The sequence below is a fragment of the Perca flavescens genome, chromosome 12, assembly GCF_004354835.1.
Source record: "Perca flavescens isolate YP-PL-M2 chromosome 12, PFLA_1.0, whole genome shotgun sequence".
NCBI classification, from domain to species: domain Eukaryota; kingdom Metazoa; phylum Chordata; class Actinopteri; order Perciformes; family Percidae; genus Perca; species Perca flavescens.
In genome coordinates this window covers 6,737,576-7,025,933 of record NC_041342.1, presented here as the reverse complement: position 1 = coordinate 7,025,933, position 288,358 = coordinate 6,737,576, and the positions used below count along the sequence as shown (strand labels likewise).

General features: G+C 41.3%; 12 protein-coding genes across 24 annotated transcripts in view; 9 read left to right on the top strand and 3 right to left on the bottom strand.

The window, feature by feature from the left end:
* The window catches only part of clstn2a (calsyntenin 2a), a 195,331-nt gene extending 74,419 nt beyond the window's left edge, over positions 1-120,912 (bottom strand). Inside the window, exons 1-3 of one of the 2 annotated variants that reach the window (XM_028592721.1) lie at positions 120,710-120,779; positions 47,286-47,370; positions 28,222-28,344 (exon numbers count right to left, since the gene is read on the bottom strand). In XM_028592721.1, the coding sequence (XP_028448522.1) occupies positions 28,222-28,288 (67 nt within the window). In that variant the 5' untranslated portion in view covers positions 28,289-28,344; positions 47,286-47,370; positions 120,710-120,779. Of the gene's footprint in view, positions 1-28,221; positions 28,345-47,285; positions 47,371-120,709 lie in introns of both variants that reach the window. The other variant, XM_028592720.1, reaches the window with a different exon arrangement.
* Positions 120,913-124,230: 3,318 nt separating this feature from the next.
* LOC114565191 (uncharacterized) lies at positions 124,231-144,315 on the top strand. The gene is made up of 12 exons (XM_028593091.1): positions 124,231-124,314; positions 126,439-126,584; positions 128,876-129,059; positions 131,182-131,279; positions 133,832-134,239; positions 136,177-136,284; positions 136,791-136,969; positions 137,563-137,664; positions 141,703-141,808; positions 142,340-142,518; positions 143,955-144,056; positions 144,262-144,315. The coding sequence occupies exons 2-12, from the start codon at positions 126,473-126,475 to the stop codon at positions 144,313-144,315; spliced, it is 1,632 nt and encodes a 543-aa protein (XP_028448892.1). The 5' UTR covers positions 124,231-124,314; positions 126,439-126,472.
* Positions 136,168-139,344, top strand: rbp1.1 (retinol binding protein 1, cellular, tandem duplicate 1). Its single transcript, XM_028593927.1, has 4 exons — positions 136,168-136,284; positions 136,791-136,969; positions 137,563-137,664; positions 139,262-139,344. The coding sequence occupies exons 1-4, from the start codon at positions 136,212-136,214 to the stop codon at positions 139,310-139,312; spliced, it is 405 nt and encodes a 134-aa protein (XP_028449728.1). The 5' UTR covers positions 136,168-136,211; the 3' UTR covers positions 139,313-139,344.
* Positions 144,316-145,851: 1,536 nt separating the features above from the next.
* On the top strand, positions 145,852-156,795 carry copb2 (COPI coat complex subunit beta 2). The gene is made up of 22 exons (XM_028593674.1): positions 145,852-146,041; positions 146,506-146,643; positions 146,811-146,897; positions 147,259-147,385; positions 147,538-147,686; positions 149,007-149,153; positions 149,435-149,534; positions 149,650-149,792; positions 150,279-150,478; positions 150,635-150,745; positions 150,840-150,928; positions 151,026-151,132; positions 152,886-153,029; positions 153,206-153,336; positions 153,553-153,760; positions 154,032-154,142; positions 154,350-154,564; positions 154,663-154,801; positions 154,993-155,130; positions 155,265-155,342; positions 155,887-156,048; positions 156,338-156,795. Exons 1-22 carry the CDS (start codon positions 146,039-146,041, stop codon positions 156,431-156,433), a joined length of 2,823 nt encoding a protein of 940 aa, XP_028449475.1. The 5' UTR covers positions 145,852-146,038; the 3' UTR covers positions 156,434-156,795.
* A 592-nt stretch (positions 156,796-157,387) lies between these two features.
* Positions 157,388-173,016, top strand: LOC114565601 (segment polarity protein dishevelled homolog DVL-3). Its single transcript, XM_028593771.1, has 15 exons — positions 157,388-158,237; positions 159,774-159,843; positions 161,965-162,080; positions 162,619-162,731; positions 163,569-163,704; positions 164,586-164,676; positions 164,820-164,889; positions 165,247-165,386; positions 165,767-165,843; positions 165,996-166,063; positions 166,183-166,332; positions 168,267-168,398; positions 169,829-169,996; positions 170,733-170,936; positions 172,183-173,016. The coding sequence occupies exons 1-15, from the start codon at positions 158,077-158,079 to the stop codon at positions 172,539-172,541; spliced, it is 2,055 nt and encodes a 684-aa protein (XP_028449572.1). The 5' UTR covers positions 157,388-158,076; the 3' UTR covers positions 172,542-173,016.
* Positions 173,017-173,959: 943 nt separating this feature from the next.
* On the top strand, positions 173,960-189,446 carry LOC114565130 (AP-2 complex subunit mu-A). 5 transcript variants are annotated; one of them, XM_028593007.1, is made up of 13 exons: positions 173,960-174,273; positions 175,794-175,932; positions 181,777-182,042; positions 182,711-182,793; positions 183,408-183,413; positions 183,626-183,761; positions 184,434-184,578; positions 184,913-184,930; positions 185,999-186,121; positions 186,926-187,061; positions 187,284-187,381; positions 187,783-187,894; positions 188,289-189,446. In XM_028593007.1, the coding sequence occupies exons 2-13, from the start codon at positions 175,859-175,861 to the stop codon at positions 188,421-188,423; spliced, it is 1,332 nt and encodes a 443-aa protein (XP_028448808.1). In that variant the 5' UTR covers positions 173,960-174,273; positions 175,794-175,858; the 3' UTR covers positions 188,424-189,446. The 5 variants fall into 5 exon arrangements, with proteins under 5 accessions (XP_028448808.1, XP_028448809.1, XP_028448806.1 ...); XM_028593008.1 differs by having other exon boundaries at positions 173,961-174,365; positions 186,002-186,121; XM_028593005.1 differs by having other exon boundaries at positions 173,961-174,365.
* Positions 189,447-190,122: 676 nt separating this feature from the next.
* Positions 190,123-203,090, bottom strand: pcyt1aa (phosphate cytidylyltransferase 1A, choline a). Its single transcript, XM_028593701.1, has 9 exons — positions 202,685-203,090; positions 199,733-199,846; positions 199,221-199,320; positions 198,837-198,953; positions 197,358-197,509; positions 197,018-197,096; positions 194,797-194,939; positions 194,478-194,666; positions 190,123-192,498 (listed from the first exon to the last, which is right to left on the bottom strand). The coding sequence occupies exons 2-9, from the start codon at positions 199,844-199,846 to the stop codon at positions 192,274-192,276; spliced, it is 1,119 nt and encodes a 372-aa protein (XP_028449502.1). The 5' UTR covers positions 202,685-203,090; the 3' UTR covers positions 190,123-192,273.
* On the top strand, positions 202,867-209,392 carry LOC114565568 (lysine-rich arabinogalactan protein 19). Of its 2 annotated transcripts, XM_028593702.1 has the most exons (6): positions 202,867-203,170; positions 206,904-207,037; positions 207,472-207,541; positions 207,748-207,792; positions 208,249-208,397; positions 208,497-209,392. In XM_028593702.1, the coding sequence occupies exons 2-6, from the start codon at positions 206,981-206,983 to the stop codon at positions 209,172-209,174; spliced, it is 999 nt and encodes a 332-aa protein (XP_028449503.1). In that variant the 5' UTR covers positions 202,867-203,170; positions 206,904-206,980; the 3' UTR covers positions 209,175-209,392. The 2 variants fall into 2 exon arrangements, with proteins under 2 accessions (XP_028449503.1, XP_028449504.1); XM_028593703.1 differs by lacking the exon at positions 206,904-207,037.
* Positions 209,393-210,067: 675 nt separating this feature from the next.
* On the top strand, positions 210,068-225,168 carry LOC114565566 (cytoplasmic dynein 1 intermediate chain 2). 4 transcript variants are annotated; one of them, XM_028593698.1, is made up of 17 exons: positions 210,068-210,250; positions 212,924-213,032; positions 213,134-213,260; positions 213,697-213,781; positions 214,274-214,336; positions 214,610-214,740; positions 214,941-215,027; positions 215,269-215,431; positions 215,540-215,639; positions 218,121-218,246; positions 218,627-218,773; positions 219,634-219,747; positions 219,840-219,973; positions 221,659-221,803; positions 221,908-222,048; positions 222,636-222,761; positions 223,690-225,168. In XM_028593698.1, the coding sequence occupies exons 2-17, from the start codon at positions 212,925-212,927 to the stop codon at positions 223,789-223,791; spliced, it is 1,899 nt and encodes a 632-aa protein (XP_028449499.1). In that variant the 5' UTR covers positions 210,068-210,250; position 212,924; the 3' UTR covers positions 223,792-225,168. The 4 variants fall into 4 exon arrangements, with proteins under 4 accessions (XP_028449499.1, XP_028449498.1, XP_028449501.1 ...); XM_028593697.1 differs by having other exon boundaries at positions 213,646-213,781; XM_028593700.1 differs by lacking the exon at positions 214,274-214,336.
* A 645-nt stretch (positions 225,169-225,813) lies between these two features.
* On the bottom strand, positions 225,814-239,094 carry LOC114565565 (calcium-binding mitochondrial carrier protein Aralar1). Of its 3 annotated transcripts, none has more exons than XM_028593694.1 (18): positions 238,877-239,094; positions 237,048-237,101; positions 235,565-235,710; positions 233,086-233,201; positions 232,573-232,712; positions 232,296-232,442; positions 231,315-231,453; positions 231,074-231,167; positions 230,830-230,914; positions 230,194-230,275; positions 229,946-230,104; positions 228,563-228,615; positions 228,214-228,294; positions 227,588-227,728; positions 227,237-227,375; positions 226,848-227,006; positions 226,636-226,726; positions 225,814-226,133 (listed from the first exon to the last, which is right to left on the bottom strand). In XM_028593694.1, the coding sequence occupies exons 1-18, from the start codon at positions 238,892-238,894 to the stop codon at positions 225,920-225,922; spliced, it is 2,058 nt and encodes a 685-aa protein (XP_028449495.1). In that variant the 5' UTR covers positions 238,895-239,094; the 3' UTR covers positions 225,814-225,919. The 3 variants fall into 3 exon arrangements, with proteins under 3 accessions (XP_028449495.1, XP_028449496.1, XP_028449494.1); XM_028593695.1 differs by lacking the exon at positions 238,877-239,094 and adding an exon at positions 237,837-238,088; XM_028593693.1 differs by lacking the exon at positions 238,877-239,094 and adding an exon at positions 237,719-237,830.
* Positions 239,095-244,243: 5,149 nt separating this feature from the next.
* On the top strand, positions 244,244-251,247 carry metap1d (methionyl aminopeptidase type 1D (mitochondrial)). Its single transcript, XM_028594211.1, has 10 exons — positions 244,244-244,320; positions 245,524-245,684; positions 245,860-246,009; positions 246,412-246,560; positions 247,616-247,658; positions 247,770-247,933; positions 248,048-248,145; positions 248,894-248,941; positions 249,027-249,105; positions 250,516-251,247. Exons 1-10 carry the CDS (start codon positions 244,281-244,283, stop codon positions 250,640-250,642), a joined length of 1,059 nt encoding a protein of 352 aa, XP_028450012.1. The 5' UTR covers positions 244,244-244,280; the 3' UTR covers positions 250,643-251,247.
* Positions 251,248-264,349: 13,102 nt separating this feature from the next.
* Positions 264,350-288,358, top strand: part of LOC114564899 (integrin alpha-6) — a 29,411-nt gene continuing 5,402 nt past the window's right edge. For both annotated transcript variants that reach the window (XM_028592559.1, XM_028592560.1), the window contains exons 1-20: positions 264,350-264,610; positions 274,961-275,088; positions 275,205-275,284; positions 276,442-276,703; positions 277,215-277,346; positions 277,566-277,779; positions 278,600-278,793; positions 278,917-279,014; positions 279,569-279,696; positions 279,781-279,870; positions 279,982-280,043; positions 280,650-280,813; positions 281,811-281,954; positions 282,566-282,681; positions 282,790-282,946; positions 283,995-284,078; positions 284,173-284,252; positions 285,336-285,413; positions 286,024-286,126; positions 287,287-287,457. In XM_028592559.1, the coding sequence (XP_028448360.1) occupies positions 264,420-264,610; positions 274,961-275,088; positions 275,205-275,284; positions 276,442-276,703; positions 277,215-277,346; positions 277,566-277,779; positions 278,600-278,793; positions 278,917-279,014; positions 279,569-279,696; positions 279,781-279,870; positions 279,982-280,043; positions 280,650-280,813; positions 281,811-281,954; positions 282,566-282,681; positions 282,790-282,946; positions 283,995-284,078; positions 284,173-284,252; positions 285,336-285,413; positions 286,024-286,126; positions 287,287-287,457 (2,676 nt within the window). In that variant the 5' untranslated portion in view covers positions 264,350-264,419. The remainder of the gene's footprint in view (positions 264,611-274,960; positions 275,089-275,204; positions 275,285-276,441; positions 276,704-277,214; positions 277,347-277,565; positions 277,780-278,599; positions 278,794-278,916; positions 279,015-279,568; positions 279,697-279,780; positions 279,871-279,981; positions 280,044-280,649; positions 280,814-281,810; positions 281,955-282,565; positions 282,682-282,789; positions 282,947-283,994; positions 284,079-284,172; positions 284,253-285,335; positions 285,414-286,023; positions 286,127-287,286; positions 287,458-288,358) is intronic.

Here is a 288,358-nt window from a genome sequence, read left to right as displayed (position 1 = left end):
AAAAGTTAAAAAGAAAAAAAAAAGATCCCCAACAAGTCTTTTTTTTTTTTTTTTTAATACATTCAAAAATATATTTAGAAATGTGCAGTCTAAAATGGCACCTGGTGAGTTTCTTTTGTTTTTCAGGTTCAATCTGTTTGTCATTTGATTGTAGACCTAAGATATTTCCATCATGAAGAAGCACCTCGCTCTAAATACCCTAGTGGCTAATGTTGCACATGGCTGTGTATGACTGAGCAAGCAAGGGTTATGCGTTAAGTCTTTTCCTGCTCTGGAGCTTCCATCACTCCAGCTGTCCTGGCTAACTTCTCGGAAGAAAAAGTTTAAACTGGAGAACCAACTTCCTAAAAGCTTCAAAACTTCTTCCAGCCTGACTGAATTTGTCTACGTATATACTGTAGTTAAATCAATTATTTGTGTATTAGTCTTCGGACTGTATGCAAAGTCAATTCACTGAAGTAATGAATTGTAATGTGTGTTCATAAAACTGTAATCCGGGTACTTTATAGAAAAAACTGCATAATGGGGTTTAAACTGCATAATGCTAATCTTTAAGATGTTTTTTTGGGCATTTTAGGCTTTTATTTCCGACAGGACAGCTTAGACTTGAAAGGGGAGAGAGAGGGGGAATGACATGCAGCAAAGGACCGCAGGTCAGAGTTTAACCCACGGCTCCTGCGTCAAGGACGAAGCCTCTTTATATGGGCGTATGCTCTACCAGGTGAGCTACCCAGGCACCCCATAATGCTAATCTTTGAGAGAAAAACAAATGTTACTTTGTTCTTTCGGCAATAGGGCGTGATTTGTTTGTATAGTTGATTATGTGTTAGTGTATGCAGGCATAATATTATGCAAGTGTAATTTGCGATTTTGGTTTTGAATGGTAATAATTAAAAATATTTAGTATATATTAGGGCTGGGCGATAAAACGATAACGATATGTATCGCGATAGACACATAATCAATATCAATAGAAAATGCGGTCGATAAAACGTTCGAATCAGAAGAAACCAGAGTTTGTGAATCAAGTTTGGTTGCATGAACAAAGGCCCTCACTCTCTGGCAACCTAGCAACGTGGGGAGTGACACTCTAACAGCCAATCATGTAACAGTATCAAGTTTAGTTGCGCCACATCGCTGTCTCGTGTTCTTCAATAACAGAACCGGCGTGGAGTGGAAAGTGAGTGCCGCAGCGAGCGAGGAAATCGTTGATAAAACCATAGACAGTATAAAACAGGAAAAGTCAGTATGGCAGTTTTGGGGATTTTATAAGTCTGACCGTAGTCAGACCAATAAAAAATCAGACCGTCGTCCCCACCAACACTGGTGCGACCACAAACTTGTTTTACCACTTTAGCCGCGCTCACACTTTGGAGCACAGCCGTATTCGCCAGCAACGTCCAACAACATCTGCAGCTGCAACACGGCACAAGCAGCAGACCGCCATGGAGAGTCAGCGCCTTACTAAACGCTACAAAGAAATAACGGAGGCAGACATGCTGGGCACTGTCCAGAAGCCAGGTTACCAACCTAGCACTAAACCTGCAGAAAATAGTTCCTTCTCAGGTTTCTTATATTTAGCTAACACTTTGCACTATTTTATGACACTTTATTAAGCATTTCTTACTTATTCTTTAATTTTGCACCTTAATGTTAAGAGATAATTGTTAAGTGTTCATTGTAATTTTAGACTTGTTTACATTTGAATTATTTGAGTGTTTTCCATGGTTGTGTTGACATTTCTGCTTTTATAACTGAGGGGATTATAATCAGAGCAGGGTTAAGTTTAAAATAAAAATGTTTAAATTTAATATATTTTTCTCCTGGTCCTTATTTTAAATAGGTCATAAAAAATATCAATAATTATCGATATCGACCGATATGAAAAACTTATATCGTGATACAGTTTTCAACCATATCGCCCAGCCCTAGTATATATAACATCAAAACTAATATGAGTAGCACAATGTCCATTTTTGTATCCAAGTTAGACACTGTAAGTAGGTGTATCTGCATATAATGGGCATAATGGAAAGTACATCTACTTTATGATACACTTGTTCTTAACCTTGCAGTGATTCTAAATGTAAAAATGAATCACAGTGGCGGAATATCAGAAAAATGTCCTTCTACTTCTGCAGTTCTAGTTTTGTATGAGTGAGGGTGGAAGAGGAGGATGAAAACAAAGGGTTCCTGGCCTTCCACTAAGCCTTTCTCCTTTTGGCTTAATGGGATTTTCTCTGTACTGTCTCAAGGTTTTTGGTGAGGACACGATGAGGACACTAAGCACCAGGCAGAGTGCGATTGTCATGTCTGTGGCGCCTTTGTAGATTTGTCACTTCCTGACATATGGCTTTTTCAATCTAAACTCAAAGCTTGACTCCACTACTTTACAAAAGTAAAAAAGAGACACACATTGCAAGAAGTAAAGGTAACTGAATAAAAAGTCATGACGTAACAAGTAAAGGTCAGTATTGAATGGGAAAAAACAATTCCCTACATGACTACAGTACATGAAATGATCCGTTTAAAGTGTAGCATGTGCACCCACATTCAGTAGCCTGAATGCCTCTTTAAATAACAAATACAGTATTGAATGAAAGAACTTCTTTACACAGACACCCAAGTGTGCACATAAAAATAAATCAAAGATGGCCTATAGGCAGCATTCTAAACATTTATAGATCTCATAATCGAGGTAGAACAGGTAATACCTCGTGAAATGTTGTCCAATGACTGAATTTTGTCAAACACCAGCATCTATTTCCCCTTCCAGAAAAATTAAGCCTGAGTGTATAGAAAAAAAACCATCTCTACCAATTTCTTGAGGGTCTGTTTGGCATTCTAAAATGCAATGAACAGGCTAGCATTCACACAATGCGGTGTGTTTGTGTGTGCACGGTTATATGCATTTGTTGACCAGCGCAGTCACAGCAGACTCACAGTCAGTTAAAGAGAGACACGCAGGGGCAATTCATCACAGTCTCGCTGGGCTCCTTCAAATAGCCGGCCACTTCCTAATTGCATTTGGGAGATTGTCGCACTTTCCACTTGACCTCAGGGTGACAAATCAACAGCTCACACAGACAGAAAGCACACACACTTAACACACACTTAAAACACACACACACACACACACACACACACACACACACACACACACACACACACACAAACACACACTTCAGGTTATCTATTCAACCAGGACCGCTGATACCTTGGACAACACAATATAGGAATGGAGAGAATTCAATATCGCAGACAATACACTTTCATTCTGCTGGGGGATTTGGTGGTCTGCTATGCAATTAGTGTTAATTGCAGCATCTGAAGTTATGGGATTAGAATTCATCTGATGAACTGTGGCTGTCAGTGTTGCCTGTTAATTGAAGTGAGTGAAGATGTAGTTGTGTGATTTAAATGCTAAAGCGGAGAGCTCCGAGAAGCCTTTTGGCTGAAGAGTTCAAAACCGAGACGAAGGAGTGAAGTCAGACACAGCAATGAATAGTTTAGGAGAGGCTATTTGTGAGTAAAAGATCATGGATTTGAGTGTCATGACAGACTGCAAAAGAACACGCTTTCAGCTAGGTGCTGAACCACACATTTCTCCTGTGAAAATATGTAAACAGAAAAAGGTAAATGCAGGCAGGACGTTGTTTATCAAGTTAAGCGGGAAATTGTGCGAATGATGTGTGGGGCGTCTGGCAGAGTACATCAAACGTTGGACCACAAAGCAAGCCTAGTTTTTCTCTAGGGCTGCACGATATGAGGAAAATATGCGATAATATTGTTGAATATATATAACGATATCACTTGCGACAAATAAACAGATATTAAAGTGTGCTCAGTTCTGCATTTCTGCTACTCTTAGCATCCTGCTTAAATACAACAAACTGCTTGTTGAATTTAAACACGTTTTATTGAACATGGAATTGAATATAAAAAGGCACCACTAAAAGACAGAATGACAGTTACATTTTAAAGGGCAGTTTTCTACCGATAAGATAAATCTCTGAGTGTCTTGTGCGATATGTCCCAGCCTTTCGCGGTGTGTTTATTGCGCCAGTTGATATTGTGATGATGATTTAAAAAAAATAAAATCAGAGTGAAATCAGAATCAGAGCCAGGGCTGTATGACGATAAGCTAGTATGTAAGCCAGTATGTAAGCCAGTATGACGATAGGGAAGCCCTTACCCAAATACGGAAAAAAGAAAATTAGCACTGTGGGGTATACCACTGACATTGTAGTACAGAAGAGGTCAAAGAGATACAAAGAAGTGGGTTAAAAAGTGATTGAGAGGAGAAACTGCAGGGGAGATAAAGGAGGAAGGGTGTAGAGAGATACAGTAACTACTGTGTCTGAGATAAATAATGCAGGTTTAAATATCACCATCAACCTCTTGGGTCTCTCCGTTTGCCTTCCCTCCTCTTTCTCACCTTCTCCGCCCCATGTTCTTTCTCACTTCCTCTGTTGCAGATTTTACAGCGGTAAGCAATTATTCCACTCTTAACATCAACATTCAGATGCACTGCTCAACCTTGCCCTCCCTTACCCCTGACACGCCTCACCCACTGTTGTTTCTACCCTCTTTCTCACCTTCCTCCGCTCCTACTCTGTTCCTAGGAACCCACTGTTTGCCATAGCTGACAGTTCACTTCTCACAAACACACATGCATATGTGCGTGTGTATATACAGCATATAAAAATCCACACACAAAAGAGAAAGGGTGGCATATTGGCCAGGGTCACACTGTTCTAAAGTCATATGTAAAGGAGGAAAAAGCACACTGTAAGGTTGGTAGTCGTATGTCTGAGAAAGGATGTGTACTACTATATCAAATTTGATATAAAACCTCTCTTCCTATGCTAGCTCAAAGTCAGTCAGTAAGAGAAATTACCCATTATTGGAGTATGCAAATATTATATAATCAGTGAATGGACACCATTCATCTATTTTGTTTACTTTGTTTTCCTAATTTGAACATCTCATTCTACTAATCTAAGCCAAAATACGATTTTACAGCCATGCTGCCCGCTCTGTGAAGCTGTGCTTAGGCACAGTGGTGCTTTGAGCTGAATGCTAACACATCTTAGTTCACTGTGTTAGCAATCCCACCAATCGGTCCTAAAATGTCCCAGTTAGAGAGGAAATGCTGTAAATATATTCTTTGTAAATCTTTACAATCATTCACAGGAAGAACCAAGCAGGTTCTTGTTGCATAATCCAAGTTTTCTTTAAAACTTGTCATTTTCAGCATGTAGCTTGAAGTTTGTTGTGGTTTCCGGAAGCAAAGGGATTTTGAGAACGGCAACACACAGAGCAGGCTTTATCCTGGAAATGCACTTCCGTTGATTCAGACTAACCTAATGGTGACACTGGAGGATGGTCCAGTGTCACTGGACCACTGGACCACTAGACCACGATGGTCAATATTGTTGATTGCAGCACTAAGATCTAGTAAGACAAGTACGGAGACAAGTCCTTTGTCTGAAGCAGTTAGATATAGATATAGGTCTATAGTTGGCTAAGACCTCAGTATCGAGGGTGGGTTTTTTCAGAAGAGGTTTTATCACAGCTACTTTAAATGACTGTGGTACATAACCTGTTAATAAAGACATATTGATAATATCTAGTAATGAAGTGTTAACCATGGGTAACACTATTTTCTTCTATTAATGACGAGTAATAGACTGATCTGGCATTTCTGAGGGTCTTCCTATAGGTTTTCAGACTGTCGTGCCTTCCTAAACGAGATTCTTCCAGTTTGGTGGAACGCCATTTACTTTCAAGTTTTCGCGAGATTTGTTTTAATTTGCGAGTTTGGGAGTTATACCAAGGGGCTAGTTTCCTTTGCTTCGTCATCTTCTTTTTGAGGGGAGCAACAGAGTCTAAAGTCATCCGTAGGCAGGCCGTAGCACCGTCTACAAAATTATCAATTTGGGAGGGACTAAAGTTAACATAAAGGTCCTCTGTTATATTAAAGCACAACATTGAGTTATATAGTATGGTCGGGTAGTAAGAATTCAAAAGTTATTAAAACTATGTTGGCTTAAAAACAGGCATTTCTGTGTGTGTGTGTGTGTGAGGGGGGGGGGGGGGGTAAAAGAACCCCCCCCTTGGTAATGCCCAGCAGTCAACTCCCCCTAAAGAACATTTAGACAATATTGCATGAGAAATAAAAAAAATATTTGTCCGTATCAGGTCTAGCTTCTTGCCTGCAGCAACATTTGTAATTTTCAGTGAGAGCTTATGAAATTCCCTACTACTACTTTGAACATTCTCTGAAGTCAATCTGCTCTCCTAGTCAACCTTTTCATAGCTAGCATTATCTGTCATTATCATTCCAACTGAATCACACATCTCCTCTCCTAAGTGACATTGTGATCATTGGGATTCTATTCTTTCTACATTTTGGACACCCGAGTGTTGGACTGCGGGGCTGGCATGGTTGGTTCAGAGCTAATCACAGCCTGCCAGGTACAGCAGGGAGTCTCCATAAGCCTCTGAGCTGTAAATGTCACAGTGTCTCTGACTACCACCTATGTCAGCTCAGCAGCTCACTGAGAAGAGAAGGACACGGCTCACTGGTTTACAGAAGACACACACTCATATGCATACATACACACACACTTTTTCTGTCTCAGGCACATGCTTTACTGCACACACACAGACACACACAGACACACCCTTACACACACACAAAAACAGTGATGGTATAAGAGGAAATATGATTCTGATTTACTTATACTATATAGCTGCATGCAAATTTACAAAAAGGAGGAGTAGCGTGAGTTCACGCAGAGCACTGCAGTTGCGATTGAATTGGCTGATCAGCATCAGCTGTGGCAAGCAACGTCCGATCATGATTAAGCAGGAGTATAGTGCAGACATTATAACCAATCACTATCAGTGTTTACTCTTCTGTTACACTCATTTTATATTGTTAATTGAACGAAGATTTAATGTTAATTTATGCTTTATTAAGAGGGATGAGCTTCCTCAGCAGAATCCTCATCGCTGCTTGGATTCATGAGACCATAAGGCTATGGTAAAAAAGTTGACAATGTTGAGTGCTTTGGCAGGCAGGGACCTTTCTTTTTGTCTCTCGCCGTTTCCAGTCTGCCTCTTCTTCACAGTCAACTAATGAAATATTATAATACAATGTATATACTGTATATGTTTTTTTGTTTTTTTTTAAAGTTAACAGTGTCCCTTGGGTGAGACCATAATCGTGAGCTTAGAATTATAAGGTTCTAGCTCCACTTTTGGTCGAAATTGAGTTTTTGACATAATCTGATCCATTAGGTGTTTATTAATGCCTGTGTGGTGTCATTTTTGTAAAAAAAATATTTTGTTAGTTATTAATAGTAGATTATAATACATAACAGTTTTGCCAGCTGGGATGTAAAAACTTTGATGCTCAATATCACAGAACTACCCTAAACGGAGATAGAACCTTATAAATCGAAGCTCATGCATTATAGTGTGAGTTATGTCTGTTTCCCAAAACCACTGTGACTGCATTGCATGTCGACACTGTTAAGATATAGACTACCTTTTAAAAGTCAGCGGGTCTGCGCTTAGTTCAACAATATCACAGCGTCATGTTCCGTTCAACATTTTCATCTTATCTTCCATAGCACAATCCAAATCATATCCTTAACATTCACTACTCTTATGGAGCGAGAGCAGGCATATGGAGATGCAGGGTGTCAGATCAATGGAAAAGAGACGGCAAACTGGTTTGTAATTAAGGATTTAAAATTCACTTGTCACTTGTGCTGATTAACGGGGCTCAGCGGGCGGACCTGCCGCTTCACCAGAAACATATTTAAATGCACAGCAGGGCGCAGATTCCAGAGTCATTTTTTTTTTTTTTAAGAAAATATTCTGATCGTTCTAATAGTAAGTTAGTTAAAATAGCCATAATATCGCCGTAGGAAAAAACAATCGTCGATCATCCCTTCAATCGTCAATATATAAATCAGATCACCAATCGGCACAAACCCAAGCCTATTGGGCACACAAACATGTTCACATTATCTCCTTTATATGTTTAACTATAGCATGATTAACTCAAGCAAACACAACATCAATGAAATCTGACAAGTGGCATTTGAGAACCCCAGGAGACCTTTTGCATGCTAATGCACACTTATTAAAATGACAGAACTGAACCATCAGTCAGGTGGGCTAGCAGGGGTGTGGGGGCGTTGGGGTGTGGGGGCATGCAGCATCAGGTACATTCAGAGAAAACATCTTGAGAAGAGCTAATGAGCAGTGTAGTTGGGATATGCTGTGGAGGTTAAGATAACCTAATCTGTCATCTTTCATTGATCTCTGCATGCTAGTTATGTTTGTCATAACAAACGGCAGGCAATAGCTCATGCATGCGTCGCTGTCATGTTTGATCATTTGTCAGCACTTCAGCTGGGGAAAATGTGAAGGTGTCTTTTGTTTGTTTTTAGAGAGAACTTCATTCGTACAGATTTCCTATAACGAATCTCTGTGTGAAACTGGAAAAGAAGAGCCAGTTTGTGTGCATACCAATGAACGTTAGTCCTAGTACTGGTATTAAGCTGTCACATTTACTTTGTCTCTTACATATACTGTGACAACATCATTTAAAAAGGGAGGGTGGGAACATATGTCATTAAACATACATGTGAAAGCAAACATGATCTTGGAATAAGAATCTATCTGGGACAGGTGCAGACACTGAGCTGTAAATCTTTTCTTAAAACCCACCTCTTCTCCTCAGGCCTTGGGCACCCCCTGACGTTAACATTTTGAGTTTATTCATTCTATTGTATGGCTGTTTTCTCATGTTTAATGTATCTTAAATTTGTTTTATTTGTATTGTATGCCTGTGTGAGTTACATGTATTTAATTTATTCTTTTGGGGTTTTTTATTCACAATTTAACACATATCGCACACAAACTCCTAAACACAGCCACACAAAAAAATAGGGACAATACAGCTAAATGTATCCACAGGACAGAAAAGAAAGGCAAAAAAAAACACACAAACACACACACACACACACGTTTTGTTATTTATTATGTACAGCACTTTGATCAAATTTGGTTGTTTTAAAGTGCTCTATTAATTAAAGTTAGATTGATTGACTGATATTAACTTCCTAACTTTTTAAGTATTTACCCTCAGACTGCTCTGTGTGTTACAATAAACTGAACACTTGTGGATAATGTGCCAGACTTTAACCATCAAAGAGTGGTACTGACTATGTCTTTACAAGTTGTTTTTTTTTCTCGTTTATGAACCACATAATGTCACCGCATAATACCCCACCCACATGGCCTGTGAGCTGATGAAATCCTTACCTCGTAGCGACAGCCCCGCTTGTGATAGAGTTAAATGACACCAAAAGGTCAACAAAAGGTCTTGGAAGGGCAGCACGGGGTTGGTATTAGACTGTCTTCATCTGTTTGTGCCATTGGGGCTAGGGGGACATAGATAAGGGAGTTTTCCTTTTTTCCCTTCTCACAGTTTTCATTTTGCATATATTTTATTCTCTCTTACCCTCTCACAATTAGCAGAGACAAAGACATCCTCAGGGGTTTAACACTAGATTAAAAACCTGTGAAAGAATGCCAATAGCTCTACTGGAAATGAGTTCAGCCCATATAGATCTTGAGCACAAGACTGGAGTCAACTAAATCTTTTTTTATTTTTTTTATTTCTCAAGATATTTCTAACTGGACATACTGGAAACCAAGCACTCAAAGGGCATTTGACCTATACTTACTTTATATTTATTGTTTCCAGCATCCACTCAGCATGTAAGCAAAGGAAACATTGCACTTAATTGCTTCACTAGGACTAGATGACACATTTTTCCACATCTCTCTAAAAATGTCATAGACCGCTGATGTCATAGACAACAATCGGCTTTAAGCGACCTTTCTCAAACGCTGTAACACCATTTTCAAAATACTTGATGGACATCTTCATACAATATATCTGTATTGTGAAAAGTAATTTCCTGCTACAGTGGTCTTCCTGGAGTCATTTGCAGCTAGTGCAGAGCCAGGAGAGTGGCTGTAAGTATATGTTAGCTTGAACTCAGACTTAGTTCTGTTCAGCAATTGACTGATGGCCCTCGCTGCCCTCATCCATTACTCTGTCACTCGTTTGGAATTGCCTTTCATACATTCTGGCACTTCTGGAAAAGTGAGCACTCCTCCTTTTTGTCCAGATAGCTAAAAAGAAGGCAGAGTGGCAGGTGAATACGCACGAAAATCTTATTTCACTTGCTGTCAGATCCTTAGGGACCACTTCAGAGGTGATCTTACGGTGCACTGTGATTGGTATGCAAAAATGTGGGCAAAATACACTGAGCAAAGGAATAGGGACAGTGGAAAAAAGAAATACAGCAACATGCTGCAGAAATATAACTAGAGAACACAACGGAAATTTTGACACAAGGCAGGGTCTTTTTGGTTGGGTGTAAGAAAGGACATCAACATGAGGTGGAAGTTGGCACTGAGAAATGTATAGTTATGAAATTCTGGACTTTGTGTAGACTTCCAAATCCATTCATGTGGACATTTAGCCTCTAAATACAGTATACCTAAATATATGCTTTTACATGTATACTGACGGTAATCTCTATAGCCTTCACATTGCATTAAGGCCAGTCCCTCATTTCTCTCGCCCTCCACTCTGTCCCTGTGTGTGGCCCTGGTGACATGACAGAGCTCCCCTTTTCTAGCGCTGACTATCATCTATCACCCAGAGCCAGACCGGCCATCGCTCTTTCACTAAATTACAACCCGCTGCATGAGACATAAAATAGGGTAATGGGCTGAAAATTAGCCTATTAGAATCATTACACTGCGATAATTGACCCTGGAGACCCATGTCCAGCAGTACAGACCGCCTTAAGGTTATGTGTGTTTGTGGCACTTAATTATGTAGGAGCAGATTGGACCATCAGGATGAAATCTAATTTATTGACAGCATATAACAGCAGCAATATAACAGTTGACTAGCAGTGAACTGGGAGCATTTTGGAGAGGTGAATAGCTGAATAAGCTTAAGACTGAAACAGTGGAAAATGGAGTATTAAAAAAAAGAAAGAAAAAAAACATTTTTTTCTGACATGTGATTACAAAGGTTGTATTCCTATCATGGCATCAATGCCAGCAAGGCAGAATAACAATTAGTTAGTTATTGTTACCAGCTCTACAATCCACCACAGTTAGAGTAGTAGCCTATACTGACGGCCTTTTCGTCACTCACTACAGCCATCTGAAAGCAGCAGGTATCGGCATCGTCTCGGTCTCTAATTAGAATGATGTTGCGCACTGGCAGTGCCATGCCACAATTACACACAGCAGATCAGCTGGTTAAATTGTGTGCAATCAGCACCAGACTGTTGCAAAATAACCTGAGAAACCTTCTTGCTGATGTGCACATTAAACGTGTCGTCATTATTTATTAGTCTACCGTTTTTACTGCAGTGTAAATCAACAGACGCATTGAAAACCGCTAACGGTTCCATAAAAATGTTAGACTGATTAAAACTTATTTGTCCGCTAATAACTCCCTCAGGACCATCCATTCCTGGCAGTCCTCCTCTAGCGTTTCCAGGGGGGGGCGGGGTGACGGCGGTGTGCATCATTAATTACAATAAAGGTAGACGTGCCGCAGTGATTGGCAACATGATATGATAAGAGATTGTTAGGATTACATTTTATTGTGGTGTTCCCTAGCCTGGTTGACACCAGACCCTTCTCAGTTGTAACTGAGAGTGGGTCTGGGAAAGGTTCATTGACAGCTCATTTACAAAGGGGCGTCACCAACGGACGCCGCTCAAATGCCTCTGGGCGCAATTGGATATTCCTTCAACCAATCAGACCAGCGATCCGGGTGACGCTGCGCTTCGGTAGCCGTCATGTTGAATGTAAACAAAAAGCTGCACGCCGTCGCTGCGCTATCGTTGTCGCGTAAAGCCCGTCTCAGCGGTTGTGATTGGTGCCTCGATTTTGGGGGCATTGGAAATGGGTTTGAATGGGCTCTTCGCCAGACTGACTTGAAGAGCAAATCTCAAATTTGCCGGAAGTTCGTCAGGGTTTTCCCGGGCTAGGTGTTCCCAGAAATAAAAGTGTGTTATTTTTAAAATCGCAATGCTAACACTTTGTATGAAGGGTATGTCTATAATGCACTACAAGAACATTCATAAGACGTTATTTGTGGATCATTATGAGGATGTTCATGTAGCAACATGAAGATTAAGCAGGCAACTATTTTGCTCCAAAATGTTAGGTTAAATTTGTATTGTGAGAATGAATATTAAAACAGACCAAATCACACTCTCTTTTGTACTAATAACTCTTTAATTAACTTTGTTATTTATCTCTCTTTCTGCATCTCTCTCCAACAGATATATATAGTCTCAAGGTCTCTCAGGCTGAAGCATCATTGAATAAAAAGGCTGTTTGTCTCTTTCACCTTGACAGAAAACAGCAAAACATCCATCAGATTTAAACCATATTTTTTCAAATCCAATCTGTGACCCCGTGTCTAAACCATAGTTCATCATTTGGTAAGTGCCTGTTTTTGCAGTGAGAAAAAAACAGAAACAAAATCACATCTTGAACGAGTCCTATTGCATTTGTGTCAGTCACTTTGGCTTTAATACTAGGAGTTTGTAGACTATAAAACAAAAACCACCTCTCCCAATATTTTCTGATTTTAAATATAATGAAAAATGTGCCTAATGGATGGTTGTGATGTTGTTTTAAGACTGTTAACTCCGTATTTAGATGCGTTTATAATTACTTATTAAATTAGGATCCAGCTCAAATGGATCTTTAAAATTTTTGAATGATTGAATCATTGGGCTTATGTTTATTACTTGCATTAGTATGACCGTTGTACTGTAACAGTTGAGTATAAATGTGCTACACTTAAATCTAGGGTAGCTGATTCTGTCAAGTAAGAAATGTCTATCAGAATGGACTACTTCCTCTACAAATGTAGTTAAATGTAGGGTAGCTCATTCTGTCAGGTAGGACATATCTATCAGAATGCCCTACTTGGCTTTACAGAAGAAAAGGGTCATGTACTGTAACACAACATCAAACTATATCGATATATAAACAGAATTGTCTCATCCCATATATTATTTGGAAACTATATGATATTGATATAACTTAAAAAGTCGATACACCGCCCAGCCCTAACTTTACTAAGCATATTCAACATCTAATAATTTGATATCAGCGTGTTAAAAGTGCATTAAACTTAGGGTGCAAGTCTGAGCTGGATCGGTAACCTAAGAGTTAAAGCAACATAAATATAAAACATGATACACAATTAGGAGTGCGTCATTTACAGACAAAACGAAGCACTCCGTGTTGCCAAAACATTACTTAAATTTGCCTATTGCCTATTTGCCTTTAATTTCATATTTCTTAAGTAGGGGCTGGCTGTTTTCAAGCCACAACTATGGCCCATCAATTCCTAGCGAATGTTTGGATACATGATCTTGGTTAGTTTGCCACATATCGTACAGCGGGTATAAAATATCAACTGTAACTGGTTTCTGGAAAGAAAAACAATCAACATCTTCAATTAACTTCAGTCAGGGTGCGCTGTCCTCCTGTTGACTCTTTTGTAATTTAGATGGCTCGTGCACTAACTGTTTGAAGCGTTTGCCTGTTTGGAACAGGCCGATGGCTTGGTTCCCAGTATGTTTTTGTTTTATTGCACTGCTGAACATCATCTGACAAAATCATCCAACACCAAAACACAACACAAAAGTTAAAGACAACAGCTGTGCTGTGGATTCAGCTGTATTTACTTATAAAATGATCACACAGAGAGAAATTTAGAAGCGAGAGAATGTCTCTTACTTTTCCTCCTGCACAGACCCTATCTGCAGTACTACACAACACGGCCATTACATGACATATCACCTCAGCCAGTGACAGGGAGAGGTGATCGTGGAGACCTCGCTCTCTCTGGACAATGCTACGGTCTCTCTTCTACAGAAAGTCACTAGTCGCTTTTTTTGAACTCGCCCCCGCTGCTGTACAGAGGCTAGTTGGAGAGCTGTCTAGGGATGTAGCAACTCCCCGCCCCAGCTGCTGTACTGCACATGCGGGACACACACGTACGCAGTCACACGTACGTACGTACGTACGCACGCACGCACGCAGGCACGCACGGATAGGTAAAGGTGGATAAAGGTGATAGAACAACAGAGGTCTGAGTAACAATGGAAGAGAGATGGAGTGGAGAAAAGTGGAGGGGTCATGGATTATGGAGCAGAGAGTTAGAATGTGACTCTGATGTCGTACACAGGTCCAAAAGCCAGATCATCCTATTTTATGCTCACATGAACAAGGCAAATGGAGCGAGGAAGATATGCGAATTGCTGTCTAATTGGCCTGTCAGGATACTGAAGCCCTGTCAAGCCACTGTCAGAGAGAGAGAGCAAGCCAGAGCGAAAGAACACAGAATTACTGGATTAGTTTCAGCTGCCATTCACTGCACATTTCATTAAGTAATTTGAGCTCACATCACGACCATGGGTCAGTGCTCTATCCTTGAAAAGCAGGTTCTTTCAGCCGTCATTTCAACAACAAAAAAAGAGAGGCAGCACGTCTCATCACCTTCCACCTCCTGTCTGTCTCCGACAACCAAAAGCACAGACTTTGCCAGTAAACAAGTTTTCGTTGGCTCCCCTAATCTGTAGATGGCATAAGGAGGACAGATTTGAATGCAGAGGAGGTGAAGAGAAACAAATATGAAATAAATATATTGAAACTGGAATGAATCGGTGTACAAAAGGTGCTATTTTTAAATTAAGAATCAAACTAGGTCAAGATTTACTTTTTAAAACTAGTGTTAATAAAAGAAGTATCTTATCAACACATGTATTAACTCCGCTAGATAGGGCTAGGACCTATTTTCAGACATTTATATAGAACATTATACAGTGGTTTATTTCATGTAGTAGTGAGTTGCAGCATGCTAATCATGAACTATTAGCTAATGCTCACCCCCCCTTAGTTACAGTTTTGCTTAGCCTGTCTTCTCGTATAACACTTATAAAGATTACAGTGGAAACAGTAGCAGATCAGTAGGGTATTTTCTCACACACACACACACACACACACACACACACACACACACACACACTCAATCAGAGGCTAAGAGGTTGTTTGACGCTGTGAGCAACTTGACAATGCATTGATGACAGAACTCCAGTGGAGCATTACTGAACAAGTAATTACTCTGACCATCTTATATGGATCCAATTAGCTCGCCTCAACAGTGGAGAGGCATGGTGATTTCCCCCATCATATAAATGGGTTTCCCCATTTTTCAGGGTGTTCCAGAAGACGATACCAAATTGTTAGTGTATCTTTTTCTCAGAAACTAGAAATGGCATAGTTTCTTATTTGACATTTTCCGTCAGATGCAGGATATTTTGGATAAGTTCCTCAGATTCTGAGACAGCCACTTGGAGGATTACATGCATCTATTGTAGAGTAGTGCAAAAAAAGTAGATAGGTGCAATTTCTTCCAGATAGTGGGAAAATCCTTCCTCTTGGAGTTTAAATTGCCTTGTCACTTATACTGTAGCTTCACTGAAACGAGACAAGGACACAATCAGCCTCATTTCATAGCAGTTCAAGTCAGTGACGCAGAGTACAAGAGGTAAGGTCATATAGTCCATCTGTCCTTTGCACTACATTGAATTCAAAAGGAATAAAAACCTTAAATAACCCTGTTTGAGACTAATAGTACAGTGGAGTAAGTGTAATCTTTTTCAGGTGGCGGCCCGCGGGCTACATCTGGCACTTCACTATACACTGTCAGGTTTTATAGGCTGCTGAAAATTTACAAATGTAATAAAAAGTAGTACATTAACACATTTTATTTAATTTACAGCCTGGTGACAACTAAAGGCTACAAGCTGAATATAACAAAATTTCAATATTTATAGAAGCAGTCCCATGCACAAAAAAAATAAATAAATAATGTGTTGGTCAGAAATAAAAAAGGGTCAACATTTAGCTGTTTAATAAGGATTTTTTTTATACCATGATGTAACCACACTCTAAAACTTGAAAACACATGAGGGATAATGTAGAGCGAGCCAACTAACTCAAGACCTGATCTGCATCCGCCTGTCGGGAGTTCGAATTTCGCAACAATGACCCACTCACTCTACATTATCCCGCTTATTACACGGCTTATTACATGGCTACTCATACAGAGGTTACTCGCTGAGGACACCTGCGTCCCGGTCAGGACGGTTAACTTTACCGCTGATGAGCACGGCTCTCCGGCGGAAGCCAGGTCACGCCGGTGAGTAGTCTAACAATGGAGCTAGCTAATGCTCTGTTTGCACTGTTCACATTAGCTCCGTTAGCAATTCCTGTTTCGTATGAGCTCCGTATGAGCACAAATATTGATTTGAGCTCGGACTTAATAGGATTTAACATTTTTACTTGTTCATGATTTAAAAAGATCACATGGACAGATGCTGTATCTTTTTTCCAACATGTATTAGTTCATCATTCCCTACCATTAAATGGCACCCGAGCCGTTTTGGGCATCACCTAAGCCGAATGAATGTAATATCAATGTGAGCATCAAAACTAACTTAATGACTTTTCTCAGATCTAATGGTTGTAGTTGGTCCCCAGTGGACTTCTTTAGCAAGTTTTGTCGTTAAGCTTTTTGAGTTATTTATGCATTATCTGCTCTAGTTTTTCCAACGTTTTAGACCCAGATATGGTAATAATAACGTCCAAAATGATGTGAAATTGCATAAGTTTTTAGATTTTTAGATACAGGGTTATAAAATCATTTGTTTCAATTCCATTTATAATTATGATAAGCTCTTCATAGTAAAAAGCATAACTTTTAAATTGAAATATTTGAACTACCTGCAACAGGAATGTGGAAGTGCAGTTGTTGAACAGAACAGTGGCTGTCCTCTCTTTGACACATTTGTCTTGAGCCTCGGCTACATTTAAACATAGTCAACCACATGCTAGTGAGACTTATGAGAATTCCATTAACCTGAAGTCATCAATTAATTAACAACTGCAGCAATGGAAATCATTATGTAGGTATTATTCATCATATGTTCCCCTGGGTCTTTTTTTCATCTGCTGCACTGTACCATAATATTTAAACCTCCTCTCTTAAAACCCTAAAATGCTCAATGAATACCAAGACAAAATGCTTTGTTCAAAAAAGCCTTTTTTTAAAGCTCTTAAAGCACCAGGCCCTGCAGGGAGAAAGACTGGCCCCATGATGGTTGGCTTGCCAAACGTGCACATCAGATACAAAACAGAATCAATATTGTGATGAGAGGATGTCATTGGGACAGTGTGGAGAATTCAATTCAAATGAACGAGCATCTCCTGCAATGACGGAGGAAGAGAGAAAGTTAGGGAGAGGGGGAACCAGAAGAAAGATGGAGATGACTGAGGGAGAATAAAGGGGAATGTATCTGTCCTGCTGGGAGCAAACACAGAGAGATGGGTGTGGAAGCATCGTGCTGAACCTCATGTCCTAAGGCAAGGAGGAGATAGCAATACAAAAACTGACCGTTCACTGAGAGCCAGTCTCCTGCTCGGAACAGAAACAAACGGAGACACAGTGCGAGGAGAAAAGGCTTGCACAGACAAAACTGTACAACAACTCTTAAACCACAGTGTACTTGTCTCTAGGCCTTACATACATTTTAAAAAGTGTTGTATCCCTTTTTCTGAACATCTCCACTTTTTGTGTCCGTTCCCTTTTCTTTTAGCCGTTTTGGTCATCTGGCTTTTCAGATGATAAGTGCTCCACTGTCTTCACCAGCTAGTCACTTACATTGTATGCCGTTTGGTGCTGGGCAGGTAGAGTACAATAGGGATGTCCCAATCTGCTTTTTTGGCCCCCGATCCAATTTTTTAAATATTGAATATCTGCCGATTGAGAGTGGCTCTATTGCTACGGCCTCGTGAAACAATCGTATTGCTAGGGCTGGGTACCGAACGTCGATACTTTTATGGTATCAAAAAATTCATCTTTCGGTGCCAAATTTTGGTTCCAAAAGTGTCTGAGCGCATAAGCGCAAGCTTATCTGTCCTCTCTGCATAGTCACACAGACCGGAGCTCCGACCAACAAACACACACAGAGAGGTGCGGACGGAGTAAACTGTCTGCAGTTTTGTTGAAGTCACAGAGAGTCACAGTTGGTTTCAAGTGTGGTTACAGTTTTTTAAAACTTCACGCAGACAGCGTTTGCTGCGATATGATATTAATGGCGAGCCGAAAGCAGTCGCGGTGCTGTTGTTACATTTCCTCTTACAAGCAGCCACAACGGTGGTTTCTCTGCCCTGATGACTGACTGACAGGCTGAGCTTGCAAGGCAAGGCACTTTTATTAATGTTACTCTGAGTGAGCAGTTTTACCAGAATTTTTTAATTTTGATAACGGTTTTGATTCACAATTAAGGTGGAAAATAAAAGCTTTGTGTTTAATGTATTTTTGTTGATGTTGAAATGGATTTTAAAACATATGGTATCAAAAAAAGTATCGTTAGGAATCTGTATCGAAACTGAGGTATCGAAATTGGCATCGGATCGAAAGATTCTGAACAATACCCAGCCCTACGTATTGCAGATATTTCAAGTGGATGTTGGACTGTTTTTACTATTTTAAAATATGTCCACACTGCTGACATTTTAGCCATGTTAATGAGCAATGGCAAGTCACTGGCCAGTTTACGCTCAGCTGACGTAAATGAGCGGAGTAAGGTGATCACTTGAAAAATGCCCATATCGGCTTCGAGCCAATACTTGCAAACAGGATCGCGACATCCCTAACAATGAGTGTACCACAGCTTGTCATTGACAACAGCTGGCTGCAGCACCTGGACACATGGTTGATGAGAGCCGTGAGACTAGAAGTTACAGATCACAAAACCAAAACTGTGAGCTGAAAGACACAAAACAGCTGTAGAGCTGAGGGGAACTGCAGAGTAGGATCATTGACCCATAGTCATTTGAGCCATTGCTGATGTCAAACTATACATTGATTTGCTTTAAAGGAACACGCCGACTTATTGGGAATTTAGCTTATTCACCGTAACCCCCAGAGTTAGACAAGTCGATACATACCCTTCTCATCTCCGTGTGTGCTGTAACGCTGTCTGACGGCTCCAGCAGCATCAGGCCAGCACAGAACATACAGGTGAATGGTTCCAGCAATCCTACTGCTCCGAATAAGTGACAAAATAACGCCAACATGTTCCTATTTACATGTTGTGATTTGTAGAGTCACAGCGTGTACAAAAAAACAACGTAACATGAGACACAGCCGTCTAACTGTAAACAAACCGGGAACTATATTCTCAGGCGGAAGACTATAGTACTTGGGCGGAGTGATATGCTCACAGCAAGCCTATTTGAGAATATAGTTCCCGGTTTGTTTACTGTTAGAAGATGGCTGTGTCTCATGTTACGTTGTTTTTTGTACACGCTGTGACTATACAAATCACAACATGTAAATAGGAACATGTTGGCGTTATTTTGTCACTTTTGTCACAATTGGGAGCAGTAGGCTAGTTGGAACCAGTTACCTGCAGGATCTGTGCTGGGCTAAGCTAATGCTGGAGCCGTCAGACAGCCTTACAGCACGCACGGAGATGAGAAGGGTATGTATCGACTTGTCTTACTCTGGGGGTTACGGTGAATAAGCTAAATTCCCAATAAGTCGGCGTGTTCCTTTAATGTAATAATGTGATATTACATTATTTAGGGATACAAAATGCAATAGAATTATCATGCAGGTCTGATGATGTCGGTCGCAGCAGAGAGAAATCCGGTTTGCAGGTAGGTGTCAAGCCTCTAAAGGGCATACAGAATCTTTGATGTTCTGCAACCGTTTCATGTTGCAGACTTGCCTCACTATTACCTAAAGACTAAGCACCCACTGCATAAATTTAACAGCTACACAAAGGCACAGAGAAAGAAAGAGAGGGAAGGCAAAGTGATATGTTCCTCTTCACCTGGGGGCAGACACAGAGACACCTGTGTGGTTTGATCAGACTGTCCCTTCAATACTTATGCTTATCCTTTGATGATCCATCACATCATGCCTTTCTATTCCCCTCTATGTCACTCTTGTTCTCTTTGTGTCTCACACACACACACACACACACTCTTTCATCCCTCTAACATTTTTTCCTTCCTCTTTTGCCTCAACACCTTTGAAATGTGTCACAGCTGCTGCTTTGTTGGGTTCAATCATAGACTGTATAAAATATGAACAAATTCTCTGTGATGTCACCCATAGGTTTCTAAAGAGTAAAAATGAAGCCCAAAGTGGGCAGCTCCCAGTGGCTCGCGAAAGACTCTGTTATCAGTAGAAAACTGCACTTCAAAATGTAACTCTTTTTTTTAGTGGTGGCTTTGATATTTCATTCAATGTTCAATTCGTTCAATAAAAGAATGTTGGAAATTTTCTTTGAAATTACTTTCTTGTATTTTAGCAGAATACTGAAAGCAGCAGAAATGCAGAACTGAGTACACTTTAATATCTTAATCGCATGTAATATCGTTATTGCGATATTTAACGTTATCGCATGTCTTCATCTCTCTTTTTAGATTATAATTAAATGCCTCTATTCCTGTGCAAAAAAATATTTTGGGCTAAAGTTTTAGAGAGCTATGTACCACTTCCTGTTTGTGTCTTCATTCCAGCAACTGCCAAAAATGATGTAATTGTTCCTGACAGAATGGCAGGAATATTAAAGCTTTTTTACTCACAATTATTCAACAATCCATCATTGTGACTCATTAACAAGTCAGGTATTGTAAATAATGCATGCTCACATAATTCAAATAGCATGCCAAACATCTTGCTAAACCACTGGCTTTGAACTTGTGATAATAAGTCCTACGTTTTCCATATGTTATTACAAGCAATAAATAGATTTTGACTGTGTGCTTGGTTAAAAATAGAATGAGTGGCACTGACAAACATGTAAACTGTGTCTGTTTTCTTAGGTTTTTCTCAGCAAAGAAACTGTGAAGATGGAAGAAACTTTTCACAGTGGAAAAATATGGAACTTGAAATAAATGTTAGGATCTTTGGCACAGCAGCCAAAGTTTGACTAAAGCAATAATATCTAATCTCAATAGTATCCAACTAAAGTCAGATTCTTCAAGTCGTGAGCAAGAGGTTTGGAGTTTGAACGAACATCCTGTTGAACAGGAACAACAAAGGCATCTCAAACATGCTTTCTTGCACATAGACTGATGAATGGAGTGGTGGTTGATTTTACTTAACCAGATTATATTTGTAACACTTGTCAGATATGTGAGTCTATAAAAATCCAAAATCTCACCATTGGCCTGATGCCTGCTGAATTTTGTATACAGGAAACTATGGGGGAATATGCATCTACTGAGAAATGTTCATCATAATCAAAGCCAGCAATGTGGAGAAATAGACTAGAGGTTACAACGCTTGTGTTCTCACCACCAGATATGTATTTCCAGATAGTGTTGTATTAAAATTATGTTAATAAGCGGGCATCCAGACAAAGAACAGCCCTGTGAACACACAACACAGGGGGCTGTCCGTCCATCCATCCATCCATCCATCCATCCATCCATCCATCTACCATTGTCTAATAGTAGGAGACATTATTTTACATCTATCTTTATGTTGTGACAATTGCGAGGTAAATGGTAGAAATACACCTTTCACGTCACAAGGTAATCCACCAGGAATGTGTGCTTGCATGCATTTGATTGGCTAACACAGCTCCTTAACAGATGACGTTGTGCTGTGGCATTAGTTGAGCCTAGTTCATCTTTTGTACCAGAGGACCCTGCGACTGGCCCCCTACTCAAATGTTTTTTTTTTATTGAGGTTTAAATCATAATAAATGCATCCCAAACATGCTTCCCTTTATACATGGTATAGACTGATGATTGAAATGTGTTTCTGATCAAACGCAGAAAGATGTTGTTAAAAACATTGCCTGAAATTTTCCACATATCTCACAAAAGTGAGTACACCCCTCACATTTTAGTAAATATTTCATTATATCTTTTAATGGGACAACACTGAAGAAATTGCACGTTGCTACAATGTAAAGAATCGAGTGTACAGCTTGTATAACAGTGTAAATGTGCTGTCCCCTCAAAATAACTCAACATACAGCCATTAATGTCTAAACCGCTGGCAAAAAAAGTGAGTACACTCCTATGTTAAATTCCCATAGAGGCAGGCAGATGTTTATTTTTAAAGGCCAGTTATTTCATGGATCCAGGATATTATGCATCCTGATAAAGTTCCCTTGGCCTTTGCCAGCGGTTTAGACATTAATGGCTGTATGTTGAGTTATTTAGAGGGGGCAGCCTATTTACACTGTTATACAAGCTGTACACTTAATACTTTACATTGTAGCAAAGTGTAATTTCTTCAGTGTTGTCCCATTAAAAGATATAATGAAATATTTACTAAAATGTGAGGGGTGTACTCACTTTTGTGAGATACTGTAGCTGACCCAGGAAAGTTTATTAATAAGCAGTACCAAAAAAGTTGACGAGTTACAGCCCAAAATGTAAGGCTGTTAAGCCATCTCACAAGTGTCTGATAGAATAGATAGGTTACATTCTAATCAATACAGCAGTCTACACTTGTCACATAATGGCTCTCAATTCAGGTAGTGTCTTACAGTTATAGCTGCAGTGATTGAGTGTTGGGCAGGGCTGAGCCTACAGCAGTACTGTGGCTGAACACATCCAACTAAGACACTGACTGAGGAGTGACGCTGCTGCTTTGGTAGTCTCTATCCACAACTTCCACTTCCGGGATTGCTCCGTTAACTTCCGTTTTCTTTGTGTTGGAATTTTAAACTCTGGTGGATTTCTGAGGACTATGGTAAACTGCTCCTCAGATCTCTGCAGGGTAAAGCCAGACAGCTAGCTAGACTATCTGTCCAATCAGAGTTTTCTGTTACACAACTAAAACAAGTTCCTTCCCGAGGCTATTTTGCAGTGGCACCGTGGCTCCATCTGGCGCTTAGCACCGCCCACGACGATTGTGATTGGTGTAAAGAAATGCCAATAAACCAGAGCACATTTTTCTCCCATCCCTGAATGCTGTGTGGACTAGCCAGACCCTCCTTTGCAGCGCTGTGGAGGAAGGTCTGACAAAGAGAGACTAATGCTTTGGCTTTGCAGCCTGTGTACACAAGGTTTAACTGGACTGATGGTGGACTATGTACACAATACAGCTAATGTAGATACATAATTCATTAGTTCTTATCAGGAGATAAAAATGACTGATGGTTACGATAACTAGGATGAGCTAGAAAGACTCACACTCAAAAGACACGTTCAAGAACATTAAAAGACTAACTTCAGGCTTACGGTAAAAAATGCTGAGAATTATAGTTTACACAAACACACGCACACACATGTGTGCACACAAACCAACCAATGGGGATAATCATGTTTTTTCGTGGTGGCTGCCCGTGTCCATCTGACTCCACCATTTTTTCTCTCAGCTATCCATTATCACATTTCCTCCATTCCCTCAACTACTTTTGTTCCTTTACACTGTGTGAGTTCTGCAGGGGAAACAATGTACCACTGCACATTATTCCGGTACCATGATGAATGGAGAGAATCTGTGCCTGTTGACTGCGGCCTCGAGATAAAGAATAAGCAAATGAAAGTGCCCGCCTCGCAGCACCCTAGAGTCCACTGCCACCATTCCTCATGCTAATTTGATTGAGAACGCTTGATCAGCACATACTCCTCGACCCGCACACCTTTGCCCCAAGGAAAGTGTTGGGGGGGGTGTGCAGAGGATAGAGGGTGCCATCATGGCATGCAGTAATAAAAATTTATCTCCAGGATGCCTGTCTCAGCGTATAATGTTCAAGTTAGGCCCACTGTGGGTGCTTTACATCAAAAGTGAAATGTGATACTGCAGGAGAGGGCAAGACTGAGCGAGAGAGGGGAAGGAAAAGAGAAAAAGAATATGTAGATCAAGCGGTGACGTGGGGATTTATGAGGCATTCAGAGAAGCACTAGTGATGGAAGGCCAGTGGGAGAGGGAATAAAGCATGACAAGAGAAAAGTACAAGAGAGGAGAAAATAGCCAAGTACTTAACAATCCCGGTCCATGTTCCCACACTGCAATTAATGTGGAGCCAGAAGGACGGCCTATTCCTTTCTGCAGTAAAACAAAACCAGGATTGATGAGAGCTTCTGTAACGCATAAGTGACTGTCTGCATATGGGCTCGCTAGAAGCAAAGCGTTAGAGATAGAGGAGGAAGGATAGTTGGGCTGAGAAAGAAGGGATGGAGAGAAAGACACAAACGGAGGCTTAGATTGAAATAAAGATTTGAGAGAATAAGACTCCAAGAAGAAGAGGAAGAGGGAGGGGGAGGGGGGGAGGTGAGTTTGTGCAAAACACAGGGAGAGCTGTAGCAGTAGACAATTGCAAAGGGATATAAATTGGGAGAGAGGTGCTCTTTTGATGGCCGTTTTTTCAGTCTCCTTGGTAGCGATTGCATGGGTTTCATTCATTAGACCGCATGTGATGAAAACCAAGGAGAGAAATATCACCAGTCAGCAGCCAGTGCACAGCGCAGCTTTTTTCCTTCTGGGCCATATTTCACCCGGTTTGACCTTCTCAAGTCAACAAACCAAGTGTTAATCATGGGGGGAAAACAATCAAAATGAATTCCCTCTTTTGTCCAGCTGCTCGTTGCAGTGTCATTAAACCTTCGCTGCGTCGCAGATTTGGTTGCTCGGGAAAGCTTTGTGCAATAAATTGCTGTTAAGTCGGTACTGCTTCATTAGAGAGGAACAATGTCGGTGGGGTACATCTTCAGCATCTCCACTTTTGTGAGATGAGTAAAAGATATAAGAGAATAAAAGAAGTTTTTTTTCTAGTATATTTTTGCATAATATCCTTTTTTTTTAATGTTTTGGATAACTACTTCCTAGGCCCCTCCAAAGGCTCGTTAAATCTTCATAAAGAGTACATGTACATAGGCTACAGTATTTGGGTTACACCGTACAGTATATGTACAATACAGGGCTGTTAAATGCCCTGTGAGGAAAAGCAGAACAAACGAGCATTTAACATGCATCCAGGCCGTTTCACACTCATCAAGGTCAGCTGTATTTTGATACCCACTATTTACACAACAGCTCAAACGTAACATTGAGAAACACAAAGTTAGGACTGTGGCTGTAGAACAACAAAACACACAGAAAAAAGGAAAACAGAGGGAGAAAATTAGCTGAGTATCAGTTTCCCATGGTTGTCAGCGCTGGGATTAATAGGAGCCATTTCGCCATAATGAGCTGTTAAGCGTTAGCTGCCAACAAGCCCTTCGTTTGCCTTTGAGTCTCCGAATACTTTGTCCAATTATAATGGCCGTCTCTGTCTCGCTCCTTCCTGTCACTGTCAGCTCTGCTGTACCTGCGTGTGCCTGTATCTGATTCCAGCTCTTGTTAGACAACATAATCAGCATCCGAAACAATCATCTGGCGATGAGGTTTTATAATGTCGTACCTTTATTAGAAAACGTGTACCCGTTCCAGTATGTGACTTCACCAGACAACTTTCACTGTCAGTACTACGCTCCCAGCACCCACTTTTATGGAAACCCTTATGAGCTGTGTGGCATATTTGCCTCAAACGTGAGCAGTAAAAAGGAATTAAAAACACACAAAGTGTTGTCCTGAAGTTGTTTTTCGTAGATTTTTTTTTACTGGCCCACTAGGCTGTGGAAACCTGTTCTCAAAAAGCTACAATGAGTTCTCAGTAACCAAACTTTCAGTGAATGGAGAGAGTCTATAAATCTCATACTACCATTGCACACTGCTAAAGGGGACGTCCCATGGTCGTGGCCCCCTCCTTTTGCTACAGTATGACATTATATAATACTATATTTCTAATGAAGTCCTCATGAAGTCAGAGCAATAATAAATGAATGGTACTGTGGCATTCAGGGAAATGTAGGATACCTCTGACCGGGTTCTACGTGGACAAATATTGCCTCGCTCTTTGTGTGGTATACATTTATGTAAATTAAAGCTGTGCTTTGTTTTTTTTTTCAGGCTGGAAAATGAACACTGTCATCATGCTGACAGGGCTCAGGAATATATTCTTTCACTCTTGAGAACAATCCGTTGGTCACGTTAAATGGAGCAATTCAGCAGCAAGAAAAATTATGACACATGCTTCAATTAGCAGCAGCAGATCGTAAATAGAGGCCCGTCACGGGGAGGGAAGAAGATTCATCTAAATGAAATGAATGATGAAACTCAAGCTTTACAGAAAAGAACATCACTTCATATATTCATGTTTCAGACATTACAGTGTTTCCCACAGATTAGAAAGCAATTTGTGGTTTTGTAACAATCAAGGATCAAAAATGGACAAGGGCGAGTGTGTCTTTCTGCGTGAGCAGCACTGGTTGAAGCCTGAAAATACTGTAAACAAATTAATAATATAACTAATTCTACTGGTCGGACTGTTGAGCTCTGTTTCAGACTGACACCTCCGGTTCAGGCTGGTCCTCATCCTCAACACAGGCCTTTTTCAGTCGTGGAAAATACTTTTCAATACTCATCTGGATTGAAGCAGCAAACATTCAGTATAAGAGTAAAAAATGACATAGCATTATTTATGATAAGTTTATTTGATTCACAGCTGCTACATATAGTGTTTTGACCTCGACAATCCAACTGCATTTTACCGCAAACTTGCAACTAGTTATCTTTCTAAAGCATGAGTCGGGTCGGGACTCCAACATTAAAGCACTGACAACGTTGTATTCAGAATATAAAATATTTTTAATAGGACTTTTTAATGTGTGATTGAGTAATTGTGTGATTGTGAGATCCTTTTGTGAACTTGTGAAATTCGCCAGCTGTCTTCTCTCATTTTGATGGAGACAGACGCTGTGTGCATGGGGGGAGGGGCTGTGTGTGTGTGTGTGTGAGTGTGTGTGTGTGAGTGAGAGAGAGAGAGTCAGAGAGAGAGAGAGAGAGAGAGAGAGACGTGTGAGCGACAGAGAGACGGGGGAAGAGCAGGGAAAGGAAATGCAGCTGAACGAATACGTTGCGTGTTTTAAATAGCGTTAAAAAAAAACGAAACGCAATATGTGGCGGCCGGTGTTGATTGTATGGCGCACCGCCATTAATTAGCTTATATGTGGGAAACACTGCATTATTCATTATATATTATTTAAATTCATACTTTCGTGTTTATGTAGTGTGTTATTTTTAAGAAGGTTTAAATGTAATACAGTGGTGGTGCAGCGACTCTGCAGATTCACAACGTGTCATCTTATCTATTTACAGTAAACACAAACCTACTGCCATTTGTTGTTATTTACAAGCCCTCTGTCATCATACCATGATGAGAAGAAAGTGCGCTTAAAAACAGAAAGAAAAACATGTTTAACACTACTAAGGGTGATAAATGGAACTCAGTCTCCACGACAAACCGTGAGTACGGAGAACTGTTGGATCATCTGTTTTTGTCTTGTGGTGGGAAGTTGCCACAGTTTCCTGCACACAGAACTGAAGCATCCTTGTCTCTGTGCCAGTGTGTGAGACAACGCTCATGTGGGAGGATGTATACTGTATGTGTTTCCCCCTTGTTCAAATGTGTGTAGATACCAGTGTTGTAGTCGATACACCAACTGTCGAGTCCAAGTCAAGTCTTGGGTCCCCGCTCTTTGAGTCCAAGTCACCAAAGAAGCGGCTGAGTCCAGTCAGAGTTGAGTCACCTTTACCTGAGTTTGAGTCAGAGTCGAGCCACGTCCAGAGAATAGCGACTCAACTCCGAGTCCAGGACTCGAGTACTCCCTCACTGGCCCATGCATGAAACCGTTACGGACTAAATATACAGTATTTCAATGTCTTATGTCAATTTTTGATGACTTATTACACATGAAAGTAGTCAGAAACTTCATCCAACTTCCAAATCCTATTTCATGAATGTTGCGAGTCCGATTTCATTTTCTCAAGTCCAAGTCATCAGTGCGCGAGTCCAAGTCGAGTCACGAGTCCAGAGAATCGTGACTCGAGTTGGACTCCAATATTCCATCACTGGTGGATACTGTGCAGCTGTGTGTGTGTGTGTGTGTGTGTGTGTGTGTGTGTGTGTTAGTTTTTCCTACCAGCATAGGGGACCGGGGCATCCTTGTCCAGAGCTACCAGCGGAGGGTCCAGCAGCACCGTGTCCATGTTCTCTGTGATCACACCATGGTAAGATGTTTCTATCCACGGCTTGTGCTTGTTGACTGTGGAAGAGAAGGAAATGCACATTTCAGTTCGCTTTGTTGTTTCTAACTGTATCTAAAAGTGCAGAATCACTTCAAGAGGACTGAGAATGACAAAACAGATCCAAGGAAACCTCAGACTTCTGAAAACATTATGTTGTGATCAAGCCCATGGTTTTGATTCATTTCTAAAGTTTTTACAGATGGCAGGAGGACCAATGGAAGTCCAAGGGTGAACATTGTGTTCTAGAGCTTTATATCTATGTCTACCATTAAAATAACTCTGCAGTGCTTTGTTAGAAAACACAAACAAGTCCTTAGTTTAACAAGAGAATCCTATAACTCCTAAGTACTCCCACTTGCCCCCCATTTTCCTGCGTGAGCCCCGTCTTTATGTGTAACGTAGAGTTTTCCCTCCGTGTCTCTACAACTTGTAATTGTTGTTAGACAGTCAATCACAAGCATTATTAAATCTTGTCAGAAGCATGCTGCATGCTTATTGGCTCTCTTTGAAATTTGGTATTGAATGACTAGGCATTTTTCAATAGTCGATACTGAGGAGGCAATTTGGTCGGTGCCTAAAAAAAATATTGAATTCAGTACCCAGCCCTACTCCTCACCAATGGCTACTAGAGCTGGGCGATATGGAGGAAATCAAATATCCCAATATTTTTGACCAAATACCTCGATATTGTGGTGATATTGTAGGGTTGACAATTGGTGCTTTCACAAAATATGCACACAATGAGATTTTTGATAAATAATCATCAGTTATGTTGATATAACTATGTGGGTATAGGCAAAAAATGGAACAGCTAGAACAGTCTGGTGTGTTCCGAAAATTACATTACTCTATTGTAATGCAGCCTTTAAAACCAGGAAAAGACAACACTTGTGTCATATCAGGATATTATGATATCCAAAATTTAAGACGATATCTAGCCTTATATATCAATATAATATCGATATATTGCCCAGCCCTAATGGCTACACTGCCAGGTTTGCTCAAAGGGACACTTTAGTCCAAGTACCAAAGCCAAGGACTGAACCTGCTTTAAACTTCTAATTCCTTGACTTAGTTTGAAAACAACAAGCGAAAACCTTGTTATACCTACAATCACCTTATTGAGAGTTGTGAGCTGTTATCTTAAAGGAACACGCCGACTTTTTGGGAATTTAGCTTATTCACCCTAACCCCCAGCCACAGCGTGTACAAAAAACAACGTAACATGAGACACAGCCATCTTCTAACTGTAAACAAACCAGGAACTATATTCTCAGGCGGAAGAATATAGTACTTGGGCGGAGTGATATGCTCGCAGCAAGCCTGTCTGAGAATATAGTTCCCGGTTTGTTTACTGTTAGAAGATGGCTGTGTCTCATGTTACGTTGTTTTTTGTACACGCTGTGGCTATACAAATCACAACATGTAAATAGGAACATGGCGTTATTTTGTCACTTTTGTCACAATTGGGAGCAGTAGGCTAGTTGGAACCAGTTACCTGCAGGATCTGTGCTGGGCTAAGCTAATGCTGGAACCGTCAGGCAGTGTTACAGCACGCACTGAGATGAGAAGGGTATGTATGACAGGAACCTCAGCCAAATATGTGGCACATTGTGTGCTTCTTTCCCCTTCCTCCAGCCCCCATCCTCCTTTTCTTTTTCTCTCCTTCCCTTTCTGCCTCTGTGCTAGGGTTCTACAACATGGAGCATGCAACCACCCTGCCAGAAATGTGATTGAAAGGTCAGGAGGATGAGCTGGAGATTACCACAGATCACCATTACACATAGTTACTCACACTGTAAATTAAACATCCTCACTTTCTTGCAGCATGTAGATAGAGACGGGTGTACAAGCCACAAGAACAGCCATATGTGCATGTGCACGCACACATCTCTAGTGTACAAATGTGACTCTCTGCAGGGATCTGGGATGTCAACTTGACCTTTCAATCCACTGAAGAGGAAAGCTTTGTCTCATGCCAATGAGCAGATGACACGTCCAGCTGGCAGTGATTTAAAATGCATCAAACTGTTCCTAAAACCTTCTCACAGCTTTTAATCTGTTTGGACAAATTTCAGTAGTTTTGTCCTACTATCCTATTTTCTCCCCGCTTGTCACCATACCAAGTTGAGATTACAGAGTCACAGTAAAAAATAAAAAAAAGAGAAAAAAGGAAACACATGTTAGGCCTGTACAAAGGAAACCGGTTTGTTTAAAGCAAAAAATAAAACATGATAACTTAGTATTGATTGTGGGAAAAAAAAAAAAAAAAAAAAAAAAATACATACTGATGTGATGAAATCATTAAGAAAATGCAATGTACCTGTGCATTTCTTCTCATTCACACTTGATTTCTACTCTTTCAATTCACTAAGAGAGACTTACTGATTTATTTTAGATGGGACTCTCGGCCTACTGAGACAGAGTAGAGAGTGGATAATAGGCAGTGAGAGAGAGAGAGCCACAAGGGAAGACATTATTCATACTAGGAGTCTCATCTCATGCTCATGCAGCAGATAGAAAGCACTGCAGCAAACAGCAGGACTCTGCCCTGCTGGAAAGTGGAGAGAGGAGAGTGGAGGTCTGTCCTCTTCGAGTGGTGTTCAGGCATCTTTTACACCACAGAGAATTGTACTTGCAATCGAGGAAAGTCGGTGCATTAAAGTACACTAGTACACACACTTTTTATGGTGTATTTTAGGTACAGCTTAATCCTTAAAAGAATCTCCACCCAAAAGCAGACGTGAAATGAACTGAAACCATCTCATAAAGAGATGCATCAAAACCAAGACCATATTAGACTGCGGTGCTGAGGTGACGATAAAACAGACTATAAAAATGGGCATTATTCAACTGAGTCTTCATTTCTACATGTTTACAGTGTGTTTACAGTGTAAACACGTAGAAATGAAGACTCAGTTGAATAATGCAGAGTAAATATATTAATCCATCATGCCCACATAGAATTTCATTTACATTTGAAAAGGTCTTCAGTAAGTCTAATAGCAGCCCACAGCTAGTGCAGTTTACTCATGGGTGGCAACTTCGTTTTCTGGCTCAAGGTCTTACATTTATCCCACACAAATAGGGTGGCGGTTGAGGAAGCCAGAGCTGTGACTCTTTAAAGGGAGTCTAATATAAGAGCTCTTTTTTTAGAGTACACACATCAGACCATGGGCTATTTCCAAAATGGCTTTCATGACATGTAGTATGGTAAAGCCATTAGTGATACGTTTAAGGCATTCATCCTTGACATCTTTGTACTGAGCCTCAGCAATGAAACAAAAATTGAGGTACGCTTGCATTCAAAGAGAAGAAGAAAAGAAAAACTGGAGCGGCTGCCTTGCCAAAGTAGGGCCTAATATATAAATAATAAATATATGTCACTGCCAACCATAGAGCCACGCCACATGGCTGATAAAAGCCATTCCTGTAGCATGTGGTTCCGCCTTTAATTAGGTTATAAGTGTCGTTGACTGCAATATGCAAGGCGTCTTTGGCCATTTTCTAAGGAACGTCTGCAGCCATTACAGCATTACAGCCTCAGAATGCACATTATGGAGGACTAATTCACTTAGCAGAAGAAACAGTCTAAAAGGGGCTCTAGTACAGCACTGGATCAAATCTGATGGGACAGTAATATGAACAAATCCAGAAACAAGATAGTGCTTTCCTGTAAATAACACTACTGCAGGGAATTGTCAACTTGTCCATCCTGGTATTGAAATGAAAATATCTGTTTGTATCTTCCCCTGGGACAGAGGCTCATGAAAACATATTAGTGTAAGGACGCAGGCAGCTGATAATCTGCATTTAATTTGGGTCCCAGCTCATATTAAAAAAGACACCACGTTACAGTGGTGTGTAGTGATACATTAAAGTCATGTCAAATCCATTTCTTTTTAGCATTTATTTTATTACAATGATGTTGCAGTGGAATAGATGCAATCCTTCCACAGACCTGTATATGGCAAAATACCAATAATGACTACACAGAAGAAGAAGAAAAACAAAAGACCGTGAAACTTTTTTTAACAAGGGATGAAAAGAAGAGGAAGGATAAAAATGAAAAGACTAGATAGAATAAGAGGAAATCACATCACATTAAATTGATGTGACATTCAAGTTTTGAGAAGTGATTTGAGATAAATTTACTATATATTTACTGTTACTGATTTGGACACACACACACACACACACACACACACACACACACACACACACACACACACACACACACACACACACACACACACACACACACACACACACACACACACAGGGTGACTTGTTGACAAAATGGTTGTGACTGTGGACCTGTAAGCCACCATTACTCAACACCAGCGTCTTAAGTAGATCATAAAGATGGATTTACTGTTTTAGCAGAATGTGGAAACGGAGGACACAAAAAGGAAATGTGAAAGAACATAATGAAAGTGAAGTAAAAGGAGGCCAGTCATCAATAACAGAACAAATGCAATAAAATCAGTTTTAAAAAACCGAAACGGCACAACAGGTCCCAATGGATCAGCCAGAGAGTGATTTGAAAGTAAAACAAATAGTTTTTTGTTCAACATTTGCGCTAGGAATAGCAAAACATTACGTTAAGTCGATAATCACGTTTTGGTGTTGGTTTCATACAATCAATTTTCCATCAGGGTTTTGGTGTCTAAGCATGCAGCTCAGAGATAATGCCATTCTCTTCTTTGTTTCTAGCTTCATTAACCGAACAAGAATAAAGTACTGCTGCCTTGCACTCCATTACTGTTAACTGACTGCATGTTCATTTTACAGGAATTCAGAGCATGAGAGAAAATTAAACAGGAGTCTCCTATCTCAATATTAATCAGTAGCTTTTATTTTTGGTTTCTCTAATGAGGCAGTTCAAACAAATAACCTCATTCAAGACTTGTCTCTTATATGAACGCGTTGATGTGGCAAGTGTTTATGATGCTCTTAGTTAAACAGTAAAAGCAGTGAGAGAATTAAAGACGGCAGATTCAGAGCCATTCAGCTCAGTTATGACATTTGGTGGACATAACGTAATGTAGGCGGCTTCAGTGGTGAACAGTGAATGTCATTGTACCACACCTCTACCATTAATTGACAGCAACTTCATCTAAGCTATGTAGGAGTTAATCACGTGTAGCGGTTGTAATACAGCATTATGGAGTGGAGCAAGTGTGGAAAAGTCATTAGTGTATCTTATGTTAATATGTGTGTGGAAAATAATAACTTAACCAGCCCTTAGATATCAAGGTTAGCTACCAATCATAGCTTACACAACTGTAGTTTCTTACTGATTTAGAAGACAATTTGCAATATCACTAAGGTTTTTAATTTAACCGTATTTATGAAGAAGAACACAAAAAAACACACACTGGAATAACTATATTCTGCCAATCAAGGATGCAGTTAGAATTTCCAGCTGTCTTTCTCAGGACACTGCCATTGATTTTTCATTTTTTTCAGAGACCAGAAAACATTCCTACCTGGAGGGATGACCTGCTTACAAAATACAGGATTTAGTCTGTAGGTATTTTGAACCATTCAGAGACCATTTATCAGCGAGTTTCAGGACCAGCATGAAGACACAGCGACATATACAGTAACACAACAGTTAAATGCATTTACAGCACTGGCTAAGAAGGGGGCCAACAACAACTGCTTAAGCATTAGAAACTCCCAGGAGAGGAGGAGGACAAAATCATTACATTATGTCCATAATTACTATGAGCATCAACTCTGACTTTTACAGTCCCAGTGCTGGAGCATAAGAACAGAGTAATTAGGCATATTGACTGCTGCAAATAAGTCCTGCACTTTAAACAGAACTAGGTTAGAGCTGGCCGGTAGGTCATTTTCAGGACATAAACTCTTCCCACTCAATCTCTCCCAGGACCCTTCCTCCTTGTACAGTTAGATTTGCAGGCAGTGCAGTTGTTTTTAAGTGTTTTTTCTTCTTCTTAACAACTCATTAAAGGGGGCCATAAACTCTGATCTCCACATACCGCAAGCCATAAAGTCCCCCCCAAGTTGTGAATGCAATCAGTTTACAGAGATTTGGATTTCATTTGGCTTTGCCCACATTCCCATCAAGACAACACAGAGGTTGCTTTCCGATCCGAACAACAACGTGTGGGATACAGATGTGCCATAATTGCTCTGCGACACACAACTCCCTCCTTTTCCTTCCCTCAGTCTGGTGCCGACCGCATCAAAACAAACTGAGGAGGCAAACAACGCCACTTTGTTTAATTGGCATCAGATATTTTGCACACAGCAGTGCAATATCTATAGTGATGTAAGAAAAACAACTGCACAGTTATTTGGGTATGTCTGAAGACAGAGTGTGCCTGAGTGTATTTGTAGAGTTTGTATGGACAAAACCTATACTGCTGAAAAAAAAAAAAAAAAAAAAAAAGAGGAATTCATTTAATCACAGAGGGAGGAACGAAGGAAGAAGGGATGTATACGGTTGAAAGTTAATGTTCTGGGGTGGTATGGCATCTCCACACGAGCGTGAGATGAAACACAGCGGGTTTCTAATTCTGGATTAATTATCTGATGAGTCAACAGGATCCTATGAAGACTATTAAAGGTGAGTGGGTGGAGTTGTTACAGAAAATGACAATAGTTATGAACTGAAAAAAAAGCCATTATCCACATCCAAAACAGAGACAAGGTGCAATCCTAGCTCTGCTGTCTGTAAATATATGACTAGTTTCGCTTTGCCAGACGCTCCTCCAAAGCGCGCTGAAGGAGGTTCTGGCTACTCCACACAGCATTTCGGGGATGGGAGGAAAATGTGCTCTGGTTAAATGGCTTTTCTTTAAACAAATCAGAATAGTCATGGGCGATGCTTAACTCTGCACAGAGCCACTGCAAAATAGTTGTGCGAGAGAAAACTTGGACAGATAGTCTAGCTAGCAGTCTCAATTTACCATGCAGAGATCGGAGGAGCAGTTAACCATAGTCCTCAGAAATCCAAATTTAAAATCCCTACACAAAGAAAGAAGAAGGAAACGGAAAATACCTGCATCCGGCAGAAATTTCCTGTAGAACCAGAGCAATCCCGGAAGTGGAACGCAAAGGGTATAGACTAATATATGACATACAAGATTTACCAGTCTAAGAAACCAAAAGGCTACAGTGCATCACAGACTGAAGGCTTACCTTGGGGACCAAGACATGAGGCATAAAATAAACTATATAGGCATAACATATAACCGACTAGATATTACCATCATCACAGTGGGTAACCTTCAGCTTATGAAAGCATGGCATTCATCTGAAAGACTTATGGGAGCTTTGATGACACATGAAAAATCTGCTCCTTCATTTAATTCATCAGAAATAATATTTGCATTAGCACCTATGCTATGAAAAGAAAAAAACTGTCATTAGACTTTTAAGCAAACATTCCAATTTGTTAAACTCCCTGATTACGTTTATTTTTGTCAGAGGTGGCATTTCCTGACAGCAGAGCTAAAGTGATACACAGGGAGACTCAAAATGTCAATTGTTTGCAATTAGAGGATTTGGTATTCACTATAAGGAAATATTGAGCCCTGCTGTAAGAAACTGGGTGTGCCTAGCCTCCAGAATTGCCCCTTAATAATATACCTTATTTGTTTTTCTTCCTGGTCTGCCTCTTCTACTTGTTATGAATCATCTGTTGATTTTCAGTACAATGAGGGAGGGAGGGACCGTGACTTGGATAACCAACAATGGCTCTGATTAACTTCTGCAGTAAAAAAGAGATGCAGAGTGCTTCGAGTGTTGGCTTACTGTCAATTAGTTGCACTGTGTTGGCCAATGAAGGGGCACAACAGAAGGATTTGAAGTGAAGTGAAAGTAGAGTGGAGGAAAAAGGACAACAAAGAGAGAACAAAGCAGGGGATGGGAGGGAGGATGAAGGAGGAGGGGATATCTCCATTAGCAGAAAGCAGCAGGCGGCGAGAGAAGCCACGGTGAGGAGTAATGGAGGGCAGTGTGACCGACTGGATTGAATGAGAAACTGTTCCACTCTGCAGACTTGGGCCTCATGTGGTTATCCACCAACGTTAACAGCCTACCATTTGCACTTTCAACTCACTTCAAATATGACAATGTGCTGAATGTAAAAAAATAAAAACTTTAAATGGAAATTCCACGCCTCGGCTGGCTGGTGTGAGTTTTGCATCACATATTTAGTGCCACTATTTTACACATTCAATGCAAAGCAGACTTAAGAGTGTAGAAGCTGAGAACTCATTGTGACAATTTGAACATATTTATATAAGTTATAAAAGTACAAATTGGATATGCCAGTTCATCACATGATATCATAAATGAACAGAACATGCCACTTAAACCTATTCACTGCTGTCCACATCTTGTTTACATTAATACAAATAATTTCATAATGCGTGCATGCATCTCTAAATCTTTTGATATTATTTGTTTGTTTTTTTGCCATTTCAAAACAGGCAGTTTCAGTCATTTTATGACCAAAACAGATTTGCAGCAGATTCTTTCCTCTGAGGTGGGGGGGGTGTGGGGGGGGGGGGGGGGGGGGGGGTGTGAATGTGATTGATTAAACAATTATTAGAACATTAGTAACTTGGACACATTCGTTAGCTTTTAATTGCTTCAACTTGTGTATTCTACGCATACACTCGTTTTAATCCATTGTCCAGTTGCCAAATAAAGTGACCCGTTGATGCTCACCTAAAATGTATGAAACAGGCAATAGGTCTGTGTACTGTGTGCCATTTTATCAGCTGCATTACTCTACCTCGACTACCGGGATTGGTTCCAAAAGCCATTTCCCTTTTGGATCAGAGTCATGGTTGGCAAAATACCCAGATCTCTTATCGAACCTTTTATCTCTCTTCAGTCTTTTTTATTAGCAAAGAGAAGTGTACATGACATTAAAAGGCAACAGGCTCATTTTAGCCAGCAATAACCATTAGCTTTTGTTAAAATGATAAATTATTATATCAGATAAATCATGTAAATTCCAGATCGGCTAAAATGAAACTTTTGGCTGTTCGAGAGCAGGAGATTACGGCTCGACAGGTTTTCATTGGGCCCTCCACTATTTAAAACAAGGGACTTGTGAAAGGTGTAAAAGTAAGTAGGTCAAACCTGTTATTTTAATGTTTTAGATAATCAACATTTCATATATTCTAAACTCATTATCAGGTTGCAGTTAACAATTAGCTTCCAATCAATGTTCAACCAAAGATGTACTAGATCTGTTTTTTTTGCCATTTATAACTTCACCTACTTGCAAATGTTGAAAGCTAAACCTATTTAGATTTGATTCATTATTTGAAACAATTCAATAAGCGGATATGATGCTGGATTTGAGTTTGATTAAATGCAATCAAACCCCAATCCTTCGCCAACTACCTAGGTACCTCACTATTTGTCATCCCTCTTTCTAGTTTGTCACGTTAGCGCACAAGTCTCCCTGCTCTGCCAGGTCGGTTAGTTTGACATTTAAGACTCCACGCTGGGTGAGACACATCGATCCACTCCAGTAAAGCAAAGTTGTACTCTGTCAGGCATCCGTTTGGTTGCTGCACTTGTTATCCTTTTTGTCGCCGATCCACATCTCAGCTGTATCAGCTGTGAGTCTGTCCGTCTTTTCTTACCGTCTGTCTCAGATATTCTGTCACAGATATTCTGTCTGTCTTTTCTTACCGTCCGTCTCAGACATTCTGTCTATCGTTTCTTACGTCTGTCACTGTCTGCCATGGTACATCTCTTTCTCTCTTTCTCTCCAGGTTAACAGGTGTTAACTGTCAGTCCGACAATTTGTCGTGACTTTTCTCTGGGTTCCTGGTGAAGACTTAGATTAAATGTCCCTTGAACAAGCAAGCTGGAAAGAATTTAGAGTGACAGTTTAGTGTCAGTGAAGGTGCCACAGCCAAAAAAAGGGAGAGAAACATTTAACACATATTGGATGGATACTGATAGATATAAAGACAAAGATGGAAGTGGCAATGTGGGTTAGATGAGGATTAGCAGATCTCAAAATGTGGGTTGCCGTTTACTTTTCTAGCACTGTAAATAAAATGTATACTATAATCCTCTACTAAACTAGTAGTAAAATCACTAAAATAGTGTGTATTCAAACAGACAAAAATCTTTATAAGGACCCAAATCAGACACAGTGGTGGTTTTAAGATTAACACGGATAAAATACGTTTTCTTAGACTTTTATAAGTCTAAAAACATTTAACTAGCCACCCTGCTTTCTCCTGGCCCATGGTTCAGTTTTTTTTTGGATGATATCTAACATCTACAAATCCAGCAGAGAAATGGCGGATTAAAAAGAGCAGGCAGTCTGTTATACCTGTCCAAGCTGCAAGATGTCTGATTCAATTACAGCACAATAGCACTCTAACAAGAAGGGGGCAGGAAATGACTTCCACTGTGGTGTCCTCAACATAGCTCGCCTAGCACAGTGAACTACATCAGACGATCTAAAAATGGTTAGTCTGTTCTTTTTGTGAAGAAGCTGTCACAAAAACACACCCTGAAGCTGCCACTTTCCCTCTTTGTGAAAACAGGATACACATATCATTTTTTAAAGGATAAGCAATACAATGAACACAGACAAAGATATTATCAATTAGCTTACAAAAAACTGCTGTTCTCATAATACATTAAACCTCCTGTGTAAATTCAGATATTTCTTCAGGGCTACTGACTGCATGCGTCCTAACAAATTCAACTTCATAATCACAGTCAAATTTGCTGTCACAGGTCATGTGGGTGCGGTTATTGCTACTGTAGATTAGAACTACTTGTGTTCACGAAGTGCCTCTACCAACAGATGTAATTATTTTCAAAGTTAACAAGTTCTTCAGCTGAACTTGAGAAGCAGCGACTATGAAATTGCGGTTCTTCTGCAAATCCAGTCATTTTGTGGCACATATACTAAGCTAATAGTGACGGTGAGCGTGCGATATATATATATATATATATATATATATATATATATATATCCTGAGAACTCATTAGATGTGTAAGAATGTGCAATGGAATTAATTCAGAAAGTGAATACAGTCTTAAAGAACTTGAAATATAAAGATGTAATACATGGGTGGAAAATAGTAAATCCATGTATGGTACTGTGGTTTAAGAGTAAGAAACCACTCCAGGGAGGTTAAAGTTGCTGGCCGAGGCATTTTGAAAGCGAGAGAAAAGCTTTAGTCATTGCTGAATGGGCCTATAAGTCCCTCTAGAAAAGTATGAGCATGAAAAACAGCTTCTTTCCACAGTGGACTCATTTAGTGCACACAAATGTGTATGCAAATACCCCATCACACAGGAACACAACAACACTGACAGAATAATTAAGTACTGCACCACTGGGAATGAGGCTTTAGAGCTTTTAAGTACCATTTTAGTACTCTCTCTCGACAGTCTTCTGGTCACAATGATGTACAGTGTGCACAGTGGTGAGTGTCTTATTTGAGCACCGGGACTCAAAAGGTAAAAGAAACTGTATGAGTTTAAAATGTAAACTCCCACCGTCTGACTCCGGAGTGATGGATAGGGGTGTTGAAATAAATCATCGCATCGATGCATGGCGATGCAGACATGGACAATTCTGCATCGATGCAGCGACAGACCATAATCGATAATTGCCTACTGATGTTGCTTGCCGATTTTCCGGTCTGCTTATTTTGTTATTGCCTTTTGTCTGTATGGGGTTATATCTGCTGTGTTCAGACTCCGCTTTGTTCAGGAAGTGTCTTTTTTTTTTTTTTTTCTTTTAGGAGCAGAGACAATAAAAAGGGAAGTTCAAATATATCTGACTGCTTGAATGTGTTGTTGAAAACCATGCGTTTCGATTCGAATCGTTGACAGGATCATCCTAATCGAATCGTGAGACCGGTGAAGATTCACACCCCTAGTGACGGAATTGGTGCTGAAAGAGATACAGTCAAAAGTAACTGGACAGTGATTCAAATTAGCTGAAGAGTGGTAGCAATTTCCCCCTGTACAGAGTTTAAATGTTTCAACTTGAGAAAGAAAAGAAAAAAAATCCCGAGGCTATATAACACGGTCAGTAGGTACGTTGCTAGCTAGCTCACAGCTAACTTCCTCATATTAGGAATTATACACATGCAAAGAGAAACACTAAAGCACACATACCCTTACAGAGAAATGTTTATATGTGCAAAATAAAGATGCCCACACACACACACACACGGGTTATGTCTATTCAGTGATAGAGTTCAAGCAGTCCATGTTACTTTTGGTGGTTAGCCAGTCATTTCAGCAACAACCTTGGCAACCTGCTACTACTCCTGTGTGTGTGTGTGTGTGTGTGTGTGTGTGTGTGTGTGTGTGTGTATCAGGATTTGTGCATTTGTGTTTTTGCTGATGGAATTCCCAGAATCCTGTGAGAGTCGCTGGGAGGATGTCTGACAGGTGAAGATAAACTGGACCAACAGCCAACAGCAGACAGCGTGGAGGCAGTGGGCCTTATAAAAACATGCCAAACAGAACTCATTGTCTAGTCTGCATAAAAGTTGACTATGTCTGGGATTTAGGGGGATGGGGTGCTGCATTCATGTATGTGATGGGGTTGGCAAAGCATAAGAGATGTAGTGTGTGTGTGTGTGTGTGTGTGTGTGTGTGTGTGTGTGTGTTTCAGTGTAAATGTGTAGATGGGAGCTCAGGGAGTAAATGCAGGGCAGACAAAGAAAGAAAGAAGTAGGCAAAAACATGAAAGTGAATTTAACTGCAATGAGACAAAAAAAAAAAATGGGGAAATATACCAGGAATTAGTTACGGCCCAAGAGGTAGAGCAGTAGATAAATCACCATCTCAGGGCGGCAAAAGAGGGGGGCTGTTCAAGAAAACCCTTATGTTTTTACACCCAGAAGAAATGGTTAAAATGTCCAATATAAAGATGGACATGGGAAATATTACAGTGGCATAACGACAGACATCTAAAGTACACTGACACCACTGCCATCATACACAACCTGAAACTGATCTGGCTATCATTCCTTGTCAAGTGGCTGCACAGAAGAAGACAAAAGAGTAGGATCATGAAGAAGCTAGGCAACCGAGCCTTAAGCTGCAAGTGTCATGGTGGTAAGAGACTTTCATCTTTTCCACTATCTTAAGTAGACACACTGATACATGTAATCCATACTACCACATGCTGCGCCTCTGCCACATCTTCCTTTACCCTTAAGTACCAACACAGATAAGAGCAGACACCATAAGGGCCTTTCCTGGAACAGAGGATCACACACAAACAGAAGAGAATCCTGATGAATGCACCCTGCCATGTCAGTAATAAAAGATGTTTGTACAGTGGGGGTTTGTGTGAGACGTACATGTGTAATTTTTCATTCCCTCTGTCAGGTTCGGCCCTTGATGTCTGGCTAATCTTGTGTACTAAAAACAGCTCACAATGCTGAATCAGTCTTCATTTTAAATCAACAACGGTCAGTTTAAAGAATTTTCGTGAGTTTGAGAGGCAGCAAGTCGACCTGGACGCCCCTGATTTGCATGAAGTAGTCTTATGCAAATGAGAAACTGGCAACTCAACTCTTTTGAAACCGTGATTTTTTTCAAACCGTGGTATACCTTGAAAACCGGCCCATGCCTACAGTAGACACGTCCCATCAGTTGCTAGATGGTTTTGTATCCCAGTGACTGCGTTCTTGCCGTTGTTTTTCACATAGAGACTAACGTTAACGATATCTGACACTAAATGGCGTTAGCTGACATTAGCGCGTGTTCAAGTGGACCTCTGCATGATGTCAGTCAAGTTAACTTTAACCAGCCCGGTTATATGTGAAAGAAAAACAGCAGAGAGAAAGAGACTTAACATTTGCTGTTTGGGAACCCTTGGAAGACATTATTGTATGCTAGCTGTATGGTGATGCCAGGCTTCGGAGCAGTGGGTTGTGGGTCCTGAAGACAATGAGACAATTCTCTCCAATTACATCTCTCCCCTCAAATCCCTCGACTCTCTACACCAAAAACAGTGACAGAAAGTTGGAACTGAAAAAAAACTGTCACCGAAAAGTCGACTTCGAGATCGAGAATCGTGGAAGGACTCCTACATTTCTGTTATCGTGACATCCCTACAACAGTTTTGAAATGTTTGAAACAACGCCACATGATGGAGCATGGAACTTCATTTTGACCTCGGAAACTGACCAAAAAATATAATAAATATATATATATATATATATATCCATCCACAGAGGAAGACCATGACATGTGGTGAAAACCTTCAGAAGAAGCTAGACCTTGAGTTAAGTATTTTTTTTTTTTGCCAAAGACCTCATGGACATTTATTTAAAACAATTGAATAACCCCTAATAGCTAATATTGATCAATTTGAATTGGAATTCTTTACGCTGGCCTGGTGTGTGCATGTGTGTGTGAGAGACAGATAGTTAGAGAGACAAAGGAGAGGCAGGGAGGCTTGGCCGGGGATGAGCCAGCTAAGATCTATGGGCTGTCAGTGACACTAATCAGGCTTTCCCCGGCAGCATTTATCTCTGGAGCAGCACCAAGAACTGGGCACTGACCAGCAGCCGACCAGCCAACTAACCGCAGGCTGCCATGACTACAGCCTTGCTTCAACTGCCCAGTGATAACAGTGGAGAAGGCAGATTCTTTTAAAAGAATGGCATGTCATATTGAGTAGCAACAGCTTCAAAATGTTGTTTATCTTAGCTATGCTCTCATTCTGATAACGACGTGTCTGCTCGAAAAGGCTTTTTGCTTTATAGTGGTCGCCAAGCTGCCTGGTGGAGTAATTGTTAAAAAGACAAAAAGGAAATATGAGCAGACAGGGAAAACTAAAAGTGTGTGTTTGATGTACCATACATTCTCAACAACATGCTGAATGGTGAATGAGACAACATAGTGAAATATGTACTGTAATTGAAAAACAAAGTAGTCAACGGTCGCTCAGCATTGCCAAGCTAATAGCATCGGAATCCTTTTCATTCTTGGTGCTCTACTGTTTTGCCCTTTCCAAAACCTTTGCCTCTCCGTCCCAGCCTTATGTTCGCTCTCAATCCTCTGCAGTTTGCATCTGACTTTGTCAAAGTTGTCCGCATTACATATGAAAGAATATGTCATTGGAATAAAAAAGGCATGTGGGAGGAGGAGTGGGGGCCAAAGTAATCAAGGGAGCTGAAAAGCGTGAAAGTACCATTATTCATAATGCCATATACACATAGGAAAGATAAATGACTGCAATCCAATGGCAGCCCTCTAATACTGGATCCAGTTAGGCAGAAAGGAAGAGAAAAACCTTCCCCTTGCTTAACATCTTACCATTGTTCCAAATAATTGTTACACATTGAAAGCTCAGGTGAAAACACATGAGCAAAAAAACTCTTGTCAAAAAGCAGTACAAAACACAAGGATTGTCAAGACGACAGCAGCAGCCTGGCTTTAATAACCAAGGTCAGATTTCTTTCAAATACACAGACTCATCTGGAGCCTGTGCAGTGGGCAGTCTTCAGTCAGTTCTTCTGCTCCACCATACAAAGCGTCCTGCAGTACGTGGGCTCAGTCTAGTTCAGTGGTCTCTCAGTCCAACTGAAAGCCAGGACACTACGGCTCCTAGGGATCTGTTCCCAGGTGGTGGCTCAATCTTAGCTGCACAAGTGTAGACTGGCCGACACAATCGTCCTAGCCCCTTCTCATGTCCTACATGAGGAGTACCAACTTTTGCCCTCTGGGAGGCACCAGGCCTCCCAGGCTGCAAGAAGAACCAGTACAAGCACACTTTTGTTCCTCACTCTATTACACTGTTAAATTAGTCTCGCATTGACAGACCTTCCTCTACAGCGCTGCGGAGGAGGGTCTGGCTGGTCCACAAAACATTTCAGAATGGAAAAAAAAAAAAAACTCTGCTCTGGTTTATTGGCATTTCTTTGAACTAATTACTATTGTCTTAGGCGGTGCTAAGCGCCGGACGGAGCCACAGCGCCTCTGCAAAATATGTTCAAAAGTTGTTTTAGTCGTGCAACAGAAAACTCAGATTGGGCAGATAGTCTAGCTAGCTGTCTGGATTTACCCTACAGAGATCTGAGGAGCAGTTAACCATAGTCCTCAGAAATCCACCGGAGGTTAAATGCCAACGCAAAGAAAGCAAAAAGAGGGACATCCGGCAGAATTTCCAGCGGCACCGGAGCAATACCGGAAGTGGAACATCGCGGATATAGACTACAATTAAATCAACCCAAGAGGAGTGTAGATATAGTACATGAGTGGTGAAAGTGACTGTGTACATAGTCCTTGCACAAGGCTAAACTCTTTTTGCTCTCTGCTCAAAATAATATGACATGTTTGGATGTATCATGTCTTTTTGATAATAGCTGGAGGGTGACCTTACAGCTGTTCTTTATGTTGTTCTAGGTTATTCTGTTGATTGTTTGGAGCATGTGATGCAAGACACATTTTCTTGTAAACGGCCAATAAGGTTTTATCTTATCTGCAGTAGGCGAGACACTGCCTCCTTCTTCAACAACTGTGGTGGCTTTACCTGTGCCAGTTATCTCTGCCTCAGGCTACATGCTACAGTATCAGGATAGGCACCATGTGCTGGGGAAGGTTGACCAACTGAGGGAGAAGAATAGAAAAACATCTCACTTCACTGCGTCAAGGCTTCTTTTACCCATGATATTGTAGGTATATGATATCAGAGAGTGAAAAACATCATATTCTGACAGCTCCGTCAAAACATATCTGTTCAAATACACTGCTAAAACAACACCAAGGTTTTTCCTGCATAGAAAACGTTTTGGTGCCCCCCAGAGAAGTTTAAGCCAGCGCCAAAGGAACGTCTGATTTTCAGAGGCCAGCCTCCCTCTTATCCGCAGCCACTACTGTATACACATACGGCTGGCGCTGATTTGACTGGATCTCAACGCTATGCTGTATAGCGCCAATGGTATCTCCGTTTGCAGGGCAGGCTGCACCGGACTCTCCCGGTGACCATGCTGCTCTGGGGACCGGTTGCGCAGCGAGAAACCTCTGCTGACGGACACAGAGCTCTCCTTCCTGCCGTCTGTCTGCGCGGCGGGCTGCGCTGCCGTCTATCAGTAGCCTATTAAATTGAGACAGTTTCATAACCTGTACAAACAATACTTTTTTACCGTGTTTCGGTACAGTTTGTTTTAACACCTGATGCGTGCCGTACTTTAGTAGGCCTACGCATGAAAACCAAAGTTTCGAGTGCTTTAGCGACACTGACCTGACTCCCTGACAATGGACACACGCACCATAAGCAGCAGGCCTCTCTGCTGAGCCCCATTCAAATAACAGCAGCAGTTAAACTGTATTTCAAACTATGATGGTTACATTTGCAATGAATCCACGGTTCACATGCATGCCGTACCGTAGGGGCGGTCTGTTACACTTAGAGCTGGGCATCGTTCAAAATCTTTCGATCCGGTGCCAATTTTGATACTTCAGTTTTGATGCAGATTCCTAATGATACTTTTTTCGATACCATATGTTATAAAATCCATTTTAACATCAACAAAAATACATTAAAACACAAAGCTTTTATTTTCCAACTTAATTGGGAATCAAAACAGTTATCAAAATGTAAAAATTCTGGTAAAACTGCTCACTCAGAGTAACTGTCAGTCAATCATCAGGGCGGAGAAACCACCGTTGCGCCTGCTTAACGTCAACAGCACAGCAACCGCTTTCGGCTCGCCATTAATATCACATCGCAGCAAACGCTGTCTGCGTGAACTTGCCGTGACTCACTGTGACTTCAAAAAGTTTACTCCATCCGCGCTTGTGTGTGCGTGCGTGCGTGCGTGCGTGCGTGCGTGCGTGCGTGCGTGCGTGCGTGCGTGCGTGCGTGCGCGTGTGTGTGTGTGAGAGAGAGCTCTGCTGTCTGTCAGTATGCAGAGAGGACAGATAAGCTTGCGCTTACGCGTTCAGATGCTTTTGGATGCATATTAGTATATGATTTCTTTGACACTCAAAATTTCATGGGGGAGCACCCCCAGACCCCCACTTCATGTCCAAACAGCAGCTCCCCCTTGACATGGGCACACGACACATCCGCACAACTCCCAGCGTGATTTCAATCTCCTTTCAGAAGTTGCTCAGCTGCTCAGAGAGGTGTAGGAAATGGGGCGAGAGGTAACAATTACCAGCAGCAAGAAACTTTGAGAAACAAGACAAAGAAAAAACAGAAATAGAGAACGTTAATTAGGGAGCCTCAACTTGGAGGAACCATGAGGTTCACATAATAAGTTTTGAGAGGCTGAATAACACTCAACTGAACTAATGTCATATACTGAAAACTCTGCCTGCAGTGCAGTAACCGTGAGAAACTTTCATGCAATGTTAAATCATGTTTCCCTCTGGGCTTGAACACAAAGGTTCCCATTGTGCCACAGCAACGCCTGGGTCAGGGTTGCAAATTAAACTATGAAATTATTTTAGTGGCTTCAAAGCATTAGGTTTTCTTCATTAACATTTTCATGTTATATGAAACGCTTCACATGTTATGCTCTGTACAGCTACTGCTTGAAAAGGAGGAATCTTTGGATTTGTTTTCAAGCTGGACCCTAATTTCCCATGTATTTGTATCTTAGTGATTAATGGGAATAAGACTTTTAGAAATTTGTCCAGTATTGAGCAAGAGCGCTCTAACTGGCAGCTGCGAAATGCAATGTAATCCAACTGGGCAATTACGGCACCGCCATACGTCCACTAAAAGTGCTCGTTTTTGCCTCGGACAGGCTTAGATTGTTACTATATTTGTGTCTGAATACATTATTGTGGTTTTATGGTGACTTGTTGCCGGAAGACAGCGATGTGGACAAGGAGTGTCAGTGAGAGTTTGTTGTGTTAGTGTACAGAAAGCATAGCTTTGTGTCATATAAAAGATTTTCAAGAAAAGAAAAAAAATGACTTCTGTCACTGCTGAAATTACCAATTTATGCTGTTCTAAAATTCTTTGCTGTGTAGGCTTGCGAGCTCGTCGGCCCAGGTGAGGACTTGCACTGCCAGCACACTACCTGCAAAGGGAGAAAACACTAGCAGGCCAGGCAGAGTAGACACAGGAGGGGTCCTCACACTTGTTGAAACTGCAAATAGAATTCTGCATTTAGATAATGGTTGAGTTTGGTTTAACAACCTCTGGAAATGGTCCAGTAGAATTTTTTTTACCCCCCCACCAACACCTCCTTTCACATGTCTCGCCTCCGCAGTCTCCTTTCCGCTTGCTTTCTGTTTTATTAAACAAACAAAAAAAGTTTCCGTCTGGCTGTGTGTACTCTCACAAAAAGGTGTATATTAGGCTTTGACTTAAAAACCAATGAGTTGTCCTGGGGCCACCTGTAGCTCACCCGGTAGAGCGTTTGCCCCATGTAGGCTGAGTCCTTGAAGGGTGTAACCAAGACATTAAAAATGCAGAGGTGTTAAGCTTGGAAACTGGGAAAAGTATATTTCTTTATACGAGATCAGACTTAAAACTTACCTTTAGGGACTGTTCGTTATTTATATAAAAAGGGCCACCGGAGGATCTTTAGTAAAAATAGACTTCAAAATGATTGCGAAAAGAGGCATGACCCTCCCCATCAATTTGAGGATGCCTTCTGTAGTTGGTAAAAATGCACAGATGCCATTTATTTTTTTACAGCTATGACATACATGATTAAATCTGCATTCTCATCTTATACATCACGCTCCTCTGTTATGGTGTGGGGGCCATTTCAGTAGCTTTACTCACCAACGTTGTTGTGGAAACACAATAAGCATGGAAACTAAATGCACACTTCCTGCATTACTGCATTACTTCAAATACTAAGTTACTCCTCTAGTAAACTAGTATTCACATGAAATAAAACAATAAAACATTGAGACCATTGACCAAAGCACTCTGGGTAACAAATTCAACACACAAACTGGTTGCTATGGACTCGTCACTAGGCTTCCTCAGTCATTGTATATTTCAGCACATAGCTAAACCTGCCGAAGCTGAACCATAGACTGTATATTATTATATTCCAAAACATATATGTTTATTTTTAAAGCAGATTTTAAATTACATTGAAACAATTTAACAATTCGCCCTTATGAAATCCAATCGCGGCACGGGTGTCTTGGAACACAATAGACAGACGGTGGTGTTGGGGACCAAGAAGCTGGTTAAACCTGATTTAACCAAAAAGGCCTCAGATTGAGCTGACCAGAGAGACAAAGGAATCTTCCATTTTCTGGGAAAGTGGATTTAATTTCGGTGGATCCTTCAAAACGCACCAGTGTTTTCATACCTGCAAGGAGAAGGAAACAACGTTTTTCTTCTCAAAGTCGACTAAACTGCCTTTTTGGAGGGAAGTTTCTCCGTGGCCGCTGACGTGCTCCAGGGACCCGCTCCGTTTCATTTCTGTGGAAATCTATGGACAGGAACAAACGGACTGAACACACCGTAAGAAGTGGTGTGTTTTATTAATGAGCAAAGGGCTCGCTATCACTTGTTGCCATTAATGTGATCTGATTGTAATCATGTAATGGTCCATATATAAATTATTAATCTGTTTCTGTGAATGTATCAGTGATCACGATACTGTTGATGTGTGTAAGGTAGCTGTGTATAACTAATCGCTACCTGCTAAATCACTCCTTTCACAGAGTTTAGTTACTCTCTGCGAGATAATCGCGGAAATCAGCTGTTAGCCACTGGAGTGGTTATCGATAACTAAGATCAGAGTGCCTCTTTTCTTTACACTTCTTCTCTTTCTTCTTTTACTAACACACACGCCGCGTAGCTCCCGAGCTAACGCTGCTAGCTTAGCCACGTGGAATTGGCTTACGTTTGTACAGAGCTAACACAGGAACTACCATACCAGGTAAGCGTGCGCGTTGCCTAGCAACCCCCCGGCTTCTTCAGCCCCTCCTCGTGCACCCAGCATCACTACCGCCCTCTTGAGGCTAAATAGTTATGTGCAGCTCACCGGAGTAGCCATTTTGTAGTTTTGTGTTAGAACTACATCTCGACACCGCCCCTCCTCTTACACACACACACACACACACACACACACACACACACACACACACACACACACACACACACACACACACACACACACACACACACACACACACACACACACACACACACACACACACACACACACACACGTTTTCGGTTGGATATTTTTCGGTTGGATATTGTAAAAAGGTATATAAGTTTATTATTGAAGGATTATTGATTAGCTACTGGGCCCACCACCTGTGGGAGGAACCGTTGGGGTCGGGTGCGATGCCACATGGGTGGCAGTGAAGGTCAGGGGCCTCGACGGACCAGACCCGGGCGGCAGACGCTGGCTCTGGGGACGTGGAACGTCACCTCTCTGTGGGGGAAGGAGCCGGAACTGGTGCGGGAGGTGGAGCGCTACCGGTTAGATCTGGTGGGGCTTACCTCTACGCACAGTCTCGGTTCTGGAACCATACTCCTGGATAGGGGTTGGACTCTTTTCTTCTCCGGAGTTGCCCAGGGTGTGAGGCGCCGGGCGGGTGTGGGGATACTCACAAGCCCCGGCTGGCGCCGCTGTGTTGGAGTTTACCCGGTGGACGAGAGGGTCGCCTCCCCACGCCTGCGGGTTGTGGGGGAAAACTCTGACTGTTGTTTGTGCATATGCACCAAACAGGAGTTCGGAGTATTCGGCCTTCTTGGAGACCTTGACTGGAGTCCTGCATGGGGCTCCAGTGGGGGACTCCATTGTTCTGCTGGGGACTTCAACGCACACGTGGGCAATGATGGAGACACCTGAGAGGCGTGATTGGGAGGAACGGCCTCCCTGATCTAAACCAGAGTGGTTGTTTGTTGTTGGACTTCTGTGCTAGTCATGGATTGTCTATAACGAACACCATGTTCGAACATAGGGATGCTCATAAGTGTACCTGGTACCAGAGCACCCTAGGCCGAAGGTCAATGATCGATTTCATAATCGTTTCATCTGATCTGAGGCCGTATGTTTTGGACACTTGGGTGAAGAGAGGGGCAGAGCTGTCAACCGATCACCATCTGGTGGTGAGTTGGGTCAGGGGTGGGGAAGACTCTGGACAGACCTGGTAAGCCCAAACGTGTAGTGCGGGTAAATTGGGAACGTCTGGAGGAGGCCCCTGTCCGACAGACTTTCAACTCACACCTCCGGGCGGAGCTTTTCGTGCATCCCTGTGGAGGCTGGGGGCATTGAACCCGAGTGGACAATGTTCAAAGTTTCCATTGCTGAAGCTGCGGCGAGGAGCTGTGGTCTTAGGATCTTAGGTGCCTCAAGGGGCGGTAACCCACGAACACCGTGGTGGACACCAGTGGTCAGGGAAGCCGTCCGACTGAAGAAGGAGTCCTTCCGGGATATGTTATCTCGGAGGACTCCGGAGGCAGTTGCAGGGTACCGAAGGGCCCGAAGGGCTGCAGCCTCTGCCGTGAAAGAGGCAAAGCAGCGGGTGTGGGAGAAGTTTGGAGAAGACATGGAGAAGGACTTTCGGTCGGCACCAAAGTGTTTCTGGAAAACTGTTCGCCACCTCAGGAGGGGGAAGGGGAACCATCCAAGCTGTGTACAGTAAGGATGGGACACTGTTGACCTCCACTGAGGAGGTAATAGGGCGGTGGAGGGAGCACTTTGAGGAACTCCTGAATCCGACTAATACGCCCTCTATGTTAGAGGCAGAGCTGGAGGATAACGGGGATTGTCGCCGATTTCCCAGGCGGAAGTCACTGATGTAGTCAAACAACTACACAGTGGCAAAGCCCGGGATTGATGAGATCAGACCAGAAATGCTCAAGGCTCTGGGTGTGGAGGGGTTGTCCTGGTTGACACGCCTCTTCAACATTGCGTGGAAGTCTGGGACGGTGCCAAAGGAGTGGCAGACTGGGGTGGTGGTTCCTCTTTTAAAAAGGGGGACCAGAGGGTGTGTGCCAATTATAGGGGTATCACACTTCTCAGCCTCCCTGGTAAAGTCTACTCCAAGGTGCTGGAAAGGAGGGTTCGGCCGATAGTCGAACCTCGGGTTGAGGAGGAACAATGCGGATTCCGCCCTGGTCGTGGAACAACGGACCAGCTCTTCACTCGCAAGGATCCTGGAGGGAGCCTGGGAGTATGCCCAACCGGTCTACATGTGTTTTGTGGATTTGGAGAAGGCGTATGACCGGGTCCCCGGGAGATACTGTGGGAGGTGCTGCGGGAGTATGGGGTGAGGGGTCTCTACTCAGGGCCATCCAATCTCTGTATGACCAAAGTGAGAGCTGTGTCCGGGTTCTCGGTAGTAAGTCGGACTCGTTTCAGGTGAGGGTTGGCCTCCGCCAGGGCTGCGCTTTGTCACCAATCCTGTTTGTAATATTTATGGACAGGATATCGAGGCGTAGTCGGGGTGGGGAGGGGTTGCAGTTTGGTGGGCTGGGGATCTCATCGCTGCTCTTTGCAGATGATGTGGTCCTGATGGCATCATCGGCCTGCGACCTTCAGCACTCACTGGATCGGTTCGCAACCGAGTGTCAAGCGGTTGGGATGAGGATCAGCACCTCTAAATCGGAGGCCATGGTTCTCAGCAGGAAACCGATGGAATGCCTTCTCCAGGTAGGGAATGAGTCCTTACCCCAAGTGAAGGAGTTCAAGTACCTTGGGGTTTTGTTCGCGAGTGAGGGGACAATGGAGCGGGAGATTGGTCGGAGAATCGGCGCAGCGGGTGCGGTATTGCATTCAATCTATCGCACCGTTGTGACGAAAAGAGAGCTGAGCCAGAAGGCAAAGCTCTCGATCTACCGGTCAGTTTTCGTTCCTACCCTCACCTATGGTCATGAAGGCTGGGTCATGACCGAAAGAACGAGATCCAGGGTACAAGCGGCGAAATGGGTTTCCTCAGGAGGGTGGCTGGCGTCTCCCTTAGAGATAGGGTGAGAAGCTCAGTCATCCGTGAGGAGCTCGGAGAGAGCCGCTGCTCCTTTGCGTCGAAAGGAGCCAGTTGAGGTGGTTCGGGCATCTGGTAAGGATGCCCCCTGGGCGCCTCCCTAGGGAGGTGTTCCAGGCACGTCCAGCTGGGAGGAGGCCTCGGGGAAGACCCAGGACTAGGTGGAGGGATTATATCTCCAACCTGGCCTGGGAACGCCTCGGGATCCCCCAGTCGGAGCTGGTTAATGTTGCTCGGGAAAGGGAAGTTTGGGGTCCCCTGCTGGAGCTGCTCCCCCCGCGACCCGACACCGGATAAGCGGACGAAGATGGATGGATGGATGGATGGATACTGATAATTGTGAAGTTAATAAATCTTATTATACTTAATTAGCAGTTGCTTGTGATTATTTGTGTACTAATTGCTGGCTGAACCGGTCCATGCTCGAAATCACCCCTTCCTTTGTTTCCTTTTAAAGGATTTTCACAGAAATGAGACTGTTCCACAGTTTGATTATTGGTCCCTGACTTGCAGGGTGGTGCCCCGTTTTGATTGTTTGTCGATTTGATGAAGTTATTAATAACCATATTTATAACTTTATTAATATTGATAAAACATCTTTAATAATTTGCCAATGATCAAATCTGTACCCTACGGGTATCAAACAGTGGCGGAATGCCCCGACGCTTAAATTCAACTAAAATGTAACACCATAAAACGTCAAGAAAAAAGATCCGTATTTTGCCGTAATATGACACGAAGAAAAATAAAAGTAATCCACAAAATCCACAAAAAGGTAAATCATACGGTGTATCCAGCAAGTCCTACGCGCGTCACATTCACCAGCCAGCTCCAAACAGGTGAACGAGGCCTCTCCACTTCGCCGTTTAAACAAAGTGGAATAAAAGTCCAAATCTACACAAAACGCGCAATCAATTAGTAAGCTGACATCAAATGTATATACATGGCATTTAGGAAACCTTTATTGCAACCTTGGCATGGCAAGATGTGCAGACATAGTGCAAGAGTAATTTTCATTTTTTATGTCTTGCTGCTCCCACCGTCAGGCAGGAAATATTTTTTTTACTCAAGCAGTATATGAAATCAGATGTATTACTTCCCACCATTTAGTTGTTTTGTGTTATTTAAGATATTTATAAAATATCTGGTCATGCCAGACATAATTATTCCACTCATTTTTTAAACAATGCAATTACCCTTTTCAGCCACCAGGGGAGCAGTGCTCCCCATGCCCCACAGCCAAACTCATGGGTCAGACCCATCTGGTAGTGGGGGCCGAGACTGAGAGCTACATGGAAAAATATGCACCAAACAAGCCACTTTGAAATTTTGCTTTCATGAATACAAACAAGCCCCCGGCCGCCCGCCCCCCCCCCCCTCCTAGACTATACAAGTTTTGAGTGACCCTCCCCTCAACAAAGAATAAAAAGACATGACCCTCCCCTATTTTCCTCCGGTGGTCCATTCCATAAATACCGAACGGTCCCTTATAAAGAACGTTGTCGTTATCGATTGAAAAATGAAAATGGACATGCAATAAAAATCCACGGACAGGACCTCGGTGTCCTCAGCAGTGGTAGTTTCACCCTCAATACATCATGTGAGAGCAAAAAGGGGCCACAGCACAGTGTGAAGACCAGTCAATAATCCGATCAGCAGAAGGACAGACGAGTGAGCCGAGTTACACAGAGGCGGCATCACCGGGGAGTGCTTTATCCAGAGGAGTTACAGCACTGAGGGGGGAACACAAGTGTTTTGAAGTCATCGCATTTCTTTTCCGCACAGCAGAATCCGAGCTCACACTGTGAGCATCAGCCAGCTATCAGCTTGTAGCTGCTAGTCACCGACTCTCTGATCCTCCCTTATCGAATTCTATTCACTTCCCCTGTGCCTGGACCAGAATCTGGCTTAAAGTAGAAGATAACAACGGAGAAAGACATTGGTGACAGCATACACCATTGTGTCGTTTGTATGTGGCCACTGAACCCAGATCCACATTCCACTACTCTCAGTAGTAATCAATGCACTCACAAATGACTCCGAAGACTCGCATTACACTTACAGGGGTCTAGCTTGGGTCATATATAGACCCAAATATTTACCAAATTTTAGAGCTCGTGAAAGTCTCTGCACACCTGAATGTGTGACAGGTGCATCGGAGTTAGGGCTGCAGCTATCAATTATTTTAATAATCGAGTATTCTACAGATTATTCCATCTATTAATCGGCTAAGTAATACTTTTGCTTTATAGTAAACAGCAATAGTTAATATAGAAAAGAGAGGTTTCCTTTTCAACATTTTGACTGCCAAAATCGCATACAATAACAGGGATAGATGCTAATATTTTTAAGCACTGGCCGGATGTGCCACACTAATGGTGCTTTTCCATTACATGGTACCTACTCGCCTCGACTCTACTCTACTCGACTCTACTCGCCTCGCGTCCGTTTTCCATTGCAGATTTTAGTATCGCCTCAGCGTGGCTGGTCGTCATAGCGACTGCCGTGGGCGTGGCTTAGTAGCTTGCTTTTCCCATTGACATATCCCCGCATATCCCCGACGCATTTCCTGGTTCTCCATCTCCGTAAACAACATGATATCAAAGAGATAGTTAACGTTTACTGCTCCAGATTTCCCACCGTGGTCACATATATATGACTCTAGAGTCGCTACTCGCTTTGTTTCTCTCACATATATATGACTCTAGAGTCGCTACTCGCTGCTGAGATAATCGCCGTCACTCTCTCACTTCTCCCTCGCTCACTAGCTCCCCACACACACACATACGGCGACTCGACACACACACACATCACACATGCACACACCAGCGCACCAGTATAACCATCAGGCCACTTGTATGCTACGGAGAAAGTTCTGCGTGGAGCCTCCGGCAGCAAAAAAACACCGCTGGCTAAACTATTTAAAAATGCCGTCTCTCGCTAGCAATGCAGTGATCAGTGACGCTTCTTTCCGACCAATCAGCAGCCTGCAGGGTTTCACGTCACCTTCTCGGCTCGCCTCAGCTCGCTTGGAACCTCGACTGAGCAGGTACTAAAAAAAGTACCTGTTAGCAGGTACCAGGTACTTTTTTTCGTAAAGGAAAACCAAAAAAGGCGAGTAGAGTCGAGGCGAGTAGGTACCATGTAATGGAAAAGCGCCATAAGCCCCTTATTCTGTTGGCAGAAGTACTTTTTTGGTGTCCCAAATGTAAATGTTTTTCAGCCACTTCCCCTTCATGCTTCTGGCTATCCCACTGGATATGCAAAAGTAGGGTTAGTAATCAAATGCTACGGTAAGTTTACAAGAATTTGTCCATATTTCAAGATTTGTAGCAAACTAACTAACAGCTGGACTACAAAGTGACAGCTTTCGTTTGAGATTGTTTGTAAAATATCGCTATTTGCAGAGCAGCATGCTGTAGTTGCAAGGTTGAACTTTGGGTTCAGCATTAGGAGGATTGAGATCTCTACTTTTGAACCAATTTGACATTTTGAACGTCAAACAATTTTCTGCATTCTGGTGAATTTTTCTGCAACAATTTGTGCCTTTTCTGCATCAAGTTATGATGCAAATGTCTTTATGTAAAGGAAGTTATAATTATTATATTATAAAGAGGCCAGTTTTGACTTCATTTTTATGTTACCGTTTTCATCACAGTCACACGCCGGAGATCCGGCATGGTGCCGGAACACTTTAAGCCCTGGATTTGTGATAAATAATCATCAATAATGTGTATATGAGGACTAAGCGGTCAAATGCAAATAATACAACAGCTAGAACAGTGTGTTAAGTTCAGATAACGACATAACTTATTACTACTGTAATGCAGCCTTTAAAACCAGGAAAAGAAAACACATGTATTAGGATATTATGATATCCAAAATCGAGATCCATCCCTACTTGGCACAATCGTATCTTAATATTGTCAATTTAAAATCGCAATAACATTGCTCAGAAAAATCTCAATTAGATATTTTCCACCCAACATTTAGCCCTAAGATTCAATCTAAAAAAAAATAAACACTTGTAATCCCAGGGTTTCCCCCAGTGCATTGCAAGCCCGGTGGCCCACTGGGCCTCAGTTGCCCCGCACCAGGCCCAAGTCTCTGGGAATTATTTATTAATTTATTTTTAAGACATTTTTTGAACTACAGTTACAGTGTGCGGCTTGGTTGGAAACTTAGTCATATTTTTTAATCTCCAGTTAGCTTTTAGCACTGACAAAACACAAATGTAGGGACCTATAGAATCTGCATTTAGCTTTTTTACATTCTCAATTTCACGATCCCTTCCATTATTCTGTTAAGTTATTACTGGCTGGCAGCGGTCCCTCATCAAAAAAAAAAAAAAAAAAAAAAAAGACACTTGCCGCCAGGCTTAATTTTTTGGGGGGGGGAAACACTGAATCCTAACTCAAAGCTTTCAGCAATTTTAAAATCACTTCACTTACAACTAAACAAAAAATAAATGCTGTTTGACAAACTGTCAAATGATAAGCTTTACACTGATTCCTTATACAAAAAAACATTTGTTGAAGTCACTCAAGCTACTAAGCCAAACACAATATAAAATGGATGGTGCCACTATCGTTTATAGCCAATTAAACACATTGTGCAGAATTATCTACCTTGCCTCATTGCATGACTCAGAGCAGAAGTAAAGCATAACTGATGCAGATTGCAGTCTCTCTGCACTACACATTGTTGGCACTGTAATTGGCTACAACTGTACGAGAACTGAAGAGAGAACAATGATGTGGCTCACAACAAAGTTATTACGCTGGTTTTCATGCTGCTGCTACCTTTGCAACCTTCTAGCATTGGAGTATGCTTGACCCGCTGCTACTGACACAGCAACACAATGCTGGTAAAGACTACACAGCATCACTGCATGGCAACTTCACAGCCACTTGATAAAGTAATCAGGGCCAGAATGCAAAATAGCTGGGAACAACGCTGGAGTTTTCTTGAACCAAATCTTATGTAGTGCCGCAGACACTGAATCTGTATGTGCTAGTATTCCACTGAAGGTGAAAAACTGAACATATGACTCACAAAGTAATAATAATATATATATATATATATATATATATATATATATATATATATATATATATATATATATATATATATATATATAATTTTACGTCCCCTTTTATTATTTTAATATACATATTAGGGCTGTCAAAATTAACGCGTTAATTTTTGCGTTAATTTTTTAATATTTAACTCGACTAACTAAAAATTAACGAAATTAACGCAGCTGTGTTTGTTTACTTCATGTGGCGGCTGAGAAACGTAATACGTCTACATAACAGCAGGCGGCGCTACTCTGTATTGTTGCCCAAGTAATGAAAACCGGCAGCTGATTGGACGAACGCGTCACATGGGTTTGTTTTCTCCGGAAATCCAAAGCCAGACTGTCATGGCGGCCGTTCAGAATACGATCTCATATTGTACTAAGATAGTTCACTGAAACATGTTTCTGAAAACATTTTAAGCGAGAAATAGGCCGTGCTGTTGCTGAATCTGTCTTCATTTCACCTCAACAAAGGTCAGTTTAGAAGATTTGTCAGATTTTGAGAGACTCTAGTCACCTCATCCTGCTCGCCATTTCCGGGTGAGTCCCGACTGCCCTGCCGACGACTGAACTCTCAGCTCGTTGGAGATGAACTGCGCCCCACCTGTAAAGTAGACGAGAGCAGGCGACAGCAGCCGGGGACGGTGACAAAAATCTGCTCTCAAGTCAGACAGTTTCTAGCAGTTTCCAGCAGCCTTCAGCAGGACTAAATAAGCCAAATTGTTGCTGCTTTTGTTCTGAAAGATATTAAACATTCTGAACTTAGCAGAACCTTTCCTTGTTTGTTTTTTTCTTCATATTTGCAAAGTTAAGTGATTTAGCATTTAAATATCCATTATTATAAGCTTCAGTCTCAATTTAAAAAAAAAGCGATTAATCACAGCGAATTTATGTTTGACTTCACTTTGAAAGAGAAGTTCATGAGAATAAAAGAGACTCTGAGGGTAGCCAAGGTAACACTACTTACATTACATCACTACTTCCTTTACAGGTAAAGACATGCATGTTTTTACTAACAAGTACTACAAATTAAATAATAAAATACAATGGTTTGCTTTCATGTAGGTCCCTTTTTGATCAAGAAAAGCAGTTTTAAATATATAATATATATTATATATATATATATATATATATATATATATATATATATATATATATATATATATATATATATATATATATATATATATTTGAAAGCTGAAAGAGAGAAAGTGTGACTCCAGGTCAAATAACTCAATAAATTCCTCTGAAATGAAGCCCTCAACCATGGTGGATGAAAATGAACTCAACAGTGTGACGAAACCATCTGACACATTTAAGAAGGGGCAGAGAAACAAGAGGTAGAGAGGGGAGGGAGCAAACCACCAGCCAAGGTCGGAGAACAGGGGGTGGGGGAGAGGGGAGAGAGAGAGAGAGAGAGAGAGAGAGAGAGAGAGAGAGAGAGAGAGAGAGAGAGAGAGAGAGAGAGAAATAAAACAGAAAATAGGAAGACATAAGGAATAGGAGAAAAAAGCCACAGTGTGAAAAGATTGTCCCTGGCTTTTGGCTCTTGATTTGAATTTAAACATGGAAAAGTGAGCAGAGTGCATGGATGAGGTTTACAGCAGGTGATATGTCCTCGCTACCATCCATTACAATCCATTAAAAAATCCAAAAATCCAATAAATATATTTTGGATAAAAGAAATTTCCTAAAAAATATATTAATCTTGCACAGATGACACTGGATATAAATTGTGCTGTGCACAATGTTCAGTGGTAATGCCAAAAAGTAGTGTGCCCTTAATGTAGTAAAGTTTAAAGTAAGAAAAAGGTGTTATATCGTCTATGTTGTTTGAGATATGAAAGAACCTTTATCGGGACAGAAGATTTTGGCTATATGCACGTATGATAAGTGATTGGATCTTCTGATCAGCCTTTTTGAGAACACCAATCCGATTATTTAGAAGGAAGAAATATTGTCCGATTTTGACCGTAGATTGATTAATCAGAGCACCCTTATTTTAGTAGCCTAACAAAAAGGTGTAAAAGAGAGGGGCAAAAGAACAATAACCATTTGGGGATAACATCACACAATCTTGGACAGTCTCTCCTCAAAGGAATTCATTGTGTTGCACTCATACAAAAAGTGACATAAGTTGAGGTTGAGAGAGAAGTTCAAACCACAGTGCTTACTTTCTCACCTCCACATGCCTGGCCAATCGCTGCGTGAAGTGGACGCCACTGTAGGATTGTCAATTTCGTAAAGTTACAGAACTTTTCGGACACAGTCCAACTTCTTCCGACGTCAACCATCCGAAAAGCATTTTGTTTGAAGCACAGTTGCGCTTCAACTTTAGGATATACTAACAGGCTTATTTGCCATAACTTGGTTGCCATTTGCAGAGCAAAATCCAATGGCAAATCTCAACATGAAATGGCACAACGTGTCAACATAAAACAGCGCGTTTAAGCCGGAGAGCAGAGTTCACTTTGCGGCAAAAATAAAATAACCTACTTTCACCCAGGAAATGCTTGTTTGTTCCTCTGGAATGTTTTAATCCAAATCCAATCTTTTTCCTAAACTTAACGGTTCGTTTTGGTGCCTAAACTTAACTGTCATTGCCACATGATGCTCACTTTTTCTGGCTAAACTCCACTACCACGGCTCCTGAAGGACCGTCATCTGGCGGTGCCTGTACCCGGCTCACAGTCACCTACTGGCGGCTAAAAAACTGCCGCTGGTAGCCGGCGTCCCGGAGCTCTGTAGCTGCTAAATATAACCAGCAACTGCTGCTCGGAATTTATTGTTCTATGGCACTATAGACTGTTCATGTTACAGCGCTTTACTTAGTTTAAAATACTTCTATTTTAGAATATAATTAATATATTGTCTAGAATATTGGTAGGGCTTTGACTTTTGCCCAAAATCATATTCTAAGTTTGTTTGTTTATTAATATTCGAATATTTATTAATACTATTTTGACCATTAAATGCCTTCAGTAAGACCTATATTGGTATCAAACTTAAGTTGTTTCTTTTTTATTACAAGTCAGACACCGGATTAAACACAAACACTATGCTTTCGACAGGAAGTTCGGAGCTTTCACCGTAGCCTACGTAAGTGGTCTGATGTTTATACTTGTGTGCTGGTGTGTGCATCGAGCCGGCGAATGTGTGTGTGTGACTTCTCAGACCCCTTAGCGACTTTATTTTCTTTCACAAAAGCGACTAGCGACTTTCTGTAGAAAAGACAAAAAAAAAATTTAAAAAAAGTTTCCAGTATTGTCCAGCATACACGCAAGGGGTTTCTCTCCTATGGCCGCCAAAACAGTCACCTCTCTCTTCTGTTCTGAGACTGAGGAGCAGCCCCGCCCTCCCCTCTGTGCTCTCTCCTCATGTGCAGCAGCACTGCGCGCAGGCAGGTAGACAGACAAGAGGAGAAGGAACAGGGTGCGGGGGCCGGTGTAGGTAGGAGAGTCAGCGGCACGCGACGGGAGAAAGACGCCGCTGAGCTGACCTGGAGAAACATTTTCTCTGCAAAATAATTGCACAGAGGCAGGGATATGTAGACCAGAAATGGGGAAATCCCACGCGCCACCCCCAGCAATTCGCACCCTGCTAATAGATACAGTGCACAAAGTAAGGAATACACTTCAGCATCTAATTGGGACATATTGAATAATTTCGGGGAAATTACCACAGAAATACTGCATACTGTGCCAAGTGAAAGTGTTACTGGGGCAATACATGTTTGGAGTAATGTTTTGGTAATGACAGGAGAGAAAAGAATAGAATAGAGAAAGAGTTGGGCAGGCAGCAGTAGTGTAACCAACAATGGGAAATAGTACTAAGGAAAACATTCTCTAAACTAAAACAGTTGCATAGGTGTCAGTCTATCCATGGACCAAAGGATTTATATAATAATAATAATAATAATAATAATAATAATAATAATAATAATAATAATAATATATAAAATTGAGGGTAGAGCTGGGCAATATATTGATATTATATCGATATCGTGATATGAGACTAAATATGGTCTTAGATTTTGGATATTGTAATATGGCATAAGTGTTGTCTTTTCCTGGTTTTAAAGGCTGCATTACAGTAAAGTGATGTCATTTTCTGAACTTACCAGACTGTTGTAACTGTTCTATTATTTGCCTTTACCCACTTATGGCGTTTTTCCATTACATGGTACCTGCTCGACTCACCGTTTTTGGTTTTCCATTACGAAAAAAAGTCCCCGGTACCTGATAACAGGTACTTTTTTTTTTAGGATCACCTCCGTCGAGGTTCCAAGCAAGCTGAGGCAATACCAAAATGTGAACAAACCCGCCATTTTTAAAAGGTCTCATGACATTAGGGCTGCTCCCTCTTAGTTGATTAGTCGACTAATCGGTCGTTTTGGTATTAGTCAACTTAGATTTCTTTAGTCGATCAGTCGTATTTTATGCTTTTTTCAAGCTGAATGACTCATTTCCAAGAAACGTACGAGCACATCTCTGGTAAACACAAGAATTAAAGTGGTGCTTTTGCATTACTCTTTGCGGAGAAACTCAGATTTACAGATCTGTCAATTAAATCAACAACAACTGAATGAGTGTTAGTCGACTAAGAATTTCTTCAATCGAGCACAGCCCTATATGACATGGTGCTCTTTGGATGCTTTTATATAGGCCTTAGTGGTCCCCCAATACTGTATATGAAGTCTCTTTCCCGAAATTCAGCGTTGGTGCAGAATTACAGCCACTAGAGCCAGTCCCACAATGAGCTTTCCTTAGTATGTGCAATTTCTGTGTCTGTAGCTATTGAAGAGGAGTGAGGGGGGGGACAGGTGGAGGGTGGGGGTGTGGCCTTGACCAACTGCCACTTTGCTCGTTTGAAAGCAATGGTCTCTCTCTCTCTCATGGGTGGGCCAAATTCTCTGGGCGGGCAAAGCAGAGAAAGGGGAGGTAACCTTGCTCCTTATGACCTCATAAGGAGAAGATTCCAGATCGGCCCATCTGAGCTTTCATTTTCTCAAAGGCAGAGCAGGATACCCAGGGCTCGGTTTACACCTATCCCCACTTCTAGCCACTGGGGGACAATAGGCAGGCTGGGGGAACTCATATTAATGTTAAAAAACCTCATCAAGTGAAATTTTCATGCCATGGGACCTTTATATAGTTTAGCCAGCGGTGTTTTTTTTGAAATAACATTTGTCTTCTGGCTGTGGCAACAGCCACATGCCGAGAGTCAAAAAACAACACACCTTCGACGTTCTGTGTGTGTGTGTCGCGTTAGGTCACGGCAGTTTCCTGCTATGACGACCAGCCACGCTCGCCTCAGGCATGAGGCGGTACTAAATCTGCAATGGAAAATAGAGGACGTGGCACCGCGACCAAGTGGAGTTGAGCCGAGCTGGTACTAGCAGTGGGTAAGCGCCATTAGTCATTATATCCACAAATAAAAATCTCATTGTGTAAATATTTTGCGAAAGCACCAATAGTCAACACTACAATATCGTTGCGGTATCGATATCGAGGTATTTGGTCGGAAATATTGTGATATTTGATTTTCTCCATACCGCCTAGCCCTAATTGAGGGTAAAATAAGATGTTTGTTCTTCAGTGCCTTGGCAAAGAAATAAGACATTTTGTTGTCTGTTTGATGGATTACCATCTGCCAACTATTCCCACAGCATGATTCTTCAATCAGACACAACCATAGATCTTTCCAGATAAATCCCTCTCTAATACTGTAAGGGGTAGATGGGAGGGACAGAGAAAACAAATCTAAAATCTAATTTAACTCACAAACAGTAGAATGTGTACATCAGATTACAATCAAATTGAATTTCCTACTCCCCGTCTCCCATGTTGCCTTTTTTTTCCCCCCCTACATCCACGTGTACACGAACCTCCCTCAGTTTCCGTGTTTGCTTTGATATTACAAGATATCAGCTGGGGTTGCTTCCATCAGCCCGTACAGAGCACCCTGATGCTTTTCTGTGTGTCTTCTGGCATTTTTCATTTTCACATGGGTGGGTTCAAATTATTCTGCAGCTACAGCAATCATGAATACAATAGACACTAATCATCAACAGGTAATTTCCCGAGGTAGAAAACTAAACTCATAGATTTCCCTCGAGGTGGCGGTTTTAAAAATGCTCCTGCTGGACTTGTCATGGTTGCTCTTTGTACATGGTTCTTATCTTTCTCATGTTTTCATTATCCTCTCCTTGTTGCCCCCTGACGGACTTCAAAAACTGTAGCAGTATTTTTGGAGTAGGCTTTATAGTGAGGATTCAGAATATGGGGTTGTTGGGTGTGTTTTCATCATTCAAATAAGGTCGTTTTAAAACACATACTGTGTATTCTATATACATAAAGTGCTGTGATACACCAAAGCAAAAAAAAACAACAAAAAAAACAAACCTTCCAATCTTCTCCCTCAGTATATTGTTGGTTTTACCATCAATAGGTCCCGACATGAATTAAATCTCATCCCAGATTGTTTGTGCAGTTTCTGCGGCAGAGTTACAGAGATCATATGCTTCAAAGTACAGCTTCAAGAACGCGTCCTAATCGTACAAGCATTGTTTTTAATGTGTCTGCGCACGTAAAAACCTTGATTCATACTAGGCACTAAAAATAAGCTACGGGAGATAAACTGCAGAGGTCGTTACGGCAATTACAGTATTTGTGTTGTTAAATTAGCCAGAGAATTGGAGACAGCTGCATGCTTTTAGTTCTTTTTTCTGAGAGTGTACTTAAAAATAGCATTAACTTTTAAGATGCAGTAAAAAGTGTCTCTCAGTCAGAGCCCAGCACAGCTCATTTGGCTTATTTTCTCACTCCCTCCCTTCACTTGCTCTCTTACACTGCATTACCACTCTTGTTTTGTTTCTCTCGCTCTCTCTCTCTCCATCCCACTTAAGAAGGACATTAGGGGATCCATTAGGTGATAACTAAAAGGAGAGAAAAACCAGCTAGCGGACAAACTGTTAACAGAGCAAGGTCAGCAGATAGCCATCAGACTTTTATCAGGAAAGGTCAAAGCATAATGCTAGTGTGTGTGTGTGTGTGTGTGTGTGTGTGTGTGTGTGTGTGTGTGTGTGTGTATGTGTGTATACACAAAGATTTCTTCGCCAAAATGCATCCTAGGGTATTTTTGTGAATGTACGTGAGTCAAACTTTAGTTTAAAAGGCATATTTAGGACAGAATCGCCACTTTTATGATTCACCGTATTCCTGTTTTTGGGTCAAAGGGCCTTTTGAATGGGAGATCTAGGGGCACTTTTATGCTAGTCTCAAAATAGCTATTTTCGAAATACTAAGAAGGCTCGACACAACATGAAACTATGCTCGAAGTATCACCAGGGGCTCTACACATGAACGTAAGCATTGACAACATTCTTTGTGTACACAGATTTACTAAAAAGAAAGTTTTTGAGCAACTCACCACAGCTGTTATTTCCGGCCACTACCACCTTGGCAGTCAAAACGAGTCGATATCCAAATGCGAATATGAGGCTCCTTTTTAAACTACAAGGTCAATATTGTTTTTCAAAAACGACAAAACAACAACTGATCCGTGCATTTATATGGAACTAAGCTTTAGGAGCTTTCCGTCTTTACTCTCCTCCCTGTTACGTTGCATTCGGAAAACGATTGTTTTTGACTGACAAAATGGAGTTGCTCAAAAACTTTTTTAGTAAATCTGTGTACACAAACAAACAATGTTGTCAATGCTTTCGTTCATGTGTAGAGCCCCTGGTAGAGCCTTCTTAGTATTTCGAAAATAGCTATTTTGAGACTAGCATAAAAGTGCCCCTAGCTCTCCCATTCAAAAGGCCATTTGACCCAAAAAAGAGAATACGGTGAATCTTAAAAGTGGCGATTCGGTCCTAAATATGCTTTTAAACTAAAGTTTGACTCACGTACATTCACAAAAATACCCTAGGATGCATTTTGGCGAGAGTTAAGCTTTAAATGTTTTAAGAGCATGCAAGATGTAGCCTTCCAATGTAAAGGATACTTTGTACACCTACAAATCTTTCAATAGTTTACAGTACCTAAGATAATTCCTCAAATAAAGCTTTACTCTGTTTGGTTTTCAGGGTTTCTTCAGCGGTGTCCAGGAAAAAAAAAAAAACGGGTGAACTCCAAGCTGTTAAGAATCATGGGGGAAGGATGTTGCTGCAGAACAGGACTATTAGCGGTCTGTTTTTAGCCCGCTGTGTTCCTCAAGGGCTGAAACAGACCGGACATGGCACACATCTCCTGGAACGCTTCACTTTGGCATTCATTAGTGAAAATGCCATCTGACTACAGTATGTGGACACTGTAGATCAAATCATACAGCATAACTTAATCAATGTCTTTACAGTTGCTGTTGATTAAAACTAGGGCTGCAACTAAGTTATTTTTATTGTTGAGTGAAGAAACTAGAAAATATTTACATTTAAGAAGCTGGATTCAGAGAATTTGTATAAAGTTACTCCAACTGATCATCAAAAGTTAGCGATTAATAGTTGACATCTGATCGATTAATCTTTGCAGCTCTAATTAATACATTTACTGATTTGATGTATTATCTCTCGTTAAGTGCTTTTTTTTGAGGATTAATCTGGTTTTTTTCATTAAAAAAAGACTAATCCTCTGTGAACCTAGCAAGTTACCAATTTTTGTAAAGTCTTTTGAAGTGGGGCCAAATGGAGCTCATGGGGGGGCACTTCAAGGGTTTGCTACTGTTGTATTTCAGTGGTGTTGCAAAAATGTACCCTGCGTGCAATTAAAAAATAATGTGGCTATACTGTGCATAGTACTTGTGTATTCTTTGCAGCACACCACCAGTGTGCCTGCACCAGTCTACAATGTCCCATACAGTCTTTTCTAGTACGTGGTAACTCACACTGCACATCTGCTGTGTCCATGGCCTTTGTGTCTCTCCTAATGTGTTTTTGTCCTCTACCTCCTTCAGTCGGTTTATTGATCCGTCTATTTTCAGTCTCTTGCTCACTCACTCTCATACAGCATCAGCATGGGTGGCAACCCAGCCATCTGTCCTGTTCACCCTCCTTCCCCGTTTGCTACTTGCTAATTTGCTGGTTAATTATAGAAATGCAGGGGATCATCAGTTCACTCTCTTCATAACATAGACAGCGTTTATTGTCTTTGGGAAAAGCTGGCTCTAATTAACTCATCAAACATTTAGCCTATAAGCCAACCACATAGTCAGGGAATAGATCAAAAGGACATACAGATTCAGAAGTACCTACAGTGCATATTCTTTACTTTCAGCCATGCAGGCCATTCCAGTGGAAGATGAGTAGCTTGTGTAAAATTGCTTGGGCAGCTGAATTCCAAATTGGTGTTGTGAAGCTAGTTAGCTCATCTGTAACGTCCTACAGAGGGCCCTAAAACACACACTGTAACACTCTCCACTGCACTGTTCCCATTTGCAAAGTACGCTCTCTGAATGTGTCATAGAAGTCAAACCGCTATACAACGACAATGAGATTCATAGTTAGAAAGTGAATCACAGAATCCTCTTAAATGTTTCTGTCCAAAAGACAAATCTGACTTAGTTTTGGTTTTTGTTCAAGTCTATATTACTTATAGCCTAGAAATCTAGACTCCCCCTAGTGGCAGCAAATTTATTTGTCAGCCAGAGGGGGTCTAGGCACTCTCCGTTGACTTTCGAGCTGCAAAAACCAAATTTTTGTCAGGCCAATCACATCGTGTATAGAGTCGGTGGGCGGGGCTTATGGCTGCTGCTGCTAGGAACAGCGGTCTTCTGGAAGACTTGGAGTTCAGCTTTTCTATGAGAAAAGAACAAAGAACAGCACAGAAATCATTGATGTGAAGATGTGTTCGGAGTTTTGCCGACCGGATACGGCAAAAGTTTAATCTATCAACTAGCTCTGCTACCTTCTTCGTTGCTCTGCCTGGTTGTAGCGCTATCCTATTACGTGCAGAGGAAATTTGAAAGACAACAGTTTATCCCGCCCCTCGGATCGGGCTCTGTCAATGATGAGTTCCCAGACCCTACATCTTGATGTGGGTCTGGCTTGTCAGGCTATATTACTTATACTGTATGGAATCGTTTTAAAGACACAATTTAAAAAAAAAATAATTTAAAACTGGAGAAAAGAAACGTAGAAATCTTGTAACATATTGTCTGAAACAACGTTTCGATGTATAGTTACATCTTCATCAGAGTTGAAGGACTCTGATGAAGATGTAACTATTTGATGAAGATCATTTATTCTGATGAAGATGTAACAATTTTTTGCTATTTGTGCTGTTGTGTCCTGCCTTGGTTGCACCAGAATGTTGTGGTCTGCAGAAGCGCAGAGAACTTCCCCTTTTTTTCTTGAAGACAAAAACAGGAATTGGCGACGCAGATCTGAAAATACAGCCATTAAGCTCTCGCGCAATCGTTACCCTTAATGTCCTCGTTATCAGTCCGAACTTTAACACCGTTTGTGACAAAACCTGCATGAAGAAAAGTGTGTTTGCCTGTTACACTTTGTCTGCAAATTGTATCTCGGAGTGGGGGATACCACTGGTTGATGCTGTGATTTTGGCAAGGTGTTAACAATCACAAATTGTTGCAAACACATAAATACTACGGTGAACCTGTGCGTAATGCTGCATGATGGCACTGGTGGCCCTGCAGGAGGACTACGCTAATGGAAGAATCAGGAGAAAAAGAGACTTCAGGGACCATGACGATGACTGGCTAATATGCCGATTTAAATTCCCTAAAGCTGTGCTCTTGGATCTATGTACTGACTTGGGTCCAGTAGAGAGGGCAACGTGCCAGAACTGTGCCATCCTGGTCCAAATACAGGTCCTCGCCACTCTGGGGGAAACAGGCTGTTTCCAGAGGGAAATGTCAGACAACTAAGTGTTTTTTTTTTGTTTTTTTTTATAAATATTATATATAATCTTCAACTTCATCACTAAGGCTTGTTTGGATATAATATATAGTTCTGTTAAATCTGATTATATACGTCTGGTATATCGAAGCTGTCCCTGAGTGCCGTAACGTACGCACGTTTGTAGGTAATCTGTGATTTATAAAGGGAACATTGCTTACAGGTGTGTGTAGACATGGTTTTATAAATCTGACTTTTTTTTGGCGTACGCCATTTTGGGCTTTTGGCCGTACGTACACTTATAGTAAGGATCCTACGCACAGTTTTATAAATGAGACCCCATGTCATTTTCAACAGACAAAACAATAGCACCTGCCTGAAAACATGAAAATACAATAACCCATTCAAACTAGTCTGGGGGGTGGGGGTGGGGGTGGGGGGGGGGTGTGTGTGTGTGCCTGTGTGTGTGTGCGTGTGTGTGTGTGTGTCCGGTAGATCTTGGGTTGCAGGTGGGATGGCAGATGCCTGATGGTGGAGCTAGACTTCCTGCCTGGTCTAATGGCTGAATAATTGTCCCAGCCTTAGCTGTGGTCTGATAACGCCCTATCAGCCCTGAGTCGTCTTACAGAGCGGACAGGGATGGAAAGTAATGCGATACGGAGAGCGGGCAAATTTTATTAGAGATGATAAAGGCCGGATTCATAAGTCTGGATGGAAATGACAAGAAGCAGAGAGCTGCAAAGCTCATTGCTCCGAAAAAAAAATGTCTCTCACCCTCTGACCTTTTAGATCCCGAGCGAGATAGAAAGAGGATCTCATTGTGTATGAGGAAATGTTTCCTTGTTTGATGAATCATTGTCCCGCCCTCAGTCACATATAGAGTTCTGTATTTCTCTCCTATAAAAGGCCAAACAAAGGGGTCCTCAATGCACACGTGAAAATGTTGAGATTGTGTCCCGACATACATGTAAAGAGAGGGTTAATGTACTTTCATTACCTACATGACATTCTCAAAATGACTTTATAACAAATTCATCAAGTAAATAAAATTCATATTAATTACTGACACGAATTTGGTCCCTTTCTTCTACTTTTAACTGTGGATACAATTAAAATGAAAACATATAGTTGTGTATAACACATACAAATATGTAGGCCTATATGAGTCAAAGTAACAATATAACAACGTTCATTTCCATTTACTATACGGTTATTATTGCTGGTCTCTTTAAAAGCATCAGGGTTATTTAGATTGATGAAACATACACGCACGCACACAATTTTGTGTGTGGTATTTCACTATGCTAAGTGAAACAGAAACGTTCCTCCACTTTTCACCAATAAAAGCAAATTAAAACCCCCTTAGATCTTGGCAGCATGCTACTGGCTCCTTGATTCAATAAGACATTTCAAATCAGCTTAAAAGCATCGGTTCGTAAAAAGCTTACAGTGGCACTGAATATTAGATCACAATGTCGTGTTGTGAGCCTTTAGATTTTCTACAAAAAAAAATCTAACTAATAAAAGAATTTGGCGGTGTCCTTGGTGCTTTCACTAAAAAGCTGAAATCAATCCAATTGTTCTTTACAGTATTCACTGGTAAACACCACCGCTGTGATGGCTGCATTCTTCACAGCCATGAGCAATGATTTGTGCAACAGTATTATGCGCATCATCTCTCTGCACAAAGTGAAATGTCAGTTTCTTCAAGCAGTTTCCCCAGCCTGTGTTTTTGGAAAATTTCACAGTGCATTTCATCTTTTTTTTTTTAAAGGCAGTGTTTTGGTGTGTGACTGTGAGCAGCTCTACCCCATGGCTAAAAAGAAGATTCATGCACAGCCTTATCACCAGCTCACATTGTCCACACTAGGTAAAAAGGACAGATGTTGGATATGCAGTTTTCCTTCGTTACGGCGCCTAAATCTGTTTTAGCTAGTCTGAGTCATAGCTGCAAGAAAGAAAAAAACAACGTTCTTTTAGGTCTCCCAATCTTTACTTTGTCAAACCCTGTCTTTTCATCTTAGTGACATTTAAATCAGCAGATATGACAGTAGACGTGCGCATGTTTATTTTTGATGTACTACATCTAAGCTGCAGACAGACACTGAAGCTCTGTTTCATCGAGGCTTAATTAGGAAAGTAGGGTTAAATCATCTTAACAAAAAAAAAAAAAAAAAGCAATATTTTTCATTTCACCTTGAAAATCAGTCTATATAAACTTCATCGGTTCATTTCAATTAGAGTAATCCTGAGTCGAGCAGGACCACCCTAAAAGTAACTCATGCTTTCTTGCATCTCATCAACAGTCTAAAGTAGCTTTAAAGTTGGTGTGTCACGCTTCAGCACAGTTGAGGCAGCAGCTTTATGGATGCGTTAGGGCCGTCAGTGTCACTCACTGACTTCAACGGCCGCAGGGAGAAAGCAGCGATGCAAGATCAACAGAGGACAAAGCACCCTGAACTCTCCATTGCAAACATAATTGGGGGGCTCATGGGTCTTGTAGAGCTGGACAAACAAATGGATAAATTATTTATTTGTTTGTTGTAATTCATGTCAGGCATTTTATTTCATTGTGCTACTAATCTTCAGAACCAATTCATCTTCACATAGTTGTATGACATCATGGCCCCTCGTCGATTCTCAAAATGGTGCGACGCGCGGCCGGGTTGGCTCAGTGGGTAGAGCAGGCGCACATATACTTGAGGTTTATGACTGGACGCAGAGGTCCAGGGTTCGACTCTGACCTGTGACGATTTCCTGCATGTCTTCCCCCTCTCCTTCCCCTTTCTCACCTGTCCTGTCCATTAAAGGCGGAAAAGCCCCCAAAAAAAAAAAAAAAAAAAAAAAAAAACGTCGGCTGCGAGCTACTTTAGGCAGTCAACTCGAGCTACAACGCTGTATACACACGTGACATGCTCTCCGTATCATTAACCAAACACACCCCATCAATTTGGCGGTCTATTTAAGCTGCAAAATTTCCCCGTCAATGCTGCTGCCCTGCACCCGTATTGCTGCCTGCTCTTTAAAAAGAGGAACTATGAAGTTTTTTTTAGCTTAATTTACCTTAACTGAACAGCTTCGGAATCATCGGAATGGTTATGACTTTTTTTCGGGTTGAATGGTGGTCATCTCGCTCCCCCCTAGCGCCTGTGAGCGGAAAAACCACCCTTGCAACTTTCTCAGCGTCAGGAAGAATCGCGTGACATCAGGTCTCGCGATGTAACAAATTGCTTCGCTGCACACATCCACCTGTTCAGGAACCGGCTAACAACGTAGAGATGGAGTTTTTCACACTATCGCCATGGCTGAGCCGGCAAAAAAGAAGCAGAAAGCTAGGAAAGCATTGTTGGAGGAACAGAGAAAGAGGAAACGGCAGACTGACCAAGTGAGGAGTCAGACACAAGTAAGCATAGGAGCTGCCAAATATCTATTCCGAAGCTGTAGGGGGAGCTCCATAGAGAAACCTGTGAGGAAAAAGTGAGAAAACAGCAAAGAAATGGCCAAAACTGCATAGCGCCCCTTTAAGCCCCACCACCAACCCCCAGCATCTACCTGCAGGCTCTGGCCAGTGTTATCATCACTGCCCAATATCTCATGTAAACCCAATCTGCGGGGATTGATGAATGTTCTGCTGTTATAATGAACACTCAAACGCGAGTCGTCTGACTGAACTATATTAATGCTATTCATCAGTGTTGGAAGTTGCCAGTAGTGAGTGAGTATCTGCATCTCAAACAGCAATTTTCAGCATGATATGTCGGTTTGTGGTGATATGGGTCAGCATGCAAAGACCCCTGCCTTTGTCTCCTGCCTGATTGTTAACACATCAGATGCCCATATGGCAGCAGCTCCACACCACTCTTTGGGCTGCAGTACAATCCCAAACACTCACCACCAGTAATACAAACTCCACTGCCGCGTAAGGCTCGAGCAGAGGGCTCCAATCTACCTAGTCCAGGTAAGGTTGCTCATTCCAAAGGTTGCAACTATATAAGCCTCGTTTCAATCACACACTTTCGGTATAGTACCTTTAGAACCATAGGTAACCAATACGGACATGTACCTAAACACTAGTACTATTTTGCGTTTCTACCACAGAGGGTACTATTAAATATAGGCCGGGTTGTTACCCGCGCTGAAAAACAAGCTGTAAAACCTTTTTATTCCTCATTGTTACATCCAGCTCTCACTGCATTTCCTCTTTACAGTGATGCAGGACAACGTCTGCACCAATCGCACACTGCAGTGTTTCTAGCACCACCTTTAGTATTTGATCAGTGTGCTAGGCACCTCAACAGAGGGGTAACGAAAAAATAGGAGGGAATGGAGCGGTTCTATTATTCACAACTTTTGACAATGGAAACGCGCAAAGTAACTTTTGTCTAAGGATCTAATGTCAAAGGAACTAAACTGAACTGAACCAGACTGCTTGGTGGAAACGAGGCTTTAGAGGTCTTGGAATCGCTCCTAGTCTGGCCCCCTCCTGGGACTAATTTGCCCCAAGAGACCAAGTGCTACTCCAGCTGAGGCTATAGATGGATAGGTAGGATACACCAAAACCCATTTTAAAAGGGGTGATAGAATGCTTGAATATAGTTGAATAACGACAGTTCGGTGGGTAAATAGGACATACATATGAGCTCAAAATCCCATTGCCACCCCTTTACTATGAAAATCTCATAATTTTGAAACTGCCGCTGAAAACAGGCGAATCTCAACAAAGCTAGCTGCTTACGTAAGCATCTCAAAATCCGGAACCTTTGTCACAGCCGTGGGTGTATTAAGAGAACAGTCACGCCCCAACATTTACATAGGCTACACAACTGACCTAAGATCAGGTAGTCTTCTGAATCTAGGTCACGCAGATCTCTGCTATTCCATTACAAAATTACAATTTTATAATTGCAAAATTTGTCCGACTGTGTGTCGGACTTCAGTGGCCAGTGCTGCCTGGGTTACTGCCTCGCCGCCCGGGCCTGCCTTCCTTCACAGACCCCGGCCTGCTGTGAGCTCGATTGAGCTCCGTTACGGCTGGTAACCCACGGCACTTCATACCCGCGCAAAGTCACCATTTTGTGGGCTAATTGACTACTAAACGCCGGTGCTCTGACAGAGCTCCAGGGCCTGCAGTTCCCCTCTTCCTAATGCCAGGTGTGTGTGAGTGAGAGCGCGGTCAGCGAGCTTGTTAGGCCAGCAATCTCTTACCACAGGTTCCAGTTAATCTTATGTGTGTAATTATAATGTGTTGAGTTATTTAAACAAACGATCGGTGAAATACACGCCTCTTGTCCACGAGTCTCATTGATAGAGCCTGCGGCTGGATGGAGCTAGTTAGCATCCTCTTAGAATTCCTCTGGAATTCACAAAAATTCATTAACTTGAAATCGGACACCGTTGTTAGCTTTATAAGACATTTAGTTAGAGGTTGTATAAGCAGTAGCGTACCGTGGGCTTTCAGTCAGGGCCTTCCGTAACGACCCCCAACCCTTCCCCCCAAAAAAATAAACCACACACGCACACCACTGTGCATAAAACAGTTTTAGGCACATCAACACAGCATAACCATCTATACTTAAACAACAGTAATACAAATTTATATAAATAAATACTGCAATAACTATCTCTCCCAAACAGCAACACTCACCCATTAGGCGGGAAATGTCTGCTTGAACTTTGTAAACAGCTGTTCGTCCAGCAATGCAACAAACAGTAGTCGCTTGTGATCCTCAAATCGATTCCTGATTTGCGTGATGATGCTGTCGATTAGCGTTGTGTGTAGCTGTCTGTAGTGCGCGTGTGGGTCTGTTCTGCTCTAGCTGCGCTCGGCTGTCCCGCGGCCTCCCTGGTCCTCTCATAGATGGCATCAAATTTTCCACGCTCACCTTCAAGACTGGCAAAAATCCCCAATTCTGGCGAGACTGAACTGCACGTCTAAGCTCTTATTTTGCAGTATTCCGAAGAGCACATCAGCAAAGTAAAAAATTCCGATGAAAGCAAAAAAAAAAAAAGAACTCAAAGCTTTTCAACTGTGACAAGTGTCCTGATGCACAATGTACCGTTTCACGGTCAAAATCCTCCGCGTCATCGAGGATGTGGTGGAAAAGCTCGACCAGCTCAGCTCTCTTGTCGTGGACCGTGCCCACCAACCTGGAGTTGAAGTTCCATCTCACCTGAGAGACCCGCGGCAGCCACCTCTCGCAAAAGTCATCCAGCAGTTTTGTTCGCTTGGGAGAACGTGTAAAAAATGCAGACAATCCTCCCAGATTCGCAAAAAAAAATCTTGCAGTCCTTTGTTTTTGATGCTCCCTGAGACATCACCAGATTTAATGTGTGCGTAACAGCGCACAAACAGAGCCTGAGGGATTTCTTCTTTTACGCGCGCCTGTACGCCATTAAGTCCCGATGCCATTACACTGTGCCACTAACTTTGTTTTGCAATCGTAGCTGCCCAACACTTCAAGTACTGAAGCTGCTAGATCATGAGCTCGTTTTCTTTCTGTGACATCCTCAAACTTTAAAAATCTCTCTTTTACTCCGGTGTCAGTAACGTACCGAAGTACAAATGACAGCTGTGCAGTGTTGCTGAAACCTGTGGTCTCATCCACCATAACTGCGACAAACTTGGTGTTGTTGATCTCTTTTTTGATGGCATCATCTAGCACCTCAGCAACAGCATTTATGATGTCATTTTGAATTTTCCCAGATGTTCCCGTAAAAACGGTGGCCGTGGCAAGGTGGTGTCGCAAGTCAGCATCATATTCTGATAGCAGAGATAATAGCTCCAAATAATTACCTCGATTCAGGGACTCTTTACCCTCGTCATGTCCCCTGAAAGACAATTCTTGCTGTCCCAAAAAGATGACACAATCAACGAGGCTCTTCAGTATGTCCCGGTTTTTTCTCACTCTCTCATTGTGCAGGCTTGTCTCTCGTCTCCGCTGCTCATCCAGTTGCAAATCCACTCTGGACTCACCAAAGGTCTTCAAATGTACCACCGCTGTGAGGTGTCGCTCGGATGCCTGATGTTTGATAGCTGCCTTGGTGAAGCTATTAAGGCTGTTAAAACCTATAGTGTTCCATGTTCCCTCACTGGTATTAAAAAGTAAACACGGCCAGCAAAATTGCTTGTTCCGCTCGGTGCTAGCTGTTAGCCAGTCATAGCGGTCGTAGTTACCCTCAGTGAAGTGCCGCACAAAACCTTTGCCAGCCTTGCTCAGCCTATCCAGCTTAGGTGTAGGTCTTCCTCTTAAAATTATTGCTTTCTTCTCTCCAAACGATCGCCTTGAAAAAGGCACACGAAGGAGATCAGAAACAGGATCGTTAGGAGATATGAAGGCAGCGGCCATAGTTAACTCCTGGTTCACTCACAACCTGCTAAAAAGGTTCAAACTTCGTTGATGACATCAGCGGGGGCTAGCGTCGACACAACGCTGGGCCCCTGGGGCGTTCTGTCACTACACATCCAAATTTGATTGGCTGATGACACACGTCAGTCAAAGTTATAATCAAATGGGAAATGGCAGTTTCAACGAAAGGCTAGCAAGGCTACTAGTGCTGGTCCACAGAGCTGTGATGCATTTAGAGGACATGGAAAATCCAGCTACTCAGAAAAAATAACCTATCGTTTCTGGAAATATAGTAATGTAATGAAAAAGTAATTGATTTTTAGACACACATTTATTTAATTATGAAAAAATATATATTTTTGATTTTGACAGGGCCAGCAGAGAAGGCCCTGATGGCCCTGACAGCCCACCACTGTGTATAAGTGGCGTGACATGTGTGTAACATGTGGTAAGAGATTGCTGGTGTAACAAGCGCGCTGACCGCGCTCTCACTCTCACACAACGGGCCATTTAGCTAGCAGGAAGAGGGGAGTTGCAGGCCCTGGAGCTCTGTCAGGGCTGCCAGCCGTAACATCGCTCACAGCAGGCCGGGCTCTGTGAAGGAAGGCAGGCTGGGCGGCAAGGCAGCAGCACCGCCGCTGAAGTCCGACACACAGTCTTACCATATTTGCAATTAGCCATACATTTTCGTAAAACGGCCCATATTTGATTTCTCACAAAAAAAAAAAAAAAAAGTCTCAGAAGTGAATTTGGTAAGGAAACATTGCAGTGTCTGGAATATGAGATTCTGTCGCTTTTCTAATGTGTGTGTATTGGGGTTTGCGTATGGCAATTTGCTCAACCAATCAGCGCGCAGCTCATCTAAATATTCACGAGCATACCATATTTGGAAGAAAAGCTCTTGCTACAAATAGGGCCAAAACACAGGGATGCATAAGGGCCAATAAAATATCAACCAGGCCATTTTCAGCCCAACCAATGTTACATACCCCATTAGGAGACCATAAGGAACAGTGTGAAATACTCTATATAATCATTTTATCACCCCTTTAAGACAGAAAGCCAATGTTACCGTCAAATACTACACTAGTAAGTCTACATTTTAAAACCTAAGGAAACGGGTTGACATATTTCAAGCAATCTACTCAGGCTGTGAGTACACTTGTATGCTTTTCCATGATTTAAATGCAGTATAACAGAGTTTATAAATATGCCTTAATGTTCTTTTTTTCTCATCATCATTGGTGTTAAAATATGTAGTAGTAAAGTAGCAGTAGTAGTAGTATAAGTATTAGCAAGGATTTAGGGCACTATTTGGATATTATGCTGAATTTAGATTTTATGCTGCAGAGCAGCCAATCAGATTCCCTGTTGGGATGAAAACAGGAGAAAAGAAAATGTTATTAAACTCCAGCAGCACAGTTTTCATGGCTCATGATGATTTTAGTGCCCTTTCTCTCTTCCTGTCTTTGTAGCTCTTCTTTTATGCAGTGATGTTACTTATAAAGGCTAATGTTCCAAGACATTCTCTTAAAAGCTGCTATATATTTGCTATATGCAAATCCTAGTCTATGACTGCCTGAGGGGCTTACTGTGGTTAATGCTGGGTGTGTGAGAGTGTAAGAGGAAATACTGTGTTTCAATATGGCCATGCCAATAAAGCCTCTTTGAACTGAACAGAATGAAGAGAGAGAGAGAGAGAGAGAGAGAGAGAGAGAGAGAGAGAGAGAGAGAGAGAGAGAGAGAGAGAGAGAAATGACAAATACTATCTAGAATCTTCAAGCCCATCAGGCAACAACAGATGGCCATTTTGACCTGAATGTAACATTACTTGGTAACGCTAACACAATTTATTACACGGCTTGGTTGAATACTTGACTCAGTAAAACAGACCGTTGCTAAGTATAACAGATTGTTGCCATGGACAAAGTTCTGATCGTAGACTCTGGCGGACCATTTTCAAATCAATAAAATTGTTTTAAAAATCAATATTTGTGCTCATACGGAGCTCATACCACTGATCAACAGATCACAAAGAGGGGGGGGGGGGATGGATAACAGCGCTTATGGGAACAGTGTAAACAGAGCATTAGTTGGCCCACTGCAGGAGAGCTGAGCTCATTGGTGGTAAAGTAAAGCATTAGTTGGCCCACTGCAGGAGAGCTGAGCTCATTGGCGGTAAAGTAAACCGTCCCGACCGGGACGCAGGTGTCATCAGCATATAACCTCTGTATGAGTAGCTGTGTAATAAGTGGGAGGAAGTAGAGTGAGCAAGTCATTATTGCGAATTAGATCCCCGACAGGGTGATGCAGTATCCCGCCACAAACTGCTGCATCGCTTTCTCATTTCCCAAACTATGAAGCGGCCCGAAGCCCAAATCACAGAATGCACTTGCTTTAATCTTGTGTCCAAAAAAAAAATCTGTGGCGGTAAAAGAAATTTGCGTTAACTCATTATTATCATGTTAATATTGACAGCCCTAGTTTTTATTGTTTAAGTTTTCAAATAAATTGAAGGATTAAAAACTTTGTATTAACTTTGAGGAACTTTTTAACTTTTTACTTGAGACTTGACTTGGACTCTAGTTCAGAGACTAGAGACTTGACTTGGACTCTAGCTCAGAGACTAGAGACTTGACCTCTAGCTCAAAGACTTGAGACTTGGACTATAGTTCAAAGACTTGGACTATAGCTCAGAGACTAGAGACTTGACTTGGACTCTAGCTCAGAGACTAGAGACTTGACCTCTAGCTCAAAGATTTGAGACTTGGACTATAGCTCAAAGTCTTGAGACTTGGACTCTAGCTCAGAGAATAGAGACTTGACTTGGACTCTAGCTCAGAGACTTGACCTCTAGGTCAAAGACTTGAGACTTTGACTATAGTTCAGGGACTTGAGACTTGACTTGGACTCTAGCTCAGAGACTTGACATGGACTCTAGCTCAAAGACTAGAGACTTGACTTTTGGACTCTAGCTCAGAGACTTGAGACTTGAGACCTCTAGCTGGGGATGAGCGGTTCCCCAGAAAGCTGCAAGCAGCAATACCAAAGGCTGCCTGTTCCGAACAGGCATGTTTTTTAACGGGCACTGCAAGGACATTATAAAGGATTGATGGCACTGTTTTTTACATTAGTAAATATCCTGTGTGTATACATGCTGATAGTCTTTATCAGCCCTGCACTGCCGCCAGTCTCAGGCTGTCTTGTCAAACAGCTTACCTGCTATTGTCAGGGCAACATTTTACAGGATGTGACAGTGTTTGTAGATAAAATACATTGGAGAGAAGGGGTAAGGACATAATGTGCATGTTTCTACAATAGTATTAATGTTGTGATTGTGATTATACCTATATTCCTCAGGGCAAAATGGAATAATCTGCCATCTAGAGTTAACAAAATGTAGGATTTTATGTCACTATTAGTAGAGCATTTGACACTTTCATAATGAAATGGCAGTTCAGAAACTGCAACTTAACAGCTGGGGCTGTGTAAAAACAAACATCTGTGCATCTCAATGCATAAATCTTACTCTGGAAAGCCAGCTCCAGTGATTTGTAAAAAAAAAAGAAAAAAACTGTTGAATGAAGTTGAGTTTGAATAAAGTTCTTTAATATTACATTAGGTTGTTTTGTTATTAAAATACGTCTCCTGTTCAGCTGGTTTAACATGTTTCGGTTACCTGTTCAGTTTCCGTCTTTCGAATACACTACCAGTACAGCATATTGAACTGATGTCATTTGACATTTTGCATATTGAATCTTTGAACAAGAGAAATCGTGTGAAATCAAACCAAATTGTTGGCAGTATGAGAGATTTGGAAATGCATTACATTTTTTAATTAAAAGTATTTTCTGGGATGGACACAGCTGTACGACGTAAATTCGCAAAAAAACCTAAGTGATTACAATAACTATGTGCGCAACCAGTCAGTCATAAATTATTTTTATTTATTTAACCTTTATTTATACTCGAAGGGCATTGAGATTTCCCTCATTTTCAATGACGACGAGTTTACATCAAGAGTCATACACAAAAAACAGTTGCAATGACAAATAAACATAAGCAAAACTAAAAACAGTTGCAATTTAAAGAGCGGAGATTAAACACCAGGGGTCTCATTTATAAAAAACTGTGCGTAGGATCCTTACTATAAGCGCGCCCAAAAGCCCAAAAAGTGTTTACACACACACACACACACACACACACACACACACACACACACACACACACACACACACACACACACACACACACACACACACACACACACACACACACACACACACACACACACACACACACACACACACACAGTTCCCTTTATAAATAACAGATTGACTACAAGTGTGCGTACGTGGATCAGCCTCCTGTACACGCCCATTTTTAACCATAAATAGTCAACGTACAAAGCACCTCGTGAATGCTGATAAGTATGTTAATGACCCTTGCAGTTGTTCTTTCGTTACATCGAATCATGACGACTGGCGGAGAAACCAGACGTATATAATGAGATTAACAGAACTATATATTCTATCCAAACAAGCCTTAGTGATGAAGTTGAAGATTATATTTAATATTTATTTAAAAAAACACTTAGCTGTCTGACATTTCCCTCTGGAAACAGCCGGTTTCACCCAGAGTGGCGAGGACCTGTATTTGGACCGGGATGGCACGGTTCCGGCGCATTGCCCGCTCTACTGGACCCAATTCAGTACATATCCAAGAGCGCAACTAGATTACTATTACAACTATATTAGGGAATTTAAATCTGCATATGAGCAAGTCATCGTCATGGTCCCTGAAGTCTCTTTTTCTCCTGATTCTTCCATTGCTGTCCTCCTGCAGGGCCACCAGTGCCATCATGCAGCATTAGCCTACGCACGGGTTCGCCGCAGTATTTGTTTAGCCTACAACAATTTGTGATTGTTAACACCTTGCTAAAATCACATCAACAACTAGTGGTATCCCCCACCACGAGATACAATTTTAAGTTAAAATGTAACATGCAAACACACTTTTCTTCATGCAGGTTTTGTTATGAACAGTATTAAAGTTCGGACTGATAACGAGGACATAGAGCGTAACGATTGCGCGATAGCTTAACAGCTGTATTTCCAGACTTTGCCATTTGATGATATATGCACAGTTTTAAAGACAGATATTTAGTTATTTACACTGTGTTCTGCAATTATCTAATGCTAGGGTATTCCATGCAGTCGGGCCATCTCCTCCTCCTGCGCTCCGAAGCGGACAATGTGACGGCGAAAACAGTGCTGATTACATATTAAGAACGACTTTTGATTTAAGATTTGAGTTGGAGGGGTTTATGGAACAATTATCACTCAGTTATCACTCAGTACAATCTTCATGATATGGTGTGAGGCATTAATACTTAAACATATTAAGAGTAGACTAATCATTATTCCCACATGTACTTTCTGCAGTCTGACTTCAGTTCACCACCTCACCATCTGCGTCGCCAATTCCTATTTTGTCTCCAAAATGCCCGTACGCATGGGTCAGAGTTTGCGTGGAGGACCGCACATTCTCCCGTCAAGTTTTTTTTTTTATAAATCACAACCTTTGGGTGGGAAGTGGCGTACGCACATTTTCAGCCTCGTTTTGGGCACACGCCACATTTATAAATGAGACCCCAAATGTTTAAAAACAGTAGCAGATGGGAGAACCTCTAACCTCAGTTTGTTCCAGAGCGTTCCATGTGTCGAAGAAAAGGCAAGTGCAAGGAACCCGAAGAGTGAGCAAACTGTTGGATCTGGTTTGATAGAAACCAAGATTCCAATGTAATAGAGAGAGATATAGAGAGGCAGTTTACCACTAATGGCTTTAAAAACAAACAAGTGCCAGTGGTAACTGCCCCTCAAGGAAAGAGAGGACCAGCCAACCTTACTATAGAGAATGCAGTGGTGTGTATTAGAACTATCACCGGTGATAAATCGAAGGGCGGAATGATAAACTGAGTCTAATTGTTTCAATGTAGATGTAGCTACATTAGCCTGAGCCTAAGTCAGTGGTGAAGTGAAACCACATAACCTTGCAACCATAACAACAAAAAATGACATTCAAGCTTATTTTATCAAAAATGTACTTCAAATCCTGAGTGGACATGTCCAGGAGCAACTGTAACTTTTCCGTTTTTTTCACTAACATCCATCCGTTTGATATTTCGGTGGTCATCAGTGTAGGAGGAGAAGCACCGTATAGGGGAAGTGTCACTTAAAATCTAGTTGTACACTGCTCTTCTAATGGCAATATTGACCCCGTTTTGCACTGTCCCTAAAACACAATCGTCTTTCTAATTCCAACCTGTCTCTATAAGCCTCCATGCACCACCTACCTGCAGCAACAAAGTTACAAAAAATGCACCCCCACTTTCTCTGAACACTTAACATACTGCGCTTCATGCCCCACTTCAGTTCTGAGCCACATTAAAAACATGTGTCCGCTACACAGCAAGCAATGTCTATTTTAAGTTTAACGTACTATTTTTTTTCATTAGGAGTCTGGCAAGTATGTATTTTTTTTCCCCACAATATGTGCTTATCCGTATATACATTACCTCCGTAAATGTATAATTGGTTGCAACATTAAAGTACCCTTTATGTGCATTTTTAGAGCCTGTGAGTGCATCGTCCTGTCAGGTCATGGCACAATGTTATTAGTTCGCCAACAGTTATCAGTCTAAAAACGATACTGGAACAACAGGATTCCTCCTGATATTCACACTCTAGCAAAGACAGAACCAATAGTGGGTCCTGGTTTCAAAAATTTTGATAACACAAACATGACATTGTATGAATATGGTTGAACTTTGCAAAATAGTACAGTAGGAGTGGAACAATTTCATAAGAAGAAATAATACTATCTAGATACAGTACAGTATACGCAGGAATATATCACACAGCCTAAGCCTGGGTATTAAAATATTGGTGTGTCATACTATACATGCTGCACTGCGTTAATTTTCTTGGACTACTCTGCGTGTTGTTATAGTCCAGTGTGATGTATTGGGGGTTCTGGTAGACTAATGGAGTGTATGGGCAACTCTGAGTAAACATCCTGCAGATGATAAAGCTCCTGCATCCAGCAGTGATCTATTTCCTGGATAGGAACACATTTTGTTTCGACTGGAACAACACACACACAGCTATTCCTGCACACAGCCAGACAGAGGGGTTGGCTGTTTTGGGCTGGAAGGCACTAACAGCAGCAGAGCTGACACTGCAGGTGGTGTGTGTGTGTGTGTGTGTGTGTGTGTGTGTGTCTGTGTGTGTGTGTGTGTGTGTGTGTGTGTGTGTGTCTATATTTGTGAGGGCGAGTGAGTTTCATGCCTTGAGGACACAGGTATCTTTTGATTTAATTATTGTGAGCAGCGCAAGATTTTCCAGAGGGTTTCCTATAATATTACTAGAATGTTGAATAGTGCCCATTTAGTAATTTGTCTGTAGGCCTATCAATCTGTTGTGGCAAGAAGGTTATTTGGACCGGATTCAGACAGCCTCTCTAGCATTAACAACATAGTTCAAATGCAGCTTTCGAACAGCAGCACTTCAAAAATGTGGTTTTGTCATGACGACTCTGTGCTGTCAGTGTTGTTGTACCATTGACTAAAGTAGCCTACATTTCTTGGCTATGCTGTCCTGTCATATTGTTCACTGACGTGAATCACTGAAAAAAATCGTATGGCGCGAGATCAAGAGTTAAGATGTGATTTACAACGTTAAAGGCAATATGAAAGTCTATACAAAAGTATATTTAAGTATTCTATTACTGTAATGCTGTGGTTTTATTGGCTACATTACAGACACCTTGCATGCATAACATGGGAAAATCACATCACATAAAAAAAACAATGAGTCTTACATGAGGATCATGATGCAACAGCCCACCCTGGCTGAAATCAGACTTCTTCAAAAAGGTTCTTTGAGGCTTAAAATGGTTTTAGGATTAGGTTAGAATTAAGTTTAGGCTTAAGTAAAGGGTAGGAGCTAGGAAACACAATAAATCAATGAGGGGCCTCACAAATGTAGCACAAAAAGGTGTGTGCCACTGTGTGGATATGTGGGCATGCATTTGCGCTAGTGCGTTCTTGTTATGTAGCACTTCCAGTAACTCCATGGCCAGGGGTGCATTGTCCTAGATAGTAAAGGTGTGTGCTGTCTGAGATGCAGAGCTCAGTGAAAAGTAAAAATGGAGCACTGGTTTCTGGGGGAAAGTAATTTAAATTTTAATGAAGACAGTAACTTAACCCTCTAATGAGCAATGACTTCATGCAGTCGCAAAACATGTTCAACCCACCTCTTCAGTACTCGGCCCTGTCACAGATTTATGATACTGTTTTCCAGCATGAGAAAGGAACTATGGAAATAGTAATGCAAATGTAAAGATTCTATGCCTTTTCCTGTCCAAGTTTAGTATATAATCGTGCAGGTTGCCTATAGTTTGAAAAAAGCAAAGAACTTCCCTTTCCCTCTTGACAGTTAAGTTGCTGCATGGACTCTGAAAATATTTAAAAATCATTGGCAAATATATCCTGGAGTTGGATAAATGATTTTTTTTTTATTAAATTCAGATAGACATTACTAGTTTTGGGGGATGCAGGCTTATTTTTTGGTGTCAGTGGAGCAGCATCAAGGATTATTTCATTATTTTTGGAAGAGACAGAATAAAAAGAAAGTATGTAGGCTAGTAAATGAAAAAGTTGTTATCGCAGGATAAACGGGGGTCCCTGTGGCTTAGGGGTTAAAATGCCAACCATCGACCACAACCTCTGCTGTTCGAGTCCGGCCGGAGACCTTTATTGCAACTTTTCCATCTAATAAAAGGCATAAAGATTAAATAAAAGGCAAGGATTATGCATAATAAGGGCAACAATTCCTACACTAATTGTTCGATGTTGATATAAAAACACCCTCAAATCAAAAACTCACTTAAACTGCACTTTGACCTCAAAGTCATTGCTTTATTTCATATACAAAGTCCTGAAGAATAGAGAAAAATCAACACAAAATGTGTCCCATTGGAGAAACATTCGCCATTTTGAGGCAAACACTGGCCACATCACTCAAAACTAGCCTCAACCATGAATGAGATCAATCCAACAGTACATGTTGCAGTAGGGCGACTTACAGAAATAACAACTCCTAAACAGTTAACTGCTCTTTGCACCCACTACCGCAGCTTCTGTGTTGACTGAACATGATTTTGACAGGAGGGATATGTTACTTGCTTGACCCAAATTAATTATGCAAAGCGAAATGGTAAATTAGTCAGATTTTCAGGCTATCCGAGCCATGCTACATTTGAATTTCAGCCTATGGGCTACAATGTGTATTACTGAACCTTGAAATGTGTTTTACTTGTCCCTTTGGTATTTGCTCCAACATAAATGCTTTTTCATTTGCTCAGTGTGCATTGTGCAAAGATGGGAGGAGAAACACAACAAGACAGATGTTTCAAGTACATGTGGCACTGCTAGTTGTTTCTATATGTAGTTGCTACGTATGAGGTTGGTTCACGCTTATGCAAACTAATGTGCCGTGGCTTGACTTTTACTTTATCTCCACAAACATTACTTCTATGGCAGAGTCTTTGTGCCCACGCTGAACCTTGTTGACAACATTTTAATACTAGTCTGCGCCACGCTTTTCTATTTCATGAACCATTCCGTTCCGGTCATGTGTCACTGTGACTGGAACAAAGGTATGACACCAGTAATGTGATGGCTGACAGTATTATCACTACTCAACTCAACTTTATTTATAAAGCACTTTCAAAACCACAAGTGGAACCAAAGTGCTGTACATAAGGTATAAAAACATAAAACTACAGATAAAGTTAAAGAGGTAAAAGCAGAGGAAAGGAGAGGTTAGGAGATGCTGTAACGTAATGTTGACAGATTGTCAGATAGTCCTCCAAGGCATCCAGGGACACTCCTGTCTTAAGTCTATAATACCACATAAGTTGAGCAAAGGTTCTCCGTTATTTATGGGTATCAAGGCACGCGCGACTGTGGATTAAAATCTCAAGAGCAAGACGCCGTTCTCACATTTAGTTGAAGCGCCTTCTCTGCTCACTTGCAAAGGTGAGAAGAGTACCAGAACGTCATCATCAGGAAACACTGCTGAAGTAATTGCAAGATTTTCTTTAATGAACAGCACAGATAAAAAGGTGAAATTGGATTTTTGAAGTTACAGCTAACGAGTTGCTACAGTGAAAGGTGGCAAATGTGGCATCCTGATTAACTATTCTGAGAGACTATACTAGGGCTGTACTCAAATCAGATTTTTCTATTTCTAAATCAGATTTGGCTGTTCAATGCGAAGATTGGACTATTCGTTCCTTTTTTCAGAGAGAGCTCACAAGGGTTGCGATAAATAAAGCGAAAGAAAATGAGTCAACATGAAAAAGTCTTCAATCATTAAAACAGGAGGTGCTCGGTTTCAAGAAAAGGAATTACATTATGTCTGTAAATGTATTTTCAAATTGTCCATCATTTATTCACACAAAGGTCCACTGTTTTTCCTGTAAACTGTCTGAAATGATCAATGGCCCTGCTTTACACTCCTGCAGTTTGTGTTATTCATTTTCCCACTCTCTCTTCCTCTAATTTTGGAAGGGTCTCAATCAGACAATCCTGGCATTTTAGACATTAACTCTTGGCGATGTGTGTATTGCGTCAAAAAAAAAGATGAGGGGCTAATTTTCGGATTACTCATACACTTGGGAAAGATCAAAATGTTAAATAGATTAAATCAAAAGTATCAAATTAACTTTTCCGGAACAAATTGTCTGACAACTTGGATCAAGTGAAATTGTCCAATGTGTAACAACCTGCCCATTTGGAGCCAAAATAAATAAATGGATTTAATTTAGAGCAGGAAAGACTAATTCATTAATCGATTACTTGTCAACTATTAAATTAATCGCCAACTATTTTGATTAATCTGTTTGAATCATTTTTTAAATGGAAAAAAGTCAAAAGTTCTTTGATTCCAGCTTCTTAAATGTGAATATTTTCTGGATTCTTCACTCCTCTATGACAAGTAAACTGAATCTCAAATAGTTATGCTACGCCCCCACAAACAACGCAGATTATGAAATCCAGGACCACTTCTACAACTAACTACCAATCACACACTCCAGACCAAGAAAGGAAACCATGTTTTTAATGTGAGACATTGAACGCGAAGATAGGGGGAAACAACAATGGTTCTGAGATGATAATGGTAAAGCAAGAGCTAGGTACCATGGATGAAACATATGAACAGAGAATGTCTAATAAGGGGAGAACTTCCACTCTCGGGAAAATTCCGGGTTGGTACAATGGGGCTAATAGGGAGTGAACAGGCTCTCCATAGACAGGCTCTGATATGAATCACAGAGAAGGAAACCCCAATTCAACGTACAGAAATTAAGATATAGGCACATCGGAACTATACCAGGCCATATTACACAACCGGTTTCAAGCACTACAAGACCAAGAACCAGAAACCTAAAGTTCACTTAAAAAAAAAAAAAAAAAAAAAAAAAAAAAAAGAGCTGGACAGATCTGTAGACCGTAAGGCAGAAGACGTGAATTAGGGAGAAAAGAAAAACCAGACAGCTGGATATCCACAGAAACAAACAAGAAAGTGAGTGAGAGAAGGGAAAAAACTACAACAAACTAGTAGGCTATTACCGCCTTGCAGTTTTATGCCTACGCCAACCAGTGAAGTTTACAGTTTACATCCATGTGTGTCCAGACTCATGTAATATACAGTATGTAGTGAAGAATTTGAGGCAATTCCATAAAAGTTATTAAATATATTTTTTGGGAGAAACACGGATGGTTTACACACAACTTTAACCCCGGCAGCACAGAAGATATACTGTAGCTATACAAATCACCACAATCATGAGTTCGTCCTTAAGTCCAAGTTGTCGCGTAGTGTTAATTTTGTCAGACGAGACGAGACTAAATATTAGGGGTGGGGGAAAAAATCGATACAGCAAAGTATCGCGATATTTCTCGTGGCAATACTGTATCGATACACAGGCGCCAAGTATCGATCTTTTATTATTTAAATTGCACATCAGAATTTAACTTTTTGGTAGTATAATAATAAAATCAATTGCTTATTCAGTCCACCAGATGGCGCTGTTTGTTTTCTGGTGAGGTCAGCAGGGTGACTGTCAGCGTGCAGGAGGATGTAGATAAAATAAACATGGCAGCGTCAGAGAAAGAAATCAGAAATGCACCATCTGCGTTTAAATCAAGTGTTTGGACTTTTTTCGGATTTTTTAACAAGGAGGGGACAACTGAGATGGACATGAGACATGGGATTTGCAAGGAGTGTCGTATGCAAATAAAATACTCCGGGAATACCACAAACATGAGGGCTCATCTCACACGCCACCATCCAGAGTTAGCGTTAGCCGAGGACGGTAAAGCTAATGCTAAACCAGCTCCGCTGAAAAACCAACCAACACTGGACACACTTAGCTTGACAAAGCTACCTCCCAATTCAGAGCGAGCTAAGAAAATAACTCAAGCCATCGCCTACTTCATGTGCAAAGACCTGCGTCCATACAACGTTGTGGAAAATGAAGGATTTTGTCACTTGCTAAAAACACCGGAACCAAGGTACGTGACTCCGTCGCGCCGTTTTTGTACTCATTTTAATTGTAAAAAATACCTGTAGTAGCACAGCAGTGCATACCTGTTGGTATTACAGTCTAGTCCACCTTAATTAAAAATGCAAACAGTTCAGTTTGCCAGGTGTATACAACATTTATAACATATTCATTAAAGTGCTGGTTAGTTAGTCAGCTTGACAGTCACATTTTACAGCAATAAAATTCATGTGAGATGAACAAACAGATGTTGACAAAGTTTTCCTTTGGGGACATAATAATGAAGTTGGAAAAAAGGTAATAAATTGCAATATATTGCAGAATATCGCAATATGTTTAAAATCGCAATAATATCGTATCGTGACTAGGGCTGGGCGATATGGACCAAAAGTCATATCCCGATATATTTTGGCTGAATATCGATATACGATATATATCCCGATATTTTTTTCCGCAAAGTGAGAGCAAATGTTCAGTCAAAGCCAAAATCAAATATGACATGTCACAAGTAGTTTCATAGAAACAGTTGCAAAATCAAATAAATAATAAACCGGTTTCTTCACCTGGTTCATGATTAAATGCTCAGCTGTTCAAATAATAAAATGTAAACCTAAATACTGTATAACAGGAGTACCTTTTTTGAAATCAAAGCTCCATATTTGTGAGTCGTTCCAAAGGTCAATTAAGCTTTTGATATTAATATAATCTACTTTGTTCAAAATGTAATGCCTCATGCCTGTAAGCCTAGGTTTATAGTCCCATTCTTCCACTTGATACTGCTTCCAATTAAGTAAACTAAAAGATGAACTATCGACTACAAAACAAAGAAACTAATTAATGTGTTAATACAAAGAATATTTATTATGATCGGTTCACAGATCTGAGTCCAAACGGAAACTTCACCCTTCTGAACTAAGAGTTTCTGCTTCAAGGTGAAGTTTAAAACAGACTGAAATGTCCAGGCTCATTCCTCCACTATTTATTTCTGTATGTATTTATGCGTTACATGTAATTTTAACGGGCACTGAGCTCCAGATCCTGCAGCTGCAGACGGTCTCTGCTGCCCCGCTGTAGCTTCTCTCCGTCCGCCTGCCGCCGCAAACTTAGTGGAACTTTCCGCCGATATCGACATACAGGTCGTCCTGGACTACGTGTAAGATCCTACCGATCACCACTCTGTCTTTGGCTGGTCCGATCTGGATCAGCGGGGACCCGGCGCAGCAGCGAGGCAAAGCTGTGTTTTTACCGGGAAGAGACGCTGCGGCCGGCCACGGAGCTCTCCGCCTCCCGCTGCCGCCCGGAGCTCAGATTGCTGGTCGAAGGCGGCATACATAATCATAAAACACATTGTCACCTGTTAAATGTTATTCATTGCTGTTTGTTCTTTTCATTTCCTCTATCGAACATAATTAAGCAGTACAAAAGTCCGGCATCTTTAGCGTTGATCTGAATGCTTCGGACCTCTGTTCCAAGATGGCGGCGGTTTTGACGTATGTTTAGAACCTCAAGGCGACATCTGTGTATATATCTATGGGAGCAAGGATCACATTTGAACTATATCGATATATGCGATATGGTCTAATTCCATATCTCATTTAAAAATATATCGATATATTTTTAATATCGATATATCGCCCAGCCCTAATCGTGACCTAAGTATCGTGATAATATCGTATCGTGGTACCTCTGGTGATTCCCACCCCTACTAAATATGTTCGTCAACGACCTTTTTTTCCATGACTAAAGACGAGACGATGACGAGACTGAGCCAATGTCCAAAAACGCTGACTAAGACTAAATGAACATGCATTATTGTTGACGAAAAAAGACAAGACTAAAATGCATAAATTTTGCATAAAATAAAAACTAAAATCTCTCTTCATTTTCGTCTACAATCGTCTACTTTTTCATCATGAGATAGAATATTCAGCTGTTACTGCGACCCGGTGCTAGTGCACCAACAGGTGCCCTAACGACCGTTATCTACCGGACCGAATAGCCTGCGCTTCCCTCTGATGCTCCTAAACGGACGTTTAGTCAACCAAAACATTGCTGCACGGGGCGCTAGTTAACATTACACTTGGCAGCAGGTAATGTTAGCCTACCGTTAGCTAACAGTTGGATTTAACACAGTTAAAATGATGACAGCTAAACGGTGTAAACGTTTGTCTCTATTTCCAACACGAGACGTACGACAGTCTGCAGCTGCCGTTGTCTGAAAAACAACATATGTTACGTTCACTTGAAATACGCCTCGTCAGTTTCGTGCTGCATTTATTTTATTGTAAAATATCCTTTCCCCATGCAGTGGTTGTTTTTGTCGTTTACTGGTGAAATAAGGAAGAGGCTCAATATTTATATAACTTTATAGCATTTATTTATTTTTATAACTATTTGACTGAAATGGTTATCAGAAATAATTTATTTAAAAAAAAGACTAAAATGTTTTGACTAAAAAACTTGACCAAAATGGCGAGACTTTTAGTCGACTAAAACTTGACTAAGATACCTTGAGTTCTCTTTTGACTAAAACTAGACTAAAATGACGAGACTTTTGGTCGACTAAAACTTGACTAACAAAAAATTTGGCACAAGAAGACTAAGACTAAATTAAAAATAGGTGACAAAATTAACACTATTGTCGCCTGTGTCAAATTTGAAGAAATTCCCTCCAGGGGTCCCGAGATAACGCATTCACAACAATAATTCGGACGTATGGACGTGGACAAGCATAATGTCTCCGGCGCAGAGGTATAAAAAGGTAGCAACTCAGAAAGATTATGAGGCAGCAAACAGGGCAGTTAAGAAAAGTGTCAGAAGGGATAGAAATCAGTTCATTAAGGATTTAGCACAGCAGACAGAGGATGCAGCAGGTAAAAATCTGAAAGAATTGTCTAGCCACGAAGAAGCTCACCGGCAAATTCAAACAAGGACATGTACGCGGTTAGTTTTGTAATTCTTTTTTTACAGTTGTAGTTCAAAGCTTTGTGGAGCTTTGTTTGTTCGGCCCCTACATAAATTCATCTCAAAGCTGCATTGACACAGATAACTGGGCTAGTTTACTCTGACTGGCAACCATTTCAAATGATTGACGGGGGAGTCCCCCCTCCCCCTTCTTGAAATGGTACTGGCACAGAGACCGTATTAAGTCAATTAACTTAAAAAGGTGTAGATAGGCTATAGCATTCAGACTGGATACCTAAACATTGAATGCATGCTAAATTATTTATTTTAATGGTTTGTCTAGCCTATAGACCTTATAATGTGACCGGCTACTTGACAGGATGTGGTGTGCTAAGCTGTCTTTTCTCCATTTTAACTTCATTTTACAGACAGAGGTGAGACTGACAATGATGCAGAGAGCACAGGGAGAGGAGCTATAGAGAGGAGGGAGATAGAGAGAGGAGATGAGGAAAGAGGAGGAAAAGAGGTAAGACAAACAGAGAATGTAGAAACAGCAACAGGACAGTTCAAGAGAGAATTAACGTATGAATTGAATAGTGATTGTGGGACTTATGAGAGAACAACCAGGGATACCCTTGGTACCATCAAATGATAGCTTATAGCGATGTCATCAGGATACACATACACCGATAGGCCGTGGCCCACCTTACCGATAGGCTGTGGCGTGGTCCACCTGATCACAGAATTTATAGTTTACCCACCTCTTTTTTTACCACTACACCCCTGCCGATTATTAACAAGCAGGCAACTGAGTCCCAGTTCAACGTCCGTGTGGTTCGGACATAAGTTTCACGTCTTATACCGGTCGCACAACCGCAGTGTTGCATGTACTGTCGTGGACACATACAGCCACATTCCCAGTATGGAACCGTTTTGTGCGTCGTTGCAGCCGGTACTGGTCTGCAGCGGTTAATGAACTCGGAGAGTCTCTCCACCGCGTCCACCTGCGAGGTTGTCAGCGGTGCGTCTTCCTGGCATACTGTAGGACGGTCTTTTTAACCCGCCAGATCATATCCATAAAAGTGCCACGGGTCACATAGCCGGCCGTTGTAAGCGCCGTGCTCGTGAGAGCAGAGAAACTTAGCAGAAAAAGAGAGCTTAAAACGCAACTTACTAGGAACTAATATAATATATTGTAGAGCTTTTCTTTTACCATGCAACAAACTTTTTGAGACAAGGATATTACTTTTTTTTTTTTTTTATAACTGAATTATTTTTGTCAGTTAAAAAGGTAAAATGGTGGGCTTCCGGTTATGACGTGCAGCTGATAAGTCGCACGAGTTGGGCTCGCAGCTAAAAGACTTACAAAAATCCTCAGAAAGACCACCAGAACTCGTATAAAAGTATTAAAAATCACTTAAAAGTTTTGCGAGACGCCACCAAAAAACATCAAATCTGGACACCATTCAAAGCCGAAAGCGTGGCGCTAGCAAGCAAAAAGCTAACCGAGGCACAGGTCGGATTTAATGCGGCTACAAACGATGACATCCTCAGCGCAATCCAGTCTCTGAAAGCTGACTTTACAAAACAATCTGCTGACACGCTCGATGCAATAAATGGCATTAAAACAGACTTACTGTCAGTCGCAAAGAATAGGAGAGGCAGAAGAGAGAATCGCACAAACGGAAGAAGATGTCTCAGCCCTTCAACACAAAGTTAAAAAACAACTGATTTTCTACGGAACAAAGTGCAAGATCTGGAGGACCGCGGAAGGCGTTCTAACCTGAGATTAGTAGGCCTGCCCGAGAAGTCAGAAGGATCTAACGTACGCTTTCATGGAAGGCCTGCTCTCCAAGGTTCTGAACGACATGTTCAGTTCCAAACCAGTCATCGAACGAGCGCATCGGGTTGGACAAGTTAACCCAAATCGCCCGACGACTTCAAGAGCAATCGTGATGAAGTTCTTGAACTACCAGGATAAGGAGAAAGCTTTGAGAGCAGCTAGGAAAATGAAGGAATTACGATATGAAGCACAACGGATCAGCTTGTTCCCGGATCTATCAGCTGAAACACGTCAGCGGCAGTTTGATGGAGTGAAGGCTCAACTTAGAGGCATGGAAATCCGCTACGGTATGCTCTACCCAGCGCACCTGATAGTTACACACTCCGACCAACGCCACATTTTTAAAATCGGTCTCGGAGGCAGAGGACTTCATTCGGTCATTGCGTAGTCCTACCACAGCTTAAACGCTGTAGAAAAGAGGGGACTTGTTAACAGGACTTAATTCCTGTGTTTATTAAGCAAAGGTAAAGTTTTGAGTTTTCTTAATTTATTTGACAACATGACCCATAGTAGCTCATTGTCCACTTCACTAGGCCTATATGTTTGTCAGTAGCCTACTTAAGTTTAAAAATAACTGGACATGTGTCAAACTTAAGTTTTGCCTATGTTCTATTAGGGTTGAAATTATATTTGAATAATGTTAGTGGTCAAGTTTTGTTCAGTATCTGGTTGCGAGCCCTGAGTGGTGAATAATGATTGAGAGCTTGCAAAATGTTGCTCCATGTTATATGGATCAAACATGTTTCATAACCAAAGTTGGTGATTGGGGGGTATTCTCATGGTTTCCGTTTGGGGGAATGCATGGTGGGTGGGGGTGGAAATGGGAGGTTGTTAAGGAATCACTCCTTTTTTTCCTCTTTTCTTTATTTATTTTTTTTTTTTTACGGTTTGCTTGGACACAGCAATGTCTACATGGTAACACAAGATAGTAAATGATCAATAAGTCAGAGATAAAATGTCTGTAGCTGGAATATAAGGGGACTAAATAGTTTGGTAAAACTTAAACAATTATTGGGTCGACTGAAACAAATGGGATCAAGTATAATTTTTCTGCAGGAAACCCATTTAATAAAAGAAGATAGTAGCAGGGTCACGAAGAGATGGCCAGGTCAGGTTTTTGATGCCTCCTTCACCTCTCGAGCTAGAGGAGTCATGATCCTCATACACAAATCTGTTCCATTTCAGTTAAAAAAGCAACATATAGATCCGTTAGGAAGGTACATAGTTCTTAATGGTACGATCTTGACAACACAAATTAATCTAATAAGTATATACGCTCCTAATATAGACGACCCTTCCTTTTATCAGAACTTCTTTCTTACAATATCATCATATTCCGGACATTATGTAATTGGAGGTGATTTTAATTGTGTATTAAACCCAGTGCACGATCGCTCTTCAGGAATAGATAATACCCATCAACAGTCTAAAAAAATTATCATTAAGTATATAACTGATCTGAATTTAATAGAGATTTGGAGGTATCTTAACCCAAGCAAAAAAAGAATATTCGTGCTTTTCAAGCACACACAAAACATATTCTAGAATAGATTATTTTTAAATCTCTAAAAGCCTAGTTTCAAAAGTAGGTAAATGCTGGTATGACAGTATACTACTATCTGATCATGCCCCTATTACGTTTACACTCCAAATGGACAATCTTGTATTTTCCCCTCCCGGATTTCGATTTCAAGCAAGATGACTTATGGACCCTGACTTTGTTAAATTTCTGGATAACAAAATAGACCTGAAATGTTTAATACAAATCAGACAAGCGCTTCAGTTAAATGGGAGGCCTTCAAAGCCTATATTAGGGGGGAGATATTAAGTTATACAAGATATAGATCCAAAACATATCAGACACAATTAAAAAATCTGGAAAAACAAATCAAGATATTAGAGCAACACCTCTTTAGCAACAATGACCCTGTAAAGCAAAAAGAAGCCCAATATAATGAATTAAACTTAAACTTTTACCACACTTGCTTGAAATGTTCAATGAAGCATTTGAAAAGGGAATATTTCCTCCATCATTGAGATCGGCACTAATTACCCTCATATTAAAACCAGGCAAACCCGCCAATGAAAATCATCTTATAGGCCCATATCTTTAATGTCACGCAATACAAAAATTCTCTGTAAGGTCCTAGCTAAGACAATTGAAGGATTTATACCGAACCTTATTATGAATGATCAAAATGGGTTTGTGCTTGGAAGACAAGCCCTCCATAACATACGTAGAGTCCTAAATATATTATATAAAAAAAAAAATGCCAAAGACCATTTAGTCCTGTCATTGGACGCAGAAAAAGCCTTTGACAGGATTGAATGGGGATACCTTTTTGATGTGCTTAAGAGATTTGGCCTGGGTGATGGGTATATTAAATGGATTAGGCTACTTTATAATGATCCACTGGCAGAAATAATAACAAATAACCAAATATCAAAACCCTTTCATTTAAGTAGAGGTACACGACAAGGATGTCCATTGTCCCCTCTGTTATTTTTATTTGCAGTAGAACCTCTTGCAATGGCAATCCGGAGTAGTCCTGAAATCAAGGGCATAACAATAAGTGAAAGGGAACATCACTTATCCTTGTTTGCAGATGATATTGTGGCGTTTATTACAAATCTAGACCCTTCTATTCAAGCACTCAATAATATATACAGTAAACTGTATTTGGAGAGTTTTCAGGTTACAAAGTTAATAATAATAAAAGTGCCCTGCTATTATTGAATGGGGATGAAAGGAGAAACTGTCTGACCTTCAGGCAATTCGCCAGCTCCCCTGAAGGTTTTACATATTTAGGAATTAAGATAACCCCAAATATAAAAGAAATTATTCCAATTAATTACGACCCATTAATAAAGAAAGTTATAGACTCACTTGAGAGATGGAATGCATTGCCAATTTCCACTATAGGACGTATAAATATTTTAAAAATGTCAATTCTACCAAAATTTGTATACCTTTTCCAATCAATTCCACTTCCTCTTTCAGCTACCTTCTTTACTATACTCAAGAAAACATTCACAAGATTTATATGGAACAACAAACGTCCTCAATTACGTCTGTCCTTACTCTACCATACGAACGGGGAGGGCTTAAAGTACCAAATATAAAACTTTACTATTGGGCAGCTCAACTTTGTTCTGCTATGTACTACTTCATAGATACAGACACTCCAGCGTGGATAGATATAGAAAAAACGGAATAACAATTCCATTACAGATGTATCTTTACTCATCTTCAATTAAAATGCTCAAAAAAGCTACGCATAATCTTTTCCTTAGGAATACAATTTCTGTATGTATGAAGGCCATACGTTTTTAGATGAAGAAATTACATTGTCAGGTTTGTCACCTATTTGGGGTAATACAAATTTTGTGCCGGCGAGAAGTGATGAGGGATTTAAAAACTAGATGTATAAGGGAATAAGTCAAGTAAAAGATTCATACGAGGAAGGTATAATGTTGTCTTTCCAGCAACTGATGAGAAAATATGATATCCCTCAAAAACATTTTTTTTAAATATTTACAAATAAGAAGTTTTATACACTCTGTTGGGGACCAAGAAGCTGGTTAAACAGTGATTTGGCTCAGATTGAGTTGACTGGTGAGACACAGGGGAGGCAAAACAAAGGATCTTGGCCTACATGTGAATCCCAAAGCCAGTTTCACCAAGCCGCCACTTCACAAGATGGAGAAAGTGCATTCAAACACGAGGACGGCAAGGCAGACTGGTGGTAAGACAAAGAACTGCTTCACACCTGTGGCCAGGTTGCAGTTTTCCCATTGGTCGTCGGGTCCTTGAATGCACCACCCCGCCACTAGGAGGCGGAGGAAGGATAAAAGCTGTCCGCGTTTGTGTTTCTTTGCTTTTTCACGGTAACCCCCGGTTGCTGAAAGGAGGCACTGGTCCGGATTAGTTAGCCAGCATCACCTCTCTGGTCGAGATTTGAGCTGGGACAACTTTATAGCGGTCTGATATAAAGGGGATCCGAGGAAATACTGGCCGAAGTATTCCCTCATCTGCAACGGGTTTAATCAGCCTGGATTCAAGAAAAGGACGGCGTTCTGCTTCTTGTTGGTCGACCTGGATTACGTCTTGTCCCCTCTGCTTGGGGATTTAAACGGATCGTTAAACTCTGGCAAGAGTTTTAACTGACAAACAACGCACACAGTAAGAGGCTTACACAGTTCTGGGCAGATATTAGAACTAGTGCGTTTTGTTTTGTTATTAATGAGCAAAGGGTTCGCTACCATTGTTGCCATTAATGTGATCTGATTTAATCATGTACTGGTCCATATGTGATTATTAATCTGTGCTGTGAATGTATAAATTGATCAATATACTCGTTGATTTATGTTGTGTTAAGTAGCTGGGTATAACTGTAATCGCTACCTGCTTAAATCACTCCTTTCAGGAGTTTAGTTACCGTCTGCGATAGAATCGCGAAAATCAGCTGTTAGTCACTGAATTAGTTATAATGACAAAAGTTTCCCTCAGTAAGTCAAAAGTCTCAGTCTGTCCTAAACTACACGTTAGCCCAGACCTGAGTGGCTGAGGGGAACTGGGTCATTATCGATAACTAAAGATCAGAGTGCCCCTTTTTTTTTCCTTTTATTCTTCTTCTCTTTTTTCTCTCTCTAAGCGTTAGCTCCCGAGCTAACGCTGCAGGCTAGCTTCACACGTGGAGTCTGCTTACGTTCGGACAGAGCTAACACAGGAACTAGCTACCATACCGACTAAGCGTGCGCGTTGCCTAGCAACCCCCGGCTTCTTCAGCCCCTCCTCGTGCACGCAGCACCACTACCGCCCTCTTGAGGCCAAATAGTTTTGTGCAGCTCACAGGAGTAGCCATTTTGGGTAGTTTTGTGTTAGAAATACATGTCGACATGCCCCTCCTCTCACACACACACACACACACACACACACACACACACACACCCACAGACGTGTCCATGACACATGCTGCTTTGTTTTGCTTTGTTTTTGGTTGTGATATTGTAAAAAGGTATATGAGTTTATTAGTGAAGGATTATTGATTAGCCACCGATAATTGTGACGTTAATAAATCTTATTATGCTTAATTAGCAGTTGCTTGTGATTATTTGTGTACTAGTTGTAATAATTGCTGGTCAATCAGGTCCGTGTTTGGATTCACCCCTTCCTTTAATTCCTTTTTAAAGGATTACCACAGAATGAGACTGTTCCACAGTTTGATTATTGGTCCCTGACTTACAGGGTGGTGCCCCGTTTTTGATGGTTTGTCGATTTGATAAAGTTATTAATAACCATATTCATAACTTTATGAATATTGATAAAACCTCTTTGATAATTTGCCAATGATCAAATCTGTACCCTACGAGAATCCTACAACTCTAAAATAAAAAATTATTTAGAACCCCCTTTGTCAATTATAGAAAATCACACTTTAAAACATTTAAAGGATAAAGGCAATCTCAAAAGAGAGTTTGTTGTCCTATTTAACAGCATGGAAGAATGATCTTCAGGAAGACATTTCTAAAGAAGAATGGATGGAATCTTGTTTATTTGCCCAAACTCACAGCATCAATACTAAGTGTGAATTGCTGCAATATAAATGGCTTATGCGGACCTACATTACCCCAGTCAAACTACATAAATTTAATCCAAATATTCCAGATAACGGTTTAAAATGCAAACAAGAAATTGGTACCCTTTACCATTGTATTTGGGAGTGTAATGAGATTCAAGGATTTTGGAAGGAGATTATTTTTATGATTGGTAAATTGGTTGAAGAAAATGTCCCTCTTGTACCTAAATTGTGTTCGTTTCATTTATACCCAGTAAATCTTGAGGTGAATGCAAGAAAGCGCAAACTAATTGATTTTAGTTTGCTTCAGGCCAAGCGTGCTATTGCTTTAAAATGGAAAGAGACCCAAGGACCCACTCCTAGTCAGTGGTTTAAAGAAATGACCAGCAACCTTGCCTTGGAAAAACTGACTTATGTTGTTAAAGGGAAACTAAAAGACTTTTACAAAATTTGGACTCCCTTTTTGCACTACTCAGACAATATTATTATATATTATATAATTGATCAGACAACATCGGATGACTGAAATAGCAAATTAAACTACACAATGTATGGCTGTGAACTGTGATATCCAAATGTATAATTTATTTATTTATTTATTTTTTTTATTTATATATATATATATAATTATTTTTTTTGATGTTCAAACAAAAGTCAATAAACATTTTATTGAAAAAAAAAAAAAAAAAAGATCAAATGGTTAGTTATTAACATCCCAAGTAAAATAATTGATAATTGTTTATTTTAAGTACGAAAACATTTAGAGGCTTATAAAAATATTACAGTTTTTAATATCATATTCAAACCAAATACTGCAAATATTACATTTGTGGTTGATTTTACTGAATTAACTAGAATTATAAAACAGTCAGACTTCAAATGTGTCCACAGAAGGACTTGAAATTCTCTCCTTGTACCTTCATGTTTCGTAGCATTTTAATGTGTCTTTGTGAAGTGGACTGAAGCAATGTATCACCGAAATACAATGCTTGCTGAGAGTGACCTCCACCTTCACACACAAACGCACAGATGGTTCTATTTCATCCTTTTGCGATACCAACTACTCATTTTCACAAGGGAACAGTGTGTCACTCAGATGTTGACACACATGCTACATCTAAACTACAAATCATTCTTACAAGTAGTGGCATAGAAGGCGAGAAGGCTGATCCTCAAACAAACAGGATTACTTCTGAATATTAATATAAACTATTTAACAGATTAATAACATGTATACTGGAGACACAAAGAAGCTAAGCAAATGCCAAAGAGTAGCCATAAAGTAAAACATGTACATATGACAGCAAGTTGAAAACACAAGGGACTTTTTACCATCACCTATTGAACAAGAGCAGAAACCTTTTCTCATGCAACGCAGATGAGCATATACTGTGTCAGTAATGAGGAATTTATTTAACCATTGATTCAAGTCAAAAGAAAACCAGCTAATCTCTAATGGCATGTGCCTTATTTCAAGAAAATCGCTCAAAGTACCATAATAATTAATTCACTACTATCTCAGTCATGCCAATTCTAAATATTCTCTTTTGAAAGTTCCACAAAATATTATTTTAAAGACTGTTCATTATAAAATAGATTAGGACTAATAATATTATTAGAAGGCTAAGTTTACATAGCAGATAGGCAGTGGTTGCCTGCTGGGACAAAACAAGGAAGATTTTTGGTTTACTTTTCAGAATATTCGACGTGAATGATGAAAGGAGTAAAACTTGGCATCTGCGAATTCTACAACAAAAAGACATTCATCACAGAAATGCTTAATGTGACAACCCACCCCTACTTCTCAGGCCTAACGTTGCTCAGGGTGAAGGAACAAAGGGAGACCGAGGAGAAGGAAGAGTTTAGGGAGAAGTAAGTGAAATAAGGAGAAAAAGTTAAGGATTATTTCTTTTTCTCTTCCAGGCTGTGCATGGACAAATCAAACAAATGTTTTTTGTATATATTGTAGTGACACCAGAGATGCACATATACAAAGCAGTGTTTTCCCTAACACAGATAATCCCCTTTATCAGGTTATGAAAATGAACTATTCTACCAAAGACAACTGCCCTTGTATTAACCTTAGCCTATTATAAATCCACCCAGGTGGTGTTTTCCCCAGAATATTGCATCCAATTCACTACCTGCATTTTTATTTCATTAAGCCTTTAATGCAAAGTCGCTGATTGCCAGACTAACAGTTAAAGCTTGTTAGCTAGTAGTACAGTCAATATTATGCAGCACACAAAGTGAACCTGGAAATGGAAACACAAGTAGCCCTGGGCTACTTTTTTTTTTTTTTAAAAACAACACCACAAGCCCCATCCATCGTGATGCTACCTCAGCTGACAAGGGCAACCTGGAACCAGACGGGAGGCTAATACACCACACTTCAGGGTGAGATCCAGTTTGGCTAGACCAAAAATATATTAAATGATGCTTTGCAATATAAAATATAAGTCAATTCAGGTTGTATTCAGTAATATCTATGCCCGTGTATTAGTGGTGTAACGGTAGTCATTCTGTGTGAAATTTCGGTACGAAGCGTGAGCTTCTCTGTCCTCTGCATGTCTGACAGAGAGCAACTCCGACACACAAGTGCAGAGCTGTGGTGGAAATGGAGCAGGACTACATAGCCTCTGCCGCTTGTTCAATTCACAGTCAGTCAGGGCAATGCCAGTAAAAAAGGTATATTTGTCTCCCTTTTTTTTTTTGCTGAACCGAAAAATGATCCCATCTGTGACTCAAAACTGTGATACGATCCAAACCTTGAGTTTTGTGATCCGTTGCACCCGTACTGGCAGGGATCAACATTAGCACTATCCACCAGTCAAATATGCAATTGGCTGCTAGATTTGCTTCACTCAACAATTGTAATCTATTGAGTGGCTGGTAAAATCTGAACATTTGCTAGCCATTTGGCTGATGGACGAAAAAGTTTATAACCCTGGCTACTGGGTATTAAAACCTATTGATAAGCTGGTTACGTTTGTGTTGGATATGCAAAACCCATAAACAGACCACAAAGAGTTTGATTCTGGTAGTATATTTACTAAAAAGGTTTTTCAGAAAACAAAAATATATATTTCCACCTTTTCACTTGGTTTTACTTGGTATTGAATCAAATAAGGAAAGCAATGAATGCCCCCAAAACTCTCTAATGGGAATATTTATCCATAAAGTGTGCCGATGTGTTTGTGTGTTTGAGGTTGGGGCAACTTTTCATCTGCTTGTTTCTCTGTCCTAACAGAAAGTCAAACATTGTCCTTCCCTCCTTTAGTTTGGGCTGTCCATCTTCCCACCACCTGCTGGCCCGGTGTCTCACTCAGTCTGTCAGTGTGCCGTTACATAATGGTAATTGTTGGCCTGTATTGGGTTTACATGGGCACAGTTCGCATGGTTTAGGTAATAGGAGCCTAATGGGAGTGTGAAACCTTCAAACTCATCCAATACGGTTACCAAACGGAATCGCTCTAGGGAGGATTTCTGAAAGCTCAATGTCAATTTCCTCCCTTCCTCTGCTGCTACCTATCGACATTTAATTTAATACTGCAGGACTGGGCGGAAATCTCACAAGGAGGAAGAAAAATTAAAGACTACAGCAAAGATATTGCTGGAAATTGTTCATGTATTAAATCCGACATTAAGAACAAGCACTGGACAACACAAACATTAAAGCCGCTAATAATGTCACCGTTTTCAGCGAAGAATCTACACATAATTGATTTACACAAAAACATGAAGAAGACTCTTTTCACAGTTTTTTTTAAGAATGTGCTGACTTTTTGACTTTTGTGGTTACATTTTTAACAACATTGAATGTAAAATTGGAAGCTGGCTTTCATTTCAAAGTTTAGTCTCCCAATCTTAATAAAGAGGGCGTAGTGTCTGTAGTAGTGTTCACTGATGCTTCACATTATTCTACAGTTTAACTCCCTTCAATTCCTCTTGATTATTCAAAATAAATGGCACCTCAAAAGGGCCATTGAGGGACCGGGCATTAAAAGCTTGAAAAGTAAAAGAAAAGTCACATTAGTAAAGATTTACCTTCCAGACTAATAAGATGTGCAGCCAACTGTTTAGTATCAGATGGCCTTGCAGGAGTGAACGAGAGTTTGAAAGAGATAGAGTGCATGGGGGAACATAAGGAGAGAATGAAGGTGATTTATTTTTATTTTTTTACATTACAAGGTGCATATTACTACCAGTTTGGAAGTATAGAAAGTACATTTACTTGATGTAGTCTGATGCTCAGTTTGAGTATCTTGTCTTTCTTGTATTTTCTAATAATTGGACAAAGTAGAATAGCATGGCCTCTCATGGCCAGAAGGGGATGTCAGTGGTGGACAAACTGAATCATTTGTGACTCCATTTATTTTTGTTGCTAAGCAGTTAAGGTTAAAATACACAGACACGTTGTGCATTACCCAGTTCATAACATGTGAAGAGAGAGAGAGGGGTATAAAAGAACAATATTTAAGATATTATGAGCTATTTATCTAAAAGCTGTCATCCCCTTCACATTAGAGCCAACAGGCTCCATTAATGTCTCTTGTTGACCAGATACTCTGTTGTTCAGTAAAATGACTGTGATCAAGGTAATCACAGCAGTTTCCTTTTAATGCTCAACAACAACTCCCATGTCCAAATGGCTTATTAACAATTTGAAATAAAATTATGCCATTATTCCCCCCCCAACTGCATTTATGGAAATAATAGCACAGGTTTGATACTGTTTTTAATCAAGCATCTGCTCAAATTAGGACTTGTAAGATATTTTAGATTTTGCCACAGCAGCACTGTGAGATGATGAGAAATGCAGCTTGGTGTTTGAAGTCTAAACAGGGGTGAAGGGCAATGAATAGCGAAACAGTTTTTAGACACTTTTACATGCACTTCATCTATTAAAAACTCTGATAAGCTTAGACATTTTCATGGTCATAGCTCAAAGAGAAAGCTCTGGCTGACTTCCAAATACTCTAAAACTGGTAAACTGGAACTGTGGAGGGGTCCCAAAAATATATAATTTAGTCATATATTTAAACACTATCCGTTAGCCCTGGCCTAAATGCAGGGTCCAACACATCAAAGTCATGAATGCTATTTTATAACATTTTATAAAAATATTTATTTTATTATTTTCGGACACGCTGTTTGATGCTCTCTCTCTCTCTCTCTCTCTCTCTCTCTCTCTCTCTCTCTCTCTCTCTCTCTCTCTCTCTCTCTCTCTCTCTCTCTCTCTCTCTCTCTCTCTCTCTCTCTCTCTCTCTCTCTCTCTCTCTCTCTCTCTCTCTCTCTCTCTCTCTCTCTCTCTCTCTCTCTCTCTCTCTCTCTCTCTCTCTCTCTCTCTCTCTCTCTCTCTCTGAAGCCTGAAAATATTGTAAACAAATTAATAACATAACTAATTCCACTGGTCCGACTGTTGAGCTCTGTTTCAGACGGATAGCTCCAGTTCAGGCTGGTCCTCATCCTCAACACAGGCCTTTTTCAGTCACGGAAAATACTTTTCAACACTTATCTGGATTGTAGCAGCAAACATTCAGTATAAGAGTAAAAAACGACAGAACATTATTTATAATAAGTTTATTTGATTCACAGCTGCTACATATAGTGTTTTGACCTCGACAACCCAACTGCATTTTACCGCAAACTTGCGACTAGTTAACTTTCTAAAGCGGGCGCAATTGCCTTTACCCACTTAGTCATTATATCCACATTAATGATGATTATTTATCAAAAATCTCATTGTGTAAATATTTTGTGAAAGCACCAATAGTCAACACTACAATATCGTTGCGTTATCGAGGTATTTGGTCAAAAATATTGTGATATTTGATTTTTCTCCATATCGCCCAGTCCTGACTTCACGGGTTAGCTTGCCTTTGTTTGACTCTGTGCGCTAGGGATGGGCATTCGATTAAATTCTTAGTCGATCGTCGGGAGAATTAATGATTGACTATCGATTAATCATTAATATTTTTATATTAAAATTCATTATTTATTTAACTTTTTACAAATTAAAAATGCAATTAAAATACAAAAACACAGCTCGTTTTTCCTCGATGCAATCTTAATTACAAGAAGAACAACTTGTGGCAGTTAAACTGGAGGTTATAGATATAGATAATAGATATATGCACTGCGGTGCTCTGAAGCAGCAGAACCTGCAGCTGCGAGTCGGCGTTCTTAAACAGACCATTTTGTTCCAAAATAAATAAAAAGAATCAAATTAAATAATAACTTAACCAAAACCATAATAATACTTAGATCTGATAGGTTTTGTCAAAATGTAACTCAAAACTATCCAAGGCACGGACAAAGCCTAATAAAAAATAACCAGTAGGCTAACTCACATACAACTTCTGCACCAGTCTACTGATTTTTGTTGAGAAAGAGAAGCATGTTGAGATGATGTGGGGTCAGACCCTTGGGTAATTTTCTCTGCTCGCTGTGCATCGCAGCTCCTCCGTGCTAATGCCGAGTTTATGCTAGGTTGAGACAGAGCAGGATGCACCGCGGCCGCCGCCAACATTAACCAGGGTCGGGTGTACTTTGTTTAGTGGTAGGCTACATCATGGGAGTCGTGGCCGTGTTGTACTTATATTCTTAATAATCAATTATCGATCGTCGATTAATCATGCCCATCCCTACTGTGCGCCAACCCAACACGGTGGGGATTTGCATCTCCATTACAACAGGCCTACCCGCTTGAAGAGGTGTCTTTAACTGGAACACGCTCGTCTTGACTCACTGGCGTTTAAAAGCAGCAGACTGATCCATGGCTGCGACTAGTGGTCGAAGGTGCGGTTGTAAAACGGTGGATAAACACATTTCATTTCCTATAAATTCTTTACACTAAACCCCCCCCCCAATCATTTAAATGGCCCAGCGCGTTTAAAGTGGTAGTGGAAATGCATTCAGCATGCATCAGAGCAACATGTTTTGAATCGGCGCGGCCAAAAGTGCCAATGGAAAAACACCACATGAAATGTCCCATTTACAAGAACTGGGAGACACAAAAACACTGTAGGAAACTCTCTCTGTGGGAACTAAGATGCTATAAATAACATCACAGACAACCTAGTTACAGAAATAAAATGAAACTTCATCACTTACATATAACGTAGGCTATTATAGCCTACATTATATGTAACTAGGCCTCAATCATTTTCAAACAGAAAAGGAAAATGCCAAACCCGACTGCGATATTACTGTGAGAACAATTTGTCATACATTCTCCCCTTGAGTCGAGTCATTTGATGCATGTTAAGGATGGGTGTTATTTAAGCAAAATGTAACGTCATATTATTGGCATTCAGGTCCGTACCTCCACATCTTTACTTACGTACCCATGGCGTTGATTTAATGCAGAAGCATAAATTACCCTTTAGTCTCGATCACAGTATAGGGGTGAGAGGGTATTAATTGTGGTTATGTGTAAAACAATTAAGAAGTTAGTAAAAAAGGAAATGAAAGATTTATTTAAGCACAGAAAGCATAGGCAGACAACACAGACATACACACTTACATATCAGTACTTCTGCATAATATAGAGAAACATGCAGTACATATTACACACATAGCTAAATAGCTGTCCAAGAACTCTATGTCAGGATAAAACCAATTGACGTTCTGCTCCGTTTGCCCCCGAGATTGTGCCGACAGCGTGCAACACTGCAGACAGGTAATCATATTCCAGAGGACCTAAGGGCACACAGCAGCACACTAACACGCCAACACTTTTCAGTAATATAGACTGTCAACTAAGTGATTATAGTAGATGATGGCTTTGACAGTACCTGCCCAGTTTAGGCACATGGTTTAATAGATATTGTCAACATCCATAATGTGGTATTTGCATCTCCGTTATCTTTGGTGCTCAATGCTTATTACTGTGATATTTATGCACTGCATCCTCAGAAAATATTCATCAGTCAAAGAGTCCAGTACTGCAACATCTTTAGGTACAGTAACTGGTCTTTAAGGGGCACTCCATTAAGTTCAGTTTACTCGTCACAGGGAGTACAACTCAGCTGTATAATGTCTTCTGTGGCTCTGAAGGGAGCTTTCCAATGTTTGGATGTCAGGGCTTTTTGTCAACAGATCCCATAAAAGCAGCTAAACCAATGATGCATTTCTTAATGCTTTGGCTGTGTGGCTCTCAACTAAAAGCCCATTTGTCATTTCAGAAGACATAAATCTTTAAAGATTGCTCACAAATATAGTTTATGTGTTTAAAAACAGTGAAGCAATTCCCTAAAACAACACAGCACTTCAGTGTTCAAACCTGCAACTTAAATAATCTAACTGAGGGTGCCTGGGTAGCTCAGTTGGTAGCGCGGACGGCCATATATAGAGGGTTTACTCCTCAAAGCAGCGGGCCAGGGTTCAATTCCGACCTGCGGCCCTTTGCTGCATGTCATTCCGTTTGCTTTATATTAAACCACTACTCAATGTAAAACAATTTTAACAAACAAACCCGGAATAGTAAGTGCTTAAAATGTTACACAAAAGCAATAGTAAAATTAGACATACAATGTAGACAAACATAAGGGACAAGTGGTGAGTGCAGGGAATCCCACCCACTTCATCACAGCTAGACAATTGGATGAATTAAAGCATAAACAAGTGGTGGAAGATGGACAGAGCTGGACTTGTTTTTGAGGCAAGCAAGTCCGTAACCTATACAATATTCATGGAGTGACAGCAGTAAGAGAGAGTGACACTGGTTTTAGCTGCAGCGCCAGCAGACACACAGAGGCAATCATTAATCATTTAGACTTCCTAGCACCACACTGTGCATTGGAGACTTAGTGTACAGAAAGTACACATTACATTAAGTGTGTGTGTGTGTGTGTGTCTGTGTAATACAAAAAGCTGGAAGCATACACACAAAACGTTACAAACACTAGGGACTTGTTTACACACACACACACACACACACACACACACACACACACACACACACACACACACACACACACACACACACACACACACACACACACACACACACACACACACACACACACACACACAATTTATGTATACAACTGCTGACATTTGGACAAATAAGCTCAGTGACAGCTGTTTTAGAGGAAGTGAAAGGTGGCTGACTGGGATCAGTAAAGAGAGAAACATAAAAGAGATGTAAATGATCAAGGTTAGAAATGACAGCAAATGCCAAAGATGCCAAGAAGTCAGAGACACGACAAGGGTTAAGACAGAGAATCACAGAAAAAGGCTGAGATGGTGAGGGAAGGGGGTGACAGATGGAGACAGACACTGACATTTGACATTTAAAAAGTCTTTTAATGAGTCACTGAAGCTTCGTGTGACACGACAGACAGGAGTGGGGAGTAAAAATAAGCCTCAACACTGACAAAGGAAGCTAAAACACACCATCAATATGTAAATGTAAAAGCCAGAACATCATGTGGACCTGCAGAACAAATGTCATCCCCCCCCACACACAAACCAGACATTTTAAAGAGTCAAACAGAAAAAGAGAAAGAAAAACATATCCAGAGGGCACAGAAGAGACAATGCAGGCTGATATGACCAACTCAATCCAGGCTGGCAAAGACCGATGCCCAGAAATAGCAGCAGCGCCTGCCTCTGGTGCGCCCAGCCCCGCCTGCTGTGACATTACCTGCCTACCACCACGTAATCATGATGAATCGCTCTGGGGCTTTCCGCCGACCACCGAGCGCCCACACCGCCAATGGCAAACATCACCATACCACGCAGCCTCTCTCCCTTTATCTTCCCTCTTTTTCTGTCATGACGCTCATTTTTTTCCATTATCTCCGCCTTTCTCTAACATCTCGCTTCTCCTCTGTCCTCTGGCTTTCTGTTCCCTCTCCACAATGTGTTCCTTCCGCCTGGCCCCAATTCTCTCTCTCTCTTTTGGATTTTCTGACGCAGCTCTGTCCATCTTTTCTTTCAACTTCAACGGGGGCAGGCGGCAAAGAAGGAAAGCTGGAGGTTCAATTCATCAAAAGGACACTGAAGGTGACTTATGTCTGCAATTATGTCAGTCTTTTGCAATGTGAACTGTATTCTTTCTGCTCTAGCAGCATCTAGCAATAAGATACAACTCAACACTACTTCAGACATCAGTGGTTTGCCAGATAAACTACAGTTCTAAGGCTGGAAAGACATCTATATGAATGTTGCCAAAATTTCATTATGACATTTGTTTTCTACGTCATCTCTCAGCATAAGAAATTTGGATGGTGAGGTCTATACAGGGGTAAATATGATCTATTTGGAGTATTATACTCCCATAGTGTCATAAGTAAGAAGATTGGATGGCATTTTCTGAATTAAATACTAAGCCAAGCCACATTACTCTCAGAAGTTTGTTTCGATATACCACGGGGATCAGGGTGAAAACTTATAACTTTTTACTAAAATCAATATATGACAACAGGGATAAATTACATATTCTTCAATGCTTCAAACTTTTCCAAATCACACTATGGCTGCAAAATTGTCATAATTTCTCGAAGACAGTTGAAATAACGTGGAACTAAAAGAGGAGAAAGTCTTCGGAATATAATGATACTAGTCAGCAGAATGCCTCTAAGAGCTGGTAAAATTCGAGATGGTGAATTTATGTCACGAATTCCCGAGCAATTACCAGCGATTCCCCTTCACTTTGCTCCTCTAGGCTTCTGTCTAAATAAAGAAATGATGCTTGAAAGGCAAACGGCATCTTAAGATGTAAACAGTGTAGCGCTTTAATATTGTATGACATCTCAGCCGGCTTTGTGAGTACCAATGTGAGCAATCTTACAACATCAGTCGTCCAAGTGGGCAGAAAGAGGAAAGTCAGGGGGTTAACAGAAGGAGTTAGCTGGCCACCTTCTCCCTGATTTGTCTCATCCCCAAGCATCTGTCAGATGCTTTGTGGAGTTGCCATCTTGGACCACTCCACTCACAGCTGATCCCTATTACTGGGGAGAGAGGCTGAGAAGCTGCTGAGTGAGTGAGTGAGTGAGTGAGTGAGTGAGTGAGTGAGTGCGTGCCTGTGTGCTTTTGTGCGTGCGTGCGTGTATGAGGGAAGAGGTATGTCAGTGCAAAGGTAGTCTACATCCACGACGTTCCACTTCCGGGATTGCTCCGGTGCCGCTGGAAATTCCGCCGGATGTCCCTTCTTTTTGGCCAAATGTCCGTTACCTTCTGCTTTCTTTGTGTTGGAATTTTAACCTCCGGTGGATTTCTGAGGACAATGGTTAACTACTCCTCAGATCTCTGCAGGGTAAATACAGACAGCTAGCTAGACTATCTGTCCAATCGGAGTTTTCTCTTCTCCAACTAAAACAACTTTTGGACGTACACGTGTTCCACCAAGACAAGTTCCTTCCCGAGGCTATTTTTGCAGAGGCACCGTGGCTTCGTCCGGGGCTTAGCACCGCCCGTGACGATTGTGATTGGTTTAAGGAAATGCCAATAAACCAGAGCACGTTTTTCTCCCATCCCGGATTGCTGTGTGGACTAGCCAGACCCTCTTCCGCAGTGGGTCTGGCAATGCGAGACTAGTGCAAAGGCTATGGGGGAAAGGGCAGCTGCTGGAGGGAAGGTATGAAGGAGGTAGGCAGAGAAATAACACACACTAATGTCCAATAAAAGGCAAACAGCCATTACATCCCTAAGTTGCAAGCCTAAAGCTGCCAGAGCTGCTAAAAAGAGCACTTTCCTTTCTGATGACAACTCAGAACCATTTTCTGGTCAATTACTTTAGATAAAGTATAATGGCTGAGTGGTCACACAGGGAGAGAGGAGAGAGGATTGATGATGTGTTTAAATGCTAATACATCCCAAACCAATACATCAGCAGTGTGATCAGCGCTCTTATTCACTTCCGTAAACTTTCATTCTGGTTATTTATGTCATTTATGAGTATGTACTCCTCCTCCCTGCCAAAACGACTGCCTCTGGGGCTCTGGCTTTCCTTTACAAAAACACTTGGGTTTTCTCGCACTAAAAATCTTTCTCCTGTGACATGTAATGAAGTGTACTCATAGGTTGAAAACCCCACTAACCCAAGCTTTAATGGTGACTGTTGACTGATATTCTACACAATGTAACAGGCTCATAAATGACCAGTTATCGATGTAATGTGCTCCAGCTCGACCCATCGCTTTATAAATGTACAACATATTTCAGTAACAGTCGATGTTGCCAGTGGATCAAATAAATGGAAAAATGAAAGCTGTAAAGTTTTTATTGCCTGTAGAGTTGGATTTACTCATCCAATAATCTGCAAGAACCAAAAAAAATAAAAAAGCACATTTTCAACTATAGTGTTCTGGTGAAAAGTAAATTATTTATTCTCGAGGATATTAGGAGTACGCTGCCAGAGCAAGGAGGCGGACTGTTTCACGTATTTCCTTGTTTTCAACAATCAAAAGTAATTTTTGCACACCAATCCGTTGTGCCAGTATGGTGGCACTGTCTTTTCAACTCCCTACAATACAGTTATTGTCTGCTTGTGAAGAAAATTGACAATAATTACAGAGGAAAAGGGCTGCAGAGATATGGGGGTGAGCAATCCGCTCACAAAGCCTTGGCATTTTAATAGAAGTCTAATAGTTCAGTCGTGGGTAAATTGTGACAGGTAGAGTGAAGAGGACGTTCTTGCTGCTTCTTGCAAGGAATTTTGTTTGGAGGACCGTCACGACTGCCTGCGTCTCATCAGACAGAACACAGCGGTTTACTTTTAGGTTTGACAAAACTATACACAAATGTATTCTGGTGGCCATTTACCTTAACTACTACAAAACACCCTCGACAGAAACCAAAAGCCAAAAAAACTAAAGCAGAAATGTTCCGAAAAAGTAAATATATAGCAAGGCATTAGGGGAGTGTGTGCCTACATACTCTACAATCATCAAACACAGCACACCAACACCTCATACAGGCACCAACAAGTTAAGTCCTCAGAAAGAATCACCTTTGAGCCACGTGAAGCAACATGACTGGGGAGGATAAAGTATCTTTTCATGAACAAACTTTCAAATAAACCAACACACACACCTGCAGTGTCAGCTCTGCTGCCGTTAGTACCCTCACCCTAAACATAACCTAATTCTAACCCTAAAACCAAGTCTTAACCCTCAAACAGCCCTTTAAACTCGTGGGGACCAGCATTTTGGTCCCCACAAGGCTGTGCAGACCCCACAAGTATACTGTAGTCCCCGGTTTTTGGAGCCCACAAATATAGACACACACACACACACACACACACACACACACACACACACACACACACACACACACACACACACACACACACACACACACACACACACACACACACACACACACACACACACACACACACACACACACTTTAAGCAATGTCACACAATTTTTAAGCTACAATTTCCTTTGTCACATACTGCAAACCTCTCTTTACTATCTGCTGGTCCCCTGAACACACTGTTAAAAAAAAAAAAAATTAAAAAACAAACGCGGTCTCTGTAGACCAGGGTCCACTAACTCCAACAAAAACAAAAGTGGCCAACCTGGATCACAAAAACATAACAAACCGTGTTCCAGCGTTCAGCCAATAACCGACAAGAACGATTTGGGGGGGGGGGGGTGGGGGAGAGTGAGGTGTCTATTTGGAGTCTATTACTTCCTAGCTGAAGTAATGGACTCCTTTGACTGGAGCAGTGGAAATACCTGGGGATGATCAACAGAGAGAGTTACATCTGTTGTGCGTCAACAAGAATAACGTCACCCAACATCGCTTAGAGCACCTTTAAGTCTTTCCTTGACACCTTGTAGGAGGAAATATGACATTAGAAAATGCCATTGTCATAGATGAGTGCAAGGATGTATCTGTACATTTAAGCACACAAAGGCCCAGTCGAGCTCTCACTGATAAAAGGGATGTTTGTTTCATTTTCTTCTGTGCGATGACGAACGTCAATCGATTAACAATAATGAGCTTGAAAAACCTGGGTAAGCACCATTATCAGAGTGTGCAAAAACAATGCTGAAATTGCATAAAGATTAATAGGATTTTTTGCTGACAGGGAACAGAGTTGTAATAGCAAAAGCTGTGGACCATGAATAAAATAAACAGAAAATATCATTACACCAGTGTAAGTAAAAATTAAAACTCATCTGTTGTGACATGGACTTGATGGGAAATGCTGCTATGCTGACACAAGAGTAGCGGGTGATAAAGTACTGCTCGTTCCTTCAGGGACAAAGAGAGAAAGAGAGAGGTAGAGGCAGAGAAGGAGAGACAAAGAGAGGCAGAAAGCGGCGAGGTTGTGTATATGTGCTCAGCAGTCGGGTTGAAAGGTCGGATGAGTATACAGGAAGAGCGTGCAGAGCAGAGGGACCAAATGACTCCGAGGGCAACAACAGACTTCACATCAAACTGCAAATGGAAAGAGCCCAAGAAAAAGCTGGACAGCAAATTACAAATCAGGGAAACGTGCTGCAGGTGACTCCCAATCCCACCATTTGTTTCACAGCAATGCAGTGGAAATGGCTTCATAAACCATCAGCTCATCGTTCATGTGGACACACAAAATTATACTTTGAAATGATATTATTACCATAGCCATAACCTGTACATACCTGTAGTAATAGACACTCATATAGACACATATCTATATATCATTTCATACCTTGCACTCAGTATATACTGTAGCATGTTATTTAATCACTGCTTAGAGCACTTCTGGATAGACACTAACTACATTCCGTTGCTGTGTACTCGTGACATGTGCAATGACAAAGTTGAATCTAAATCTAAAAATAAAACTGTTTATAACGCAAATGAGGTCATTAAGTCCCTGGTTTTGATCTGCTTAGTACTATGTAGATAAATAATCATGATTTCAGCAGTCTAATATACACTCGCTGGCCAATTCATTAGGTACACTTGTACAAATCGATTGTGATCCAAGACAACAGCTCTGCCGTAAATTCTGCCTTTACAAAAGATGATAATGTTCAGTTTGGATTGACCCTGTCAGAGAGAGATTAATCAGACTACTGTACATGTTTTTTTTTATTATTAGGGATGCGTATGAGGAAAATATGTGATATGCGACACCGCTGTTGAATATCACGAGAACGATATTACTTGCGATAACTAAACAGATACAAAAGTGAGAAGAAACTCAGTTCTGCTGCTTTCAGTATTCTGCTAAGATACAACAAACTGCTTGTTGAATTTAAAACAAATGAAAAGGAAATCATTTGCAACATTCCTTTAAATCAAACAAACAGAACATTTGAATTGAATTTAAAAAGGCAACACCGAAAAAGAATGACATTTTCTTTTAACAAAAAAAAATTCTCCGAGTGTCTTTTGCGATATGTTGCAGCCCTTCGCGATGGGTTTATTGCACCAGTTGATATAGCAATGACGATAAAAAAAATATATATTGTGCAGCCCTATTTATTATTGTAGTAGAGGTTGTAGTTTGCAGTGGTGTTGAAGTAGACTGCATCATAATGAGGGGTTTCTATATTTTGGCCACCCCATTAGCATACATTAATGATAGAATATTAGAAACACCTTTCAATATAATGCACTCTAGTACATCACCGGCACCCACTACAACCTCAAGAATAAGCAAAAAAGAATAGAATTATTGACATTGTCCACAACAAATGAACATGTATAAGCTTTTCAAAAGTAGAATTCATGGCAGAGCTGCTGTTTTGGATTACATCCCATTGTACAGGTGTACCTAATGAAGTGGCCGGTAGGTGTATGTAGTTTATGAGACATGACAATTGCAGTGTTGCAACTATGTTAATGTCTATTCAGAATTCTCTATCAACAGCGGGAAGTAATAAACTCTAGAAAGTGCCTTTTTATTTAAAAAAGAAGAAGAAAGTGTGTTTTGTCCCTCTAAATGACCCAGCAATTTAGAAAGAACAGATAAATATAAATAAACCAGTTTCTCTTATTCCCACTGGGGAGTTTTAATAAGATAACAAACACACAAAAATATTTCAAAAGATATACTGCACATTTCTCATTCATTTCATAACTTAAAAACTTTTCGCACTCGAGTTTGGATTCATTAAGTATGTCAGACACAGGTTTTTGCGCCTGACAAAATGTATTTGTTTGCTATTCTATCAAGGGGATATTCAAATAAGGAAATTAGGAAAGAATAAAATACAATTTCTAGCCCGGTTGTTTTGACAGGAAGATATATACAAATGTATGTTCTGTTTTCCAACTAATGTGCTTTTAATTTGCCTGTAACACATTTTCATTTATTTTCATGCAACATAACATCACATTATAAATGTCATCTAGGCTCAAGAGGCATGAAGCACCTAATTAGCAGGTATCTCAGGTAGGCATATTGGTACATGACAAGTTGCTAAGATGGATTTTGGAACAATCCATAATACAACACAAAGAGACGATATACAAATGGGATTCACCCACAAAGAGATTTGGATGCAGCGATGTCACCTCAAAACTGTTACACTTCATAACTACATCGCCTAAATGATTAATAAATGCAACAGTAGAAGAAACAGAGGAAGGGATGGAGAACAGATGAGGAAGAGAAGAAAGAGAGAGAGAGAGACACGAAGGGCAATGGCAGAGGTGAGGACATTCAATCCATAGAGAGGTGACGCTCAACACTGGCAGATTTACAAAAGGAAGGAGAAGATGAAAATATGGAATTGATCTGAGAGGAGAAACGGGGATATTTGCACTGACACACACAAATCTAACCCCCCATATCTAATGTGCTGCTGCCAGGAGGGGAGAGGAAAAGACAGACAAAGTCAGTGACAGGTGGGGTGGTAGAGAGAGAGAGTCATATAGGAAGAAACCAGAAGATAGAGAGAAACAGAGATAACACTTCTGACTGATGACTTGTGAAAATTAAAAACCTCACTTCTTGATGACATGCTTTCATTTTCCCTCCCTGCTGCGATTCCCTTCTTCCTGAGCAGCGATTGTAGTTTCAGGTGCATGATTATGTGTGTGCGCACGCATGCGGACGTGATGGAAGGTGTGAGCAAAACCACACACACACCAAGATATTTGTTTGTTGCAATTTGTTTTTCCAGTCAGACACAGAGGTGCTGCCTTGTAGGCAAAGTATTCGAAAACTTAAAAGAATTGCCTTTGGCATGACTTTCCACAGCACCTGTGATGTTACACTGTGTAGTTTCACTTTGTAGCCTACCTGTGGTTGTAAAAAATCTCCAAAATCAAATCTCATGATGGAAAATGGTTCTTTCATGATTGCTACTGGAGGAAATCAGAAGCAAAAAAAAAAAATTCTAAAATAAAGCCATTTCAAAAGCATATAGCGAGGCTTTGGACTGACTATACAAGAAACCCACACAGGACAACTTGAAAGGGAGATGAAGGGGATGACTCAATCAGAGGGTGTGTGTGTGTGTGTGTGTGTGTGTGTGTGTGTGTGTGTGTGTGTGTGTGTGTGTGTGTGTGTGTGTGTGTGTGTGTCTTATATTTGGCTGGAAATAAACACCCAACAATGTTAACACATTTGATTAGGTGTGCCAATACACAGGCTAATAAGTTTGTATTTGAATTATAATTAAAACAGTGCGCAGTGGTGCATGTCTTTATAACTTCAGGCTTTATCATGAGTCACAACAGACCACGGTCTATTGTTTAATAAAGGATTGCTAGGCCTGTGTACATAGAGACCATAGATAACACTTCAATGACACCAGCTCATGGGACACAGCAAAGGCACAGCCAGCTCCTCAGTTCAGTCTGTAAGTTGCTGCTCAACATTGCTCTATTTGGCCAAACTCTGACTGAGGACAAGCCATTTCAAAAAATTGGAAGTTTTACATTTTTATCTGAAGACTAACAATCTCACAAGAAAGATATTCCACAAAACCGCTATTAAAGTTCAGGGGCATTCAACCGCCTCTTTATTTGCTCTTGGATCTGCTCTTGCTGCCAACACCAAAGCTATTTTTCTGGTTTTACGGTTATGTCAGTGAGAGCGAAAAAGCTAACTTCAAAAACACAAGAATCATTGGGCCTCATTTGGGAAAAATGTTATTCGATTTAGCTTGAGAGAAAAAGAGATTTTTAAGAGAAGAAAATATCTCCAATGACCCCACTAATATATATAGTAATAAAAGAAATCAACAGAGACCACTCATTTATCATCAGAATCTATTTGCCATGACTTGTTTCATGATTCTTTGCACAAAACCAAAAGGCTAAGAATATTTGATGAATGAACCCGTTTTGTCATTGAATGAAATAGCACTACCTGGGTCCTGTTCTTCAAACACGGCTGAAGTAATTCATCAGGCTGCTCAGTCAAACGGAGTCAATATAGACAACACGCTCAACAACTGCTCAGTAACAACTGGAGATGACCTTGCATATCCGGCAAAAAAAAAAAAAAAAAAAAAAATAAGTCAGTTGTCGCATGTTCTTTATGAACTTAAGGTTAGGTAATGCTGTTTATTTACCGGTAAGTCTCCCTTGGGCAACACAAAAGTGACGTCACCGGTCACCTATATCGGCCTCAAATAACAAACGTGTCTGAAACAATCTTTATATGAATGACTGGCAGCGAGTGGATTGCCAGACTAAAATAGACCAGGTCTAGCTTGGGCTGATCAGTTGTCACGGCCAAATCATATTCATAATCTAATCTAAAAGTTCTAAAGTGTCCCTGCCTTAATCCATGTAACCAATCTTTTTATGTTGTAAAGTCAAGGTTTAGGAAAGTTGGTATCTAATTATTTATGTCCCATGCTCTGCACTTCTAAGTCTCTTGATGTCTCATACATCTGTGTTCCTAAAGCATATGCAGGAAAATATCTTAATAAATCAATCAAATTATAAATTAAAAAGGTTAATGGTCCCATGGCATGAAAAAATTCACTTTGAGGTTTTTTTTAACCCCAGTGGCTTGAAATGGCGCTAGGTGTAAACCGAGCCCCAGGTATCCTGCTCTGCCTTTGAGAAAATGAAAGCTCAGATGGGCCGATCTGGAATCTTGCTCCTTATGAGGTCATAAGGAGCAAGGTTACCCCCCCCACCCTCCCCTCCTCCACAATAGCATTTAAAGCTACAGACACAGAAATGGCACGTACTAAGGAAAGCTCATTGTGGCACTGGCTCTAGTGGCTGGAATTCTGCACCGAGGCTGAATTTCAGGAAAGAGACTTCAGATACAGTATTAGGGGACCACTAAGGCCTATATAAAAGCATCCACAAAGAAGCATAATGGTGAAATTATTAGAGAATCCACATGTTTCTCCTTTTTTTGCCTATCTCTGCTCTTTCCTCTCCCTCTCCTACTGGTTCTCCTCTCTCTCTCCGTCGCTCTCCTCTGCAGCACCACCTCAGTCACTTACAGACAACCTGCCACCTGCCTGGCAAAATGTGTGTGTGTCTACAAGAAGAAGAAAAAAGAAGTGTTTACTCAGAGTTTTTAGTTTTTACTTTTAAAGTACAGGAGTGTCCAAGTGTGTCAATGTGTATCCGTGCACCAGTGAGCCAACGGGGCAGTGTGTTTGAGGGTGTCTCTCAGAAGTCAGCACTGCATGCAATGTTTATCCACCACACATTTAGCACTGCTGATCAGAAAGCCCCACCGGGGCCATTAGACCAGCTGGTGTGATACTGGCGTACACACAACCCCACACACAAACACCTCTCACACACACACCCACAACAAACACACTCATCACCACACATACATCGTCCTATGGCAGTGGCCCTTCCATTTCACTCCTCTCCTCCACCTTACGCCTCATCAGACATATTATAATTAGCCGTGCTGGGTAATTAACATCCAAATTAGGACATTCATTTGCATATCTGCCCTCATTTGCATATACTTCCAGAAGCACACAGACCCGACGTTCCTCCATGCCAGTACAAAGCACAAGGGGACTCAGTCTTTCTCAACAGAATTGCCTGCCATCACACAACTCATGCACACACTTTTTTTTTTTTTTTTTTTTTACATCGAGCAAACATTTTCTCTCATTTGAGAGGCATTAGAGAACAAAAACTGGAGAGAGTTAAGGAGAGAGAATGTTTGAGGTGGAGGGAGGTTAAGAAAAGGTACAACAGGAGTAAAAGAAAGAGAAAATCTGGACAGGCTAGCAAAGGGAGAGAATACGAATGTGACCAAGGAGGGTGTCGGTAATAGAGGTACCTGGGATGGAGTGAGAATGTGACACGCTCCAGATGAGAGACTGCCTCGCCATCTATACAACTCACTTAAGCCCATAAAACTTTGGAATTGAATCCAGGGAGGTGGACAGAGAAAGAGAAGCAGCTCTGGAAATCGGAATGGAGGTTGGAAAAAGAAGTGAGAAGGAGGATGACGAAACATCTCTCTCATTTGCCCTTTGAATGGCATCAGCTCAACAGAGCAAAGCAACAAACAGTGAGAGTCGAAGCAAGAGAGAGAGAGAGAGAGAGAGAGAGAGAGAGAGAAATGGGGAGAAAAACACAAGTGAGAAACCAGAGGAAAGAGAGAACAGAAAGGGCATGAATAACAGTAAAGAGGAATAGAGCGACAGGATGGACAGAGCAGCTCCCGACAGACATTGTTTCACCAGTCACTGCACAGAAGAGGAAAACCTGAGTTATGCTTCTTGCGTTCCACATCGCTTTCGCGATTTATGTTACGCCGAGGATAATGTAGCTAGACGGCTCTTGTTGAAAAGACACCCATAAATCTGACCTTGTTTTCAATTTTTTTTTTTCCCCTCCCTTTCTCATTCCCTCAGTCCATGTTCTCTGGCATTCATCTCTATTTCCTGACTTCTTATGTAAAAGGTATTCAGCAGCAAGCCTTTGTCTCATGTATATACTGTATTCTGCTGCGCTGGTGAAACAAACACACACACACACACACACACACACACACACACACACACACACACACACACACACACACACACCTTAATCTATTCCTTTTCTAATGTTCTTAACAATACAAAGGCTTATCAAATCTTGGGAAATTACAATGATTTATTTGCCGAGTAAAATCCAATTCAGCCATTTAATAAAATGTTTGGTAACATGCTATTTGGCCTCCAGAACAGATTGCACAGCCAATGTCAACTGTGTATGTCAACCAAAGCGGAGTGAGTTAACACATGACATTCACCTTTGAAAATTGAATGAGTCATAGAAAAAGGGATCTTTTTTTTTTTTAAACTTAATCTAAACCTAGTTAGCCACAGAAATATGAAGAGTATCAAAGCGTGAGGATGTGACCGAATACAACGCCCTGGCTGCTCTGCCCTCCCGGAGGACTAATCGATTATCATATTTAGAAATCATCCTCTGATCACTGGCAAACCAGCCAATCATGACCGCCAACATAACCGCTAATATTTTTGGTGCCTTCTAGACATTAATGCTATGCGAAGAAGAGTTATCCAGCAACCTTTAAGGGTGACAAAAATACTTATGAGCTCAAATGTGAAATCCTATAGTATGTTAAACAAGGGAAATTGTGGTAAGTTAGCCTATGTCTATCAGCAGAGCTAAAACAATTAGGCTAGTCAAAATTTGATGAATTAGCCTAATAGTTTAAGTCAAGCTAAAATACCAACCATGCCCTAGTTAAAGTTTCTCGTTTAAGAGTATTTGCGGTTTTTTGTTGACTTATGTAATGTTTAAATATAGCCTAAATTTAGGACCAAACAAGGCGTTACCTTGGGTTTTAGGAAATTGTACTGGGTGATTTTCACTATTTTCTCTCAGTCTATATTTATAAAACGATTAATCAGTTAAAATAATATTTAGCTGCTGCAGAACTAACTGCTAATATATCTGGTATTTGCCAATATTTCTTCCTTCATCCCCCTGCTCCCAATATATCACAGACTAGGCTACCTAACGATACAACAAAGCTGCAACTTCCCACTCAAAAAAAACTGAACACCTGTCCCGCTAATTGCCCCGTCCGCCATTACGTGAAAGGTAACTAGTGAATAATTCTCAAGAAAGAAAAAAAATTAGGCTACCGGTCTATTCGGCAGAACTTAACTAGAGACAGGCTAAAACAAATATCTAAACGGCGACGAAGTTGTTGGACGGGCGGTTGGTGCTCTCTACTTGCTAACTTATGCAACTCACACGCGAAAAAGCAGTCAAACATTTCAAAGCCAATTATTATTATTTTTTTCTTTCATCTTTTTCTTTTTCATGTTCCTACCTTTTCCGCCGAGAGCGCAGGAGTGGACCCAAATGAGGCAAAACAGCAAAAAAGGGACCCCGAGTATCTGCATGGCTGTCGAGCAGTGTGGCTGACGTCTCCCCGTCCTCTCCTAAACAGAAATCCTGGATCACCTCCCAAGCGCGAGGATGTTTTCAACTGGTCGGTAGCGCCAGTGATAACTGAAACGTAGAGAGACCTTCACTGGCTACTGCGAGCAAAGAGAGAGACAAATACTGACGCTGAATAGCGTCAATAAAACAAAGTTTCCGGTTTTTCGTTTTCAAAATAAAACACAATCGACTGTTAATGTTGAATCATGTCAAATAAGGGTATCAAAACAAGGCTGCATTTACACAGGGTGAAAACGAAATTAATTTCTAAAATGCATTTGTTTACACTTTAATGATTACGGGTGCACCGTAAAAGATGTTCCCCAAGCATGACAAATTGTACACATTTATTTTGAAGAATAAAAGCATCCTTTTCGGGCAAAAGTTGGCTTTATTTGGCAAACTTGACAAAGCTGTTATGTGAGAGAATAAGCAAGTGATAGAGATGAGGGAATATAGGGAGGGGATCTTTCTGAGATGTGTGTGTTTGTGTGTGTGTGTGTGTGTGTGTGTGTGTGTGTGTGTGTGTGTGTGTGTGTGTGTGTGTGTGTGTGTGTGTGTGTTGGTAGTTTGGTGTAAAGAGGGGAGGTGAATGATTTTGACACCCCAGGAAAGGGCTGCTGTAACCGAGAATTTGCTGTCAGTGATTGCATTTCTCAACAGGAATATATAGCTACAGTTATTCAATCGATTCAATAAACCCCAAGCTATGGCAAAGTGGGAAACCAGAAGCTTACCACTATTCCAGAAAATTAAGCAAGAGTTGATTTATTATGAGAGCTAGAGGATTACAAAACCATGAGCACACAGGGAACAATTATTTTATAGTGATTCTGTTTTTCAAATCGTGAAACAGCTTCTAAATCTGTGTTTTCCGATCCTGAAGGCTTGTGACCCCTTCAAATAAAAGCAATCTGCTACTACTACTGTCGGAAGAGGTACAATTACCAAGTAATTCACAAGAAAAAAAAGTTTTGAGGGAAGTGTGGATAACTAATCTGACTACCTAACTAACTATCTGTTCTTAATTATCTTCAAACATTTGCTTGACATTTTCTCATTATCATAATAATCAAAGATAAGAGCTAGTATTTGATCTTAGATCAGGTGTTGCTGATGCCCACCTGCTAGCCATTAAGGAATACAGATAAGTCAGCAACCCATTGCTTCCTTCAGTCAGTTTATTAGCACATTAATTGCCTGTGTAAGTCAGGCTACATTTGTGGAATGTAAAAAAAAAAAAACACTTTAATTAAGAAGTAACATGAACTGTGTTTTTTTCATTTTCTTACAGCGAGAGTCCTTTCATAATGAAATTAAGCAGCTGCGACAGTATGGTGTTTTTTTTTCCAGCTGTATCCTCCTAACAAGAGCCCAAACAGTGCAGCTATACTCCCCCTCACAGATTTGAGTCTTTCAGTTTTCACCCTGTGGCAGGATTCACTGGTTTTCTCTAACGGCCGTATGTTCTTCAATTATTCCCCCATGCTTCTTCATCTGTTGGGTGTGGGTGTGTGTTCTGGGGATTAAAGAGAGAGAGGGCAGACCTCAAGGGAGTTAAGAGGATAACAAAGATAGAACAGACACACACACACACACACGCAAACAAACACATGCAGGACCACATTTACATGCACACATAGTCACTTACACACACATACTCCCAATTGGCTGTTTCCATGGGTCGTGCCAGCTAAGTTAGAGCAGAGCGGTGACAGGGGGAAAATAGTGTAATGAGCAGATTGTCCGTCTACCAAGCCATCAGCTCAGTGATCATCCAGGGCAGGGGACAGAAGGAGAAAATCACTGTGGCTTCACTGAAGTCGGTTGATGACAAATACACATTTTACACAAGTTTATATGGAGGTTGCCTTTTAGACTTTCTATTTTTTAGTTTCTCTGGCAAATCCAAAACGTTTATGATTCAACAGTTTATGACTGCTAAATTATTCATGTCATTAACAAATAGATTAATTCATTAAGATATTGGATCCTTACTGGGATAAGAACTTTTAAAAGCACAGAATCTACAAATGTTCACCGTGGGATCTTGGAAAGTTCAAGCACTACATGTGAATGATGATGATGATGAAAATGTATACCATTGAGACTATCAGATACACTATCTAGACCTGCTTGTCACATCAATCTCAGTCTTACAACTCAAAATTAACATCCAAGTTACATGTTACCATAGTATTACCCTCCTCCAACCCCAGAAAATGAATCTGGGAGCTCTTTTTTCTGTCTATCTGCACTAACTCTGGTGTGGTGCAGATTATTGTGTAAGATAAACTCCTCTCACTGGTATGAAGGGAATCGTAGATTTGAAATTATACGAGCAATCAACTCAATAACAAGTTTTAGCCCAGAAATATGATGGTATAGACAATTAGGGGCATGCATGTGCACCATTTTTTACCTTAAAGTCTTGGGAAAGGAATGCACTAATGAACCTAGACTTGAAATGCAAAATGCCTCTGCAACCCACAGTTCATTGTTGGGTTTAACACTGACAATAAGAGCATTTAGTATACTATGAAATAGGTGAAAGTTTGTTTGTGCACGCACATATGGTGTGCATGCATGTGCAATTCCTATTTTTTTTCAATTTTTATTTAACCTTTATTTAACCAGGAAGAAACTCGTTGAGATTAAAAATCTCTTTTTCAAGAGTGTCCTGGCCAAGGCAGGCAGCAGTACAACCACACATACATGCCATTACAAAATACACAAAAACACTAACTACTAACACAAAACAACTGAAACAGCAAATCCCTCAGAGTCAGAATACTAAACACATCAGGTAAAACATCTACAGCCAGATGTCATTCCATCCAAGTCAAACAACATCCTCTTAAAAGCGACCAATTCCTGCAGCCATAATGTCTTCATTGGTCAGAGTTTTACTGTATTTGTACTAGTGGTATACCAATGGTGTGTGAAATGCCATAGCACTTACTTGAACCTTTGCATTCTTTTAATGTTATTCTTGTCCCGCTGCAATAAAGCAGGGGTATTGGAAAAGCCATTTGCTGTACGGCCATTGTCAGACAGTCAATTAGTGTTTGACAAAGCTTCTCCTTTTCATCTTACAATCAGTTCACAACAATGGAATGAAAGGTTACCAGGAGCATGTGGGGGTTTGATGCTTCACTGCTGTAAAGGTCAGTTTATGATTATAGTAGGTTTCTTCTGGGGAGACGTTTTTCCTTACCCACAGATGCACAAAAACATATTTTTAAAAAAACAACTCAGTACAACAATTTAATACTGGTCACACACAAGTAGTGTAGAATGACAATGTTACTGTCTTACTGTGTTTGTACAGTGTGTTTCAGTACCATGGAGAGCTCCGTCCCTCAGAATAACCTTCTTCCACTAGAGGTCGCAATTCAACCAGTTTTTCTCTGCGGAACCATCGAGCAAGAGCTGCTCAGAACGGCGGAGTGGGAAGAGTGTGACACACTGACTAAACAGAATGAAAAGAAGGTAAACTAATATAGCTATCATTCCTTCTAAACATTTAGTTTTTGTAATGTCACCGTTTAAATGCAGGCTACTACTATTCAGTTTCATTCGTACATTCATTCGAATGTGTGTGTGTGTGTGTGTGTGTCGCCTTGCACGTAGTTTGGTCCGTTAGGCTAATTAATGTTAGCTGTTAGTTCAATGACAAGGCTTCGTTGACTGAACGGTGTTGGAATTTGTTTGCTATCCTCTTGCTTAAATTGCACTGTAACAACTGCCAAAAAACACAGCAACTCCTAGTTTCTACGGCTAATAGCTTAAAACTATGAACTTTAAATAGCTGAACTGCTAACAGCGTAAAACTATGAACTTTAAATAGCTGAACTGCTAACAGGCGACACAGGTCTGTTGCACGTAGCGTGCACCTGTCACAACCCTGGACCATAGAACTACTCCGTTTCTTACAGGAAGTTACTGATTTAAAGTCAGACAGTGAACACCGTGCACATGCAACACTGCATTCATTATTGTCAACTGTGTTGTGAAAACATACAAACCTAAAGAGGTTTTTCTCCAATGAAGGTTTGTTTATTGTCTTCCTTATCTAAGGCATCAATTGTATACAGTAGATGAGCAATGGTCCTAATACAAAATCAATTAGACATCCTTGGGTTGTCTCCATCATTGCCCACGTGTGCGTTGAAGTCCCCCAGCAGAACAATGGAGTCCCCCACTGGCGCCCCATGCAGGACTCCACTCAAGGTCTCCAAGAAGGCCGAATGCTCCGAACTCCTGTTTGGTGCATACGCACAAACAACAGTCAGAGTTTTCCCCCTCACAACCCGCAGGCGTAGGGAGGCGACCCTCGCCCACCGGGTAAACTCCAACGATCGGGCGCCAGCCGGGGCTTGTGAGTATCCCCACACCCGCCCGGCGCCTCACACCTTGGGCAACTCCGGAGAAGAAAAGAGTCCAACCCCTATCCAGGAGTACGGTTCCAGAACCGAGACGTAGTGTGCGTAGAGGTAAGCCCCACCAGATCTAACCGGTAGCGCTCCACCTCCCGCACCAGTTCCGGCTCCTTCCCCAACAGAGAGGTGACGTTCCACGTCCCCAGAGCCAGCGTCTGCTGCCCGGGTCTGGTCCGTCGAGGCCCCTGACCTTCACTGCCACCCATGTGGCAGCGCACCCGACCCCAGCGGTTCCTCCCACAGGTGGTGGGCCCATGGGCTGGAGAGATGGGAGCCACGTAGCTTGTTCGGGCTGTGCCCGGCCGGGCTCCGTGGCAAACCCGGCCACCAGGCGCTCGCCGACGAGCCCGCCGTCTGGGCCTGGCTCCAGACGGGGGCCCCGGGTTTCCTCCGGGCAGGGTCACTCCATCTCTACCTTGTATATAGGGTTTTTGAACCATTCTTTGTCTGGCCCCTCACCTGAGACCACTTTGCCTTGGGGGACCCTACCAGGAGCACAAAGCTCCAGACAACACAGCCCTCAGGTTCACAGAGACACACAAACCTCTCCACCACAATAAGGTGATGGTTCAAGTAGAATAAGTTCTTCAAATGATGGCTGGATAGCTGCCAGAGAGGCTGGTTGAAATACACCATATTTCCAACTAATGTGTGGACGGGGTCTAGTGTTAATTTCCCTCAAGGCTTTCTACACATTTATGTACACATAAAAACAAAATGCCACTGCAGTTGTTCCCCTCCTCCAGTGTCTGGCACCCTGGCAAAATGCCACCACATTTATTTCTTGCCAGTGTTTCTAACTGTTTTGGGTGTCCCAATGATAAATGGCCAGGGAATGGCTGGGCTATGGGTTGCTCACTGGGGCCACCTATACTAACGTTGTACTCATCTATCGTAGGGTGCTTTGGGATTTAAAAACTCCCACCAAATGACGAATAGCTTGTTGAGTTAAATGCAACTAAGGTGAACTTCTGAAAAATGTTTCAGCACTGCAAGTACTTAAAAGTACAAAAGAACTTGTAGATTTATAAAGTTTTTCTGCACAGTATCCCTTAGAATGTTCCAGAAGAAAAGGGCCCACTCTAATGCTAGCCTCCTGCAGTCTTCTCACCTTTTGCATCCCATCGTCCGACTCCCACAATGTTTCTAACTCTTTCTTCTGCTTTCCTCCAAGGTTCTTTGACACTGGTGTGAGGGGGTAAACCAACATGGCCACCCGCCGTGTTCCGCTAGTCTTGCTAGCCTGCGGCTCCTTTAATCCCATCACAAACCAGCACATGAGGCTGTTTGAGCTGGCCAGAGACCACATGCACAGCACAGGTCAGATCCAGACGTCACAGACACTGTGTCTGCTAATCGTTTGTATGTTTGATTTGACTTTCTGGGTGACCTTTATGGTCAAAGCAGCTCCTGTAAAAGTGCTGCGATAAAGCCGGATTTATGTTTCTGCTTTAAATCCATGCCGTAGGTATGTGTAAATATGGACCCTACGCCATAGCCTGACGTGCACCTCTCAAAAAATGTAACTACGCTTCGTGACGATACAGACTGCTACAACTGTGATTGGTCCGCTCTGCCGTGGCTTGGTAGTAGGGCTGGGCAATATATTGTGTAATATTATATCGATATCGTGATATGAGACTGGATATCGTCTTAGATTTTGGATATCTTGATATCGTAATATGGCATAAGTGTTGTCTTTTTAAGGTTTTAAAGGTTGCATTACAGTAAAGTGATGTCATTTTCTAAACTTATCAGACTGTGGTAACTGTTCTATTATTTGCCTTTACCCACTTAGTCATTATATCCACATTACTGATGATTATTTGTCAAAAATCTCATTGTGTAAATATTTAGTGAAAGCACCGATAGTCAACACTACAATATCGTTGCGGTACCGATATCGAGGTATTTGGTCAAAAATATTGTGATATTTGATTTTCTCACCCAGCCTTAATTGGTAGCGTTGCATTTCCCCCAACTCATTTCCTGGTTCTTCTTCTCTGTAAACAACATGAAATAAAGAAGAATTATGACTTTTCCTGCTATAGATTTCCTACCGTGGTCAGAAAACACAGGGGAGATACTTTGTTTCTCCGTCTTCACCGCAGGAGTTGGTACTCGCTCTGAAGCTAATCCCCGTCACTCTTACTCGCTCTACCACACACTCTCCAGTACACACACACAAACACATGCCGGGTCTGCTATTCTCTTAAGGAGATAGGCTAGAATGACGCAGACACACCAGCGCACAAGTATAAACCTCAGGCCACTTACGAAGGCTACGGCATAAGCTAAGGACCACCGATTAATATTCTTTATATTAACGATAAACAAATAATTGGGTGTTGTGAAATGTTTTGTCACACTGATGAACCTATATAGAATTATGAGCCAACTCTGCAGCACTACAGAGCGTTTTAGACTCTAGCTCACTGTTTTTCTTTTAGGGCCTACAAATTTACTGTTTGGTTCAGTCTCGCCAGTTTCATCAGCCTCGGTTCCAGCAGCAGCTGTTTCCAGGAAAACAAGCCTTGATAAACCATCATTCTCTGATATATCCAGCACCAAACAGACCAAGTTAGAGACTTTCTGGAAAAGAAGGTTGAGCACTTAGCAAGCTAAAGATGCAGATATTTGTCTTATGAGTTGGTTGAATCCAAAAGCTCAAAGGAGAATGAGGCTTCCATACGTACGCTAAAGTGGCTTTGTGTCTTCCCTGATGTAAAAGTAGGCTATTTGCTAGCACATTAGCCATACCAACTGTATAATTTTACAATGACAGGGCTTTGTTTTTCAGCTTGTTGTGTAACCATGTTGCCCCCTAGTGGCCTAAATATCTATTAATGCAGCAACACCCCACATTGTCACAAGAAGAATCCATAATAATAATTGTATTGATTGTTTACAAATATACAAACAGTTATATGTCATTCTTTCTGATGTTGCAGGGACCTCAGTTGCACTCCTTGTTGACCTGTTTTCAGTCACCCCAGGCTGTGTGTCTTGTCATGTGATGCCACACCATGTAACCATTAACAACCAAGTCAGCAGATACGGCCTCCTTTATATAAACCCAGGCCCATTTACCTCCAAAGCTGCTCTAGCCCGGTCACATGGTCACAACAGCATCATTATAACTTGAGAGTTTTACTGGTCCTGAGTCAGCTCTCTCTTAGTCTAAGATGCTTTATGAATCTGTGCACAGTGCGGCATTTCAGTGGGCAGGAACCTAAATAATGCTCTTACAGCTTCCCTTTGACCCCTCACCTATTAGACATCAGCTGACTAGTTAGAGAGTAACCATCAAAAAATGGAGAAGTTTGGAGTTGCAAATACATTTGTTTGAAACACTAGAATTAACACAATTTGTTTCTGTATTCCCCTCTAAAAGTTTTAAAAACTCATTATTTAAGCATGATATAGGTTAATACTTCATGTCACGATAAAGCGCCTTCATCACCCTGTTTCAAAAAGATCAATTGTAGCATTTGTCTAATAATATTAACATCAGTGTCTCAGAGATGACTTCATCTTCTGATTTATATTCCACGTCCGTATCGGCTGTCACGACCCAGAAAAACGGTATTAATCTTCTTCTCTCCCTTCAGGTCAGTACCAGGTGGTGGGTGGCATCGTGTCTCCAGTGAGTGACGGCTATGGGAAGCAAGGCCTGGTACTGGCAAAGCACCGAATCGCCATGGCAAAGTTGGCGCTCCAGAGCTCCAACTGGGTCACGGTTGATGAATGGGAGAGCCAGCAGCCAGACTGGACGGAGACTGTGGTCACCATGAGGTATAAAACAATTTTATAGCAACGTTAGAGTTCACATTGCCTCATTTGAAAAAAGTAGGTTTCCATGCAAGAGTGTGCAAGAATTATAGGATAATATCAGACTTTGACCTCCTTCCTTAGTACCTTCAGTTGTTTTTCTGTGTTGGCAGAACAAAGTGCATCTTGTTTCCCAGTATATCCGCCACCCAGTAGCTGCCATTTGTTTCCATTAGCTTTTACCGTGTCCTGTTACAGCCTTCTTCATTCTTGATGGGATATATGACAAATCTATTTTCTCTGCTGACATGACCTAGTTTAACCAGAGCACCAGCCGAGAGCACACTCTTTTGCTGCTCCTCTGTCCGCCCTGCTTCATGCCAACTTCAGCTGCTTATGAAACACCATGTTGCCAGGTTCTGGTCTCTTGGGGGGCTGCCAGACTAGACTGGACCTACTGTATGTCAGGTCTGTTTTTTTTTTTTGTTTGTTTGTTTTTTTATTAGGTGAAATCAGCCGCACCTGCTGTTAAATTTACCGGCAGAGTAGGAATGGTGTAGTTGCAAAAGGCTGTCTGGGACACGAATATGGGCGAAGGGAGGCAATTGTGATGTGAATAAGACATGTCTATTAATCGGCCCACTCTATGGGGGGCTTTCACACCTACCTCATCGGTCCAGACTTTCGGCCTTTTTAGTTTGATCCGAACCAAAATGAAAGGTGTGAAACCTCCCCCGGACTCAACAGCCGAAAGTTGGTCTGACCAATGTCCGCTTCGTTTCTAGTGTGTAGTTCGTTACCGCATTTTATGGATGGTTCGGACTTTCTGGCAGTCGTCGTGTTAGAAGTACAGGGTTCCTGGGCCTTTCTGTTCTCCCGGTGTCTGCGTGGGTTTCCTGGTGCTCCGGTTCCCCCCACCACTTAAAACATGTTCCCCTCCCTCTCTACCGAGCTGATGTGCGTCTGGCGTCGTAAGGCGCTATATAAATGTAATTTATTATTATTATTATTATTATTATTATTATTATTATTATTAAGGAACAGCTTAGTTTGCACGTGATAGAGAGAGAGAATGACGGTGGATGCGCTCAGAGCAGACAGCTGTCGGCTATCAGAGCAGAGAAGAGATAAGCAGTTCACTTGTTAAGTTGTAGTAAATGTACCGTGTAGGTTTCAGTTTGTCTCTGAACAAATGCTGCAGCTCCTCAAAACCCAAGTCAAGTTCCCTTGCTTCTTGACAACGCATCAAAACAAAACAAAAAGAGCCGCGCTAGCATTAGGAGAGCAGCAGTCAGCTGGAGAAAAAAAAACTCTGACACTATAGAGAGCATACGAGAGGACGGGGGAAACCCGTCTAACCAATCAGTTACAACTATCGGGAGACACAGCTCACGTATGTGATGAAGACAGGACGTAGTTATGTCATGTGTAGTTCTTTAGTGCGCTTGCATAACTGCAGTGTGAAACCAAAACTAACCGGAACCAACGTTTAACATGTAACAAAAACATGAACCTTGGTAAGTTATATTTACTGTGCAGAAATACGAAATCTACAGTATTTGCAGCTGACCCAAGGGAATGAGTGATGTAATGGAAAAATGTGTACAGTACAGTATTTAGGCTTATTTTAGAAAAGGTCTCTTACACTTGCATCATTGGACTGCTTCCATTTGATTTCCTCTCCTTCTTCCCTGCTTTGCATTTCTCACAAATCCCCTCATGAGTGTTTGCACAACACGGGTGCTGATCAAGGCATGAAGTGGCCTGTTGTTGTCCAGAGGCTGTGAGCAGGCCACGTCACAAGTACACACACACACACACTCAAATGTGCCATAACATCTTTAAGCAGCTTTACTTGAAAACAGTTTTTCCTTTTTTTCTTGATAAGATCCTCTGTGGCTCATTGATATTCCGTTTGAATATCATTAGTTTGATAATGCTTTATTGGCATGATGGTTAGATTGAAAAACTATTTGCCTATGCACATGCATAAACAGAGTAAGAAAAATAATAAATGAATACACAGCTAGCTACTCAACAGAAGATAGAAGAAGAAATGCTCACAATTAGAATAAGAAAAAAACTGTATTACAGTTTCTAAAATCCCCAAAAAATAAATTATCCGTCTCTTTCTCTCATACTTCTGGTTGTTGGACAGGTATCATTATGGGCGGATTCTGGAGGAGTATGAGCAGAGCACAGGAATGCACGACGACTTCAGTGGAACCACGACTCCCCTCTCAGGTAAGAACCTCTGACTGTTGGGAACTTTGACCCCTGACTGTTTCCAGGCATTTCATATTTGGTTTTAATTTGTGGCATTGGCTGTGAATATCTCTCATTTTGGGATGATAATGTCATTTTTTTTAAATAGAATAAAAAAATAAATGTAAACATCTCAGCAACTATTTGATGAATTGCCATGAAGTCTTACAGATTCACCTGTAGGCTCTTTTCTCTCTTTTCAGCATATTACTGTATCATATTATCTTTAATAAGCCTTAACCGTAACAGAGTTAGAGTTAAAGATTTACAGAATGTGCCTGTGCTTAGCGAAGTAGAAGCCTAATGGTGCTCTGTGGTCCTGACCAACAGTGGTTAAAGAGTATTAGGGATAGGTTTAATACTTTGATGTGTGTGTGTGTGTGTGTGTGTGTGTGTGTCTCTCTCTCTCTCTCTCTCTCTCTCTCTCTCTCTCTCTCTCTCTCTCTCTCTCTCTCTCTCTCTCTCTCTCAGGAACATTTTCCTGGATTATGATTTCTTAAAGTCATTAAAGACAATATTTATTTTGGGCACCACACTGCCTAAATCTAATGATCTAATGACGTTTATCTAGAAATAGGATTGGAATAGATCTATCACAAAAATAAGTGCATAACATATTTTACTCCCAGAGTAATTGCTGTTATATTTTGCTGTAGCCTCCAGCACCATGAATATCTAAGTTGTGTCATTAAAAAAAAAAAAACTACTAAGTAAATTTTTTAATGTTGTATTTTTCATCTGCCTGGTCCATACTTAAAATGTTTTTTCACTAATACCTACAGTTTTTGAATTTTGCTTCTCAACAGTATGAGCTCTCTTTGAGGAGACAGTTCAGTCATTTATTATTATGGGATTGTCATTTTTTTGTTGTTGATCGTGAACTAGCCAGTTTGCAAACACCCACTGGACTGTTTCCATGAATTAAAAACTAGCACTACTTGAGGATTATGTCAGTCGTTGCCATCATAAATGCTCAGAAAAAATATCAATGATTAAGTGCACAGGCCGATCACAGAATGATTTATTTTTTGGGATTCAGGGGGGTCTGAGTTTAGGCCAGCTTGTTTTTATTGTTTTGGGAAAATCTTTACTTCAATAAGCATCATAAAGTATCTTAAAGAAGAATTTTGAATAATAGGCATTTTAATGCCTCGGCGCAGGTGACAGCCGACACCGGAGGCATTATTTAAGGTTGTCTGTCCCATTCTCGTGAACACGATATCTCAGGAACACCTTCAGATAATTTTTATAAATTTGGCACAAACGTCCACTTGGACTCAAGGATTTGGACATTTTGGTGGTCATATGTCACTGTCACCTCAGAAAACACATTTTTGGCCATAACTCAAGAATTCATATGCTAATAATAACAAAATATTACACACATGTCTAATAGGATAAATTATGAGGTTGTGACATTTTAAATCCCAAAGGTCGACTTCACTGCGACAACACCTTTCTGTCCATTATTCAACACCATAACTCCGAAACAGAAGGGGAGACGGTGACCATATTTCACATTTGGTTGGAAACCGAGTTGGTGACACTTATCTTGGACACCCATCTTGAAACTGTGGTGATCTTTTGTGCTGCCGGGTTGAAGATGTGTGTGTTAAGGGTCAGTGTAACGCTTATCAGTTCAATTTTGTAAGCACAAACGGACATTTGGAAAAACTGAAAAATGGGTTCAAATATCCAATTTAAAAAAAAAAAAAAAAAAAAAAAATTTAAAAATTGTATCTTTGACCTGTTTTTCCAATTTTCTGTTTTTATTCCTAGGATCAGAAATTGAGAAAATTACAAAATTGCGTCTGGGCTCCAATTATTCAATACTGCAATGGTATTCTCTTCCTCTACTATGCGGAATATGCAGGTCATTAACTGCATTTGGAGTAAAAAACAAACCGATAGACTTTGGAGTCAGAGGTGCTTGCAAATGATGGTTTTGAGTGGGGGGGGGGGGGCGTAGCTAGGCGGAACGAGGGAGAGAATACCATTGCAGTATTGAATAATTGGAGCCCAGACGCAATTTTGTAATTTTCTAAATAAAAAAATTCTGTGACCTAGTTCTTCTGTAACAGTTTAAAGATCCAATTTTTTTAATTTGTCAAGGCAGAAAAAAAATGAAAATTGGATATTGAAACCAATTTTTCTGTTTTTCCAAATGTCCGTTTGTGCTTAGAAAATTGAACTGATAAGCGTTACACTGACCGTTAAGCATCCATGTTTTAGAATTTTTAGTCATGGCTACAACTTTGGGTTTTATCCTGTTCCTCTGCTAGTCCACCACTAGCTCATTGTTTTTATATTGCTCTCTATCTAGGTATTGAAATTGGGTATTGAATGACAAGGCAATTTTCGATATTCGATACATTAGAGGCTACTGGGTCGGTGTCTTAAAAGTATTAAATTCGGTAACCCAGCCCTAATGCCGTGCCATGTTTTATTGTGTCATCCTTTTTTTATGGTAAATATTCAAAGATTGCTTGGTTAGTAAAGTAAGCGGTATCTTACTCTGCCTCTCCCCTCAGGCCCCTGTCCCCAGTTGAAGCTCCTGTGTGGGGCCGATTTCCTCGACACTTTCAAGATCCCCGGCCTGTGGCGGGACGACCACGTGGAGGAGGTGGCCGGGCGCTTCGGCCTCGTCTGCGTCAGCCGAGGGGGGCTTCAGCCCGAGCGGGCCGTGCACGAGTCGGACACGCTCTCGCGGCAGCGTCAAAACATTTTCCTGGTGAGGGAATGGGTGAGGAACGAGACGAGCGCCACAGAGGTCCGCCGGGCTCTGAGAAGGGATCGGAGTGTGAAATACCTGATCCCAGACTCTGTGATCGAATATATTCACCAGCACAACCTCTACACGGAGGACAGCGAGAGAAGAAATAAAGGCACAGTGCTGAGGCCGCTCGCCAAACAGGCACAGCCAGTAAAGAGTCTGGATGACTGATAGATGGACGGCCGCAGCGTTGAGCTGAACACGGGCCTTTTTGAAGTGTGAATTCACTCAAAGATAAGTGCCTCTCTTCAGGGACTGGGAGCTCTGTTAAGTTCCACTGCACTGTTTGCACAACCTGCCTAGAAGCACACCGAAAAGTGTTCCTCCAGGCATCACTTGTTTTCAGTAGGAAGCATCTACACAGTGCTGTCTTTTTTTGGGGGGTGGCTTTTCCGCCTTTAATTTTTGATAGGACAGCTAGGTGAGAAAGGAAAGAGAGAAAGGGAAGACATGCAGATGCATAAACCTCTCAGTACATGTGCGCCTGATCTGACACTGAACCAACCCGGCCACATAATGTGTGTTTTTTTTTTTTTTAATCATACACATTGCAAGTACCAGTCCCCATCTTTGTGTCAATGAACATTTCTTTCCTAAAGGTTTTTCATCCTTTGTAGTTTTACACATTTCACATCATGGCAGAGTTGGATAAATGTAAATAAAAACCTGTATATTTGAAATATTGTTATCTGATTTTTTTTTTTTTTTTTTTTTTTTTTTACCTTGTAGCTGTCTAAATGTATAAAATGATAACCATAACCACAATTTTAGAAATAATGAGGTCACAAGTCCAAGTACCCCCAACCCAAATCCCACCCTAACAAGACGACTAGTTTTGTTTTACCATTCATATATATATTATATAAAAATACAACATATCAGACTTTGACAGAGATAAAGCAGTAAAGTCCTGGACTTTTCATTGTTTGATCTCTATCCTTGATGTTTTACACAGTCGACCAATCTTTATTAAAACAGAGAGAGGCATTTCAATGTTTGACCTTAAGATGTATTAGAAAATTTAAAAAAAAAAAAAACATGAATCATATGAACAAAAAATGCCACCGTGTGTGTATAGTAGATTAGATAGTGTGCATCTTAATCACTCGGCTACCAGAACGCCCTCATGGGTACGTTTTTGATTGAAGAAATTTTAACTGGATCTTGTTTTAAATTTCCTCACATACGAAGGTCTTTGTTGGTGTCTCTACTCTGCAGCAGCCTCCCAACAGCAACTCATTGTGGATCTATCTTTTCAGTTCCCCCATTATCCACACACTGTGTCTACAAGCCTGTATTTTTTCCTCCAAAGGATTTAAAGTAATCTGACAGTTGCTCGGCTACCGGAGGTGTTTTCTCATTGAGGCCAATGGTTGAAAGCGCCACTGTGACTGCTACTCACTGGCATCCTTTAAAAGACTGTGTGTGTGTGTGTGTGTGTGTGTGTGTGTGTGTGTGTGTGTGTGTGTGTGTGGTGTCAGTAAAGGATTTAGGCAGTGGGTTTGCTGCAGCTGGCCTAAAAGAGAGATTACCAAATTAATTGAGTTATTTAGGCGAAACAAAAGATATGACAGTCCTATTGTGCTACATTTTGGATCATTTTAAGCTCAGGTGATTCTGCTTTTGTGCTGTGCATATTACCCACACTGTGTGCTCCACTCAGCCGCATCCACAAGCGCATCCGTTTTCTGATAGGTCTTTTTGTGTGATTTTGATTCCATTAGGCTGAATGTTGAAGGCCCCGCATAAATGATTTTAACATGATTAAAACCGGCCTCATCTTATACAACAGAACCAGGGCAAATCTGCCACACGTGGAACTCCATATATGTAAGTGTGCTTGTGTCAGTTGAAAAAAACGGTGTATTCATCCTAATCCCACACAAAGCCAGTCTACATTATGTATGCATGCTGCATGTTCCAAGCATACAATATGTAGGGAAAGGGGGGGGAGGATTGAGGGGTTATGTATAGTCGACCGGGGGAGGGAAGTGGGAGGTAATCGGATTAAAGTGAATTTGGTTCAAATTGGGGCTTTTGACAGCAGGTTGTGCACTCAGGCACAAGTAGCCGTCCACAGTGGACCTCGTCATCATTCACTAGGAGTAGGGAAAGCAGCAGAGCAACAAACAGCCAACATGCCAGCTGATTTGAACGGCTATTGGAAAATGATTTCCAATGATAACTTTGAGGAGTATCTGAAGGCTCTTGGTGAGTACGTAGCAGGGGACAGTGGAGGACAGGCCTGGTGGAGGTAAAGGCATGCAGCAAACGTATCATCATTAGAGCTCTTAATAGCAAAGTTGGCATTATAATCCTCTACCGTTCATAGAAATCCTCATATTTCGACAGTAGTGGAGTAAGATTGCAACCATCTCGTATTTTGTTTCATATCTCACATTGTACAACAATGAGAGAAATGCAGATTTGTTGTGACACTTAATATCTTTCAGTTACTTTTATGTAACAACCATAGTTATTGTCAGCAACATCTGGCATTTTTTTATTTATTTTTTAATTTGAACTCAACAGGAATGTTCCACTTCACCTCAAAATAAACAAGCTGGATTGAAAATATGTCATACGGTCTGCTGCGTCCAACTTCATTTTAAATCCGTACATGCATGTATGTGTCTGAAACTGTGTGAGTCCACTAAAATGCCCTGCTTCTCCTGTTTCTTGTTCATTTTCTCACCTTCCTCGGGGACCTGTTACAGAAGTAAACATTGCCATCAGGAAAATCGCCACCTTGTTGAAGCCTGACAAGGACATTGTCCACAATGGGGACCATATAATCATCAAAACCCTCAGCACCTTCAAAAACTACAACATGGACTTCTATGTGGGCAAAGAGTTTGAGGAGGATCTGTCTGGAGTGGATGACAGGAAATGCATGGTAAGTATTTGGAGTGTCCAAAGGGAATGTGAAGTACACGTGATGCATTCATGTTTCAAACGTTTGAGAAACCTGTCAAACCTTCCCGATCCCCCATTGGTGCAAAACCTGTAGGTGTATAAACCTCTCTGTGGCAACGCTCTAGACTATAATGTGGTGAGATTTTTTTATTTTTTTTTTTTTTTACAAAACTTTCCACCTACTTACAAAACTTTCCTCCAATTTTTCACGCTTGTGTCAAAGAATTGATGATACTGCAGGAAAAGAAGTGGGAGAGGCAGAGAAATTAGAGTCACATTCTTTGAATCAGATTGTGTCCCTGAATACTGAATAGGATCAAAGATTATCCGGCCCCCCTTGAAAAAGCTTTTTTTTGTTGTACGCTGATTACAGATAAGCTATTTAAGCTGTTTGGAGGGTGGCTGAGAGAAAAGGGTCACGTGCGTCTGTATGCGCAGATTTGATCGGAATAATTATTTTAAACGGGTGGAGGACGACTGAGCCTCTCACTCAGCATGTGCTTGTTTAAATTCTCATGCATCCACATCATGTAATATGACCCCATTTTCGCCCTGACCTGTGGCCTCATGCAGACCACCATCACCTGGGAGGGAGACAAGCTGGTGTGTGTGCAGAAGGGAGAGATCGAAGGAAGAGGCTGGACCCACTGGGTGGACGGAGATGAGCTTCATCTGGTAAGAAAACATCGGCTCCTGCCATGAATATTGATGTCTGCAATTTGGAAACTTTAATCCAAATCCGAAATGCCTCACAGCACTGTATGCGCGGTGCATATTTTGTGTGACTTGTGAATTGGCCCACTAGCTCCAGCAGAAGTAACATTATCCTGTGAGGTGCATATGGATGTAACTCATTTACTGCCATGTATTTTTGCATAAGGAACTACATCTAAAGATATACTGTTTAAAGGGGGGGAGGGGGTGGGGAGAGACTGCTATTAACTGAAACCTCCAGTGATCCAGCACACATCCACATCAGCCACTGTCATGTTATTATCTTGACTTTTCCAATCTAATTTCTGTTAGAACAACTTTAAACATCTCCTCTGTAAAATTCAAAGTGCGTTGCCAGTGTGGTCTGTAATGAAATCATTAGCATCTGAAAGGACTCTAAAGTAATGACTAGCACATTAGCATTTTCATGAGCTCAGCATTATCAGATTTCCCTGTGTGTGATTACTGCTATCAAAGCTAAGAAAAAATAATCTGCCACATTATTTGGTTTAAGTGATGCCAACAGATGTTTTCAATCCGAGGCCATGAAATTAGTTATTAGTCGGAAGTTCCCAAGAGCTGGGAGAGGGTTTTGAATGTAGAGCAACAGTGGCCTCTGGTGGCAGAAAATACTTTGCAACGTGGATGCCAGAAGGTATGTTAGAAAACGGACCTCTTGGAGTACCTTAATTGATTCAACATACTGCACATCCAATGTCTCAATTCATACTTTACTAACAATTGACACATCCTCAGCCCCTCTTACTTATAATACTGTTGATAAGTCAGACACATTTTTAGATAGATAGATAGATAGATAGATAGATAGATAGATAGATAGATAGATAGATAGATAGATAGATAGATAGATACTTTATTGATCCCCAAGGGGAAATTCAAGGTCCCAGTAGCTTAAAGACATCACACACAACATACACATACATCATAAAGAGGATGATAAAATAACAAATCCGCATGAATAGCATGGACAATTAAAGAAAAGATACTAAATAAAAAAAAATCCACATGAATGTACTAAGGGATGTATAAGCATGAGATGCTTGCAGTGACAGGGCTGGGACTGACCCTGTGATTCAGTCGGCATGGTAAGGTGCTCTACGAGAGTGTGTGTCATGGTGGTAGTGCAAATAGGTCCAATAGTGCAAGGATAAAGTCTAGAGACCAGCATTAAATATGGACAATATAAGAGAATAATGTAGACATAGAAATATAAAAACTATATGGCAGTGCAAGGATAAAGTATTTAAAAAAAGACAGCATTAAATATGGGCATTATAAGGGAATAAAGTAGACAGTAGGATAGACACAAATCAATTATAAATATTAGAGGTTTGAAGTAATGTAAGGGTTACAGCCATTGTTCAAGTATTTGTCTGTGATTGTACTGTGTAGGGAAGACAGTAGGCCTACAGGGCTTATGAGCTGCAATCATTCTCCTCGGCATTCCAATTTGTCAATATTACATTCTGACTCCGTTCAAATCTAGAATAAATCTGTTTAAATCTAAAAACTTTCAAATGTCTTGATTTCTCTGCAGGAGCTGAGAGCTGCAGGAGCTGTTTGCAAGCAGGTCTTCAAGAAGACCTAAGCTGGCTCTTATTGGACGAGACGGTGTCCCCCATCGGCTTACAGAGACGCCCCACGCCCATGCCTCTGACGTACCATCCAACTTCCCCTTTGGTCATTTGTACATCTCTCCATGTGTCCATCTACCCATGTGATTTCCGTTGTGACTATCATTTTCACGAAAAACACACATTTATTTTTCATCAATACTGTTGCCAAAGCCAACTCAAAGGAGCGGGGCAGTGTGTGTCATGTAACATTACAAAATGCAATAATGTAAATATGTCTCAGGGCAAGTGCTCTTTTAATTACCAAGTTTAGATGTGTTGGACATGCTGATCTGACAGTTGAGCCAGATTGATGAAATAACAGATGGCATTGAAGATAAGAGAGCAGTGGGTTCATTTAGTTCTTTGAATCATTGCTGTGTATGGAAAAAGATGAAAATCTGTGTGTGTGTGTGTGTGTGTGTGTGAGAGGGCTGTAAACTTCTTTGCTACGGATGCTTAGTCTCAAGAATGGATATCAAATGTGATGTGTGTATTTATCCCTCCCAATTCATTTGGGAACGTGGCATTGGTAGTGAAATGAATCAATCAATAAAGTAAACCGTGCTCAACAACGGCGTCGTTTCTTTTGTTGTTTGGAAACGGGGACATGATTTGTTTGGCAGTTCGGTCATACAACAGGCAAACCATTAAAAAGATTGGTTGTTGTTTACTGAAGTGTCACAGGCCCACAGATCAGCTGGTTGAAGCTCCTTTTATGCGAAAATGCATTTCCAAACGTGGACAAAGAATTTAAGGGCCTCAAGGCTACTTGAGGATTTCAGTGAGTGAAGCCTGTGGAGCTTCGGCCAGACATCTGAAGGCACGCTGTGCTCTGAACCAGCTAATCTGTCAGCTCACTTTGTGCATTGCCATTTCCGATTGGGCAGTCATTATAAACTGTCCAACTCACTTGCTCATTCACTGCCGCTGCTGCTCGCCCTGCTGTGCAGCCTCCTGCCGCTTCTTGTGCATTCACGCCCCAACACCGGCCCGGCAGCTACCTGCGGCCTCTGTTTATTCATGGTTCCCCTAAGGGGTTGTTATTGATCTCTCCCTGCTCTTGCTTGGGCGGGTTAAAAAAAAATTATTGCGTCAGACAGAGGTCGAAACAGAGCCTGGCGCCAGGGTAAAAACTACATTTGCATTTATTCTCAATAAAACGTTTCTACTAAGTGCAGGGATGGTCTGGCGGGAAGTCAGTAACTCAGCTCTTATTTCGATCAGCAATCAACAAACAGCTTCACACAGGAGAGGATTTTTCAGCCATTGCCTAATTTTAAAGTGGCCTTCTGCTTAAAAATGTGTTTTTCTTATCTTATTTTTGCTTTACTTGGCTGTTTGATCTTCACTGTGCAGAACGATGTAGGCCTAAATGTGCAGCATTTGACACCAGGAGACTGGTTTCACCATTATCTTCTGTTTCTCTGTGCTCACTAGCCTACTTAGAGCAGGATTTTGTGACATCACAACTAACTTGCAAAGCAAACCATGGTTTAATGGACACTTAGCCTTCATAGTGTCCACAGAGAATGGACAGTGAAGTAGGAGACATCTTGAGTCCCAGTAGTTCAAGTTGTAATCCTTAAGATTTTCGTCCTGCTTAATTTGGCGACACTGTGGTCACTGGTGGTAATGTTACGAATATTTTAATAATGTCCCAGAGTTCCATTAGGAAGGACCCATTTATTGATTACTGGAAGCAGGAAATGCACTTTAAGCAATTACATGCATAGTTTCCTGTGAATCTCTTGAGCATATGCACCTCATTTAAATGTTAAGTGTGTGTGTGTATCTGTGTGTGTGTGTGTGTGTGTGTGTGTGTGTGTGTGTGGGTTCTTGTTTAACTATATTCGTGGGGTCCAAAAACCAGGAGTCCAGTATACTTGTGGGGTCCTGACAGCTTTGTGGGGCCAAAATGCTGGACCCCACAAGTTTAAAGGGTTGTTTGAGGGTTAAGACTTGGTTTTAGGATTAGGGCTAGAATTAGGTTATGGTTAGGGTGAGGGTAAGGGTTAAGGTTAGGCATTTAGTTGTGATGGTTAAGGTTAGGGTAAGGGGCTAGGGAATGCATTATGTCAATGACGGGTCCCCACAAAGATAGTGCCACAATTGTGTGTGTGTGTGTGTGTGTGTGTGTGTGTGTGTAGGCACCCTCATCCTTTCGCAACCTCCCCATTGGCTGTGTAAAGACTGAAAGAAAAGGATGAATCTTCCCCTCCCCCTCTGAAAAAAACGGTCCCTGCCAATCCCCTTTAAGCTATAAACTCACTTATCAATAGTTCTCTGCCCTCGTGCCCTTGGTGCCTCGCGCATAAAGGCAGGAGGACACCCTGCACTTTCCCCCTCCATACCCTGTCTAAAGTCTACACACACAACAGCGTCACCAGCTGCCAGCATGCCTGCAGACTTCAGTGGGACATGGATTCTGGAAACCAATGACAAATTTGAGGAATATTTGAAAGCGTTGAGTAAGACATTTTTCATTTTGGTGGGTTTGATTTTTCTTGAGATGTTATATGTTAAAGTGGTGTTTCAATGTAATGTTACAGGTTGGACAACTGAACAAATAACATAATCATCCAACTTTCTTTCTTGTGTGTTATTATTTATTCTAATCTAAAGCCAAAGGTGTTATTGGTGTTATATGTTGGTGGTGTTGTTTCACAGCAGATTATTATTTTACAGATTATTATTATTATTATACAGAGCATACAACAACTATGACGCCAAATACTAAAATTATTCGGATTCTTGTCACTTCATATAATATCTCATGAACATGAGATATATTTCACTTCATTTCTGGAAATAAGGTCTTGATTTCTTTCCATGATACAGAAATCAAGACATTATTTCCTAGAAAGGAGCCAACTCTAAGATTAAACATAGAAGTGAGTGAGTTCATCTATTCCTGTAAAAAAATATAATTGAGCAACTACTGTCTATTCTGCCTGCTCTGAAAAGATTGTAATAAACAAGTCTCTCTATTGTGGCCCTAGATATTGACTTTGCTACAAGGAAAATTGCCATCTCGCTGTCTCAGACCAAAGTGGTAGCTCAAGACGGAGAGAAGTTCAACTTCAAAACACTGAGCACCTTCAGGAATTATGAGCTCGCCTTCACTGTAGGGGTTGAGTTTGATGAGTGCACTAAGGGACTGGACAACAGAAACATCAAGGTGGGTTGACCGCTGATATATGAGTCCTTGAAGTGAAAAGAGTCTGTGATAGTTTATCTATTTTTCCCCCCCTTGTGTGATCATGAGAACACGTTATCTTAGTGTGTTCAGGGTAAATGGTCTCTGAAAACAGACTCAGCCAACAGTAATGTGCCAGTGATAAAACATGACCGATGACTAGCAGTGATGCACTGTTAAGGAAAAAAGGGAGGCTTGGATATATTATTTAAATCTTCATCCTCTCATGATATCACTGACATCTAATGGCAATGTAATGCACAAAATGACAAAATTGCCAATGGTGCATCAGATACCTGCAGGCATTTACTGAAAGCCTTTTATCATTCCCATTTTTCATTATCAAGCCACGAGTGACAAAAGGGAATGTTGTGAGCGTAAAATAGATTCATTTTTAATTGAATTCATGAACAAAGTGGAGGTAATGGGAAAAAATAAAGCATTGTGTTTTACAGGCCAGTGAAATAGATTACAATGTATTAAACTAATTATTTGTTGATAGTATTCATCAGTTATAAGTTTATTAGTGACCATTTTCACTTTTAAGACTCCACAGAGAAACACTGACTGATACATCTAGATAGATAGATACATACATACATACATACATACATACATACATACATACATAGATACATATATAGATAGATAGATGATAGATACATAGATACATATATAGATAGATAGATAGATAGATATAGATATATAGATGGATACATATATAGATAGAAAGATGTAGATAATAGATACATAGATATATAGTTGGATACAGATAGATAGATATATATATATATAGATGGATACATATAGATAGATAGATAGATAGATAGATAGATAGATAGATGGTTACAGATAGATAGATAGATAGATAGATAGATACATACATAGATAGATACATATATATATAGATGGATACAGATAGATAGATAGATAGATAGATAGATAGATAGATAGATAGATAGATAGATAGATACATAGATATATAGATAGATAGATAGATAGATAGATACATAGATAGATAGATACTATTCATCCCCTTGAGTAAATTTGGGTGTAAAAAGTAAAGAATGTACGAGTATACATAGTCCTAGAGGGGTTATTGCACGTTATGGGTATGAAGGATTATTAATTTAGTACATGCCAAAGTTTATGCCAGAAGAAGAGGATCTATAATGTGTCTACACTAAAAGCATCAACATGAAGGGGATCCTAAACTGGCGAGTCTTCATAGCTGCAGTAACCTTTAGGTTAAAAAGTGAGCCTGTGAGTGCTAAAAATAGACATGTAAGAGGAGGAGGCATGCAATTTTAGTGGCAGAGGAAATGCCTTACCACAGTGTAAAGTCAAAAATACTTTAAGTGCATTAAATAATGAATTAAGTCCATTGTTTAATGAATGTACTATATGTTGCCTTGTAGTGTCTGGTGACCTGGGAGGGGGACAAACTGGTGTGCACTCAGAAAGGAGAGAAGGCCAACCGTGGCTGGAAACACTGGATCGAAGGAAACAAACTCTTCCTGGTGGGTTGGCAGTATCTGTCAAGATAATTCGATTTTTGTGGAATCATTTGAACCAGAACGTGGGCTGATGGATAAAAGAGAAATGGGTTAGATTAGTGTGATGTATTGCACACCAGAAAGGGATTGTTAAGTATGATAAGGATAGTTTTAACACTGTTACTGCTCTAAGTGTTCCCCCCCTAACTATACCTATTTCCACCCACAGGAGCTGACGTGTGAAAATGTAGTTTGTGTTCAGGTATTCAAGAGAAAAGAATAAAAGGCTGTTTCTGTTTTCATTAACTCAGTTAACAATGTCTTTATTTGTTCCTCAAGAATATGTTTTTCCAAATGTATGAACAAAACGAATAAAGGTGCTTTTCCGACATACAGTATCTTGTTGTGTATAGAGACAAACATGTTACTATAATGGATTCACTTTGTTGTGGGTGTTCACCCAACATATATTTGTTTTCAAGGAGTTTAACAGCATACTGCAAAAAAAGACTAATAAACTGACTTTTAGAAGAGTTAATGATTTTCCAATTGTTTTATCAGTTACACATGACATTACTGTAAACACGTTACAGTTGGGTATTTTGTAAACCAATGCCTACATCACCATCTGCTGGAAAAATGTGGAAGTATCTTGGAGGTGAGATGAGATGACATCTAATCATTTAACAAAACAATAATGGAGATAAGCTTTAGAAATTGCAACTTTGAACTCTGTTCATATTACATGAGAATTTAAAAGAGACAAGTTGATTCAACTGATGAAACTGGTGAAACTACTACCACTGATGTTACTAATAAACAAACTAGATGATTTAAAGTGACACATTTAATCATTGTTTTTACTCTAAAATCCATACCATGAGGCATATAGTGCAAAGTGCTTTTTCATTTCCATTTATTTTGTGGTTTGTTGGGAAACTAGTTGGTAGATGGTTATGTTTGCAAAGTAATAAATGACATCAGGCCAACTCTGCTTTGATATTGCACAGTTAATATAATCAATCAATGTGACCGGGTTGGTTCAGTGGTAGAGCAGGGGCACAAACTGTATACTGAGAGGTTTATGCCTCGATGCAGAGGTCAAGGTTTCGAATCTGACCTGTGACAAATTTCTTGCATGTCTTCCCCTTCTCTCTCACCTAGCTGTCTTGTCAAAAATTAAAGGTGGAAAAGCCCCAAAAAATTACCTTTATATATATATATATATATATATATATATATATATATATATATATATATATATATATATATATATATAACAATGCATGTGTAAATTATTTTTTAATTATGTTTTTATTGTTAAGAAAGCCTTCTTGTCACAATGACATTTTATTCATGATTAACAAACAAACTTAATTTATGCTAATGACAAACTTTCTCATCATAACAAAATATGTTGGTATTCATTGCTATAATGAGGAAAAAGTAAAAATTAATAATACGAATAAGAAAGAAAAAACATCCTTTACAAATTCAAACCAATGCTTCTCATTCACCTCTATAGTGTCATGAATTTAATTCAGTAAACTCAGTGATTAGGAGTTTGATGTGTTGTAATGGGCCTCCCAGCAAGGTTCTATTCATTGCTTAGTAAATCTCAGACAAATGCGAATTAGAGCAAATTAGTAGGCTAATCTGAAAATATCTTGGTATAATGGAATCTCAATTTGCCATAGCCTATAAACATTGATAACCACAAACGTGAATTAAAAAAAAATCTTTGTTGAACTTTTCACCGTAAAATACAAGTTTATTTTCCATATCCTGTCACAGTGTCACCCATCTCCTGCATGGATGAGCCATGAAATGATCGCCTTCATGTCACGTCACCACTTCCAGAGCACAACTCACGCGAGATTTAGATTCAGGAAGTTCCACGTCAGTATCCAGTGCTCTGTTCACTGAAGTCGCAACATTTTGGACCCTGATTGCAACTGTACGCAACTAATTTATCGGATTTTATTGTGACAACACGGGGATAGAACATGGTAAGAGGCATTTAAAATAGTTCCCAGCTTGTTTTGTTTCCGTACAGGTCATCCGACAGGACACTAAAACTGTCAAATAATAATGCATCATTGTAAATAGTTTAGCGGTTAACGGTAACTAGCTTGAGTTAGCATGAGAGCTAATAGCTAAAGGCTATTGACATTTATAACCATGGCTGTTTGTAAGCTTTAGTTATATGTGCTTACATTTGTTTTGAGTCAGTTGTCGAATTAATTATTATAGGATGTATGCGTTTAGGATTATTGGAATCATTGAAATACAACGTTATGAGGCTCAATGTTAGCATGCTAACGGGATTTTGGCTTACTAGCTACCTGTCCTATTATTCCGGGTTTTTACTCGTACGGGGCTTTTTTTAAATCATTAAATGCTCATATAAAGCCACTCCTATTGAGAGCTTGAACGGCGTAGGAAAAGACCCCGATGTCTTCTGTCTTTTCAGCCTCTGAGGCTGGACATCAAGCGGAGGCTGACAGCCAGGTCAGACCGAGTGAAGAGTGTGGACCTTCACCCAACTGAGCCATGGATGCTGGCCAGTCTGTACAACGGCAGTGTCTGTGTGTGGAACCACGAAACACAGGTGTGATCACAAATCAATGGGCCCGCCGATACAAAGTTGCACTTCGGAACACTGATGCTTGCATATTATTTGTGTTCTTGTCAAATAAGAATGACTTGACGAACACATAAAAGCAGTGATGATGCTGCGAACCTTAACTGAATCAGCAATGTTCTTCTTTTTTCCAGACTCTGGTCAAGACTTTTGAAGTGTGTGACCTCCCTGTCAGAGCTTCTAAGTTTGTGGCAAGGAAGAACTGGGTCATTACAGGAGCGGTGAGTTACATCCATTATTTGTGTTGGGCTCACGACTCTGACAGTTGTCATCCACAACAACACCAGCGGCTTTACAAACTAGTAGCATAAACCTGAAAGTCTGAGCTTAAATATGTTTAATTTGGTGTATTAAGTGTGATGTGGGCATGTGCATTAAAACACTGGACAGTGGTGTCACATCAGTGTTTGCATTTAGGCTTTAGTCTGATTATCTCGCCATACATTTTTCTCATTGTGATAGACTCAAATAGCATGTACCAACTTGCTTATTTTGTAATATGTTTAGCTCTTGTGTCTGTTTGTGTCTTTTTACTTAACTTAATAAGCTCAAATTCAATCAATTTTTTTTCTCCCTGTTCAGGATGACATGCAGATCCGAGTGTTCAACTACAACACGTTGGAGCGTGTCCACATGTTTGAGGCCCACTCTGACTACATTCGTTGCATCGCTGTCCATCCGACCCAGCCCTATATCCTCACCAGCAGTGGTATGCTAGCAAACTTATGTCTTGATTGGTAGCATATTCTTCTAACTTATTGATTTGATAAACTCAAAGGTCTCTTTTTACCAGTGTCCTGAAATGCATTGTTTATTTGCATACACACACACATTAGCATGAATGAATGTTCTTCTGTGCAGATGACATGTTGATCAAGCTATGGGACTGGGACAAGAAGTGGTCGTGCAGCCAGGTGTTTGAGGGTCACACTCACTATGTCATGCAGATTGTCATCAACCCCAAGGACAACAACCAGTTTGCCAGTGCCTCCCTGGACAGGACAATTAAGGTAGGAACCGCTTGTCCCCTGTACTGCTGCTCATTTTCTTTTGACATTGGGTGAGTACTGTGGGACACCCAGATCCTCCTGAAGCTTTTTAAAATATATATATATATATATATATATATATATATATATATATATATATATATATATATATATATACACATACACATACACATACACACACACACACACACACACACACACACACAAACAAAACCGGTCAAAAGTTTGGGGTCACTTAGAAATTTCCATTCCAGACACAATACCTGCTGAGATCAGTTGTATTGTTTTTTTTAACCAGGGCAGCAGTTTTCAGATTACATTATGTGCTTACATAATTGCAAAATGGTTCTCGACTGTTGTAGACAGAAGTGGCTGAAGAAATGCTTGAAATTCATGCTTTTTGGTCTAAACGTCATACCCAAATTAAAAGTGGTACAGCTCCCATATACTTTGACACTTAGGGGTATGCCTGATATCATTGGAAAGGAAACATTCTCAAGTTTTTGTTACAAGTGTCAGGGTGATTCTAGGCCTTACTGACACAGAGTTACAGAGGCTAGAATGGAGATTTTTTATTTCTGTCCAAGTTATAAATCTGTAAAATTATTAAAATACACTGCTGTAAACACATCTGACAGGTGACAGACAACACAGCATTAGCCACGTCTCAGCTTACTACAGAAAAAAATTCAGAAGCTAAAAGACTCAAAAATGGATTTTATATGAATTCTTTTCTACAAATATGTCTGTCGTTTTTTTTTATTTCTATTTGAAAAGTGCAAATAAAAAGCCAAAAACTACAAAATACAACACTTCTCAAATACACAAACAAACCCACATCAATCACCTTTCCAATGATATCAGGCACACCCCTGAGTGTCAAAGTATATGGGAGCTGTACCACTTTTTAATTTGGGTATGACGTTTAGACCAAAAAGCATGAATTTCAAGTGTTTCTTCAGCCACTTCTTTCTACAACAGTCGAGAACCCTTTTGCAATTATGTAAGCAAATAATGTAATCTGAAAACTGCTGCCCTGGTTAAAAAAAACAATACAACTGATCTCAGCAGGTATTGTGTCTGGAATGGAAATTTCTAAGTGACCCCAAACTTTTTTATATATATATATATATATATATATATATATATATATATATATATATATATATATATATATATATATATATATATATATATATATATATACACATACACATATATATATACACATACATACATACATACATACATACAAAATTAAAGAAGGTCTCTGAAATGTATTCAGCGATTCTTTGCCATGTCTTTTGTGGGTTGTTTCAGGTTTGGCAGCTAGGCTCTTCATCTCCCAATTTCACTTTGGAGGGTCACGAGAAAGGAGTCAATTGTATTGACTACTACAGTGGAGGAGACAAGCCCTACCTCATTTCAGGGGCTGACGACCGCCAAGTGAAGATCTGGGACTACCAGGTTAGAAAACCTTTTCAGTCACTTCCTTCACAGAAAGGTGAGAGTAAGCCGCAGGATGCTGATCATGGATATAATAAGCACTTAAGCATAGCACAGGCTAAACTGTCTGCTGAAAAATCTTCTTTTGTAACATTAAGTTTAATAAAAAGCCAACGATTATAGCTTACTAAAAGAGTTGATGTACGTTTTCCTCATTGTTCTGCTACTCCTTTCTGTGAGCATCCTTTAGCATTGTATATGTATAATATATTGTTAACTGTCCTCCTCTGTGTGTTTTATAGAACAAAACCTGTGTTCAGACTCTGGAGGGCCATGCCCAGAACGTCTCTTGCGTCAGCTTCCACCCCGAGCTGCCCATCATCATCACTGGATCAGAGGACGGTGAGCAGGGATCACACTCATCCTCAACCCTGTTCACAAACACCCCAGACTGCATCTCACCTTTTGCCCTCACTGGTCATTGCTTTATGCAACTTTGCCTTCTCTCTCTTTGTAGGTACGGTGCGGATCTGGCACTCAAGCACTTACCGCCTGGAGAGCACTCTGAACTATGGCATGGAGAGAGTGTGGTGTGTGTGCGGCCTCAGGGGCTCCAACAATGTGGCACTGGGCTACGACGAAGGCAGCATCATCATCAAGGTGAGCGCAGAAATGGATCAATCCTAAGCGGAATAGATAAGCACATAAGAAGCTGGGTCCAAACTAGTTTAATGATAACCAGAGGAACAAAGGGGTGCCATCAATCCAAGAGTGCGCTTGTGAGACTGCTAGGGTGGCGACATTTTGAAAAGATGTCATATAAACGGTTTGCCAGATTGGATGTCTACACTAGAAAATGGGGAAACTACCTGAGCTTACTGGAGAGCTCCTAGGAAGCTTTGTCCTGGGGAGAGACCTGTATGATGGGCTTATGGTGTTGTCATGTATACATATGTTTATACTTTGTCTGTTTTATTATTTTGTTACTGGTCTTGAATATTGTAGTTACTCTGTCATCTTTTCTTGATTTTTTTTTTATTTAATTTTTTTTTTTTTTGTCTGTGTGGGTGGTGATAATATATTTAATAAAAATGTAATATATCATGGATATATAATCAAATAACTTTGTTTCCCTGTGCTGTGTAGGTGGGTCGGGAGGAGCCGGCAATGTCTATGGACACAAACGGAAAAATCATCTGGGCTAAACACAGTGAAATCCAGCAAGCCAACTTGAAGGCCATGGGTGATGCCGAGATCAAGGACGGAGAGCGGCTGCCATTGGCTGTTAAAGACATGGGCAGCTGTGAGATTTACCCCCAAACCATCCAGCATAACCCTAATGGAAGGTACGCATACACTCAACCCCCGGCCCTTTGTCTGGTTATGATTGTTTCAGAAAACAGGCAGACATGAGCACCACATGTGTTTCTTTGTTAGCCAGATTAGAGGTGAACTTGCAGTCAGATCTCTGTCACTCATGTATGCATGTTTGTGTGCCCCAGGTTTGTTGTGGTGTGCGGAGATGGAGAGTATATCATCTATACTGCCGTGGCTTTGAGGAACAAGAGCTTCGGCTCAGCGCAGGAGTTCGCCTGGGCACACGACTCATCTGAGTAAGTATGCTGTTTGGAACGTGTGTGATACTCCCCCGCTGTTTACCTCTGTATCAGAGAATTAACTGCTGCTTTATTTATATTTTTTTAACAGATATGCCATCCGAGAAAGCAACAGTATCGTCAAAATCTTCAAAAATTTCAAAGAAAAGAAATCTTTTAAACCTGACTTTGGAGCTGAAGGTAATGTGACCATTTTTGTTGAGTAAACTGTGTGGTTTTGGAAGTGGATCGTTTCCACAGTCTTCCTTAATGAATGTGTTCCCACTCTTCCATGCAGGGATCTATGGAGGCTTCTTGCTTGGCGTTAGGTCAGTGAATGGACTGGCTTTTTATGACTGGGAGAACACAGAGCTGGTCCGCCGCATCGAGATCCAGCCCAAACACGTAAGACTGACTTACTCTTTATTTTCGTTAGAGGTGTGACGAGATCGCGCAAGATTAAACATGACAAGATTTCTCGTCAAGGTAAAAAAGTGTCTCGCAATATCAAGTTGCACAAGTGCAGAGCAGCAGCCTTGAAATGGACCTTTTTCACAGCAGACATGTTGACTTGTCATAGTAGGAAAAGCACAGCAGAAATTGATAACCATAAGTGTCCCAGTAAGCTATTACAGTGAGTCAGCATGCACAATACCAGGGCCTCTCCTAAGTGGAATGCAGCCATCATTAATGAGTTTTAATTAACTTGTGCTTTTCCTACTATGACATGTCAACATGTCTGCCGTGAAAAATGTCTATTAGCATAAAATATCCCCCGCCCGTTCTCCAAAGAGTACCACCTCTCTCTCGCTCTCTCGCTCTCTCTCGGCCGAGACACACGCAGTTCACTGTGGTGCTGTCTCGCGCCGACCACTCTTTTCTCTGTTAAAATGAGAAGCGGACCGCAAAACCTAACTTTACTTTTAATGATAATACAAAAAGAGACATGTTCTCTGTTGGTCCCAGAATGGGTAGCCTACTTCCTTGTTTATTGCTGCAATTAATAAAATGCAGAGGAGGAGAAAAGAGCATAAGTCTTCAGAAAAGTCATCTGTGAGTGTTTGATGGTGATTTATTTGTGCTTTAGAATGTAATCACTGTGAAACAATAATATTATATAATATATATAATATTATAAAAAACAAAACAAGATTCAGGCACAGATAAAAAGGGGAGGGGCGTGGGGCTAGGGATAGGGATAGGCAGTGGTGAAGAGATGGGTCTTGAGGCGAGACTGGAAGATGGTGAGGGACTCAGAGGTGCGGAACTCTTGGGGGAGGGAGTTCCAGAGCCTGGGAGCTGCCCTGGAGAATGCTCTGTCCCCAAAACTGCGGAGGTTGGACTTTTGGATGCAGAGGAGACCAGCTGAGGTGGATCTGAGGGACCGGGAGAGGAGGTCAGTGAGGTATGAGGGGGGCCAGATGGTGGAGGGCTTTGTAGGTGAGGACCAGGATTTTGTAGGTGCTCCGTTGGTGAGCCGGTGGGAGACAATGGTAAAATAAGCTTTATTTCTGTCTGTTTACTGTACAATGACAAATTCAAGTACAAAACAACTGGTCTCAACTACTGCCAGAAAACGCTGGATATGTTGTAACCTTTGTTCTTTGAGTGAAGACACTCTCTCTCCACCATATGTATGCAATAAGTAACTGTGTAACTGTTAGTTATACAGGAGAGAAGCCAGTTATCCGAGTTTGTGGCAAAAACTTTCAGTGCTTGGTTTTCATTTTGGGACTTGCAATTGAATAAAGGACTATTTTTCCAGTCCTATTTCTTCATTGTAGTTTTCTGTAAAATAGGTTCAAATCTCGTCTCGATCTCGTGAACCCGATATCGTGTCTCGCCTCGTCTCGTGAGCTGGGTGTCTCGTCGCACCCCTAATTTTCGTTTTAGGTCCTGGTCTCCGTTTGATATAAATGTAGTCTCTGGAAATGTTTGCCAATTTCTGTGGTTCTACACATTTGGATTTTTGTCTAACTGTGTGTAACAAAGTAGCTACAAAGCAGTTTTGAGCTTCATCTTTAACAGCACTGTATGTAAATAATGTATCAAAGGCCTAGAGAGGCTGTTGTCCAGTAATTTTAGTAACTCTTTGTTTCTGTCTCATTCTCTCCTGTACCCTTTTTTTACTTTTTATTTATATATGTAATTCGTCCAGATCTTCTGGTCAGACTCTGGTGAACTGGTCTGCATCGCTACGGAGGAGTCCTTCTTCATTCTGCGTTATATGTCAGAGAAAGTAGCTGCTTCTCAAGAGAACAATGAAGGAGTGACCGAGGATGGTATTGAAGATGCCTTTGAGGTGGGTGCTTTTGACTTTCAGTGCTAAAAAATACTCTTTGGTTTCAATGTATGTCCTAATGAATCTTGTCTATACCAAAGCATAGCTTCAACTCAATGCTTTACATGTAGTAAGTGTTTTCTTCACTGTTCAACTATACCTTACATTCATTACCTTTTGTGTGCTTGTATGTCCAGGTCCAGGGAGAGATCCAGGAGATTGTGAAGACTGGGCTCTGGGTTGGAGACTGCTTCATCTACACCAGCTCCGTCAACAGACTCAACTACTATGTAGGAGGAGAGATCGTCACCATTGCTCACCTGGACAGGTACAAATCCAGATATTTTAGCTTGAATTTAAGTGGGTATAAGTGTGCATATGGCTTGCTGAACAACATGTAATACCTGCCTCTTTGAAGACTGTGTGCACTGTGTGTATTTGTCATGCAACTTGTTAACTTTCTTATAAGAATAATACAGTAGACCACCCACAGTTGCATTTTTTTTTTGACTACTTTAGTCAAAACTGCCTTCTCTCCCTGCAGAACCATGTACCTGCTGGGTTACATACCAAAAGATGACCGCCTGTACCTGGGAGACAAGGAGCTCAACATTGTCAGCTACTCCCTGCTGGTCTCCGTCTTGGAGTACCAGACTGCCGTAATGAGGAGGGACTTTGGAATGGCTGACAAGGTGCTTCCCACTATTCCTAAAGAGCAGCGGACCAGGGTGGCCCATTTCCTGGAGAAACAGGTAAGGATACAGTAGGAGTTCATTTCCTTTTTTTATTTAATTGCAGTCTGTTTAATTTAACCACAAAGATGCAGATGTTGTATATTTTTTTTGTACCCAACTTAATAAGACGTCATGCAGAAGCACCATCAGTGATCTCAGATGATATTCTAATTGAAAACATATTTAGTTTTTTTTTTTTTTTTTTTTTTTTTTTTTTTTTTTAACCCAGAAAGGATGTACTCTTTGTGCTAGTAGGATGCTGATGGGTTTTGTTTCGTTGTCTCTTCAGGGCTTCAAGCAGCAGGCGCTGGCTGTGTCCACAGACCCGGAGCACCGGTTTGAGCTGGGGTTGCAGCTGGGAGAGCTGAAGATAGCTTATCAGCTGGCTGTGGAGGCAGAGGTAAGAGCATACTTGCTGGCTTTTGAAGCCGAGGCAAACTCTTATTATATATCACACCTGCTCAGCTTCTAAAAAAACAAAAAAAAAACATTACCAGACAATTCACGATGGCTCTCAAGAGTTAGTCCGTTGTTGTCATTTCATGTCGTCGCTGGTGGGGTCCTCCATCCAGTACGTTTCTAACGTGTGTCCTTCTAACCCCGGCAGTCGGAGCAGAAGTGGAAGCAGTTAGCGGAGCTGGCTATCAGTAAGTGCCAATTCAGCCTTGCCCAGGAGTGCCTGCACCACGCCCAGGATTACGGCGGCCTGCTGCTCCTGGCCACAGCCTCCGGTAACGCCACTATGGTGGGCAAGCTGGCTGAGGGGGCAGAGAGGGACGGCAAGAACAATGTGGCCTTCATGACCTACTTCCTGCAGGGGAAGTGAGTACCAGAGGAACGTGACATTGGTGGACAAATTAGGGAATGGATATGTATTGACCACATTGAATATGTGGTAACTGTTTGTCTTTTCGCCACAGTCTGGATCAATGTTTGGAGCTCCTGATCAGGACAAACCGACTGCCTGAAGCTGCCTTCCTGGCTCGCACCTACCTGCCCAGTCAGGTGTCCCGTGTGGTCAAATTGTGGAGGGAGAACCTGGCTAAAGTCAACCAGAAGGTCAGTTCTGATATCAGGATTATTCATTTATTTGAAAAAAATATTGGTACAGCAGAACTTTAAACCTAAGATTTAGACAATCGGCATCAATCTAGGTGGACAAAAATACAGTTTAAATTATAAGGATCTTAGATTCTTAAGAGAAGAGGGGGAAAGAGAATGTGACACATTGTACTGGATCTTCATTACAGGCGGCCGAGTCTCTAGCAGACCCCACAGAGTATGAGAATCTGTTCCCCGGGCTGAAAGAGGCCTTTGCAGCTGAGCATTACCTCCGAGAGTCCTGCTTGGGCACCTCTAGGCCTGCCAAAGATTATCCTCTCGTCACGGTGAGTTGCCAGAGTTTTTTAAATTGACAAATCAGGTAGTTGTGTGGTGCGCAGACAATATTTCTATAGTTGTATCTCAATCCTCCCTCCTGTATTGTAACAAACTCCCAACATTTTAATTTTTTTACTTTTAGCTCAACGAAGACCGGAATATTCTTGAGGAGGCTCAGGGATACGAGCCCAAAGGAACCTTCATTCCTGCTGTCCCCAAGGTTCGTCTGTCAGTTTGTCTCAAACATTCTTTTTCTGAGCCAACTTTTATCTAGTAACCTGATTCCATACGATTAGCAGCTTGTCGCACCGGCTTTGGTTATCCTCTGCTAGGGCTGTGCAATTAAACTCATTTTAATCGCGATTACGATTTCGGCTCCTAACGATCGCAAAGACAAGGTAATCGTGAAAAACGCACATTACGTTTAGCAAGTAAACTCTTATTTTGTCTTGTTCTGAATGGGGGGGGAAAAAAGTTAAAATGGGACAAGTATTAAGGGAAATTTTACAGTTCAAGGTGTTTTCACTGTTCAGTAAATGCAACATCTTTCCAAAATTCAATGAGGAATCATGTTAAACAATCGTGATTTCAATGTTGACCAAAATAATCGATAATTGATTTTCTTTTCCATAATTGAGCAGCCCTACGCTCTGCACCCCCTGTAATCCGTAAAAATGGGATTTCACAAAAGGTTCAATCCTAATTGGAAAAACAATGCTTCGTAATATTCAAACTGTCAAACTTTTTTTGACTTTTTCCGGCAGACACGGGATAGTGAGGAGTCGGTGGCAGCAGCTCCTGTTGCTGCAGCCGTAGCAGCTGTTACGTCCTCGCAGCCTGAACCTGCTGCTGCTACGGCAGTGGACAAAAAGGAGGAGGAGGAGGAGGAAGACATTCCAGAGTACTCACAGTCACAGAAAGACAAGGTTGGACTTGTTTTTCTTCTTTTTTAAATGTTTTGATTATAGTGGTTCTGTCACACCATGAAAAATACACAATGAGATTCTTATTGATCATACAATGGTTGGTGTTACTCAATCTAAATAAATGAATAGTCTATCAAACACCGAAAGAAAATACAGTTCCAAGTGGTTCACATAGACTCTAAAAAGAAACATGATTCAGAGATACAATCTACATAAATAAATAATTGGAACGCTCAAGAGAAGAAGAATTCCAATAAAAACAAATTCTCCTTTTGTGTCATTTATGTAGAGTCTGGATGAGCTGGATGTGGACCTGGACAACATGGAGCTGGATGACATCGACACCACAGACGTTAACCTTGATGATGACTTTCTAGATGACTGAGACCTGACACCACTCTGCTGCCCAGAGCTTATTTAAAAAAAAAAGGAAGAAGAAAGAGACCAAACTCCCTTTCCCCCCTTTTTTTGTATTTGTACGTAAAGATATTATATTGCCGCTGAAAGCTTAGAACCTAGGTTGATGATGATGATGATGATGATGATATCAGTAATGTTTTATTTTCAGAACAGTAGACACATCATGTCTATTTCAGACTCTCCATTTTGTACACCATCTATTGATTGTTTGAGAAACTTTAACTAACTGTCCATTGAGCGATATGGTATAATCTTTGCTTTGTGTTGTCTGTAATGGCAAATCAAAGTTCATTCAGTCCAATAAACTGTGGTTGCTGTACATATTCACATTTGACATGAGAGTGTCTGTACTAGATGCTAAATAACTGATACTACAGTTGCATAGTTTCAATATGTAGCCCTATGAGAGAAGCCTTTAATTTAAGGGGAATGAATTTTGCATCTTCCAGTTAACCAGATACTAACATGTCACTAGTTGTGTCATGCCATCCATCTGAATGTTGCCAATTGGAGGTGACCTATTAATTTGTCCGGTTGTGTAATTGGTATTGTTTTCACTTACTCACCTCTGCTCAGGTTGGGTGGAGATATAAGAATTATGAGAAATTACCAAAAAAAATCAATATACTAAGAAATAGTAAAGTCTGTTTGGAATTTGTCTGTTGTAGCAGGTGGGTGTACCAGCTGTGTGTAAGTGTCTTGAGTTTATTACAGTGCCTCTTAAAATGCACAGGGATATTTCCATTATGCTTGTCAGTTACTGTTAAAATGCTATTATTGGGAAGGAAATTAAGTTTTGAGATTGATCAAATACTGAGAACAGCCAGCCAAAATCCTACAAAACAAACATGTAGACTCCCCCCTCCCCTCCCCAATGCATACTGAGATGGGCTGTAACCATAGTGTTAATAGAGGAAAGGACGATTTTGGGGGCCTAGTGACTTTTTCTCAGCAACATTTCTGTTTTCAAATTAGCAAATCTCTAAGCCATTAATTCCACATCATATAATTTACTGTCCAGAATGCAGCTGGCCCCTCTGGAGGGGACTATGCCCTTGACTGTATGGCCGCCTCTGTTGACACATGCACTGCAGCAGGAATAATGTCGAGTAATGTCCACGGAAAGCTGTCACTCTCCTCCTCTCCTATGGATGGCGCCCCTCCGAGACAGGCTTGGACGATTTTGTGAAGGTTCGTGTGCAACAAAGTACTACCGAGCTTGGCAGCTAGCGAGAAGAGAAACGCGACCCCTCAGAGATTGTTTATCTTTACTGCGTTTTCAAACAGTTTTTCAATTATTTCTAAGCTTTCAGCGGCACATTGGAAGTTTAGTACAAACGGGAACTAACGCTGTTCAATACTCGGACGGTGTTAGGTCGCTTTGCGGAGGAGCACGGTGCTTTTTTGTAATAGAAAGGCAGGCGTAACGTTAGCGAGCTGGCGTAAAAAAGAGCACCAGGGCTACGCAGCGAGTCGGTCAGCCAGGGAGAGCCGGGAGGACCACGGCAAAGCCGCCGACAGCGCCACGGGGAGTCGGGGCCCGAGAGGGAGCCTGCCAGGCCCTCGGCTTGATGCACCCTGCCTGCCTCGCCTTAGCCGCAGTCCGAGATGGGGGAGACCAAAATTATCTACCACCTCGACGACCAGGAGACACCATATCTGGTGAAACTGTCGGTGCCGGCGGACAAAGTCACTCTGGCAGACTTCAAGAATGTCCTCAAGAAACCAAATTGCAAATACTTCTTCAAATCTATGGACGATGACTTCGGGTAACTGTTAAATGGTTTATTGTGTTTAACATTGAATCAGCATATAACACTCATGGGGTTTCTCTACGTTAGTGTAGCTAGCTAAATTAACATTAACTTAGTTGGTACCTCTCCCAGCTGGCTTGTCATCAGTGTTAACGTTACCTGGCTGTCGATCATTAGCTAGCTACTTGCATTGCAGTTCCTTTGTTAGCTGCTAACGACGAGCTCGCAGCGCTAGCAGGTCTGTTCAGCGTCCCGACCCCGTTTGTTTACATTGCTTGTGTGGCTGCCTTAGCTATGCGTTTTGTGCCTTGACTTTGTCAAACCAAGTTTGGTATTTGTCAGTTTCACGAACACTAGTGAATGCCCTGAATGACATTTTAACTTATCTTAGGTAAAGTGGGAAAACGGGTAACTTTAGTTGTCAACACTGATAATAACTACTGTCAGTTGTTGGGGGCTAATGTATATTACGTTTCTGCTAACAGGCTAATGTCTGAATGTAAACGGCCAGTTTCAGTTAGTCAGCGAGTCCAGCAGGCCCCTGCTGTTGTTGTCTATTAGCCCGAGGAATTTAGAGTTGGACACAGGAATGCCCTGTTCATCACTCTGGCAGCTTTATGAGCATGTCCTTTTGTGTTAAAACATGGCTGGAATAGTAGACGTTTTATGTTCCTCCAGACAGTGCCTTCTACAGAGTTAAAGGGGGGTGTACTTTTTTTTTTCCAAAGTTGTTTTTTGGCTAAACTCAAACTAGGGTGGGGCAACAACTTCTGAACCTTTGCAAGTGGGAAAGCCATGTTTTGAAAGGACCCACAGCTATTTCATGTTGTGAAGACTGAAGGGATATTCTGCAAATTCTGAAACCTTTACTCCAAACGGTGGTACAGATTGAGCAACATGTCAGACTGGAATAGAGACTGGTGCCCATATTTACCAAGACTCTCACAGGCCATCACTATTACCTCTTCTCTGATAGGCACAGCTAATCTGGTCATCACCAGTAATCTGAGGCACTTGCTAATAAATGCATGCTAGAATTGTTCTTGATCTTTGCAACCAAGCAGTCTCTTGAAGATTTATTGACTGGAAAGGTTTGCTGACAATTAATACAGTTGCATTTCTTATATATAATGCCTGAACACATTTTGTTTTCAACAGTTCTAAGCCGTTACGGTAACATTCACAAATGTTGCTCTTCTTCTTCAACTTTGTTATACATTACCATCTAGCTAATGCTGATATCGGCTACAAAAGCATCAAGGAGCAGGTTTGTCTTTGCAGAGAGGTTTAGGCAATACATTTCAATTGTTCACCTAGCTTTATGACACAATAATCAACTCTGACTTTTTCTACAGGTAATATTGGTTATGTCTGCCTGGCAGTGTGTAACAACAGTGTAGTGAGTGCACTATTACATCAGCATTGGTTTTTCCCAGTTGTCAGTGTCCGTCGTGGAAGTATTGCTCATCTCCAGCCTCATGTTTATTGCCCCAAGAGTGCTTTTTGTGTTGGGTTAAGGTTGACTGAAACGGAGCTTTGTTCTCTTTACAGGGTGGTAAAGGAGGAAATATCTGACGACAACGCTAAACTGCCCTGTTTTAATGGACGTGTGGTGTCATGGGTAGGTTCAAGATACATCCCGGAGTCGTTTTCTGCTTTGTTTATTTTGTTGTTGTGTGCGTGTCTTTGTTCACTGTATTTGTGTGGTTAAGTGGCAACTATGTGCGTGCATGTATAACAATGATTCCCATCTGTTGGCCTGCGACCACAATCATACTCCTCCTCTAGGGAGATGCCCTAGACATCTGCGTGATAATATCATTATCACATAATGATCCCAGGAGCAACAGACGCATGCAAACACCCTGTTCTCTTTCTGTCCTCTTATGTTTTAAGCACTTTTTAAGAAAATTAGCTGCAGTGGTTTTTAAAGTCATTTCATATAAGTCCTCACACATGCTAGTCACCACACACAACGCATACATACATGTACTTGCATGCAGGATCTCATTTAGAGACTGAGCAATAATTCTCCTGCTTCCACAACACAAGAGACATCTGGTGCCCTTCCTCTCCCCTCAACATTGAAATTGGGTTAGGAGCAAGTGAAATCACAGGATGGGATGGGAGGAAAATACCCCATAACAAAGAGCCTCACTGCTTGTCCTCTAACAGGAAGATTGAATCTCACAGGGTGGGGAGAATAAAGTTGAGAGAAAGAGTGCTCTGTTTCTTGATGTGAAAGGCTGACTCATTCGGATAATTTACAACAGTGTGGTTATAATTATAAGTTTTCTTTGAGAGTCATCAACAGTGTTTTCGCTGGATGTTAGAGGGTCTGATCCAGTGTGCCCGTCCTGATGTCTCTATCTGTTGTGGTCATTTTCATTAGACTATGTGTGGGTTTGGTTGGCTGTGGTTCAAAGCCAAAGTGTGTCTGTCTGTCTCCCTCCCTCCACCCCTCCCTCCACTGTTAATCTGTTGTTTCAATGATATGATTGATTGTTCTCTGGGGTCCAAGGGGCCTGGCTCACTATCATCACATCAACAGGCCAGCACCCTCGATCTGGCCTGTTGTACTTTATTGTCAGCTGACAAACACTTTGTTTTCTGTCACATTATTTTCGCACACCTTATCTTAGTGCACCTTCTGCACACCATCGTGTCCTCCTTGTAAACTGAAAATAACACAGTATATAGGTGTTATAATGGGTAAACAAAATGAGTAGTAGGGCTCATGTTCATAATGCCTTCATCTGTTTTATCTCTATTATGTTTGTACAGTTGACTGTACAAGTCAAAAAAGTTAAGTCTTTCTACTGTGTATGGTAGAGCTGAAATCGATTAAAACATTCTATGGCTCCACCCCAAATGTAATTTGATTTACTGTTTCCCTTTTGATTGGGCTGTGGGGAAATTGTGATGGGCCCTTTTTCGCAATTATCTGACTTTTTATAGTCCAAATGATTAATCAATAAGGAAAGTAAATGTTAGTTAATTAGCCCTGGTGTATGGTACAGCCGAAAACTATAGAGAGAAAAAAAAAAAGATCTTGAGTGAGCAGGACTTTTGTTCACTGGAATGTGCTGAAAATAAGGGGAAATGTTGACCGCCAAATATTCTAATGTTAAAATATACCGACCATATAATTTACTGTGAAAACGCAGTCATGGCCCAATGGATCCCACTTGTTCCCCACACTCTGGTAACACTCTCAGGTAGAGTAAGTCTTTTTTTTTTTTTAAGATTATTTTTGGGGCTTTTCCCTTTATTTTTGAAAGTGGATAGACATGAAAGGAGAGATGGGGGATGATATGCAGCAAAGGGCAGCAGATTGGATTTGAACCCTGCGCCGCTGCAGGACTCAGCCAACATGGGGCAAACGCTCTTACTGGGTGAGCTAGAGGCCGCCTCAAGGTAGAGTAAGTCTTGGCACAGGCTCTTTCTTTCCCAACTCTTTGAATCCACAGCTGCCTTTTGGATAGCTTTGCTCCTTCAGCAGGAAATTGGTTTTTACATTTAATGACACATTGTAAGTCCCTAAGGGTCCCTAAATGCTGCCAAGCCTTTAGGCAGTGACAATAAAACAGGATATACCACCCAGCCCTTGAATATGGTGTAGTGTAAGCACACTACCGACGTGGGTCTGCTGCCCACTTTTCCCCCCTGTCTTTCAGTGTATTCTTTCCTCTGAGTGTTTGTCTCATCCCTCTGACTGACCTGACTCTCTGTCTGTTGACAGTTGGTCTCTGGAGACGGGGCCCACACAGACACGGGCTCAGTGGCAGACAGTATAGAGCCGGCACCCCTTTTGGAGAGGACCGGGGGCATTGGAGACTCAAGACCACCTTCTTATCAGTCAGTATATTTAGAAAAAACTTTTTTGTGTGTGTGTAAAAGAAAGATGCCATGCGTACTTTGTGTTTGGCTCTGTGCGTGTGTCTTGAATGAGTCCTGTGTTTTCTAATAAATGGAGAAAGTAGGACACCTTGTGACTGCCCAGGAGGAAATAAAAGTACTTTTTTAGTTTCTACCACTTTATCATTAGGTTATCTTCATTCTGGCAATGAATCAGACCTGTAGAGCACCGATTTCTCTTCGGTATGTTGTCGTTGCCAGTTTTCACATGGCAAGTGCAGTCTGGTTCATCTGCAAATAAAGCAAAGTGTGTAGAAGATGCATTCTGCTGGTAGTCTGTAGTAATAGACTGCCAGAGACACTGAGCCAGAGAAGGTGTTCTACTCCCCACAGTTTGTAATGTGATTATAACAAGAAGCATTTAATACAAATGTGTGGAAGTGGCTGTTGAATGAGCTTGACTGCCCTGACAATGACGCAGTGTAATTCTCTCTTTTTCACACCAACAATGATTTCCGTGCACCGTCTCCGTCTCAAGTGGGAAAGCAGCAAGCGGTCGGGACAGTTTGGACAACGACACAGAGACTGGCTCCATGGTGTCGCAAAGGAGAGAGAGGGAGAGGCCGCGACGGAAACACGCCAACGACCATGGTCAGAAAGATGTTTCTGCTACATAGTCTTTAAGTTTTTCTTGTGGAACCGCATGTCTCTCCCAGCTCACCACTGTCATTTATTTGGTGGGTGAGAATCAAGTGTTTTCCCATACATGGAGCTGTTTGCCTCGCCACAATGAGTTGCCGCAGCTAATGAGCTCACCCTAAAGTGTACGCACAGGGACTTTAGAGATCTCCAGCCCGCTGCCATCACACATTCTAGAAACCCGTACGCATGTGAGGCCTCTGCAGAGGTTTAATGACCGTGGTTTGACTAACCAAAGGAGGATGTTGCAGAAAAGCCACGTTGTCACATAGTCAGAGTAACATGTAGGGGCTTTACAGACACCAGGATGTATTGACCTTCACGAATAGGCTATGATGATTGCGGAAGTTGTATTAAAAGAATTGTCGTGACAAAGTAGAGATTCATCTGTTGTAATTTGACAATAGTTTGAATATAGATAGATACTTACTTACTTACTTTATTGATCCCCCAAGGGGAAAATCAAGGTTCCAGTAGCTTAAAGACATCACACACAACATATACATACATCACAAACAGGATGATAAAATAACAAATCCACATGAATAGCAACTTCCATGTTTTCATTAGCTACTGATCAATAAGGAACCAGCATTTTTTTTTGAAAAGAGTTAGTTTGTAAACGGTGACAAGGTGGTTACATAAGCATAAAGAGAAGAATTAAAGAGAATTTCCTTTGGGATTAATAAAGTATCTGTCTGTCTGTCTAGACTGACAACAAAACCCCTATATTTGAATGTGCCTTGTGTGTACATGTCTCATCCTGATCATAATGCTGTCCCCCTGCAGCTGGAAGGCAGAACGGCTACTCGTCGCGCGCAGTGGGACGTGGGGGCCCCGAGTACGACAGCTGCTCGTCCTTCATGAGCAGCGAGCTGGAGTCTACTTCCTGTTTTGATTCAGAGGATGACGACGCAACCAGCAGGTCAGATGTTCTGTGTAGCTCGTTGTTCATAAGTGCAGTTCCCAATGAGAACATTGGTTCGAGGAATGCGTGTGGCGTTCCAGATGATGGGGTTTTGGCAGAGATTAGCACAGTCTAATTGTCTAGTGGTTTTTGTGGTTACCCCCGGGTTCTCCTCCAGGAGTCGTAGAAATATCTGCAATCCCACTGTAGAGACGCTGTTCTCAGTCTTTAGGCGTCTCCCAGGATCTTTTCTTTATTCCTGTTATACCGATCTGGATATCGGCTTCATCAGGTTACAAGTTTCCACATAAAGAAATGGATGTTTGCCTAACCAAAATTTTCTGAATATTGGTCCAGGTCATGACTTCTAAATAAAGTGGGTTGGATGCTGTTTTACAAACAGTCAAAGCTGGTCCGTACTCCTGGCAAGCACCACTTTCATTATGGAAACGGTGTTTAAAGGGCTTTTCATTATGTAGCTGCCATTAAGACTTTCATTAGATTAAAACAAGTGAAATGGGGTAAATAGCTTCGTGTGTGTGTGTGTGTGTGTGTGTGTGTGTGTGTGTGTGTGTGTGTGTGTGTGTGTGTGTGTGTGTGTGTGTGTGTGTGTGTGTGTGTGTGTGTGTGTGTGTGTGTGTGTGTGTGTGTGTGTGTGTGTGTGTGTGTGTGTGTGTGTGTGTGTGTGTGTGTGTGTGTGTGTGTGTGTGTGTGTGTGTGTGTGTGTGTGTGTGTGTGGGGCTTAATTCAGGTAATATTTTTATTTTCTGATGACTGAATTTATATGCTATACTTCCTAAGTAGTCATGTAGCAATACATATGTGGTCATATATTACAACCTTTTCATATGTGTGTATAGCCTCTAAAAAGATGGGTTTTATTCTTTTCTTGTGTTTAGATTTAGCAGCTCCACCGAGCAGAGCTCCTCTCGTCTAATGAGACGCCACCGCCGTCGCCGACGGAAACCTAAGGCCTCCAATATAGACAGGGTGAGACGACACGCTTAGACGTACAGGACTGTAAATCAGCCCCAGACTTCATTCATTCAAATTGTGTTCCAGTGTGCGACTTTTGAGTCTTCTTCTCATGTTTATTTTTCTCTCCTCCCAATTTTCATCATTCTTCCCTCAAGTCTTCGTCATTCAGCAGCATCACAGACTCCACCATGTCTCTGAACATCATCACTGTCACTCTCAACATGGGTAAGTGACTTGGCCATGTGGAGTCTGCACACAGAATTAGATTAAAAAAATACAAATAAAAAGTCTGCTTTTTTTTCTAAATAAAGTAGGTATACACAACTTGGTAGTGCAAAGTTAGCACTAGCAAGTTAACTAGCAGTTAAGAAATAGATTGTACATGTATTGCCTATTTTTCTTCTACAATGCAAAAAGTTTTTTTAATAATTTGTTTTTATTTTTGTTTTAATAATATTGTTTTTAACACATTTTTGAGTATTAATCAATCAAAATGTTTATCGTGGGTTAATAATTAACTTACTTCACTGCTGCTTCACGTCAGTCTTGAGTCAACATTGTCCATTCCCTTCCTCTCCACAGAGAAGTACAACTTCTTGGGCATCAGTATCGTGGGTCAGAGTAATGAGAGGGGAGATGGAGGAATCTACATCGGCTCTATCATGAAGGGAGGAGCTGTGGCTGCAGATGGACGCATAGAGCCTGGGGACATGCTGTTGCAGGTGTGTGTGTTAGTATGTGTGTGTATGGCACAATATAGTGTGTGTGTGTGTGTGTCACACATTTCTGAACTGTGATCAATGCACGTGGCAGTATATCATTACTATTGTACTACTGTGTAAGTGTCCCCTTGTAAGGCGAGATGCATCAGTCAGCTGTGTTTATGGCTCTAATGAACATGAACATTTTCCATTTTCACTTCCAAATTTGAATGTGGCACACCATGTTCAACACTGCCAGTCCCACTGATGGCTTTGTGTAGTGGTATTTATTGGAATAACTGTAACTCTGTGAAAGTTTTATGCCTCGTTATATAGGAATATAGCAATTAGTGTAATGTATGTTTACAACCTGAGAGATTTCTATCATTTTTTCCCTGTAGGTGAACGACATAAACTTTGAGAACATGAGCAATGACGATGCAGTTCGAGTACTGAGGGACATAGTGCACAAGCCGGGGTAAGCAGCAAACAGGCACACATACAATTACATTCTGTAACAGCAATAAATACAAATATTCTTCCATAAAACACCGGTGCAAAACAAGGACATGACTGAATTCTAGTAAAGTTGAAGCTGATGCTATTGTTTGTCTCTGTGTTTTTCACCAGCCCCATAACACTGACTGTGGCCAAGTGCTGGGACCCAAACCCCCGGAGCTGCTTTGCTCTGCCCAGGAGTGAGTGTTTTGTCTTTCTTGTTCATTTCAATAAAATGAATAACAATAATCAATCCAAATATGTGCAGACTCATCCTTTTTCGGTAACCGCTTACTCTGCTTACATTGAATTCAACAAGGTGAGCCAATCCGGCCCATTGACCCAGCTGCGTGGGTGTCCCACACGGCAGCTATGACCGGGGTATACCCTGCGTATGGCATGAGCCCTTCCATGAGCACCGTCACCTCCACCAGCTCCTCCATCAGCAGCTCTATCCCTGAGACTGAACGTGAGTCACATCACCCCCTTGCAGCTGCCGTTCTCAAGGCACTTTTATTCAAAACAACTTGCATCCTGCCGTAACTCCATTCACTTTTTCTTTTGTCTCTACGTAACATTTTTGCACACATCCTTCTTATTCATTTTGCATTGTACTTCTTTTTTTTTTTTTTTTTTCTTATAGCTGTCGGTCTTTAAAAAAAGGTTTTACAGTATATACTATGTTTTCTGTTGGCTTTTTTATGGATACATTTGGTCGTTCACACTTTCGATACGAGGCATAAAGTCCTGGCATTGTTGCTATTACAGGATTTCACTTTTTGAACATTCAGCTCTGGCTTTGGAGTACCCCCCTACCCTCCAACCTCCAAAAACGCACTAATGTCAGTGTCTTTCTCACAAGTGTTAGCAGATCTCGGGGTGTTGAGCGTGGCCCTGCCCTCTCAGTGCATTCCTGCGACTACTCTCTGTTCCTGCTTTTACTGTGCTCAGCCTCACAGCTTCCATCTGCTCAATAACTCTTGTCAAAACTAAGCCATAACTCTCAACTTTCATCTTCCCTGTAATCTTTGGAAGAATGGGGATGTTTTTCTTACTTTCTGGAGGGGAAAAAAACCTGTCCCTCTCTCGACACACTTTCTTAACCAAATTGATACGCTTCACATTTCTGGATCAGACAGAACATACATTTCACGTGATCACATGCTTAAACCTTGCATTTCTGGCTACTATTTCTGGTTTATTGGTGCATTTCTCATATACTTACGATAATTGGTCAACTTACGTATAAAGTTGCCAGGAGTTTTATCAAGTGCAGCTACAGTGACATTTTAAAAGGAGAAAAAAATTCTGCAATCTAAAATATCAGTGTGAGAGTTCAGTTGGTGCCTCAAAATCAAAGCAGCAGTTTTGCACCAGTGTTCAATCATACAGCCAGAAATCTGTCATGCAACTATTGTTAATGTTAACCGACAGCTTGCACTACTCTGAAACGTCAAGAGGTTATGAAAAATGACTTTTTAAATACTAAATTTGTTTTCAGTATTCTCTCCTAATATATAATATAATATTCTGTCATATGTACAAACCCCCCAAAGCAAAATGTTAATACCCTTTTCCTTGGGGATGGTCAAAAGGCATTCTGGGAAATAAAGGAAAGCAGAAGTAGATTAGATAGGTGGAGGGGAAGTGCGAACACCAAAAAGTAAATAACAACACTTCCTATCGTGAAATGCAGCAAACCTCAGTGAGATGATATGGGACTGTTGATCTAGGGAGGACATTTCGTTAATCATGATCTGGCTTTTGTGAAGACCAGCTCAGTTGTTGTCCAATTCAAACAAAGATCCAGCCTCATATGTCTTACTCCTGACCAAGACATAGCAGGGGTCACATTACACTCCAGACCACAGGAAACCAAATATTATTTAAGGCAAATACCAAAACAGACTAAACTTGTTGGAGTTGTCAGGGATGTGGTAACAGCACGCAGCTGTGCTTTCATCACATTTGAAGGAAACACAGTCAAAATGCATCAACAGATTTGATATCTGTGCGAGATGAATTTCTTTGTCCTCTAAAACAGTGGTTCTCAAACATTTTTCAATAATGTACCCCTTTTGAATTTTTTTTTATATATGCACACACATATATAGAGGTGTATGCCTCGACGCAGAAGGTCCAGGGTTTGAGTCCGACCTGTGACGAGTTCCTGCATGTCCCCCTTTCATATCTAGCTTGAAGGCTGAAATGCCCCCCCCAAAAAATATTAAGTACCCCTGCAGTACTCCAAAGTACCCCTAGAGGTACGCGTACCCCTATTTGAGAAACAATGCTCTAAAACAGGTTCAGTGGTTAAGCATAAAAATCAACAACAAAAATGTCAACTGCGACATGAGGATGTGGTTCCGCTCCTGTGCTAACATGTCTTCTGATCTTTCCCAGGATTCGATGACTTCCACCTCTCCATCCACAGCGACATGGCAACTGTTGCTAAGGCCATGGCCTGCCCAGAGTCAGGTCTGGAGGTGCGGGACAGGATGTGGCTCAAGATTACCATCGCTAACGCCTTTATCGGTATGTGGGTCAAAGCAGAGAGCATGGTCCTGCATTTATTATTTCCTTCCTCAGTATGCACACCCATCTTGGTGCTTTGTTTGGAGATTTCTGTCTGTGTCTTAGTGAAAGCCTCTTGTATCAATTCAGAATCAATAAGCATCCCAATAATCCACTAATGTAGTTTTACCTTGTAACTCCAAGTTGCATATCATAGCAGTAATGTTTTTTTTTTGTGTGTGTCATCCAGTAAAAAATATTCTATAATACATTTATTGAAAAATCACTTTTCATAACAAGTTAAAAAGTGCTTAACGTACAATTTTACAAGAAAAGAAAATTAGTAAACCGTATAAAAAAAAATATAATGAGAAAAAAACAACAATTGTAAAATCAATAAAAAAGCTAGTCTAAAATAGTGAGTTTTTAATTTTGAGTTTTTAAAAGTGACTTAAAAGAAGATAATGTGTTAGCTTCCCTGATGTCCACCGGCAGGTCATCCCACAACTGAGGGGCCCGAACAGAAAAGGCCCGGTCACCTTTAGTTTTCAGGTTTGACCGAGGAATGGCCAGGAATGACCTGCCAGTGGGTCTCAGGTTGCATTCAGGCTCGTAGAGGGTCAGGAGGTCAGCTATATATCCTGAAGCTAAACCTCTTACGATCCTTAAAAATGATCATTAAAATGTTAAAAATCCACTGGGAGCCAATGAAGTGATTTTTATTTTATTTTTTTAAACCAGTGTGGTGTGATCTCTCCTGCTGGACCTGGTTATGAGTCTGGCTGCAGCATTTTTGAATCCGCTGAAGTTTATTGATAAACTACAAGTCTTCATTAACAACTGTCTCAGATACATACTGAGGGTTTGGTGGCCCAACAACATATGAAATGTAGACCTGCGGAGACGCATGAACCAGGAGCAAACCCACATTGAAATCAAATCCAGAAAGTGGGGATGGATCGGTCATACACAGGAACATAGCAAGACAAGCTCTGGACTATAATCCCCAAGGCAAGAGGAAGCTAGGGAGACCGAAATCCAACTGGAGGTGGTCCACGCTTGATGAACTGACCAAGACGGGGACCTCCTGGCAAGAAGTAAAGACCTTAGCGCAGAGGAGAGTGAGGTGGAGATCCATGGTGGACGCCCTATGCTCCCAAAGGGGCCAAGAGGATTAAATGAAAAACTTTTATAAAACTTTTAAAAGTTTATTGAGGTTTTTGTTGCGTGAGGCATGAGAAGAGGCCATTACAGTAATCTAACCGGGATGAAATGAATACTTGGGTTTTGTTGCTGACCAAAACAGTTACACATCAGCTGTGGACAGATAAAACATATAAACATAGATGATTCAAATCCTCATCTTGGATATTATTCTATATCATAAAATAGTCATTAAATGTACTGAGCAAAACTGTGCCTAAAATGTGTGTGTGTCTTTGTGTCCTCAGGTTCTGATGTGGTGGACTGGCTCTTCCATCACGTGGAAGGCTTTTCAGATCGGCGAGAAGCTCGCAAATACGCCAGCAACCTGCTGAAGGCCGGCTACATCCGACACACCGTCAACAAGATCACCTTCTCTGAACAGTGCTACTACGTCTTCGGAGACCTCTGTGGCAGTAAGTGGACACTAAAGCTGCGTTCAGACCCAGTTTTATTATTTTTCCCAGGTCTAACAAAGACCTCAGTCAACTTTGCAGAAGAACTCTCACCTCGCACAGCTTTTTTATGTTTTTCGGTGTCCATGTGTGCTTTGAGATCTCCAGCACCTTTATTAGACACTGAAAAATATGTGCCAGCTTTGCACACGGTGCACTCCGCCTCCCACTTGTCCCGACCGGGACTGTACGTGGGAAATTGTTTTTGCAGTTCAACTGAAGCTGCACACGAAGCTTCGGCATTTTGTGTGCAATGCTGCGCTGTCTGCTCTGCCCCCCTGTGTATGTGCGCGTCGCAGCAGAGCCGGCCACAAGGTAGCCTCTTGGGAATTACGTCACGCAAAAACGTACCTTAGTATTGTGTGCAAAGCGCCAGTCAATTTAAGTACACCCTTAATGGTCCCATGAAAAACAGTGATAACCGGACATTTTCATGAATTTATAAAAAAACAAAAGGACGCCCCGGATAGTATGTAAAAAGTGGACATGTCCGGGCAAAAGAGGACGTTTGGTCACCCTAGTCTAAACACACTACCCCCATTTAAAATAATAGACCTGCGTTTTTGCCACACCGTGTGATGGCCGACACAGGCTGTGTGAATGCAGACTAAGATCTGCTTTTAAAAGCAAGTCTCTGCAACGTTGTCGTGGTTCTGGGGTATATGTATATATGTTTTTTGTTTTTTTTCTCCCTCAGACATGACCCATCTGTCTCTCCATGACCACGATGGTTCTAGTGGGGGTGCCTCAGATCAGGACACTCTCCCCCCTCTGCCCCATCCCGGGGCGGCCCCCTGGCCCATGACGCTGCCCTACCAGTTCCCCATTCCACACCCATACGACATGCAACAGCCCTTCCATGGTGGACCAGGCGCTGGCAGTGCAGGAAGCCAGCACAGCGGTGAGTACCGTTTAAACAATACCGTATCTGTTCATCACCAGTATATTTCAACACGTATTGAAGAATCAGTAGGGTGGGAAACCAAAAGAATGCCATTTTGATGTTGTAATATTAGGTTTAAAACACTCAGGCCCTATAGACTTTAAATGCGCCTGTTTTAAAGTATGTAGTTTGCTCCTTCACAAAGAACAGCAACCACATTGAGTTCGAAATTATGTCCGTAACACCAGATGTTGATGATGAAAAGGTTTAATGATGAAAGAAGTGTCCAGCGCATGTTTATCCCTTGTGTTGTCTTCCCGTCAACCTTGAAAAAAAAATAACTACACATTTTCTGCGCTTATTTCTACGTCCCTTTTTTCTGATATAAAACAAAAATTGAAAACGAATTTGACCCGAAGTCAACACAAGGGTTTTAAATCAGCTGACTTCAAAGACTTATAGGAAAGCGCAAAAAAAAAAAGTTCCTTCCAACAGCTCCAAAGCTGCCTTATTCACATGCTTTATTTTGTGTATTTAACGTGTAGAAATAGAAAACCAGACGTTGTGGTTTTAGGAACTGTTTGCTAACGCAATGGAGATATTTACTGCTGGGCCCACTGACTGCACAAAACATCACAGATGTCCTGTCCTCATTTCGTGGTTGCACACTACCACTGCTGAATAGTAACCCAGGTTATAAGATACGTGTTTTGTAGTTGCTGTATAGTGTATTTTATGTTTTTATTTATTTATTTATTTATTTATTTTTTATGAAAGCTTTTTTCGCCTCCACAGTTGGTGCTAAGCTAGTCCTTGACCTACCTATCTAAAGGACGCAGGGGGATAAAATGTCATTTTTTCATCTGTCTTTGGGTTAGATCGCAAAAAGCATGCTTCTCAAAATGTCTGAAGGTTCCTTTAGGCGTAGAAACTGTTATGGTTTTAAATTCATTAGTCTGAAGAGCTTGCCTCTAAAGCAAGCAAGCTGTTTGTGGTAATAAAATGAAAACATGTTATTGCCTTCAGTAGTGGCTGGGCTGTTTTGGCCTGTGAAAAGGCAGTGAATGCTCCGTCTCTGCATTAGTCATGCAGCTTTTCTGAGAGTCTCCCGCAAACTGGGTCAGCACTGCCTGCGTCACTTCACTGGCACCCAGATGGGAGTGAGTGGTTCATGTAGGTCACTTCGATTTAATTAACAAAACGTGATGGGATTGTACATTACACTTAGATATTAATCATAGTATCTTCTACTCTCTGTCTACAGGAAGCAGTGGCTCCAACTGCAGTAAGAATGAGGGGCGGAAGTCCGGCGGCAGTGGCAGCGAAACGGAGATCCGGAGCCACCGAGCTCCAAGCGAGCGCTCAGTGGCTCCCCCTAGTGAACGAAGCGTCCGTAGCTCTGTCAGCCACCGCAGCGCCAACTCCCACTCGATAGCCTACAGTCCGGGCCTCGTCTATGGCCCCCCTGGCCTGCCCCCCCAGCCCCCACATCTGTCTACAGCTGCACCTGGCGCCCCACCAGGCAGAGAGCTCTCCTCTGTGCCCCCTGAGCTCAATGCCTCACGCCAGTCTCTGCGCATGGCGGTGGGCAACGCTGGAGAATTCTTTGTTGATGTGATGTAACGCAGGTTGTAGGCCGATAACAAAGTAGCGGATTTGGCTTTCTCGTGTCATTATAACACTGAGAAGGACAGCATGACGGGACAGGAGGGAGGGAAGGTTGCAAAAAGCTGTATCCCAAGGTCTTGATTCCACTCTCCTACAAGAAGAAATGGAACCAACCGTGTTGTGTATGTTGAGAGAAAGTGTTCCTCCTCCCTTGTGCTTTTCTTCCTAGTAGTAGTGGCCATACTTTCTTCAGTGAAGAAACCCCCTCGCTCAAGATGGAACCAAAGCGCCTTTCTCAGTTTCCGCTCCTCAAGTGGGGAAGAGTTTGCGTAAGGACAAAGAGCAAGAGAGGGAGGGAGGCGGTGGAAACAGAACAGTTGGGGAAGATGACTCAGCGCTTTTCTACATGGATGTTTTTCATTCATTCTTCTCTTCACTCTTCCCTCCTCTCTGCCTCCCTTATCTAACATTCTCTGTCCTCCCCCACCCCTGCTCACATCAAAACTGAGAGAAAGAAGCCTCTTCCCTCCTCCTGTTTTTTTATTCAATTTTCCCACTTCCTGACCTCTTAACAAGAAAAAAATAACCTAAAAGAAAGCTGAAATGATCACTAACTGTTAACCTTATTCAGACTTTTTAAATGTTTGCTTGACTTCAGAGAGAAAGAAATGGAAAAATGTGTATGTAGTGCAAGAGAAATGCAGTCCTTACTGTAAGAATGCATTTGTTTAATTATATACGTAGTTGGTCACAACTAGTTACATTTTTCAACGCTAAACATGAGCATCCAGCTTCAAGAGTCATTTTTACACTACATAACTGCATTTTCATCTGTTAACCAGAGCATTTTCAGACTCTGTCTTGTGATAATGTATAGTGGGGAAAACGGTTTCCTACCATGTCTTTCACACTACTCTTTTATCAAGGAAAAAATTTCTTTTTATTTATAAATATAGTTTTATGACTTAACTTTGCTGCGTTGTATTATGTTGTTTTGTGTGTGTGTGCGTGCATATGTTTGTGAAGGTTTAATTTGCAATCTAGTTTTTTAAAATTTCTTTTTTATGGTACCTGGGGTCATGTTTGCCTTTTTAAAGGCGGTGGATTCCAGACTGTCCAAGATCAGGAATGTGAAGGTTAGGCAATCTGGTGCACAGATGTGTGTGCAGGCTGTGGGTATTTGTAAAAGATCAGCCTGTGTACATTTAGATTTGCTTTAGAACTGAATGACCTGATACAAAATGTTTCCTGTTAGGGGAGAACTCCTGTAGAGAGGTAATTTGATTCAACTTGGGGGGAAAAAGTAGAGCTGGATTAGATGGACTCTGCAAGAAAAATTAAAACAACACCACCCACACAGCCATTATTTTGAAGGACAAACATACACAGGGAATTCAGTTTATTTTTTTTATCCTATTCACTTAAGATGGGAGAGCAACTATCCGCCTCTGGAGCTAGGAAGAAATACAACTGTGTTATTTAACAACATTTAATTAAGCAAGTTGGATACATGCCAGCATGGTCCCAAGTCAATTTTTTTGCTGTATAGTTATCATAAACATAACTATTAATGAAATACCACTAACCAAGGACAGTAGCCTTTGTAGCTTATCACAACAAGGCCTGGGTGCGGTTTACACATCGCTCCAGCCGCGCCTTTTCCTGTCACAACGGAACGGCTGTGCGTAAGGACGGCGGGTCAGCTGACAGCTATCGGAGGACTAGGAGGAAGGAGCGGAATTAGCGGGTGTGTGAACTGGGAACCTACTGGATCCTGGCATAAGCTATCCGAGGCCAAACGGGGAGCGAACGATTGGTGGCGTCCGTGAGAGAACTAGGGTAGGTTCATCTTAAGTCGAGGCGGTGACACGTTTCTCGTCAAAATGATCAACTGTAGCCCGGTAAGCGTTTAACAAAGCCGGTAAAACTGTTAACGTTACACACTCGGGGGCGATGCTAGCATTAGCAGTGTTAGCTGCCGCTCCGTTAGCTAACGTCAAGCTAGCAGCGGCAAATAGTATAACGGAATATAGGCTGTTTTCGCCAAAGCATACAGCATGGAATTTATTAAATATTTTATGTTCTGGGGGCAGTCGGTACTATAATTTCAAATTGTTAAGTTGTAAGTTTTCGATAATGAATAGTGTTGCATGTTAAATGGTCGTCAAGCTGTCTGATTTTCTTTTCACCGGAAGTCCATTTAGCATTCCGCACAGCTCGACGCTGGTTTGCTGAACATCACTGCCAGCTAGCCTGCTATCGTGAGATAAATTAGCTAGCTACCTCTCACTCGGTCTATTCTCCATCACTTCGATCTTAGCTGAAGGTCAAGCCTTCATCAATCTCGTAGCCACTTAAGAACGCTTCAAATGAAGCGTGTCGAGCCAACATTTCCCTCGCTCGTCAAGGAACAAATGAGAAAATATGAAAAATGTATGAACGATAGGAAATGGCCCGAGTGAGCAGACATCTTAACTTCGGCCAATAAAACGGCGATTGAGCCCGCTCAGGTCTTGTGCCTCGGTCACGACCCGGCAATGTCCATATGGGGAAATTATTTTACTGATCTTGGGCATATGATTGTGTTGTATACGTCCTCTGGTTACCGTGTGTTCATGTTGTCTGGCCCCTGTCTTCAAGGAATTACAAGCGTGTCCTTCATCCCCTGGTTTCCAGAAGCTTCATTCTTAAATAAGCACAAACTGCTATGATGAGTTGGTCTAAGCCGCAAGCAACGCTCACAACTGCACTGCCTCTACGTGGATTATGCTGTCTTTAGGGTTTCATCTTAATTTCGGATTTCATGTTCAGTCTACCAGATCCAGACTGCTCTTGGTAGTCAAATGCAACCCAGTAAGAGCAACAGATTTGTAGCTGGCTACTTGGTGACATCCTGCTTCAAACTGGTGGCCGCTAATCTGCTGTTAATCTTACTTTGGAAGGAAACAAGGATTTGACTGTGGTGTGTGGGTGGTGGTAGTGGAGTCTCTTCAGCCTTCATTGGAGTGATTTTTGACGTGTGTGTGTATATGCACATGCACGTAACAAATGAGCCAACACAGTGGAGCAGCTGCAGGGTATATTCAATTGGCAATAGAGGTGTGTGTGTGTGTGTCTGTGTGTCTGTGTGTGTGTGTGTGTGTCACACACGGAGAAAGCGGATGTGAGGGACAAGTGTTTCCCTGTACTGTTGGTCACTCCCTCATTTTTCACTGCTCTCACTTCTCTATCACCCATTTTCTTCCTTTCCCTGTTTCCTTTCTGCAGTCTCTGGCTCTTCTCAGGCGGGGTTTGGTTTCGCCATGGACAGTTGGGACTGAGAAGCAGCCACAATGATCGGAGGATTGTTCATCTACAACCACAAGGGGGAGGTCCTCATCTCCAGGGTCTACCGAGATGACATTGGGTACGTATCAGTGGAGCAAAGCTGCTGTAACATTACTACATTTTTGGGGACTTAATTTCAGTGAGACAGGCATGATCCAGCAGGGTTGGACAGGTTGGGATTGATTCCGAATGGATGAGAGCGGATTATGTCCCTCTGCCTAGCTAAATAGTTATATTTGTCTTTTTTTTATCTCCTCTAAAATGTGTTTAAAGAGTAGCTAAACCAGGATTACATTTAGGATAATGTTAACCCTTAAACAAACACAATTTGGTAAATTTAGAATAAATAATAGAATCCTTATAAATGAATGATAAAAACACAAGGCACTATCTAAAAAAAAAAACACTATTATGCACAATTAGGGAAAAAAAATAATGTCCAATATTTTTTATGTTGTATGAGGTAAACATTTGGTTCACTTGTGCTTATTAAACCGCAGATTAAGTGCAGCTGAAAAGCTCTTCCAAATGACCTCAGTGTTGATACAAGACACACGTTATTTATTTGTACCATATGGAAATTAGATAATGACAGCTGATAGTGAAAACCTTTTTTTTTTCTCTCAGTAAAGAAAATAATTTTCTTTGGTTTGGCATGGAGGGATGGGGAATACATAATTGCCTGGTTTAACCCTTGTGTTGACTTTGGGTCAGATTGACCGGTTTTCAATTTTTCTTTTTTATCATAAAATATGAGATGTAGAAATAAGCGCTGAAAATGTGTAGAAGAAAAATTTTACAATTTAAAACGTTGGAAAAAGCAAAAACAAACATAAGGCGTCAAAAACGTTGTTCAAGGTTGACATGAAGACAACACAAGGGTATAAAAAAAAAAAAACATGTTAAAATGTCTGAAAAAATATATAGTTAGTGGCTCACTTTAAATGTGGAAGTAAAAAGAGACCTAAAACTAACAACTGAACAGACATGAGCCTTTACGAAGATGCTGAAGATCTAGTGTTCGTGAAAAGGAAATAGTTTCCGCAGCCTAAGATGGAGGACTAAAAACACGGCCACGTTCTATCCAGTGTAGACTATCAACACTGTAAACAGTGTGGGTCAAGGTTTGGTATTTCACATGTGTCAGCGGAAAGGCTACAGCCACATAGATCCACATATCAGTGGACTCAACTGTGTGGACATGAGAATTAAACACTAAGTAATAATATGCTAAGATCTGACTTGCATACAGTCTGTCTTTCTTTCTTTCCTCTTCCTTATTTGCTCGCTTGTTTGTGACATGTTGATGCGATTCACCTGTAATGGATATATCATGTCTCCATGTTTACACCCAATTATCACTTTCTGTTTTGTGTAAACCAGCAACATCAAGATTGATGATTAACTTTATTGTCCCACAAAGTGGGGAGTTTGTTTCGGGCACTTAACCCTTGATGCGACCATATACAACGTGACACAAATTAGAGGTGTGAATCTTCACTGATCTCCCCATTTGATTACGATTATCATGTCTTTGATTCTTGTGTATTGTAATACACCACATGGTGATGCACAGTGCATATATTTTATTATTTCAAAAAAATAATATCACTGTGGTAATAACTACTCTACAAAGACCACACCAGTTCAGTGCCTTGTAGATTTACGCAGTGAGGGTTAGCAAGGTACAGTGAGGGTACAAGGGTAGACATTGATTTCCTAGTATCAATTATTTGGGTACACAGCAGCAGTGCTGCGTCAGTGGGTCATTTTTGGTGTAGACCCTTAAGGCATTTTAAAACATTTAATCTCTTTTTATTTATTTTTATATATATATTTTTTCAGTTTTTGCTGTAGGTGTAGGGTCCTTGGCACAGAGGAGACAGTGGATAAAGGCATTTCGGAGCTGTTCGGTGTAAAGCGTTGCATCAGCAGCCTGAGACGGCATTAAATAGTCTTGTTTAAATGAGATGAATGCAAGGTTTGGGACAGAATGACCTATGTGTGCGAGGATCCCTTTTGTCTTTTGTCCGGTTTCCTTCCAGGCAGCAGTCAGTAATGTTATTGTGGTTGCTTCATTTTTGCTTTTTACTTTGTCTAGAAGTAGGCTACTGCCAGTAGCACAAATAATGTACAGCTGCTCGCCTCTGCCTCCGCAAACGCAGCACATTGCGTACTGCAGAATAGCAATGAATACGTACAGTGGGGGAAATAAGTATTTGACCCCTTGCTGATTTTGCAGGTTTGCCCACTTACAAAGAATGCAAAAATCTACAATTGTAATCATATGTACATTCTAACAGTGAAAGACAGAATCCCAAAGAAAATTCCAGAAAATCACATCATATGAATTTATTAAAATTGATAACCATCTGATGAGGAAAAACAAGTATTTGACCCCCTGGACAAACAGCAAGTATTCTGGCTCCTACAAGCCAGTTAGTCTTTCTTTAAGACACAGCCCCAATCCGAACCAATTATCTACATCAAATACACCTGCCTCACCTCGTTACCTGTATAAAAGACACCTGTCAACACCCAAACAACCAGCATCCAACATCACCACCATGGGCAAGACCAAAGAGCTTTCTACGGACATCAGGGACAAGATTGTTGATCTGCACAAGGCTGGGATGGGCTACAAGAGAATCGGAAAGCAACTTGAGAGAAAAGATCAACTGTCGGTGCAGTTATCAGGAAATGGAAGAAGCACCACACCACCGCCAACCTCCCTCGGTCTGGGCCTCCACACAAGATCTTGCCTCGTGGGGTGTCCCTGATCATGCGAACGGTGAGGAATCATCCCAAAACCACAAGGGGGAACTGATGAATCAACTGAAGGCAGCTGGGACCACAGTTACAAAAGAAACGGTTGGTAACACACTACGCCGTCATGGATTGAAATCCTGCAGCGCACGCAAGGTCCCCCTGCTCAAGAAGAAACATGTACAGGCCCGCATGAAGTTCGCCATTCACCACCTGGACGACTCAGAAGAGGCCTGGAAGAAGGTGATGTGGTCAGATGAGACCAAAATAGAACTTTTGGCCTCAACTCAACTCGTCGTGTTTGGAGGGCAAAGAACACCGAGTACAACCCAAAGAACACCATCCCCACCGTCAAGCATGGTGGTGGCAACATCATGCTTTGGGGTGCTTTTCAGCCAAGGGGACGGGACAACTCCATCGTATTGAGGGGAGGATGGACGGGCCATGTATCGTGGAATTCTGGACCGACATCTCCTTCCCTCAGTGAGAGAGCTGAAGATGGGTCGAGGATGGGTGTTTCAGCACGACAACGACCCTAAGCACACCGCCAAAGCAACAAAAGAGTGGCTGAAGAAGAAGCACATCAAGGTTCTGGAGTGGCCTAGCCAGTCTCCAGACCTGAATCGATTGAAAATCTTTGGAGGGAGCTTAAAATTCGAGTTGCCAGGCGACAACCTCGGAACCTGAATGATTTGGAGGCTGTCTGCAGGAGGGTGGGCCAACATCCCTGCCGAAATGTGCACAAACCTTGTCACCAACTATAAAAAACGTTTGACATCTGTGCTGGCCAATAATGGCTTTTCTACAAAATATTAACATGCTGTTTGTCCAGGGGGTCAAATACTTGTTTTTCCTCATCAGATGGTGATCAATTTTAATAAATTCATATGATGTGATTTTCTGGAATTTTCTTTGGGATTCTGTCTTTCACTGTTAGAATGTACATATGATTAAAATTGTAGATTTTTGCATTCTTTGTAAGTGGGCAAACCTGCAAAATCAGCAAGGGGTCAAATACTTATTTCCCCCACTGTACTAAAAGGAAACCAAAATTGAATTCACTCCCTCCTAAACCACAGGTAATTTTGCTAAAAGGTGTAAAAAGAGAAAAAAAACTGTTTTCTTTAAGACGGCATATATTGATTTCATAGTATGAACAGTATAAACCAGAAAATCCCTTTAGTTTTGTCTGCACATCTCCACTGTGGCCACCCAGCATCAGTTGCTGTTGGTGAACCTCCCCGTTGCTGCAACAGCGCAGGATAAACCCGACTTATTATGTTGATGCAGTGGGTGAGCTGTAATGTTGTATTGACATCTGTGATCCCAATTGTTTTTATATTGCAACAGAGCTTTTAGTTATACTGTAGCTGGGATAGGAATAGATCCACTTGAAATAATGAAGCTGTTATGGAGTGATACAATCAATATGCTCTTGCCATGCTGTCATAACACACACAGATTAAAGAGCAATATAGTGCTGCTGACTTACAATGCTGTTACAATGATGGCGGCGTAATTAACACCATGTTACTCACTCTGTCTGTGTACATGATGCACGAAAATGTCTCTTGTGCATTTTTGTCTCTCTCCTCTTCTTTTACATCCTATTTTTCCTCTCTATGCTCTGTATCACCATTTTCCTCCATCTGTTCATCTTGGCCCCTGTAGGAATAGGTAAGAGATGCTCCAACCTATCAAGCATGACCGCCCCACCACCACCGCACCGATCAATGACCCCATCCCCACCCTTGAAATCCCCTAACTGCATGCCCATTGATTCCACAGTCAACTTCTGGAACTTCCTCTAAGCATGAGTCACCTGTCATGACATTACGGTGATAAATAAGCACCAGATACTAAGATACAACAGCCAGTCCAATCAAAGCCACCAAATGTAGCCTCTACCAGAGCCCTTCAATACTGTACTGTACTGCTCATAAACAGCTTTAGCACTTCCTAAGCATGTAGTCTGAGCATGGGAAATGATAGTTAATTTACTCCTCTCATCCTTCCTGCGCTGATAAGGTGTTGATACTTGTTAGTTGTGATATGGAAGCAGTCTCATGGACAAGTCCGATATCGTGGCAGTCTCGTAGACCGACATATTGTACCTTTTGTCTTCACTCGGAAGTCTCCACATTGAATGCCTGAACTTGCGAACGCAGATGTTGACGTTTAGATGCTTTGCGGACATAGTGTAAGCTGTATCTTTTAAACGTATGTAACATCAACCAAGAAGGCTTCCACCTGTATGTCTCTAGTCCATTTGTTCTTCATTGTAGCATTCAAAAATGGGAGTGGTTAAATTGTTAACCTGCGGGCTTGGTTCTTCTAAAAATTAATGTTATTACATTTTTAGATTAGATAATAGTTGTCTTTAATATCAGTAAGGTCGACAGTTTGTGCGATTTTAGACCTCCAGAAGTTCTCAGTAGGATTTGGTATTCCTGTCAGGACGTGCTGCATCCTCTGCACTAAGCCCCTGTTATTTCTAAATCCATATAAATCAGAGCTGCGTTTTCCCAAAGCATCATGGCACTAAGGTATACACATTTAAGACAAACGACATAACGTCACAGACATTTCATCGTTTTTATCAGTAGAACTGAATTCAAATGTAACCTGTTTTTTTTTTTTTTACTTTTTAAAATACAGAAAAAGTCCAAGTTAAGATCTGATTTGGACAATACATGGTTAAAACCTCTTTGTGTTCCCATGGAGTCCAGATAATTATGATGCTGTTGCCTGGGTGTCAGCCTAAACTCTCCGAGCCTACCCTCTCCCCCCATAGTAATTATCACCATTTACACAAAACAATGCTCCTTTTCTCTGTCTAAATGCACCAACTCAACGGGTCCTTTTCCAGTTGGTTGGAATATGTTTTGATTATTGCTTATCCATACGAAATGGGTGGATATGACGTTGATGTCTGGAGGGGGTTGCTTATTTTGAGTCCATTGCAGAACAGGATATCAAACTAGGCAATATTTTTCACATGATGTCACAGGGTGGGATAGTGTTAACGGTCTCGCTGTTTGTGTAAAAGTCTAAAACAATTCTCTCCAAATCCAAACTCAAATGTCTCTCTTGCCTTTTTTATTTATTTATTTATTTTTGTCTCCTCCATTTCTCTCATCCTCCCTCCCCACCTCAGGCGCAACGCGGTGGATGCGTTCCGCGTGAACGTGATTCACGCCCGGCAGCAGGTTCGATCCCCGGTGACCAACATTGCCCGAACCAGCTTCTTCCATGTGAAGCGCTCCAACATCTGGTTGGCGGCCGTCACCAAGCAGAATGTCAACGCCGCCATGGTGTTCGAGTTCCTTTACAAGATGTGCGATGTCATGACGGCCTACTTTGGCAAGATCAGCGAGGAGAACATCAAGAACAACTTTGTGCTCATCTACGAGCTGCTGGACGGTAGGAGGCGCTAATTGGGACGTTTGTGTGTGAAATCAGTGGCATCCAAAATCTGAGATAAATCTGAGGAATGGACTTGTCGTATGTAGTAGATCTTAAAGATGTTCCGATTCCGATAACTGTATCTGAAAGGCCTCCGATACTGCCTTAAAATGCTCGTTTCGGAAAATACTGTAGTATATGCACTGATCTGATGCCATGTAATTTTAGCCCGAAAGAAAATCTACTTTAAAGTAGTTTATGTTCTTTTTTCTGTTAGGACTGACTGTCAAAATGGATAATTAAAAGAAGTTCTATGGCATTAAATGTTTCACAAAAAGTTGAACCTGAGCCAGGTCGTACAACAAAGATAGAAATCATATCCCATCCATACAGGGATAGTAGTATACAGATGTTAAAATATATGACACACTGGTATCTGATCAGTACTCTGTATCGGCCGATATCCAAGTTCAGGTATCGGGAAGCAAAAAAAAATGGTATCGGACCATGTCTAGTAGATATTAATAGTGATGTTTTTTTGTGTGTGTGTTTGTCCTCCCAGTAAACATTCTATAAATATAATGTCTCACTCACTCAACCCTGGTTGTTTTCATCGCTACGTGTCCTAGTTTTTTCTCCTACCCATCTTATCTCGCATCGACGGTTATCTGTTTGTGCTCATACAGAGATTCTGGACTTTGGATACCCCCAGAACTCCGAGACCGGAGCTCTGAAGACCTTCATCACCCAGCAGGGCATCAAGGGACAGGTCAGCAAGAAGCCTTTAGTCCCAAATGTAATTTAATTGTGTCGCGAGAACAAGGATATACACAAAGTTGCCAAAGTTTTTGTTAGCTACACTTAACATCACAAGGTTGTAATGTTCAGTTTATGTTGAAACCGTTTTAGAGAAGTTAATATCCAACGTTGCGGTGATTTTAGAAACTGTAGTTTGTGGTGCTGTGGCACCATTGAATTGCATCACGCTGAGATTTATGTTCCTCATTTGTATTGGCGAGGGCAGAGTAAACATTAGAAACACATCGCAGTATCACTAAGCACCTGAAGAATCATCAGTGAATTTATGTGATGAGCCAATTTGCTTGATCTGGATTAGGTGGATAAAAACATTTTTTTTTTTTATTGGAGTGGTGTCAGTGATATCAAGCGTTATCGGACAGTGTGATGTAATGGTAACCACACTGCCAGTGAGTTAGAGTGACACCAGTGTATTGATGGAAATAACACTGTGGACACAAAACATTATAGTATTTAACTGCCCATCATCTCAACTGAACTGGTGAAAAAGTTAACCCCTAACCCTTCTCTGTTTTGTCTCTCCTTGTTCCCCACAACTGCCATCTTGGACACTTCATAATTCAGCACCAGGTAATAAACAACCTACTGAGATTCTAGCTCAGGAAAAAAAAGTCATTTTATCCATATAGGCCTATGAGCCATGTTACATTTGTTGGTGTTGGTGATCCCTTTTCATCGCCTTCTTTCCTTTTATGCCATTTCTTTCATTGTCGGGCTGTCAGGGCTGTCAGCCGCCTCCTTTTTGTTAGTAGTGATACAGTTCCTCTCTGTGTGTCTCCCAGACAAAAGAGGAGCAGTCTCAGATCACCAGCCAGGTGACGGGGCAGATCGGCTGGCGTCGCGAAGGCATCAAGTATCGCCGCAATGAGCTGTTCCTCGACGTACTGGAGAGTGTCAACCTGCTCATGTCCCCGCAAGGTCTGTTTACGTGGCCTCGCCAATCGGAGTGGGGAATGCTCACATGAATGATTTATTGACATCAACAATTAGCCAAAGACATGAAACCCAAAACTCTTAAATGGCGAACTACTCTTTGTTCATATTAACATTTTATATATATATATATATATATATATATATATATATATCTCATATACTCCTTTTTTAATATTTTTTTTTTTTCTCAACATATTTGTCAGAAGCAGACCTGGAGAGTGTCTGTGCATCATCGTAGTTGAAAGACAATCTAACTACAAGGTCCATTTAGTAGCTGTTATGATGCTTTCGATCATATCTCACGGTCTTCCTCAGCAGATGGGGTTCACAGTTTCAGCTACAAATGGAGAAAATGAAGTGCTTCTCAGTTACGAAGTATTCAAAATACAGGCCCTTTTTTTTTTTTTTTTTTTACTTTTGTGCTTAAAAACACTACTCCTAAAAGACTTAAAAGTGAAAACCAATTCCAGTGATTTTTGGTAGCATTGTTACCGTTTTTGTTGACATTTGGGTCTTTGATTTTAACTTTTTAAACAGAGTTTAAAGAGTTTTCAGCAGAGTTAGAGTCACCAAAACAACAAGTGGAGGAAAATATGAACTGTAGTCTGGCCAGTTTTAGACTCCCAAAGACCCATTATCTCCTGTCCTGTCCAGGCCAGGTCCTGAGCGCCCACGTGTCCGGCCGAGTAGTTATGAAGAGCTACCTGAGCGGAATGCCCGAATGCAAATTTGGCATGAACGACAAGATTGTCATCGACAAACAGGGCAAGGGAGCAGCATCGGATGACGCAGGGAAGAGGTGAGTGACGCAACACGCAGACCAAATTTGAATATCTGAAAATCAAGCGTATTCTGATAAGCTAGGCTGAAAAATATTTACAGATTTTGCAATTCAGTTTCTTTTGAGAATGGTGCTTTTTGTTGTTGTTGTATTATTTCCATCTTGAAAATAAGGAAATTCATTGTTGAGTCAAACTTTAAGAGGCCACCATGTCTGTTAGCCCCGTGTCTTTGTTATGAGTGTTGTCTTGCGGTTTGTAACAAGATGGGCTTTATAATTTTTTTTTTTCTTTCCTTTTGGATGCATCTCTCCTTTCTTTCCCTCTCTTTCTTTTCTATGTGCTGTACCTCAGTGATTTAGGGGGAGGAAGGTACTGTACTGACAAGTGTCCTCACCTTCTGTCACTTCAACACATAAACACACACACACACACACACACCTGTCTTGTCTAAGCCCTTTAGCACGTTTAGAATCCTCTCATGCACTCAATAGAAATCAAACGCGCCTTGTGTACATCTCGGTGGTTTTCTTTCTTTTGTGGAATGGTTTGTTAGTTTTTATTACACCACCTAACATCTCACAGGGACTGTTTGTTTTATTGCACAATAGTGTCATTAACCTCCACCGGGTTTTTCTATCTTCATACTAGTCTAGCAGTTGTGTCACTATTGGCGTTTTTCCACGACATGGTACCTGCTCGACTCTACTCGCCTTTTTTGGGTTTTCCCTGGTACATGCCAACAGGTACTTTTTTTTTATCCCCTCCGTTGAGGTTCCAAGCGAGCTGAGGCGATACCAAAATGTAACGTGAAAACCTGCTGACCACTGATTGGTCGGAGAGAATCGTCACCAATCACTGCGTCATCATTGCTAGCGACATTTTGAAATAGTTTTTTTTTTTTTTTTTTTTTGGGCTGCCTCCAGCTTCTTTTGAAACATTTGTCTTCTGGCTGTGGCAAACCGCCACGTGTCGAGAGTCAAAAACAACACACCTCCGACGTTCTGTGTGTGTGTCGCGTTAGGTCACGGCAGTTTCCTGCGGCGTCGCTATGACGACCAGATACTTACTGAGGCACACACTCACACATGAGGCAGTACTAAATCTGCAATGGGAAAAGGAGGACGGGACACCGCGGTCGAGTCGAGCAGATACCATGTTATGGAAAAACGCCATAAGTGTGCTTTTTGTATGGACAGCAATTGAGGGAGAGTGTTAGTTACATTGGAGAATTGGTATCGTATTTATTAGATATAGTTAATACTGATAAACAGGTGAACTAATGGTGTGTGTGTGTGTGTGTGTGTGTGTGTGTGTGTGTGTGTGTGTGTGTGTGTGTGTGTGTGTGTGTGTGTGTGTGTGTGTGTGTGTGTGTGTGTGTGTGTGTGTGTGTGTGTGTGTGTGTGTGTGTGTGTGTGTGTGTGTGTGTTCCTCTCCCAGCAGTGGGAAGCAGTCCATAGCCATCGACGACTGCACTTTCCACCAGTGTGTGCGCCTCAGTAAGTTTGACTCGGAGCGTAGCATCAGCTTCATCCCCCCCGATGGAGAGTATGAGCTCATGAGGTCAGTGGATGGGTTTTTGAAATCTTTTTTGAAAGCTTTTGTTTAGGGCAAGATACTGGCTCAATACTTTTTAGGCACCGACCCAATTGCCTCCCCCCAGTATCGAAAAATGCCTCTTCAGTACCTAAGGAGTGAGTCTCACTCAAGCGTCAGTGAGCCAATAAGCATGCAGCATGCTTCTACTAAGATCTTTTATAACTCTGCTGATTGGCTGTCTAACATTACACGTCGTAGGGACACGCAGGAAAAACTCTACGTTACGCACACGTAACAACGGGGCTCCCGTAGTAGGAGCTGAAAAATAAATGAAAAGATTTTTGCCCTAATGTATTTTATTTTTGTGTTTTTTAAAATGGATTTTATGAAATTCGTATCTTTCACGAACCGTATTTATTTTGGGGCATTTTTAGGCCTTTATTGACAGGACAGCTGAAGAAATGAAAGGGGAGAGAGAGAGGGGGAATGACATGCAGCAAAGGGCCGCAGGTCGGAGTCGAACCCTGGCCCGCTGCATCGAGGAGCTAACCTCTATATATGGGCGCCCGCTCCACCAACTCAGCTGTAGGCTGTCCAGACAAGAGCCAAATGTGTACACAGGCACACAGGGCATGATTGAAACGTATGCAAACCACATTAAAGGCATAGGACGTACGCTAGTTTGTGTCCACATTGGCCATTCCATCGTTTAATAAATAGTTGTAAGAAAGGCATGGATGAACACTGAAACCGTGAAATGGTTGTGTATGGTTTATAAAAACATAATTTTGTGACATGAAACCACTGTTCTCCTTCGCCTTCTTGCAGGTATCGCACCACTAAAGACATCATCCTGCCGTTCCGAGTTATTCCTCTGGTCAGGGAGGTTGGCCGCACCAAACTGGAGGTTAAGGTGGTCATCAAGTCCAACTTTAAACCCTCGCTGCTGGCCCAGAAGATCGAGGTGAGCTCTTATCAAATTCACGATGCTGATAAGATGCAAACTGCCATTCGCAGCACACACACAGCTCCTGATTTACAAACTGGTCAATTTTCCTCACGGCTTAAACGCGACCAAAATGTAATCCGAGACACTCTGGAACCGTTCTGAAAGGACGTGTGTGAAGTTTAACTGCTTTTTTTTAAGATTTAAAAGTTTTGCTCCTCTTCATTATTAACTTCTTAGGTGCGTATCCCGACGCCCCTCAACACCAGTGGCGTGCAGGTGATTTGTATGAAGGGAAAAGCCAAGTACAAGGCCAGTGAGAACGCCATTGTCTGGAAGTGAGTAGTAGCTCTGCCCGTACATTCGTGACATGCAACCAAACTCGCTGCTTTATGCTCTGTGTCGAGTCAATGATTAACAGCTGTTCTAACCTCTCACCCATGACTCTATAGGCCTTTTTCACGGCAGACATGTTGACGTGTCCTAGTAGGAAAAGCACGGGTGTATTCAAAAGCATTTCTGATGGCTGCATTCCACTTAGGAGAGGCCCTGGTGCTGTGCATGCTGACTCACTGAAATAGCTTACTGGGACACTTGATGGAATTGAGCCATTATCAATTTCAGCCGGGCTTTTTCTACTATGACAAGTCAAAATGTCTACTGTGAAAAAGGTCCATTCTGTTTTGTAAACGTATTTATTGTAAAGGTTTTAAAATGGGGTTCCTTTGTTGCTGTGTAGGATCAAACGCATGGCTGGGATGAAGGAGTCTCAGATCAGTGCTGAGATCGAGCTGCTGCCAACCAACGATAAGAAGAAATGGGCCAGGCCTCCCATCTCTATGAACTTTGAGGTCAGAACGCATTAATAGTTTATACCGTCTCTGCCTTCCTCTCAGTCGCACTTACAGTTTGTTAAATCTGAAACTGAAGTTAGTTGATACAATGTTTCCCAATAGGGCTTTACATGCTTAAATCGGAGACATTTCTATGTACAAAAGTGCTGCTCAGCTTTGCATTTAGCCTAGTCGGCAACCAAACAAATGGACTATGGATTAAATGTGATCCCAGTATCAGTCATGCAAATCACAACTTGCTTACTGTTTTAAAAAAAAACAAAAAACACACACACTTCCTGCTCAGAGCTGGCTTGATTTTCACACCCACTGTAAGAACCAGCGACTTGTGTGGCCTACAGCTCCCAGCATGCCCCAACACGTCCCAACCCTCCTCTTCTCGTCTCCGCAGGTTCCTTTTGCTCCCTCTGGTCTGAAGGTGCGCTACTTGAAGGTGTTTGAGTCCAAGCTCAACTACAGTGACCACGACGTCATCAAATGGGTGCGGTACATCGGCCGCTCGGGCATCTACGAAACGCGCTGCTGAAGTCGAACTCCCCTTCAGGCAGCGAACTGACCACTTTCCTCCCATGTTTCCTGTTTTTTCTTCTGTCCCCTTCCTACTTTGTCTCTTTCCATCCCTTATATCTTCTCTCATACACCCCCACCCACCACAACCTTCGCCCCTTCCTAAGTAGGTGTTGGAGATTGAATTTACATCGTTAAAAAAAAAAAAAGAAGTGAATATGATATAATGCACAGATATATGCAAAATGTGAACCATTGTATCATATGTATCTCGTAGTGATGAGTAAACCTGTAAACCAACTGGTGTCCGAAAAGGAAAAAGATGAGTGATGCAGATGTGGACCAGGGGGAGAGGTCTGGAGGCGCCTTTGGTGTCTTTTTAGGGGTGCTCTCTTGTGTTTATTCAGTGTTATTATTCCACCATCTACTCTCCAGTTAGAAGTCCCACAAGTCCTAGCGGTAATCCCTGGTAAGATGATTTGTAGCTGTTGTAGTTTAAATGAATCCCGATGTAGTTCCTGTGTACGAACTGCTGTCTCCGTAGAGTCTGCCCTTTAAATCGAGATGCATTGTCTGTGTATTGTGGACCGATTTGATATTTGATTTTTTTTTTTTGGGGAGGGAACGATCATTTGGATCGAAAGTCTCGATTCCAAGTCTCTTATGGGTAGCTGGTCAAGAGAAGGGAGTGATAGTGACCAAGCTGTTTTTGTGCTATCTGGAGAGTTTCTTTCCCTTGCTATTTTTCCACTATTAGTTTTACCAGCATTCAGTAAGTAAAGTTAAAGCATAGCGGAGCACTCTTGACATCATCCCGTTAAGCCAGTTTGTGACCCAAATGTCCCGTTTCCGAAGCACCAAGATCTACTTTGTCACTTTGTTTTGGTTTCAAAAGATACTTTGGGGACATGCGGCACTGGGCGAGTGTTTGCAGTGAGGTGAGGTCTCCCCCTGGTGTTTGTCTCGTCACTGTCTGCTTCTTCATGTTTGTAGCCCTGGTGACCGTTCTGTCCAATAAAATCTGACTATGTAACCAACCCCACCTACCCTCTCTCTTTTTGTTTGACTTCTATTATTTTCAGTGGTCTTTACTCTATCATAGCCACCGTTTCCTCTCGATGTCTAAGGTGGGGGAAGGGGTGGTGTAGGAACAATGGATTTGGGGCAGTGGTGGTTACAACATGGCTCTGGCTAGTCTAGTTTTCATCCTGTCCATTCATTTGACAAATATATTGTAATTACATCCTAAGCAAAACTCATTGTGGGACTGGCTCTAGTGGCTGTAATTCTGCACCAAGGCTGAATTTCAGGAAAGAGACTTCCGATACAGTATTAGGGGACCACTAAGGTCTATATAAAAGCATCCAAAGAGCACCATGTCATGGGACCTTTAACAACAACCTGTTTCACAGCCTAAATATGAAAACTCTTTGCTTCTGGGGGAATGTCTGAGTCTCAGTCTGCAAATCTGCCATATGTCTGCTTTGAACATCAGGTAATTGCAGTCTAAAAAAAAACACTTTCCTGTGTTTTTGGTTTGGCGCACAACTAGGCGGGCCAAAATTTATTGTGAACCAGGATTTGGCCCGCAGGCCTCGAGTTTGACACATGCTATAGACTGTCCAGGTTTAAAGTGACCACCGGTATGAACTCGGAATGAATACTCAACTCATGGAAACCCTCAACAGTTGCATTAAACCACAGGAGACAATAATTGGTCACAGTGAAATGCTTTGGCCAACATGTTTAATACATTTCTCCTGTCTTGTCCTTCCTCTGCATCTAGGACAATACACAAAAAGAATGCCAAACGGTAAACTAACACACGATTAAAACGCTGTTAACCTTTACATTTGCATCTAGTGGCTGTTATTGGATTGCCACTCGAGTCTTTGCCACCTTGAACCTGTGGACACGAAGTTCACGCTGATTTAAAAGACAGATTCCACAAGAATCGTGGCGAGAGTTCCCAAAAGTAGCTTAGCATCAAAATCACAGCTGGATTTGCTCAGCAAATTAAACTGATTTTGCACTTAAAATACTAAACAGATTTTTTTCAGTTTTTTGTTAAACTGAATCCTTTTGAGTTATTTCCCAACCTTAAAATCTGATTTGTACCTACAAGAATGGATGCGGTCTTGCTGTAGCAAAGACTGCTTTAAACCACAAGTACATTTTGGGAAACCAAGCCTAGGACAGATCAATCTGACATCTGTCAACATTTATATCAGAGTCATCCAACCGTATTGCATTACATCTACAGATCACCTGTGAGGTTTCATTTTGTGTTTGTTTTTTAGTTATATACGAGATAAAAACACATGCTTTACTCACTGGAGATGCAGGGCGCACACTCATACACACACACACGGAGGCCGGAAAATCTCAAATATTTGACCCAGTTCCATTGCTTCAGTGTTGCAACAATGACTTGCTTCAGAAATGAAAAAAAAAAAAAAAATGCTCATACTTTGTGCTCATCTCAGGAAACAATCAGTTGAGGGAAGGAGGTAGCTACATAAATGTTGATCTGTTACAGAAATCAGAACCCCTCACACCACTATGTGACACAGTGCAGTCCAGTCTGCTAAAATACATCTTTCAACTGATGCAGGATGTGTGCACACACTCAAGCTTAAGCAGAAGTCCTGCAGATTGGTGGAACCCCAAAGCCCTAAATTTTTGGGACAGCCTTGTATATTTGACCATGTATGCGTTCTGCTGATGAGCGAGCCGTATTCATAAGTGTGCTTATGACTCCCAACTAACCAAAAGATGTAATTTTGTTAGGAGAAGTAGGGCATTCAGACAGTGCTCAGGTCGTTCTAAATTCTTTCTATTTTCATTACATGTTTCAGATGAAAACTGATGACTTCCCTACAGGCCTAGGAGATGCAGGATCAGTGTTACAAATAAAGAAAAAAAATATATAACTTCAGTCTTCCACTGCTCAAACTGCCAAAGCACTTCTAAAACGGAGACGATTAAGATCATAACCTGTACACGGGATAAAGAAAGGAGAGAGAAAATCTATAAAAATAAGTATTTCTACATCAACATGGGTCATCCTTGCAAGACTTTCTTTTGACGCCACAAAACAGGGTGTCCAGTTTGATACTAGTCTTCCAAAGAACATGTAAAAATGTATTTCTATAGTCGAAGCTGATCCCAGATCTGTCAACAGATGGCTGAAAGAGGACATTTTCAAACGCCGACAGAAGAGCTTGCACGCACAAACATCACATGCACAGACACGCATAGCCCCAAAGCAGGCAGACAAACTCGGGGGGGTGTTGCCGTTTACTAGACATATGTCACATACGACTCTAAGATTTCAGCTCACATTTGACGTGATCTGGACTTTCCCTGTTATTTAAAAAAGTCGGGTTGTTTTCTTCTTGTTAGTATGAGCAAAATATGAACTGCCCCACGTGAGCAGATCATTTAAAATGTCCAGTTTCCTTACCTGCTCTAAAAAGCCTCCCCTGGAGATAATCGACAGTGTCGCCACGAGGTCTCAGCTCACCTTAACCCACACACGTGCAGTTCCAGCAAGTGACCAAAAAGCTGCGAGTGACTGAGATAAATGAGACGAATTTTCAAAAAACTCAACAAGTGACTAGTAGTGACTTTGACTGACCGTTACACAAAAACAAAGAGGATAAAATTGCCTAAAATGGTTAAAAACTAGAGCTGTGAAGAAACTGGCTGTTAGAGTTTACGTGACTCTGAAAAAAAAATACAATCGTAAACAACAACAACAACAAAAAACAAAGTGGAAGCAGGAGCTGGATGAAAACCACGTTACTCAACAGCTAAGTTAAGTGGTAGCGCTGACTGCGGCCCCGGCCACAGATTCAAAACGGGCTCTAGTTTTCGTCATCCTCGTCGTCGTCCTCGCTGATGAGGTATCCGCGGGCTCCGCTGGGGTGGGGCGGCGGCGGCGGCGACGGAGGCGGGGAGGTCTTGGTGAAGAAGGGGAGACGGAAGGTGGGTGAGGGGGAGCGCTCCTCGCGGGTGGGGCTGCTGTTGGGGCTGTGCCTTGGGCTGATGGCCTGCAGCATGCGGCCCTTCCCTTCCTTCAGCATGTGCTTCTGCGGAGGCGAAATGAGAACATAAGGAGGGGAGGGGAGGGGGGGGGGGGTCATCGGTTAATAAATCAACTCCTGGTGCAATCCGTTTAATGCAAGCACGAGACACGGGACGAGCTACGTATTAAAGACCTCGCTGCTGCTTCAGACAGCCACAGGGCAAAGGCCTATCTGGTTTGTGATGACCTTTGAATAACTTTGGCTTTTGTCCTTTGAAATTTAGCAACATTATGAAATTTAGCAACATTATGTAACCGTTCTATTACCTAAGCTGAGCTAAGCTAAGTGTAAGAGCCATTTTTCATTGGTTTTGGGTGTAGGACACAAATTGTCCACTGGTGTCACTAGTGTGCTTTCGAGTGCAGTCTATTTAGGTAGGAACCTTTCAACAGGTAACAGGGGGTGCTGGTAATCGGAGGAGCACAAATAGTTTTTGACCGCATCAAATCGCTACACACGTGTAGCACATGTGTACATGCTTGTTGATGGAGCTTAATTGACTCATGGATTCTTGCACGTTCCAGCCAAAAGAACATTGCGATCAATAAATTGTCCATCAAAATGCAACGACTATTGGAGTCTACGATTTTGACAGTAGGCTACTGAGCGGTGGAAGGTAGAAGTCAGCTAGTTTACTAGCCATAGACTGACTGTTTCAAGCCCCTGATTGGCTTTAAGTTCTTAGGGTTAGCCATTATACTAGGCATCTGCTGGCTGTAGCTTCATATTTGACACACGGATAAGAGTGTGGTATCAAACTTCTCATCGAACACTGTGTCAAGCTCTTCTAGTCAGAAATGTGTAATAAACGTGTTTTCAGCGTCTATGCCATTTTGAAAGTTTAGAGCGTAAATGGGCTTAGAACATTATGACTGAAGTATATGATGGCCATCCACATGCTCTATTATGTCTCCTAAGTAGGATTGGGCTTCGAGAACCAATTCCTACCTGGAATCGTTTAAAAAATTACGATTCCAGTAGAATCGTTTCTTTATTGGAATCGTTTGGAGGATGTGGTTTTAAATCCGATCATCGCTTCCCAATTTAACGCGCAAGTTTTGGTTTCCGTAGCGGCCAGGCGCCTTGGAGCACAGCAAGCAGTGCATCTAGTCTGGCTTTATTTTACATTGAAAAAGCCCTTGTAAAACGGCAAACCACAATTGAATCAAAAGAAAACGTTCCTCTTATTTGTGAAAATAGGCATGTGACCCGTTTCAACTCCACTCATTCAAAAGAATCTGAATCGAGAATCGATAAGAACCGGAATCGAAAGGAAGAATCGCAATTGGAATCAGAATTGTTAAAATTCCAAACGATGCTCATAAGTTGTTGCAGCAGTGTTTGGGTTGATGCCATTCGTAACACAGATCGAGCTGTAACATTTAACCAGATTTGACCACTCAAGAATTGATAAAAAACGGTCAGAAAATCCTCCAAAATACCTTAAGACACCAAGGGGTCTCAGGTGGGCCTTGGTAGGTTATTACATGTCTGTTATTGTTATTACAGGTTTGTCACTAAGTGAAATGTTTTCCAAGTCGCGTGTATCATAGATCAGTGTTTCTACTAGAGGATAGATTCCCAAACCCGGCCTGGCCCGGGCTTGGTTTGGACAGATATTTAGAAACGATGTTCAGGTTCGGGTCGGCGCGATAAGGCATTGAACATCTTAAATTTTAAAAAGCTTATTATTGAGGTGCGCGCGTAACAATACACTAAAATTAGTGAAATTAATGAATGGATTTAGTGATTCTAAACATTTTTTTTTTAAGTTACAACATTGTTGTTTAGACAGTGATGGCTAGCGCTGTATTTAGCCTCTTTAAATAGCAAGGTTTTTTTTCTTCTACCAAAAATGTTTTGTGCTGGTCAGGGGGTACTTGGATGAAAAGAAAATTCAAAACGGAGGGGTACATTATTGTTAAACATTTGAGAAAACACCGTCATAGATAGTCAAGCTGTCCGATTAAAGACGTCCTCACCAGAGCTCCCTCGGGGCCAAACATCTGCAGGAAGTTGCCGATGAACTCCCTGGACTTCTCCTCCCATTTCTGGATGAGGTCGATGCTCTTTTCCTCCACCTTCTGGACAAACTCTTTGCTCTTCTCCTCCACGTCACGGACCTTTCTCTTCACCTTGTCCACGCGCTCCTGCAGGTGGTACTTCTTCTCCTGATGAAGGGCGGGGGACAAACCGGTTAGAAAAAAGGTGATGAGGTGCGTATCTGACCTCGCGCGCAAACAACTGTCGTCACGCCGACACTCACACCCCCACACGTTACTCCAAAGCTAAGTTTCGTACGTTAATGAAGCTGACGTTGAGCTCCTTGGCTGTGTATCCTCTCTGCAGGTTGCGTCTGACGTACACGTCGTAGTCCCGGACTATGCGTGTGATGATGTCAGAGGTGGAGATGCCCTCGGTCCGCTGGGTGGGAGCGAACATACCTGTGGAGGGCACAGGGGGGATGAAAAGGTCAGTAGTCACCAGATAGAGATGTATGAATAGTTAGCCTTTCCATTATAGGATTGGCTACGACATTATTCCGACTAAGCTGTTTACATGTAGTCTGGCTATCACCAGACCAAGCTCAGTCTGTTAAGGTTGAACATCAGTCTGGGGAGTCTGCTCTGTATTTTCTACCGCACAAGAGGCGTGATCAACGGGCGTAGTTCAAATGACTCTGTACACAATTGGATAGTCCTTCAACCAATCAGACCAACGATCTGGGTGACGTAGCAGCGTCAGCGGCATCAACGGGTTCCTGCGCTTTGGTGGCCGGCTTGTTGGATGTAAACATAAACCTGCTTGGTCGCTTCTCTATCGTCATCGTGTTAAACCCGCCAATAGCGCGCCAGGGGGATAAGCCAGTTTGTGATTGGTCCCCGCAAAATTGTGAACGGTAGCAGGATAAATAAGGTTTCCAGCCTGAGCTGCAGGGCGAAATCAAATCGCCGGCAGTTTGGGCGGGTTTTACCCGGTCTAGTTTACATGGCTAATAAAGTGAATATTACAATATAACCCAGCCTCCTTCTTTCATTCCTTCAACCAGCTTCTTGAAAAGGTCGGTGTAGCAATATTTGTGCACGTCCAAAAACCTGTTATCAGATATATCTTTCATAATGTTTAAAAGTAGCTGTGTTTCTCCTTCTTACCCCAGCCCTGCAAACTGTCAGCTGGTTGGTTTGTGTACAGCAACCATAGCAACGCACAGAGCTGACCGTAAGCCGTAAACAGGCAAGTGGCCGTAAACTGTCACAAACTGCTGTAAAAAACCCTAATTGAGACGCATATTGCGAATTAAGGGTGGGAATCACCAGAGGCCTTATGATACGATATCATCACGATACGATATTATTGCGATTTTAAACATATTGCAATTCATTAACTTTTTTACAACTTCAAATTTTTCCCGCTTTCAAATGATGTCCCCAAAAGGAAACTTTGTCGACATCCGTTTTATCTAAAAAGATACATTTCTCTCTTTGTTCATCTCACTTCAACTGTATTGCTGTAAAATCAGATTGTCAAGCAGACAAACCGACCAACACATATATTAGAAAAGATCGATACTTGGCGTCTGTGTATCGATACAGTATTGCCACAGAAAGTATTGCGATACTATGCTGTATCAATTTTTCCCCCCACCCCTATTGCGAATGTACTGTACACATGTCCAAAGAAGGCTTCGAAAACCCGAATAATACCGGCATATCCCACGTCTAAATTAGAAAATGCTAAATTCAGAAAAAGGCCTTATTCGGAATATCCAAACGGAATATGATCTGTATCAAATTGGGAATATTGTCATATTCGGAATAATAGTGGAATATTGGTGTGCATGTAAACGTACTCAGTGTGTGCACGTATGTCTGCATGCATTGGTTTATGTTCTTAATATTGCAAACTATTAGGTTTGTGCAAACTATTACATGTGGATTACACATTTGGGAGGATACATCATTAGTACGACTATATACACTGTACTATATTCCACTGAGCGATGTTCCATTTTATTTAAAGTTACACAACAATAAAACATGGGATCAAAATATTTTTTATATACAGTATATATATTTTTAGTTTAACATTCAGTACTTTACAGTACCATATGTGCATTGGAAGCAGCAGTAGTAAATACTGAACTGTATCCCATATCCTTCTTAGCCGCTTTCCGACCAGAGAGATTTTTGCAGTTCCTAGAACCCTTTTTTCTCGGGTTCCGACTGGACCAATTTGGGGATTTTTAAGTTCCTCTGGCCACAGGTCCTGTAACTCTTTCAGCTCCTACTTCAGGGCACGGTCTTTTCCCTTTTCCGCATAATGGTGGCTAGATGGCTGTGTTATAATAACAAAAGGTCAGTTCCTATGGCCACTTGGCCAGCATGAATGAAAATGGCAAACCGGTTTTGGGGGAGAGTAGTTAGTGGAATTGTTTAGAAGTGGACTGTTCCTATAACTACGTTCCTGTAACTACTTGGTCTTGAGTACCCCCCCCACCACTCTTGGTTACTTTGCCACTCACCAGCTTCCTTGATGTGCTTGTACACGTCATCACTGCCTGCTGAGGAGTATGGGATGTCGTCGTGGGCCACAAAGTCAATCTGGAGAGGTCATTCCAACACACATCAACACACAGTAGATTCACATCTACAGATTGTGCAAAAAAAAAAAAACTACACAAAGAAACGGCAGGGAAAAAGGTCACAGAGGATCAGGGGACGGTGGCTTGGCAACTCCTTCTTTTAAGATTTTTTGATTTGCTCAACAGTTCTTGGTCTCTCTAACTCAAGATTTCAATGAATAAACCAGACAGTATCTCTGAATATTGTTGGTTTGTGTGTTTCTCGGTTTCAACCACTCACGCGATGTTTTGTGAGGAACTCTGGCGTCAGCGTCCAGGGAGCGTTTCGCACCACTTCGTCCACGTAGCGACAGTGACTGATGGCGTCGTATCGCTCATCCTCATTCATCACCGTGAAGCCCTTGTATTTGTGGGTCAAGTCATCACTGCACACTTTGAATGGTTAAAAGAAAGAACGCAGAAATTATTGTTGGAAATAGGGCTGCACGATATGAGGAAAATGCCAAATTGCGATAATTTTGACCGATGTTGCGATTGCAATATGATTCACGATATTGGAGGGAATGATCCATTTTTTGGATCATCCTTCTCATTTTCATTGAAACAAATATGAAATAAAAATGTACTATAGTCATGTAGTGTGATTTTTGCAAGAATCTGTACAAAACAAAGATTTTTTCTTTAGTCTGTAGGATGGGATCTGTAGGCCCAGGACTTCTCTGCAGCCCCACAATACTTCATTCAGAATGCTTAGACACATATTTTGCCTTTAACAAATATTGCGCCCCCCCTGCGATTTGGATATTGCACTAGTCCATATTGCGATTGCCATAAAATTGCGATTAATTGTGCAGCCCTAGTTTGAAATGCATTAAAAAAGGATTTCAATTCAAAACTAAACATTTGAGTAAAGAATGAAGTTAAAGCTGGTTAACACAAAAATGTATTTACATGATGGCGAGAGGGAAAGCCCTCTGATCTAATGTTACTTCAGCTTATTATCTTTTACTGTGTTGCAATGAAAAAGAGTTCCGTTTATCCTTCCCATTTTTATAAGAGAGACATAAAACAGTATATACAGAAGCAGGTGGTTGACGACACTCATAAGATGTATAAAATAGACCTACAGATGAAGCCACCTAGGGCGCCCGGATAGCTCAGTTGGTAGAGGGTGCGCCCATATATAGATGTGTACTCCTCAACGCAGAGGGCCCGGGTTCAACTCCGACCTGTGGCCCTTTGCTGCATGTCATTACCCCCTCTCTCTCCCCTTTCATTTCCTGTCAATAAAGTCCTAAAAATGCCCAAAAATTAAATCTTGATAAGAAAAAAAAGATGAAGCCACCTAGAATTTCCCCGTGTCTGTGGGCTGGTGCCTAGGCAGGTCCGCGCTCGGGCTTTGGCTGGAATGAGATCCCCCGCTGTGACGTAGCGAATGCCCCTAAGCGTCGCGTGTGGGTACCGGGTGCTATGGTTTATCTATCCACCAGGGTGGAGCAGCGATTATGGAAGCTGAAGCACTTTACTGCGCTTATTAAGAACATCCAGTCACAATACCCCAGTTAGGTTTCCTTATCTTGCACTATTAATTATATCAGTTATCCAACTTTTCCCAGTTGTGTGACTTCATCAGACTTTGCACTGTTTCGATGGTCTTTCTGTTTTATTTCAGTCTCACGCTTACGAAAGAAGCAGCGGAGGAGAGGTCTCCTGCTGTAAAAGCCTATACGGACACAGACATTCACAGACACAGACTTACCTCCTACAATGAGGTGTGTATTTGGGAAGAGGCATTTGGCCTGCATGAGTGCCCTGGCATGACCCGAGTGGAAAACGTCAAAGATGCCGTCTGCGTACACGCGCACTGGTCTGTTAGCTGAACAAAAAGAGAAAAAGAAGAAAAAAAAAAAAAAGAGACAAGACATAAAGAGAAAGGAAGATTGATTGATTTATTCTTTACATAGGGGATCTAAAATGTACTCGTTTGTTCACATGTACAGCATGACTGTACTCAAGACGGAGAGGAAATGTACTGATATACGTAAAAAGGTGAGTGGTTTCGTGAGACCAAGAGGCATCAATCCGACTATGAAATGGTCACCGAAAGATATATCAACTGACAGATTGAAAGAATCAGACTCACGATGTGTTCCCCTCTTAGCCTCCTCCATGCTGACTCTTACATAGGGTTTATCATCAACTGGCACCAGCTCATCTGCAAAAGGTGCAGGGTGCTTCAATCCCTAAAAGACGCCATGGTGACAAAAGTGAAAGATTTCAGTGATCAAGGAAGTTTTCTATTTATTCACACAAAAAGTATAGCTGGACACCACAGTGGATACATCTTACTTGCCCTGGTTGGATAAAGTTATATTATCACGCTCTAATTTTGTAATATTCCTTCCTGAAACTGTCCGATGTGTGGTTGCTGTTGTGGTTACACAGCTGATGACTAACCCTAACCCTTTTTTAAGCTAACTTCTCATCAGCCAACACAAAGTCTGACACATGACACAGGAGATAACCGAAAATAACTGCAAATCATGCACATAACATGCATATATAAACCAGAGTGGCTTTCAAATGCAGTGAGCCTGTAGGAACTGCTGGAGAGACACGCGGCTCAATGACAGCCAAAGAAACCAGCTGACTCACCACAGTACATCTGGGGATTTTCCCGAGCTTCTCTCCCTCCTCGGTCTCCCGAATGGTGGCCTCTCTTCTCCTCTTTCTGGACAGCAGCAGCCCGCTGGAGCTTTGGGCCTCCATCTGGGTCAAATGCCAAGACAAACGCAATTAATGACACCATACGTCACTTACACCATTACACTGCTTTGCCATTTTCTAGTAGGATCGAAAAAAGGGATACAGATGACACAGGTGACATATTCGGAGTCAACTTTGGCACAGTAACGGGGGCCGAACACAGTATGGGCCTGCGGCTCAACCAACGGGAAGCACTGGATCACAAATAGCAGATTTCACGGAGACGTATTTGAAGGGTCAACTGAGATGAAAATAAGCCCACCTGTTTCAACATAGAACAGTTTTGTTTTCCGAAACATACAGGAAACTAACCACGTCCAGCCTGCTGTTATTTCCTAAAAATAAACGGTGACTAAGAGTAAGTTCACGAGGCATCAGAAGATCCAGCCCTGCTTCACCAGAGTCAGCAGTCCACCACAAGTGGGGGAAAATTTATATTAGATATCAGTTGACTATACTCAACAACAGCCACCTCGAAAACTTCTAGTATATGCTCACACTGGTTAGTTTGTTGCTACTTTGAACCAATACAAAACTCTATTAACAAGTATATCAAAAACTAAACTCAAAAAAATATTTAAAGTTAAAAAAAAAAAAGTATAGGATTTTAACAGATCAGTTATTATAAGTAGGCCTGAAAATGAAAATAACTAATCACTTTGATCATTGCTTGATCTGCTGATTATTCTCAATTCATCTATTAATTGTTGTGTCTATGAAACATTAGAGAACAGTAAAACATAGCCCAAGGTTAACATCGTGACATATCTTGTTTTGGCCAAACAACACTCAAAAACCCCAACAATATTCTATTTAATAATATAGAAAACAAAGAAAAGCATTAACTTCTCACATTGTAGAAGCTGGAACCATCACGTTAGTGATTTGGGCTTAAAAAAAAAACGATTTCATGATTAATCAATTATCCAAATAGTTGCTATGCAGAACAAAATAAACCTGGAACAGTCTAAGTTCAATGATCAGTGTTGAACTTAGACTCTCGTTGAATTTTAACACCACATTAAGTTCTCTAAACAGAGTTTCAAACACATTTAAAGATCCCACCCACAATGATGATATGACATCCACCCTGTCTGTCTTTATTTAGTGGAAAAACAGAAAACTACTGCTGATATCTTACAAGGGCTCCTGTGTTATGGGTTAAGGGTTAAGGCTCTGCCCCATTCCACACATTCCAACACGCCAACAAAAATGATGCCACGCGTCACTGAAGAATGGATTTATTATTTTGAAATGTCTAGCCTTGTCACTTCTTTCGCTTGCTATTACTTCTTAACAACTCATGGCTGGACTGTTGCTGCTGTGTCCGTTATGAAAGTGTGACTCAGTACAACGGACGTTGCAGTGCAGGATCCTGGTGGTGACAGCTACCTGATCCAACACTGGGCTCTTGCACAAGCAAGCCTCTACAACAGCTTTGGCAACAGCTGAGCTCTGAGAGTGAGAAGCCCTGCAGGGCTCTCACACACTGAAAGAGGAGATTCACATAAACAGCACATGTCATCATAACTGAAATAGGCTGCTATTATAAGAAAGTAACAAAAGGAAAGTGCCAAGTCTTGTTTAACTAGATGCTTTGTAACAGAGGTCCATGATAGCCCCTGCAACCTTGCTTAAGTAAGACAATGCATCTAAAAAAAAAATTAAAAAATAAAAACAGTCTGAGAGATTATTTTAAAGGGATACGCCACCGTTTGTTGAAATAGAGCTTATCACGGTCTCCCCTAGGTGTAGATAGGTCGGCCAACGCATTTTTTGTGCATGCATTGTTTTAGTCCGGTGCAACACCGGCGCCGCCGCTAGTTAGCTTAGCGCAGTGAATGGAATCCTATGTTGCCGGTTAGCATGTTGTGAGTAAAAGTGAACCAACAAAAGACAAAAAAAACAAGCTAATTACTTGCACTGAGACAAAAAATGCATTGGCCCACCTATCTACAGCCAAGGTAGACAGTGATAAGCCCTATTTTCAACGGTGGCGTATTCCTTTAAGTGTGAACAAGACTTATATTTAGAGCAGCTACCAGTATTCAGGGCTGTCATAAACACAGATTTGCATTACTGATTAATCTGTTGATTATTATACTACTATATAAGTAGTGAAAAATGCCCATAACAATTTACAAGAGGCCAGGGTGAAGTTTTTAAATTGCTTCTTTAGTTCAACCAATTCCCAAATCCCAAAAGATAGTCTATTTACAATCATATAAAAGCAAATCACAAGGTTTTGAGAAGCTTGGGACCAGAAAGTGATTTAAATGTTGCATGATAAAAGACTTGATGATTAAATGATTAGTGAGGATATAAAATACTACTACTAATTGTTTCAGCTGTCGAGTACTTCACGTTACTGACAGTGTGGACACGGTTATTGTACTTTCAGTAAAGTTAAAATGCAGAAATCAAACGTCCATTTTGCTGAGGTCACTAGAATGCTTTAATGGCTTTTCCACGGTCCCCGGACCACACTTTGTGAGCCAAAGTCTTCAACTGCATTTCACACGATGTTCCCGATGTCTGCTATTTCGCTTACTTTAACAGGTCACTTAAAAAAAACGTCACACAGACATGCCAAACGTTAACCTGAGTTAGCACAATATGCGTACGCATTATTGCACTAATGCCAGAAGTTATTAAACCAGTGACTAAATCGGCTGAGAGAGGAGTTGTACTGGTGACTCTGGCTGTGCAGCTTAATTGTCAAATCCTGGCTTACTGGACGCTTTCGCCTCTGGCAAAAATCCTTAAAATCAATATGCTAACTACCCCAGATATTAATGTTAGCTAACGCATGACAGTTTATTTAAGTTTCTGCTTACTTACTGTTTAGTCTTTTGTCCGGAATGCTGCTTTGCAGCAGTGGGCGGCTTCCTATCCTCGTAATGCCAGCAGGCAAGATAGCTAACGCTGCTAGCTACCGTCTAATTCTAGCTAGCAAGCTAGCTGTAAAGCTGGTTGGCTTGTTAGCTAGAATTAGCAGTTAGCTCGCTGGTTAGCTGACACCAGCAACAACGGTAATTACGAACAACCCTGTGAGTCCGACGCCCTCCTGGAGCTCGCTGTGTTGCTGACCGAAAAGTGCAACTACCAGAAGGAAAGACAGATTATCAGCAATGACAGCTTGTACTACAATGCTGACAGGTCAACAACCCAGGAACTACAAAACTTTGATAGGAATTAATTAGTCGGACATTTCCGGTGTTGTACCGTGTTGCCACCTAGTGGAGAGTATACGACATGGTTGTATAAAGAGTAACGTTATACGACGTAAGGACACTTCATTTGATAATTTCCACAAATGCTACAAAGGTAATTATGTAGTAAATAGTGAAGTAGCTAGCTAGTGTGTGTGTGTGTGTGTGTGTGTGTGTGTGTGTGTGTGTGTGTGTGTGTGGGGGGGGTTTGGACTTTATTTTTAAAGCATTTTTATACAGATTCTAGCCATGTTTTAGAAATCTGTTACTGCTGCTCACTAAAGTTAAGTTATAATTTTATTATTTAATAAATAAAATAACACTATACAGGCTTGTTGAAATCCACCATTGTTGAGACGACTTCAATCTGGGCCTAATATGGAAAGCATGTGGTGGAATGTAACTAAGTACATTTACTCAAATACTCTACTTAATAGCCATTATCTAATTATTTTTCACAAAACCGTCTCCATTCAAACAATGTGCATAGTGCTGATGCATACTTAAAGCTATAGTGCATAGTTTCTGTCTTCCCCATGAGGAATTGTAAATAATGACAACAACACTCACCCCTCCTCCAAGCAGTTGCTAGTAGCCGAGGAGGACAAGGAGGATTAGAAAAACAAACATGATGGACTCCTTCAGAAGAGGTTATTATCTTCACTCGAGTTTCTACGCGGGAAAGTCACCGGACAACACAATCTTCTGAACATAGTCATACTGAGAAATACAGAGAGAGTTGTGTGGAGCTGATAGTCTTAATTAGTAGAAACTCATTTGGCAATGGCTTGAATGGAACTGACGTTCATTAATATCAAAAAGTTACACACTAAAACTTTAATGTACTGCCACGTTAGTTTGTACAATTGTTCTTTGGCCACTTGGGGGCAGCAAACATCCAGTTTATCAACAGCACTCATATACGTAAAGTTCAGGTATATTGATATAAGAGCTGTAAGAGTAACAGAGCAAATGGAGAAATTACCAAATGTGATTTGTTTTTAATTAAACAACACTATTACAGCTTTTAATTTAGTTAAATAATGAATGACTTGTTACTGTTTCATATAGTAGCTATAACATTAAAACACTGGCCAATTTTCTGAAGAATGAGTATTTTTGATACTTTAAGTAGATCTTGCTGATAATACTTACATAATGTAGTGTCATTTTACTTACAGGGCCAGTGTACAATTAAACATTAACATTTTATAAAAACAAGGAGAGATGCATTGCACCAGGTTGTAGTATATTTGCTATTTAGATAGATAGATAGATAGATAGATAGATAGATAGATAGATAGATAGATAGATAGCACTTTATTGTCTGTGAACACAGAAATTTGTCTTGCAATACAAGCTCCAACAATTACAACACCCGCCGTATAGTCCCTGGGCAGGTAGGTAAAACAATAAATATTCAAAACAAAACATCAGATCATGCAATTTTACAGACATTAGCATTCACATTCACACCCAATTACAATAATTCACATACAAAAAGTTGCAGCAATAAAATTATCATGGGCTCAGTCATTCCCACATCCTAAAACCAGTCCCTCACCCCTTCCCATTCACAAATATGTGCAAAGTATAGTGTAATAAAATATCATAGGAACAAAGCTGCTCAATCAGATCCTAACCCCACTTCTTCCACCACTGATGGAAAGTGTGGTTGATATGTGGCGTAGCTGAGGATAAGCTCAGGCTTATACCAGTGCTAAACCTTGTCTGGCCCTAAACTGTATATACCAATACCACCTTAGAGCCAGCTGCGTTTATACAATCAGCTGAGAGATGGCTATATCATGGCCCATACACAATCCTGCTCTGGCAGCCGTATCTTCACCACCCACAGATTGTCGTTCTTGTGTGGGCTGAGTAAAAGAAGTGGACTATGTGGGCCGTCACTGGCCCAGACCAAATTTGTTACTTGGGTTTTTTTCAGCCCATTTGACTCTGCAAATCTTCTTCTGCAGCAAGCAAGAGAGATGTTTCATATGAACATCTGCAATGTTACATAAGTTTGCAACAGGAAAACAAAGCACCACCCTTTAACATGCATAGTGGTAATCTGGCCCAAGCCCAGAGGTTAGCATGGCTGTGGAATGAATGGTATAGAGCTAAAAGCATTACTCTTGAGCTGACCCTCTTGTGTCCTGCAGAGAGCTCCAGGACAAGGTGTAATTTCACTTGAAGATCAGAGGGCCACAAGTTACGATAATTGATACCCTGAAGGTGGTGTTAAAGTTGTGCAACAAAAGCTGCTGTACATTGCAGTAATGCAGATATTCTGTGAGCTATTCTTCATAATTGCTTTGACTTAAAATAAAATATAGTAGAGCGACAAGGTGATTCACTGCTATTAAAAAGTGCCACCAAGGAGAATGATTTTGGGTCGCGGGTAATCATCTCTTAACTAACAGCCTATATGTAACATATTTAAATTTTTCCATCTCAAAACAAAGGAGATATAATTTAGAATCTCATTCAACATTGTAAACCTTTTGTAACATGTACTGTTTTGTCACTTTTTTAAATATTGCAGCATGATATCTCATTCTTCAGGGAGTTTATCTCTTCAATTTACTGTCAAACTGCCACAAGGCTTATCCAGATTCACTGTATCCATTGGTAACAAGTGCTACACTAATGGCTCAATTTGTTTATTAAATATTGCCAATATATAGAGTTTATAAACAAGTGCTACGCTGACAAGCCTGCAAAAAATCATAAAAGATAATGTCAAATTCCTGAGTGCATTATATGTTGTTGTTTTTCACCCTACCAACACCTTCTGTAAAACAGGTTGATTTATTTTGTGAGGCGGCTGGGTGTCTCAGCGTACAGGTAAAATAAATGTATATCATTTTAAGGTAACAGGTGCCCTACCCTTCCATTTTTGTCATGTGCACAGAGCAATTACAGTATGATGTTCACCATTAGCCACCTGGCAGAGCCCCTATAGACTCCCTGGCTCCTTCTTAAACTCTTTGATCGCAGCTTTACCTGCTGGTTTGAAGGATAGAATTTCCTTCACTGTTGAAATGACAAACACTGAGCAGGCGGGCAATCCCTGAGGAAAAAATGAAAATGAAGAAAGTCAAAAGATGACTTGAACATGTAATAAAATCAGTGTGCTAAAAATATAGGACCTAAATATAGACAGAGTATAATACAAGGGAAAAGGGCTTTTGGTCAGAAATAATCATAATAATACAATTTCTAAATGTATTTGTGTAATGTTTCTGTATTTTTAATATCTAGGCATTTAGAAATATGTGTAAAACAAAACAAAAAAGATTTTTGAAGTCTCTAAACAACAATTTCCCAGGCTGTGTTACAGTGACTTGGTGTTTGGACAAGCTAGCCCATAATTCCTGCATATTTCTAGGGGATTTAAACAGCAGTTGACTTCGCTCACCCTCTATTTTTTGACTTCCCAAGACCAAAGTTAAAAGGACATATCCAGCTGTTTTGGGACAGAGGGTTAATTTTTACCTTCCAGGCATGTTTTTTTCAAGAATTAGGCTACAGTTGCATGTCGCCATATTTGCATATTTGGTCCATAAATTCAAGAGAAATTCAGAACATGTTTGTTTGGCAGCTATAGATTTAGAAAGACATAGTGTTTTAATTGATAAAGGCTACCTCCACTGATGGCTTCACCCAGGACTATGATTCCATAGAAAGAGCTAAGAAACTGGACTGCGTGTGCACCCAGAAGGTGACCTGCTGTTACAGGACTATTCCTTGTGGCTTTACAAGGAGTCCCATTTTGTTTGAAGTTGGTCTTTTATTGCTTGTTCATGCTCAGTGTGCTAATGAGCTCGTCCACGTCTCAACAGAAAATGCATGAGGGGTGGAGTCAAGCCTACGCAGCTCAGTGGCCAATGGAAAGGCCCCGGTATTAACAGCAGTATTTATGAACAGTTATGTTGTGCAGCAGATTAGAACAGGACTGGGTGAGATGCAACAACAGGTGAGCAAGTTTCTTTTTTCACTCTAGTAGACCAGCCAAGTTTAAAAGTAGAACTGTACAAATAAGGCAACCCTTGCTTTGCATTGCTTATGCTGTGTAGAAAATGTCTGCGAAGAAGAATTTTGAAATTGTTATAAATGAATATCAGACATGAAATCATGGAAGGTCCAGTAGCAACTTCACAGGAAATGTAATCTTATTGGCAGGTGATTTGTTTCTATTCAGGTAGTTTTTGCTTTGCCAGCAATATCTTCATATAGTGGTTAATGTCTGTGATACTTTTGAGTGTCCCCGCATATTGATTTATTTTGTAACCTTTTTTGTGCTTTCAATATGCATTTACTTGCATATACTTTTTTTAATAGGCTTTTATGAATAACAGCAGCGATGTGAAGCAGAATGCTAAATAATGAAGGCTGTGTGTGATATTGCAGTTGCAGATGTCCAGGATGATTTCCCAGGTGTCCCTGTTGAGGGCACTATGCTACATTCTGTTGATGCCAGGTTTGTCTAAGTAAAATGAATGAAATTCTTATTCCATCTGACCTTTGGGAGAACCATACAAATAAAAAGTTAAAATGACAATCGTAGTTCTTGACAGCACTGTTGACATAGTCACAAGTTGTCTCTTTTAGTTGCTGTGTAATGCTATGCCGAGTTAAGTGTTATGTCGTTTGGGGGTGTCTAATATATTCTCTGCCTCCCTCCAGGTTTGCTAGAAGCAACATCTTTGATGAAAGTAAAGAATCCTGGAGGTAATTAATCTGCCACCTTCTTGCAGATTGTAATCACATCATGATACAAGTGTATTTTTATATGTATATTGAAGTTATGATTTAAGAGCAAAATACTGTACTTAATGTATAAGTGAATGTATTTGAAGACATAAAAGTAGTACATTAAATTGCAGCTGTTTCTGGAAAAACACTGGCACTCTGCTTTTAAGACTATTATAGCTGGCACTAACTTTCTTTATACAAATAATAGTTATCCTGTTAACATTTCAATAATCATTAATACTGGTACTTATAGTTCTTTGAAACTTTAAATGCTAATCCTGCTAATCTTAAAAATAAAAAAAATTGTTTCCCCCATATAATTATTGACCAGGACTCCCTGGAAGAACAGATCTAGTCTCTCAATGTTACCTGGGTTATGGCTAAAAAACGAACAAGTAAAATAAAAATGACTTATTCTGTGTTCTTCCACAGGAAATCCGGTTAACATTGGCTTTGCTCAGGCACATAATTTCTTGACTAATTCTCGACCTAAGAGGAACATTGACCCAAAGTGGTACAGAGGCACTCCTGATTTCCAGTCCTACTACCGATACTACAACAGTATTGGGCACATTGAAGGGGTAAGTTAAGGTAGATTGGAGATTCCGACGTATGTGATTCTTCTTGGATTATTTAGCCAAAAATTTCATTTTCTATGATAAGTTTTTGTGTTTTATCAGCTCTACGAGATCGACAGGATCAGGATGTTGTATCAGCAGATGCGTCACTTGGAGTTGACCTATGGCCCGGATGCCTCCAGTTACCAAAGTGTCATGGGCGTACTGACTACCACCGCAGCACCATCTACTACCTCTACTACCACTCAGCCTCCTCCCCCTCCCACCACCCCTGCTCCTACACCCGACCCTCTGGAGAAAGCCCAGAGAGTCTATCTGTGTAACCCCAAAGATCCACTGTGCAAACCTCAGATCGTCTACCTGCCAACAGGGGCTGTTCCGGTACTGTGTGACCCACGAGTCAACCCCGCCTGCAGGCCCAAAACAGGGGAGGAGGTAAAAGCTGCTGCTCTTCCCCAACTACCCCCGGCTCCTCCTGCTCCCAAAAAGTCTGTCCCAGTCCCCCCTCCTGCTATCACTGTTAAAGCTATGGAGTACGACTGTGACCCATACTGGGACCCTGACTGCCTCATCGATCACCCTCCCCGCCCCATCCAGGAAACTACCACGCCAGAGGCCCCCACTGAAGAGAAAGTACAGAAAGAGGAAGTAGCAAAAGCCGAAGAAAGTGTCACTGAAGCACCAGCCACCCAGAAAGCCCCTTACTTTGACCCTTATGATTTCACACGTGACCTGTATGACCCCTTTCGTTATGCCGATCCAGCTCCCGAACCAGAGTAAAAACAAATGAGAACCTTCTATGCAGCATAAGACTACAACATTAAATCACAAGACCAAGGCAGGACTGTGAGCAAATCCACGTTAAAAACAAAGAGTACAATTCAAATCATGCAAATGATCTAATGTTGTACAGGACAGACATGTAGACAATGCTTTTACAGTATGCTCGGTTTTTCCACATGAAAAACCACACTTTGACTCGTCTTTTCATGGGTGTTCATAAGAAATGCACAAAAACTTTTGTATTGAATAAAATCAATAGAAAAAGAAGAAAAATTGATTGACTACTGGTAATAAATATGTGTGTGAATTTATATTTTATTTAGCGTGTTATTTGCATTGGTTTGAAAATTAAATCACTTTATTCCCTGCTAACATTTGATTGTTTCCCCCCACATATTCAACAGTTATAGTTGGTAGTTACTTTGAAGATTAAGGTTTTTCTTGAAATAAGTTATTAAAATCGGAAGACATATTTGAAACAACCAAACACTACTATATAAAGTGGCTAAATTGGCTCCATTACAGGAAGCAGCAACGTTAAAATGCTGCATACGTGTTAACACATTAGTAATAATTATCCAGTAGTATAATCATTTGACACTCAATAATCAATACTTAGCCTATTATTCTCTCTTCTATATTTTTCTCTAATAAGGCATGTAGGCCTACTTTTACTTTCAGCTTTTAATGCAGAACTTTATGTGTGATGGATTATTTTTGTAGAATAATAATTTTTCTTAAATAAAGGATTGAAATACTTTTTCCATGACTGCCGCCGACAAACAGTGGATGGTTATATAATAGATTAACACAACTCATCAAACAGGGAAATTCTCCAGGAAAATGTATCTCCTCCTGCCAGTAGGGGGACTCTACTTTAACGGCCGTTCTTCTTCGCGGCGGAGTAAACTACTGGCCTGGCTCTCTTCTTCCAGCATCATCAGTCTCCACCACCATCCCTTCTCTTCAGACCGTAGACTGTTAATGTTAATACAGTCTAAGCTTCGGACCTAACGCATACAAAACTGGATTATATCGTCATCTGTCTACCTAAATTTAACGTCTGATATCAGGTATTTTATCATGCCTCCATAACTGTGTTGCTTGTATACGTGCCAGTAGACGGACAGTAAAGCAGAGAGGCTCGGGCGTTGGTTTAAGACGCTACCGTTAGTCGCTTATTGTGACAGTTAGGCCCGCCGGGTACCATGGAGATTACCTTTAGCATGCTAACGTTAGCCCTCTGTGTTGACAGTGTAGCCGTTAATTAGCTAGATTATAAAAATGTTTGACAGATAATTGACCCAGTTGAAAGCCTTTTATAACGTGAGGCGTTCACTAAATAAGCGATTTATGATGAAGAATATCTAGTTTTATTTATTTTTTTATCTGCGGTTAGTATGACAGCGGTTGGAGCGTCTCGGTTGTCCATCTGTTTCTGAACACTCACGGCACAAATCTAACAACATAATAGGATTAGCCTTAGCACATCATTATGACCGGTTTGTAACGACGCTGAACTTAGCTTCCGATTCGCAGCTTCCCTATTGGACAGTTCGCTAAGGTTAAGAGGAAAGTTAAGGGAACTTACTTTGCTGAACGACTGACCCTCTGTTTTTTTTGCACCTCTTACTTTTGTGAAAGCTTGTTTTTAGGTAGCTATAGCTATTTATCCAAGCTGTCTGAAACCCACTTTGAGATTTGTGAAAGCTTTATTATATTTGTGAAAATGCAAAAAGTGAGATGCCACTGCTCCCCCCCCACACACACACACACACACACATCAATTTCACAATAAAGGGAATTGAATAATCTTTAGCCTCTTTAGGACAATGTAGTCTTGATCTGGATCTGGCCCAATGTGGTCTTTATGCAAAAACAATCATTGAACTCGCCCTTTTATTGCATTTCACAAATAGAATAAAGCTTTCAAAAATCTGAAACAGTGATTTTAAGAATGTAGCGTGCGTGTGTGTGTGTGCGCGCGTGTGTGTGTGCGCGCGTGCGTGCGTGCTCTGACTTTTAATATGTAACTTATAGAGTCTAATAAACTGAGAATATTTATTTGTAAATACAACTGAGGGATTCATAATAAATTACCCAGCCTAATAGCTTCAATTTAGTCTGTATATTTTTTGGAATAATACACCCCCACAGTCAGGCGTGTCATTATGGAGAAAACAGATAAAGAGAACATTGTTATCAATAGCTGGCTGGTGTTCACATGTTACCAGTATGATAGGCCCAGGGCTACGGTGTAATAATGCAAAACTACTGGTCCAAACATCAGAGTCTGGATATTGCAGCGCTGATAGGCCTATGCGGAGTTTGCAGCTTTGCATCCTGGAAAAACTGATTCTAGTGCTTATGTTTAATTAAAAAGTGTTTTTGACCAGCTTGGCCTCTGGAAGAAGCAAGCCAGAAAAAAAGCTTCTTTTTAGTACACAATTAAAATGTCAAAGCAATTAAAGTGTTTCTACATGATAAAATAAAGATAAAATTGCATCAAATAGAGTAGGGCTGCAACCAGTTATTACTTTTTTATTTGTTTTCTCCATTTTCGGTTAATCGATTAATCAGCTAATCATTTTGGCTCTAAAATAGATCTGCAGTAGCCTGGGAAAACCCTGACGAACTTCCGGCAAATTTGAGATTTGCTCTGCAAGTCAGTCTGGCCAAGAGTCCATTCAAGCCCATTTCCAATGTTTCCAAATGGAGGCACCAATCACAGCCGCTGAGGCGGGCTTTACACGATGACGATAGCGCAGCGACGGCGAGCAGCTTTTTGTTTACATTCAACATGATGGCCGCCGAAGCGCAGCAACCCGTGTATGCCACTGTCGCTGCTACGTCACCCGGATCGTTGGTCTGATTGGTTGAAGGACTATCCAATTGCGCCCAGAGGCATTTGAGCGGCGTCCGTTGGTGATGCCCCCTTTGGAAATGGGCTGTGAATGACCCTTCCCCAGACCCACTCTCAGTTACAACTGAGAAAGGTCTGGTGTCAACCAGGCTAGATCTGCAGTGTAGTTTTGAAGCATTTGCAATTGACTTTGAACTGAGTTGTGTGGCTTAAACGTAGAGGTGGGCAATATATCAATATTATATCGTGATATGAGACTAGATATCGTCTTAGATTTTGGATATCGTTATATGGCATAAGTGTTGTCTTTTCCTGGTTTTAAAGGCTGCATTACAGTAAAGTGATGTCATTTTCTGAACTTACCAGATTGTGGCAACTGTTCTATTATTTACCTTTGCCCACTTAGTCATTATATCCACATTACTGATGATTATTTATCAAAAATCTCATTGTGTAAATATTTTGTGAAAGCACCAATAGTCAACACTACACTATCGTTATCGATATCGAGGTATTTGGTCAAAAATATCGTGATATTTGATTTTCTCCATATCGCCCAGCCCTACTTAAACGGTCGCAGGGCTGATTCATAAATTAGTTTATAGATATGATGCACCTCAATGCTCACATGGACTCACAGGGCACTTAGGGAGATCATATGATCATAATAATGTCATACTTCAAGGATCCCTTAAAATGGATTTATTATCCCACTTGCAAGATATTTAGTTGAGGGGTTCTGGTCAGGGTTTATAATAAGTGAAGCAAATAAATGAACTATAATCAAATAACTCAGAAGTCAAAGCGAAAAAACAAAAGGTAGGAATGATGTATTTCTTGAAGAGTCTCTTCTGTCCTGTAACGTCTTCTCTTCCTCCTGCAGTATGTCTGACAAGAGTGAGCTGAAGGCTGAACTGGAGAGGAAGAAGCAACGGATCGCCCAGATTCGAGAGGAGAAGAAGAGAAAAGAAGAGGAGAAGAAAAAGAAGGATGTAAGCGGTGGAAACAATAACTTTAAAACACCTAATTTCATTTATCGCCGAAGAACCTGCTGGGCTTCTGCTTTGTTTTTAGCGTGTGCTGTACTCTGTAGGGAGACTCAAAGCGTGGCGTTGAGGCGGGGTCCTCAGCTGGTCATGAAGACTCTGACCTCGAGAGGAAGAGGAGGGAGGCAGAGGCGCTGCTGCAGAGTGTCGGTATCACCCCTGACATAGCCCACGGTAAACACACAATGCTTGCATGCTTCTTTTTTTTAGCTTTCACCCTCACTTATCTTCCAGAATGTTCTGGTGGTTTGCTTGATGGAATTTGCAGTGTTTATGAAAGGCTCCTCTAACTTGTTGGACTAGCTTGGTGTCTGTCACTGCCACTTCTGTCCACCTCTCACTATATCTCAACATTGTACATGTTGTTAACTGTTGTTTGTGCATGCCACCTAAAACCTGCCTGCCATTTATTTTCATTCTCTCTTCTCTCCCCTTTGTCTGTCTTTTTGTCCTCCTTACTGCATGCAAACTCATTCACACACTTCCATACCTCCCTCCCTTTCTCACTCACTCACTCACTCACCTGTTGACTCACACACTTGCAAACATGCACTTACAGCTCAGCCCCTGAGGGTAGTAACAGAAGATACGTGTCTGTTTCACTACCTAGTCCCCGCCCCCATGTCTCCCTCCAACAAATCAGTGGGCAGCGATGCAGGAAGCCAAGATTCTGGGGACGGAAACGCAGGACCAAGGTGTGTGTGTGTGTGTGTGTGTGTGTGTGTGTGTGTGTGTGTGTGTGTGTGTGTGTGTGTGTGTGTGTGTGTGTGTGTGTGTGTGTGTGTGTGTGTGTGTGTGTGTGTGTGTGTGTGTGTGTGTGTGTGTGTGTGTGTGTGTGTGTGTGTGTGTGTGTGTGTGTGTGTGTGTAGGGATTGTTTGTTAAACGTAATTGTGGTTTGTACCTGCATGCCGAGTGTGTGTATTACCATGGTAAATATACTTGATGAATTCTGACCTGTCTCCTCTTTTGCCTTTTTACCGGCACGCTGACGTTTCTCAATTAACACGCACTCCGTTCTTCTCTCTCTCTGTCTTTCCCATCTCTTGATTGGCTTCCCTTTTGCCTGTCTTTTGTGTTTGGTTTCATCCTCTTTTTTTTTTCCCTTTTTCTTTCTTTCTTTCTTTCTTTCTGTCTGTCTGTCCTGTCTTTCTCTAACTAACGCCATCTGGTGGTTTGGCTGTATTAGGACATTGCATTGGGATCCTGACCCCTCTACTCTGCAACTCCACTCCGACTCTGAGCTGATGGGGTACTGCTCCTCCTCTCTCCTTTAGCTTGTCTTCCAACTTTATTCAGTTTTTTGTGGTTTCATCAATATTATGTCTGTACATCATTATTTATGTCTCTACATGTAAATATTGCATTCAGTTCTGCTTCGTAATGCAAACCTTTGTACGTGTGTGCTTATTTCTACTATTGTGTGTGTGTGTGTGTGTGTGTGTGTGTGTGTGTGTGTGTGTGTGTGTGTGTGTGTGTGTGTGTGTGTGTGTGTGTGTGTGTGTGTGTGTCTGTGTGTGTGTAGACGTGGAGCAGTGAGGCTGGGAATGTCCAAAGTGACCCAGGTGGACTTTGTCCCAAAGGAAATGGTGTCCTACTCCAAAGAAACACAGACACCCACCACCGAGGCACTGACACACACCGATCAAAAAGCAGGTAAACAAACATACACATATAGGTGTTTTCCCAACCTTTAACCTTGACTTAATCAAAATGGAAAAATAAACTAAGTTGTGTGTGTGTGTGTGTGTGTGTGTGTGTGTGTGTGTGTGTGTGTGTGTGTGTGTGTGTGTGTGTGTGTGTGTGTGTGTGTGTGTGTGTGTGTGTGTGTGTGTGTGTGTGTGTGTGTGTTCAAGATGAGGAAGAGGATGAGGATACAACTGCTCCCCCAACAGCAGAGGAAACCCAGGATGAGAAAGATGAACACAAAGAGCAGGAGGAGGGTAAGGACAGAAGTTTGTAACATGTAATCTCTGAGTGTGAGCTGGCTGTTGATGCCACAGATCCCAATAAGTGTGCCTGCAATCCACTGTGCTGTAATAGATTAATGGGAAATAATAGTCTCAATTTACCAGTACTGATTTTTTTTTTTTTTTTTGCATATTTCTGTCTATCCAGCACAATGTTACCAGTAAGCAAGATCATTTCTTTTCTGTATCTCTATATACAATTCTCTGTGTATAGACACTCCCAAAGAGCTGACAGAAGAAGAGAAACTGCAGGTCCTGCACTCCGAGGAATTCCTATCGTTTTTTGAGCGAGGCAGCAGAATTGTGGAGAGAGCTCTGGCTGAGCACGTGGACGTCTGCTTCGACTACAGTGGCAGAGACCTAGAAGATAAGGAGGGGTGAGGCACATGAAAGAAAAAATGTGTAAATAATGGAGATCGAAGTTGAATGATTGACAGATGGTTAGGCAGGGTTGATAATCTTCTTCTTCTTTTGGTCTCTCGCAGTGATTTGCAGGCAGGTGCAAAGCTGGTTCTGAACAGACAGTTTGCAGATGAGCGCTGGACTAAAAACAGAGTGGTCACCTGTCTGGACTGGTCACCTCAGGTGGGTTTTTTGTTTGTTACTGCTCCCTACAGAGAAATTAATCCTATTACAACGTCCAACACCGCACCCTCGGTAGGGGTTCAGTGAAAACGGACTGACTGAAAGTCATCTGTGAATACTAAGCTGATTAAATTGTGACTCTTAAGCGGGATTTATGCTTCTGCAGAGGTTCCACATAGAACTTTCGCCGTAGCCCATGTAAGTGGGCTGAAGTTTACACTTGTGCGTTGGTGTGTGCGCCTATCTCTTTAAGAGAAAAGCAGGGCGTGTGTGTGTGTGTGTGTGTGTGTGTGTGTGTGTGTGTGTGTGTGTGTGTGTGTGTGTGTGCGCCAAGGGGGTAAGCTTCGCTTCAGAACTCGAACCTCCTATGGCGCCATTTTGATGCTACCTAGCCATCACCTCCCGTTAGCATTCCACTGACTAGCATTCATTTTGACGATTGTGTCACATAGTAGAGGAATTACCGTATAGTACAGGATAAGCTCAGAGGCAGTTTTGACTTACATGAGCTGTTTAGGTTTTAAGGTATAGTGGAGGATTTTCTTTTTCCGGGTGGATCATCAAGACTATTGGTCCTCCTAGTTGTCAATCCTTCTGGTGATATAGGTTTACGTAAATGCCGTCGTACGTGCACGTCCCTAGCTTTCAGGTGTATGTGTGGTGAGCTTGAGCTACGGTTTCAGCCATTCATTGAAGCATTGAAGCTTTTGGGAGAATATTTCACACGCTGGCGTGCGCTAAAAGCACAGGTTGGGCTTCCCACTGATGCCTCCGTCGTAAAGTTTCTACTCCACAGGTAAAGTTTGGCATGCTATTTGGAGAAATCCATTTAAAATCACTGCTAGTAAAAGTTGATGTAAGCTATGATTAGCGATGCTAGCCCTGGCACAAGTCACGCACCGCGCACACACGATAAATATCTCAATTTGTGAAAAAGTGCAAATCTTCTTTTGGAAAGTAGGCTTGTATGAGCCATGCCGACAGCAACTTGTAAACAGTGCACTCTCGTGCACATGTTTAATAGGCGAGTGTTGCGCATGTGCATTTTTTCAAAAAGTACAAAAAGGAAAATCCTCCACTATACCTTTTAATTACTAATGTTAACTATCATTTTAGTTAGCAATAATTAGCCTGTGCCCATGTTATCTCCTTACATATACCTACACTCTCCGTCTCTGTAAGATTGGGAATGATTGAGATTTCTCTTGGCACAGCTACCAGAAGATTTACAACTTTCAGACACGTTGCTCACGTCACATTTACATTGTCTCTCTCAGTTGGAGGCTGCGCAGTAAAGCTGGCCATCACCGGAAAAGTGCTTCTAATAGCCTTCACTGGTCTCCGTCCAGAGCAACGGGATCTGTTGGTCCATTATATACGGTCTATGGTGTGTGCGCGTGGGGAGTGTGTGGTAGAGAGAGTGAGCGAGTGACCGGGATTAGCTTCGGAGCAGTAGAACCAGGAAACTAGTAGAGGGAAATGCAATGCTACCAAGCCACGGCCGAGCGGACCAATCACAGTTGTTGCGGTCTGCGTCACCTTGAGTTAAATGTTTTGAGAGGTGCATGTCAGGCTACGGAGTAGGGTCTAGCATAGGGTCCGTATCTCCGTGTACCTACGGCCTTGATTTAACACAGAAGCATGAATTGGACTTTAAATTATTATTTCGTTGCTTCACTGCTTCTTCTACTGTAATCGACTGCTATGTTCTAGGGCTGTTGGAACGAATACCGAAATTCCAATATAATTTGAATAGTAAAAAAATCAATACTATTCGAATGTGACTTTTTTTTTTTATATAAATATGTTGGCTAACGTTAGCTAATCTCCCTCTTCTCGCCTTGACCTACCCGCGTGTGTGATTCACACACACACACACACACACACACACACACACACACACACATATGTTAGCTCCCCTACAGCTGTCAGAGTTAGCTTCCACATCATATTATCTTCTTACAGCTGTATTCTCAGTAACGTGACAGTCTGCTGGGAACAGCTTGCTTATAAATCACTAAAATAGTAGTAACAGCACCGTTTGGCTTTGTTATTAATGCCTAATGTTAGCAAAGTTTGTTACTTACCTAGTTTATGACAAATGGTTTGGGCTGTGCTTCCTAACATGTTGTCATTGTGCTAACTGAGCACCGTTAGACTTCACAACAGAGCTCCTTCACTTGTTAGATAATGTTTCATTCCAGAGTTCTCTGTTGATTTGTGTTTGTCGCCGTATGCTCGTGGTGGAAAACCAATGGAAACAAAGCTGCATGTCCCTCTAGTGGACAGAACGTGTAACAACAACCACATGCTTGAAGTGGCATTGACAATGCATAAGCCTGAGTAGTGTAGAACATATTTAACAGGCTGCAATTGAGCATTAAATATTCAAATATTTTTTGAATATTAAAAAAAGAATCTCAAATGTATATAGTATAGTATTATAGAGGAAGATTGACAGCTCTACTATGTTCCTCTCAGTATCCAGAGCTGCTGGTGGCTTCATATAACAACAACGAGGACGCTCCCCATGAGCCTGATGGAGTGGCACTGGTCTGGAACCTGAAGTACAAGAAGGCCACACCTGAGTACATCTTCCACTGCCAGGTAAGGAAAGAATTCACATGCAATTGTGCTACAAACCACTGACATAAAGACATTATCTTAGGAGAAGGAGAATTCCGGTCGATTTTCAACACGTAGCTCTGTTTGTGGTCACGGAGTGCTGTCAGTAGCAAGAAAACTCACACAATCCAATAGTCCAAAACGTAGCAGGAGCATAACTCGGTGTAGGCAAAACCGATTATTTTCATTTTTCTCGCTACTGACAGCACTCCGTGACCACAAACAACAGAGCTACGTGTTGAAATCAACCGGAATTCTCCTTTTTTTTAAGGAGAGTTCACATCACAAAATATATTGTTTTAAGATTATTACAACTAAATGCTTAGGCAGAAGTGGATGTATTTAAATTGCATTTCTTCCAGTCAGAGGTGATGTCAGCCGGGTTTGCAAAGTTCCACCCCAACCTGGTGGTGGGTGGGACGTACTCCGGACAGATTGTCTTATGGGACAACAGGAGCAACAAGCGCACCCCTGTCCAGAGAACCCCCCTGTCCGCAGCTGCACACACAGTAAGGCACTGGAGCTCACACACCTTTATGTCCACTAGGGTTGGGTAACAAACTCTGTACCTTTTAGGGTACCGACCGGATACGTCGGTACTACTGAGTACCAATTTACGTTAAATCAATTGGTGCCGGCGCCTAGTTAGCGCACCTGGTAGAGCGGGCGCCCATATATAGAGGTTTACTCCTCGGCCGCAGGTTCGATGCCGACCTGCGGCCCTTTGCTGCATGTCATTCCCCTTCTCTCTCCCCTTTCAAGTATAAGCTGTCCTATCCAAATAAAGGTCTAAAATGCCCAAATTGCCCAAATTATATATATACACTTTTCAAAACTCCACGCAGGCGACACTCGCTGCAAGATCTGCTGTTACACTTCCTCTGAGACAGGCACAACAGCAACTTTTTTTTTGTTAGCACATTTTAGCGCAACTAAAAACAGTCCTTAAAGAGATATAGAAACTAAAAGCAGGCTAAAATAGAATAAGATACAAATACAAGAATAAAAGTTGCAGTGCAGTGTAAGAAATAAACAATTATTTGATTTCATGATTTAAGGTTGTAGGGACAGCTTTGGGAAGGGAGAGGGAGGGGTTTTATTTTGTCTAGTGTGTAAAATTTCTAAATAAAAAAAAATATATATATATTGCAATTCAGAGGTTTCCCCACTGAAATAAATGTTTTTGTTATTACACAAGTACCGGAAAATTGTCAACGGCACCCAACCATAATGTCTCACAAAGTTCTTCTAATAAGTGTATTTTTTTGTGGTAGTTTTCCAGCCAGCGTTTTTTCTCTTTACATCTGGCTGACTTTTCCTGGTACATGTATGTTGTCTAACTCCTCTAACTGTGCTCTGCTGTGTCCAGCACCCAGTCTACTGCGTGAACGTGGTAGGAACCCAAAATGCTAACAACCTGATCAGCATTTCCACTGATGGCAAAATGTGCTCCTGGAGCCTGGACATGCTCTCCCAGCCCCAGGTACGTTGAACTCTTATTGGATGACGCACAGACATGCTGTCCTAAATATCAGACGGCAGAGTCTGAGTCTGCGTGTTTTTTCATCCCTGCAGGACAGTCTGGAGCTGGTGTTCAAACAGAGCAAAGCGGTGGCTGTCACCTCCATGGCCTTCCCTCTGGGCGACGTGAACAACTTTGTGGTGGGGAGCGAGGACGGCTCGGTCTACACGGCCTGTCGCCACGGGAGGTGAGGGACCTCGGTCCTCTGTCCTCATCAGCACCAACTGTCTTGTTTGGTTTCCACCCAGGATGTGAAAGCAAACTGTGACTTCCAACACATGCTCAGTGTTTCCCACCGTTTAGAAAGCAATTTGTGGCGCGGTGGGGAGGGATTGTGTGTGTGTGTGTGTGTGTGTGTGTGTGTGTGTGTGTGTGTGTGTGTGTGTGTGTGTGTGTGTGTGTGTGTGTGTGTGTGTGTGTGTGTGTGTGTGTGTGTGTGTGTGTGAGTGTGAGAGTGTGAGAGTGTGAGAGTGAGAGTGTGAGTGTGAGTGAGGAGTGAGTGAGTGTGAGTGTGAGTGTGAGTGTGAGTGTGAGTGTGAGTGTGAGTGAGTGTGTGAGAGTGTGAGTGAGAGTGTGAGAGAGTGTGAGAGAGTGTGTGAGAGACGCGACACGAGAGCGACCGAGAGACGGAGGAGAGCAGGGAAAGGAAATGCAGCTGAATGAATACGCTGCGTGTTTTAAATAGCTTTCTTTTTTTTCTTTTTTTGAATTATAGCGAAACGTAATATGTGGCGGCCGGTGTTGATTGTGTGGCGCACCGCCACAAATTAGTCTATGTGTGGGAAACCCTGCATGCTGGAAAAGCCTTTGGGAGAAGTCAAGTAATTAGTAGAACTCCTCACAGTTATTATTAGAATTGATTTGTTATTGAACTTTTTAAGTCAACATGTACAGAGTAGAGCCCGACCGATAAAGGATTTTTAAGGCCGATATCGATACAAATATTTGGTGATTTAAAAATCCGATATTCCGATATATATATATATATATATATATATTTTTTTTTTTTAATTCAGAAACGCGTAACAAAACATAAACAGATTAGATTAGTTATTTGTAGTTATTTATGAGTCCTCACTAAAATAATATGATAATGCAGTTTAAAAATACAATTGTTGTTTTTATTGTCATAACAGAACAGAGGAACATCCAAATATATTAAAGTTATGATAAATAAAATGTATAAAATACAAACTTAACATATGAAACTTAAAGTCCTTTGAACAAAAACACAATAACAACAAAAAAACAAATCAAAGAGTGTTGCCAACAGGGAGGTGGGGTGTTTCGTCCATTTTTACTTTCTTTTTTATTTATTGATTTATCAGAATCATTTATTTGTCATTATAAATGATTCTGATAAATTAATATTTAAAAAAAAAAACAGAAACATTTATCGGCCATTATAAATGCTGATACTGATAGTTTGGAAAATGCCTAATATCGGGCGATAAATCAGTCGGGCTCTATTACCAAGTATCATACATTGTACACTTGCAATTTGCTGGGGGGATGCATGGGATTTCCCCCTTTCTGGTCTACATATCCCTGCCTCTGCTGGATTATTTTTATCCCCGGTGGTGACAAAATGTATTCCCCCTTAAAGTGATCATCTACTTCACCAATGGACCATTATATACCTAAAATAGAAGTATTTTAAACTAAGTAAAGCGCTGTAACACGAACAGTCTATAGTGCCATAGAGTGCCAGCAGTTGCTGGTTGTATTTAGCCGCTACAGAGCTCCGGGACGCCGGCTACCTGCGGCAGTTTTTTAGCCGCCAGTAGGGGACTGCGAGCCGGGTGGACGTAAGAGAAAAAGGGAACAGTGGGGGTTATGTTACTTCCAGTTATTTGGATGTGTGTGTTACAGTAAGGCGGGCATCACTGAGGTGTTTGAGGGCCATCACGGCCCTGTCACCGGGCTGAGCTGTCACAGTGCCGGAGGACCCGTTGACTTCTCGCATCTCTTCATCTCCTCCTCTTTCGACTGGACCGTCAAACTCTGGAGCACTAAGGTGAGACGCTCCCAAGCTGCTCTGCTACAAGACGCACCGTTCGTCCCGTTTCTTATACGTGAATCCATTTATTCCTCTGTTCTCCTTCCCGTTCCTCCACACAGAGCACCCGTCCGTTGTACTCGTTCGAGGACAGTTGTGACTACGTCTACGATGCCATGTGGTCTCCGACACACCCTGCTCTGTTTGCTTGCGTGGACCTAGCTGGACGTCTGGACCTGTGGAACCTCAACAATGACACAGAAGTACGCACACACGCAATGCCCTGAAACCCAAGACCTTCATTTCACCCTTTTAAAGCACACGTGTCAAACTCAAGGCCCGCGGGCCAAATCCGGCCCCTTGCTAATTTTGATCCGGCCCCTTATATACATTTAGGTTCACGACACATTTTGGCCCACCTACCTTTTTGTCGCTTTTCATAAACGTTCTTTTCCGACATTTTTGACGCTTTTTCCAAACGTTTTTGGCATTTACTTCGACATTTTTGTCGACCAAACTGTAAGTGAGAAGACTATATGAAACTCTGTGTCTGGCCCTTGACCTGATTCTCATTTTCTAGTGTGGCCCTTAGGGAAGTTTGCCAATTTGGGAAATATGCTTTTTCACTTTCTTGCCGAGATTTAGACCAAAGATCGATCCCACTACTTCATCAAACTAATAAAGCAAATAAACATATTTCTTTTTTAATGTCCTTCAAGCACAGATGAATCATAGCATTATGAGCTAAAATTCCTAACATTATTCCATGAGCTACATGAACATGTGGTGGGAACACTGCTGACCATCCGTGAATCTGCCTTTTTGTAAGCTTGTGTGTGTTTTTTTTAAGGTTCCCACCGCGAGTGTGTGTGTGGAGGGGGCTTCAGCACTGAACCGTGTGAGATGGGCTCACTCTGGTAAAGAGATTGCCACCGGGGACTCGGAGGGACAGGTGCAGGTCTACGACGTAGGGGAGGTGAGACGTCATCCCGTGTTATGTTGTTATATGTTATGTTATGTTGTTTACTTAGCAGTGATTTCCCTTGGTTTGTGGAAGACGTAGGTGCACTTATTTGGCATGGGGCTTAGGGGTCTTAGGGGTCCTCCCTCAAGAAAAATTATATTTTTGAATTAAAAAAAATGCAATTTCACATCATTTTGGACCATTATTCTTACCATATCTGTATCTAGGGCTGCACCATATGAGGAGAATATGTGATGTGCGATAACCTTGTTGAATATCGCGATAAAGATTGCCATAACCATTACTTGCCATAAATAAACAGATAAATTAAAGTGTTTCTTCCTTATGCCTTTCTGATGGTTAGTCTTCTTCTAAAATACAACAAATTGCTTGTTGAATTTAAAACAAATGAACAGAAATAATTTCCAACATTCTTCTATGGAACAAATTGAACATTGAATATAAATTGGAACCACTAAAAAAAGAAGTTTTCTACTGCTTTTTTCTTTCAGCAAACACAGAACATCACTGAGTGTCTTGTGCGATCTGTCGCAGCCTTTCGCGATTTGTATATTGCACCAGTTGATATTGCAATGAAGATTTAAAAAAAAACAATATATTGTGCAGCCCTATCTGTGTCTAAAACGGTGGAAAAACTAGAGCAGATAATACAAATGAACACTCAAAAAGCTTGACAAAGACAACGTTTGCTGAAGAAATCCACTGGGGACCAACTACAACCATTAGATGTGAGAAAAAGTATTTTGGTTACATTTACTTGGCTCAGGTGGTGCCCTAAACGGCTCGGGTGGTGCACCTAAGCCTCATAATGGTAGGGAAAACCCCTGGGGTTACACTTCAGTTATCTTCTGATGCTTTTTGAGGTCCGTCTCTCCAAGTCGTCGCCGGCGTGCCGACTGTGTGCTTTGTCTTTCTGCAGCAAATCTGCGTGCCGAAGGCTGACGAGTGGACGCGCTTCGTCAGGACGCTGGCCGAGATCAACGAGAACCGAGACGAAGCTGAGGAACTGGCCAACGTCTGATGTTACGAACCCTCACGCTGGCAACTGCGCATACATTTCTCTCCAGTACACTTACACACCACCTACAGCACACTACACTACACTGCCTCTCTCTGGCTTCCAGCTTTTTCCACCTACAACAACATGAGTTGGCCTGAGGAGATTTGCAGAGCTAGAATGGATAGAAAAAGACGGTTTTAGACAAGTTTTAGACGTGTTTTCAAATGTTACTTTGAGTTTTAGAGTACAGTTGTAGGGACAGTGAATGTCACGTGTAGCAGTAGCAGTACAGAAACCACAGTGAAGTGGGTTGAAAGTGTAACTGACAGAGGAATACAGCGAGGTGATTTTCAGCATAGATGTGACTTCGAGCTTTGGTTAACATCCTCAGGGCTCCAGAAACTGCTCTTCTCCCGAGGCCCCAGGCAACTCAGCCCTTTTTTTAAATATGCAAACCTTTGTACTTGCACCTTTTTATTACCATTTGAGTGTTTTTTTACATGTTTTAATATTTTCCGGACACGCTTTTGCACATGGCTGACGAGGAAAAAAACAAAAAAAACGGAAAAGCTGACATAACACTATCGGATCCTCTTTTGTCCTCAGCGGCACTCACATTTGATGACAAAAAAAAAAATACATGCACACTTGGGGCCTGTGCAGAAGTGTGTCATTCTTACATTTCAACCACTACAATATTTAATATTTATTCTGGTGGTTGAACTTATTTATTTTGTGTATTGTTTAAAAAAGAAAGAAAGAAAATGCTGCTTTGTACTAAAAGCTTGAGTACATTCCTAAGATTAGCACTACGAGCTTTTTAACCAGGCAAAATCTGTTCCTATACTTGCCTTGAATTTATTGACACTAGTACAGTTTGAAAAGTGATTTCTGTACCAAAGGCGATTGTTTGATAGTCTACCTCTGTAACGAGGAGTAAAAACAGTTTCCTGACGCGTCCTCTTTACGAGGATCTAAATCAACTACGTTAAGGTTTAAATGGAGGTGTAAAGCTGAGGTTGGAAACTCATTTTTACCATGGTACATGAATTGATTTTCATTATTTTACCATTTTTCCATCCAACGTCTTAATTCCTTTCAGGATGCAACAGTCCAACCTCAGCAGACTGGTATGAATTTCAGCTTCAAATGCTTTCTCTTTAATGTTTAAAATGAGCTAAAAAAAAATAAATAAAAAAGCACTGTAGCAACCATATTTGATATAACATATGAACAAGATCAGTATTCTGCATAGACTAATTGTACTGTATTCTTTCCTGTTACTGTTCCTGATACAGTTGATGGTTGCACTTTTCCATTGGAATAAAAGTCAGACATATTGGTAAAATGAAAACCATATGGATGATTTATTTCAATAAAATAACATGACTGAATGGAGATACATTTAATTTATTAATATCTAATTTCTCTTCTCATGATTCTTGTTTTATCAAGAAAACACAATTGAAAAGTTCTGTACATCAGTAAGAGTGATTCTCAAAGACCGAAACCGCATTGCCATAACATTACAGTTACTGTATAAGGATGCAGACTCAACGTTACAGAGCTTGGCCTTGTAACATTTCCCTTCCTGTCAATGTGCTGTCTCAGTACAGTTATACAATATGTACAGTATGTAGCCTCCAGTGGGAGGACCAATCGAGAGTGAAGCCCCACGCACCATGCTGACCAATTTAACATATCCTACGCCCCGCGGCCCATAAGAGAAGTCCTACTCGCACTGAGTATCAGACAGAAAAACACAATAAAAATCAAATCAGCTACTCATGAGAAAAAAAAAAAAAGGAGTGGCGGAGGCTTCGTTTTATACGAATGTTGGAGTGAAACACAAAAGATGGAGATGCCAGGAGTGTTCAGCCACTGAAGATGCAACACAGTCAGCGCTCCGGTCCCGCCGCTGTCTGCTCGCTTCCATCCACAGCTGCAGCCTGCCCTCCACCTCCACCTGGGGACCAGTGGAGCCACACCGTTAACTCTGGTGTAGTTTGTTCCTAAATGAATGGCCCCTATGTGTGGAGTGTGTTTTAAAATATGTGTGTGTTTTGTTTGAGTATCTATCTAAGTGTCTGGCTCCTGGTAGGAGGAGGAGGAGGAGAGGGATGGCAAAGTGAAATGGAGATTCAGGCGTCTACGGGGCCTGAGCAGGCGTGGAAGCGACTGGCTCTGGGTGATGTATGGAGACCACGCCGGAGGACTTGAATTTGGGAAGGTGGAGGCCAAATTTGTTCTCCACCCCGGCAAAGGTAGCTGCAGCCAGGCGGTAGCCTCCGACGTGGTCGGCGTTAATGGGAGGAAGCTCCGAGATGCGAGACTTGGGTGTGGGCTCAGATCCTGACGGACGACTGCAGAGAGGAGAGAGGCGGACCGGAGTGACCATTACACAAACCTACTTACATTTATATACATGTATGTTATGACATAAGTCCTTTTCATTTTATAAAAAAAAATAACTTTTCTAAGGCGTCATGATGGAAAATAGGCCAGTATAGTGCATCCTGAGGTCAACCTGTAAAGTTACATGTCAAGCCACTGCTGCTGTGTTGGTCTACCAAGTCAAAATATTGCAAAAAAAAAAAAAAAATATATATATATATATATATATATATATATATATTTTTATTAGCATCAATAGGCAGTTGAAGAGTTTTATTTCCTGCCTCTAAAGCCATATGTTCTGTATTTCCATACTGGCCATGAATCTTTATATTCCATCTTCACATGTGCTTCCCCAACCTCCCTCCTCTACTTCACAGCTGTCTGTAAGTAAAGTTGATAAAAACTAAAAGCTACAAAAGTGACTTCACTGCTCACTCTCCTTTTAACACAAAGAGAAAATCAACTTACTGTCCTCCAAAGTCAATGTAGAACCACCGCTGTAAGAGCTCATAAGTCACCAGAGTCACACCAAACTGAGGAGAAGACCGGCACATACGAGCTGGAGAAAACAGAGACATTGTTTAATACGGTTTACATGCACAATCCATCTTAGACAAACACTGCATCGATGCATGCAGGAGAACGAACGAACACGAACACACACACACACACACACACACCTCCAGCTCCCTTCCACAAAGCCCTAAACCCCTCCTCTCTCATAATCTTCCTGAAGCAGTCGATGACGCCGCTGTAAGTGGTCTGTCCTGCCCTCGCTGCGACTTGCAGACGCGTCTTGATGACATCGGCAGGCGTCACAAGGGAGGCCGCAGGGATACCTTGGAAACAGAGTTAACAGCAAGGGGGACGTAAAATTAATAACAACCAATAGCCTGCTAGTTAGTACTTATTGATTCTGCTCCCTCTCTCCCGTGCAGTATTTCATCAAATGCGTTGCAGGTAAAGCGCTGACTGGCTGACTGACTGGCTGGCTGGCTGACTGACTGACTGACTGACTGGCTTGGCTGACTGGCTGCTTCTGCTGCTCTAGGTCAGAATCCGAGCTTACCTGCGATCGCTCCGGCAGTGAGAAGCTGCAGAGCTCCCAGCCTGCCTTGATCGTCGGCAAACTGGGTCTTGAGGTGGGCATACGCGGGGAAATAGATGGCAGAGAAGGGGATGTCTCTCAGGAAACATGCTTTAGCACCCTAGAAAGAACACACAAAGAAGAGACAGACGTATGAGACGATGAAAGAGTGAGGCAAAGTGAAAGAGTGCATAAATGCCAGACATAATGAACGCCAGTAAATTAAATAGGGGCTCTTCCCCCCCTTCCTCCCCTCTCCTCTACAAACTACTAATTCAACCTTCATTGGGGCGTCCTGAGAGGAGACTGCGGTACACTAAAAGGAAACCTTACCTTGTAGAGGCCGAAGAAGCCCAGGTCACGAACCACGCTGAGCGCGCTGACTCGAGGCCCGGTGGTGATCTCGCCTGCCACCTGCAGGCGAATCTTCACAATCTCCAGAGGGTTGGTAAAGATCACCTGAGAGCCTCCAGCCTGGATGTATGTGGGGAAGGAGAGCTTGTTCACACATTTATAAAAAAAAAAAAAAAAAAAAAAAAAAAAAAAGATCACTGCTCCTGCAGCTCACATGTACGCAGCTGTGGGATGTAGTAAGAGTAAGAATGAAATCCTGATCAATCATTTACTTTGCCATTTCCTCAGACGGTAAAGGTGTGCTGGGCCAATGCGTGTAAGGATGAACAACACTATCAAAAACTAAAAAATGGAAGAAGGAAAAGAAAAAAAAAACATGTTGCATTGAACAATGACAATTTATCTCTGGATGCAAATAAGCAGTCCGCTGTTAGTGTTGCCATTTGGAAGTCCGCAAGCAAGTTAATACAACAAACCGACTGCGTGCATGAGCAGCTTTTTAACTGCCTTTAACCACTAAGCAGGCACACACCGACCGGTTCTTCTTTTCTAGGGTTCATTTATGATGGAGCAGGATACAAAAGTGTTTGGGATCTAGGACTTACACAGCCGCCAGCCATAACCTCAGCCCAAAAAGGAATCTCGTCGCCCTTGCCGGTGAACTTGTCTCTTACAAAGTCATTCACCTGTGGGACACAAACACAATTCAATTTGACGTTGATTTTAAGCTTCTTCTCACTGTATTTGTCATTTTGTGGAGACCTTTTGTATGATTTTGTTTTAATTCTTCTTCTTTTTCCCCATGTGTTGTGTAGGATTTCATTGTCAAACATGCAGTAAATATAAATATAAAATAAAATCATTAAAATTACCAATGCAACATAAGTGTGTGTGCAAAGTCAATATGGAGTGGTGGGCAAGTATGCGTTGTGTTATGCGAGGGGAGGTACTCACTGTGAGTTTGATAGCCTTCTCAGGTGCTACACCTATAAGCTGAGGGACCAGGCCTGTGGGGCATCATGGGAGATTGAGTGAGGAGAATCCAATTTGATTAGTATTACTGAGCACACAGGAGCAACAGAGGAGACATCCGAAAGAAATAAGAAGATGGAAAATAAGACTCGGTCAAAAACATGAAGGCGGAGACAGAGAAAGACATACAGAGCTGTTACAAAGGACATGAAAGCTGAGGAAGCCTGAGAGAGGGATGGAAGAACATTCATCAAAACTGCTCACAACAGGAGTTTGTTGTAATTAGTATGATGCAACACAGCCCAAAATAAAGTACAGCAATAGCAATTCTGCTACTATTAGACAAAGAAGGATGCCGCATCACATCAACGAGAAAAAAAAATAGAAAAACATTTAAATTCATTTACCAAAATAAGTTGAAGTCTTCATTTTAAAAACACTCTGGGGAGTCTGGCTCATGGTCTATTTTGTTATTTTGTTGTATGGTCTTGAATATTGTACGTACTGTATCATCTCCTCTTGATTTTTGTCTGGGTGGGTGGTGATGACGAGGGGGGGGGATATTCATGTTGCAAAATGTATGTTTTGTGTTAAATATTTAAAACAATTAAAAAAAAAAAAAACTGTTAATGACAAAAAAACGAAAAAGCTTCAACTGAGCAAATGTATATTTTAAATTCAAACAGGGCAGCCACTGTAGAAATATTTTATTAACAAAATGTGTGTATGTGCTCGTCGTAAAAGAGCTGCGTTAGTCATTGAGGACAGTGGTCATTGTTTGAATGTCGCAAGAACGGAAGAGGAAGTTGCACCACACGGAAGGCCCCCGACCTTGGCGTGTGTGTCTGTGAAGATACCCCCCCATGAGGCTAGGGCTCATAATTCAGAGGACAACTTGGTGGACCAGCTCTGACTTGATGTCTGTTGCTAGGGAAACTTAGTCTCTGTTTGTGAACCCACAGCTGTGTTGTAACTTGTAACTTGCTTAACTGAACTCTTCGTCTCAGACTGATCCTTGTGTTCTGGTAAACTTAAGTCCGATGTAAGAAGGCGCGGGAATTCATAAATTGGGAGTCAGATTTGACAGGCCTTAGTTTAGACGGAGAAGTGGAGAAAGATGAAACTAAAGCTCTATTCACAGTGAACTACTACCAGGGGGCCTCATGTGATTTAGGAACACGCAAGTTGACATGCAAGTTCACACAGATTTAAGATCACAGACGACCTCAGTTATTACAAGGAGGTCCCCAGGTCACACTAGTCCCTTAAGATGACGAAACTAAATAAAAGCCAGAACACTAAAAAGCCAAATCACTGGTGTTGTGACTGCAGACAGAGGAGAAGACAGGTGCCTTTGTGGCCTACCTCTATAGAAGCCAAAGAAGCCCTCGTAGCGAAGCACCTTCTTAGCGCAGTCAAAGCTGTTCTTGTACATAAGCTCTCCGACAAAGGAGCCTGTGGACCTCTGGTTCTGCATACGAGTCTTCACCAAGTCGATGGGGTACACAGCCGTCGCTCCCGTAGCTGTGTAAACACACACACAAACTCAGACGAAAATAACAGCCCTGGAATTAGATACAACAGACGCTGCCTCTGGCCACAGGGTAGCTCACCTCCAGCGATGGAGCCCAGGCTGAACCTGTAGGAGGACTCCGCAACCTGGAGCAACACAGACCTGGAACCATCCCCATGGGCCTGATGGGAAATCACACATGGGACCATGCATTTGAATTAGTTTATTTTGCACAATAAAATCAAGACAATAAAATAACGTAATAGAAAATAAAGATTGTGTAGGTGAGATTAATAAACCCCCTAGGGGCGTATAGAAGGAATCTCACCTAAGGGAGAGAAGAAGAAAAATATATAATGAGCAATTACAAGAGTCCTAAACAATCAAATTGAACGCAAATAAGCACTGAAATAAAAAAAAAAACAAGCATAAGGTTGGCTATACAAACAACAGAGGCATAAAATAAATTACAAGAATATAGATAAAAATGAGGATATGTGGACTTATGTGTGTATGTGTGAGTACTAGTAGTAATGAATTTACATTATGAAAAAGTTGTTTATCGCTGTGAATTGCTCGTGGCGTGAATACAGAAAGTGTGATACATTATAAGTAGCTCTGGTGTTTATAGATATTTTACAGATGGACAGTTAACTGCGGATCAGATTGTATGCAAATGACGACAATTTTACCATCAATTAGGAGTTGCACATACACACTGCTACAGGCATCCTACCTGCTTTTGGGTTTCAGCCAGGTGATGGGGCAGGCATCCTTCCTCTAATGGAGCTATCCTCTCAATGTCAGAAAGATTCAGGCGCCTGATAACACAGGTGTTTATTTACATCACTGTCATCCTACAGATCTGAATAGTTCTCAGTAATTGTCAGTAAAGTACAGAAAAATGTAAGGGGATTTAGGGATTTGGGCCTGACAGATTATATAACAGACTTTAACTGAATATCAGAATGAGTGTTTACCCAGAGGGGGAGAACAGGCCTGACAATTGGTACAGGATGTCAATTTCCATGGGAGTGATCTGCCCAAACTTGTTGGCAGCATGAACAAACTCCTCTGCAGAGAGAGTGAGAGAAAAAAAGATAAGAGAAAGTTACTTTCTATAATAACAAGGATATTTCTGACACACTCGTGTAAGATCTTCAGCTGAATGGCAGACACACAACATTAGAGTAATGTGAGCACTGGAAACTATTTGTGCACCTTTGGTCACGAGTGTGTCCTTCCGCGTGCCAGCCAGTGTGCTGTAGATCTTGCGAATCAGCTCCATGTTGTTCAGGAGGGAGTTGAAGGCATTGAAGTAAGAGAAGCTGACCAAGTGAGAGGTGCTGCCACCTGCAGCCTGGTACAAGTGCATATTTATATTTAACTCTTAATGAGAAAGACAAGACACACAGTTTCAAATTTGACCCAATACTGCATTATGTAAATTTAAGCTACCTTCTTTTTCTTTTTCATTCTTTTAATGGCAGGGGCTAAGCAGTAACTACTTTACTTGAATTGTCATATTGTAGGGACGTTCTTTTTTATTATAGCCTGAGCTTGTGCCTTTATAATTAAGCTCTTGACAGTGTAGAAACAACATGTATCTATACCGAAATGTATTTATTTATGTACAACAGAGCAAATCTTAGCAGGCTATCTAACTTCATGTGACAAGAATGTCAGGTAACTGATGACAACACCACATTTAGCCCTGTCAATAAGTGTCAGAGATTAGAAGAGCCTGAGCTGAGCTTATCATTTAAATTAGAAATGCACCAGGCCCAAGTTGAAAAATGACTAGTATTATCCTTTACAGTTAATAACCCCAGTTGCAAAGCGGATGAGGATTTACCTCTGCTCAGTTTGGAGACTTTCATAACCCCACAGGTCAGAGTGGATTTTATTGCCACTAGCCAGTGATCAAAACATTGTATTGTATTGTTTAAATAGTTTGGGGCAAATGAAAAGCATTATGTCCCTGTTCACCTTGGAATATTAACAGTTTGCTACCCAAAAAGTGGGAGATGACTGAGCTTCCAGCTATGAAAATTAATTTAATTTAATTAATTTAACAGGCTGTGGTTATCTGAAAATAACATCCTCCAGACAATCAGAACAGAGTATTCTCTGTGGCCACGGTGAATAATTATACAAACTACTGTCATTAAGCTCTTCATGCACGCACACACAAACACTCACGGAGACGAGGTTCTCCTCCACAAAGGGTGTGAGCATGTGGTGTCTGATGGTGGCCATAATGTCACTGAAGTCCAAGGCGGAGATGACGCCATTCTTCCCATTGTCCTTCTGGGCGAACGCCTGGCGTGCATGCTCCAACTGCAGCTCCTAAAAACATGACACACACGAGTGTAAATATAATATTTAGTAAAGGAGATAAAGTAAAATAAAAGAGAGTCAGCTAAAGAGCTGTGTGTGTGTGTGTGTGTGTGTGTGTGTGTGTGTTTAATTGGCACACCTGCAGGAACTGGGTGAACTCGAGGTAGCTGATGCGTTTCTTGCGGTCGTGCCCAAAGTGCAGACGGATGAACTCACAGTCCCAGTTGAAGGGAATGTGGTGGTGCACTGTGGTCTGGCTAAAGATGTCCCGCACATTGTCTGAAGCACAAATGTACATTCAAACAAAAGGAATCAATAATCATAAGAAAGTAAGTAGAGGTAGGAAGGAAAGCAAAAACGATTATGCAAGTCCATCCTTGTGTAATGCCTTAGGCCGAGGAGTAATCTGGTTAACAATGTCATGTTAGGAAATTCTTTCTACACAAAATGCCCTCATGATGGAGCACACAAACACATCAGGAATGGATTCAGTGCTACGGCACATAAGCTAGAGAATTTCCTTTAAATCCTGATTAAAAATACTCGACACAGGTCTACATAGCTATATTTACGTATACTGCCATTTTGTTCCCCATTGAAATCATGTGAACTGAACTCAAAGCAAAAATATAGTAAACACACAAATCCGTACCAAAGGAAATGTTTCCAGTTCCATTCTTGTCAAACAGCTGGAAGGCTACTATGAAGAGAGCGTCGGGGGCACACAACACTGACTCAAACGCAAGGAACTCCTGGAACGAGATCAGCCTGCCATTGTGGGTGTATATGTGGTGGAAGAAAAAAAATAAATGTATATATATATTGTTAAACAAACGTATTAAAGATTTAATGCTAAGGTAAGATCATCCTGTATTCCTTAAAGGACTAGTACACATAAATCACACGCACAAAAAAATTTTCTTCTCTGTTCCTTGGGACAGTTTTCAATATTTTTCACCTTTGATATAAATGTGTGTGTGTGTGTGTGTGTGTGTGTGTGTGTGTGTGTGTGTGTGTGTGTGTGTGTGTGTATATATATATATATATATATATATATATATATATATATATATATATATATATACAGTGGGGGAAATAAGTATTTGACCCCTTGCTGATTTTGCAGGTTTGCCCACTTACAAAGAATGCAAAAATCTACAATTTTAATCATATGTACATTCTAACAGTGAAAGACAGAATCCCAAAGAAAATTCCAGAAAATCACATCATATGAATTTATTAAAATTGATAACCATCTGATGAGGAAAAACAAGTATTTGACCCCCTGGACAAACAGCATGTTAATATTTTGTAGAAAAGCCATTATTGGCCAGCACAGATGTCAAACGGTTTTTATAGTTGGTGACAAGGTTTGTGCACATTTCGGCAGGGATGTTGCCCCTCCTCCCTGCAGACAGCCTCCAAATCATTCAGGTTCGAGGTTGTCGCCTGGCAACTCGAATTTTAAGCTCCCTCCAAAGATTTTCAATCGGATTCAGGTCTGGAGACCGGCTAGGCCACTCCAGAACCTTGATGTGCTTCTTCTTCAGCAACTCTTTTGTTGCTTTGGCGGCGTGCTTAGGGTCGTTGTCGTGCTGAAACACCCATCCTCGACCCATCTTCAGCTCTCTCACTGAGGGAAGGAGATGTCGGTCCAGAATTCCACGATACATGGCCCCGTCCATCCTCCCCTCAATACGATGGAGTTGTCCCGTCCCCTTGGCTGAAAAGCACCCCCAAAGCATGATGTTGCCACCACCATGCTTGACGGTGGGGATGGTGTTCTTTGGGTTGTACTCGGTGTTCTTTGCCCTCCAAACACGACGAGTTGAGTTGAGGCCAAAAAGTTCTATTTTGGTCTCATCTGACCACATCACCTTCTTCCAGGCCTCTTCTGAGTCGTCCAGGTGGTGAATGGCGAACTTCATGCGGGCCTGTACATGTTTCTTCTTGAGCAGGGGGGACCTTGCGTGCGCTGCAGGATTTCAATCCATGACGGCGTAGTGTGTTACCAACCGTTTCTTTTGTAACTGTGGTCCCAGCTGCCTTCAGTTGATTCATCAGTTCCCCCCTTGTGGTTTTGGGATGATTCCTCACCGTTCGCATGATCAGGGACACCCCACGAGGCAAGATCTTGTGTGGAGGCCCAGACCGAGGGAGGTTGGCGGTGGTGTGGTGCTTCTTCCATTTCCTGATAACTGCACCGACAGTTGATCTTTTCTCTCCAAGTTGCTTTCCGATTCTCTTGTAGCCCATCCCAGCCTTGTGCAGATCAACAATCTTGTCCCTGATGTCCGTAGAAAGCTCTTTGGTCTTGCCCATGGTGGTGATGTTGGATGCTGGTTGTTTGGGTGTTGACAGGTGTCTTTTATACAGGTAACGAGGTGAGGCAGGTGTATTTGATGTAGATAATTGGTTCGGATTGGGGCTGTGTCTTAAAGAAAGACTAACTGGCTTGTAGGAGCCAGAATACTTGCTGTTTGTCCAGGGGGTCAAATACTTGTTTTTCCTCATCAGATGGTTATCAATTTTAATAAATTCATATGATGTGATTTTCTGGAATTTTCTTTGGGATTCTGTCTTTCACTGTTAGATTGTACATATGATTACAATTGTAGATTTTTGCATTCTTTGTAAGTGGGCAAACCTGCAAAATCAGCAAGGGGTCAAATACTTATTTCCCCCACTGTATATATACACACACACACACACACACACACACACACACACACACACACACACACACACACACACACACACATATATATATATATATATATATATATATATATATATATATATATATATAAAATAGTATATGCAAACAGTTACTATGAAATGTGTTGAATGACCCTAGGGCTGACAGATAAACAGTCTGCGTAAAAAAAAAAAAAAAGAAAAAGAAAATCACAAATATTACTAAGATTTTCCAAACGGATCAAAACACTAAGTCACTTGATCAACTGCATGCACAAACAGTCTGGGAAACGGGAGTCATTGGGACAATCTTATCTGCAAGTGGCTGATAGTGGCAACTACTGATCAGACATGGCTCAATAAACTGTCAATTAGTAATGATAAGCTGTGTGTTCATGTGTTTTTTTTGCATGCCGTTTCCGATCAGTACGTACCCGTCCTTGGTGGTGTCAGCCACAGCAGCGATGAGCTGTACCGTTTTGGGGTTGTGGTGGATCTGCGTGTGTAGTCCTAGATACCTCTGGACAAAGTCTCCCGGGGTCATGAACCTCTCTCCATCCTTGTCCGCTACACTGGCGTACTGAGTAGAGAAACAAAACGTAACATCGGCATGGATACCTTACACTTTACAGCTGCCAACCTCTTTTCCCTTAACTCGAAATGAGTTACCCAACAGTGTATTTATTTAATAAGCAATTACAACAATCGGTTCTTGTAAACAAATAAATACCCCCCAAAAAACAGGTGGTTGTACCCAATCCCACAGAGCGAACAGTGCTTGTACACCTCCAGTTATCTCTGGAAGTTGTGTGGTCCATTTACATAACCTAGAGTTGATCCGTCTCAATAGCTTAGCATGACTTGACCTTCACAGCGCCCTAGCAAATTACCTCCAATCTGACCTTTACTAATAGGCCCAGCTGATTCATGTTGCACCTGAATAACAGAGTCATTACTCTTTCAGTTGTGGCGTGTTATGTCAGAATGACAGCAGCCCACACATGCGCACGCGTGATCAGGAACACGTGCACCGATGTTTTTAGCTTCAGCTTGCAAGCTATTTGGCCTTTGTATAGCCGGGTACTGACAAGTATCACACACTCACCATGCAGAACACAGTGGAGCAAGGTGAAGGTTAACCAAATCCACTCTTATTACAGTCTCTCAGTACATATATCATGGTTGTACAGAGGCCAGTCTGCCTTCATATCCTCAGACACGCAACAGCCTTCACTCTGACTTAAAATGTTTTGTATACATAACATAATAACATGAGCACTGGTGTGACGCTGTGCTCTCTGATCCATTAAACAGGACATGCAGGTCCTTGCTTAGGCTGTACTGGAGGCAGTGAAACAAAATGTAACAATTAGCACCTAAAAAAAAAAAAGTGATGCTCTACTGACTAAAGCTACCCTATCAACGACACCAACCTCTGCCTTATAAACAATCCAACACGTTCCTTTAACATGTCATGACAATCAAAGCAGGCTGAGATTGAGAAAAGCAGCATTTCTTTTTTCAGCACTGAACCTAAAAACCCATTCCACTCACAACAGCTGCTGCTGACTCAACAGCTATGAACCACAATTGTTTAGGCTTCAACTTCTGTCAGGAAAACACAGTCACGTTTAGGCTAAGCGATGAATATGACCATGACAAGCTATTCAGATACAGTTATGTATGCTTTAATGTAACTACAGGAGTCTGTGTTGGACTTTTAACTGTGGCTAAGGCTGTAATTCAAACCCCATGACAAACCTACAAGCTCATTCCCCATGTGAAAACAGTCCTGGGTGAGCAGTTTTCTACAGACAGAGCTGTTTCCCAAAAACATCTGATAGACACGTGTGCATCTATGCGTGATCTGACACTGACCATAAAAACATTCAAGATGTTGTGCAAAGTAAACCTTACCTTTTGGAAGATTGATTTCAGCTCACTTGGGTCCCCGCGTTTGGTAGATTGCACCTAAAACAATACACATTAAAATAACATTATTCGACCATGCGAGTGTGCGTTTTTACATTGCCAAATAAGATGCTGTTTACAACAGGTTTTGCAGGCGGTGCACTGGATAGAAGATGAAGCAAAACAAGCCTTTGAGTTGTCTCCTTGAAACGTCCACTGTTGTTGTGAAGGAGAAACTCAACCTACTGCGACAGACACGGCACACAGTCAAAGCTCACGACTAGCTTACACCCTGGTATGCTCTCAAGTTGAAGAAGTTAGGCAGCTAGCTAAACAATCGACCAGGCAAACAATCTAAACACAAGCTCAAAAACTACCGTTACAACTGGGTAGGCGGCTAGCAAGCACAAACTATTCGTTTGAAGAGGACACAAACCGTTTGAGTTGCAATGACATTTTAAGCTTTAAAACGGCAAACTGGGAGCAAACTGACAAAACGTCGACTGCTGCGAAAAGATGCGACGCAAGCTGGCATTTGTTGTCTTATTACGGCATTATGTTTAGCATTATCTCGCTAACTTCGAGGTTGTGGATGTCTCATCAAGGCCAGAACACTGGGTAGCCGCTAGCCCGGTGATGCTACCGCCTCAGAGTACACCGCATCAGAGACACCCTACCCGGGCAGGAGCTAGAAGTCTGTCTTTGATCATTTCTACACAAGAAAACGAACAGAAGGCATGCAGACATATTAAAGTAGAGGTTTGACTATCGCTACGAGAGCGATGCCGAAGTCACCTTGGCCGCCATGCTGGTTTGACGTCACGTACAGTGAGCGAGCAGCGAGAAAGAGCGTAGCTAGTACGCCCTCGGCTCGGCTCGGACGCGTAACGTTGTAGTCCGAACGTGAAAAGCGAACAGCGCAGCCTTTCACAAATATAAACCGATAACTAATAGTCAACTATTCACTCACTCTCGCCAAATTACTTGACAGTAACAATATGAAAGATTTTACTGTGATGAGAGAACTGTATCCTGTACCACATGGAAAAGATGCGCGCGTGCACTCTCTGCTGATGCAAGGGGCGTTCATGCGCTGATATGAAGTGACAGATTCACAAACGTCTTTGTTTTTGGAACCGGCAAGCTCTCAGTGGTGGAAGAAGTAGCCTACTTAGATCTTTTATTTAGGTAAACGTAATAATACCACAGTGTAAAAATACTCTGTAAAAGTCCTGTATTTAAAATCTTCCATAATAGCATCAACATACTTGTATGCCAAAAGTGAAAGTAGTCGTTATGCAAAATGGCCCATTTTAAAATAATAGATTTTGTACCACTGGATGATTTAAAGTTTAAGCATCACTAATAATGCAGCTGTTGCCTAATTTGAGCTATTTTATATACTGCTGGGTAGCTTAATAATAATAATAATAATAATAATAATAATACATCATCATTTATTGTGTATTATTGATCTAAATCTGCAAACTAACTAATGTTGTCAAATACATGTAGTGGAGTAAAAAGTACAATATTGGCTATAGTGTAGTAGAAGTAGGTATACAATTATATAAAATTGCATAAATTGCATTGTTTTTTTTAATAAAATGGAACTACTCATATGTACAAGTAGCCCAACATTTTTACTTAAATACAGTGAATGTACTTTGTTACATTCTATCACTAATTACTACTACTACTAGGCTATTACTATTACTTATAGTATATTACTACCTCTGCTCCTACTAGTATATGCTAGTGCAAGTAGACTACTAATGGCTACTACTGCTGTGAAAACAGTCTACTGTTCCTGCGGACTCTTCTTTATAGCTCACCTCTATCCCTTGGTCCATACTCGCTGTGTTCCAACAATTCCAGGAATCTAGCAATAGTTAGGCTAATGTTTGTGCTGAGGAATGTTTTCAGTTGACTTTATTTCAACCATGCATATCTCAAGACTGTTCTCCCCAATTTCCATCAACAAACTACTAACACCCTGGACTTGGTTTACACCTTAAAATGTGCATACCAGCCATTCCCCCTCCCCCACATCGGCCCCTCTGACCACATCAGTGTCATGCTAATAGGCCTACCTGCATACAGACCAAAGGTGAATGTCACAAAACCAGTTCTGAAGCAGGTACCCAGAGCCTTAATAGCCGCTTTCTGACCAAGTAGTTAAACAAGTCTCCCAAAGAGAAACAGGTATCTCTCTCCCACCTCTGCCTGCTGCGCTGTGGACGTGTGTGTGTGTGTGTGTGTGTGTCCACGCTTGTGGAGTTTAACTCCGAAAAGACAGTTAACTGCAGGTTCCCGTTAATCTTATGATGGACATGTGTTGTGAAACACAGTCCATCATAAGATTAATGGGAACCACAACTTATATTTAAACAAAGTGAATTTAGTGATGACTTAGATGGTGAAAATTGTCCCGTTGTTGATCTGTACCAGAAACCCGACCCTCGTTGACCTAGGTTCCTATGCTGAAAACAGCGAAAAGACCCTGCCCTGAAGTAGGAGCTGAAAGAGTTACAGGGACTGCGGCCAGAGGAACCCAAAATGGTCCAGTCGGAACACAAGAAAAAAAGAGTTCTAGGAATTTTATGTTCTAGGAACTGCAAAAATCCCTCCGGTTGGAAAGCGGCTAATGTGAGGAGGGCCCAAAAAATGCTAGAATCATGAATAGCGGTGGATGCGGGGAGGGGTCCACAGAAAATGCCTTTCTACAGGGCCCAGAATTTTGTGCTACGCCCCTGCGTGTGTAGCCCGAGAGGGTACCTGCTGCATTCCAGGACTGCTTTGACACCACTGATTGGAATACGTTTAAGCAGGCAGCTACCTATAACAATCATACAGACATTGAGGAGTATTCGGACACTGTGCGAACATTAGCAAATGCATTGCTGATGTAACCACCACCCAAACCATCACAACATGGGCAAACCAGAAGCCATGGCTGACAGGAGAGGTCCATGGGCTATTGAGGGCCAGGAACGCCGCCTTATAGCTAAGGGGATGAAGCTGGCCTGAGAACAGCAAGGACCAACCTGTCTAGTGACATTTTAAAGACAGCAGAGACGCGGGGAGCCTGTGGCGTCGTATGCAGACCTTCACGGACTACAAACCCTCGCCACAAACCTGTGACAGCCACACCTCTCTGCTAAATGACCTCAACAGCTGTACCAGGTTCGTAGCACACAACAGCATGCCCCCACAGAAAATTACCCCTCCCTCCCCATGACCAGGCTCTTTGCCTGACTGGAGCCAGCGTGAAGAGAACCCTCTCCAAGATCAACACCCGCAAGGCTGCAGGTCCGGACAACATCCCGTTATGCTTTAAAGCCACCACCATCATGGCTGGGGAGGGATGTTGTGCTTCGTGACTGCCTGGAGAATGAAGCTGTTTGCCAGTCTGGTAAAACAGGCTTGGATGGTACAGTCTCCCAGATGGCAAGCGGCTGAAGAGGCTGTGTGAGGGGTGGCTGATGTCACCCACAATGTTGGTAGCTTTGCGGGTGAGGCGGGTTTGGTAAATGGTAAACTTGAATAAAGACTTATACGTGGTTAAATACAGAATGTGCATTTGTGAAAAGTTGGCCCATCATAAGTTGTCACACTATGTGGGGTAAATTGTCACTTTATATTTTTCAACAGATATGAACATGTATAAAAGTGGAGGCGTTTTCATTACATTCATTTTTGCAATTCCGTAATTGAAGTATTTGGCAGTAATTTATTAGTGTCCTGCCGGTGTTGGTCTTTCCTTCATAATTTCAAACCCTTTTAAAAGGATTCCCTTATTAGCCTGAAAAAGACAGATATTTTTAAAATTTTTCTTTTTTTTTTTAAATCTCATGAGAAAAAGTGTAAATAAAAAAGTCCAAACAAATTAATGTATTGATCAATAAAGAAGTAATTCTGTTGCATTTTGATATTTATTTAGGATTTCAAAATAAAATAAAAAAACGGGCTTCAATGTCTGAACCAAGAAGCCCGTGTTTTTATTTTATAGTTTCATAGTACACTCACCTAAAGGATTATTTGGAACACATGTAAGATTTCACGTTAATGCAATTATCTAATCAACCAATCACATGGCAGCTGCTTCAATGCATTTAGTGGTCCAGGTCTAGACAATCTCCTGAACTCCAAACTGAATGTCAGAATGGGAAAGAAAGGTGATCTGAGCAACTTTGAGCGTGGCATGGTTGTTGGTGCCAGACGGGCTGGTCTGAGTATTTCCCAATCTGCTTGGTTACTGGGATGTTGACGCACAACCATTTCTAGGGTTTACAAAGATACAAAGAGAATGGTCTGAAAAACATTCAGTATGCGGCAGTCCTCTGGGCGAAAATGCCTTGTTGATGCTAGAGGTCAGAGGAGAATGGGCCGACTGATTCCAGCTGATAGAAGATCAACTTTGACTCAAATAACCACTTGTTACAACCGAGGTATGCAGCAAAGCATTTGTGAAGCCACAACACGCACAACCTTGACTTGGATGGGCAACACCTGCAGAAGACCCCACCGGGTACCACTCATCTCCACTAAAAATAGGAAAATTAGGCTACAATTTGCACGAGCTCACCAAAATTGGACAGTTGAAGACTGTAAAAATGTTGCCTGGTCTGATGAGTCTCAATTTCTGTTGAGACATTCAGATGGTAGAGTCAGAATTTGGCGTAAACAGAATGAGAACATGGATCCGTCATGCTTTGTTACCACTGGGCAGGCTGCTGGTGGTGGTGGTGTAATGGTGTGGGGAATGTTTTTTTGGCACACTTTAGGCCCCTTAATACCAATTGGGCATTGTTTAAATGCCACGGCCTACCTGAGCATTGTTTCTGACCATGTCCATCCCTTAATGACCACCATGTACCCATCCTCTGATGGCTACTTCCAGCAGGTTAATGCACCATGTCACAAAGCTCGAATCATTTCAAATTGTTTTTTTGAACATGACAATGAGTTCACTGTATTAAAATGGCCCCCACAGTCACCAGATCTCAACCCAATAGAACATCTTTGGGATGTGGTGGAACGGGAGCTTCGTGCCCTGGATGCACATCCCACAAATCTCCCTCAACTGCAAGATGCTATCCTATCAATATGGGCCAACATTTCTAAAGAATGCTTCCAGCACCTTGTTGAATCAATGCCACGAAGAATTAAGGCAGTTCTGAAGGCAAAAGGGGGTCAAACATGGTATTAGTAGGGTGTTCCTAATAATCCTTAAGGTGAGTGTGTATAGACGATATATAAAACCCTCGGTTACACTCCGCACTTTGTGATCACAATAATGTTTAGTTGAAAATGCAATGTAATTGTATTGTCATACAATCAGGCTAAAGATTGTCTGGATGTGGGCGGGGCTATCGATTCAAATGTGACGTTTGGTGTGACGTATCAAATCAGTCATGTTTTATAAAAAGTCACTTAGAATCAGATATGCGAGTATTACCACTGACCCAAAGTGTATTCATTTTTCTTGCACAAGGATTGTAGCCAGGGGCGTAGCACAAAATCCTGGACCCCGAGAAAGGCATTCTCTATAGCACCCCGCATCCACAGCTATTCATTCTACCATCTTTTTGGGCCATGCTCCCCTATTGTAGTCTATATAATCTGTACGATCACACAGGAAGATGAGCAGATTTTTTTTTCTCTCCCGTAAATAAGACACATTTTCACAGCATAATGCCCTTCTTCAGTCTGGGTTTCATTGTGGGTACTCTAGTCACTAAAACTGTTAGGAGACTCCTGGAGCCATACTTAGAACAAAGAGAGGGTGGTGGAGATAAAGAAACCATCCCATTGCGTACTGGTCCCACTGACCACCATCGACCTGAACAAAGAGAAAGTGATGGAGACGATGAAACTGCCCCATTACCTGTTGGTCCCAGTGACCAAGATAGTAGCACTTTAGCATTGGAGGCCGACCCGATAACCAGTGCTACTGCTCAAAGAATGGAAGAAATCTTTGAGACAGTGTGTGATACAAGGCGTCGTTACAAGGAATTACACAGAACAGATCCCTGGAACAACATTTGCAGATTTTCAAATAGTTTCAATAACTGTTGGATGAATGCAACATTACAAGTTGCCCTAAACCTTAACGTTGTTCAGAACACATTCATACACCAACGCCCAGAGGCTTTGACACCAACATTCGCAGGATTGTTTCTAGAAGCCCTCCGAAACCCAGGGAGAAGTTTCAGTCCAACAGAACTCTATGGGGTTTTGACAGAATTAAGTGTAAAAGTACCACCATTGTGTTTATTACAGCATAATGATCCACTTGATCTATTGAAACATTTATTGTTCTGGTTATATCAGTGTGGGATACAACTATTCAGATACAAGAAAGAGGCAGGTGTGACGAATGTAGTCCTATATGGGCAACATTTAGCATCTCAAGCCTAGGTTATTTTTTTACCAATACCAAGACAAGGCAAGATTTTCTCTCTTTTTCAACGAGCTATTGAACAGAGCACAGGGGCTTGTGTGAATTGTGGTTCCATAGTAGAGAGACAAAAAGTTTGGAACGACCCTGACACTGTAACCCTTTATCTGTCTCGAGCGGCCGATAACGGATCGGTACTTAGAAACTCTGTGACTCCATTTCGATTTATAGAATTTCCTGTGGGAGAAAACAAAACACAGTTATACTCCCTGTCCTCTGTCATTTGTCAGAGAGGCAATGAACCATCCAGAGGGCACATTTGGTCATATTTGTTGTCTGAGTTTATTACCATTGAAGCTTGCAATTATCGCATTTCAGTCATATCAAAAGGCATGCTAGCTGACATATTCCCACATGGGATAATTTACCTCTATGAAAAGCTGCATGCATCCGGTAAGCATCATTGATCACCTCATGATTTATGGATAGAAGAGGGCTCAAAATGTGTGCATACATTTCTTTTCTGATTCAAGTGACAGATATTGTATTGATTTTAAGTTTTTAGTTTATAATATGATAATATGAATGATGTAACTTACACAAGGTAAGGTTGTCAAATCAACATTTCAATAAAGGCATGACACATTCTGGAAATTACTTCTGAAAAACATCTACAGCACTGTCAGCTCTGAAATAAATCTGTGACAGTATACATAACTATTTTACCTCATTCCTCTAGTAGGCTGCTCTGTATTTCAATCGATGAATGTAAACTTTTAAGACGTCATGCATCACGTGACTTCCAATCCACACCACGTGACCACCAATACAACTCCATGGCGGCGCACTGTTCTGTAGGACTCGCAACAAGATCAGGTACTGAGCTACGAACGCTGTCCAAACGGTCCATACTCAGATAGACTGCGACCATTAGCGTCTGCACGTAACGCAAACCAAATACATAAAACATGACGGCACCTCTCACATTTTGTAAGTAAAGGGGCGGTGTTTTCCCGACCGCTGTTAGCTGGCTAGCTAGGTCTAACCATATGTCAATGGGTGTAACTTACAAATGTAACGTGAAGTTAACCTGTGTACCCTGGGGCTACGTCTATTGACTGATTCCACATTCAACCGAATATTAGAAACACCTCTGAATAGCACGCTGTCCAGTGCAACACCACCGCTAACTATGACCTCAGTGCTAAAACATAGACATCATAAGACTATGGCAAAACAGTTGTCATTAGACTGTACAGGGGTGCCTAATAGAGTGGCCACTGAGTGTGCGTTGCAAATGATTTCACCCCCACCCTGTGGCCTCCAAGTTCCCAGTGCACACACGGCAGACTGTACATTGCAGCTTCGCTAACCAGCACTGCTATGCTGGAATAATAAACACTAACCCCAGGTTTTTATAATAATAGTGGCTTTTAGTATGTACAAGGTCTTATTCATTAACATGCATAGCAAAACTAATTTAAATAGAAATACTGGTGCACTGACTGCAACATTTGTTATGTGTGAAAGTTTGTCAGATATGTCATGAACTGCTCAATATTATCTTCGGTAGTCGAAAACAGTACAATAAATAAGTACAATAAAAAAAATTAAACAATGCAGCCTCTAGTCTTCATGTAATGCCTGGGGCCCTTACTTAGTGACATATGTTATTTTGTTCTATTCCCATCATTTTGTGCTTTTATTGGATAGTGAAAGAGGGGGATTACAATGTAAATTCCCCGGCCCAGAGACTCAAACTGGTAAAGTTGCAATTACATGGTCAGTAATAGTATCACACCTCTAGGTCACCATGGATGCCTCCCAGGTTCTTAAATTGCAGCCCCGGTTCCTCCACTTGCTTGCATCGGCGGAGTTAGCAACATTCAGCTGCACAGCTTCCGGGAAGGCTGCTCTCGTGTATCTTCGCTCATTGCTCCTCTGTGATCCCTCCTCACACATTTGTCACTGCTCAGTTGACTTAAAGGAGAGCACTTTCTACCAATGATGATTCTACGCAGAAAAGCATTGTAAAAGAGAACACTTTCTCCTTCATTGTGTTGCTTTCCTTTTCTCTAGGACTGGGTGGTTTCCTGCGAAGAGTTTGCTTTTTAAGAAGCTGTGGCCCCCCCACACCCGTACTGTGTCAGCAACATCGCCGCTTCTTTTGGAGGAAGTGGAAAAGTTGTCACAGTGTAGTTCGCCCAGCTACTGTCAGACCTGCTTATGCAGTACCCAAGGTACAGTGCCTCATGTGTTTCTAGCCTTTCTCAGGCAAGTCAGCTCCCCCTACTGGACATACTTTTATATTGTAGCTTGGTCTCTATCTCTACATAATTCATCTGATTTTATATGAAGCCTCGGGACAACAATATGACCCACCCTTCATATCCTGTCTCTCCTCCCTGACTGTAGCACATTGTGCGGCCTGACTATGTAGGCGACCGGCTGATCCCAGAATGGCCAGACTACATAGAGATCAAAGACCAAGAGCAGATCCAAGGCCTTGCCAGAGCATGTCAGCTAGCCAGACATGTGCTGCTACTAGCTGGACGCAGTCTGAAGGTAAGCACCTAATCAGTACATGTAGGGGCTGGGCTGGGCTAGATATAAGCTTAGATTTTGGATATCGTAATATGTCATAAGTGTTGTCTTTTCCTGGTTTTAAAGGCTGCATTACAATAAAGCGATGTCATTTTCAGAACTGACCAGACTTTTCTAGCTGTTCTATTATTTGACTTTTCCCACTTAATCATTATGTCCACATTATTGATGATTATTTATCACAAATGTCATTGTGTAAATATTTTGTCAAAGCACCAATTGTCAACCCTACAATATCGTCGCAATATCGACATCAAGGTATTTGGTAAAAAATAAAGTGATATTTTCTTCATATCGCCCAGCCCTATTTACAAGTTTGTTTATATCAAAACAAACTTAACACTTTTGATATGTGACTTCCAGGTAGGTATGACAACCGATGAAATAGACTTTATCGTGCACCAGGAGACAATCGAGCACAACGCGTACCCATCCCCTCTCGGATACGGGGGTTTCCCCAAGTCAGTCTGTACATCTGTGAACAACGTGGTCTGCCACGGCATACCTGACAGGTAAATGGGCAGAACATTCACTCATTTAGATTTATTTTTTATTTTATTTTATTGTTTTTCTTAATAGGGACCATGCATATTTAGGAACATTGTTGTATAAAAAACACCATTTATATATGCCAGAATTAGTAAAAATAACTACTTTTTATCTGCAGTCCCTAGGCAGGTGACATAGGACTAACATAGAGACAGCCAGCAGTCATACAGCAGTCATTCACTATAAATTAAAAGGTACACATAATGGTGACATATACAGTACATTGACAACAACAAAGACATTATTCATCCACTTCTATACCGCATTCAATTTAATTAATTTACTTAATTTAGATGAGGAGTGTCGGAACTTTTCATGCCACGGGCTACATGGAGAAAAAAGTTTTGTCCTGAGCCACGAGCCTCTTCATTTGAGAGTCTATCATACAGTGAGTTTTAAACTCTTTGTGATGCACAAAACTGCATTTGAATACTGCTAGATGTTCTAATGAAACCCTTTTATTTAGATAAAAATTTGGGCTAAATATATTTTTTAACTGTACTGTTGTTAAAATGTTTATTATAATGGTATGTTATGGTAATTTTTCTCTTGACATTTGTTTCCTTCTGAAATGAGACTACATATGGGAAAATAAAACATGGGCACTGAGAAAAATAATTTTAAAGTAAAACACACAAACCACATTCAAATGAATCATGGCAACTTACATCTTTAAATGTTGGACATTTTTTATAAAAGTTTGGATGATGAACTTGGTTGAGAAGTTTAGAAATTGTTTCTTATCATCCAAAACAACCGTATCATTTTGGAGAAACAAAATTCATTACGGGACAATATGTCTTCTTTGATAAATCTAATAACCACAAACTATAGAGATACTGTATATACTCTGTTTAAAAGGGGAGGTACTATGGTGACGCCCAGTATCAATTGTATTAATGTAAAATTTGTACATTATTGAACATGCAAGGGATTGTGTTTGTAATGCACCATTCAGTTTTTGCCATATACTATACCGAAATGGGATAATTTACTTAACAACATTTTTGTCCTGCAGTCGGCAGCTTCAGGACGGAGATATCATCAACGTTGATGTCACTGTGAGTTGATGCCTTGACAGACACGCAGACAAACTCAAATGACATCACTGCAAACGCTAAGCAGTCAGAACAACGCCGCTCCTAGCACTGACCTCTGCCTATTCATGATAGGTGTATTTGGATGGTTACCATGGCGACACCTCAGAGACCTTCTTGATTGGCCAGGTGGATGAGGTTGGGCAGCGATTGGTAGAAGCAGCCAGGCGCTGCCGAGATGAGGCCATCGCTGCCTGCAAGCCGGGTGCACCGCTCTGTGTAATAGGAAACACTATCAGGTACACACACACACACACACACACACACAATATACAATGTATACTCATTAAAACACATGCTTACTTTGTAATTGTTTCTTAAATGCCAACTGATATTTGCTGTTCCTCTGACAGTGAAGTTGCTCACGCCAGTGGCTTCCAAGTGTGTCCCTATTTCATTGGACATGGTATAGGTTCCTACTTTCACTGCCATCCTGAGATCTGGCATCATGGTAAGTCTGTGATTGTGGTCAGCAGAGACTTCAACAGGAGCACCTGGCCTTGTGTACGAGTGTGTTTGTGTCCTTGTAATCAAGTATAGGCTGTCTGGATATGTTGTATATAGCGTACTTTAATTTAATTAGTCATTCTACTGTTAATCTCCTTCAACTCTGGGATATTGATAGCTTAGATAGCAGATGACTTTTAGAAGTGACTCTTAAGACTTGTTTAGTTTGTGAGGCAAGCTGGGATTTCACTTGAGCAGCCTGCCAACTTGTCTCTGGCTGTGCTTTGTTGAATATTTGTTGAATGTCAAAATCTTGCCATGTTTTAAGATTGAGGTGCTTTGTTGTAAGACCTACCGAGGAGACATTTGTAGATACTTTATGTTAGATACGCTAGTTTTAGGGGTGTGCTTGTTCTGAAATGATAAGTGAACTTTTGTTTCTAGGTTCATTTGTGTAGTTAGTTATTAAGAGTCCTCTTTTGGTTATATTTGTTTCTTATTTTAAACTGCATCCACAGGCCCTTTTTTTCCTAATTTTTGTCAATTAATTTAAAACCTATTTCACAAATAAATAACTTAAGTTTTACCAGGTTGTATGTTGTTTCCCCATACCCTGAAGAGCTGGGTGGTAACACAATTGAAATTGATAACTGAAATAGGGAAAATAAAAAAGTAAAACGAAAACCATGCCCACGTTGCCAAAAGGTGTTTTTATTTAATGAAGAGAATCCTCTCCTACTCTTTATTTTCAGCTAATGACAATGGCTTGACCATGGACGAAGGGATGTCTTTCACAATAGGTAAGTTACCTTTTTCACTTTCTGTGTGCACAGTAAGCTGCCGCTGTGTATGAGCTTGGGGCTGATAATGTCTGTTCATTTGTAGAGCCCATACTGATGGAGGGGTCTGCAGAGTTTAGAATCCTGAAGGACAAGTGGACCGCAGTGTCTGCAGACGATAAAAGGTACGTGGTTGAATATCTTGGCTGCGCATTTGTTAGCAAAACACTTTTTCACGACTTAAAGTGATGGTTTGGAGTAATTTCACCCTAGGGTCCTTTGCACCATGACCTCGAGCCAAACACCCCCCCAGAAGCTTTTTTCACCTGGGTCTAACATTGGGAGAGTTAGCGTAGAGTAGCGTTATCAGCTGAATAGCTTAGCGCAGGGGCTAATGGATCCAGGTTTGTATCTCGTAAGTTACCCCACTAATAATGCCCGAAATGATACCAAGCTTCTACACTAGTACAAATAGGTTATGTACTCATAAAACAATGGATTGTAAAGTTTGTAAGTACACCAGAAGTTTATGTAAATAACACTTGCCTATTGGCTTCTCGTCGTTGCTGCTGCTGCTGTTGCTACAGAGTGCTTAGGGCCGTCTACAAATTACAACACAGAAAAGAGATACAACAAAAATGATTTAATAAGGTAATGTCTCCAAAACTTACCTCAATTATAACGTGTCTCCTGCTAGTTATACTACCACTTACTTAAAAAAAAAAAAGTTAAATTAATAAATATTGTTGTTGTATCTCTTTTCGGTGTTGTAATTTGTAGACGTCCCTAAACACTCTTACTGCTGGTAGCAGCAGCAGCAGCAGCAGCAGCAGCAGCAGCAGCAGCAGCAACAGCAGAGAGCAGAAGCCAACTGGCTCGAAGTCATGGTGCAAAGGACCCTAGGGTGAAATTACTCCAAACCATCACTTTAAAGGAACACGCCGACTTATTGCGACTTGAGCTTATTCACCCTATCCCCCAGAGTTAGATAAGTCCATACTTACCCTTCGCAACACCTGAAAAGCACCGTTGTTACTCTCTGCTCCTCACCACGGGGCTTCTCAGGTGCTGCGAGCAAATCACTCCGCCCCAAGTAGCAGTGCTTCGCCTTCTGAGAATATAGTTCCCACTATGTATACGGTTAGAAGATGGCTGTGTCTCATGTGACCTTGTTATTTGTACACGCTGTGACTATCCAAATCACAACATGTGAATAAGCGGAAGTCCCGATAAGTCGGCGTGTTCCTTTAATGGTTTCCCAGCTGGCATCATTAGAGCACTTAAAAACCACAAGTAGTTGTTTCTACATTACTGTTTTGTGTGTGAATTTTACCCAAATGAGATACACCGTTGATGCATCTATGCTCTAGATGTGCTGTTAGGCCCATTTTTAAACTTTAGAGAGATATGGGCTAGCTGCTTCCCCCTGCCTCCAGCTTACATTAAGATAATCGCCTCTAAGCTCCATACTTGCACACAGACAAGAGTGGTACAGTATAAGCGAAAGCGAGTAAGTATAGCTCCCCAAATGTTGAACTATTCCTCTAAAATCTTACACGTATGTATTGCGTTTTCTTAATTTGACATTTGTGCAGGTCGGCTCAGTTTGAACACACGGTGGTCATCACATCTGACGGAGTGGATATTCTCACCAAACTGCCAGAAGAGGGCAATCTGCGACCTGAAGGAAATCTAACAGCTGACCCCCACATCAACCATTAGAAGGCTCTTTACCTCAAAAAGGATCTAAAGTACCTGAGATACCAAAACATTGTTACAAGAACTTCAGTGCTGATTCACCGAGACACAACACGTGTGTAATTCCTAGATGTAAAGTGAAATGGAAATACATTTTTTTTATTTTGCTTCTAAATATTAACTAGGGATAACACATACATTGTCTATTGTAAATTCAGTTTGACTTAGGTGTTTTTTCACCCTTTATTGAAACATACAGCAAAAAAGTGGCTGCTGGTACATCTAAATACTTGAATAATTAAGTAGAGATCTATGCATGCAATGAGTGTTTCTATTGTCATTATAAGAGAGCCCGATCTCCTCCAAATTCCAGTCTGTTCTTTCCCTAACCCATCAGCAGCTGACCATTTCAGCCATTTTAAAGTTTTTTTGAGCGAACACTCAGATTTGTGTGATCCTTTATGACAGCTGGTTAGTTTAATGAGGCCCCACTAAGTTAAATGTAATGTGTGACATACGAGTCGGGCCTCGGCCAGGATTTTAGAAATACCGAGTCATCACGAATCCAAATTCCCCTAGCACAACCCCATCCACCTACAGTAAAAATGAAACCCTTGCCTTCAACCAAACACTGTGAAATGTTCTCATTATTTCACTGGTTTGTATTAATTTTGCTGTTTGATTTTATTTTCTGTAATATTTTTCTCACTTCATCATTGTCTAAATGTTTCAAAGCTTTCTACGGAGCCCCTAAGGGGACATGAGCAAAAAAAAATAATCTAAAGTTTAGTTTCATGTGCGCACATGAAACTTTCATGTGCGCACATGAAAGCTGTATATATCGTGTGAGCACATGAAACTTTTTCGTGTTAGCACGCAAAACTTTAGTGTGAGCACATGAAAGCTGTATATTTTTATGTAGCCTGGGCCATACTGGAGACAGTGACAGCTAGAGAAATGACTACAGTACAGGAGTTAGTTGCACTATATTTTAATCTAGTCTTCCATTATAAGGACATTATTGCCTTGCTTGCAAGTTGTCACCATTATATTGTTTCGATACAACATTTAAAACGGATTTTAAAGTCTTGTAATCTGTTCCGATGCAAGGGGATACAGCGATTTGGATCGGGCAATTACTTTCATTTATGAACAGTTACAAACATCTGGCCAACTCCACAGATATAGGTGGATGTTTATGGCACTGTTCATAACTGCGCAAAAATGGGTTTCAAAGCGCGTGTTGTCGGTGCACATGAAAACAAATCTAAAGTTTACTTTCATGTGCTCCCACGAAACTTTCATGTGCTCACATGAAAGTTTTGTGTGAGCACATGAAACTAAACTTTAAGATTTCTTTTTTTGCTCTTGTCCCCTTAGGGGCTCTGTAGCTTTCTCTACACTGAAAGATATGAAAATGTGTTATAGAATATCAAGCCCTTTTTTTTTTCTCCATTTAGTTCAGGGTTTTTTGTGCCAAAAAACAATCACATTTTAGATATTTTTTTGTCTAAAATGAATCATCCATACATTTATGAATTCATATTCATTTATTCATAAATATTTATGGAACTCTAGAATACAATCGTCTTTATGTCATTAAACCCCACAAAATTCCCAGAAAGATTACAGAGGACGTGACTCGGTGTCCTCGGTGGTAGCTATAGCCCGGGACACGAGCTCAGCGGGAGTGGTGTTCATGTGGTCAGGACATTTTGTGCACCGTTTTTTGTTTTAAAGATTTTTTGGGGGCATTTTTAGGACTACTGTTGATAGGACAGCTTAGACTTAAAAGGGGAGAGAGAGGGGAATGACATGCAGCAAAGGGTCAGAACCGAACCCGCGGCCGCTGCGTCGAAGACTGAGCCTCAGCATATGGGCGCGTGCTCTACCAGATGTGCTTCCCAGGCGCCCTTTTGTGCACCCTTGGTAGGTGACATACTGTGTCTTCACATATCGCCAGTAGGTGGTAGCACACACTAATAAATTGAAGTTTGAGCATGTAGCGAGCATAGACTGTTAATATGAATTTTACAGTCAATGGTAGCAAGCACATCCTTCACATCCTCCCTCATGTCACTCCTGCCCATCGGCAGCAGCACAACACACCACATCAGACCATCTCAAATTTGTGTGTGGCCCATAACGATAAGGGTAAAGCATCTAAACCAAGTATTACTGTAATAATTCATCACTGTTGAATGTCTACCACCAGGGCCTAAGGCCCTGCCAGACGAGGGGTTTTCATAGTTTCACCAGATGTAGTTGACAGATTGATTCAGCTCCTTTCCAGTTTATGTGCTGAATAATAAAATCTGCACAAACAAGATGCTGCATTGGGGTTGTAAATTCCACTCACACAGCATCCCTTTGTTCTAGTTTTCCAATTCCTCTCAACTATCCATATCGTTTGTCTACAGGTGGGTTTAATAAAGAAAAGAACATGTGATTAAATATCTCACAAGGTTCATTTTCTCTTTACCTCACCACCTCCCCCTAACCCCTTGTACTATTTTTAGGTAACACTCTTGCACATTGTCTGTCTCACCTAAGAGCTCCAATTACAGGTTTGTTAATTGGCATAGAAGGCGGATTACAGTGTGCAGTATGAGAGTGATTAAAAGCTTCTCCTACAACCTCATCAAGTCCTCAAAGAGTTCATCTGTCCATAACGCTTTGTGGAGAAATGCTAATTTGATGAGTCTGTAACTGAGGACCAAGAATATGGATTGGGTGTGTTTTCACTTCCTGCCAATGTAATGTGTGTGTGTGTGTGTGTGTGTGTGTGTGTGTGTGTGTGTGTGTGTGTGTGCCCGCGTGCGCGCTCAAGCCATTGCCAGTTTGTGGGTGGGGCAGGAAGGATTAGACACATGAAGGTGGGTCAGCTAATCAGAAGTGTAGTCATGTCCAGCCAGGAAATGATTCACAAACTATGATTTGATTTGAAGACATACACTATTATGATAAGGTTTATTTCAAGACATACACTATAATGATAAGGCTTATTTCAAGACATACACTATAATGATAAGGCTTATTTGAACATTTGCTTAGCTTTTATTAAATTAAAACAAAATCAGAATTCAGAACTGTAAAGAAAGACCTAAAATCTATAACTAAGTACACAATCTATGATCTAGTTATTTCTTGAAGCAATACAGTACTTCCCTTTTAATTTGAGGGCAGGGTGTGGCGCGTGTGTGTATGTGTGCGCGTGTGTGTGTGTGTGTGGCTGCCTGAAGGAGTGTGAGCTTCCTGTGAGTCAGGATAGGAGTCAGAATGTAAACTATTCTTAATTGACTCCCACCAGCATATGATTCATTAAATTTGAATCATAAAACAATCTGATAAGATAGAAGTTTGTCAGCAGGAAGGAGAGAAAGTGAAGGCCAAGAGCAGAGAGGGGAGTAGAGGTGGGTAAGAGGGTAAGTTTTAGGGAGGAGCAGGGAATGGCGGGGTGAGGCGTTGGACTTTGGATTCTCTCCTGCATGTCGGGACTCATTCCTGCGCTCTCCTCTTGCTCTGCAGATCTCCTGTGAATTACCGCCTGTTCTTTGGTATTCTATCTTGAAATAACACCTTATAACTAATAACACATGCTTCTGTTGCCTGCAAAAGGAGGTTATGTTTTTGTTCCTGTTTGATAGAAAGGTATCTTAAAATCTATTCCAGTGAAATTTGGTGAAAAGTTAGGCTATGAGCCATGGAAAAACACTTCCATCGTGGGGCACATTTTAGATGTTTTTTTCCACCCACAAAGGTCTTTCTGACATTGCTAAACTACTTTTTAAGTCTTGCTATTTTACTATTAATTCCTACTATATTAATATAATCTTGCATATAATCATAACACATTTGGATGAGCCAAAAAAGTTTCATTTTTATATAGTGTACTGTTTTCTTGTGATGAGTTGCCAAATTCATCTGCGTGTAGCATTTGACATATATTGCCATAATGAATGCATTGTATGTGTCAGAAAAGCCAAAATCAAAAAGCCTGTGACCCCATTTCAAAGGTTAACTATGAAAAATGTCTCAGGTGAAACTGTCTTGCTCTTAAAGACTAATTAGCAACAGCAATTATTCAATTTCAAAATTTCAAGAACATATAATAATTCCTATAATAGTACCATCTAATATTAATTATTATTATACTATATCACAAAATGGTTTCATGTCGCTTTTCTTATCATTACTCTTACAGCAGCTTGATCAATTTAAATGAGCATAACTGCTGGTCATCTTAATATCCCAACAGGGTTTACGTATCTCCACCATCAGCCAATCGGCATGCATGGTTGTCTTTAACTGTGTTTTTTTTTTAAATTTTTATTTCTAAAAAAAATGTTGTTAAAATCGTTTGACAAAAAGTGGTGCAACATTCTCTTAAGGCCAAAGTGGCACATACAGTATATTAAAACTAATAAAGCATTTTGTTTCAGAGTTGAACTCCTGCATCAAACCTGATGGTTTTGACTATTGAACCAATGTTATTATCAGATCAGCTGTTTAATCAGTCTGCAGCTCCTCCAAATGTTGTTCTGCATACAGTTTTCTGGTTTGTTATTGTTGACATTTTGTACAGCCTTGATCGAGACGTGCTATTACAGATATTACTGATTGATCTCCTTACAATAAATATGGCGTTTTTTGTGCATTCATGGTGTACGCTGCTCATCAATCTATAAAACACTGTACGTTTTGGAGGTTTTGTATTTATTTCAACACACAAATTTCGGCACCACTGATGCTGAAGATACAGTCACATGGGATGTTCATATCTGCCATACTTATTCCTTTCACCGTGTGTTAGGACACCGCTGTGTATGTGTGTATGTTTACATATGTCTACGGTGCTAAGTTGTTTTCTAACTACTGTATGAGCGGATTCATGTGTTGTGTTTCTCCCACGTTCTCACATTCCAGGTGTACATACCTACATCCCTGTATGTGTGTGTGTGTGTGTGTGTGTGTGTGAGACTGTGATATATCACACTTACCTGGGATCTCACTGAGAAACACCACAGGAATTCTCGGTTTCCTTGGTGACCTGTAAAAGTGTGGCATGAACAAAGTGAGGCATACTTTTCAGACTTGTGTAGGCAGATCTCTCTGACACACATGCACAGATGGCATGTACTGCCTTTGACTGAGTAACCCTTTCTGTAGGGGCTTAGTCAAAGCACCTGAAGGCCAAGCAAAAACAGCTGAGTTTGATAGTTGGAATCAAACATGCACTGTGCCGGGACATGTAGCTGCAGGGTGATGTAGGGTGAGTAGCCTATAGACATTCCTACAGTAACAGTTTTTTTTTGTTTTTAAATCATGGGACTGTAGGAAATGGGAAATGAGGGAAACCACAGAAAAGTTACTTAAAAATGACTAGCCTTGGGGCCTCCCCTAGCTTACAGAGAGTGCGTGCACCCCCATGTACGCATAGTCCTTCGCAGCAGCCTTGGTTTGAATCCGACCCGAGTCCCTTTACTGCATGTCATCCCCTCTCTCTCTCTCTCTCCCCAGTTTCCTATCTCTCTTCAGCTGCTCTGATAAAGGAAAAGAACCCTGAAAAATATCTTTAAAACGCCTGAGCATCAAGCAATGTATTCATGCTGTTATTTGATATCTTTGTTTTTAGTTTCATTGCCTTTATTTGTTGTACTTATTTTCCTATATTTTGCCCCTTTAAGTTGGGAGTTTGGTGTCAAATTAGGCCACATAGAGTAGGCTATATGTGTGTCACAAGTTACAGTTAATCTGCAAAAATGCATTTGTGTGTGTGGCAGAAGAAGACAGTTGTAAACTCAAGTCACCAGACTGGAGCAGGGAGGGTTCCCTCTTGATAGACACCGAAAAGACGGAAAACTTTCTCTGTTGACTCTTTTGCTGCAAGGAATGCTTTTTTGTGTGTGTTTTTAACACAGTGGAAATATTTTTGGAGGCGTGATCTGATGCTCCCAGACAACAGATTAGGAAGCTAGAATCCACACATCCCAGTGTGTTGCCTTGATTCCTGGGTGTGTCTCTTTGTTCCTTTGACACCCTTTCTGTGTCTAACAACAAAAGAAGATAAAAAATAAGAGCATGGGTGTGTGTGTGTGTGTGTGTGTGTGTGGACATGGTATGCATCTCCTGAGGCAGCTCTAAAAGGTCTCTGATAAATGGTAACTGTGTGCCCTACCCTGCACAATGCCCTCTCTTTACAGTGTTCGGACCAGAGGAAAACCGGTTATGCAGCAATACCCTTTTAGTGTGTGTGTGTGTGTGTGTGCGTGCGTGCGTGCATTGGCCTCACTGGGAGATGTGCAGCCATTTGGATAGGATCAGATACGCTTCAAAGGAGAACAAGAGTTTTATTTCTTCATTCCTCAGAATAAAACTTGTTTTCTTTGATCTATTTCAGAAAGGTTTCAGCAAAAACAAAAAGACAGGCAGAGCCCACACGGTGCCAATAATATTAATATCAATGTCACCGATAGACAATACAATCATATGATATATGTGATACTATTTATATTAGTGTCCTGTCTTGAGGAGTGGACAGAGAAGTAGATGAGTGACAGACATTGCATTAAGCTTTCCTGCTTTGACTACACTCCTTCCTACAGAACAAAGATATTGTCAACAATAGTAACTGAGCTCCGTCTGTGTGTATGTGTGTGTGTGTGTGTGTGTGTGCACATGGGTTTAAATGTGCAGTATAGTGCAGTTGACACAAACAGAGGAAAGGAAGTTCGCTCTGTGGAGCCAAAGGGAATGGTGGAGGAATTTGTAAAACAATCCTCACAAGTTTGTAGGTCCCTGCCAGATCCTCAAAGTGCCATTAAAACAGCTCTGTGTGTGTGTGTGTGTGTGCGTGTGCTTGCGCACATTACCTAAATAAACTTAAGTATCACACCAAATACAAGGACGAGACATGTGGTATGATTTATTAGAATTGAAATGCTATGTATGAATGCTAACATCAACATGCTAACATGTTCACAATGACAATGCTGACATTAGCGAGTTAACATGCTGACATTTTTGCTAATTAGCACTAAAAACAAAGTACAGCTGAGGCTGTGTTTCTTAATAACCCATAATTGATGGGACACTCAAAACCACAAATTTTAACCTCATGGTGGTACAAGAGGAAAAGTCAGAGGATCCCTAAAGTCAGTAGGGTTCATCCTCTAGTCAGGGTACCATGATCTGTACAAAACTCAATAGCAATCCGTTAGTCTATATCAACGACTTTCCACTGCCGGGATTGCTCCGTTGCCGTTGGAAATTCCGCCGGATTTCCCTCTTTTCAGCCGGATGTCCGTTACCTTCTGTTTTCTTTGTGTTGGCATTTTAACCTCCGGTGGATTTCTGAGGACTATGGTTAACTGCTCCTCAGATCTCTGCAGGGTAAATCCAGACAGCTAGCTAGACTATCTGTCCAATCGGAGTTTTCTGTTTGCACGACGTACACATGTTCCACCAAAACAAGTTCCTTCCAGAGGCTATTTTGCAGAGGCACCGTGGCTTTACCCGCTGCCTAGCGCCACCCATGACGATTGTGATTGGTTTAAAGAAATGCCAATAAACCAGAGCACGTTTTTCTCCCAATCCGTCAACTGAGATTTTCCAGTCTGGATTAGACAAAGTTAATCTAAAGTTAATAATAATAATAAAAAAAATCTTGTATTAATTGCCATTAAAAGCAATCAGGTTGTTTCAGCACCTTGTTTTATTTTTCCAGCTGCTACACCCTGACGTGTGGGCGCCACACAGTACTGTCACAGTCTTTGATTGATTGCCACTGAGCTGCTTTACTGGAGCAATTTGGACTTTCCTGTCTCTCTCAAAAGAGTGGGGACAGCGATATTTACAACCATGCCCATATTTTCCCAGCTAGTCCAGGGACGGCACTCTCAACTTTTGTTATACTGAACAGAATAAAAGTTGACTTTTCTCACTCTGCACCTCCCTCAGGTTAGCTGACAGCTTTTTGTAGCACACCTGGACCGACCAACACTGGGACCCCTCCCATAGCTACTGTCGTCTCACATTACATCCTCTGGCCAGGTCTGACACACACACACACACACACACACACACACACACACACACACACACACACACACACACACACACACACACACACACACACACACACACACAGCCCTCGCTCAGGAGGTAAATGTACAAAGGGGAGTTGCAATTGTCCCGAGAGTGTACAGCACTGCTGGACAAGAGAATACATCATTACTCCTTATTGACTGTAATCAATACACTCATCAGGAAGGGTAAATGATCTGTTACAGCCTGCACTGTGTGTGTGTGTCTCTTTATGTTTTAACCATGAGTAAAAGTTCTACTAAGAAATAGGATCAATACTGTGAATAAGAGACACCCCCATAGGGGAATGTAAATAACGTCACTCGCCTGCTAACCGACAGCTTTGCTTTCTTTCTGTTTGGCAGGACATTATACACACAGCGTCTCACCACATTTATATGTTCTTAATGTTTATGTCAGCAACGTGCTATGACCTCGCTCTCATAAAGGACTGCTCCTCTGAAATTAGAGCATTATAATTGTGATTTTTATGGGTATTAGACTTTCACATGATGTTAAGAATGCATTCAAATGCATTCGACTAGGAAATCTCTTTGTTTTTGATTGGTGTTATTTCAACATGACTGGGTCATGCAGCTTCAGTTTCGTAGCTCATGTTTTCTCATGATCACTTTGGCTACAGAAATTTAGAAAAACTAGTACAGTGCCCGTGGAAAATGTGCCCATTTGGAACGGGCCGATTGCTTGGCCTGTGGTATTGCTGCTTGTAGAATTCTCCAAAACCAAATTGTAACCCAAAATTACTTACAGAAGGACCCCCAAACTCAAAGTGCACATATTATGCTTTTTGGCTTCCCCCCTTTCCTTTATTGTGTCATATATCTTTTTTTGTGCACGTTATAGGTTTACAAAGTGAAAAAGCCCAAAGTCCGCCCCAAAGGGACTTAACATCTCCAACAGAAAACACAAGCAAGCAAATAATGTGGAAGTATTCCTTTAAGGTATGCTACACCATGTATACTCAAACCCATCCGGCCTGCTCGTACTTGAGAAGAGCTGCGTCAACAATCAGTAATCTTCTGTCTGTCCTGTACTTTTCTTAAAGCTGTTCTAGGTTTTCAGCCAGAAAACGTTTCATAAATGTCTCTGCTCTGAATCAGCCATAAAGTTATTCGGAGATGATCTGCTGTGAACATATTGACAAGCTAAGTGCTCAGGGAAAGTGCATTAATGTGTTGCAATTGTGAAAGATTTCGGGTTTGGAGTTGTGAAACTGATTGTGTGTGTGTGTGTGTGTGTGTATTTGTCTGTATCCCAAGGCTATGTGTTTCTACAGTATCATAAAGACAAACACACACACACACACACCCGTACCACTCAGCACATTGCGCCCCACCCTAAGGTGAGTGTGCGTTTGCTCTCCCTTAGTGTACCTGGGGCTGCAGCTTTAAGAACAAATACAGGGATGTGGCTCGGGCGAGTCTGGGCGTTGAATTTTAGACACGTGTGTGTGTGTCAGAGAACATTGCTTCCACTGTCATTCCTCTCCTTTAGCACCCAAGGCGAGGTTTGTGCCCCTCTGCTCTCGTAATACTGAACATGCTGTACGCGGATCACACAAACACACAAACACACATACACAACTTAATTCTTAATTCTGTGTAGAGGTAATTCCTGCATATTTTGGTCAAGATTGGGTAAAGCCTTTCAAATTATGAACCTGATAAAATAAGCAGTGGCTAGCAAACATGTATGTAACTAATGATTCATTATGGTTATGTGCCATTCAGCTCCTGACTCAGAGCAATGCTTTATTAATAAAGTGATCAGACATACAGTACAGGTCAAAAGTTTGGACACACCTTCTCATTCAATGTGTTTCTTTATTTTCATGACTATTTACATTGTAGATTCTCACTGAAGTCATCAAAACTATGAATCAACACATATGGAATTATGTACTAAAAAAGTGTGAAATAACTGAAAACATGTCTTATATTTTAGATTCCTCAAAGTAGCCATCCTTTGCTTTTTTGATAACTCAAAAAACCCTTGGTGTTTTCTCAATGAGCTTCATGAGGTAGTCACCTGAAATGGTTTTCACTTCACAGGTGTGCTTTGTCAGGGTTAATTAGTGGAATTTTTTCCCTTATTAATAAAAAAGCAAAGGGTGGCTACTTTGAGGAATCTAAAATATAAGACATGTTTTCAGTTATTTCACACTTTTTTGTTAAGTACATCATTCCATATGTGTTCATTCACAGTTTTGATGCCTTCAGTGAGAATCTACAATGTAAACGCATTGAACGAGAAGGTGTGTCCAAACTTTTGGCCTGTACTGTACGTATCCAAGCAATCGTTTGATACTGGTCTGTTCATAAGAATCTTGTCAATATTTAGCCTACTATATATTTGTTTATTCAGAGTTGGGAACTACTTACTTACTTTTCATTCATTCACAGTCAGTTCCTGATCTGTTCATTGCTATCTATTCAGGATTTTGTGTGCCTAAAATCACGACTGAATGTCAATAGATGGATGCTCCCGGGAGCTGCAGTGGCCTTTCAGTCTGTTTATGTGTTGACAAGATGTGTGACCTTAATTTCCATGGAGGATAGTAGAGGAGAATAATGTTCAGCTTTACGCCGATGACGCTGTAATTTTTACTGAAGGAAAAAATCCTGAGGAGGCAGCACGTGTGCTCTCAACAGCTCTTACACATATAAAAACGTGGCTCAATAGATCATGTCTTATTTTAAATGCTAAAAAAACTGTTTGTTTATATTTGTTGAAGCAGCCTTCTACCATTACGCCTTCTCAATCCGGGGTGTTTTTGGGTATAGGGGGGTTGGAAGTTGTTAATGAGTTTAAATATTTGGGCATGATTATAGATTCCAAACTTTCTTTCAAAAATCATGTTAAAATGATTTCCAACAGAATTAAATTCAGTCTTTGTAATTTTAAGCAAATTAGAGGATCTCTGTCAGAGACGGCAGCTCTGATGTTCTTGCACTCAATGATATTTTCACATCTAAATTATTGCATCACCAGCTGGTCTATGTCGGGTTCTACTATCCCAAAACCAGTTGAGCTTTTGTACAAAAAGGCACTCAAAACTCTAGATAAAAAACCTTTTTCTTACCATCATTGCAAAATCTTAGAGAAATATAACTTGCTAACTTTTGACAATTTTTGTAAATTTTCCTCAATATGCTTAGTTTATAAAGTACTGCATGGCTTGGCACCACCGCCATTGCAAGAATTTATTAACTACAGACAGACTCGGATTACTAGAGCTGTTGTAAACAGGGACTGTGAGCTTCCTTTTAGAAAAACTTCTTTTAGCCATAATGCACTATCTATTAAAGGTAGTGCATTATGGAACACACTACCCCCAACTATAAGGGAATGTCCCACTTTGGCCACCTTTAAGAGAAAAGGAATGGCTCAGAGCTAACCAAACGTGCAATCACTTTTGACTGCATGCTGTACCGTATTAGCCCAGGGAGTGGGCTGGTGAATTGCGTCTTCGCCAAAACTTACTAATAAATTGTCTTGTTTTTTTTTTTGTTTATTTTGTTTTTCCTTGTTTCACATAACAAATGTTATTACTGTATATATTTTGTCTTAAAACTAACCACGTATGGGTCACCCCTACTCGTATGTCGTCCGTATTAGTTTAGTGAAACATATGTATGTTGAGCCTCTGTTTTAACATTTATTAATAATTTTTGTTTTTTTCACCCTGTTTTATCCTGTTTTATATAGCAGATGTTAATAGTGTTTATCTTATGTCCTGTTATTGTAATTTATATCTGCCAATTGGGACCACAGATGGAAATTAGCCTTTGGGCTATAATCTGGCACTTTTACGTGTACTGCTGTACATGTTCATTAAATGTGCATTGTCCTTAAATAAAAAAATTAAAAAAATTAAAAAAAAGAGAATAAGAAGAAAAAGGGGGGGAGATAATGATGTGGTGTGTGTGGCGTTGAGGTTAGACAAATGAAAAAAGAACAGCAACAAAATAAAGAATGTTTTTTTGGCTGTCACTAAACACAGCAGTAACCGTCCAACAGAGGAAGTGTCATATGTCTGTTAACTAAATGAGGGGTCCTTCTGTTGCCACTGTGTCAATACGTTACCACACACACACACACACACACACACACACACACACACACACACACACACACACACACACACACACACACACACACACACACACACACACACACACTTTGGGCATGGACGTTTATTGTGAAAGAACTTCACAAGCCAAGGGCAAGCTAACACACCATACCTCACTCACTCACACCGCTGTTCTTATCAGGGATATCGTGGATTCCTGTTTCTGACCTTCTGCAGACAGAACCAAAAATCACTGGTGATCGTCCAGCTGGCTGCTGCTCTTACCTGGAACTGGAACAGCCAAAGTGGACAGGAAAAACAACACGGATGCAAAACAGGCGGATGATCAAATCCACTACTTTTATAAGATAGAGTAATTTTATTAGGACATTTGCCAAACTTGTGACTCACCAGACTTTTTTTTTGAAACTCTGATTCAATAAGCCTGTACTTAAATACAATATAAAATATAAAAGATCAAGAGTAAAGTTCTCCTTTTTGTTTAATTCCACGTAATGCCAAATCACAGAGCTGATCCTCACTGCAGATCATGAAGACTTAATAACAGACCTGCACAGGAACCACATTCTTCCCTTTGCCCTTTTCCCTTTCTGCATTCCCCTCTTCCACCATTATTTGTGCCTTTTATACTGTAAGTGGGCAGTTTCTTTCCCCCTCTCCCTTTCTGTTTGCCCTCTTTCTCAACGTGCAGACAAAGCCGGCGTTGTCTGCTAAAATGCTGTGTTGCAGCGACAGGCTTTAGGTCTCATGGAATGCCTTGAAAACCATCTAGAGAGGGAGTGTGTGAATGTGCTGGTGTTGTGCTCTGTGACTCATCTAACGAGTCATTACAGGACCTGTGGTGATAGCGTGTAATGATCTGAGGGAGAACGCAGAAAGGATTGCATTTCTAAAATCAGACTAATTTCTAGTTTTGGATTTCTGGGCTGTGGCCTCTAGAGGCCTAGCATGCTACCGTAACTGTATTGCAAACACACTGCTGCATTAGCTCTAGTTCTTGACTCACTACTGTGCCGGCATGATTCTCCCTCTTCTCTCTCCCAGCCTATTGTCTCTGCTTCTCCTTGTTAACTGCAAAGATGTCAGCAAACACAATTTACTGTGAGAGCGTGGAGCAAGTGTGCAGATTGCACTCACATGTTACTGGGTATTTTGCCAATATTTTCCCTCTTGTGGGACTTTAGCATACAGTATGTTTTGTTAACCCCTTAGAGAGATCTACCTTCAGAAGCTGCCAGTGTAGCCTGAAGCACTGTTTTATTGCTGCAAACGTGTTTTGACAAAACCGCAGGCATCATTGAGCTGCTTATATTACATTATTGATCTGCTGCAAACTAACAGCAGACAAACAAGGCATTCATCTTTTCCCTCTAACATATACTTGACAATGTAAGTTAGATATCCAAGCAACTAGGTGGGTGTGGTACGGTAGGATGATGTGTGTGTGTGTGTGTGTGTGTGTGTGTGTGTGTGCCAGGAGAGGCCGGTGGGAGGGGCAGCTGTAAAGTGTACAACATCCAAACCCCCCCAGCAGTCAGTCAGTCGCACTCTGCACCTCCTTCAGTAAGGACTCACCTTTCCCCAGTTCAAGTGTAGTTCTGTATGTGCTCGTATCTCATGGAGGGCAGGGTCACCTGTGGACTGTGGATGGTCGCCTTTCTAATGGGATGTGGGCGACTCTCGGCGTTCAACCTGGACACCGAGAATGTCCTGCGGAAGAACGGAGATCCAGGCAGTTTGTTCGGCTTCTCTCTCGCCATGCACTGGCAGCTTGCTCCGGTGGATAAGAAAATGTAAGAGCCACACTTTTTTTTTTATTTTTTGTTTTTTTTTTTTTTTTTTTTTTAAAGGGGCACATGTTTGGAGGCAGTTAATGTTACTTGTGCACCGTCTTCGCCTCGGAAACAAACTATATAGGTCTATATGTGATTAAAATAACTCCTGGGACCATGTCATTAAAATGTCACGGCAATGTAGACGCCTGTAGTTTGGGAGTGTTTCAGCTCTTACATGAAGAAAGAGAAGAAAAAAAATCCCTTCTAACCTACTTTTGAGAACCGCACCATTTAATAAGTTACTGTCGAAATGTCACGGGTGCTAAATGCTAACGTTAATGATTTGAGCTCAGGTAACTTTGGCCTATATGTCGCACGTAACGTTAGTTTCAAAGCCTTATAGACTGTTTACCACCAGCTTTCAACAAACCATTGTCCTCAGCTTCTAAACAGAATGCACTGCAGGCTACTGTATACACCTGTTGTAAGTTGAACCATGTAAGCCTACCCGGGCATATATACCAGAAAAAAGTGTTTTTTCAAATATTTCAAATAACAGGCATAAAAATGGTTGACTTTTGTTCTACTAACTCTCATCTTTATAGAAACATATTTTGTTTTTAGATTTTCAATTTGAATCAGAATTTATGTGACAATTTGTTGTATTAGTCCGTAAAATCGTCATATGGTGTGACATGAAAATAATTGTATATAAACTGAAAATGGATTATACCTTTCTTAAGTTACTCACTTTATCAAAGTCATTTATCATAACTAAACTGTGATCCATTTTAGTTTTGAGAAAATTAATTACATTTGTGTATTATTTTCTAAAACATCGCTCAATGTGAGACCTATGCCATCGGTCTTTCAACATATTTTCTATTTATTGTGACATACCTTGCTATAAAATTATAAAAATATTTGTGACTCTTGCTGATACTATTTTCTATGTATTCCATGAACATTTTCAGGTTTTATCATTGATAAAGGTATGTTATTTTCACAATTTGGAATGTCACACCAAATTATATAGTGTCACACCATATGATAATGTTGCCATGTGTCTATGCAAACCATGTATTATCCTACTTATTGGTGAGTACTGATCACTCATATGGCAGGAAATATTTAACCACTCTTTAATGCTGGAAGGTAAAATTCAAATTTTATTGATTTATTTGATATTTAACAATAAAACAAAACATTTTTTAATATTGTACAAACCATATGAACATATGTTTGTGTATCAAATTTCATTTCATTTTAATTCAAAACTGGTCTGCAATATGTATTAATATAAGTAAAACAAACACATTTTTTATATCATATAAACCGTGAAGATACAGGGTAGCTGAGTGGATCCATAAATAAATCAATTCATATAGATTTCATTGTACATAAGCCAGTCAAATTTGGAGAGAGTAGCAAACTGACTGCCTTACTGAGGTTGGGATATGCCACAAACAACTTCCTGATCTTGATAATAAATGCAGTCTCTTGCCCCTCCATACTTATGTCAACAATTTGTCCCACATATGGTTTTCCCTCATACTTAAGACAAACTGTCCTTCTGTGTATCCTTCATCTGAAATGGTGGCTGAATCCTCAGCTTGGGCCTCTCCAATTGATGCACTTGATTAGGCACATGCATACAGAACCTGAGTAGAAGAGCTTCAAAAGGAGAGATTGATATGTCAGTGACACGATTGTCTACAGTGATTGCAATAACTAGCTTCTACTCCATCAAATTGGGTTTGCCCAATTTACAAATATGTAGAGTTTATACTGACTGGGCTTGGGACTCTCTAGTGGGTAAGCTGGATGTTTCTGTGAAGGGGGTCTGCTGTGTCTGTCTGACAAACTAGAAATCTTTATCACCGAATTAAACTAAACTAAACAATAATTGACTGTGGATAATTACAGCTGTTAGCTTTTGTGATGATGGACCCAAATACATGTTTAAAAGGACAAAACATACATTGGACTTTGTTATTTATTGTTATATCTGCAGGAAATTACAATTCATATCATATGGTGTGACAATCAAATCATATGGCGTGACAGGCAGACATGTCACACCATATGATGAAGTGTCACACCATATGATGTTTTCAGCACTTAGCACAACCTTGAGTCTTGTAGCTACACATTAGCATACTAAAAACATGCTAGCTATAACAAAGCAGAATAGATTTACATGTAATTATGACAAAATAATAAAATGTCTTTTGCATTTTTATGAAAAATGTGTCACACTAAAAGACATCTGGAAGTGGGACTTTTGTCAGAGTGCCAACAAGATCTGATTTATTGTAAATATAAAAATGATAACTCACCTCAGGTTGTACAGTAGAAATACACTGATAGTACTGTACAACCTTGCTGAAGAAGGTCCTCTCCTTCCCAAGGGTGTCAAAACAGTTGCCCGTTCAAATATCCCAAAATAGTGTCACACCATATGATTTTGATTTCTGTGACAAAATCCTTTTGATTAGAACTGACTCAAAACATTATGCTAGTAATTTGAAACGGGTAGGCTCACAAGTAGACATCTGTATTAATTTTCTGTATTTTTTTGAGAATTTTTGCATTTGTTTTTCTTAGTTTTATTCAAGTTCTCACTTTGAGAAACAAGTGCCGGACAGTCACACCATATGAGTTTTGTTATGTTTGGTTGGAAATTGTGAAAAAATGAGTCATGATCTGTTTTAATGTTGAGTATGTTCACATAAAGCATAATGTTATGCACAATATTGAGAAGGTTTTTGGCAAATATATTTTTTATTCATACATGTTTGACACTGAAGACAGCAAAACTGCCATGTCACGTCATCCACCCACCCCCCCTTTGGTCATCTCTCTCTCTCTCTCTCTCTCTCTCTCTCTCTCTCTCTCTCTCTCTCTCTCTCTCTCTCTCTCTCTCTCTTTTTTTTTTCTCCCAGAGTGGTTTTATATATAAAACCGAGCTTTGGCGTTTTGTTCCAAAACATCTCATTGGATCATTGTTGGCATTTTTATGGGCACTGATTCACAGGGATTTGTCACTGTGCATAAAGGCTAACTGCCCAAATGGTCACTGGTTTGAATAGCCTGAATATTAACTGACCTGAGATCAGAGCAGTCCAATTCTTTAATCTGGGAGTTTATCTGTTTGATCATAATGGACCAGGCAGGAATGTGTTCCTCTGTTTATGATTTAAGGACTTTACAGTGTTTTAATCCAGTGGTGGAGGAAGTATTCAGATTAAATGTAGCAATACCACACTTTATAATGACTCAAGTAAAAGTACTGCATTGAAAATGCAACATAAGTTAGTAACCATCAAAAGGTACTTAACCTATCCAAAGTAAAAGTACTCAATGCAGAAACGAATAATGATATCATTGGATTATTAATACTGTTGCATGGATGTGTAAGCAGCATTTTAAAGCTATAGTTGGTGGAGGTGGAGCTGGTTTTAACTGCTTTATTTTAGATGCAATTCTTTAGATTATGTCATTTAAAGTACCTTACAACAGAGATTCTCAAAGTGGGGTCAGCAGCACTCTGGGGTCCGTGAAACGTCATTTAATTTACTATGCTATGAAAATTTGTGATGTCTTTTGATAAATGTAATTTATTTTTTACAAAAGAAAATCTTTATAGTTAATAGATAACTTTCGAATCTAATAAATCTATAACTCTTATCTGCAAACATGTTTAATACATGTCTAATATCTTTTTAATACATTTCTCTTGTGTTGTTGCTTCACATAACTAAGACTATAGGAGTCTAAAAATAAAAAAAGGCTACGTTAAATTATTCCAAAGGAATACAGGATACAAGAGGGGTTCCTTACTTACAGTACCAGCAAAAGCATGAGTACCTAAATCTAATACTGGTAATGATAAATGCAAACTATTTGTGCTGCTATTAACTGGCTTTTCACTCAGAACTGATCAATACACAGCCTTTTCTTTTTTGTAATTGGTCAACGGATGGGATGAAACTGTGCTCTAAAGTAGCCTAGCGGTTTGGATTGGGTTTGGAACTAATGCCAAAACGTCACAACAGTCTACACAGTGGAAGATATTCAAACTATTAACGAATTCCAAGATCTATGACTTTCCCCGCAGAGGTTAAAACCTGTTCTTTAAACTTATTTACACACACAACACACACACACGCACGCACGCACGCACGCACGCACGCACAAACACACACACACACACACACACACACACACACACACACACACACACACACACACACACACACACACTGTCCTAGGTTTTTTACGATTCCGATGCTGAACCGGTACTTTTAAAACGATTCCGATTCCTAAACCGATTCTTGAAAAACTGAAAAATGACGTAAAAGAAAGGCTCTTTTATGTCATATTTCTCGTTTTTTTTAATTGAAAATTATTTGAATTTAACAATATATTAATGTTTTAAAGTACTTAAATATATAATAAGTAAACCTAAGTCACCTAACACATAACTACAATATATTATTATTTTAACAAATAACAGTTACACTATTAACAAGTAACAACAAAATAAATGTTGAGTTGGTGCGACAGAGGGAAAATATTTCAGTTGGAACTGAAATGAGGAACCAGAATTTGCGTTCTAATCCGGTCCAAATACTACCGTTTGCATAGGAACCAGTTCCATAGTGGAACCGGGTTTCGGTACCCAAACTTATTTAGTTGTCAGTGGAGTGGTGTCAGCTGCTGAAACAATTAGGCAATTACTGTAACCGAGTAGTAGATAGACAGAAAGTGAATCTGCAATTTTGATAATCCATTAATCGTTCAAGTAATTTTAATACAAAAATGCCAAACATTTGCGTATTCCAGCTCTTTAAATGTGAAGCTACGCTGGTTTTCCTCGTCGTCTATGGTAGTAAACTCAATACTTTGAGTTTTGAACTGTTAGTCAAACAAAATGAGCTAGGCTATTTCAATACAGCAATTGTGGCTCTGGGAAAGTGCCATCGACATGTTTATTTTTTTTACTATTGTCTGACATTTTATGGAACTATTACTGTAATTGATTCATTTAGAGAGTAATTTTCAGGTTTATTTACCATCATTCAGAGCTATTTGCCCTAATCTGTTGTCAAGTACAATAATCCTCCTCCTATTTGAATAGTTTTTGGAACTAGTCTTTTGCAATGTAGTCTTGTCCTTAATCAGCAATGGTTCAGTCCAAGCTCATCATAACGAATGAGCTGTTTGAGATGAGATGTTTGTTTTGCAAGTGATGGTGCCCATACTGCTGTTATAGAGGTGGAATGTGCTCTCACTGTGTGGACTGTATATTTGTGTGTGTGCACATGTATTCATGTGCTGCCTGTGTGTGTGTGTGTGTGTATGCATGTTAGGGCTGTGCAATTAATCGAAATGTAATCGTTTTGCCAGAAGTCAATGAGTAATCGTGTTAAATTATTGTGATTTTGATTATATTTTTTTCCATAATCGAGCAGCCCTAATACATGTGTCTGTTCGGTGTGTTTTAATGGTGCTGATGCATGCTGTGGCTTAGCACTGAGGCGTTGCCTAGTTGTCAGTCACTTGGAAGAGTGTCAGAAAGCTGCTTGATACATTCCTAACCTGAGGCAAAAAAAGAAACTATAATGTAGATAGATAGATAGATAGATAGATTGTATGTGCTTACGGTGATTTGAGTCCACTAAAGTACATTGCAACATGTGTGCTGAGATAAGTGTTGGCGTGTGTGTTCTTTGGTCCCCCCCCCCCATATGTGTCTCCTCACTGCTGGGTGTGCACACTGAGTCACAACCCTTTGCCAGCCTTGCATGCCAACTTGAATTCAGACTTATATATTCCAGTGTCTTTCATGCCCCACAGGGATGAGTGCGACATGTACCTGCAGGAGAGGGCAGGAGCTGGTGGGATCGTGTATGTGCATGTGTGCATGTGTGCACGTGTCAGTGTGTGTGTGTGTGTGTGTGTGTGTGTGTGTGTGTGTGCGTATGTGTGTGTGTGTGTGTTGCATTCCATGGTTGGTCATAATTACCAGAAGGAGCTGTCTGTATAATACAATCAAGAGGGAAAAGCGCAAAATGCATGAGTGGGGAGCGGAGGGAGGAGGAGACTGTGTGAGAGGTTAGGGAAGTTTAAGAGTTTGGATCGAGTCTGAGAAATGTGTGGGAGAAAGTAAATGCGTGTGTGTGTGTGTGTGTGTTTCTGAGCAATAAAACTGGCTCTGGGGAAATGTAGAGGTAGCAAGAAGAGTGAAGGATATAGGGACACGCTGTGGGAACGATGAAAGCCGGATAATCCGGCATGTTAAATAGTAATGTCAATGTCACTCTGTGTCTAGGTCAAATGATCGGTAAGATAGGGAGACTGTAGAATTTACAGTAAGTCAACTTTGTGTGTGAGTGTGTATTTGGTCTGTGTACAAATGTGAGACTCTGATTTAGTCCTTTCCCAACCACCTTTCCCCCTCGGGTTAGTTGAGGGTATCCAACATCAAAGAGAGAGAGAGAGAAAAGAAGAGAGGAAAGGAAAGAGGTGATGGTTGAAAGAATGCCGAGAAGAATATAAATCAGTTTTACATCTGGGCACCAAACGTCAGCTGTTATTCAGACTCGGCGGGCTCGATCCTGGCAGACGGATGGAGAGAGAAGTTGGGTAACACATGACGTGAACCTCTGGATCTGCAACCCATTTGGAGGTCTACTTGATTGGGTGCCGCTGGCTGTCGCTAAGCAACGGGCTGTGCCCTAGCCGACAGCCAGTTTGCTGCTGTGAAAAACACCCACACACCTCTCTCAATGGGATGTCTCTGTAGTGGTCACTCCGCCTGTGTGTCTGAGTGCCACTGCCAGTATGCGTTTGTCTGTTTTGCCAGTCATTGCACCATTGCACACTTGCACCCAAACACACACACACACACACACACACACACACACACACACACACACACACACACACACACACACACACACACACACACACACACATGCTCTGTTGTCTTTGTCCTTCCTGTAGACTGTGTGTTGGGGCTTCCTCTGCTGGTGGTGAACGATTAGATTACAGCAGAGTCCCTGTCAGTGACAGCAGGGGCCGGTCAACCTTATCACAGTGCTAGTCCCTAACACAACATGTTAGCACTTCACTCATCAATAATAAAACATACTAATAATGTGTGACAATTAAGATAATATGTGTGTAGAGAGATAAGATTAGTCTCCAATTTAGATTATCAAACAAGGCTTTTTGTAATTTGCATCATTTGTAAGCAACTACTTATAAGCTATAGTGCGCTATAAGCTATACATTTTATATTACTGAAAGTCTGTTCCATTCAAGCCATTGCAAAATGAGTTGCTACAAAGCTCAATAAGACTATCAGCTCTCTCTGTATTTCTCAGTATGACTATGTTCAGAAGATTGTGTCGTCCGGTGACTTTCCCACGCAGAAACTCGAGTGAAAATAATTACCTCTTCTGAAGGAGTCCATCGTGTTTTTTTTTAATCCTCCTGTCCTCCTTAGCTGCAAGCAACTGCATCGCAGAAGGCTGGGGCTGGGAGTGGGGGCGCGTGTGCGATCACGTAAGGCTTGTAACATGTGGACGTGCCGACAGTGTTGATGTCATTACTTAGAATTCCTCATGGGGGCGACAGAAACTGCGCACTATAGCTTGAAGCCTATCGGCTCCGCATAACTCCCTGTATTTCTCACTATATCTGAGAAATTTGGTGTAGCCTTGCGACTTTGGCGCGCAGCAGCTCGAGTGATGCGTTTTACGGCTGAGAAAGGACAACAGCAGCGTTCAGCTTCGGAGACGAAGAGGACTGCTGCAGCAGGTCAAAGGCATGGCTGAAAACCCAAAGACACGTCCACGAAATGTTTCAGTCAGTGATTGTGCTGCTAAGAAAAGACCTACACGTTCATCAGAAGGACTAAAATCGGAAAAAAGAAAGTGACCGACGGACCGACGGACCGAGCACATTTCTCTTGCATACAAATGACAAGATTATAACCTCTTTTGATGCTGTTTGTGTACTAGCATTGCTTGCATTACCTCAAAGGAAACACCTGAATGAGACAGGGAATAAGTATCACAATGGGATTATGTAGAAGTAGGAACTACAGCATCCATTAATGCAGCAGAGACCCCAGACCCAGTGAACCCCGTTTCCCAGAGTTCAACGTGTCTTGGCAGAGCTCTTTCCGTCTATTCTCCTGACTTCCTGTGTCTCCGAGGACAATGGGAGTGAAGACGTGCCCACCTTGGATTCACTGTTAGCCATCTTTAAAGTGATGAATCACACTCATCTTTGATGGACAAGCACATGCCCCAACAATTTCACTCGGTGTGAAAAGATGTTTTTCTGTTCGCTACGGTAGCACACATAGGTGGTGGAGAGTTGACTTCTGTGTCAAGTGTCATTCCCTTCCCTAGTAGTTTTAAAAAAACATTTACTGGATGGTAACGGCACAAATTATAGTGCTCTGGTTTGTGAAACAAAGCCAAACCAATCCAGTGGTTCACATTGGATCAGCAGTGTGTGAGTTTGTTTCCATTGTCATGACTTATCGTAAAGCGTTTTATTTAAGAGATATTTCTTCATACTTTTTTCAATATTTCCTCTAAAACCCATTGAAATTCATGTCATGACGACAGCATATTAAACTGTGGACAACTTTGTGAAGCGATTTAACAAGCCATAATTTTGTATGTCATACAAACAGATTTATTGTCCTTTGCTAATCCCCGTCGCGCCCTCTCAAGTCAGTATTCACGATGATTTACGCCGTTGCGCTTTCTATTTGCGACATCTTCTCCCACATGCAGTTAGTGTTTGCTGTGTTGACTACGCTGCCAACATGCTGATCACATTAGGCCTCAGCTCTTCACTCGGACTCTATGTCTCTGGGTTCCCTCCCAGATGGTGTGCGTATCTGGGAACGCTTTGTGTTCCAGCTAAAAATGGCTTCGCTTAATCTCATCTGGTGAAGACAGTGTGCTGCGCAATGTTAACTCTGGACAGACAAAGCAAGCCAAAGAGCTTCTGGAACACGCACACGTGCACACACACACACACACACACACACACACACACACACACACACACACACACACAGAGAGAGAAATGGGAAACCCCCATTAAAAAACTCACCTGTGACCCTCCCACACGCACTCTGACAGGCACACGCACACACACACACACGCACACACACATACACACACTCCTATTTCTTTACATTTATATTATAATTTAATAGTAATTTATTTTTCATATTGCTTAATAACTTGTTTTCATATTTGCCATACAAATACATTTATATGATTAATATGAATCCATCCTAATATTATGTTAATGTTCATATAACTTGTATGTCAAGGCTTTGGCAACACTGTTAGTGAAACGTTCAAAGCGCCTTTGAATTAAAGAGAGACAGAGAGAAGCATCAGTTCAAAGGACATCCATGACTTGTTTGATTTCCTCTGTAGGAAACCCTGGGAACTGGCTGCATGATGACTTGGATGTGGCATTTTTTGTTGTTGATCTGTTTATTGATGGAAATTACACAGGAAATACATAGAATAAATATGTATATATCATTAGAAAAATAATAATTTCCATTTTTTTTAACCTTTTTTCTTTAAACATCCACCAGAAACATCATTCATCAACATGCATTGAACTAGCATTACAACACTACAAGTAAAAGACTAAAAGTAAAGTAAAATCTAAACTAAAATGTAAAAAAAATAAATAAGGGGAGGTGGGGGACACATCAAGGTATCATATCGAAATGCCATAATAATACTGATAATAATAACCTTAGTAAATCATAGCATAAAAGTAGGCGTTTTATGAGCATTAGCCTGTGTACCGCATTCACAAAAATACAAAAACAAAGTGGAAATGTAAGGTAGATCATATGGGTTTGGACTCCAGTTCTTTCAAGTTCTCAAAGTAGGTAATGATGGGTTTGTCCTTGTCCTTTGTCCACAATGGCAGCCTGTGTGTGTGTGTGTGTGTGTGTGTGTGTGTGTGTGTGTGTGTGTGTGTGTGTGCGCGTGCACCCGTGAGTGTGTGTGTGCGTGTGTGTGGAGAGAGAGATAGACAGCCAAGTACAATCAACCACAGCAGGCGTTTGAAAGGGTTCTTTGACTCAGTCGGACTGTGAGGACATGGAACATCAGTTTGGTGGCGGATGTGTGTGTGTGTGTGTGAGTGTGTGTTTGTGTGTGTGAATGTGGCTGCTGTGTGACACAGTAGACTGGAATGTGTGATAATATAATGTGCAAAGTGGAAGAAAATGCCAGAATGCTCCTCATTCTGATATAGCTGCATGTGGTTTAACAGATGTATTTGTGGTGTCTGTTGCAGGCTGCTGGTTGGTGCCCCGAGAGCAAAAGCCCTGAATCGCCAAAAATCTAAAGTGACAGGAGGACTGTACAACTGTGACATGACCTCCACCTCAGCTAGTTGCCCCAGAGTTAACTTTGACAACAGCGGTGAGATATCTGCGGGCATCTGTGCAGTTTTAAGCTATTCATACACACTTTCCCCCCCAATATTGAAGTTACAATATCATCTTTTTGTGTCTATTCCTGGCCCTGTCTCTGTGTAGAGGATTTAAACACAGAGAGCAAAGAGAACCAGTGGATGGGAGTGTCGGTCAACAGTCAGGGGCCAGGAGGAAAGATTGTGGTAAGACAGTGTGTCTTTGTATCTGACCACGACATTGAAATGTTAACAACCTCAGTTTGATTTTACAAACTCAGTTGTAGAGCTGAAACATTCCTTAGTTGATTTATCGATTGGTCAGTCGATGACAGGAAATTATTCAGCAACCATTTTGATAATTGATTAATCATTTCAGTCATTTGCGCCAAGCAAAAGTGGCAAAAATTCTCTGGTTGCAGCTTTTCCAATGTGAGCTTTGCTGTTTTTCTCTGTTTTGTACCATTGTATACTGAATAATGTATGGGTTTCGGACAGTTGGTTCGATAAAACAAGACATTCAAAGGTTGCATTGGACTCTGGGAAACTGTAGCAGGCATGTTTCGATACCGAATCGTGACATTTTCTGAATCGTGCACCCCTATTTTTTAGAACTAAACTATCAGTCATTTAATCGAGAAAAGAATTGGCAGATTAATTGATGATGACAATAATCATCAGCTTCAGCCTTACGGATATTTGTATACACACAAAACCCTGTGTTTTCCAAGGGCATCAAATGCCATGCTGGATTACAGGGACATGTAAAACAACATTTAAAATGGTCCAATAATAGGACAGCCATAATATTTGTGTCTTGGATTAGAGCATTTTAGAGCAGCATTTAAGATTAAGATTTGGGACTTTGATTTATCTGAGAATTCTTTGTTAGATTAATCACTTCATTGTTTAGTATTTTAATTGTCCAAAAAATGAAATTACATTTTCCCAGAGTCCAAGGTGACATCTTCGAATTGCTTGTTTTGTCCAACCGACTTTTGCTTGATAAATGGCTCAAACAACTGGTGTAAACAGTGGAGATCTACTAAAGGTTTCAGCCCTGCAGAATGTATGTGAAATATATGAGTGATTGGCTTTTCTGGCTTTGAAGCTAGTCACAGCTTTTTACAATAGCTATGATATACTTTTAACAACTTTCCTAAACTCTTAACACAGGTAGCACAACATCCGTCTTTGTAGGCTACACAATTAAGAAAAACTGTAAGGTGAAATTCAACTGGAATTGGAGTTCAAATGGCTAATCAGTGTGGCATCTAAACCTGAAAACATACATTTCAACATAAGCCTTTTCCTGTTAATCAACATCACATCAACGTGACTGTGGGTTTCTGTTTCCTCGGTAGACCTGTGCCCATCGCTACCAGCGGCGGAACAATGTGGGCAAACCCCTCGAGTCCCGCGATATTATCGGCCGTTGCGTCGTGATGAGTCAGTCCTTGACTATCGACCCCTCATTGGGCGAGGAGGGAGAAAAGTGGCATTTCTGCGATCAAAGGAACAGAGGCCACGAGTTGTTCGGCTCTTGCCAGCAGGGCCTCTCTGCCACATTCGACAATGACTACCACTACCTCATCTTTGGGGCTCCTGGAGCCTACAACTGGAAAGGTAGTGTGTGTGTGTGTGTGTGTGTGTGTGTGTGTGTGTGTGTGTGTGTGTGTGTGTGTGTGTGTGTGTGTGTGTGTGTGTGTGTGTGTGTGTGTGTGTGTGTGTGTGTGTGTGTGTGAGCAGCTTGCAGTTAGTAAGCTGTAACTGCACATGTCCTTCCTTATCAATCTATTCTGTTACACTTTACTTGAAGGTACCTACATAAGAGTGACATGACACTGTCATGAACGTGTCATAAACATTATAAACGAGTCATAAACGTTTATGACGTAACGCCTCTTTTAGTAAGTGTCAGTCTTTTTTTTGTTATCACAAGTTATGGTTATGGTTAGGGTTAGAGTTAGATTTATGATGTCCACTTTTCATTAAAATGGATTTTTCCTGTGATGCTTTTTTCAGCCATGTGTTCAACACTACTGCTAATTAGAATGTGTGCGTTATGGGTTTTATTCCAAGCCAGATCTTCACCGCCGTCTTAACCCGTCCACTCCTTTTCTCTCGTGTCCTCCAGGTTTGGTACGCTTGGAACAAAACAACGAAACCCTCATAGAAATGGGCATCTATGAAGACGGTCCTTTTGAGGTGGGAGATGAGAGCAAAAAGAACCCTAACCTGGTCCCCGCTCCTCCCAACAGCTATCTGGGTAAAACGCCGCTCGCTCTCTTCATCCTCTCATTACCACTGTTACGCCATCACTTCCGTTGCTCCATTGTCGTAGGCTGAGTCGTTTTCAGGGGCCCGGGTTCGAATCTGACTCTCTCTCCCCCCTTTCGGTCTATACTATCTGATAAAAAACTTGTGCATTCAAGTACCTGACTACCTCCGTTAAGTAAGCAAGCATTTGTTTGTCTCTGTCTCCAAGGCTTCTCTCTGGACTCGGGGAATAGTCTGACCAATAAGGGCCAGCTGACGGTGGTGGCCGGAGCTCCCAGAGCCAACCACAGTGGAGCGGTGGTGCTGCTGAAGAAAGGCGAGCAAACAAGCAAAATCATGCTAGAGGAGTACACCCTGGAAGGGGAAGGGCTGGCCTCGTCTTTCGGCTACGATCTGACTGTGATGGATCTCAATGGGGACGGGTGAGTGACGCAGGGCGATGCAGCACACAACCTGTAACTTCTGCTTTTAACAGGGCCATCGCGGGTGCCAGGATAGCTCAGTCGGTAGAGCGGGCGCCCATACTGTACAGTACAGGCCAAAAGTTTGGACACACTTTCTCATTCAATGCGTTTCCTTTTTATTTTCATGACTATTTACATTGTAGATTCTCACTGAAGGCATCAAAACTACCAATGAACACATATGGAATTATGTACTTAACAAAAAAGTGTGAAATAACTGAAAACATGTCTTATATTTTAGATTCTTCAAAGTAGACACCCTTTGCTTTTTTATTAATAAGGGAAAAAAATTCCACTAATTAACCCTGACAAAGCACACCTGTGAAGTGGAAACCATTTCAGGTGACTACCTCATGAAGCTCATTGAGAGAACACCAAGGGTTTGCAGAGTTATCAAAAAAAGCAAAGGGTGGCGACTTTGAAGAATCTAAATATAAGACATGTTTTTAGTTATTTCACACTTTTTTGTTAAGTACATAATTCCATATGTGTTCATTCATAGTTGTGATGCCTTCAGTGAGAATCTACAATGTAAATAGTCATGAAAATAAAGAAAATAAAGAGGGTGTGTCCAAACTTTTGGCCTGTACTGTATATAGAGGTTTTCTCCTCGACACAGCGGCCGCGGGTTTGACTCCGACCTGCGGCCCTTTTGCTGCATGTCATTCCCCCACTCTCCCCTTTCATTTCTTCAGCTGTCCTGTCGAATAAAGGCCTAAAAATGCCACAAAAGAAATGACTGCATACCCACGGACTAGCACTGCTGTTGTTTGTTTAGCTGGCAGGACATAGTGGTGGGAGCACCGCAGTACTTTGAGAAGGACGGGGTAATCGGAGGAGCTGTCTACGTCTACGTCAACGATGAGGGAAAGTGGAACAACATCAGGCCCACCAGAATAACCGGACCTCCGGACTCCATGTTTGGCCTGGCTGTGGAAAACCTGGGAGACATCAATCAGGACGGTTTCCAGGGTGAGGCTGCAATGCGTTTGCCTGTTCATAGACTGTCAGCTGATCGTTCTCGTGTCCTTCGTTGAATGACAAAATGTACCTGTATAACCACACTGTTAGACACCGTTGTCGTTCTTGTGTCAGATTTTGCAGTGGGAGCTCCTCATTCGGACGATGGTGCGGGGAAAGTTTACATCTACCATGGAGCAGCCACGGGTCTCAGCTCTGAAAAAGCTGCACAGGTGTGTAATAGGCCGGTGGTATAGCTGATTTAATTTTAACATATACATTTTGTCCAAATGTGTAATGTTTCCATCTAAGAAAGTTAAATCCAAATAAACGTATTGTTTCAATAATGATAAAGGTCTTAAATCTGTGTGACCGTCATGCCTCGAACCCTAAAAGCTTCCTAAAAATCGAATTTAGGTAAAATGTGGGGATATTGTCCATCATAATATAGATTACTACTTTTGTGAGGTCGTAGCTAGTCTTAGCCAGCTCTATCTCCACTGCGCTGTGGCTACACCACACATACATTCTGGGACTGGAGAAAAAAATGCTCTGGGTTGTTTGCACTTCTTTAAACCAATTAGAATGTCTACAACGTCTTGGGCGTTCATTTTAGGCCTTTATTTCCGACAGGACAGCTTAGACATGAAAGGGCAGAGAGAGGGGGGAATGACATTCAGCAATGGGTTGCATTTCAGAGTTGAACCCGCGGCCGCTGCGTCGAAGACTAAGCCTCTTGACATGGGCGCGCGCTCTACCAAAATGTGTGTTGTTTCTCTTGCTTCAGGTTCTGTCCGGCAAGCCTTTAGGAGCGAAGCAGTTTGGCTACTCTTTGGCGGGAAACATGGACTTGGATAAGAACTCCTACCCTGACCTGGCCGTGGGATCCCTCTCTGACTCCGTCTTTGTCTACAGGTGAGTGACTTGGCACATTTCTCTTCACTGTACATCTCGGATTGTGGTTATTGAGTTTCTCACTTGAGTTCTGTCCTTCACCAGAGCCCGTCCAGTTGTTAACATCAAGAAGGAAATCAAGTTCTCACCGGAGGAAATCGACCTCACCAAAAAGAACTGTGGAAACAAATTCTGGTAAGTTATTCTTTTTTCACACTGGACCTTCGTCAAACTTGTGAGGAAAAAACTGTCAAACACTTTGCCAGTACTGTGTCTGATTGTGGATAAACTGCATTGTGTCTCCAGTTTGGACGTTGATGTATGCTTCACCTTCACTGCCAACCCCGAGAACTACTCTCCCAGACTGAGTAAGCTGAGCCATCTTTCTCTTTATTAAAGAGCCCCTATTATGCTTTTGGGTTTTTTTTCCTGTCTTTTAGTTTATTATATAGTGTTTTGTGTATGTAATAGATGTATAAAGTTTAAAAAAACACTTTTGAAACGTTTGAAATTCCTCAATTAGTGACGTCACTGATTGAGAATGCCAGCCCAGTTGTTTATATGTGCTGCCCATTGGTGATGCCAGAGCAAGCACAGCCTGCCCAGTGGCTAGTTTGAATTTGGTTGACCAATCACAACAGAGTGGGCCAGCTGACCAATCAGAGCAGACTCGGCTTTCCGGGAAGGCGGGCTAAGGGCTTAGACTGCCCTGCACTGCAGCAACGGGCAGTATGAGAAACATAATATGTTTTTTTGAACATTAAAGCTTGTAAACCTATTCCAGTAGACCCCAACAGTACAAATATGACGCTAGAAAAGGAGTATAACAGGGGCTCTTTAAAGCAACATGTCATCTCTGTAGAGTTTTGGCTTCTTATTATCAGAGATTCAACAGCAAGAAGCTATGCACAGGCATTTTCATCTGTCATTCTTTATCCTCCTCTCTCTCACTTCCCTGTTTCCGTCCCATCTAGCGGTGTCATACTCCCTCGAGGCGGACGCTGCCCAGAGGAAGATCGGTCTCATCCCCAGGGTGGCCATCTCCGAGCCCTCGGAGGGTACCTACAAGTCCAGCGGGACAGTCACCTTGGACAGCAAAGGAAAGAAACAGTGCATTAAGCGTCAGCTCGTCATACAGGTAGTGACTCTCTCCGGACATTCCTTTTTTCCAGACATTCGAATATTTGTTCTAAGACACCACAGAGGTATATCATTTGAATATCTATGTTTGGGCATCATGTACATAATCTCGCTTTCTCTGGAGAGTGCAGGAGACAGGACAGGCCGCGGATTACACCGCCGCCACGAAGCCGTTCCCAATTTGGTCATGAACAACCGAGTCGCTTTCTGTTCCATGAATTTGTCCGATGGTATTTTCTCGTTGTCTCTGCAGTTAAGGATTCACGTTAGCGTCTTTGTGGGGTCTCCTTCTTGTTCCCTCGTTGTTTGTTCACTTCCGGTAGCAGCAGCCACGCCCACTCGCTCGCTGTAAATTTTCTTCCCGACCGGCAGGGCTCAATCTAGTCTCGCCTTGCCAGACCTTCCTCCGCAGCATTGCGGAGGAGGGTCTGGCTAGTCCACACAGCATTCCGGGATGGGAGAAAAACCTGCTCTGGTTAATTGGCATTTCTTTAAACCAATCACAATCTTGTTGGGCGGCTCTAAGCGCCGGACAGAGCCACGGTGCCGCTGCAAACTAGCCTCGGGAAGGAACTTGTTTTGGTGGAACGTGTACGTTCAAAGGTTGTTTTAGTCGTGCAAACAGAAAACTCAGATTGGACAGATAGTCTAGCTAGCTGTGCGGATTTACTCTGCAGAGATCTGAGGAGCAGTTAACCATAGTCCTCAGAAATCAACCGGAGTTTAGAATTACAAAGAATCACAAAGAAAGCGGAAGGTAATGGACACCCGGACGTAAAGAGTGACATTTGGCGGTATTTCCGGCGGCACCGGAGCAATCCCAGAAGTGGAATGCCGTGGATATAGACTAGGCTCAATCAGACAGGAAGCTGTGGCCCAGGCCCACGAACGATTGCGCGAGGCACATTGCTATTACTATTCGAATATATATTCGAAATTTAGAATATTCGTTGACAGCCCTGGTTGTGGGTATTGAATAATGTGTCATTCTATAGGATAATATTCGTGACAAGCTGCGTGGGATCCCCGTCGATGTGTCCGTGAGCATCTTGGACAGAAGCCGTAAACGCAGACAGAGCTCAACTCCTCAACTGTCCCCGGTCCTGGACGCCAACAAGCCAGCCATAACTCGATCAGTGGTGCGTATGCACAAAAGATAGACTTTTTAATGTATATATATATATTTTTTTTTTTTACTGATACACATTCAAACATCCATGAGACTCTTTATGTCTTCATACCTTTTTTTCCCCTTAATTTTACAAAAGGGATGTCAGCTATACAAGAAATGAGAAACAATAACAATTATGGCAACCATAGTGAAAAATAATTACATAAATAAGTTGATAAATAAATAAAAATAAGATAAAAAAATCTGTGGTATATTACAAATTCACATTAAATCAAATCACATAGAACGTGTGAGAGATAACTTAAAATAAAGTATAGTAAATGCACATTTAGTAATGTTCTCTGCACTCCCCTTTTTGTTATTTGAGAATCCACTCTGTGTCACCCACCCCCAAACAGTACATTTTAAGGTTTATTAATTTAAGAATGGGCATCCTGGGACTGTAAAAGATAATACCTAAATAACAAAAAACCAAGGAATGAATTCTCTCCTTTACCCACTCATTATACAAAGTCTGGTCTAATATGAAAGCCGTGACGTGCAGTAGGTTCGATGTTCCCCGCTGCATCCCTGTAATCTTTTTTTTTTTTTTTTTTTGCCGTGTGAATGTGGTTGTAGGTGAATTTTCTGAAGGAAGGATGTGGCAGCGACAATGTTTGTCAAAGCAAATTGCAGATGACATATCGCTACGGCTACATGACAAAGGACAGCGACACCTTCACTCCGTTACATCTGTGAGATGATACACACACACACTCACGCTCACACACACCTTTATTCACAAGAGCATCACGTGTGTTACTTCCGCGGCACACGGGCTCATAACGTGTGTCTGACTGAAGGGAGGACGGCCTGCCGGTGATCTCGCTCAGCGACCAGAAGAAGATCTCCTTGGAGGTCATGGTGTCCAATCTGAAGGGAGATGATGCGCACGAAGCCTCGCTGAAGGCCACCCTCCCGCACTCCCTCACTTACTCTACTTCCCAAACTCTACCTGGTGTGAGTCTCTCTTCCGCCGTCACTCTTTCTTTTACACACACACACACACACACACACACCCACACACACACACACACACACACACAGGCGGGGATATGTCGTTCGTCTAGATTTGTCCCCCTAAAAGGGGGGAACAAATGAAAGACAACCCACTCCCCAAAAAAGGAAAACATAACCATTCAGGGGGCTCAAAACATGTATGGAAAAAACAGGAACTGTGTCTACTTGTGCTGAGGGGGGGGTTGGGGAGGGTTAAAGAACACAACAGGGAGGGTGAAATAAAAAATGTGATTTAGTTGTCTTTTATGTACTGTAGATTTAAACTTTGCAGCCTCTAAATAGATTTATTGTTGAGATGTACATGATTCCTAAAAAAACAAAAAAAAAGCAAAATCCCGAAACACGTGGGATGGTTTGAATATTAAGGGGAATAATAATTTCCTGTACATAAATCAAAAAATTTGCACCATACATTGTTGCATAAATGCACCAGAATGCAGGAAATCGTGTTTGACTGTCTATCTCTCTTCACACACACGCGAGTATGCACGCACACACACACACACACACACACACACACACACACACACACACACACACAGTGTACCTAAGTACAAATTTGAGGTACTTGTACTTTACTTGAGGCTTTTATTACCCCCCCCACTTTGTACTTCTACTCCGCTACATTTCAGGGAGAAATATTGTACTTTTTTACTCCACTACATTCTTCTGACAGCTTTAGTTACTTTACAAATTAAGATTTTTGCACCAAAACAAATAGAATATGATGTTTTATTTTAAATTAAACTACCCAGCGAGCACTTATACTTTTAATACATTTTCCTGATTATGCTAAGATGCTTTTACCCAAGTAACATGTTCAATGCAGGACTTTTTACTTGTAACAGAGTATGTTTACAGTGTGGTATTAGTACTTTTACTTAAGTAAAGGATCTGAATACTTCTTCCACCACCGCACACACACGTCGTAACATAAAATCACACATTCCAATTTGTGGTTCTAATTGGAACTTGTTGATGACTTCAGGAGAGGCCGGTAACATGTGTAGCCAACAAAGCCGGCTCGCAGGCTGATTGTGAGCTTGGGAACCCCTTCAGACGTGACGCTGAGGTGAGGGAAGATCCCCTTTTGGACATTGTGCTGCCTCCTTTGCACAAACGGCGTTGTTCATTCTGATGTAATGTCTCTGCGTTTGTGCAAACAGACGACCTTCTACATCATACTTGATACATCGCGCATCTCTCCCAACTCTACTGAACTGGAGATAGATCTGCAGCTAAACACGTGAGTAAATCTAAGCTTGCAATTGTATCAAGCAATACATAATATGGATAGAGAATACTTCAGATGCAGCAGATGTAATTAATGCACTTCAAACTCAGACATCGTCATTTAGTTTTGATACTTTAAATTACCGCTACCAAAATCCAATTACCTGAAAAAAACATGTCATATACAGAGCTATTTTCCCATGGAATAATCTCCCAAGTAACATACATTTTATCAAAGGAATGGCAACTTTAAAAAGGAAACTTAAAGCTCCATTGTGTAATGTTTTGAGTTGATTCTTAGCAAATATGTGTAATTCCTTCCACCAACTAATCAAAGTATTCTCGTAAGCGTAGAATCTGCCATTCAGACTACATACGGGCTCGTATGTATGTATTCTGAATATATACTTTACTAATATTTGCTTGCATTCGTTTTGGGAACCTGATAGCTGATGTTAGCAATGAAATGGTACCTAAATAACGAAAACGTAAAACTATTATTACGCTGGAAGGAACACTCACGGACAAAGTCGTACTTCTTGGAATTAAAACGCGATTGGAATGGGAGGGGCTAGAAAGTAATATTCAGTTGGTTTTCATATACAATTTCACCGCTAGATGGGAGAAATTCTTACATAATGTAGCGTTAAATCTCACCTTCACTTACATTTTTTATCTTGAGGTTTTATATCTTATTTTCTTTTGTTGTAATAAATATTCGTTCTTTGTGTTGGTGAACTACCTAGATGTTAACTCTAAACCCACGTGTCATGTTGTGTAATACAGCGTAATGTCATTTTTCTTGGGATCATTTTTTGTGGGTTTTTCTAGTTCTTTTTCTTGTTATTTGTTTTACAGTATACCTGTTAGAGTTAGTTCTCTTTCTTTTCCTCTCCTGTGTGTGTAATGAAATGTTCTAATATTGTTGGATTTATTGTTGTTTTGGACCCCATGAAGACTAGCTGGTCATCTTGCCATCAGCTAATAGGGAACCTTATAATAAACAAAATGCCTTCGTCTTAATTATGCATTAACATTTGTAGATCCATTAAAAGGAGTTTCTGACTTGGCCTGTGTGTAACCTCTGATCCGACAGGACAAGCTCCCAGGAGAAAATGGCCTCTGTCAAAGCAAGAGCAAAGGTGGTTATCGTGTTGCATCTGTCTCTGTCAGGGTAAGAATCACACACACACACACACACACACACACACACACACACACACACACACACACACACACACACACACACACACACACACACACACACTAGAGTGAGGATCGGGTCGCATTTTTCTGTCCGAGCGCGTCCAACAGAGCAGTAACCAAACCCGAGCCTGAGATATTTCTGTCCGAGCCCGACCCGAGCCCGACACAGTTAAAATCTCATTTTTTTTCTCATACTAACGACACATGTATGTTTGTTTGTGTGGAAAGCCCGCTTTTATTAAGCAACTGTAGGAAGGCATTCAGAAATGTCAACAGATGAGCGCATCAGCGCACACGGGGCAACAAGCGCACGTTAACACAGGCGCGCACAAGAGGCCCTATTGGATTATGGATAATTATTATATCCATAATTAATCACAAAAATGAACCTTTGCAGGCCCATTGGCTACATAATAAGCCCATTGGCTACATAATAAGCTTTTTAGCCCATTGGCTACATAATAAGCCCATTGGCTACATAATAAGCCCATTGGCTACATAATAAGCTTTTTTAAATTTGAAATGTTCACGTATGCACAGATTCATGCTACTAACTGCGCTTCTCCATTTTTTTCCAGACATGCCAATCCGTCTCAGGTCTACTTCACAGGAGTGGACAAAAGTGACACGGCCATGAAGACTGACAGCGACATCGGCAGTGCCATCACACACCAGTTTAGAGTGAGTACCGGACAGCTACCAGAAGTCATTTATTTTTACAGAGTGGCTAGCTCTCCTCATCTATCTCCTCTATTTCATTTACATGTTTATTACTCCTGCATTCTGCAATGTGCTTTAGATAAATTCGACTATCGCTATGTCCCAATTCAGGGGCTGGAGTCTTTGGAGGCTTTAATTAATTTAATTTCGCAGGCTCCTTCAAATGCGGTCCACAAATGCGGCCTCCTTTTACAGAATTTGGATGATCCAACTGTTGTATCCTTCGCAGCCCCAGGATTCCCATCATTCATTTCGGCAATGGCCAACAACCAAGATATCTTTTACCTTTATTATAGTGAGAGTGGATAGACATGAAAGGGGGCGAGAGATGACACGCGGCAAATATAATACAGTGTGCGCCCCATGTAGGCTGTTCCTTGGCAGCGGATTCAAACCTGTGGCCCTTTGCTGCATGTCATCCCCCCTCTCTCTCCCCCCCCTCCCCCCTTGCTGTCTTCAAGCTGTCCTGTCAATAAAGGCCATAAAAGCCCAATAAAATAATAAAGAAAGAAATAAAAGACCAACCTTCGGCTCCATTTCGGTGCTGTAGTTAACGTTTTGATCACTTATCAGCTGCAGCTGTCAAGGTTTGCTAGGCGACAGGAGCGGCGCTACAAAGCTAAAAACAGGAAATTCTCTGTAGACCAGGCTGTAGTCTATATCCACAACGTTCCACTTCAGGGATTGTTCAGGTGCCGCCGGAAATTCCAACGAATGTCCCTCTTTTTCAGCCGGATGTCCGTTAACTTCCTCTTTCTTTGTGTTGGAATTTTAACCTCTGGTGGATTTCTGAGGACTATGGTTAATTGCTCCTCAGATCTCTGCAGGGTAAATCCAGACAGCTAGCTAGACTATCTGTCCAAGTGAGTTTTCTGTTTGCACGACTAAAACAACTTTTGAAAATACACGTTCCCCCAAACCAAGTTCCTTTCCGAGGCCGTTTTGCAGTGGAGGAAGGTCTGGCAATGCGAGACTAACTAGACTGTGATCTTGTTTCGGCCTTCGAAGGATGTGGCCGAGGTAGACTTAGAAGGCTGAGGCCTCCGAAGGCTGCAGCCCCTGAATTGGGAACTAGCTTATATCATCTGAGGGTAGCACACTGATCATGTCTTGATTTCCAGATAATCAATCTGGGAAAGAGTTTGAAAGACTTGGGCAAAGCCACCCTTGAAATCAACTGGCCAAAAGAGACAACGAATGGGAAGTGGCTGCTCTACCTGACGCGTATCAGCTTCACTGGGTTGGACCAGGTGGAGTGCTCTCCTAAAAATGAGATCAACCCTCTTAACAAGGTCAGTGAACACCAGAGATGTGGACTTGAGACTTGGTGACTTGGACTTGAGTCGACTCGATTCACAATTTTGATGTGACTTGACTTATTATAGTTTTTTATTATAATACAGTTTGAATTCATTGTCATACTCTTCGAACCAGTTATACAAATTTCATTTTATTTGATAGGCTAAAAATATCTTGTCTTTTCTCTTTATAAAGACTGGATATTACAGGTAAGAGTGCTTTATCTTTGGTGTAAAAAAAAGAAAGAAAGAAAAGTGACCTAATTTGGGATTTAGGACTCGACTCGACTTGACTTGCCCCGAAAAAGTAACTCGAAACTTTCTTGAAACTTGGACCAAATGACTTGAGACTCACTTGGGACTTGAGCAAAGATGACATGGTCACATCACTGGAACACAACACAGTAAGGGCCCTATCTTGCACTCAGCGCAATTGCCTTTGTACACCGACGCATGTATCATTCCTATTTTGCACTCGACACACAGCGGACTTTTCCCTCCACAGATTAACGTCAGTAAATTAGGGAATGAACTTGCGCTCCCGGGGGCGGTTCAGCGAAAAAGAAGAGGCGTGTTCCGGCGCAAACGTTACTTGGTGCTATTTTGCAGCTTCAGAAAACAATTCTGCCACAGACCAGGAAAAACCTGGTCTAAAGTCAGTGGCGCTAGCCAAAATCAGTGGCGCTAGTCTAAAGTCAGTGGCGCTAGTCTAAATTCAGTGGCGCTAGTCTAAAGTCAGTGGAACGTTATTCAGATGCTATTTTAGGGGCGCATGCTTGGCCATAATGTAGCGTGTGTACAACGCGCATACACTTCTCATCTACACAGACGCAGCAGTTCCCATTATTGCAAATCATAATTACAAGGAAAATATTTTTTATAATATTATATTTGG

Excerpts from the sequence above, each read along its gene's own strand:
- LOC114565191 (XM_028593091.1), top strand. The coding sequence starts at position 126,473 with ATGGCCACCCGCCGTGTTCCGCTAGTCTTGCTAGCCTGCGGCTCCTTT. Across the intron at positions 129,060-131,181 it reads GAGACTGTGGTCACCATGAG|GTTGTTGGACAGGTATCATT; the intron begins GTATAAAACAAT and ends CTCATACTTCTG. Across the intron at positions 144,057-144,261 it reads AAGGAAACAAACTCTTCCTG|GAGCTGACGTGTGAAAATGT; the intron begins GTGGGTTGGCAG and ends TTCCACCCACAG.
- rbp1.1 (XM_028593927.1), top strand. The coding sequence starts at position 136,212 with ATGCCAGCTGATTTGAACGGCTATTGGAAAATGATTTCCAATGATAAC. Across the intron at positions 136,285-136,790 it reads GGAGTATCTGAAGGCTCTTG|AAGTAAACATTGCCATCAGG; the intron begins GTGAGTACGTAG and ends GACCTGTTACAG. Across the intron at positions 137,665-139,261 it reads ACGGAGATGAGCTTCATCTG|GAGCTGAGAGCTGCAGGAGC; the intron begins GTAAGAAAACAT and ends ATTTCTCTGCAG.
- copb2 (XM_028593674.1), top strand. Across the intron at positions 154,143-154,349 it reads AGCTGGCTGTGGAGGCAGAG|TCGGAGCAGAAGTGGAAGCA; the intron begins GTAAGAGCATAC and ends TAACCCCGGCAG. Across the intron at positions 154,802-154,992 it reads TGGCTAAAGTCAACCAGAAG|GCGGCCGAGTCTCTAGCAGA; the intron begins GTCAGTTCTGAT and ends TCTTCATTACAG.
- LOC114565601 (XM_028593771.1), top strand. The coding sequence starts at position 158,077 with ATGGGGGAGACCAAAATTATCTACCACCTCGACGACCAGGAGACACCA. Across the intron at positions 164,677-164,819 it reads AGGCCTCCAATATAGACAGG|TCTTCGTCATTCAGCAGCAT; the intron begins GTGAGACGACAC and ends TCTTCCCTCAAG. Across the intron at positions 165,844-165,995 it reads GACATAGTGCACAAGCCGGG|CCCCATAACACTGACTGTGG; the intron begins GTAAGCAGCAAA and ends GTTTTTCACCAG.
- LOC114565130 (XM_028593007.1), top strand. The coding sequence starts at position 175,859 with ATGATCGGAGGATTGTTCATCTACAACCACAAGGGGGAGGTCCTCATC. Across the intron at positions 186,122-186,925 it reads GGAGAGTATGAGCTCATGAG|GTATCGCACCACTAAAGACA; the intron begins GTCAGTGGATGG and ends GCCTTCTTGCAG. Across the intron at positions 187,062-187,283 it reads TGCTGGCCCAGAAGATCGAG|GTGCGTATCCCGACGCCCCT; the intron begins GTGAGCTCTTAT and ends TTAACTTCTTAG.
- pcyt1aa (XM_028593701.1), bottom strand. The coding sequence starts at position 199,846 with ATGGAGGCCCAAAGCTCCAGCGGGCTGCTGCTGTCCAGAAAGAGGAGA. Across the intron at positions 199,321-199,732 it reads AAATCCCCAGATGTACTGTG|GGATTGAAGCACCCTGCACC; the intron begins GTGAGTCAGCTG and ends GGCGTCTTTTAG. Across the intron at positions 197,510-198,836 it reads TACACACCTCATTGTAGGAG|TGTGCAGTGATGACTTGACC; the intron begins GTAAGTCTGTGT and ends AACCATTCAAAG.
- LOC114565568 (XM_028593702.1), top strand. The coding sequence starts at position 206,981 with ATGAACAGTTATGTTGTGCAGCAGATTAGAACAGGACTGGGTGAGATG. Across the intron at positions 207,038-207,471 it reads TGGGTGAGATGCAACAACAG|TTGCAGATGTCCAGGATGAT; the intron begins GTGAGCAAGTTT and ends GTGATATTGCAG. Across the intron at positions 207,542-207,747 it reads CTACATTCTGTTGATGCCAG|GTTTGCTAGAAGCAACATCT; the intron begins GTTTGTCTAAGT and ends GCCTCCCTCCAG.
- LOC114565566 (XM_028593697.1), top strand. The coding sequence starts at position 212,925 with ATGTCTGACAAGAGTGAGCTGAAGGCTGAACTGGAGAGGAAGAAGCAA. Across the intron at positions 213,033-213,133 it reads AGGAGAAGAAAAAGAAGGAT|GGAGACTCAAAGCGTGGCGT; the intron begins GTAAGCGGTGGA and ends TGTACTCTGTAG. Across the intron at positions 219,748-219,839 it reads ACATGCTCTCCCAGCCCCAG|GACAGTCTGGAGCTGGTGTT; the intron begins GTACGTTGAACT and ends TCATCCCTGCAG.
- LOC114565565 (XM_028593693.1), bottom strand. The coding sequence starts at position 237,751 with ATGATCAAAGACAGACTTCTAGCTCCTGCCCGG. Across the intron at positions 230,915-231,073 it reads GGCCTGTTCTCCCCCTCTGG|GCGCCTGAATCTTTCTGACA; the intron begins GTAAACACTCAT and ends CTGTGTTATCAG. Across the intron at positions 227,729-228,213 it reads AGGTTATGGCTGGCGGCTGT|GCTGGAGGCTCTCAGGTGAT; the intron begins GTAAGTCCTAGA and ends ACATACATCCAG.
- metap1d (XM_028594211.1), top strand. The coding sequence starts at position 244,281 with ATGGCGGCGCACTGTTCTGTAGGACTCGCAACAAGATCAG. Across the intron at positions 246,561-247,615 it reads TGCCACGGCATACCTGACAG|TCGGCAGCTTCAGGACGGAG; the intron begins GTAAATGGGCAG and ends TTTGTCCTGCAG. Across the intron at positions 249,106-250,515 it reads GTGTCTGCAGACGATAAAAG|GTCGGCTCAGTTTGAACACA; the intron begins GTACGTGGTTGA and ends ACATTTGTGCAG.